This window comes from Astyanax mexicanus, chromosome 20, assembly GCF_023375975.1.
Source record: "Astyanax mexicanus isolate ESR-SI-001 chromosome 20, AstMex3_surface, whole genome shotgun sequence".
NCBI classification, from domain to species: Eukaryota; Metazoa; Chordata; class Actinopteri; order Characiformes; family Acestrorhamphidae; genus Astyanax; species Astyanax mexicanus.
The window spans coordinates 22723936-22975557 of record NC_064427.1 but is presented as its reverse complement, the minus strand read 5'-3'; the positions used below and the strand labels follow the sequence as shown (position 1 = coordinate 22975557).

Below are 251622 nucleotides of genomic sequence, written 5' to 3'. Positions count from 1 at the left end.
TAAGCTAAGCAAGAAAAACTAATTCTAAAAAAAAAAAAACGTTCTTTTAAAGTCAAAAGAACATTGGTTGTTAATCTACACAGATTTCTCTACAAAAAAAATATTTGGGTGAGTAAAGCGCTTCCATTTATTTACAGTAAGCTTAGATTTCCACTAAGGCTGGGTGCAGCAGCAATAGCATTAGCGGTTAACCTACACTGAGCACTACACTGAGAAACCCTGAGTGTGTTTGGGTAAAACGGGTGAGATTAGCTAGCGGACTTCAGCTACAGAAACTGGTCTGTGCTTGCCACTGTGTGTCAATCTGGCAACCTGTGTGAGCTTCGTTTCTGGGTAGGAGTGGATAAGACAGAAACCTCTAACCAGGTATTACTGATTGCTCATTTTAAAACACTTTTTTCATTGCTTCTGCTTTAAATACAACTGCATAAGAGCACTGAGACATTTATACCTCCAGATTGAACCATACAAGCCAGGGTTGTGCCACCTGGGATTCAGGTCCAGCCTTTAAAACCATCCACAACACAGCTACGTCTGGAACTGACTGCCTGCTCCCTGTGGTCCTCCCCCTGTAGCTGAGCAGCCTATGATGACCGAAGTGTCGTACAAAGCTTCAGAAGATGAGGTTTGAGCACACCTGACCGTGGCTGTGCTGCTGAAATGTCAAACCCAGGTTAAATTACCAGCAGCACACCAGCGCTGGACTCACTGAGGGGACACGGCTGAAACAGAACACAGCAGACGTATTATATTAAACACTACACTGCATGTCAGACATGTTGGGGTGATATTTTAAGCCGCTGACGGCCTACGGCAGCGGCAGTCCTCAACCTTTTCCGAGTCGTGACCTCAGGACCACGCGCAGACGTTTCGTAACGTCTACCAGAGGAGAGAGAAAGGGCAGAGTACGGAGAAAATAAACTTAACTCTTTAAACGCCAACACAACTGCAGAACACAGATAATTACAACAGTTATGAACAAACGCCGTCTCTGCTGCTGCTGCTCCATGCTACAAGCTGTTCACACACTGAGTACCACCGTATGTGCAGCGCTCGCTGCTTCCTGCTTCCCGCTTTTGCTCCCCGCTTTTGTAAAAAGCCCTAATAAACCTAATTCATTAACTGATTTGAGCCATAGAAACAGCCTACAGGTGTGAAAACACCCTAAATTTAGTTGAATTTAACAGAATTATTAAGAATTCTGCTGAACTGTTTGTGGACTACAGTTCAGCATTCAACACCATCGTTCCCTCGAGGCTCGACATCAAGCTCCGGGATCTGGGTCTGAACAGCACACTGTGCAGCTGGATCCTGAACTTCCTGTCAGACCGACAGCAGGTGGTGAGGATGGGCAACATCACATCCTCCTCACTGACCCTCAACATCGGAGCGCCCCAGGGCTGTGTGCTCAGCCCGCTCCTGTACTCCCTGTACACCCACGACTGCACAGCCAGACACAGCTCCAATGTCATCATCAAATTTGCTGACGACACAACAATTGTTGGCCTGATCTCAAACAACGACGAATCGGCCTACAGAGAGGAGGTTAACATCCTGGAAAACTGGTGCCAGGAGAATAACCTCTCTCTAAACGTCAGCAAGACCAAGGAGCTGATCGTGGACTTCAGGAAGCAGGAGAAAGCATACTCGTCGATCTCCATCAACGGGACTGCGGTGGAGAGGGTCAGCAGCTTCAAGTTTCTGGGTGTTCACATCAGCGAGGATCTGACATGGACAGAACACACCACACGGGTGGTGAAGAAGGCACAACAACGCCTGTACTTCCTCAGACGGCTGAGGAGGTTTGGTCTGAACCCCAGCATCCTCAGGACTTTCTACACCTGCACTGTGGAAAGCATTCTGACGGGCAGCATCACCACCTGGTATGGGAACTGTACTGCTCTGGAGCGGAAATCCCTGCAGAGGGTTGTGCGCACAGCGCAGTACATCACTGGGGTTGAGCTCCCAAACCTTTTGGATTTATACACCAACCGCTGCCTGAGGAAATCCAAAAAGATCATGAAGGACCCGTTCCATCCAAGCCATTCCCTGTTCTCACAGCTGCCGAGTGGAAGGAGGCTCAGAAGCTTGAAGACCAGAACCAGCCGGTTCCGAGACAGCTTCTTCCCCCAAGCAACCAGGCTGTGGAATAGCCAGTAGAACGGTGTTCTGCCCAACCCACCCCACTGACACCCATACAAACTCTGCACCCTGCACTTTACTTTACACTGCATCTATCAGACTTTTCCATATTATACAGCATTCTGCCCCCTGCACTCCCCACTCAACTCATTCCTTACCTGCACTTACTCATAGCTATACTGTGACATACTGACTACTTCCACACTATCCATATCTACATCTGTGCATATCTGTTCTGTGCAATATTTGTCTATAGTGTAAGTTATCATGTTTATTGTAATTAAGTGTATTGTAAATAGTGTTTATACTGTAAGTTATCTGTATGTCCTATTTTTATATATTTTATATTATTTTATTACTCTCTTGTAAATATTATTCTTTACGCATTGGTGGGAATCTGCACCCAAGTTTTTCACTCACATGTACACCTGTACTCTGTGATGTGACAATAAAAATCTTGAATCTTGAATCTTGAATCTTGAATCTTGAAGTACAGAGTTATACAGGAATTTCAGTGAAGTTTCTCCAGCACTAAGGCTGGAGCAGTATTAGCATTAGCCGCTAACTGCAGTAAGTGTTAGCTCTTTCAGAGTTTAGAGGCAAGTATATCGGACTGTAGCCTGCGCGTTTACCGTGTTATAGCAAGCTATGTGAAACAAAACGCTAGATGGTTTTACTAGGTAATGCTGCTGCACCTAGCCTTAGTGAAAATCTGGAAATCTTAGCTTACTGTAAATAAACAGAAGTGCTTTATTCACCAAGATAAACAGTTTTCAGGAGAGAAATCTGTGTAGATTAACATCTAGCGCATGTTTCACTTTAACGAATTTTCTTAAAGAATTACAGTTTTTTTTACTTAGCTTAGCTTTACATAATTTAGTTAACCCCAACCCCCCAACACCATCACCCAGCTGTTCCTTACTAGTGTCCCTTTAAATGCGTCTTTAATACGGTGTGCCTTATAGTGAGAAAAATACAATTAATTATCTAGTTATCCATGTTATCAGCTTGCTACACTATTAGTATAATCAAGATGTCCGATAGGGCAATTTCACAGCAGCGCTGTGCCACAATATTATGTAGCATAAGAAAAATATAGCTGACTGAAGTAGTCACTAAACTGCTCTGTTATCTTTAGCTAAATTTGTGCACACTGCTGGTCTACAAAACCTCCAAAACTTCCGCCACCGACAAACTCTATACTCGAGAATCTCCTGAGCTCAGACACACTCAAGAGTCACTTTCAAACAAAGTGCCAATCCTCGTGTAGAATATCACAGAATGCAGTGAAATTCATGTCTAGCTTGCAGGTTCTGCAGAGAAAAGCAGGCATAAGCTCATTAGCAGTCCTACGCTCGCATTCTGCTGCAGATATATGACCCTTATTTCACGAGTACCATGTGGCCTTATCAATTATGAGTGAGCTGCTGTATTTAGATGTGCTCTCACTCCAGCCCCGCTCCCCTCTTCCTCTATTAGAATCAGAACCCGAGCAGAGAGAGAGAGAGAGAGAAAAAAAGAGAGAGAGCAAGCAAGAGAAAGTGAGAGAAAAAGAGAGAAACAGGCAGAGAGAGAGAGAGAGAGTGAAAGAGAGTGAAACAGGCAGAGAGACAAACAGGCAGAGAAAGAGAGAGAGAGAGAGAGCGAGAGAGAAAGAGAGAGAAACAGGCAGAGAGAGAGAGAGAGAGTGAAAGAGAGTGAAACAGGCAGAGAAACAGGCAGAGAGAGAGAGAGAGAGAGAGAGAAAAAGAGAGAGAAACAGGCAGAGAGAGAGAGAGAGTGAAAGAGAGTGAAACAGGCAGAGAAAGAGAGAGAGCGAGAGAAACGGGCAGAGAGAGAGAGCGAGAGAAAAAGAGACAGTAAGAGGGAGAGAGAGAGCGAGAGAGAAAGAGAGAGAAACAGGCAGAGAGAGAGAGAGAGAGAGAGAGAAAAAGAGAGAGAGAGCGCGAGAGAAAAAAAAGTGTGGACATTCAAATTCAAATTCAAAGTTGCTTTATTAGCATGACAAATTTTCACATTTGTATTGCCAAAGCTGTGATTAACAAATATATATATATTCCTGACAAAATTTAACATAAGATAACTGTACAGGTAAATTTGAACACAAGTTTAAGTAAACAATTAAATTAATTATTATAAAAAAAAAAAAAAAAAACACATATGATTTATAATAAAGAGTAATAGAGCTTGTAGTTCTGTACAGCAGTGTATCTGTGGTCACTCACTGTCCCTCAGGCTGTGGCAGGCCTGGACGTACTGCGCTGCCAGAGTGCAGCACTCACTGTGTTCCCCCAGCAGGTAGGGGAGTTTTTCTGGATCGGGGATGTTTTTAAATGCAGGTAATTTGTGGGTGAATTTGGTGTAGAATTGGGTTCTAATCTGGGTATATTTGGGACATTCTGTAAGGAAGTGCAGCTCTGTCTCTGGTCTGTTCAGTGGGCAGTGTGGGCACACTCTCTGCTCTTTGGGCAGCCAGGATTTCTTGTGCCTGCCCGTCTCTATGGCCAGGCTGTGGGCACTGAGTCTGTACCTGGTCAGGGTGGACCTCAGTTTGGGGTCAGTCAGGGTGCTCAGGTATTCCGCTGCTCTGTACTGACGCTTTAGGGCCGAATAACACTGTAGTTTACTCTGAGATTTAGTTTGAGTTTCCCAATAGCTGATGTAGTTTTGTTGGAGTTGTTTTGTAATTTGGTTGAATCTGATTGGTGTCTGGTCCTGAGTGTGTGGGGTGTTAGTGTGTGTTAGAGCTGTGTGTGTAAGTGTGTTAATGTGTGTGAGTGTAGAACTGTGCTTCAGGACCAGCTGAGTGAGGGGACTGGTGTCTTTGCTCAACTCTTGGTACTGCAGAGATTTATAATGGTAAGAGTGGGGGTCGCTGTGTTGTAAATGTGTCCAGAATTTGATTGCCCTTTTTTGTATTTTTAAAATCAGTGGAAATTGGCCTAATTCTGCCCTGCATGCATTGTTTGGGGTGTTTCTGTGAACCTTCAGAATAATTTTACAGAATTCTGCATGCAGGGTCTCAATTGGATGTTTGTCCCATTTACTAAATTCTTGGTTTGTAAGAGGACCCCACACTTCACTGCCATAAAGGGCAATAGGTTGAATTACAAACTCAAATATTTTTAACCAAATTCTAATTGGAATTTCTACAGGAATTTGTTGTTTTATGGCGTAGAAAGCTCTGCGTGCTTTTCCTTTCAGTTCATTCACTGCCAATGTAAAGTTTCCAGATGAACTGATTGTAATACCTAAATAATTGTAGTTTTTTGAATATTCAATATTATTTGTACCTAATTTAAATATGTGCTTTTGCCCCTGAGATCTGGATCTTTTTTGAAATATTAAAATATTTGTCTTTTTTAGGTTTACTGCCAGGGCCCAGGTCTGGCAGTACTGCTCCAGCAGGTCCAGGTTCTGCTGTAGACCCTGTTCTGTGGGGGACAGCAGGACCAGGTCGTCTGCGTAGAGCAGGAATTTGATCTCTGAGTCGTGCAGAGTGAGACCCGGGGCTGCAGACTTCTCTAATATTTTTGCCAATTGGTTAATATAAATATTGAATAATGTTGGACTCAAGCAGCAGCCCTGTCTCACTCCGCGCTCCTGAGAGATGGAGTTTGTTTGTTTGCTGCCAATTTTTATTCCGCATCTGTTTCCAGTGTACATTGATTTAATTAGATCATATGTTTTACCCCCTACACCGCTCTCTAGCAGAGTGTATAATAATCCTTGGTGCCAGATTGAATCAAATGCTTTTTTAAAGTCAATAAAACATGCAAAAATTTTGGATTTATTTTGGGTAACATATTTATCAATTAGGGTGTGTAGGGTGTAAATATGATCAGTGGTGCGGAAATTTGGTAAAAATCCAATCTGACTTCTACTCAAGACATTGTGCTCCATAAGGAAGTTTAAAAGTCTAGAATTTAAGATGCTGCACATCAACTTCCCCAGATTACTGTTCACACAGATGCCTCGGTAATTATTGGGGTCGAATTTATCTCCATTTTTAAAGATTGGTGTTATAAGTCCATAGTTCCAGATTTCAGGGAAGTAACCTACACTCAGAACCAGGTTAAATAATTTCACAATTGCCAGCTGTAATTTAGAACTTGAACTTTTTATCATTTCATTTAGTATGCCGTCTGGCCCACTTGCTTTCTTTGGTTTTAGTTTGTTAATCTTTTCTTTAAGTTCCTGCGCAGTAATTGAGAAGTCTAATGGGTTTTGATTGTCTTTAACAGCTAATTCTAATTCTTTAAGCTTTTTGTTTATATTATTTTGCTGTGGATTTGAATTTGTCTCTATTTTTCTGAAAAGTGTCTGGAAGTGGTTCGTCCAAATATCTCCATTTTGTATAGCCAATACTTCACGGTCTCTTTTTTTAAGGTTGTTCCAGTTTTCCCAAAATTGATTGGTTTTGATTGACTCCTCAATTAGTGTCAGTTGTTTGTGAGTGTGCTGGGCTTTTTTGGTTCTGAGTGTACGTTTATACTGTTTTAATGTCTCACAGTAAAGAAGGCGTATGTGGGTGTTTTTTGGGTCACGGTGCTTTTGATTTGATAATTTCCTTAGTTCCTTACGTATGTTTTGGCACTCCTGGTCAAACCAGTTATCTTCTTTTTTAAGCTTAGGTTTTGATGTATTAATAATTTTTAATTTAGCCTTTTCTGATGTGTTTTTGAATATTGTATTTAGATTTTTTACTGCCAGATTGACTCCTTCTTTACTGTGATAATATATGGTATCCAGAAAGGTGTCTAACTGAGTTTGAATTTCTTGGGTGCTGATTGTTTTCTGGAACTCTTCTGTGCTGTTTTGGGCCCATCTGTATGGTCTCCGGATGTTGTACAGCTTGCTGGGCTGAGTGTGTGCTGTGCTGTTAGTCTCTGTCCTTTTAATGAACACAGTAATTTGACTGTGATCAGACAGAGGGGTTAGTGGTTTTACAGTGAATGCACTGAGAGAGAAAGGATCTAAATCTGTGATCATGTAATCTACTGTACTGTTCCCAAGAGGTGAGCAAAATGTGTATCTTCCTAAAGAGTCCCCTCGTGTCCTACCGTTGACAATGTACAGACCCAGGCTTTGACAGAGCTGCAGGAGGTCTCTTCCGTTTCTGTTTACTACGCTGTCATGGCTGTTTCTGGGGAGGTAAAAAGAATTATTGTTAATAAGATATGATAAGTTAGAATGATCTTTTTGTGAGGGTGTGTTTGTAAGTACATAACCACACAATATAAAACTATTAAAACTAATTTTCTAATATTACTGATTTATTGCTTATTATTACAGTCTCCACGCTCTTATTTCCTTTTTATTGTAAATTATCATTAATAATAATTATAATTGTTTTTCCTGTAAATATCTTAATTTCTGTTGTTGTAATTGTATGTGTGTATGTATTTTTTTTATATGGTTTCTGATATATGCTTTGGCAATAGTGTTGCTTGTTACATTCATGCCAATAAAGCACTGTTGAACTGAAAAAACAGAGACAGAGAGCTAGAGAGAGAAAGAGAGAGCGAGAGAGAGACAGAGCGAGAAAAAGAGACAGAGACGGAGAGAGTAAGAGAGAGAGCGAGAGAGAGCGCAAGTTCTGCAGCCAGGAATAGCAGTTGGTTTTAAAAGCCCAGCATTAGCTGCTGAGAGCTTAATTAAATATGAGATTAGGCTGAATATGTTTAAGGGGGGGGGGGAGTAGTCGGGGGGGAAACAGAAGACAGAAAAACAAACGCCTTTGGGCTCCATTCAAAGCAGCAGCCGAGGGATTTGAGTCCTGAAACTGACTTTGGAGAAACGCTCAATCCTCTGGTTTAGAGCTGAGAGGAAGTGGAAGACTGAAGATGCCAAAGTGGAAGACTGAAGACGCTAAACCAGTCGAGTGTGAGACCAGAGACTGGAGGAAAACAACATTCCTATAGACCTAGAGACACACAAACAGTATATACACACATACAGACATACTAGTGCATCTCAAAACATTAGAATGTCACTGAAAAGGTTCTTTTAATACAGTAATTCAGTTCAAATTGTGAAACTCATATTGTATAGATGTTTTAGACACAAAATCATCCAAACCATCACTGATCATCAGTAAATTTTACATTTCATTTGAAAATCAAGGAATCAGAATCTGGAGGAAGAGTGGAGAGAGACACAGTCCAAACTGCTTGAGGTCTAGTGTGAAGTTTCCACCAATCAGTGATGGTTTGGAGAGACATGTCATCTGCTGGTGTTGATCCACTGTGTTTTATCAAGTCTAAAAGTCTAAAGTCAGTGCAGTGTTTTCCCACAAAATCTTACAGCACTTCATGCTTTCCTCTGCCGAGAACAACTTTTATGGAGATGCGGATTTCATTTTCCAGCAGGACTTGGCACACTGCCCACACTGCCAAAAGTAGCACTAATTTTCTGAGACACTAATTTTTAGGTTTTCATTGGCTGTAAGCCATAATCATCAACAACAAAATAAAAAAAAATTCTATAGATATATACATCTATAATTATAGTTTTACATTTCAATGACATAATTTTTTTTCTAGTATATACATATAAGTAGGAGTCAGCAATGCTGCACAGTGGAAAGGTGCACCATCTACTGCTGTTAAGAAAGAGAACATGCTGGCCTTTCTCTAAAATTTCCAGATCATTCCGTCCCCCTTTTTTTTGTGTGCGTCCTAAATATGTACAAAACCATGAACATATAAATGGAGTTAATGGCCAGTTCTCAGCTCCACGCCCGCTCTCATATATCACCTCCCAGCTCACAGAACACACCACACTGTTCTGAACTTTACAGGGAACGGCCAGCCTGGGACAGCCCTGCTATCATGTGCTCGCCCGGGACATAGTGTTTTGTCACAGAATATCATCGAAGAGAGAGTGAGAGTAACAGATAGAGAGAAAGTGTGTGTGTGTGTGTGTGTGTGGCTTTGATCCATGGTTTCAGGATAAGGCAGAGATAGTGAGAGTGAGGGCATGTGTGTGTAGGTGTTTGCGAGTATGTCTAATCTACTCAGCCTGGATTAAAGGGTGAAACTGAGCTCCGTGTGCGTGCGTGTGTGTGTGTGTGTGTGTAAGAGAGATACAGAGAGGGGGATTAGGCTGAGAGCGAGTGGACAGTGGAGGAGTGAAGTGACCTCTGCTCTGCTGTGGTTTGGAGTGTAGACAAATATGAAGTTCAGCCTCCTAACATGACACCTGAAGGTCCTGCTGAAGATCACAGTCTGATTTACCGTATTTCTCACACTATGAGGAGCACTTAAAATCTTTAAATTTCCCACAAAATCATCCGGGCGCCTTCTAATCTGGTGCACCTTATTTATAAATTCTAATAGTCAGGAATTAAGGAGCGGTAAAGCCACTTGGCTGGAGTACAGCGTTATACAGGAGTTTTAGTTTAGTTCTCCAGCAGTATAAGCATTAGCCGCTAACCGCGCTAGCTCTTTTTCCATTCAGAGGTGAGTATTATCGGCCTGTAGCCTACTCCTAACCCCAGATAGCACTGCTGGAGCAGCATTAGCATTACCCCCTAACTGCGCTAAGCGCTAGCTCTTTTGCTGTTCAGAGGTGAGTTATTAGTTATAGGTGGGGCATTACTAGTGATAGGGGGAGTCCTAATGAGTGTGTTGGGTAATTGGCTGTGTAAATTCGGGAGAAAATGAAACACAAAAATGAAAGTCAGTCAATTTGAAAAAAGAATTTCAAGATCTTTGAAAGTATCCTGAAGAACTCATGCTCTTGGGCCAGGAAAGGAAAAGCAGGAGTTGTACATGCCATGTTTATCGGACTTACCAGCCTCAGAAACCACAAGATAACAGCAGCTGAGATAAGATAATCTAAATGCTAAATCACAGATTATTTTGGTTCGTTTAACACTTAAGTCACTACATGATTCATTATGTGTTGCTTCATGGTCTAGATGACTTTACTACTCATTTAAATCATTTTAAAGAAACCCCTCCAGCCTATAAAGAAAAGGGACACTTAGGGGTGGAAATGGATTGGGCCTAAATGTGGGCTAAAACTTGAATGTGCATCACTGCAGTCATGCTCGTGTGGTATCCACATGCCATGACTTCCGTGGCTTCTGCTGTGTGCTCTGCAATGAAACTAGAAAACTCAAACACCAATCAAATGTCTCGTTACTGTGCTTTCTGTCATTAAAATGCTCATCCCAGAGTTACAACCTAATTCAGACACCTTCCTCAAAGCATCGGCATCAGCAAAGTCTTCATCACACCTTTCTTTGTTCTGTTTTCTTTGAAGAAAGAAAGAGATGAGTCTGAAAGATATGCAGAGAGACAGAGAGAGAGACAGAGAGAGAGAGACATTAGGATAAAACAAGAGGGAAAAATAAAGACGTATGAGAAAACGTGACTGTTTGACTGTGTAAGCAGGCTGGACACATTCAGGTCAGCGCTGTGTCTTTATGTTCACACTGGAACCACAGCTGCCTCCCTGCAAACCAAACCAGCATCACAGTTTGTGTCAGAACGACGAGAGGCAGCCACCCCGAATCAGAAGACGCGCCACGTTTGATGGAAAAAGCCCCTGAACGCGGTACAAGACGATGCTGCCTATAAATAAACCCAGTCTGATCTGCAGATCAAAAGAAGATGCTCATCTTGTGCGTCGAGTGTGAGAGAAGAAACAAGCAACAGCAAGAAAACACACACACACGGTCAAAAGTTTTCTAACATTTACAATTTTTTTTTCTTATCTTTTTACTAGTGATACAGGAGCTCGAATCGCGATTCTAACATTGAACGATTCTGAATCGATTATCATTTTCAAAAAATCGATTTTCTTGGGTGAAGCTACTGTCGTGCGGAGCTTTTTTACCTGTTAAAAATCTCTGCAGGACAGTAAGAGCTCAGCGCGACAGTAGGTGAGCACCGGCAGTTAAAAAGCTCAGCGCTACAGAGGGGTGTGCATGCTAAAATCTAGTGTGGTATCTTCTCTGCTTGTTACATAATTATAGTCTATCTAACGCTCTTGACCTTGTGGCTGTGTTACATTGATTAGTGTTTTCCAGTTTTAACAATGTCTTCCTTTTAGAAATGATGCTAGAAATTAGCCATTCATTATTATGGCACTGTCACTATGTTGTAAACAGATTTAATACAGTGAGGAACCTAAGTTTATTGTTTTAAATAAATGTTCTATTTGTTTAAATCGTCCTTTCATCTTTTTATCTTCTCACATAATTCAAACAAAATTTATAGGCCATTTGAATTGAAAAATGGTTCCAGAATCGAAAATCGTTTCGGAATCGAATCGTGACCCCAAAAATCAAAATCCAGACACAGAGATTCGCACCCCTACTTTTTACAGATGTCTAGACACTTTGACAAATCCAGCATGCTTAAATGGTGCAAAGGCATGCAGTAAACGACCTGAAAATTGTAAGAAAAAGATACATTTTAGACAAAAGTCATGGGACAGAAAATAGAATTGTGTGCCATGACTTCTGCCATGTTCCATGGAAGCTAAAGAAAGCTGCACTGATCTGTGGGTTGTGTGAGTGTGGCATTGGGATGTGCCACATTTGCAATAAAAGAGGCAAAATTTCTGACAAAAAAAAAAAACTATTTTATTTATTAATCTCTGATATTGCAATATTATCGAAAACTACAATATTTACTGTATTTACTTTTACAACAGATACTGCATCATAAAGCCACTCAGCCGTAATATTAAAATCTTCTGCCTAATTATGTGTAATATGGAGTGAATTTTGTGCCAAAAGTTTTACGCAAAAAAAAAATCTGCAATCAAAATTGTAAACATTGTTCGAAATTCAGAAAAAAAAAAAAAAAAAAAAAAAGTGTGCTCCGTCTCAGACATGGTTTTAGAGACCAGTCAGTCCAAAATCAGGTGACCAATGGAGATTCAAATTCAAGGGGAACACCTTCTTCTAAGCCCCACCCACTTGTGAAAAGTTTGCCAAAACCCTGTGTGCAAAAAAACTGAAGCAAACGAGAGATTTCATAAAATCTGACAGAAAATCCACAAAAACACAAAAATTAAAGCAAAGCCAGGCAAAATCCAAACTGAAATAATTTTCAAATAACTGCAAAGATTAATAAAGTAATAAAGGTATATTTAAAAATATATATTTGCTATATATATTTTTTCTCTTTTGAATTTCGAACATACACATTTCCCTTTTGATTTTTAAAAATTTTATTGTAGATTTTATTTTTTTGGCACAAAATTCACTCCATAGATTAGGCCCACTCTGTGCTGATATAACAGATTTAAACTTTTGATGAATGACTCCACAAGCCTCTAAAGATGCTCTGTGAAATCTAGTACTAAAACAATAGCAGTAAGCATGTTTAAAGTTCGGCAGGTTATGATTTGGGGTCTGCATGAATCACATCAATGAGCAAAACGCAGTATCATAAAACTCAATACGACAGTGTCTCAACCCTTTTACACCAGCAGTGAATATTAGCCTGAAAACACTGAAGTCGATTAGATACAGAAGCGGAAAGCTGACGATGCGTCTTACATAAATGAGCCGTTAATGACTAAAGTTCCAGATCTGCGTGTAAAGAAAGTTTCAGCGTCGTGTTTTAATCCAGCAGACAGCGAGAGATAACGACAGCGGCCATCATTAATCTTCATTTCTATTTAAATGGGCTCATTAGTACAGCCATTGTGCCTCATTACCATCTCTAGCCTGCCCTTACAATGCTGAGGATCCAACGTACAACACACACACACTCACAGACACACACACACACACACACTTACACCCTTACACACACTTAAGACAGTTAAGCACTGGCTCAGAATCTAATAGAGGATGGTACGAGGTGGCCCAGTTCCCAAACAAACGGAGCGATAGGCTTTATGCTGTGTGATTAACGCGAGGTGCTAATATACAAGATATCCTGAGGGAACACAGACACATTACCTACAGCCAGTTACTAATACAGCTCTCAGGAACTGGAGTGATATACGGCGCTCGATTAGCTGCTTTAAGAGCAGCAGAACACAGTAAAAATGAGGGGCGGATCAGACAGTCCTTAAGGAATGTACTGGGACACAATGGGAGAATCCTAATGTTGGAAAACTAAAATATTTTTCTGAGAATGGGTGGAAAAAAAAAAAGACATTTACAAGAGAAACTTTGTGTGCACTGCTGAGGTAGCTAGCTGTGTGACTATAACAGAACTGATTAAGTAAATTCATGATTAGAATAGCACTGCTGAGGTAAGTCTGTGTTGCTGTATATCAATGCCAACCAACGTAAAAAAGCTTTAGAGTCGAGCACAGTGCTGTAGAGACAGAAACAAGATACAATGTGTGCTGTATCTGAGATGAGCGAGACGTGCTGTATGCTTGCTGTTGCTGTTGCTGTTGCTGTGTGTGTGTGTGTGTGTGTGTGTGTGTGTGTGTGTGTGTGTGTGTGTGTGTGTGTGTGTGTGAGTACACTGACAGTGTTTATCAGGGCAGCGATGACTCCATTCTCACACTGAGAGCGCCCAGGAAGCTCCCACTGAGCCGGGCTGAACTAGAGGAAGTGAGAGGCCCCCTCTGAAAGAGAGAGGGGGAAGTAGAGGGTGAGAGAGAGAGAGAGAGAGAGAGAGAGAGAGAGAGAGATGAGGAAAAAATTAAAATTAAGAGACAAGAAGAAAAAATAAAAGCAATAAAGAAAAACACTAAAAAAAAAAAGAAGCAAGGAACAAAAAGAAAAAATAGAGTCCATGAAAAAAATAGAATCAATGTCAAGGAATGAAAGAAAACAAAAAGTAGCAAGAAAAAATTTACCAATGCAATGCAATGAAATACATAACAGAAATGATAAAGAAAGAAAGAAAGAATGAAAAACAAATTTAAAAAAAAGAAAGAAAAAACATTCGAGACACAGACAACAATCAACATGCCGACCAAGACACATGGTCACCAACCGAGACACCAACAGATCGACAACACCACCAAGACACCGGTGGAGACAGCAACAACACAGAGACACTAGCTGAGACACCAACACTAAGAGACTAGGCAAAACACTGTCCGAGACACCAACACATCGACATCAACACTGAGACACAAGGAAAGACACTGGCGGAGACACCAGCCGAGACACTAGGAAAGACACTGGTGGAGACACCAGCCGGAGACACCGACTGAGACATTGACCAAGACACCAACACATCTACAACACCGTCAAACACCAACCAAGACACCAGCGAGGACACCGGCGGAAACACCGGCTGAGACACCAACAGATTGACAACAGCAGCAGGACACCAGCCGAGACACTAACCAAGAGACCGGCAGAGACACCAACACATCAACAACAACACCGAGACATCAACCAAGATACACTGAAGATACATTGAAGACACCGACTGAGACAAGACACATCAACACTGCCTGAGACAGAAGACAATAACCGTAAGCAGCAGCAGCACTGTGATCTGGCGGCTGTGCTGCTGTCAGACTGAGTGCAGAAACACAGAGAATGAAGATCAGGCAGAGGTAAAACAGAAGCCTGGGCCCGCGGCCGCTGGGGAACGTCTCCGGCCCCTCGGCTCCGTAAACACTTCCACAACACCGCTCTGAGCTCCTTTCATCTCCAGCAGAGAACCTGCCCCTCGCCGAGCGCCGGACCCTCCGCTGCCCCCTCTTTCCTACACAAAGTGGCAGCGAGTGTAAACAGCGCGAGTGTCAGACAAAGCGCCGGCGTGTTTTGACTGCTGGAGAGAAGCTGACACTGTCAATACAGGATATTATACAAAGCTAACGGTGCGTCTGCTGCCCCTGCTGCTGCTGCTGCTTATTCCTATTGTTAGGCGTGTGTGTGTATTTAAATGCAATATATTAAGAGGTAATTCGTTTGTGAGGAAAAGAAGATGAGCTAAACCAGCTGCAGTGCAAACATGGATAGTTCTGGACAGGTTTTAGGACTGGTCTTAAGAACAGAAAAACATCAGTCTAGAATCTAGATTTTTTTTGTACGTATGAACGGTCCAGTCCAGATTAATTCCTACATAGTGATGACTTAATTCAGTTTTTTTTAACATACAGTTGATATGCCTCAATAGATTAAATAAAGTGCTGCCACTATGATGAAGAGATTGCTGGTTTGAATCCTGGTTATGCGGCTTGCCATCAGCTACTGAAAATGGGAGAAAATTTAGGAATAAATCTATAAATAGCAGGTTCAGACTGATATTGATGGTCCATTGACTGTAATGGGGAGCTGGAACACTCTTGGCAAAAGAGCTGAGCGCAACAACCTGAGACTCCACTGAGACCACCTGGGATCTGTGTCAGCAACAGGTATAATCTTATTGCATTTATTAGAAATCTTTTCCAAAAACATGTGGACAAAAACAAGTGGAAGAAGGAGACACTTAGTGCTTAAAGGCACTTCTGTCTGGTCTTGTATTTTGATTGGCTGGGCTAAACGTAGATATCAGTCCAGATTAAATCGCTTTAGCGCAAATTTGAGTGAACTGGTCTAATCTGCTTTGGGCTGAAGAAATAAGTACACACAGCTCTGAAAAAAGAGACTACTTAAAAATGATGAATTTCTGTGATTTTACCAAATTTAAAACATCTGGATTATAATCAAGAAGATGGTAGATGGATGATCACAAGCCATCAAACCAAGCTGAACTCCTTTTTGCACCAGGAGTGAGTAGCATAAAAGTTATCCAAAAGCAGTGTGTAAGACTGGTGGAGGAGAACATGCCAAGATGCATGAAAACTGTGATTAAAAACCAGGGTTATTCCATAAAAAAATGATTTCTAAACTCTTAAAACTTTATAAATATGAACTTGTTTAAGGTCTGAAAGCTCTGCATCTTTGTCATTTTAGCCATTTCCCATTTTCTGCAAATAAATGTTCTAAATGACAGTGATTTTATTTGGAATTTGGGAGAAATGTTGTCTTTAGTTTATAGAATAAAACAACAATGTTCATTATACTCAAACAATAACCTATAAAAAGCAAAATCAGAGAAACTGATCCAGAAACTGAAGTGATCTCTTAAGTTTTTTCAGAGCTGTATATTTACATGCATTTTTTCACGACCTCACAAACTTGTTGGTTCCATGGGTTAGCTCAACTCACAGACTGACAAACAGTCCAGACACCACAGCCCAGCCATCCTCCACCTGCGGTTCACACCAGGCTTGTTTTAGTTCCAGAAAGCAGAAACTCCTGTTTCGTGTCCCCAACAGTGACCTGATGAAGAGTGTAGATTTCCCTCCCCAGCCGGCAGAGAACATGCATTATAAAACAGGTGTTGGATTCCTCCAACAAGCCGGTACCGGTGCTCACCTGCTACTACAGCCATAAAACATGCATCAGTGTAGATACACAGTGTGCGTTACTCCACAGACACGACAGGATTGCACTTCAAAACAAGTGTAAAACACCGGCCTAAAATACACAAATAAATAAAGCAGCCTGCCTCGTTTATCAACTCTAAATCATGCGCTACATGACAAGCCACCCAAACACCAACAGCGGAGGCTTAATGGCCTGGTGTAAATTGTGATGGCTTGTGATGGATGCTGGGTAGTAGCAGACTTTATTATTAGGATTTTATTTTCAGCCCCCCAAAAAAAAAGGCAGGCCTTAAAATACATGGGCGCAAAGAACTGAAGAAAATTTAAGACAATATTTTGAAATTACCTAAAACTCTGCTTTTCTCCTGCCTGAGATTCGGGATGTACCCACTAGGGGTGTCACGATTTTATTATTTTATCGAAATCGATCGTAATTATGTCATGGTCTCGAGCATCGAAGTCAAAAAGTACGCAAATGGTGCAGCACACTGTAGCCGATGCCGCGGACATTGTGACTACTCAAAGAGCAGCCCTTTCTCCAGAGAATGTGGACATTATCTCCTTAAAGAAAAAAAATTGAAAATATAAAAATAACAGTTGTTTTGTCTAGCCTCAAATATGTTAATAGTTTATAAGGGAACATCTTTCTCTCAGATAAAGTTAATAATATATCTTTGTTAAAGAAAAAAACTTGTCATTCTCAGGGGCCGAGTCTTATTTTTCATGTTTAACTGTTATAGTAGGATAGAGTTCAGTTTGTTAAGGCTCTAATTGTTCTACTATTTTGTACATGACTGGTCCTGTATTTTTTTATTATTTATTTTGTTATGTTGCACATTGCTGTTTTAATAGTGCACACTGCTGCTACCAAAAAAAGCCACTAGATGGCATTACATATATCTTAATAAAAATAATTTAAATTTGACCATTAGTGACTAATGTGGTGTATTACAGATCACTTGTATCACTTTGCATCACTTATATCAAACCCACCTTTTGAAATAAGATATTATAAATTTGATGAATTAAACCAATGACTGACCATAGATTAATCTAAAACTGGCATAGGCCTCTCTGCTGTAAAAAAAAAAAAAAAAAAATCCATAATCGAATCAAATCGTGACCCTAAAATCGGATATAAAATTGAATCGAGGATTTAGAGAATCGTGACACCCCTAGAACCCACATTGTATTTTAATTGTAGCCTAAAGCAGATATGTGGTTGGTGTGGGGCAGTGGATAACACCACCGCCTGCCAGTGAGCTACCATGTGTACCACCTGTAGGGCTGAACGATTTTGGAAAATAATCTAATTGCAATTTTTTATCTATAAATTGCTATTGCGATTTAAAATGCGATTTTTTTTTGTCTTCTCAAGTATTTTTCAACAACAGAAGCAATAAATCAATCTGTTTAATAATAAACAATGTCAGATTTATTTAAAGCACAGATAACAATAAAGCAAAAAAATCTATGCTTTTCCTTTTCATCATTTGTTTTTTTATAGAAAAATAAATACATAAATAGCTTTTCCTTTTCACCATTTTTTTTAATTAGGAAAAACAATAGATTGTTAACTTACTTTAACTTACTGCTCTCCAGCTAGTAACATCATGAAAAATTAAAGTGCAAAAAACAAAGAGAATCTGCTTTAACCAACTCGTTATTTTCTGTATTTGAAGATGCAGCACTGGTCGTTGGCATTTTAGCCTTGCAAATACCACACAAGGCTTTGTGGTGTTTTTTTAAATGCTGAAAAAGGTTTGTAGTGTTACCTCGCGTCGTAGCAACAGTAGCAAGGCACGTTTAGCACAGTACCTGACGTTGAGCAGCATCTTCTTTTTTAAAGCCAAAGTAATTCTACACAACTGATGTGTTCCTTCGAGCCTGAAGCCATTGTGCAACAAGGGCGTTTTCACACCTGTAGTTTGTTTCTAATGAGTTTGTTTACTTGGAGCGTTTTCTCGCTCTGTTCGGTCTGGTTTCCCATAGGCATAAATGTAAACGCACCAAAATGCGCATCAATAAACCACGCGAGCAGCCTGTGTCCTCTGATTGGTCAGAGCTGTCTGACACGGGAGTACATTAAATATAAATATACGAAAAAAGTAAATACAGCAAGAAGATTTTGTGTTCCAGCGCAAATATCTGTGCTTTAACACTGAATGCTGAAACACTGCACTTTCAAACACAGTGTTTCTGCGTGCAGCGCAGATTTATACATAATAAACAGAGCAGTGAATGCAGCGCGTGCCTGGACACAGTGTTTGTTCACAGCTGTGGTAATTAGCGTTATCTGGCTAATATATTAGTTTAAACTATGCTTGCTTTATCAGCAGTTTAGCTCAAATAAATGGCTTATATTTAATAGGTGGATCCGATCGAGACCGGATCACGTTCTCACCACAAGCGAACCGCTCCAGAGTTCGTTTGGTACCTAGAGGAGGTGGTCTCGGTCCGGTTCTTTTGATCCGCACCCGAGTGCGATTACTGTTTTTACACCTGCTCAATCGAACCGCACTAAAGTTACAAACGGACCAGAGTTCGTTTTAACTGGACCAAATAGTGCTGGTGTGAAAACGCCCTAAAGTGCGCTGTGTTGACTTCACTTCTCCACCTCCCTGCCTTCTGCTCGGGTATGCTCCGCTCGTCCTCGGCTTGGCTCGCTCCCAAGTCACGTGACCAGTCAAATCGCAGCCAGTGCGGTTAGAGAATCGCGTTTTAAAATATCGCGAGTTTTATTATCGCAAATGCAATTAATCGTTCAGCCCTAACCACCTGGGTTCAATTCCAGGTCTGGGTGACTATGTTATGATACACCAATAAGAGTCCTTAGGCAAGACTCCTAACTAGAGGTGTGCTATATCGTAGCATACACAATAATATTGCCAACATTTTTTTATATGGTGAACGATATTAATTGCTGAAATATTGTGCCATATCACCCACCCCTAATTATCACATCAGGATACTACTTTTTTGTTGCTGTTTTAATCAAAAGAAAAATTCACACTGTTCTCATTTCCCATTATATATCTACTAGACAGATATTATATCTGTCCAGTATCATTTTTTTTTTACTTTAATCCTGAATATATGGAGATATTGGATATGGAGTGTATTATTATTGGTATCATGAAATTTTGGATCATTGACTTCTGTTACAAATCTGACCAAATTCTTGTATGTTTTTTTAATAACTCTGTAAGGAATGTGCTATATCATATGCAATAATAAAATGTAATTTTCATTTTGTTGCAATAGTGTATTCTCAAAATATATATTTTTTTAATTCAGTGTTTTGTTATATCGCCAAGAGTTTAGTTATCGCAAAAATACTATAAAAATATTGTGCTATTACTTTACAACCATATCGCCCACCCCTACTCCCAATACACTACTCTCGAGGACCAAGGAATAATATTGTAAGTCACTTTAAACTTTAAACGTAATGTAAAATGTTATATGTTCTAATTTTTTACAGTTTATTTACATACATCAGCCAATGTATACCTGAGCAACCACCCGAGAACACCATCGCAATTGACTGCAACACAACCTCAGCAGCCTAGCAACATTATGAATTAAATTTAACCCCCTTGGGATTCCTTAGCATCCACACATTAAACCACTTAAAAAAAACAGCAAAAAAGCAGCCTTTTAGCATACCATAACAACCACTTAGGATAACCAAAGTAACCAGTAATTTGGAAACAACAGCAATCATTTAGCATCATCAGAGTAACCGCTAGATGTAAGAAACAAAAATTAGTAATCCAGCTAGTAACCACTGAGCAACACCATCACAATCTCTTAGAAACACCACAGCAACCAATTTGGATACCATAGCAACCACATGGCATTACAAATACATTTAGCAAACCATCTAGTAAGCAACACCATAGCAATCATCTGGGATACCAAAGCAACCCTATAGCAATCACTAAGCAACCAATTAGCAACCTTGGATTCCATAGCAAACATCTAGCAACAACATATCATCTACCAACATTAATCATAGTCATATTAATGACAGGTAATGAGTCGTCACAGCCACACATCAAATTAGATATTAGTCTAAAATGTAAGACAATAATTATAATAATAATAATAATAATAATAATAATATGTGCAACACCTTCTCTGAAAGGCAGTAGTGTAATCTACTGTAACGAAAAAGCTTTTTTTAGGTAAATCATCCCTTAGATCATCCCTTAGATAAAGGAGACAGCTATGCATAAAAAAAAAAAACAAGACTCAAAAGGGGAACCCAGGAACAGGAACTGCTGAGACAGAATAACAACACAGACCAAAATCACATAGAATAATTTACAGTTTCACAGTAATGAAAACAAAATAAAGAAACAGAAGTGAGCCCAACACTACAGAGAAGTGCTCTGATCTTACCACTGAACACCACAGACTGACGTTATACATCTTATCAGTGGAACATTATTAAAAGTAAAAAGGAAATATTAGAGGTCAGAGCATCCACAAACTTCAAACACAATGAGTAAGTGTTGTAACCTTGGTGAAATGTCCCTTTTCTTTAGAAAGGATCAAGGCTTCTCAAAAAAACGTAAGGGTCACTCCAAAAGCTTCAGTTTGCTTATCGTCAGGTATTCAATAGTGAACATCAAGGAGCTTTCGAGGTCATTATCATCTTATTGGCAGAAGCCATCCCTTTTCATCTTTCGTCTTTTAACCAAAGTTTTGAAATCTGCATCCAGGCTTTGCTAAGCAATAATGTCAATACCGCTGGCAGCCAAGCAACAAAGGGCATGATGCATCCACCCCCATGCTTCACAGTTGGCAAGGTGTTATTTATTTATTTAAAAAAAAAAAAAACATACCTTTTATGACTGTAGCCAAAAGGTCTATTATTATCATACAGATATACTTAATCAGTCCACAGTACTACTCAGCCCTTAATTTCTTTTAACATAGCCAGAACAACAGAGGAGCTTTTGCACAAACAGATTGAACTGAACAATCACAGTAAGCATTCATACACATACTTTAATACCTCTTCATAAACTGTCTGTTTTTTCCAGTTGATAGATACGAGCTGTACAGGGCTAGAATAGTAGTGGTAGCTAAGCTAACTAAGCCTCATTATCTGTTGTACGTCAGAAAAGTCTGGCTGCCTTTTTCTATGTACAATTCACTCACCGTAGCACTGCTGAAGCAAATTTAAGACTGGAATAGCACTACTGAAGAAAGTTTTATGTATTCAATCAATTTTGAAAATACATTTAAAGCTATTCAATTTATTTAGTGATAAAAAAGGAGCAAAATGAATGAGAACCTACAAAAAAAACATGTTCGGTAGTAAACACTACCGGACAACGGTTTAATTTAGCTGAATTTCAGTTTCACCACATTTTGGTGCATCTCTAAGTGTGATACAGTATTTTTTCACCATATCGTTCAGTTCTAGTCCAGTGTAATTCAGTGAATTTCCCAGATCTGAAGATCTGAAGCCAATAGAACACTTTTGGGATGCGGCAGAACGCTGTTTTCCTACATATACTCAGTCCATCAGAGCAGCTGTCTGGTTAATATTCAACAGCACTGACTAACCTGCCACTGGAAAAAGAGGGAGAGAGAGAAAGAGGCTGAAGCCACAACAGGACTGTGGACTGGATGCCAGGAGCAGCCTGTAATTTACGGCCTTTCAGACAGCCATCAGCCCGAGGGATCCCACTGCAACATCCAGCAAAGCTCGGCTACCACCAGTGATTTCATCTGTTGCTGTTTCAATACAGCACTGCAGTTCGCCGAATGGGAAAAGCAAGCCATATTTAATCTTCTCCGCGACGGGGTTTTCCAACAGAGACTATTTTGGCAATTTTGCTATTGAGGTTCGTTCTCAAGGGAAAGGAAATATTGCTGGTATCACAGACAGCGCATTTCAGAACGCACAATAAATAAATCGTATATTAACGCGGACATCTGCCACTCAATACAGGTTGCCAGTAAATGCTATTTATTTTTATTGTAACAACAAAACAAAAAGCCCCAGATGAGTCTTTATATGGATTTGATACTTTGATAAAATACATACTTATATTAGGGCTGCACAATATTGGAAAAAGTTTTCAATGCAATTTTTGTATATGTATGTATATGTGTGTGTGTGTGTGTGTGTGTGTGTGTGTGTGTGTGTGTGTGTGTGTGTATATATATTTATTTATATAGGGATATTAAACCATACAGGACCCGTGACAACACCAGAGTCAAAGCTTTAGAGTTAGCTGAGCACTCAAAACCCGAGGAAAACAGCAAAACAACAATAATCTGGGGTTTAAAGCATGACTTCGTCTGTAACTGGAAAAATGTGAGCAAAACTGAGGTGCACAGCTTCTGATATGCTGTCTGCCGCTGTGTTTACAAGCAGGTGTCCAGCCATGTGGATGCCATGCGATTACCTAACGTTTAAGCCCCCTCCCCCTGGCACTTGTAGGATTGATCTTTAGGATGGAACTAGTTTCATGTCCAATGATATTTGCCATGAGTTTAACAACAATGGATTATCCCCAAGCTGGCACCAGAGCTTCTCCTGTTTAAAAAAAACTGAGAAATACAGACATGGGACAGGAACTAGCATTATGTCCCATTACTTTTGCGTATAAGATGTCCTATGAAAGATACAAAATGCTGCACTGACTGCATTGTCGGATCTGTGTGTACAGCATGTTCCTGCACTAAATGGGGATGTAGTGATTTCTGCTAGAGTCACTTGCCTGTTAGCATGGACAATTTCAGCCAGACATCACCGGTCACAATCATTACCGTTAAGTAGTGCTTAGATCGGGCCTAAAAAATCCTGATCTGCCCCATACCTAATTTCAACCTGACATTTTTTTAGTAAGTAGAGCATTAAACTGAGCTTTTTTAAAAAAAAAATTCAGGTTGTTTATATGAGTGAAGTCTGTTCAGAATTATGTTAATCAACATTGCATCACTGAAGAAGCATAGACATATTATTTAAGAAAAATGTTTATTAAGAACAGCCACACACAGCACTACACGTCAAGTGAGAATTAAAGACGTGGAGAAAGTGGAGGAGCTCACGTTTGTGCAGTGCTCACTCTAACATTCTAACTTGTGCAACATTTTATTTAAAACACAGTTTGATTTGTTACTTTTCTATATTGTTATTATCAGGGCCTAGCTTCAGAGGCGTGCAGACTAAAGCACCACCAACTCTGCCCTTTATCAACCAAAGTGCCCTTTTGAAACTTTTATATATATATATATATATATATATATATATATATATATATATATATATATATATATATATATATATATATATATATATATTATTATTAAGATTTTACTGAGGCCGGTTTGAAATGATATTTTGAAAACCTGAGCGATTAAAAACGTGAAAACAGAATGCCCTGAAATCAGCTCGCACACACCCAACCTCTCTCTTCCTCGGTCACGTGACCCCGCACGGTCGCACGCAAGGCACAGAGAGTCTTCAGCACAGCACGCACGGCAACAGATAGGCTTCATCTCCCCCGTATCCCACCAGCCAGGTAACATACACATCAACTAAAATCCTACTGTTTGCCCTCTAAGCCCAATGTGAAATCATTTTGTTGTGCAGTAAAATGTCTCATACAGCACCAAACTACTATGTATTTTATCAGTTGGTGGTGTGACATTTTTCTATTGAAACTCACGTTTAGAGAATGTTACAAATAAAAGTCAAATTTCATTCGACATGTGCGTGTAATTTTTTTATAATGAAGTGCCCTTTTTCCCCCCTGAGAACTTGCCCCCCCAAAATGTCCATGCACGCCACTGCCTAGCTTTATATACAATAAAAATAGCATTAAAAAGCAGAGACCAACCCAACTCGGCCTGAGGAAAGTGGTGAGAAACCTCTGCCCAACCCAGCCAGAGTTTGGGTCTGGTTCGGGCAGAGAATCTAAGCTCTGCGTTTTCCTAGTAGTCAAGTTAAGTAGTTTTTGGTAGATACGGGACTTTACATTTTTTCAGAATTAAAGTGTTTAATCAAGTGTTAAACTCACTCACAAGAAATTACCTCACATTGCATAGCTTATAAGCAGTCCTCTAAGATAACAGTTCACGATTAACTTGCGTACACACCAACCCACATCTGTGTAGTTGTGCCTTTTTTTCCAATTGTGATGTACAATTTCACTAGTGTAAATGCACTACAGTAAATGCGCTCTGTAGCTTTAAGAGATTGAAAGCCTCAGCCACCCACATGAGTAGGAATGAAGCAGAGGAGTGAGCAGCTCCCACTCAGTCCTGAGCAATAAAAAGAAGACCCTCTCTCTCTCTCTCTCTCTCTCTCTCATTCGCTCAGTCTCTCTCCCTCACACGCCCCCCCATGCACACACACCCCCACCCCCACATTCCAAACCTGAAAGCACCTCCAGCAGCCCTCGCCAAGAAACCATCACGGTTCAGTCCGAGGCAAACAGAACATACAGTACAGCTGAACCACAAACAGGTTACTTAGTATTCCCAGAGCTTTATTTCCTACAGCCACAATCAGTGCTGACAGTACGCCTGCAATAGTGCCACATTCTCTACAAACTGGTGTGAACTGACATGATTCAAACGCATCAACCGGCTGCACACGAACACAATGGGATTTATCAACACAATACAGCGTGTGGTGCAACACTTTTAATTCACCAGCAATCGAGTGACTCGAGTGAAACGCGCGGATTCAAAGCAAAGTTTTCAGTCCAGCGGTTTCTCATATAAGCATGAATGCATGCAGTCAACACTTCCGGGCAATTTCATCTGAGCAAAAAAAAAAAAAAAAAGTTCCAGGAGCTTTTAAGTAGGGCTGTACTATACGCATCACGACACAGGGGCTACGATTCAACATATCGCAATATATTGCAATACCATAAGCAACGAGATGTGTTGCAATTGTCTAAAACAAGTTTTTTTAAAGCTTTTCCATCGGCATGGTGCAGGTGTCAAGTTCCTCATCGGTTCTGTGCTTTTCCACCGCAACATCACAGGTTCTCAGCCAGAAAAGTCGGTGCCGTTCTGGTCCCACAATCTTGCTGGTCTGGACCAGCGAACCTGTTACGCGAGTGGCCAAAGGGCGGGGCGTTCAGAAGTCACAAAAAAAAACTCCCCACACCCCCACACTACCCTAACTCTTTCTGATTAGAATAAACTACATGGCACAAGCTTAAAAAACGTAAAACTGAGTTGGAAGTGCTTTTCCAAAATGGAGAGAATGTATTATTACATGAGAAGACAGAGGAGGACAAACATTGATGCCAAATTAGTGATGGTTATGCTCATCAACAGCTATAGTATGTAAAAGGGGTTTGTCATATCATATGCAATAATATCGCCAACATTTTTGAATATTACAAACAATATTATACACTAAAACCCACCCCTAATTATCACATCAGGTTTTTTTTTTTTTTTTTTTGCTGTTTTTAGCAAAAGAAAAAAAAAAAAAACACTTTGTTCTCATTTTCCATGAGAAAGTATCATTCATATATGGCGATATCTGGGGTGCATCATTAGTATCATGATTCTGGGTCATTGACTTCTGCTATAAATCTGATAAAATTCTTGTATTTTTTAATATCTAATTTCTGGGTGTGCCACATCATATCATATGCAATAATAAAATTTAATTTAAATGTCATTTTAGTGCATTCTTAAAATATATATTTTTTTATTTAGTGTTTAGTCATATCAACAAAAGTATCCTTATCGCGAAAAAACTGTGAAATGTCATATTATTTTAGGGCCATAGCTCCCAAAACCTAGTGTGTAAACTTGTACAGTGTTTTAAATCTGTATAATTTACAAAAAAAAAAAATCTAATAAATCTACAAGAATTTTTTTTTTTTTTTTTACCATAATGCAAATTAAAGTTAAGACTGAGCTAATACAGATAGTGACTGATAAACTCATGGGTGCCCCCCAAACTACTCACAACTACAATTCAACCCCCACAACTGGAGTAAACTGTGTTTACTCCAGTAAACACAGTTTATACTTTTAAAGGAAAAAAGTGGAGTGAAGAGTGAAGTTTAAATAGTTTCTTAAAATTAAGGCAACTCTTACCAACTGGCAGTCAAGAGACTTTCCAACTAGAGTATAGGGCCAAAAATTACTTGACATGTGATACAGACAGCATGTTTGTTACATGCAGACCCCCTCTACTGAAGAATGGATAAGGTAACCTGGTTTTAACATGAAGAAAATACATCATGTGCGCTCAGGGCCTCCTTAGTTACACACTGTTCAGCAAAACAGGAAAAAAATACTGATTAAATGGCTGGATACTGCTGCCAGCTACACAGCAGATATAGCATGTTTCTCTCACCTCACTCCAGCCCTGAAGATGCTGCCTTCGCCAAAGGAAGGCCAGTCTGGGGCAGGGAGGGAGTCCCTCACACCGCTGAACCCGCTGACTGCACATGGCCCATTTAAAAGTCTGCCATCTGTCTGGATTAAAATCATGACGGCTCGCAGTCAGAGCCTGGACCGAGAGCCGCGGCAAACGCAGGATAAAAAACCTGCAGCACGTCTGCCAGGAAACGGTCAGGCTGTACTGTATAGTGTATAGCGTATATCACATAGCATATCGCAGCTGCACCACTTTTGGTCCAACCAACTGCGGCAAACAACTGTCCCACTGGACTGGGTGCCCAACAGACACAGAGCCATTCATGAACCGCCACCATTCAGGTCAGAAACACTGAGCGGACCACTGCTCGCTGCTCACTCCCAGAAACGCCACTACATTCCAGGTAAGGCCAAGTGCCCATGTGGAGAAGAGAGCTGGTGCCAAAACGCTTAACAGCTCCAAGAGACTGCAGATCCAAAGTCCCAGCAAACAAGAAGGCTGAGTGTTTATGTAACACGGTCGAGGCCTGGCAGCTCTGTGAAATCACAAAAGCTCTAATGACAGCGCTAGAAAAGCTCACTCTGAACAGGACCAGTCAATTCACTTCTTAAAACACTCTGAGGAAAAGTGTATTCAGCAAAATACAGCAAAAAACTAATATAAATATATGAAACATGATGATTTTTTTTTTCACACAAGCAATTAGTATTAGCAGATTCAATAGACATAAATCAGTTCTGAATAGGGCTGCAACTAATGATTATTTTGGTAGTCGATTAATCTGATGATCATTTTTTCGATTAGTTGATTAGTCAACGATTATTTTTGTCTTTGTCTATAAAAATGATAGAAACAGCTGAACATGAGATGTAAAAGCCACTGAAATGTCTAAAAGTTGTTTAAACATGGAAAGTACTGATTATTTAGTGAGTAAATGTTTAATCTGTTGTGTTTGGGCACATTTGGAAACACAGACTAAGTTGAGTATAAACTGTGTGAGAGCTATTTACCCATCATCCATTGCGCTTCTGTCCCCAGCAACTTTGTGTAATACAGCACTGTTATAAATGAACAATTAATCGACAATGAAAATTGTTGAAATTTCGACAAATTTAAATAATCGACATCGTCGATTATATCCACTGATCGTTGCAGCCCTAGTTCTGAAACCTTTCTTCTGAAGTGAGCTCCAATTACATCTGTCATAAGAGAAAACATTAGCAATTTTAAAAGGACAAATTCTGATCTATTTTAATGCTGAACTACAGGAATAACTGAATGAAACTGCTTGAGTTTAACAACTTTGCATCAATGCTTTAAAAAATGGCTCCATTATGATAAAACATGCTTGGACCCAATGATTGCCATTTGCAAGTTAAAGGTCTAATTTCACCGTTTTCAAAATGTCTCAAATGTTGTGGTTTCTAGTATAAATAAATGCCATGTGAGCTGTTTTTTTTTGTGAAAAAAAGTACTCCAGTGATCCAGTATAACGCTGCTTTAGTCTGGTGGAGGAGTTGGGGGGGTATCACCTCTGATTGGCTAACAGCACTGCAAGGAGGCAGCAAGACGGACAACAGTTGGAAACGTTTCAAAATAAAGACACCTAGTCTTAGATTCTCTGCAAAACACAAAATCCACTGGAGATCCTATGTAAACTTATAAACCTCTGTAAGTCCAGGTCCAGAAAGAAAAAATCCACCCCGAAGTTGGCTGAGCCGCAGCAGAGAGCCAAGGTGGGCGAGGCCATGAATACTAATTTACGGTTTCACGTAGACACAAGTGCTTTTCCTGATTGACTCGTTTTTCAGAATATTTTTGTTTCTTAGCTACTGCAGACAATGGAGTATGGCGTATGAGGAAGAGCTTCATATGCAGCATACATATACAACTCAGAGAGACCTACTGTATTTCACAAAGAACTAGAAATAGTGGATTTTAGCAAAAAGAAACTTTTAAGGTTTAATATGCAGAAGTTATAACTGTTTATAAAAAGTAAAACTACATATTAGCTGGTTCCCCTGGTTTCAGAAGTGATGGGACACAATAACATTTCCCGTCCCATGATGTTTGGCATGTCTTTTTACTGTAAAAGGAAAATCACTGTACACTAGACATGTAATATAACTGAGAACTGAGAATCCTGTTTCTAGATCGACTCAAACACACACAAAATAAACTGTATAACTGATGATCTATCAAGCATTGTGACACTGTTTATTTTACATCACATCACCCATCCCTAATCCCACAATACAAAATGTACTGTATTCGTTTTACACAATACCTGAACAACAGCTCTGATAAATACTAATACAATACCCAGCCCAAACAGACACTCTCCTACACCAAAACCACGGTCTAATTTAAGCAGCAGGAAGTTGAACAGGCTTTTCTTAGAGCACAACAGTAATCCACTTTCTTACAATCGTATAGAAACACTGCTTCACAAGTTTACTCTACAAAATTACATTAACCCACTTCTTCAGCTAAATTTGAGAAAGGGGAATGCCATAAAGTCCTGACCTACTTTACCCATAAACCATGAAAAAATGTCAGTGTGGACAAAGAGAAGTCCAGTTTCTGCGTATTTCACAAACCATTTGACCTCTGTTTCAATTCCACCACCATAATCAACAGTTAGACAGCAGTGGGAAAGTTAACGGCACAAGAAATCACAGTACATATCACAACAACGCTCACAGAGGATACAGATCTTCAATGCATCACTGTTAAATCAAGGGACAGGAACCATGTACCATACTGCTGCTGTTAAAACAGCATGTTGTGTCTTGATGAATGGACCAAATTAAATTGTCCTGCTGAAAAATGAAATCCGCATCTCTATTAATGTTATCAGCAGAGGGAAGCATGAAGTGCTGTAAGATCTCCTGGTAGACACTGACACAGGACTTCAAACACAGTAGACTAACTCCAGCAGGTGTCATAGCTTTCATTTTCCAGCATCCAGCAAGACTTGGAACACTGCCTACACTGCTAAAAGCACCAATTGGTCTTTTATATAATATAAAAATTTTCTCAGACACAATTTTTTGGATTTTATATTGGCTGTAAACCGTAATCATCATTAATAACAGAAATAAACACTTAAAACAGATCACTCTGTCTGTAATACATCTATATGATATATGAGTTTCACATTTTGAACTGAATTATGGAAATAAAGGACCTTTTCTTAATAATATTTAACTGTGAACTGACATATGTATTGATAAATTTTCTATCCCGACATATACTGATTCTAGAATTTTGTCTAACCCTAATTTAACCACATCATAATAAAGGTTTGATTGAGAGTACTAGTTAAGAAAAATCAACAGCACCACCATACTATAAAACTATAAGGCAATATAACTAATATTATACCGCAGTTAGTTCCGACTCTGCAATGTGATTGGCTGAGAGGCTTTCTGTGAGTGACGTCATCAGCCAGTAATGCACTGTAACCGAAGCGCTCCATGTATTATTCCACCACATACAGGTAACCTAGCAACGATGCAGCGCTTACAAGCCAAACAGAGCAGCAATGGAACTATTTTAACTCGCTGAGTTTTTATAACCAAACAGATTATGTTTTCTCCCCCCTCTTTAACACAAAATCTTTTAATAAACAGCAATAATGGAACTGTGGTATAAGCGCAATAATGCACTTGAGGTTTATGCTATAACGTGTAATATTGGCACTGCTGTGCTGTTCTATTCTATACTCGTGTATTCTTGTTTAAATTGCTTACTCTTAAATTACATGTTGTGTATAATTGTTCTTTAATATAAAGTTCAATACAAGTTGTCAAGCTGTCTTCTCTCCCAAAAAAAAAAACACTCTAGATTGAAGATATTCTGATGCAGAGCTCCAACAGCAGCGGTGACCGCTCTCATATTTCCGATGTCGGAAGCGGAGAGCCAGTCGCAGACGGTAATGGCCGCTGACGAGGCCAGAGGTTAAAGCGGCTGTTGAACCGCCGGGCCGGGGCCTGATTGCTCTGATGGAGGCCTTCTTCATGCTTGGCTACATCTGCACTCGGTTATGTCTCAGGGCCTCCATCAGACCGCTGAGTTATGACTCACGCTGATGGCACTCCGGGGATGCGGCGGCTTCTATATCCAGGACCTTATTTTTCCTTATGTCTACCTTCCCCGCTGCCCCTGCGCTCTCAGCCTGCAGTCCACGCGGACCAGCCTCGCAGGAAGGAAAGCTGGAGGAGTGCGGGCAGGCTGGGCCAGTGTCTGGAATTCTTTAATGGGTTAATCAAGGTTCAGCGGGGCCTGGTTGGACGCGTGCCATTTTAAAGAAGAGACGCCCTTGTGCTGGAAACCCAAGCCTGGCTCTCGGATTTAAGCACTCTGTGGAGAACAAAACCGAGCAGGGAAGATTTCCGTATTCTTATGAAGTCAGAACGTCAGTCAGTGTGGTTGGAGGGGAGATATTTAACGATATCCCTGAAGACTCCGTACCACAGGCTTCAAGCTCAGTGCTCCTTTTAATATAAGGCTATAGAGCTCGTAGAGTCCATATATGGAAACTGTGCTACAAAATGCCATGCCTTATATTTCAACAACTAATAATCAGCCATAAGTTGAGAAAAAAAAATAAAATGTTTTTCTTCATCTACAGTGGAATCCATCAAGGGATAGGATCTACATATTAGGCAGCAAGAGAACAGTAAGCTTTTGTTGGTGTGTTAGAACTCTGATGACTAAAATACTGAGTCAGAACATCTAAAAAGCAATGAGCAGGTCCGGTGGAGTGTTCCCATTATGCACTGAACAGTACTTGTGTACCAAAAGTGCTCCAAGAACAGCCAGTCAACCAGCAACAACATCATAGGCACCTAAGGTTTAAATGAACTGATGCTAACATTAGACTTGGTCTCAGATCTGGTTACACAATATATATTTATATGTATTCATATACAGTATATCCTCCAATTTAAACAGCAGCAGTCGATCCCCACCCATTTACACTAAAGTTATTAGGAGTATTTCATGTTTCAGGCTGGAAAAAAAAAATGAGAAAGTAAATATAACTAGAAGATTCTGTGTTCCAGCATGTATACCTGTGCAGTGTGAAATTGGCCAAGCAGAGACTGCGTTTGTTCATAGCAGTATATTATCTGGCTAATTTGTCAGACTGAACTGCACCTTAAGCTTAAACTCAAATAAAAGGAGTATATTTGATAGCTGGGTCGAATCAAGCCTGGATAACATTCTCACCACAAGCAAAAACGCTCCAGAGATTGGTTGGGACCAGACCGACCACCACCTTCTCTAGCTGGTCTCGATTTTGTCGTTTTGATCTGCATCAGATTGCAATTACTGTTTTTACACCTGCTCAATCAAACTGGACTAAGGGTACAACAAACCAGAGTCCGGACCAAATAGTGCTGGTGTGAAAACAGCCTTAGTAAAGAAACAAACGCTAAGATTACGTTAACTTAGCCAACATTACTATCCTAGTCCTGTACAGCTCGCATATTTCAATTGTAAAGTGTATATTTGTAAGAGTGTATAAATGTAAGAGTAAATTGATACCAAGTGGAAAGTGGAAAGTGATGGTAAGCACTTTAATTCAGGTAGAGCATAAAAATGAACTTAAACCTGGTGTTTTTTGGCTCTCTCATTGCATTCACATACACAGCGGCATTTTAATACACTACTCTACTGATGTTTATCTCCTGAAGAGAGGGGGGGATTCTAGATCAAACACTGAGATATACAGTCTAATAAAGTACATTTTAAATAAAGTTAATTAAAGTAAACAAAAAAAAGTCAATAGAAAACAATGACAACACAATGACCCATGCTTAAACGCTAGTGCTTTCATATGTTTACTCCTTATAGAACCTTTTTTTTTTTTTTAATAAATATTTCGTACAGCAAAGAAGACAAAGAACCCCTTTAACAATAATAAGTATTTTTTTTTTTTTGAAAAAGTCTTCTTTTTGCATAGACTGTGGAACTTTTCTTAGGGGCTATACAGAACAACTTCTAAAAGAGCCTCAAAATAATTAAAATGGTTCTTTGCATTGTCCTGGTTCTTTCAGAACCCATAACACCCATAGCACACCTGATTGATCACAGAACACACAGATCAATAAATGTTCACACTGGTTTCGGCTTCAGCCTCCATAAACCGGACATCGAGCTGCTGTCAGGCCTCATAAAAGCACCTAAAAACAGGACATAAAGCAGCCATACTCTGAACAGAGACAGAAATCCATGGTATGTAGACTCTGTAGAACATGTACTTATGGTCGAGACCACTCAAGCTTGGAGAGGAGAGTGCTTTCTGCAGGAGCTCTACACACGAACAGAGTCCGTTGTTTTTATTGGCAGGAGACTCACTAGAGGAGAGCACCAGCGTTCTGCACGAGTTCTGTTAAGAGTTCTGCATAGAGATGAATTCGCTTCTTAAACACTGTAGGCCCACACTTCACAACTATACTCTACTTCCATATCTACATTATATCATTATTAACAGCAGTTTAATTGGCCTTGAAATAGGGCCTTGTGGGACTACACAGTAGAAGAATAATATATATGCTTACCAAACAATTTATTGCAGTTTATACTTTAGAATTAACAACAGTTATCCTTGCAGCTGTATTCATATACAAAGAAAGCTACATATAAAGATACGAAGCAGGCAGATTTTTCCATGCCTTTGCTGCAAATTCTCAAGAACATACGATCTTTAAAACACCAGTACAGACATGGACAATAGAACTAAAAATCCATGTTAAAACTGATTATAGTAGGCCTTTATTTTAACTAAAATGGAAGAAAAACGTTAAAATATCACACATCAATTTTACTACCTGAATAACATTTATGCACATCTATGCCTAATATTTGTCTGAATGAAGACAGACAGCATTAACTTATCATAACATATCATTAAATTTACAGTTATAGTGCAGCTAAAACTCCAGTTAGAGTAGGACCCACGCTGCCAGCTAACTAATTTAAAGTAAATAATTGAATTATTTTTTAGAACCAAAACAACTTCAGTCGATAAACAGAAAAAAAAAAACGTCAAATTTCCATGACTTTTCTAAAACTTTATGGGTGTTTTTTTTTTTTTTTATTTATCCAGGACTGGAAATTGCTATGCTCAAATTCCATGATTTTTCCAGGTTTTTCATGACCGTATGAACCCTGTTAAAGCAGTGTGAACACCTTTCTAAAAAGGTTTGCAGGTTCACAGGAACTGGCACCGGCTCCAGCACCAGTACTTTGTTGGTGGAAAAGTGGTATTTCTGACACAGATTCCAGTCCACAGCTTGCACTCAATCAAAAATCCCCTAAACGCAATCAATCCTGATTCCAGTTCACATCTTACAATTGTGTAAGTTTGTAATTGAGTGAGCCAATGCTATTAGCTGTTGGTTTGACAAAAATACTGTTTGTTAGGAGTATATATAACTGTTTGTTATATTTTAGTCTGAAAACACTGAAAATCAGTGTGAAGAGGGGTGAAAGTATAATTGTACAAATCAACAACTCAACCACCAGTTATTATGCTGCACTCAAGCTTTTTCAGCTTTATCAAAGAAACAATTATCAGAGAAAAGATTTCCACCAAGACACACCAACATGAACACTTGTACTGAATCAGACAGAACTTAAAGTCAAGCGCATTGAAATTGAAATTGAGTTCCAACATTATTTAGGCTAAAAAATAGAAATTAAGTAAAAAAGGGCTCTTGTACTGAAATCTGTTTCAGTCTCTGCAGTTCTGAACCGCCAAAGCTCTAAATGACACTGAACAGCTCTGTTACCTTGTCATCTATAGGCCAGGTTTCAGGATCCCAGTTTGAGGCCAGAGGTGCATCCAGTGAACAGCAGCACAGGTCTTTATCTGCAGGAAGAGAAAAAAAAACAAAAAAACAACAACAAAGTTAACAAGACTCTACTGTATCACATTCCAGCACTCAGCCTGCCCTCGATCAGCTCCGGAGATAAGCCGGATTATTTTACAGCACATCAATCTTAAACTAAACCAGACGCAAAGCAGAGAATCTGCACTATATAATTACTCACACACAGATCTCACACTCCATTACATTAAACACACGCCAATACATTAAACACACTCCACTCACTGTATATTTTAATTCATCTTAAACCGTGCAATTATGTAGTTTTTTGCCCATTTTAAGGACTATATATTAAATCATATCTTAAAGTGTGAATTCAATTAAATGTTCCGCTGATAATTATATTTATTCATTTCCATCATATTATAAGAAAGAAACCTTATACACCAAACGCACCTGTGCTGTTTACAGGGGAGCGATGTGAAGTGAAATCTATCCATCCATCTATCCTACAATATCTATTATCAAATAATTCAAAACCGTATTTTACAGACTAAAAGTTTTTTAAAATACTTTAATTTCCCCCAAAATCAGCAGTGTGCATTAAGGAGCAGTAAAGCCCCACTCTGCTGAAGTACAGAGATATAAGGGTGCGTTTCAGAGAAGTTTCTCCAGCACTAATGCTGGGTGCAGCAGCATTAGCATTAGCTGTTTATCGCAGCACTATCTCTTTCGCCATTTAAAGGTGAGTATAATGGAATGTAGTTAGAACAACAACAATGTATTTGGTGGAATAACCCTGTTTTTTCATCACAGTTTTTATGCATCTTGGCATGTTCTCCTCCACCAGTCTTACATAGTGCTTTTGGATAACTCCTGGTGAAAAAATTCAAGCAGATCAGCTTGGTTTGATGGCTTGTGATCATCCACTTTTAAGTGGTTTTCCTCCTCTATAAACATCCTTTACAACCTGAATACAAAAGATCAGTGACGACACAAAATCCAAGCAATTATCCTTTATATTTACTGAAGCTCACTCCACAAGAGCCAGGAAATACAGCCTAATTTATGAGCCCAGGGTCAGCTCTTATATACACTGTCGGCAGACTTCGGTCAAAGATCCAAAAGAGCCAAAAAAGAGCCAAAAAAAATGACATCAGAGCTTGGCCCGGACCGCCCTGCGTCTCCTGGCCTGGCCCACACACCCCACACACCCCACGCACACACGAGGCCTACGAGCCCAGTGAGCTGCAGGCTTTAAGAAGCAGATCTGGAATGAAGAAGAAGGAAGAAGGAGGAAGTGGAGGAGGGAGTGGGGGCGGGGTGGAGACCCTCAGTACCAAGTTATAAAGCCTTACTGCCATTGGCTTACATCACACACTCGCTTACTTCTGCTCCAATTCCTTCCGGGCCATTTTATCTGCCTCTCATGTGTTAAAGATTTACTGTCTGTGCGCTCACACACTTACTCTCTCACACACACACACACACACTACATTCTGCTCCTCCAGTCTTCTGGGAAGTGAAAATGAGCCAAGTGTAGCCAGCATATCTCTGATCCGCATCTACTGCTGATCTGCTCACGCTATTTTCCGTGATCTGATTTATTAATAGTTTGTCTATTAGGCAGCATCTCACCAACAAACCACAACACACATATACAGCACACACACTGAGCACTTTAACTTTAGTTACTTTTAATTTTAGTAACAGCTAAACACTAAATCAAAACAATCTGAAATCAGAAAATCAACATACCGATTCATCTTAAAACATTTGAATAGCATTGAAAAGTTACTTTATTTCAGTAATTCAGTTCAAAATGTGAACCTGATTATATAGCTGTATTATATAGACACAGAGTGATCTATTTTAAGTGTTTATGTCTTTTATTGTTGATGATTATGGCTTACAGGCAATGAAAACCCAAAAATCAGTGTCTCAGAAAATTAGAATATTATATAAAAGACCAATGGGTACTTTTGGCAGTGTGGGCAGTGTGCCAAGTCCTGCTGGAAAATGAAATCAGCATCTCCATAAAAGTTGTCAGTAGCAGAGGGAAGCATGAAGTGCTGTAATATTTTGCTTGAAAACACTGTACTGACTTTAGACTTAATAATAAAACACAGTGGATCAACACCAGCAGATGACATGTCTCTCCAAACCATCACTGATTATCAGTAAATTTTACATTTCATTTGTAAATCAAGGGAGCAGAGTCTGGAGGAAGAGTGGAGAGACGCAGTTCAAGCTGCTTAAGGTCTAGTGAGGAGTTTCCACCAATCAGTGATGGTTTGTTTGGAGAGACATGTCCCAACATCTGCTGTTGTTGATCCACTGTGTTATATCAAAGTCCAAAGTCAGTGCAGTGTTCTTTATAGAGATGCAGATTTCATTTTCCAGCAGGACTCCAGCAGGACACACTGCCCACACTGCTAAAAGTACCCATTGGTAATATATAATATTCTAGCTCATTAACTTTTTTAACGTATAGTGTTGTTCTTGGTATATTTATTATTATATTATTTATATTATATATTATTTATATTATTTTACACTACTGACAGTAAGAACTGGTAATCTTACTTCAATATATCTTACAGTCATTTGCCCACCATGAGTAATACAGGCAGGGGTAGAGCCTTTCATATTCCCTGTTTGAACTCTTTGGCATGGAGCTGCAGAGCTAAACTGAACTGATGCACTATGAAAGAAAGAGGTTGAGCGTAATTTTCACCCACAAAGCACACTCAATTCTACTGACAACAAATACAGACCAACCAGCATGCAAATCACACCCATCAAGCACAAAAACAGACCAAGCAGACCAAACAGCTTCCAAGTTGCTGGATCGTTCACAGAGAATTGCACAAGCCAGTATGAATAATGTCTGGGATGTAGGGGTGTGCCAATGTACACGATAATATCGCCAACATTTTCGAATATCGTGAATGATATTAAACCCTGAAATATCGTGCACATCACCCACCCCTAATTAACACAATATCATTAATTGTACTGCAGTACTGGACATATGGTGATATATCGAGTGCATTATTAGTATTGTGCAGTAGTGTATTCTTAAAACAATTAATCAGTGCTTTTGTCATATCGCCAAGAGTATCGTTATCGCAAAAACACCATAAAATATCGTGATATTATTTTAGGGCCATATCGCCCACCCCTACTGGGATGTAGCCTACGATTTGCAGGCAGCGGGGAGCAGCAATCAATATGCAGGAGAATCCCGCCAGTCATAGGAGAGGTGGGATGTCTGAGAACAAAGGAATTGTAATAATTTTGATGCACTAAGTGTATACATAGGAAACATAAGTAACCAATGACTTGACCTGTTGCCTGGTACCAAACAAATGACAATTTCTGTCTCTCATATGTCACTCTACAACCCAGCAGGGAATCTCATTTAGAAATATAAATATGGCAGCTGTTTTAAGCACTCTGGCAGGAAGGGAAATGGTGAAATAAAGTGTTTGATGGACAGGAAAAGTTGGTCTGCTTGGTTCTGTAATGATACAGTCTGACTGCTACTAAGCCTGCGAACAAAACCACAACCACAGGCAAAAAGGGTTAAACACATGTCAAAATAAAGATGTGAGATACACTCAAATAACATCTGCAGAAATGAACAGAACACATTTCCAACATGTTGCCTTGTGTCTTGTGTGCCATTTAATCAGGCTGTACCAAGCCCACTGCAGTTCCTGTAGCAGTCTAAATGGATTTTAATATGTTTTAATTAGATTTTTTTTATTATGTATTAAAATAAACTCTGGCCGGCATCCATGCTCCTCGGCACACCACCAAATTACAGCCTACGTGTGAAAAAGCACAGTGTTTTCTGATTATCACACACAGGTCCATTGTACATCAGAAACCACAGAACATTGCGTTCTTGAAAAGAACATGATTATCTCTGGGTTTGTTTTGTCTATTTCTGACATCACACATCACACTAGGGCACAAACAAAAAGCACAAGTAGCAGCAGATTTTAAAAACTGCTATACAAATACTGAGCACCATCCTGAGTGCTTCAATCTAATTATGCCCTAATGGACCTCCAATGTGCTCCATATCTATTATTAAATCATCCTCTCTATAATATTAAAATGTGCAATTTCTTATGCTTAAGTGTGTTTCTAAGGACTGACTATTAGGGCTCGGTACAGACATGATGCTTTAAATTCAAGACAGATACCAAAAGTATATTTTTTCAACATTTTTGGAATCCAACATATGCCAGTTTACAGATTTAGGACTTTAGGGGATTTAGCATGTAACGCTACGTTCACATTACTAAATCTGATTAATTGCTCAATGTGGCTCAGATCTGATTTTTTTCACGACTGTGTGAACGTGCCAAATCCGATTTTTCTTTTTAGATTTGAGTTTCTTGCATATATGGTCTTAAATCAGAAACATATTCAATCCATGAACATGCGACATAAATGTGAACAGTCAAATCAGAATTAATGCCTCTTTTTTATGCTTTTACGCATTAGCATTAGCGCTACGTGCTTCTCTCTCGTACCCACACTGCATCTCTTGGTGCAGCTGTGCAGCTAAAGCTGTAAAAACAGCAAAAGCAAAGCGCCTGACCTTTTTTCACCTCCTCAACCTGAGCATGAACTTCAGACCAGCTGTTTGCTGTTTCTCCACTACAGCAAAAGATGCTCCAAATATGAGCTGCTAACAAACACATCCATTTCCCTTCATAAAACTACGAGTCATCTCTCAAATATGAGCTTTTTTTGTTGGTAAAGACGGCGACGTATCAATGTGAGCATGTGAGGCGTTTCAGGGACAGATTTCACATTACGTTACATTACATGTAAAATCTGTCCCTGAAACACCTCAGATTTGTTCACATTACACACAGATACAGATCACTTACATTTGTGAATGTGAACCGTCAAGATCTGTTATGTAAAACGTAGCCTAAAAGTGGCCCATATGGACTGATGTCTCTGATTCAATATTACAAAACTTATGTTGCAAATGCCAAGTTTTTTCCAATAAATTGGCCAAAAAACTAAAGAAAAAAGGGACATAAATTAAAGAAATGTCCAACTGTCAGTCTGAACTTAATGTCTCATGAGATTCAAGTGAGATCGAAATCAAAACTTGTTTGAACAATTTAAGTAAACCTCATATTTCTTGATAATATATAATTTGGGTTGTTTTTAATTATATAAATTATAGTCCACCAATACAATACAATTTTGATAAGGTCACTCATCCCTTTCACAGACTGGAGCAGTTGCATCAGAATGGATTTGCTTTCGTTTTGTCTCACTGAAGGCAACTGATGATAAGCAGGATTTAAAGAGAGAGAGAAACAGAGAGAGAGAGAGAGTATGAGTGAGAGAGGGAGAGAGAGAAGAGAGAGAGAATGAGTGAGAGAGGGGTAGACAGACAGATGTTCAGCTGTTAAGTGGGTCACACAGCCAGCTGTAGCAGCCGGGGTAAATCTGAAGGCACAGATTTGCTGGATGTGTTCAAATGTCAAATGTTATGCAAAAGGACATAAGGACAGCTCTCAGTACAGACTGACGGACTGCAGCACACAGTAAACAACCAACTGAACAGACCAAAAGTTCACCAACAACAAAACCCAGCATCTCAAAAACTTCTTTAAAATGAGGATTCCAATGCTTGGACCTGGGCTTTTCACATTGTGATGGAAAAAACGTTCAGCCAGTTACCAAAAGCACCTCAAATCAGGACAAATCTCTTCCCGAGCCCAACTTGATGCCTGACCTGAACTCGGGCCAGGTCGAGATTTCCCAACACTTTCTTAGGGCTGGGTCAGGCTCAACAAAATGATCTGTGATGTAGGCGTCTGTTTTTTAATGCTATTTTCATTTTAAAATATAGTAAAGAAACAAATCAAATTGTGTTTTAAAAAAAGTTGCACAAGTTAGAATGCATAGCCCTATTGCTGTTTTTATGTGCGTTTTTAGACGTAGGCTAAATGCTAAATAAATTAAAATGTTTGTTTGTTCAGAATGTGTTTTATATTCTTTAACCTTGTTATTATATTTGAGTAGTTATAATAGAAATAGTAATAATAATAAAAAGTCATTATAATTTTATTATATTATATTGTTGTTGCTCTATTTGGTAGGTTGAATGATTGTGCTGTACATTGCCTTATTCCTGTTTTCCTTTTGTGTTTTTGCACTTAGGCTATAAGCTCAATACAAGAAAAAAAATGTTTAGAAATATTTTACATTCTTAAACCATGTTAAATTATATTAGATAAAAGAAAAGTCATTCAGACATCATTCTTGTAGCCTAATTTACCATGTTTAGAGCTGTGGATCATTATTCGCATTGTTTGAGTTTTAAATCTTTCGGAAAACTAATAGGTCTATGCTTCTTCAATGTTGCAATTAGAGCTGGGCGATTAATCGATTTTAGCGATTAATTCGAATTTACACTTAAGGACAATGTGCTTTTATGAAAATCGTATTTCTCTGAGTTTTAATTTTCACCACCGACGCTCCCCTGAGCTTAGCCCCGCTCCTCTCTCCCGCGAGCAGCCCCGCCCCTCTCTCCCTCCCTCTGTCTGTCCTTAAAAGTTATTTTGAGAAGTGACTGCCTATTTAAAAAAGCAACAGAAGCTGTTCATTTGTTGAAGTTTATTTGTATCATTTTTAACATATTTAGAGTGTTTTTTACTTACCGTATTTTTCGGACTATAAGGCGCACTTAAAAACTTTTAATTTTCACAAAAATTGACAGTGCGTCTTATAATACGGTGCGCCTTTTGTATGGATTTTACTCGTCAGGTTGTAAGGAGCAGTAAACACACACTCCGTGCAGCGTTATAGAGAGTTTCAGTGCTATACAGAGTCCAGAGCCGTGCAGCTCCGAGGCTGAGCAGCAATAGCATTAGCTAGATGCTAACCGCTAAGCTAGCTAGCTTATTCACTGAGATCAGTATTATCTAAATTTTACTCGTCAGGTTGTAAGGAGCAGTAAACACACACTCCGTGCAGCGTTATACAGAGTTTCAGTGCTATACAGAGTCCAGAGCCGTGCAGCTCTGAGGCTGGAGCAGCAAATAGCATTAGCTAGCTTATTCACTGTTCAGAGATCAGTATTATCTAAATTTTACCCGTCAGGTGTAAGGAGCAGTAAACACACACTCCGTGCAGAGCAGCAATAGCATTAGCTAGATGCTAACCGCTTAGCTAGCTAGCTTTTTCACTGTTCAGAGATCAGTATTTTCTAAATTTAGCACTTTTAATACTGCTGGAGCAGTATTATTAGAGTTAGATGCTAATCGCTAAGCGTTCACCGTTCAGAGGTGAGTTATCGGCCTGTAAGTCTGTGCTGCTTTGCCTGGCTAGCATTAGCTAGATGCTAAGCGCTAACTCTCTCAGAGGTGAGTTTTATCAGCCTGTAATCTGCTTGTTTACAGTGTTAAAACAAGCTACGGGGGACGAATCGCTAGCTAATATCTCACTGTCTTACCAGAACACGCAGGATTACTCAGTGTAACGCTGTTGTTTAAGTTTGGGTTAACTTTACTAGTTTAGGTGACTAGCTAGCGTGCTAGCGGATAGCTATGCTAACGCTGGTGCAGCAAGCCTTAGTGGACATCTGGAAATCTAAGCTTACTGTAAATAAACTGAAGCACGTTACTCACCCAAATAAACAGTTTTCAGGAGAGGAATCTGTGTAGATTAATATCCAGCACTCGTTTGACTTTGAAAGAGCTATATTTATATATACTGAGACGCTCCACCGGCAAGCGACCACCCCCGGTGGGGGAAGGGAAACATGGCGCCACCCCTGTTCACTTTGATATAGGCACCCTTTCTAGTGTCACTTAACGCGCCTTATAATGCGATGCGCCCTATGTATGGAAAAATAGCAGAAAATAGGCGTTCTTTGATAGTGCGTCTTATAATACGGTGCGCCTTATAGTCCGAAAAATACGGTACTTTCTTCTCTCGTTAATCCAATGTTAATACTTTACAGCTTCAAAAACATGTATTATGCAAATTGGGAGATGACATCATTAAGCGACTTCTAGCGACTTTTAGGAAATTTTAGTTGGGGGAAAAAAACGATTTAAATCGAAAATCTGTTTTTTTTTTTTTTTTTTTTTTAATCCAAGATTTTTTTTTTTGGGCCATATCGCCCAGCTCTAGTTGCAATGTTTATTATCATACAGACACTCTACTTACTAAAAAATAAAATCGAATTTAAATTAGGCTCTGGTTCACAATAACAGTTTATAGGCCGGGTCGGGCTGGATTTTTTGGGCCCGATCTGAGCTCTAGGTTAAAAAAACATTGCGATTTATTTCTTCTGTAATTACCATGGTTTAATACCTTAGCAAATGCCTTTATAAACAAACAACTAAACACTTTAATAAGCTTGTACATTTATTAGTTGTTGTTGGACCGGGTTTAGCAGGTGCATTACTAAAGCCTTCTTCTGAAAGTCAATAAAACTGCACTGTAATGAAGCCGTTTATCAACATTCCAGAACCCAGAGCGGCTGTCTAACACACCCAGTCCTCGAGTCATTAGCGCAGACACACCTGGACTGCTCAGCTTTTTATCACTGACGAATTTCCAAACACCGACACACCAACAGCAGCAGAAACCAGCGCTGCCAGAACAGAAACAAAAGCTCGTGTTTTGGTTCTCCACCATCTGGTTCAGGCGGACCTGTTTGTTCTGATCTGGTTTGAGGTTACAGAGCAGTCTGTGAATCTTACAGCCCAGTTTACTGAAGCTCTGAAGCTCCGAGCTGAACGCTGACTCAACACGACAAGGAAATACGTCCACAATAAAACTAAAGAATGCTGTCCCACTTATTCAAAACACACCCTTATCTCTTAATGGGGCATATCTGCTGATTGCAACACTCTGGAGATGAGGAAACTGTGTAAATCATAAAAACACTGTCCTGTTGTCCCAGTTCTGATACATGTTGTTTTGATGCTTTATCCAGTACTTAAGACAGTTACCCAGTACGATTTTAGCTGAATAAATTTACATTTGGTAGACTAAAAAGGCATGTGTCTCCTGTTAGTGAAACTGAAATCTAATCACGTGTTGAGACAGAATAAACAAATAGGCTTGTTGCCTGACAATTTTTATTTTGTTATTATTATGTTTATGTTCTGGGAGGAGTTTAGGTTGTTGAATGTGTCTTGGAGAGACAGATGTGTTTAAACTGCTCTGTCTTTTACACGGTCTCAGATAAACACCTGGAGTTGTTTTAAATTTTAAATAGGTCTCGGGTGTTTTCACACTACTTTCGCATTTTATGAGGCTTGGCCTTATCCAGATATAACCACAGATATAATTCAAGATAGATGAAGTGACCAGTTGGAAACATGGTCCCAGACCATCTCCTGAAGTGGTTTGAAGGGGGCGTGTACGTGTCTAGTTGGTTTACTCTGGTCTGAATTAGTAAATGATGCACAAAATCCAACAGTAAACTAGGAAACTATCATATACTCTGGACTTGTGCTTGTTTCTAAGTAAATAAACATGGAACAAAAGCAGTGATCTTTTTTTTAAATAACTGTAGAGCGTATCTGCGTAATATTGCTGGATAAACTGCTAAACAGACGCTAAAACAAAAAACAACGCAAGAGTGACAACTAACCCCAGAGTAACAAAATAACAGGACTAAAAAGTGCAGGTGTGAAAATACCATAAATGGTCAACTTTGTATCGAGTTTAAATATTAATGCATGTCAATAAGTTAGGATATTATTGAAAAGTTACTTTATTTTAGTAATTTAGTTCAGAATGTGAAACTCATATTATATAGATGTATTAAACACAGATCTATTTTAAGCGTTTTTTTTCTTTTATTGTTAATGATAGTGGCTTATAGCCAGTGAAAACCCAGAAATCAGTGTCTCAGAAAATTTGAATATTATAGAAGACCAGTTGGTACTTTTGGCAGTGTGGGCAGTGTGCCAAGTCCTGCTGGAAAATGAAATCCACATCTCCATAAAAGTTGTCAGCAGAGGAAAGATGCATGAAGTGCTGTAAGATTTTCCAGGAAAACACTGCACTGACTTTAGACTGTTGTTGGCATCTATAATGCTCGGTATTGTCTCTCCAGATTAATAATTTTACAGTTAAAAAATTAAAGTAAAATTTTTTTGGAATTAATCTTATTTTTTTTAATGCCAACATAGGTAGATTTTAACACCTGCATTAATGTGTTTTTATTTGTAAGTGAAGTTGATGATGCCATCTAGTTTTAAAATAAGTCTTGTGTGTGTTTACACTTATTTTATTTCATATGTGCTTGGTTTTAACCAGATATCACTTCAACTCTCAAGACGCATGAAAAGAAAAGGTGTAAACAGGGTCTATCAGTGTTTACCCTCACTTTCCACCCAATCCACTCAAGCCAACAGGGCCTAAAACCATTTCTCCACAAGTCATTGTGTTAAAAGGGGCTTAATGTCAGTCTTCTGCTTTTGAAGTGCAGCCCGGAGCGCAGGAGGAACGCTGGGAAAGAGTCCGAGTGTTTAGGAATGACAGCGCGGGCTGCAGAGTGACGGCTCGGAGCTGACGATCAGCAGGAAGAAGAGGATTTTCTTCTGTTTAGGCCGACAGTCCCCAACAGCCATCCAATTTACAGAGAACTGAGGAGGTTAGACCTGTCAGCCGTTTACACTCTTCACGTCTCTGCGACAACGAGGAATAAAAGAACGACTCAAACAGAAAGAGAAAACAACACCACTTCAAAACACGTCCGGTCCAGTTACGGCTGAATATACGCCAGAGGGATAAAAGCATTAGGACACCCGTTTCTTTAGAAATCAAGAGTATTAAAGAATTGATCCTTCTTTTGTTGGAGAAGCAGCTTAGAGAGGACTTTCTACCGGATTCTGTATGAAGCATTACTGTGAGATAGGGCTGGGAGGTTAATTTGATTAATTTTATTACTGTTTGAATGCGATTTTTAAAGTGGGATAATGGAGATTTATGTACATGTACATCTTACACATAGAAGCTGATAGAGCGAGACAGATATAGATAGAGAAAGAGAGAGAGAAAAAGATATATGAAGATAAATGGATATAGATATAGAAAGAGAGAGAGAAATATATAGAGAGAGAAATAGATATAGCGAGAGAAATAGAAAGAGAAAGAGAAAAATAGATATAGAAAGAGAAATAGATATAGATAGTTAGGTAGCTTACAACTAGCTTTAAGCATTAAGTACAGTGTCAATAGACTCATGTACTTTGTGTGTCTATATTTGCACATCTTAGTCAGCAATGTGGGCAACTTAAATTAACTATAAATGCAATCTTTAAAAAAAGAAGGGTTCATTAATATTGGACATATAGTTTATGATGTAGGGCTGGGCAATATATATCCAATATCATCAATATAGATATATTTGAATAATATAACGGCTGCTATGTATCTGAAAGTACATGTTGCAAATACATGGGTAAAACAGTGACAAATACATAGACACGCCATTTAAAACTCCAGCAGCACTGCTGTTTATCATTCACTCATTTTGTACACAGGTGGATGGCACACAACAGAGTCAAATTGTGTTGTAGAAACATCTTAATTTAAGGAGCAGTACGATGGATTTATTTCACCATCTCAAACACCACAATCCAGTACAGTTTAATGAGCCTAAAATATACTTACTTATATACACAGCTAGACATTTATTATTTATTACAGCATATATTATATTTTTAGTGTGATAAATATTAATTTTCTTACTATTTACCACAATAAAAGCCACATAACAGCTATGAATGTCTCACACAGAGAACACAGACTCTCTCAGGGAAAGGGAGATGAATGTGATCACAGAGATATATGACCTCCACACAGTGTTACCATGAAGAGGAGGAGGCAGTTCATCAAGGTCAGGGTCATGGTCATGACTCTGTAAACATGGCAGACTGGAGCTGAATGAAAATGAGATCTAAATGAGGTCAGAGTTCAATACGATGACAGAAAACACTGTACATATTGGGTAAATATTGGGCCCCCAGCTGACCCTGCTAGGCGATGACTTCTTACTCTTAACATATGGGGAAATTACTAAAGCTAACATTAGGCTCATTAAACTGCCTTTAATTGCTGCAAACTAATGCATTGCACAGAAACTGAAAAGATTCACTTTAATTTATGAAAAAAACAAAGATATTCAAAGTAATTTGGGGAAAATTTGTCACTTGTGTCATTCTCTAACTACCTCCAACTATTACTCAATAAGAAATGATGTATGAAGTAATTAATGACCTTGATGTGCTTGTACAAAATAGTGCTGTATTTGCCTTTTTTTCACACTATAAGGAACATAAAAAAAAATATTTTCCCCAAAATCGACAGTGTGCCTTATAATCCGGTGCACCGTGTGTTTAAATCTCTTTCAGTCAGGTATTAAGAAGCAGTAAAGTCACTCTGCTGAAGTACAGGAGTTATAAGAGAGTTTTCAGTGAAGTTTCTCCAGCACTAAGGCTGGGTGCAGAAGGGTTAGCATTAGCATTATCCGCTAACCGCAGTGCTAGCTCTTTCGCCTGTTCAGAGGCGAGTATGCTGGACTTTAGTCTGTGCATTTAGGTGTTAAAAAAAGCTATGTTGGATGAACACGTTAAGTGATAGCATCTTGGCTTATTGGAACACTCAGGGTTCCTCAGTGTAGTGCTGTCGGCCGCATTTACTAGCGCTAAGCGCTGTTAATTGTGATTAGGGTTGTCACGATACCAAAATTTTGACTTCGATACCGATACCAACTGTAGTATCACGATTCTCGATACCAAAACGATACTTGGAAGAAAAAAAAACAATAAAAATATCTGAACATAAAATATTTATTTTTGACTGAACTGGATTGAACACTGAACAATCGGTGCAAACGTTTTTATTCTAAAATGAAACATTTGTACAAAAAACAAGTTTCGTTATTATAACCTTAACTATAACATAATTATCTAAACACTTCCTAAAAACTAAAACCAGAGGTAATGGTAGCCTGACTATGTGAACCTGACGGGCGGGCAGAAGTTAAGTTCTGAATAAGGAAAATAAAGAGACAGAAGAACATTACAATGTTATGTTCATTTTAACACTCACTGCTCCGTTTTATTAATCAACCGTTTACCATTTTTAATAAGCCCATCTTCAGTGTAACGAGCAAGCAGGCTACGTGCCTGACCACAGATTTGCGATGGAAACGCGAAAACGTGAACATCTTGAGTTCATGTTTCACAGCCAATGGGATAATGGAGAAATAGAGAAAACCACGGGTCCAAAACAAAACTCCTGCACACTCCTCTCCATGTTAACGTGATTTACTAGCAGTCGCTAGTAAATCTTAGTAAAGCTACAGACAGAGTGTATCTTGACTAACTCCACTAACCTGTCGACTTCTCAGCTCTTTGTAGAGATCAGGGTGCTTGTCTGCTTAATGAGCGAAATATGATAAATAACACTGTAACATAGAAGCATAGAACTATTATTTAATTAAAATGATTTTTGACACAGTGCTGCAGGTCAAACGCGGAGGCGTTCACGTGCGAGAGAGAGACACAGAGAAAGAGTGAGAGAGTGAGAGAGCGAGAGTGAGAGAGATTTGCGTCTTCTGATGTGAGCTACTCACAGGTAAAGGTTCTCTTTGATCTCCGCGTGCTCATATTCTAGTCCCATACATAATTCTGCAGCTCCCTCAGTGTTTTCTGTCGTATTTTGCGGCTAGCGCGAGCGGTTACAACTAACACCGCGGACCGCGAGGTGCCGCCGCCCTTGTGCCGAATCCGCTACTGAATCCGACTCCCGCTTCGCGGACAGAATCGGCACAACACCCCCCGCTGTACAACTGCGGGAGTGAAAACAGCGCTAATAAAGTAGTTTAGTTTCACTTTCAGTTTTCGTTATTTTATTTAAAAATAAAAATATCAATAAAAAACAGATGCCTACATCTCAGACTATTTTCCCACACTTCACTCCTCGCGCCCGTTTTGTCCACAAGTCGCGGACGAGAGACATCTGTTATTTTAGCCGTCGCCATTCTACACTCGCTGCTGCTCTGCTGGCTTGCGCGTGAATCGATTCATTTGTTCAGAACACTAAGTTTATCTGAATCCTGCCACACCGACTGCTGCGGTGTGAATCAGTTTTCTTATGAACTGAATCAAATCGCACCTACTAATTTGACTCATTTGAAGCTAGTGACTGGGCTATATACAGTATCGAAAGCATCGAACGCTAAAGAACCGAATCGTTTGTGATGACGTAGTATCGAAAAAGAATCGAACCTTCGGTACACCGTGCAACTCTAATTGTGATGTTGAAAATATATATTGGGAAATCTAAGATTACTGTAAATAAACGGAAGTGTTTTTTTCAGACAAATAAACCGTTTTCAGAAGAAAAATATGTGTAGATTAACATACAGCGCTCGTTTTTTTTGTAAGAATCACAACAAAACGATGTACTTTATAGTCCGTAAAATAGAGTATATGCATATAGTTTGCTTGTTATATAAAACATTTACATTTGTTAACTATCACCTCTATTTATGAATGTATTTATTCTTGTCTATTTTCTTGAATGGATTTTGTTCTTGCTTAACTGTTGAGGGCGGAGGGATAATTGATCTTTATTTTATATTTTTCTCTCTTAATTAACGTTGTTAAACAAATACTGTAACAAGTAATTAGTAGACGTATGTAACAACCCTTGATCAAAAAAAATAAAATAAACAAATAAATAAATTCCGAGGTCAATTCAAGTTAAAGCCTTACTAATGCAGCCCTGTTTACACATGACCCAGTTCAGAAACCAGCAAACAAACACACAGAAACGCCCAATTTCACAGTGAATTTCTCATATGATCAGCAGAAGAGAGCAGGAACGTGTTGGATGTAAGGAACTTTGTAGTTGGTGAACATGCAAGAGCATTTAGCAATGAGGTACCATTCTCAGTTTTAATGGAAACATTCCATAGTTCTTAGACAACCACACACATACTCACTCACACACACACACACACACACACACACACACACACACACACACACGCAGGCACGCAGAGCTCTGCTGTAATGAAGCTGGAGAATATTTCCTTACCGGAGGTCTATTGTGGAGCAGAAGCGAGGTTACATGGAAAATGTCATAAATCTCCACGGCACAGTGAGAGAACCGCTCTCACTACAGAGCTTCAGTTTCCATTAGCAGCCAAACTTCTCCAATATCTGATGTGATTAAATCTGTACGATCAATCGTTTAGTGCTGAACATCCAGAGCAGAGCTGATCACCGATAGATCTGTCAGTATTACGGCTTTACACACACACACAATATAAATATAAACCTCTAGACTAGTAGTAATAGTCCTAAATTGTAAGTATGGGTGAATCGGTACAGCTCACAGTTTGATTTGAATTACAGTCAACAATTTGTGATATTTAAGGGATGCAATGAATATTTGGCACTACAAATTCTAGCAACCCAAAACATTTGGCAAAAAAAGTGTTAAGTGAACATACTACCGGGTATTAAGGTGCTTTTTGCAACACTAGTAAGGAACAGGGGTGTTGCCTTTTTTTCCTTCTAATTCAGCAGGTCTCTCATAAAAACGATTTATTTGGGTGAGTTAAGCGCTTCCTTTTATTTACAGCAAGCTTAGATTTTCAGATTTCCACTATGGCTGAGTGCAGCAGCATTAGAATTAGCCATGTAGCGATAAACGTGCAGGCTACAGTCAGGTATACTTGCCTCTGAACGCATAAGAGCTAGTGCTAAGTGCGATTAGAAGCTAATGTTAATGCTGCTCCAGCAGTGCTAGCCAGGATTAGCAGTCTGGGTGCGCTGCGACAAATACAGTAATAAATATAGCCTATTATAATTTAGAGCAAACAATAATTTTTAATAAAAGAAACTGTAACTGCCAACGTTCTACCTGCAAATAAGTAGACTTCAACACTGGCTTTAATGGGCTTCAACAAGCGAGTGAGGTTAATATTGCCTTCCAGTCTTGTGCAATAAATACTACAGCAATATGATCTGACCAGCTCTCAGGATTGGTCTAATTGCTGGTCTGAAAGTTGGCCAATACTGACACATAGCCAGTTGTTCTGTTAATCACTAGTACAAGATGTATGCCACATCATGTGACCCTGATGTAGGTGGATGTTTATTGGTTCAGATTATTTAAAAAAAATGTTAAATATGTAGAATCTCTATACCGACATCCTCTGAGTGAGACCAGCATGTGCAAACAGGTCTACTAAAGTGTTAATTGGGGTGATGGCAACAAATTAGTATAATTATCAATGTCATAATTAAACAGTTTAGTTCACAAATACGTTACATGTGCAGATACTGTAAATCCATTAACACCCTCAAATACCTGCCACAGACAATACCTCCCCACTTCAAACAGAACAAAGAAACACTCGCATATGTTCACACAGTCGCTGACAAAACACACACACACACACACACACACACACACACACACACACACACACACACACACACACACACACACACACACAGACACACACAGACACACACAGACACACACAGACACACACACACACACACACACACAGACACACACAAACACACACACACACACACACACACACACACACACAAACACACACACACACACACACACACACACACAAAAACACACATACTTCGCTGAAAGGTGCTCGGGGAAGGCCAGACGTAAGCCAGACAGAAAAACAGAAAGCGACAGATGAAAGAGTGAAAGACTGAAGGGGAAGATGAAAGTCAGGCCTACATTAGGGAGCTATGAGCTCAACAAGCTGCAGCAGCTCCACTCATATCCTTCAATAAAACTTTCATTTTATCAATAAGAGCATCTCAGGAGCTCTGTCCAAACGCACCCTCGACGACTCCATTCGCTGCCTTAACTTACTACACTCTGTACTGCACACTTGCACCCAGCATCCATAAAAAGCACTATTACTAAGTACAAGTTAAACCAATACGCCAATGCCAATCACCATAAAACTGCCCCAGTTTATTTCTCAGATTATTAATAATTTTTTTTGTATTACATGCTTTCTGCAATTGTTTGACAAATTACACAAATTAGGTATTAATTATGGTTGTGCATTGCAAAGCATATATATATATATATATAAAGACTAACAAATGATACAAACACTAGTGATAACAGATTAACAATCTGGCAACACCTGAGCAACCACCTGGGATGCCAAAGCAACCACCTGGTAACTGCCTAGCAAGCAAGGCACACATCATGGCAATTGCATAAATGAAGGGGAAAAAAACACAGCATGCACCTTTCCACTAGCAATCACCACGCATTTAAATAACAACCAGCTATTAACTATTGACCACTTAGCACTACTATACCAAAACCTGGAATACAATAGCAACCATATAAAAACCAACTAGAACTGACTTTACCAAACCAGGAGAGCCACCTGGGATCATTAATCTGAACAGTGAATTATGTCTGGTTCAAATTCTTACTTTATTTTTTATTTTTTCAGAGGAAAGTTTGGATCTCTCTTTGTCACAGCATAAGAGACACTATACTGTATATACACCCATATTTTAGGTATAAAATATTACATAACTCATGCTATGGATGATATATGAACAATAAATATCCTTGGTGGAAAACTTTAGAATATAGACAAGGAGAAAACTGTATGATTCGGTGCATGTTGGCCAATCTCAAAACGGAACATTATATGACAAAACACAAGGTTTTGACTGCCATGTCTTGCCTTAAATAACTAATGTAATGTACCATTAACTTTAAGAGATTCATTTTAAACCAGAACCTTCAGCCCAGCCACATCACATGACCAGGTTTCCTCTTAAAAAAAAAACAGAAAAAAGACTGTGAAACCTGACACACAGGTGGTAGGCAAATCACAGCCTCTGCAGGAAGGCTTTCAGCCGATGGATGTGATCAGCCAAACTCAACGTTTCAGTATCTGACTTTTTGATGCAACATAAACCAAATGAACAGTTAATACTAAGCAACACGAAGTGAGTAACACAAATATATTTTAGTGAGGCTGTAGAAGTCTTAACTCTTAATGGAATATCTAATTACTTTTGTTAATCAGGTCATCAGCAAGCTGAAGGTAAGCTGAGCAGCTCTCTTTAAGGCCTGCAGAGGAAATGCAGAAGAAACTTAAGATGCAGAAAGGAAGATGGTCCTTCACGTTGGTGTAATCTGCTTTCACGTTAGGCTGCGGTTTTAGACACTGCATGTGTCACTGCGGTAAGGTTGTACACTAGGGGTGGGCGATACGGCCCTTAAATAATATCACAATATTTCATACATATTTTCACGATAACGATATTCTCTGCGATATGACAGAACATTAAGGAGTTATATTTAAATATTTAAATATTTAAAGAAAAAAAATTACATTGTACTATTGCATCTGATATATTATGGCACACCCCTTAACTGAGATTTAAAAAAATGTGTGTTTTTGTCTGTAGCATCAGCTTAAGAACACAGGTTAACACAGGTGTGCACAGGTGTTTTCCAGCGTACAGAGAGGTCCCCAAACTCCCCAAATTTATGAACTGTCGCTTTAAGATTAAGGCTGCATTTATCCTTAATCAGCCTATTCAATTAAGATTTTTTTTGCTCAGCTCAAATTAATAAATGTAAATGGTTTGCATCTGCCTGTAATGTGAACGAATTAGTCTCTGAAACAGAACATGTGCACACATTGATATGCATGGCTGGTACAAGCACATAGTTTCCCCCTGATATCCAGCCTATCAATGTACAACGCAATGAATGTTAAAAAAAAGTGTATCGAAATGTAAAAAAGCACTTCATTTAATGATTAGATTTGTTTAGGGGTGTGACAAGACACTAATATCACGAGACACGATACTGGGTTCACGGGAACAAGACGAGACGAGATTAAAAAAAAAAATTAAAGAAAATGTCAAAAATAAAAAATGGTTTGAAAACTAGAGTTTTTTGACAAAATCATATAACGCAAACTTAACAGACTGGTTTCTCTCACACTGATTCTATAAGAAATAAGAATAAGAATAATAATAAAACTTTTCTAGGTCTTATATAGTGCAAACAATAAGTGCAAACCACAACCAGTCATATTAAGACTATGGTTTGTGTTTTTTTCTCCTACATCTCTTGTAATTTAACTATGCATAACCATAATCAGTCATATTAACACTATGCTTGAAGTGCAAACAGAGACAGAACATTTTTTTAATACAGTACAGAGCTAAGGGATTAGTACAACTGCCTATGAAACAGTCACATGTACGATTTACTACGGCTGGGAATCTTTGGGACAGTAAGAACACTGTCGCGCAGAGGTTTTTATCTGTACCGCGAAGCTCGCCTACTGTTTTTTTTTCCCCGTGAGACGAAACATTGTCACGTTTTAATCTCGCGTGATCTCGTCACACTCCTAGATTTTTTGGAAACCAATATAATACATCAAAAACTAAGCACCCGAACACCGGGTATCAGAATAAAGTGAATATACTTAAATGACACGGATTCTTCCTTGCAATGGCAGAATTTGTACCCGAGATTCATTTAAAACACTGAGAAACAAAAGGTTCTCCACCCTACAGAACCCTCAGTAAAATCCACATGAGCTCTCAGACTTCGGCTGCTGATGCCAATGCATTCAAACTCATAGTGACAGCACCCTAATCTGCTTCACCACTCAGAGCCAGACCTATAACAACAACAACTACTTTACTTGCATAACAATAGGTGCTTATAATAAATCACAAATATACAACAGACTAATGGCAATCTGCCATTCTGCCCATATCGAACTTCTGATTAGTACATTTACAGTACAGCTGTCCACAGCTCTGGTTTTAAATGATGAAGCGTATCGTCTCAGGCAGCTGGAGGCCTGTTTCCAGAACCAGGTCAGTGTGGATCTGAACAGGGAAAAGCACTTCGAAAATTAAAAGCTATAGAGAGTCTGTTCTGGATCATATAGAAGCGCACGCAGCAAAACCTCAGAGTGAGAACTTCATTTGATGATGAAACCAGAGCAGCCTACAGTAAATGAAATGAGATCTGTCACAGTTAGGCTAAAGTATTACACTCATACTACTGTAACAACCGCATTACTGCGTGTGATTGATTGGGCTGAACAAACAGCATGTGATGAGCATGGCTTTCCTTAATCATTAAAACGTTCCCAGTAGCCAATAAATATAAGGGCTGTAGATAATGCATCAATCAGGGCATGCAGAGACGCACGGGGTCTTTTAATATAAATACTTTCACACTCCATGCTTCAATTGCATATTTCTATTTTTCCCCTGTAACCAGTTCAGTTCAGTCTACCATTTGCTAGGTACTGGCCAGTGCATTCTAGGAACATCTCACCAGACCTGCCTGATGTTTTGAAGATGTTCTGACCCAGTCATCTAACAGAGTCATCTAACCACCACAATTAAATCAGATTCTTTTGCTCTGCAATCTTTCCTGCTTCCAAAAACACCAAACTGACTGTTCATTTGCTGCCTAATACCATAAACAGATTCCCCACCTTGACAGGAGTCACTGTAACCAGACAATCAGTGTAATCCACAACACTTCTTAGTGGTCCAAATGTTATTTCTAAGAAGTGGTTTCTACTGTCAAGAGCTTTTAGACAATTAAGTACTTAACAGTAACCATAACACCACAGTGCTATTATACATTTACAAAGCTGTAAGTAGTGATTGATGGTCATGTGTTGACCCGACCTTTTCTAGATGTTTAATCCACTTTAAATAGTATTAAGTAGTAGGGGTGGGCGATATGGCCCTAAAATAATATCACAATATTTCATGGTATTTTCACGATAACGATATTCTTGGCAATATGACAAAACACTTGTTAACAAAAATACACTATATACTGCAAGAAAATAAAAAATATATTTTATTATTACATACAATATAATATTGCACACCCCTAAGTGAGATATTAAAAAATACAAGAATTGTTTCATATTTGTAACAGAAGTCAATGATCTAGAATGTCATGATATGATACTGAACAGATTTAATCTGCATGATATTTTAGGGTATAATATTGTTCACGATATTTAAAAATTTTGACAATATTATCGTGTACGATAGAATATGGCACACCCCTATCAAGTAGCCACAAAATTATTAAATCAGTCAACTCTAATAAAATATAAACAACAACATTACTGTCATATCGCCCAGCCCTAGTTTCCAATACACATTAGTGTAATATAAACAAATCAATCTGGGTGACATAAAAACAGGTACACTTTTTCTAATACAATAATCAAACAAACTATATGGACAAACACATTGGGACACCCGCTCAATCAGTGTTTTATTCTAAAATCAACCCTTTACTGCGCAGAGAAGGATTTCGACTTTTACCTCATCCCCATCTAACCGAAAATGTTTCTCTTAATATTATTATTTATTTTAGTTTTACGCAACTAAAATTTCACAATAGATTAGGTTAGCTGACTGTGTATAATTGTACTATTGTGTGAAACGTAGCTTACTTTGATGTTTAAGCTTTGATGGCTTGTACAAACTATTTATTATATTATGGTTATATTACTTATTCACTTCTACAAAGCATCTAATCCTAAATAAATAAAATTAATAAATAAAACTGACCATACTGTTAGTATAAAGTGATTGAACTTCATTTGTATAAATTAAATTAAATCATGAATCTTTTTGTTTATCTGTAATATTTGGATGAGTATATTGCTGCAGAGGTGTAAAGGAAAGAGAAATAGCTGTGCTGATCAGAGATTTACTTAATGGTGTATGCTGACTTCAGAGCGTGTCTCGAACACACTGCCACACAAGGTTCCTTATCGGTTGAAATTCTTGCAAATGAGAAAGCTGCATTTGAAGACAAGGACTACCAAGGCAGCTGCCTTCAGATTTGACCACAGTTAATATTAAACTTTATTAAAACACTTAGATATAAAGTTGGATATCAACTAAGACTCTCAGCATAGGGACAGAATTGTCAATACACTTAACTTTCAGTACGTTTAGACTGTTTTAAGGTTTTGGACTGTTTCTAATACCATACTGAACCGGTTACACCCTCACAGCCACCTCCTCAGTTTCATTCAGCAAGGTAATCTCAGGCATGTGGCTATTACATCTGGCAGCACAATGCAAATACAAAAACAATGGCCACACAGCACACGGCCCTGCCGCACAATACACGGCACAATGACGTTTTGTTAAATGCCTACAGGCTAACATCCTTATCAGGGACGAGTAAATGGTTTCAGCAGCCAGCTCCATCTGGATATACGCTCCGCAATGCCGGCTATAACAGGATGACGGCCCAATCTCTTTAAGAGATCTCCTCCACCGACAGTGAAAAGCAGAAGTGGACACTGGGAAAATCCATTATGGTAAAGAGTCGGGCTGCAGGTGAGCTGCACAGGCCCACACAAAGGGTCCCGTCCAGGACATGCCACAGAGTTTACATGGCTATAATGTCTTTGGTGGCTCGCAGAGGATGTGGAAAGTAGGGATTAGCTATAGTGAGGATGAGCGTACCAAGTGGCAGTAATCCCTCTGAACCTGCCTTATCCTATTAGCTCAATTCATCACCTGCTGAAACCAAAGCTTTGAGCCAGCAAGTGGTCACACAGGACTGTCCGTTACACCATTACTAACAAGCAGCCATAGCCAATGTAAAGCCTTTACACTGCTGACAGACTCTTTACCTTCCATATACACCTTAGTATTTGATTCTATTTAACTCTATTAGTTGCACACACTAAAAGGTCTAAACAGGGTGCCGTGTCTACTCTGTCTACTCTCCCAAATCGTGTGGATACAGTTTTGTTTCCAGAGTTTAGCTACGCAATCAAAGCTCAAGCTGAGGAGGCTGGGATGCTAATCGTATTATACTGTGCAGAGGAAACCCAAAACCACAGTAAGATGAACAAACATGATCTCTTAATATAGTACAGATGATATACACATATACAGCTCTGGAAAAAAATAAAGAGACAACGTCAGTTTCTGAACCAGTTTATCGGATTTTGCTATTTATAGGTGTATGTTTGAGTAAAATGAACATTGTTGTAAAGAAATGAAAAGAAAACAAGTTAATATCCATAAAGTTTTAAGACTTCAGAAATAATCATCAATTTAGTGAAATAACTCTGGTTTTCATGCTTCTTGGCATGTTCTCCTCCACCAGTCTGACACACTGCTTTTTTTTTGATAACTTTATGCCACTCCTGGTGCAAAAATTCAAGCAGTATATAGTAACAAGTGTTTGCTTGTTATATTATTTGAAAAAAAAAAAAAAAAAAAAAAAAAAAAAACAGAACATATTAAATCCCAACAGAATATGCCTAGATCTATCAAATTCAAAAACAGACAATTATTATATTTGGGAATATCCAAAGATATCTCAATAGTAAACAATAGTTTAAAATTCAGAATCAGACAAAAACATGTGAAACAGAGCAAAGCAGATCAGAATCAAGTAGCAACAAAGCAGCGGTAACACCTACTAGATTTTACCAAACAAAATATTTAAATTGATAAACAGAATCCTGCTGAAACGGAATTCTAAAACGACTGAATACATTACATCAGAACTCACGCAACAGAATTAGAGAACAGAAATTATCACAACAGATCTTTTATCAAACTCATTACAAGAGAAAGCATTCAAATTCTAGCATCCAAAAATACATAAACTGAACTGAACTAAATGCTGAGCGACTGACAGATTAAATTGGTTTAATCTGTCAGGTAATATCCATTCACTTTCAATCAGAAGCCAGGAGCATGCAGCACTGAGCCAGCAAATAACCCACATAATGAGAATACTAACAATAAAACGACTAACAAAAAAATTAGCTTTTTTATATAAATAATGATAGCAATTCATGTGTGTCTACAAAAAAATCTATAACAAATAATGAATCTCTCAAGCCAGAAAAGACATTAACCAAAGAATGTTACATAAATGTTGTTTAAAGGTTGTTTTTCTCAACATGAACAAACGTTTATTCAATGTTTACTGCTATCAGGGCAGATAGCTAGTCGTTAGCAGGGTTAGTTCAGATTCACCTGTTCAGACAGACACAAAGCAAGCACGGTGTCCAGCAGTTTATCACCAGGCTGGGGTTTGTTTACCTGATTATACACTTAATTCAATTCCTTTAATCCTCCCAGCCTACATACAGCTACAGTGTAGTAAACTCTAAAACTCACTCTAAAGCTCACTGGTGTCACTAAACCATTTTAAACTTTGTTTATAACCACCTTCAGACAGTCTTTAACTGTTTTAGTTTCCTTTTTTCCCCTTTTATTGATTTAGTCTTTTTATTCGTCTAAATTTCTGTTTTACCTTTTAGCCTTTTTATTTATTTTTCTTTCACATATTTTATTAATTTCGTCCTTTTATGAATTATGTTTTCCTTGTTGTCCTTTACATTTGTATTTATTTTATTATTATTTCTTTTTTATGTATATATTTTATTATTCCTTTATTCTGAATATATATATTTTTATTTCTTCTAAATAAAAATCTTATAATGTTTGTTTGCTTGTTTTTCTAATGCTTTTACTACATAATTTATTTTGTTTTATGTTAATTTTATTATTTTACCTCACGAGGTAAAATACTTGCTTTTAATTTTAATTTAAACTTTTATTTTCAGTCCTTTTTAAGTTATTGGGGATTCATTAAAAATGAGGGTTACCCTCAATGTTTTTTGTTTTGTTCAAATTACCAAGTGAAAATAAAGGTTGATTGATGTACAGTTATGTTAGCTAAATAACTGCTTTTGTTTCTAGTGAATTTAGTTACTTAGGCATTAATAAGTCCATTAAAACAAAATCATTTTTTTCCTATCTTCTAAAGCAGAACCTTAATTTTATTTCTTGGAAGTGAATTCTCCAGTCCACCTTAAATACTGCAGCGGTTGCGGTGTGGAGCCGGAGCACGCAGCCAAGCGCTCTGACTGAAACCGCTGCAGTTTTTAAGGTGGACCGGCGAATTCGACTTCAACTTCAAGCTCGTCGCGATTTGGGCTGGCAGGCTAACAAACAAGGAAGCAGCCGCCAGCAGCTGAAGGACGAAGTGAAACAGACAGTAAAAACATGTCGAGTTCTTACCTTATTTATCCAGCAGCTCTCCGTAATCCTCCGGGTTCGTTTAATTAGAAGAAAAGCGAATACTTTAAATCCACATGAGCTGTTCACACAAAGGCATCGCGCGGTTCACACGGGCTGGCTGTTAAGGAGGGTTAGCTAGCTAGCTAACTAGCAGGCATGCTAAGCTAACTAGCGTTAGCCTGCTTAACGCTATACACTCTGTGTTAGTCAATCAGGAACAGAGCACCACCTCTCTAAAGTTCACCGCTCAAGTTTTCCTCCCAAACTCGAGCACAAACACAAAACACAGCCCCCAGACCACCTTAATCTCCCCGGTCAGAGTGTTCTCAGATCCGCAGAACTCCAGCAGAGCTCGCTCAGAGCGCGGAGCTCCAGAAAACGGGCTGAAACCGCGTCCACACAGCGCACAGCAGCACAACAACCGGAGCCATGTACCAGAGGAGAAGCGAGAGAAAAATACTCCACAGCGGTTTATATAGAGATCACAGCGCGCCGCACCCACACACACAGCCGGCTAACTCTCCTCACAACCTCCCACTGCTTCCCTCTGAAGAGCGTGGGACATAAACACGGGTCCAGCGGTGAAGCAGAAGTGGCTGCACACCCTGAAGAAGCGGCGGGTGGACGCGGACACGGGGAGCTCAGAGCGAGGACTCAGTGTAAAGTGATGCAGCGCAGAGAGGGAGAGAGAGGGGCTGAAAACAGGCAGCAGCGGCGGCGCTGAGCGGGGAAACTGTGAGATGCAGCGCCATCTGCTGGCCGCTGCCTAAACCTAACCACAACCCACCAAAAGCGGTGGAGAAACAGAAATGAGCTCGTGACGTCGTTCCGTGGTCGAACTCAATTATGCCCATATAAGGAGCTCCGGCTGTAAACAGGTTTTCTCTAAGGCCAAAAAATCAAGTCTCCTCCTGGATTTAAGTAAGTAAATGATGTGGGGTTGATGCTGCAGTTGGTCTGCAGGTCTAGGTTCAGCAACAGTATGTGCATAAAGAATAAAGTCAACTGACTACCTGAATATACTGAATATAGACCAGGTTATTCCAACAACAGATTTTCTTCCCGAATTGTGAAAGAGTTCAGGGTTCAGGAAGCATGAGATCATCATTTTCACACATGGATTATTCACCACAGAGTCCACATCTTAACCTCATTGAGAATCTTTGGGATGTGCTGGAGAAGAAGATGCTTTGTGCAGAGGTCAGACTCTACCATCATTAATGCTGCTGCAAGATCTTGGTAAAAAATTAATGCAACACTGGATTGATATAAATGCAGAAGCTTATTGAATCAATGCCGCAATCAAAGCTAAAAGCGATACAACGAAATATCAGAGTGTTTTGGTGTTTTGTGTTTTTTTGGTGGTGATTTTTGGGTCAGGCAGTGTAAATAAATGTATGTTTTTTTTTGAATGGCACTGCTGATCTGTGGGAAGTTTTCTAACTTTTAGAAAATTTGGCATTGCTTGTTGCAAACTAAGTTTTTCACCCAGTTTAACATTACATCACAAAACTTATTTTATATACAATACAAATTAATTTTACTTGATTTTCTATTTTTTTCGTGTAAATTATATATTATAAAATTGAAAACTTAATAATTTTTTTCCTGAAATTCAGACCCTGCAGGTCCATTCTTTATCAAATACTAATTTGTGTATACTGCTGTATTTGGTTAATTTTATTTCCTTGAATTCTTATTTCACACAGAGTCATTAACACAGTATTAGTAGAAAACAGTAAAATGCACAGTAACATAACCTTCTTTTCTCCTTCTCTGGAGCAGTATCTGGATATAGTGAAAGGAGTGCAGATTTAAAATCTATAGTGATTTTAGTGTTAGGTCTCCCTCTAGTGATCGAAATAAACACGACTATCACTGTTTTCTGCTTGTGAGCCTTCATAAGCCTCCACCGATCCTTTAAACAGCGATTCTGAGCTACAGCTAAATACATGAGTATTAATATAATCTAAATAATAATCAACACCTGAGAAGCAGTTTTTCTCTATAGCTTTTTTCTCTATAGTTTTTACGCACGGCGCGCGTTTTTACGCACGGAATGCGCATTTACGCACGGCGCGCGTTTTTACGCACCGAATGCGCTTTTACGCACGGCGCGCGTTTTTACGCATGGAATGCGCTTCTCCGCACCATGCCTGATTTTAAGTCTGGTGATAAATGCTTTGTAAATCTGTAACGTGTAAATGCATAGATATACGCATTGATATACAGCTCTGGTAAAAAAAAAAAAAAGAAAACACATAAAAGTGACGGGTTTTTACCAAATTGAAAATCTCTGGAATATAATCAAGAGGAAGATGGATGATCACAAGCCATCAAACCAAACTGAACTGCTTAAATTTTTTAACTAGAAGTGACAGTGTGTAAGACTGGTGGAGGAGAACATGCCAAGATGCATGAAAACTGTGATGAAAAACCAGGGCTATTCCACCATATATTGATTTCTGAACTCTTAAAACTTTATGAATATTAACTTGTTTTCTTTGCATTATTTAAGGTCTGAAAGCTCTGCATCTTTTTTTTTTAGTTCAGCCATTTCTCGTTTTCTGTAAATAAATGCTCTAAAATGACGATATTTTTATTTGGAATTTAGTATTTTTTTGTATTTTTAAAAAATAAAACAATGTTAGTTGTACAAAATTAGAGAAACTGAAGTGCTCTCTTAAGGTTTTTTTCAGAGCTGTGTACTCCCCCGCAACAATCAACACTCCTGAAACTCTGCTCTTTTGATCCGGACCGTGCTTCATGCCCTCTTTCACACCTGCTAGTTTGGTTTGGACCCAGAATTGAGGAGTCTGAAAGTCCGGACAAGGCATGTGTGTTTTACAGTTTTTTATAGAAAATCTAGCCGTGCTTTTACAGGGGAAAGATTACAGAAACAGAGGGGGGTGGAAACGTTAGAAAGGATGGAGAGAAGGAGAGTAGAAACTGCCTCGGGGTTTCTCGGTTTAACCAGCTGTAGCGTCCCTTAGTCTGGCTGTTTAACTTTCTCAGCCTTTTAATATTCCTTAATATATTTATGTTCCTATTTGAGTAAACTAGACAAGATTGAACATTTTTTAAAGAAAAGCTGCAGCAGTGTAGAAGTGAGTGTGGGTCATACCTTCTCATCATTGTTAGTTTTTAATGTGGGTAATGGCTCCTCTCGTTACTTCATTTGGAAGAGGATCTCTGCTGTTTGAAAGCAGATGATTGGTCGCCACCAGGCGGCCACCATAGACTATTAAACTTTAAATTGTGGAGTTGGCATCTTGCTACACAAAATATTAACATACTAACCCGTTTTTATAAGAACAGTAAAAGATGAAGCATTGAGCATTTTTTATTTTATTTAATTTTTATTCATTTATTTTTTTCAATAGATTAACTCAAAAGAACAAAAAAGGACACTTGGAGATGCCCAAAGGGACACTTGGAGATGCCCAAAGGGACACTTGGAGATGCCCAAAAAAACTCTTGGAGATGCTCAAAAGGACACTTGGAGATGCCCAAAGGGACACTTGTAGAGGCCAAAAAAAAGACAATGGAGATGCCCAAAAGGACACTTGGAGATACCAAAAAAGACAATGGAGATGCCCAAAAGGACACTTGCAGATGCCCAAAGTGACACTTAGATATGCCCAAACTGACTCTTGGAGATGCCCAAATTGAACACTTGGAGATGCCCAAAAGGACACTTGGAGATGCCCAAACTGACTCTTGGAGATGCCCAAAAGGACACTTGGAGATGCCCAAAAGGACACTTGGAGATGCTCAAAAGGACACTTGGAGTTGTCCAAAGTGACACTTGGAGATGCCCTAAGTGACACTTGGAGATGCCCAAAAGGACACTTGGAGATGCCTAAAAGGACACTTGGAGATGCCCTAAGTGACACTTGGAGATGCCCAAAGTGACACTTGGAGATGCCCAAAAGGACACTTGGAGATGCCCAAAGTGACACTTGGAGATGCCCAAAGTGACACTTGGAGATGTCCAAAGTGACAATGGATATGCCCTAAGTGACACTTGGAGATGTCCAAAACGACACTTGGAGATGCCCAAAGTGACACTTGGAGATGCCCAAAGTGACACTTGGAGATGCCCAAAGTGACACTTGGAGATTCCCAAAAAGACACTTGGAGATGCCCAAAGTGACACTTGGAGATGCCCAAAAGGACACTTGGAGATGCCCAAAAGGACACTTGGAGATGTCCAAAGTGACACTTGGAGATGCCAAAAAGGACACCTGGAGATGCTCAAAAGGTCACTTTGAAATGCCCAATGTCCTTTTTGGAGACGCCCAAAAGGACACTTGGAGATGCCCAAAGTAACACTTGGAGATGCCCAAAGTGACACTTGGAGATGCCCAAAGTGACACTTGGAGATGCCCAAAAGGACACTTGGAGATGCCCAAAGGGATACTTGGAGATGCCCAAATTGAACACTTGGAGATGCCCAAAAGGACACTTGCAGATGCCAAAAAAAGACAATGGAGATGCCCAAAAGGACACTTGGAGATGCCAAAGTGACACTTGGAGATGCCCAAAAGGACACTTGGAGATGCCCAAAAGGACACTTGCAGATGCCCAAAATGACACTTGGAGATGCCCAAAAGGACACTTGCAGATGCCCAAAATGACACTTGGAGATGCCCAAGGTGACACTTGGAGATGCCCAAAGTGACACTTGGAGATGCCCAAAAGGACACTTGGAGATGCCCAAAGTGACACTTGGAGATGCCCAAAAGGACACTTGGAGATGCCCAAAAAGACAATGGAGATGCCCAAAGTGACACTTGGAGATGTCCAAAGTGACACTTGGAGATGCCCAAAGTGACACTTGGAGATGTCCAAAGTGACACTTGGAGATGTCCAAAGTGACACTTGGAAATGCGCAAAAGGACACTTGGAGATCCCAAAAAGACAATGGAGATGCCCAAAGTGACACTTGGAGATGCCCAAAAGGACACTTGGAGATGCCCAAAAGGACACTTGGAGATGCCCAAAGTGACACTTGGAGATGCCCAAAAAGACAATGGAGATGCCCAAAAGGACCCTTGGAGATGCCCAAAGTGACACTTGGAGATGTCCAAAGTGACACTTGGAGATGCCAAAAAGGACACTTGGAGATGCTCAAAAGGACACTTGGAAATGCCCAACATCCTTTTGGAGATGCCCAAAATAAACACTTGGAGATGGCCAAAAGGACACTTGGAGATGCCCAAAATAAACACTTGGAGATGGCCAAAAGGACACTTGGAGATGCCCAAATTGAACACTTAGAAATGCCCAAAAGGACACTTGGAGATACCCAAAGGGACACTTAGAGATGCCCAAAAAGACAATGGAGATGCCCAAATTGACATCCTTTTAGAGATGCCCAAATGGACACTTCGAGATGCCCAAAAGGTCACTTGGAGATGCCCAAAATAAACACTTGGAGATGTCCGAAAAGACATTTAGAGATCCACAGACACTTGGAGATCCTCAAGTTACATGATCAAGTAATTTATTAATGATACAAAAGATTATTTGAACACAAATTGAACAATCTCTACAGATGTTTAATATACAAACTCTCTGAAGTTGTAAGAACAACAAATTCTGCAGTCTCTAAAACATATAAATATGCGTACATATAAATAACAGATTGTGGTACATTTAGAAAGATGAAAAAACAGCTATTTTCCCATTAATACTGTAATGAGCAGTTAATTCAACAGTTCCGTCCGTTTTGGATCTGGGCCAGTCCTTTACATTGGAAGAAAGCATCCTGACACGGCTCTCGACCCAAAAACACTCTCAGCATCTCCATCCCGTCCACTGAGCCTCCAGCCTCCAGAATCACTCTCCTGTACTCTTTCCCCACCTGCACACATTCAAAAACAACTCTTATACACCATCATACAGCGTTATTAACGGTATTACCTCTGTGACAATCAGAACAAAAATCATGTTACTGGGCACAACCTAATGGGGCATTAAATGTGATGAGATTCACTCATCTTATCTTTTCTCCAGATATTAGTATGTTATTTCTTCACTTTATAATTTTAGTGACTGTAATTATAGCTTAAAAAAAATAATAATTTAAAAAATGTACCAGTTACAATTCAGTCTTCAAATTGCAAAAAATGTGAATCAACCATTTCATAAGAAATATTATGTATATTTAAATATAATATAATAAATAACATTTTATTTATTTTTAATTTTCTTTACTTAGGAAGAATTAAGAACAGATATCTGTTTCTACTCAAATTTTAGTAACAAACATTGTTTTAATTCACTGGCTTAATCAGTTTTAGTTCGTATTTAATTTACATTATTTTACATTACATTACATTCAATAGCATTAAGCTGATGTTTTTACTCAAAGCAACGTACAAAAAATTATTCACATTAGCAATAGAGGACTTGCCCTGAACTTCTGACAGGTCCTAAAGGAGGGAAATAGTGGAATAGAGGAGGAAAAGAGGAGGGGGGGCAGGAAATGAGCTTAAAGGTTTATATGGTATGTTATGTTGGTAACATTCAGTTAATAAATATTCCATGTTAACTGCATTAGGAGCACTAGAGGAAGACCTTTGGGTTCATGATTCCCTCCTTTTTGAAGCGGCTGAAGAAAATGTCCATAGAGTAGACTTCACTCCACAGGTAGCTGTAGTACTGTCCATCATATCCCCCGGCCAGATGACTGAAACTCGCCGTCATGTTCGTCCCTGAAAAAAAAGGGAAAACACAGCTGAGTCACTCATAAAAAACAACACTGCTCTATAATAAGGGGTAAGAAAATATCCATATATATATATATATATATATATATATATATATATATATATATATATATATATATATATATATATATACAGCATATGGTATCTACACTAATAATTCTATCTCAGTGGCTATGTTCACATTACAAGCCACTTTGCACAAATCCAAATTTTTTGCTCAGATCGGATTTGGCTACCTTGCCGGTTCACATTCACAAATGTAAGTGATCTGTATCTGTGTGTAATGTGAACGAATCTGTCCCTGAAACGCCTCACATGCTCACATTGATTAGTGTATAAACGTTGGCTTCTTCACAAACAACAACAAAAAAAACTCGTATTAGAGAGACGAGAGACTTGTAGTTTTATAAAGGGAAATGGATGTGTTTGTTAGCAGCTCATATGTGGAGCATCTTTTGCTGGAGTGGAGAAACAGCAAACAGCTGGTCTGAAGTTCATGCTCAGGTTGAGGAGGTGTAAAAATGCCAGGTGGTTTGCTTTTGCTGTTTTTATCAGCTATAGCTGCACAACTGCACCAAGAGATGCAGTGTGGGTACGAGAGAGAAGCATGTAGCGCTAATGCTAATGTGTAAAGGCAAAAAAAAAAAAAAAAAACAGTAAATTTTGATTTGACTGTTTACATTCATGTCGCATGAAGATGGATTTGATACAGGGGTTGGACAATGAAACTGAAACACCTGTCATTTTAGTGTGGGAAGTTTCATGGCTAAATTGGAGCAGCCTGGTGGCCAATCTTCATTAATTGCACATTGCACTAGTAAGAGCAGAGTGTGAAGATTCAATTAGCATGGTAAGAGCACAGTTCTGCTCCAAATATTGTAATGCACACAACATGATGGGTGATATACCAGAGTTCAAAAGAGGACAAACTGTTGGTGCATGTCATGCTGGTGCATCTGTGACCAAGACAGCGAGTCTTTGTGATGTATCAAGAGCCACGGTATCCAGGGTAATGTCAGCATACCACCAAGAAGGACCAACCACATCCAACAGGATTAACTGTGGACGATGTAAGAGGAAGCTGTCTGAAAGGGATGTTCGGGTGCTAACCCGGATTGTCTTCAAAAAACATAAAACCACGGCTGCCCAAATCACGGCAGAATTCAATGTGCACCTCAACTCTGCTGTTTCCACCAGAACTGTCTGTCACCACAATAAATTATTGTGGTCTAAAACCAGGTGTTTCAGTTTCATTGTCCAACACCTGTATGTATACAATTTAGGATCACATAAAAAGTGATTTAAATCTGATTTGAAAAAATTTGATTTGGCACGTTCACACAGCCATGAAAAAAATCAGATTAGAGTCACTTCAGCCATATAATGTGAACATAGCTACTATAGCCTCTATAAGTGTACTACCTGCTGTGGCTGGAATGCCCAAGATTTCCTTGCAGTGTTTGGCGAACTCAGCTGCAGTGTCTGCAGAGGCCTTAGTGTGGAGCACTTGATCCACTTTACCCAGAACGATCTGCCTGAGGTTCATCAGACCTGCAACAACACACACAGCATCAGGGGATTGAGCTTCCCTGATCAACAGTTCAGTCAGGTTAATGTGGTTAATGCAGACCAGTGTTGGCCACTCTGGAGGTGATGAGTTTATTCAGCAGGTCGTCGGGGATGGGGCTGCCGTCCTTGTAGTGTTGGGACATCCTCCTCAGCGGCTCTTTCTCCCACACCCAGTTCTCCAGCATCTGAGACGGCACCTCCACGAAATCCGTCTCCACCAGCGTGCCGCTGAACTCTGCGTAGCGAGTCTGGGTGGATGTATTAAATACAGTTGCAGGAAAAAGTATGTGAACCCTTTGGGATTACTTGGAATTCTGCATGAATTGGTCATTAAATGTGTTCTGATCTTCATCTAAGTCACAGCAATAGACAAACAGTCTGCTTGAACTTATACCACACAAAAAATATATGTTTGCATGGTTTTACTGAACACAACATGTTAACATTCACAGTGCAGGGTGGAAAAAGTATGTGAAACCCTAGGCTAATGACTTGTCTAAGAGCTAATTGGAGCCAGAACGTGATGAGATTGGATGTGTTGGTTAAAGCTATAAAAAACACACACCAGTTTGAGTTTGCTGTCCTTAAGAAGCATTGCTTGATGTGAATCATGCCTGCTGGCTTGATGTGAAGACCTACGTTCAAGAATTGTTAACTGAAAGGGTTACAAAAATATCTTTTTAAAAGCCTTGATGTTCATGTGTCCACGGTAAGACAGATGGTCTACAAATGGAGAAAGTTCATCACTGTTGCTTCTCTCCCTAGGCGTTGTCGCCCTGTAAAGATGACTGCAAGAGCACAGTGCAGAATGATCAATGAGGTGAGGAAGAATCCTAGAGTGTCAGCTTAAGACTTACAGAAAGAATTTCTGGCACATGCTAACATTTTAGTTGGCAAATCTACAATAAGGAAAGGACTAAGGAGTTTAGTGAAGAGTAACGGTCCAGAATTCCTCCTGACTGTTGTACAGGTCTGATCTGCAGCTACAGGAAACGTTTGATTGAGGTTTTTGCTGCCAAAGGAGGAACAACCAGCTATTAAATCCAAAGGTTTGCATACTTTTTTCCACCCTGCACTGTGAATGTAAACATGTTGTGATCAATAAAACAATGCAAACATATAATTTTTGTGTGGTATTGGTTTAAGCCATAGACTGTGTATAGCTGGACAAAGCATCGTCATTCAAAAGTGAAGCCACCACAGGTCGGGCGCCCCCTGCTGTTCGGCTGCAGAAAGCTGTGTAACTCCACCCATCCCCATAGGTTTCAATGGCAAAACAGACAACTTTCAATCACGTTTTTTTCTAATATACTGTAATTCTTCCTCCATTATTTAAATGCAACAGCTAGTGTAACCTCTGCTTATATTGTAATTTTTTTATATCCCCACAGAAATCATTTTTTTAAACGTTATTCAGCTCTATTCAAAAAGGTGTGGTTATTGTAAAAGGGCTGGTTATGGACGGGACCAATAACAGACCGTCAGCTCCGCTCCGCCCCGCTCTGCAGTCTGTGACCGCGAGGCAGCCCTCAGGGGCGGGTTTATTAAAATGAGTAGGCTGCTATCCACAGTCTTTCTCCCTCCTCTGGTCTCTACTGCGCAGACTCGGGTTTCGGGATCGGCAACATGGCGGAAGATTTTGGCTTCATTTTCATTGAATGAATGGGAACGGCGACAAGGCATCCATCTTTTTTTACAGTCTCTGGTTTAAGCAGAGTGTGTTTGTCTATTGTTGTGACGTAGATGTAGATCAGAACACATTTAATGACCAATTTATGCAGAAATACTTTTTCTTGCAACTGTATGTATGTAAAATATAAAAAATAAAACTATCAACTACAAAATAATTTGTAATAATATTAATACATTAAAAAAGAGCCAATAATACAAACTATACAATCTTAAAATGAATGAATGAATGAATTTCAACTCATATAGCGCCTTTCTAGAAACCCAAGGACGCTTTACAATTAACACGTTTTACACACAAGCACATAAATAATAAAACTAGGCTATAATAAATGCACTCAGCTAAGATGCATCCATTAACCAAAAACTGTTGGCACCAAGCCTAAAGCACAGCATGGACTAGATGACTAGCCCGCCAGCTTGCAAATTATACTAAAAGAACGCACCTTGGAGCACAGCTCATGCATAACGTGGCCGAACTCATGGAAGAAGGTCTCCACTTCATGGTGCTGGAGTAGAGAGGGCCAGTTACGTGTCGGTTTGGTGAAGTTGGCCACCATGGCCGCCACTGGGATCCTACGTGTCCCATCAGGCCCGAGACAGCCTGGCTGGAGTCCGAAGCATGCAGCATGGCCATATTTCCCCTCCCTGAGGAATAAAAAGAAGAACGAGAGTAAATCTACTGTAGTTACCATGTTTTTTGGACTATAAAGTGCACCGGATTATAAGGCGCATTTTGTGACACTAGTAAGGAACAGGGGTGTTGCCATGTTTGCTATGTTTTCCTTCTAATTCAGCAGGTCTCGCTGCTAAGTGGCAAGATTTGTAAAGCTAAGCTAAGTAAACAAAACTGTTACTTATTCTTTAAAAAAAGCATTTTCTTTTAAAGTCAAACGAGTGCTGGGTGTTAATCTATCTCTCTATGTTAATCTATTTCTCTCCTGAAAACTGTTTATTTGGGTGAGGAAAGCGCTTCCGTTCATTTACAGTAGCCTTAGATTTCCTTGCAGATTTCCACTAAGTCTGGGTGCAGCAGCATAAGCATTAATATTAGCATTAGCTAGTGCTAGCCACAGGTTAGCTGCTAATGCTGCCTGACAGTGCTACACTGAGGAACCCTGAGTGTTCCGGTAAGCCAGGGCGATATTAGCTTATTAGCTAGCGTAGGCTACAGTCCGATATACTCACCTCTGAACAGCGAAAGAGCTAGCGCTTAGCTCGGTTAGCGGCTAATGCTAATGATGATCCAGTCTCGAGTCTCAGTGCTGGAGAACTAAACTTTATTGCTCCTTAATACCTGACTATTAGCATTCGTACACAAACGATTTTTGGTAAAATTAAAGGATTTTAAGTGCGGCTTATAGTGCAAAAAATACGGTACATTCTTTAGCAATGAAATAGTTGCAAAAATCATTAGCGTCCCACACATTTTTAATGAGGGATTGGTCTAACAATGCATCTGTGTTTTTAAGGCAAGCTCATTGGTCGTCTCCTCCAAGCAAAAAGGAGGGATAGAGTAATGTTCTAATGCATATAATGACAAGAACTAGTCAACTAGGTAAAGGTAAAGAAAAAAAAATACTTAAGAAATGAAGGTCAGTCAATCCGAAACATTTCAAGAACTCTGAAATGGGCAAAAATTCTATGATAAAACTGGCTCTCATCAGGACCTCCCCATGAAAAAGAAAGAGCAAGTTTACTACATGATTCCCTTTGTGTTCCTTAACTGTCTACATGACTTCAGTATTCATTAAAAAAATGAATGGGAAGATGTGTCCAAACTTTTATCAGACTACTCTACACACCAATTTCCACACATAAATTAGCACACCTGGGATGTAAGTCCAGATAAAACTGTCCGATTTCCTCCCCGGTTGTGGAGTCGTGGACGGTGTAGAGCTTCACGCTCTCGTGCCACACATGTGGATTCTGGACCTGCTTGAACCTGAGCCCCAGCAGGTCCTGGTAGATTCCCAGCAGGCCCTGCGTCACCACCTCCAGAGGGAAGTACTCCAGCAGCTTGTCCTTATTCACCGAGAACTTCACCTGCTCCACCTGGTTCATGAAATACGGCAAATCCCACGCGTTCAGCTGACCATCGAACTCCAGCCCTCGCCTGTGACACTCTGCCTGTTTGAGTGACAGCAGGTACTGCCTCTCCTTCACGCCCACCGGCTTCAGCTTCTCAAGGAGCTCATCTGCCAGATAGAGAGAGAGAGAGAGATACAGGTGCATCTTCAAAAATTAGAATATCATTGAAGAGTTACTTTCCTTCAGTAATTCAGATCAAAATGTAAAAAACTCATCAACAGCTCTGGAAAATAATAAGAGAGCACTTCAGTTTCTGAATCAGTTTCTCTGATTTTGCTATTCATAGGTATATGTTTGAGTAAAATAGACATTGTTCTTTTATTCTATAAACTACTAGTGACATTTCTCCCAAACTCCAAATAAAAATATTGTCATTTAGTGCATTTATTTACAGAAACTGAGAAACAGCTGAAATAACAAAAAAAAAAAAATAAGATGCAGAACTTTCAGACCTTAAAATATGCAAAGAAAACAAGTTCATATTCATAAAGTTTTAAGAGTTCAGAAATCAATATTAGGTGGACAAACCCTATTTTTTTAACACAGTTTCATGCATCTTGGCATGTTGTCCTCCACCAGTCTTACACACTGCTTTTTGATAACTTTATGCCTGCACTCCTGGTGCAAATATTCAAGCAGTTTAGCTTGGTTTGATGGTTTGTGATCATCCATCTTCCTCTTGATTATATTCCAGAGGTTTTCAATTTGGTAAAATCAAAGAAACTTATCATTTTTAAGTCTCTTTTTGTTTTTATTTCCAGAGCTTACAGCCAAAGAAAACACAAAAATCTCAGAAAACTTGAATATGATATCAGACCAATTGGTACTTTTGGCAGTGTGGGCAGTGTCCTGCTGGAAATTGAAATCCACATCTCCATAAAAATTTTAGATTTTGCAGAAAACCTTACACTGACTTTGGACGAACATCAGCAGATGTCATGTTGGATGTTGGATGATCATCAGAACCTCACCTCATCCTCAAATCATCCATCCCAAAAGTATTAGACGGACAATTATTTTAGAAAACACATTTCCGCCGCTCCACAGATCAATACTGGGGGGATCTATATCCCTCGCTAGCCCATACATGGCATTAGGCATGGTGCCAATAGGTTCATTAGGTTTATCATAATGCTCATGAGAGTCCTCTATTATTGGCATTCTTCTCTACACCGGCTATACAAGCTGTTTGTGCACATTTGCACATCTCTGTCAGCAATGGGTGCAACATAAAGTAACATAAAGGAATATTGTGTTGGTTATGATAGATATACGGTTCACATTACCAAGGAAACAAGCCACATTCTTGGTGTTCTTGGCCATGTTCATCTCCAGCACGTAGTTAGCATGGTTGGTGAAACCAAGAAGTATAGCCACCTTCGCCCGCAGCTCAATCAGCTGTTCAAGTATTTCCGTGTTCACCTACAAACCAAACAAAAAGACATGTTTTTGTTGCGTTTGTTATACCAAAGTAATGATCGTGACCGGCGGCTTCTGGCTAGAGTTGCCTGTGCAATATTCACATTCAATGCAAGAGCATTGAAAAGTCATGGGACAAAAGAGTAGATCCTGTGTGATGACCTGTTGCATGTCAGGGTATAATCTAGGACTTTATCAAAGACGCAGCATGTATGTCATAACTGAAGTGTAGCCACTATTTACTACTATTCTTAGCAGTTTGATGAAGACAAGGTAAAAAACCCAGGACTAGTTTGTAAAAGTAGGCATTTGCCAACAATGCAACATTTCTGACAGTTTTTGCAGTTCGGATAAAGACCCTCACTGCTTGGACTACTAATTAGACACTTGTGATGATCAAACATTGAGCTAATGTCACAGACATTAAGACCATAAAACAATTAAAGCCAACAATTGATTTAATTTTCATATGCACCCGAAACAATCTGCACCACACACCTCTTTACACCTGCTGTGAAAAGCCTTCTCCATCTTTCTTCTGGTGTCTGGAACATGACATCTCTTCATCAGAGGGAAATAGTGAGGGTAAGCCAGGCTAACCTTGTAGCACCCATCCTCTGTCTTCTCCAGACCGTTCATATAGCTCTCCGCAAGACCACCTTCACGGCATAACAGGAAAAAAGACATAAGAATTTTTACCAGCGTGTTTATATTTATATATTATATATTTATTGAAATAACTATATACACATATATATGACTTGTTTACCCAACTCCTCTGGAGAGAAGATCAGAACAGTATTCTCTTCATTAATGTTTTGATTAAAATCAATGGAAAGTTCACTTATTTGCTTAGAGAGATTTTTGATCTCCTGCAAGATGAGAAAAAAAAAGTAAAACAACAAATGCATGAAATAAACAACCATAAACAAAAATCTATATGTTTGCATGTATTAAAGTTTGTTATACACCATTAACATTTTGAATATACACCATGTCTAAATGTTTGTGGACGCCCTTTCTAATGCTGCATTCAGCTGATATATTTTATGGATTATATATTCTAAGGAGCACCGGATTATAAAGCGCACTATTAATAAACATCGATTTTCTGGTCTATTTTCATACATAAAGTGCACTAGATTATAAGGTGCATTATGCGACACTAGTAAGGTACAGGGGTGTCGCCATGTTTTTTCTTCTTCTTCCTAAATCAGCAGGTCTCGCCAGAACTAAGATAAGTAAACAAAACTGTAATTCTTAAAAAAAAATAATAATAAATTCAAGTCAAACAAGCGCTGGTTGTTAATCTGCACAGATTTCTCTCCTGAAAACTGTTTATTTGGATGAGTAAAGATCTAAGATTTCCAGATTTCCACTAAGGCTGGGTGCAGCAGCTTTAGCGTTAGCCATGGTTAGCGCTTGTAAATGCCTCCTGACAGCGGTACACTGAGGAACCCTGATTGTTCTGGTAAGATGATATTAGCTATCGGTTTGTCCCATGTAGTTTGTATTAACACAGTAAACATGCAGGCTACAGTTTGATATACTCACCTTTGAACGGTGAAAGGGCTAACTCTTAGCGCTTAGGTTAGTGGCTAATGCTAATTCTGCTCCAGCAGTGCTAGTCGGGGTTTGCAACAGGCTACATGCTGATAATACTCACCTCTGAACGGCGAAAGAGATAGCACTTAGCACCTTATAGTGCGAAAAATATTTTATGTTGCACCCATTGCTAACACAGCTTGACATGCCTTGTCAAAAGAATAGGACACGCCTACCACCATTAAGCTGTGAAGCCTGGCCAAACTGATGCTCATGACATGGAAGAAAGAGAGAATGAGAGTGTCCCAGTACTTTTGTCCATCTATAGAGTGTATTAAAAGGTGCAAGGGGGGGTTGAATGCATTCAGCGACAAGAATATTAGTGAGGACAGGATGTTGGATGATCACCACCTGCTCCACCTCATCGTCAACTCCAAAACTCATCCCAAAAATACCACACAACAGATCCACTGCTCCACAGCTCAATGCTGGGGTTCAGATATGTCTCTCTAGCCCGCACTTGGCATTAGACACGGTGCCAACAGGATCATGTTTATCTTCGTCCTTATGTATTGGCAGTACTTCTCTACAGGGACTGTTTTAGCAATTGGTGCAACTTAAATGACAGGGGTTGGACAATGAAACTGAAACACCTGTCACTTTAGTGAGGGTGGTTTCATGGCTAAACTGGAGCAGCCTGGTGGCCAATCTATACTTTGCACATTGTAGCAGTAAGAGCAGAGTGTAAAGGTTCAATTAGCAGGGTAAGAGCACAGTTTTGCTCATTATGGGTGATATACCAGAGTTCAAAAGAGGACAAATTGTTGGTGCACGTCTTGCTGGCGTATCTGTGGCCAAGACAGCAAGTCTTTGTGATGTATCATGAGCCACGGTATCCAGGGTAATGTCAGCATACCACCAAGAAGGACCAACCACATCCAACAGGATTAACTGTGGATGCTGTAAGAGGAAGCTGTCTGAAAGGGATGTTCGGGTGTTAACCAGGATTGTTCCAAAAAACATAAAACCACGGCTGCTCAATTCACGGCAGAATTCAATGTGCACCTCAACTCCTGTTTCCACCAGAACTGTCCGTCGCCACAATAAATTATTGTGCTCTAAAACCAGGTGTTTCAGTTTCATTGTCCAACAATGTACAATGTACATTAGAAAAGGTGTCAATGAACCTACTGGACATATGCAGTACCAGTCAAAAGTTTGGACAAACCTTAAATTCAGTGTTTTTTCATTATTTTAAAATGTTATGCATTGTTGATTAAAACTAAAGTCATCCAAATGAGCAGAATCCCAGATTTTGTTTTATATTTTAGATTGTTTCACAGCTTTGCAAATCTTAGTATTTTCTCACCTGGAATTCAGGCTTTCAGTTAACAGCTGTGCTGAACTCGTAAAGAGTTAATTACTTGAATTTCTTGTCTCTTAGTAATGTGTTTGAGAGCATCAGTTGTGAAGTTGCGAAGAGGTAGAGTTGGTGTACAGTGAATAGCTCTATTAGAGTAATATTCTAATCCAAATTATGGCAAAAACTTCTTAACTAAGTAAAGAAAAAATACTTTAAGACAAGGTCAGTCAATCCAGCAAAAATCCAGAACTTTAAAGGAACTTCAAGTGCAGTTAAAAAGATCGTCTTAAATGTTCAGATAAAACTGGCCAGTGAAGGAAAGGAAGATCAGAGTTTCCTCTGTTGTACAGGATTAGTTTAATCAGAGTTACCAGCCTCAGAAACCACAAGTTACCAACCACCTCAATGCTTTAAAGATTATTTTGGTTTGTTTAACACTTTTAAGATACTTTTAATGTGTTCCTTCATAGCCTGGATGAATTAATTATTTGTTTTAATGTAGAAAAAAAATAAAATTGAAAAATTGATTGAGAAGTTGTGTCCAAACCTTTGAGTGATACTGTATGCTTTTAAAAATGTGTAGTATCTATTTAATGCCATCTCAAATCACAGAACAGGCAGTTAAAATTCAGTCAAATTTCACGTTTTTGTTTCAATTTTGCAATTAGATGGTTTGAGCTCTGTGGTTGTTAGATTCTGCTGTAGTGCAGAAAGATGCAACCCACTGCAACTAAATGTAACCCACTGCAAAAGTGTAAATTCATTTAGTGTTCATCTACAGCAAGAAACGGATCTATTTTACTATTATATACTCACTTCTTGTACTTGTGCAGACAGGTGCAGCCCATTCCGTCTCCCGAGTTTGATCCATCTCTCCATTAATCTTTTAGACTCTGGAGATAAACTGTTGGGTTGTCTTTCCTATAAATAAAGGAAATAAATACACACACAGACTGTTTTAGTCATTATATTAACTCTTCATACAAACTGCTGTGCTATCACTGTACACCCTGCCCTCCTCAGAGAATAGAGCTGAGCTTTTGTCAGGAAGCCAACCATGCTCCTCTCGCTGGAGTTACTGAGGTCAGATATTTCTCTGAGAGTGGAAACATTTCCAGCCCTTACAAACCCCAGTGACATTTGTTGGGCTGTTCATGAGAACTCAATTAAAAGGGCAGTAAATACCCAGGAGAGAGAATGCGATCTCATATCAAAGCACAGGGAAGCAGAGGGCATCTCATAACATAAACCACACACACACACAAAACGCTTCTGTTCTTATAGCAGCAGAGCTAACAGAGCATGAGACACACAGTATGTGTGTTTAGCTGTAGCTCTGCCAAGGTTATAGAGAGCTGTTAGATTTTATGCGTTATAAAACAGCAACAAACTATAAACTGCCTAAATACACCAATGCATGAAATGTACAGAAAGAAGTGAGAGAAGAAGAAAGAGTTGTTGGAATTAAATATAACTTTATATGTGCAAATATAATAATTATGTGTATGTAAGTGAAAACAATAGAAGAGTGAAAGGATAACGTATTTTTCACACTATAATGCGCACTTAAAATCCTTTAATTTAGAAAAAAAACTGACAGTATGCATTATGTATGAATTTTACCAGTCAGGTATTAAGCAGCAGTAAAGCCACTCTACTGAAGTGCAGCATTATACAGGAGTTTCAGTTTATTCCTCCAGCACTGAGGCTAAAGAAGTATTAGCATTAGCAGCTAACCATGCTAAATGCTAGCTCTTTCATCGTTCAGAGGTGAGTATCATCGTTCTGTAGTCTGCGCGTTTACCGTGTTAAAACAAGCTACGTGGGACGAACCGCTAGCTAATATCGCCCTGGCTTACCGGAAAACAGGTTTCCTCAGTGGCTAGCGCTAGTGGTTAGCTGCTAATGCTAATGCTGCTGCACACAGCCTTAAGAGGAAATCTGGAAATCTAAGCGTACTGTAAATAAATGAAAGTGCTTTACTCACCCAAATAAACCGTTTTCAGAAAAGAAACACAGTGCATGTTTGACCTTAAAATATATATTTTTAAAGAATTACAGTTTTGTTTACCTAAAGCTCCACTAGGTAGGATTGAGATTTTGTGCTCGTGGGCTCCCCCTACAGTTGTAGAGTGTAATAAATGTATCAGTCGGCTTAGTTTTACTGGCTTTCACAGACATATTCGGTCTCTTTCCAGGTTCTGTCAGAGTGTTTGTATGTTAGTTTGTAAAGAATGAACCAGTAGTCCTTGTAGAACTGTTAGAACTAAAGGTCTGAAAGCAGGTTGCAGTTCTCGCGAGCGTTGGTCGCGGCCGCCTCAGAAAACTTACAGAGTCTGGTTTGAGCTCAGAGAAGCTCCGGCACAGACACAAGAGCACCGCTATTCCTCCTATTACACCTCAATGCAGCGCTGCAGTGAGTTTCAAGCTGTAATTTTACTTCTTTAAAAATATAAAAAAATCAAGGAAATCCTACCTAGTGCTGCTTTAACTAAGCTAAGCTTTTGCTGGGTGGCGAGACCTGCTGAATTAGAAGAAAAACATGGCGACACCTTTGTTCCTTACTAGTGTCACATAATGCACCTTATAATCCGGTGCACCTTATAGTGCGAAAAAAACGGTATGTTTATTGGGGAAAACAATACAATGTGAACTGAAATGACACTATAGTACCCTGTTGGGCATCCGAAATAAATCTTTAGATCCTGAACAGTAGTAGGCTGCAGAAGCTGGCATCCCAGGTGGTCCAATAAATGCTTGGTTATCTATCTAAATACCATGCTTATCTGCTTTCCTATTGAATGTTTAAAAACTCTCATAAGGGCTGTATGGAACATAACAGATCTTTATACTGCATGTTAAACTCTCTGGATTCACCTGAAGGTTTATGATGAACCTCTGGAACACATCTGCCCTCATGCTCATCCCCATGTTGAACCCAAGTGAACCCCAGAGACACAGTTGGATTGTTCATAACAAGGTAATTAAAAGGGCAGTAAATTCCCTGGAGACTCACTTCAGCGTGTCTGCTCTTACCTGCAGGGCTACAAGCCTCTGGAACACGTCTGCTCTCATGCTCATCTCCACATCAAACTCCGACAGGCGCTTGTCAGCCTCAGTGCTTGCAGATCGCACCTCTTTGCACGGGGACACGTACTGCGGGAAGTCCAGCACATGGCGGGAAGCTGCAGACGCATCACTGAAGAAGGTTAGAACTATAATATACTACAATTCCACCATAATATAAATACTAAATAATAAATAATATAAATAGCACACTGTTGGGAGCTTCTAGCCTGGACACAAGATGAGATACGGTTGGATATAGGGGTTTAGAGGTATAGAGATTTCCCAACAGATGTTGCAGCTGGGCCTGTAGATCCTGCTCGGCAATCTCGTAGGTTGCTGAAGCTGGGATTCAATCTGCTGTTATAAATGCCTTGATTGGTTTACATTACATTATATTATAATTCGCGGACGCTTTTGTCCGAAGCGACTTGCAAATATTGATGTACATTTTTGAGATTAGAAGTAGTTAGTTTGTTAGAGGTGTTAGGAGAGTAGGTGCTCTTTGAAGAGCTCTGTCTTTAGGAGTTTCTTAAAGATAGCGAAAAATGCCCCTGCTCTGGTAGTAGAAGGGTAGAAGGTAGTCTGTTCCACCATTAGGGAACTATGTTTATCAGTATGGAGAAATATACTGTATTTTACGCACTATAAGGTGCACCATTTTCCACACTAGTAAGGAACAGGGGTGTCGCCATGTTTCACTTCTAATGGGCAAGCTGAACTGTAACTAATTCTTAAAAAAAAAAAAATCTTTTTAAAGTCAGACGAGCGCTGGATGTTAATCTACACAGATTTCACTCCTAAAAAAACTCTTTTTGGGTGAGTAAAGAACTTAAGTTCATTAATGGATAATTGGCAGCTAACGGCTAGCGCTAGCTATGGCTAATGGCTAATGCCGCTCGTCAGCGCTACACTGAGGAACCCTGATTGTCCTGGTAAGCCATGTATTTTAAGAACAGTTCTGTTTACACTAGTTAAAAGTAAAAATCCAACTGCCTGGACAGCTCTGCTGCGACTCAGCCAACAAAACCCCGGGGTGGATTTTTACTTTCTGGACCTTGAGTACCCACCTCAGTGTAAAGAACTAGGTTTACATAGGATCTCGGGTGGATTTGGCCAGGGCTCTATCAGCTAGCGATTTGTGCGACACAGTTTGTTTTTAACATGTTAAACACGCCGACTACAGTCTGATGTACTCACCTCTGAACGGTTAAAGAGCCAGCGCTGCGCTTATACTGCTCCAGCCTTGGTGCTGGAGAAACTTCAATGAAGCTCTTTTGTCTTTAATAACACTGTACTTCAGCAGAGTGGCTTTACTGCTGCTTACAACCTTACTGGTAGAATTTATACATAAAGTGCACCGGATTATATGGCGCATTGTCAATTTTGGGGGAAATTAAATTATTTTAGATAGATAGATACTTTATTGATCCCAGAGGGGAAATTTTGGAATAATTTCTTCTTAACCTTTTTGAGAGGTTTAGAATTTTACACACCTGGATTAGCTGAAGCAGCTCCAGCTCCCCAGATACCTATCTGGGACATTTGAAGGTCCATCAAGGGCCACCATCAGTCTTTCAAACTGACCTCAACATGCACTATGTAGGGTCAGCTTGTGACCAGGCTAAATTTGGCCTCTTCCATTAGGAGAGCCCAAATTTAAGTGTGCCTTATAGCGCGAAAGATATTTGTATATTGTATACTGTACAGCTCGACCAAATAGTGATTTTAATCTGTATCGACTCACCAGCGTAATCCAGTTTAGCATCTGCCAGGATTTGCAGAGTGTTGTCAGCACACACTTTACCAATCTCCACCGAACCAACCGAGTCGTAGGCTTGCTTTATCCGCTGGATCAGCCTCTCCGTCCTGTGTTTGATCTGCTCTGGGCTCAGATCCCATCTCAGATCGTTCCTGTTGTCAGCAGAGTTTGAACAGTTCCTGGATGAAACTTCCAATTCGTTCAGAAGGGTCATCCTGACTCTGGAGCTGCAGCGGAAAACTCTTTGGAGGAGGAGAAAAGAAATAGGAACAAGTGCAAGTAATGATAAAATGTCCTGCTTATTATATTAATGCCATAAAAAAAATCACAGACATCTGAGTATCTAATTTTAACAATCCAGGTCCACCTTGACCCTGAGTCTGTCTGGACTTATTCAACCCAATTACACTCAAACTGATTTCAACTCCACTGAGCGCAGCCCCCTAAACAGCCCTGGCTCTAAGTAGACCTGAAGCAAACCTGCCGAATCCAGCCGTGAGACGACAGAAGAGACGTCTTCAGATATTTTTAACCCTTAGACAAACAGATTGTAAACTCCTGAGGGCAGAAAGCCGAGCTCCTCGCAGCTGCACACGTACGAAGCCTGCTCACCTTCTCCTTTACCCTGAAAGCATGGCGAGGGGAACCTGATCCCTCCTTCCGAAACCTACAACGACCCACACATGGCTGTTAGATTATCGAGAGTTCATTTCAGAGGGCTGAGTTCGGCTTTGTATTCACAGCTTCCGATCCGTCTGGCCTCTCATTCACAGCTTCTGATTCACACCAGACACCAGAGCTGACCTGAGGGCATGCCCATAAAATGCCAATCACTCTTAAAGGTGCCAAAGAAGGCATTTATTGAGTGCTTTAAGTTGTTCTCTGGTGTATAAATAAATAAATAAGCAAGTCTGTGACTTTAGAGGCAGGGCTGAGCAATACTTCATCTTATTTTTTTATCATATAATAATGGATAAATTGCATTAGTAGCAGCAGATTCTTAAACATCATTTAAATACAGGAATTATTTTTATTCAACATGTGCTGCGCTTTATACAATTAAACTTAACTAAATATCCTCTCTGTAAAAAAAAGAGCAGCGTGTGAATACAGCATGATCAGTGTGAATTTTAGACATTGATGAAATATACAACAATATACTCACACCATATATTGTAATAACAAATTTATCGCAATACAAAGAATTAGTGTCTTATTGTCCAGGTCAGTGCAGTGTTCTATAGGAAGCTAAAACAAAAGATCTCTGGTGTTTTTTCATTTTAGCAAAACTTACAAAAAAAAAAATTCAAGGTCTATTTTGACAAATGTATATATGTGAGGGGGGAGCTTGGATAATTCTGAGATGGGTAGGTGTATGTTTAAAACAGTTCCGTTTACACTAGTTAAAAGTAAAAATCCCATTTTTACTTTCTGCGATTTTTACTTTCTGGACCTGGACTACCCACCTCTGAATATGTAACTATAGGTTTACATAGGATCTCCGGTGGATTTTGAGTTTCACAGAGACTCTAAGACTAGGTCAGTGGCTGAACTGCACTTAGCAGGGCATTACACATTACATGTTGTAAAGTAACATATGGCATTGTAAAGACTGTTATTAGTGTAAAAAATGTCTTTATTTTAAAAACGTTTTTAACTGTTGTCCAGAGGTGATATGTTTGCATGTATGAATATTCATGAGCAAGAGCTAAAATCCTATTATTTCACTCCGCCCACTCCTCCACTGGAGTAAAGCAGCATTATACTCGATCACTAGAGCACTTTTTTTCATTCATAAAAAACACATGGCATTCATTCATACTAGAGACCACAACTAGAAATTTAAAATGAATGAAAAACGATGGAATGAGACCTTCAAGCTTATTTATTACACTATTACATATTTTGAGTTTATTAAAAATATACAAAATGCAGTTTCAGATACTTTTGTCAGCTTTTGAGCTTCATACATTGTATCTCTTCTGGTGGATGTGCAGTATGTAACGTTAGTGATCAGGTACAGGTAAAGTGGGATGAGTTAGTGCTCAGGTTTAGAGAGCTGTGTTGAAGAACAGGCCAGACAATCAGCTAAAGCAGGAAATCTCTGACCAGGCTTTAAGTCTTTACTGCAGAACATCTAAAGGAGAAGCTGGAAGTGAGTTTAAGTGAGTTAAGACTGCAGTTCTGTTCTGTATCTACACTGTAATATTATTTTACCTGCTGTAACACACCTGGCTCAGCTCCAGCAGCACTTTATCACTGATCTGCTGCACTACTGATCACTAATCTGAGGTTCTTGAACGCAGCACGCTTTAGCTCTACCTGCTAACCAGCTAATGACCCAGAATTAGGAGCTGAAACCCAGGAGTAACAGCGGTAAACAGCGATCTGTAAACTGCAGCGGGTTAAACCAAACAAACCGCTGATCTGAGGAGACCCAGTACACACCCAGACTTTACTGTACCTGCAGAAACCGGCTCGAACCACAACCATGCTGAGGGAATACATTGCACGCGCGAGTGAATCGAGTTAATCTAAACCGATTCTTTTCAATGAATCAGCCTTACCCAATGAATCCAAGTAAAAACTCAAATAGTGATATTTCACTATTATAAAATATTATAAGAACTTAAATTCTCTCAATAATCGAGGTATGTTTGTGCAGTTACAGAGACACGGTTATTTGTGTAATTATATGTTTATGTATTTATTTTTAATTTTTTAATTTTGTATTTTATTTCTGCAGCTCCACACACTTTTATTCTGTAATGGCACTCTTATTCTAATAGATTTTGTTAATGTTCTTTCTTGTAAATATATTGTTTTAATCATGTTTAAATCTTGTTTTATTTTTATTTTATTATTTATTACATATTTTTTATTTGCTGTGGATGTGAGGTGTTTCAGGAACAGATTCGTTCACATGAACACACAGATACAGCTCACTTACATTTGTGAATGTGAACCGTCGAGGTGGCCAAATCTGATCTGAGCAAAAAATCAGATTTGAACAATGTGGCTTGTAATGTGAACTTAGTTATAGTCACTCAGATCTGATTTGAAAAAATCGGATTTGGCACGTTGACACAGCCTTGAAAAAATCAGATCTGAACCACTTTGAGAAAAAAATAAGATTTGAGTTTCTTCAGCCTGTTAATGTGAACCTAGCCAAAATGAGTGACTTAGATCTGATTATAAAAAGTTGGATTTGGCACCTTCACACAGTCATGAAAAAATCATATCTAAAACACATTGAGCAAAACATCAGTTTTGAGTCACTTCAGCCTGGTAATGTGAACATAGCCAAAGTCACTCAAATCTGATTTGAAAAAAATCTGATCTGAGCCACACTGAGAAAAAAATCAGATTTAAGTCACTTCAGCCTGGAATGTGAACATACCCAAAATGAGTCACTCAGATCTGATTTGAAAAAAAAAAAATCGGATTTGGCAGGTTAACACAACCATGAACAATCAGATCTGAGTCACACTGACCAAAAAATCGGATTTGAGTCACACTGACCAAATAATCGGATTTGAGTCACTTACGCCTGGTAACTGGTTAATGTGAATGCAGCCATTGTTACCCTTTAAAGGCGCAGATTCTCTAAACCGAAACCTTCAATGGGAATCAAAAGAACAAGTCAATGTATCAGCGATTCAGTGAATCGGTGAATCGACTCGGAGGCTGTAAACAGAATCAGTTTGGACTCGTCTCGCTGCGGCGCATGCGCAGTGTGGAGGTTGTCTCTGGCTCGGGCTGTTGTGACGCTGTGCTGGGTCTCGCGCTGCTGGTGATTTGTGCAGGTAGGAGGGCGGGTATAGCCCCCCATCAACACAGCTACGCTATAATACCGCTTACTGCCGGGGACCCCAGCATAATCACCCGGGGGGGGGGGGATGTTTACTGCTGGGGGGTCGCCTTTAGCAGCGGAAGCGTGTGTTTGCATTATAATCTGGATGTGCTGTGTGTGTGTTTGAGTGCGTGTGTGTGTTTTCATATGAATCAGAAATGCACTAACCTGTCCATAAACATCATGTTATTATCAGTGTGCAGTGCAGTGTTTATTATGGGCTGGATGTGCAGTGGCATGGAGCACTGGACAAAACCCCCCAATACCCTGTTTTACAGTAATACATCACATCACATAACTGCATCATATGTGTGTTATGCTTTAGTTGTCATCCAGGGGATGTAATAGAAACACAGTATAATGTGATTTATGATGGTGGTGTCATATCATTAATAATAATATATTCAAGTCTATGTATTGCTCTGTCATTGCTCTGGTTTGGACACAATACGCCTCTGATTCATTTAGCTGTTATGTAATTAAAAGCTGCTTGCTGCATAATGCATTGAGATGCAGAGAGTTGTGTAGAATGTGCACGTATGCATTCGTATGCATGCATGTGAGCTAGAGTAACTGTATACCCAGAGGCCTATTTCAAAACTTTGGGATAACTATAGCATGCCTGTACAGCATGCTTATATGGACCCCAAGTCTGGGACATAAATAAGGCCACGGAGAACCAGACAAGACAGGCAGGCGAGCAGCAGGGGTCACCGGGCAGTGCTGGGAATAGTTCTGGGGTAACAGGATAATTTCATGGCAGAGTAATCTGGGTAATTTATGTTCAGAGTGAGCTGACATTCATCACACCCTAATCAGTAATTTGACAAACTCTCCCCAGGTGGTTCATTTATGCTGGATTGTAGTTGTTAAGTTGGTATGAGACAGGACAAAATTAAAGGGCCTGCATTGTGAAAAAAGTTGTCCCCTCGCTAGGCCTGTCACAATAATTGCAATATCGATTTATCGCACAATACATGAACATGACCTCAATAATGTTTGATAATGGTGATATCGTCTATTGTGTCTATTGTGTCTATTGTGTTTATTTGTATGGTTCTTCACATATATAACAGTGAACAGCATTTTAGCCAGTCATGCTTCAATAACTGTGACTCCATACACACAGTGTGGACTAAAGTAGGTTAAGAAATAACAAATATATAATTCTCAAACTAATTCTACTAAATGATTATTTCAAATTTTGTTGTCTTTAAAAAGTTTATAATTGATGTTTTATGCTATTCTCTTATCATTATGTCGGTGGCATTTAATAGTCTTAAAATTACCAAAATATTGTGTATTGCAATAATTTCCTGGACAATATACACAAAAAAAATCTTAGCGTGACAGACCAGTGTTTTGTGGTGTCTCAAGGATCGACTTACGTGAATAAAAGTACGATTAAGACCTTACTGGACAGAAAGGGTGTTTTTACACCTGAAAGTTTGGACCCTAGTTCACACCAAGATTTGGGTGTTTGTTACACTGTGTATAATTGGTCCGGTTAGTTTCATTTGGATATAAATACATCATGTTGTCATCAGCTATGTGGGCGAAGTCTCTTTATACTTTATATTAATTGGTTTGTAATTTTTTAAAAATTATGAGTTCAGTGAGTTGCTTTTCCAGGTGTTCCAGGTGTTCCAGGTGTGTGTGTGTATTTCATCAATTTAACTGGTGTGTAGGCCTATTTGTCATCTGGTATGTTAAAAGACTGCCTAACCTTCCTATAATTGGTCCAAAAGCCATCTAGAACATTGATTTCACAATGCAAATGAACCAAACCATGGTTCAGTAGATCTGGACCGAGACCACCTCCTATGGTCAGACCCAAACTGTGGTTCTTTGGTGTGGTTTTGGACTGTGGTTCTTGACCCCTTTCAGAAAGGGAGGAGAATGCATTGTCCCTTAATGCCCAAATCTCTGCTTTTTGCCAGTCAAGGGGATTGAACCTGACCCCTTTAGAAAGGGAGGAGAATGCACTGTTCCCTTACTTCCTCTATTTCCATTTCCTGCCAATCTAGGGGATTGATCCAGCTCCCCTGAGAAAAGGAGGAGAAAGTGCTCTGTGCAGATTAACAATATTGCCCTAAAATTTACAACTGGCTTACAACTGTTCAGCAGTATGATCATCATTAACAAAAGCCCTACTTGGACTACTTTTGGTCATGGTAAAAAAAAAAAGTATTAGTTTTAGGAACAAAAGCCCCTCTAATGTTATAGCAGTGGTGACTCAGTGGTTAGAACACAGTGCTACTGATGACAGGGTTGTGGTTTTAATACCCAGGCCCAGCAAGCTTCCACTGTTGGGCCACTGAGCAAGGCCCTTATCCCACACTGCTCCCCGGCTGCCCACAGCTCCGGGCACGCGTGCTCACAGTATGTGCAGTATTGCACTATGTGTGTGTTTGTGCGTGTTTACTGCATGGATGGTTAAAGATGTGTTCTAGCACAAGTATAATGAACACTGCAGGATATGGGCCCTTTAATGGAAGCTTTTTAATGAAGATTGAGCTTCAGTAAAGTGTTGTTTCATCTAAAAACCCTTTTACTTTCAGTTCTTCACAGATAAAATGGCAGTGGAAAAGCGACTGGCGTATTCCATAGTGCAGTTCCTCAGAGACCAGACACACTGCGGCTCACTCAATTCAGATGAACAGGAAAGCCTCGAAGGTAGGCCGGACTCATGTTTTAAACATCGCAAGTCAAAAGAATAGCGGCCACTGCTGATACTAAAGAGTATTTTGGATTTTGTGACCTTGAATGTGAACACTGGATGTGAACAGGAACTGTGAGCCCCATATTTATTATGTTTGTAAGAGTAAGATCACTGATCTAACACCATTACGTCTCTAAGTTAAGTTAAGCTAAACTAAGGAAACAAAAAAAACATTTTATTTCATTTACATTTTAAGTCAAGCGAGTGCTGGATGTTAATTTACACAGAATTTATCCTAAAAACTGTTTATTTGGGCGAGTAAAGCGCTTTAGTTTATTAACAGTAAGCTCAGATTTCCAGATTTCCACTAAGGCTAGGTGCAGCAGCATTAGCATTGGTGGCTAACAGTAAATGCCGCCCTACAGCGCTACACTGAAGAGCCCTGAGTGTTCCGGTAAGCCAAGGCAATATTAGCTAGCAGTTTAAAACCCAAGAATTTAGAAAGACACACTTACTGCTGAGATTAACAGTTTTAAACAATTTAACTAGTACCTAAAACTGCTGTTCAGGCCTGTGTGTCCAGAAGATGATCTTAAGAATGTATGTTGTTTTTCTGTAATAGTTGCAATACAGTGTCTGGAGACCACCTTTAAGATCAGCTCGAGTGACTGTCACCTTGCAGCTCCACAGCCCCTCAGAGAGATCTTCCTGAACTCCCTCCTCAAGGTGAACAACACTTTACTAGTGCATTAAAAAAATAGAATATCATTGAAAAATTACTTTATTTCAGTAATTCAGTTGAAAATGTTAAACTCATATATTATATAGATGTGTTACACACAGAGTGATCTATTTTAAGCATTTATTTATTTTATTGTTGATGATTTTATGGCTTACAGCCAATAAAAACCCAAAAATCAGTGTCTCAGAAAATTTGAATATTATATAAGATCAATTAGTACTTTTGGCAGTGTGGGCAGTGTGCCAAGTCCTGCTGGAAAATGAAATCCACATTTTCAGGGAAGCATGAAGTGCTGTAAGATTTTGTGAAAAAAACACTGCACTGACTTTAAACTTGATAATAAAACACAGTGGATCAACACCAGCAGATGACATGTCTCTCTAAACAAATCATCTCTGATCATCAGTAAATTTTACATTTCATTTGTAAATCAAGGGAGCAGAGTCTGGAGGAAGAGTGGAGAGACACACAGTCCAAACTGCTTGAGGTTTAGTGTGAAGTTTCAGTGATCAGTGATGGTTTGTTTGGAGTGACATGTCATCTGCTGGTGTTGATCCACTGTGTTTTATCTAGTCTAAAAGTCTAAAGTCAGTGCAGTGTTTTCCCGGAAAATCTTACAGCACTTCATGCTTCCCTCTGCCGACAACTTTTATAGAGATGCGGATTTCATTTTTCAGCAGGACTCCCAAAAACTGCCAAAAGTACCAATTGGTCTTATATAATATTCAAATTTTCTGAGACACTGATATTTGGGTTTTCATTGGCTGTAAACCATAATCATAGACAATAAAATAAATACATGCTTAAAATAGATCACTCTGTGTTTAATACATGTATATAATATATGAGTTTCACATTTTGAGCTGAATTATTGAAATAAAACAACTTTTGAACGATATTCTGTTTTTTTGAGATGCACTAGTACCTTTACATCTCTACATCTCTACACTCATATCCACTTAGTGTCCAGTTAGTTGGAAACACTTACCTTGTATCTTCACTTTGCTGGTGGGCAGTTAGACACTGCAGCTGGTCTGTTGATGCACAGATTGTGTTGGACATCCTCTAGTCCTTGAGCCACATCAGTGGAGCCACTCTCCACAGCACCATTACCATACCACTGTCTCCACTGTGCAGAGAGAGGCCCAGGTAGCACCCAAATAATATCTACAGTCTACAGCACTCAGGCCAGACACTGACCAGGAATGAATGTGGTGAGGGGGGCTGATTATTTGTGCAACAGCAGGTGGGCTACAGTGTGTAATTGTACACCTCAACAGTGGGGCTGTAAGGCAGGTGGAGCTCATACAGTGGTCAGATAATGGAAGCAGAAGTGAGTATATATCCTGCACTGATATGGAAATTATGACCCATAAAATCATTATTAATATCAAGACATGCTTCTGGTAAAAACTCATGGATTTTTAAATATTGGGATTAGTGCTGGGCGGTATGAGCAAAAATGTGTATCATGGTATTTTTAAAGATTCTGACGTTTTTTTACAGTATTTTTAATTTTTAATTTTTTTTTGCATTACTAGGTTTTAATATAGGTTTGTGACTTACCCCACTGTACTAATAGAAGTACATATAATATAAAACATTAAGGCTTTAAACAGCTGAAGAATGCAAACAATAGACTTTAAAAAAGAAACTAGAGAAACTAAATAATTAAAATAGTTACATAAACAATATAAATTGTCCTAAAATACTCAATGTTTCAGTATTTAAACAGATATTTCTCAAAAGCTCTATTGCACAAGTAAGACACAAGTTTAAAATCAATTTACTGTATGTTGTTCTTGAAGCCATTAGAGGCATTACAGTATTAAAATCAACCACAATTCCCTTCTTTCTCCAGTTAAAAAATAAATTATTTTAATAAGGGCTATAGTTACTGCTCTTGAAGCTTTTTTCACCTTGTATCCAGAGTTTTAGGGAGTTTTATCTCTTGTGCTGAATAAATGATTTTGTACCCAGGACCGATTCTGGGCTCATCTGGGGAACGAGAAGAACTTTTGGACGAGAAGAGCTGTGGAATAATCGCGAAATTCGCTTTGTCTCTTTCTAAGTGAATAATTGCTGTTTGCTGTTGTTTTTACTTAGATAAAAACACTCATACAGTAAGGAACAGCAGCAGGAGCTCCTCAGATAAAAGTGCTGTTTTCATTCCTCTCCAGGCAGAACAGAGTGTTTGACTCCACAGAGTTGAGCTACTGACACTCCAGTCTATTAGCTTGCTAATAGCTGAGTTGTATCTGCTTTTTTGGCGGTGCTGTTCTACATGGGGTATACCGATTAATATTTAATTTGCCCTCCGCTATAATGAATAATACTGCCCAGCTCTATATTACAATATATCTTTCACAGAAACAAATCAATTGTAATATTATCAATATTGTGCAGCTCTGATCATAACTGTCAGCCCCACTTTTCTACTTTTCTATATTGTTTTATACATATTCTAATGTTCTTTTCTGAATCTGAACCTACAGAATGATATTGTTGCATCACAAGAGACGTCTCCCTCCCCAGAGGACATCGAGAGAGCTGAGCAGCTGAAGAATGAAGGTGAGTGAAGCTCAGTTTATTTCTAATTTATTTATAATATAAGAACTATGAGTTTATAATGTACTGTTTGTATTGAGATGGCTTTGTAACGTGGAAACGTATATCATAAGGCTAACATAGAGTAAAAGTCAAAAGTTTGGACACACCTTTTCTTATTCAGTGTGTATTCTTTCATTTTATACTTTTTTTACATTACAAATTTAATATCGAAGACTATATTAAAGCTAAACAGGAACCCATGCGGAATAGTTTTCTCAGCGTCTTGAAGGAAGGAGTTTCTGGAGGTGCTGAACAATAGTTGCTGTTTTTCGTTCATGCTCTGAAGCTCCAGCTCATCCCAATTAAATCACCTCAAATCATGTGATTCCATATGTGTCCCTTAATAGTTTTCATATCTTTAATATTAATCTACAATATAAAAAAATACATTTAATAAAGAAATAAAGAAAAACATGGAACGAGAAGGTGTGTCCACACTTTTGACTGGTACTGTATGCCTTGTACTTCATAAATAAAAGCAGGAAAATGAGATACAAGGTAAATGTTTCTATCATACAGAGAGTTATGAGAGTTACGCTGCAGTGATAAACGTTTTATTGATCGTCAGGCAACAACCACATGAAGGAGGAGAATTATAGCTGCGCTGTGGAGTGTTACACAAAAGCCATCCATCTGGACCAAAGAAACGCTGTGTACTACTGCAACAGGTGAGAGAAACTACACCAAAAAACACACAGAGATACTGAGCATTAGATACTGATCTAACCTAACCTAATCCAGTTCACCTCTTACAGCTGACTGAGGCTGTGTTCACACTACCAGACTGGAGCCACTCAAATCTGAATTGTTTGCCTTAATGTGACTCAGAACTGATTTATCCAGCTCAGCGTAGACAATTTATCCAATCAGATTTTAGGCTGCTTTCACACCTACCATGTTTAATCTGGATCTTTACACTTTTTAGTCCAAATCAAAATAGCAGATGTGAAACAGGGGGGTCATGATGCTAATTGCTTTATTACACCCTGTCAACAGTCTGTTTTCACGCCTCATATGGGAAGATTGAACGTTCTAACAATGTTAAATGTAAAATTTTGATAATGTTCTACTAAGCAAAAATTGTAATCTGGGGAGATTGAACGTATTAACAATGTTAAATGTAACATTTAGAAAATGTTCTGCTAATCAAAAATTGTAATCTGAAAAGATTAAAACAATGTTAAATTTAACATTTTGGAAATGTTTTACTAAACAAAAATTTTAATCTTGGAAGATTGAACATTATAACAATGTTAAAAAAAAAAAATTACTAACCAAAAATTGTAATCTAGGAAGATTGACCATTTTAACAATGTTAAATGTAACATTTAGAAAATGTTTTACCAATCAAAAATTGTAATCTGGGAAAATTAAACGTTCTAACAGTGTTAAATGTAACTTTTAAAATAATGTTCTACTAACCAAAAATTTTAATGTAGAAAGATTGAACGTTATAACAATGTTAAACAATGTTAAATATATAAAAAAATGTTTTACTAACCATAAATTGTAATCTAGGAAGATTGACCATTTTAACAATGTTAAACAATGTTAAATGTAACATTTAGAAAATGTTCTACTAACCAAAAATTGTAATATGAGAAGATTGAACGTATTAACAATGTTAAATTTAACATTTAGAAAATGTTCTGCTAACCAAAAATTTTGAGCTGGGAGGATTGAATGTTCTAGCAATGTTAAATGTAACATTTGGTAAATGTTCTACTAACCAAAAATTGTTATATGAAGATTGAATGTTCTAACAATGTTAAATGTAACATTTAGAAAATGTTCCACTAACCAAAAATTTGAATCTGGGGAGATTAATATGGAGTCAAAAAAGGGTCATAAAGATTTTGAGTTTGTAAAACAGAAGTCACAAATGTACTGAAACTTGTAACTGCGTTTAAACAACTGCATGCACGAAAATCCAAATCCACAAATGAACTGGAATGTGCAAACTTGAAACAGAAAATAATATTAATAATAATTCAAATGTACAAATGTGAAAAAAATATTTTAATTATATATAAATATATATTTTTTAATTTGTAAATCCAATCTCTTGAATGTGTGAATCAGTACTGCTCAAATGGCTTAAGCTGGGTCAGACCAAAAATCACATGGAATTTGTGAGGTTGTAAATGTGACAGTGGGTGTTTTTCACTGTGGAGCTAAAAATCCTCTCATTCATCTTCTCTGCTGCGTGTGCGAAGCTCTAGCTGCAGTTGCGTATGGAACGCCAAAAGGCCCAAAAAAACGCCTGGACGCCTTTTATAGAAAAGAACGGCGTAAAATACGCCGTTCTGTGTGGGTTTTACGCCGTAATATACGCGTATGATTTCAAGACGCCGTAATATACGCCGTATGATTTCACGACGCCGTTAAAAACGCCGCTAAAAGCACAGAAGACGCCGTTTCCCACGGTGTTTTTCGACCCTTTTGGCGCGCCGTACAGAGCGCCGTCTCAGCGCAATAAGACGGCATACAAAGCGGCGTTTTAGTGTCTCTCTTGACACCGTAAAAAGCGGCGTAAAAAGCGGCGTTTAATAATAAGATAATGAGCTCCACCTTCCAGTTTTGAAAGCCAATACATTTAAACTCTGTTCAGCCAATGCTCTTACAGAGAGACTCAGTCTAAAGCAATTCACTGCAGATCCGAGCTCCTGAACCAGAGCTCTTCAGTTTTTAAATACAAATTTACAATATACCTTCTTCAGACATTCACGCTGGTGCTCATGCCTTTTATTAGTCTAATATTTATGCTGTTCAATGTATTTTAAATAAAATTAATAGTAGTAGGGACGCCCCTTGTGCATGAATTTTATTAATTAATAGTGTGTTTCTTTTTAGGCTACGTTTGGTAAATGATAGCGAATAGGGTCATTTTGCTATATTTCAAGAGTTTCTTGGTTTATTGGTTTATTAGTTTATTATTGGCCAGGTACTGTATCAGTATTTATATTATTTGAAGGATCTAAATAACAGGAGTGTTAGTAATCATAAAATGTAAGGAAACGTAAATGTTTATAAGATATACAGTGATAAACTAAAAAAAAAAAAAAAACACCCCGACAGCTGAATATTCAAGGAACGGACACGGAGGTGGTGGTAGAGAGAAGGATGGCGACTAAATTTATACTCCACGAAGAACACTCTTGATCCCTGGATAACTCAACTTACCAATCATTCAATCAATAAACCTTTTTTTACTCTCGGGAATACATCATTTCCAGTGTAGACACACCCAGTACTCCGAGCTGCAGAGACCCACCCATTGTTCTGATTGGTTAAACAAACCCCGTAATCTGATTGGTCCGGATAAAGCTTTCCTATTGGTCCATCAATCAGGCGTCAAAACAGGGTCAAAATTCGCAACTGCAGCTAGAGCTTCGCACACGCAGCAGAGAAGATGAATGAGAGGATTTTTAGCTCCACAGTGAAAAACACCCACTGTCACATTTACAACCTCACAAATTCCATGTGATTTTTGGTCTGACCCAGCTTAAGCCATTTGAGCAGTACTGATTCACACATTCAAGAGATTGGATTTACAAATTAAAAAATATATATTTATATATAATTAAAATATTTTTTTCACATTCGTACATTTGAATTATTATTAATATTATTTTCTGTTTCAAGTTTGCACATTCCAGTTCATTTGTGGATTTGGATTTTCGTGCATGCAGTTGTTTAAACGCAGTTACAAGTTTCAGTACATTTGTGACTTCTGTTTTACAAACTCAAAATCTTTATGACCCTTTTTTGACTCCATAGATTAAACGTTCTAACAATGTTAAATTTAACATTGAGAAAATGTTCTACCAAAAAAAAAAATTGTGAACTGGGAAAAAATAAAATGTAATGTATGCTTAGTTTTTGTCCAGATCATCACTTACAGCCAGAATCTGAGTTAAAAGTGAAAGTAAAAATGTCAGGGCTAGAAAAAGGTTTATCTGACGTTTCATTATTTGATGTTTATTAATATTTTTTGTTTTTTAATCGTAGAGCTGCTGCACACAGTAAACTGGGGAATTATACAGAAGCTACTGGAGACTGTGAGCGGGCGATAGCTATTGATCCGACGTACAGCAAGGCCTACGGGAGAATGGGGTGAGCAGCTGTAATTATATTAATATAGATTTATTATACAGTTAAAGAGTACAGTGAGTAGAATATAGAACAGTAGAATAATAATGTGATTTATTTAATAAGGCCTGAACTGTATCAAATAAAGAATTTTATAGTAACTGTTGGGTTTTTGGTATTCAGTCTGGCACTGACGTCCATGAGCAAGTATCCAGAGGCCATCTCCTACTTTAAGAAGGCTCTGGTATTAGATCCTGAAAACGACACCTACAAATCCAACCTGAAGGTGGCTGAACAGAAGAAGAAAGAGGCGTCGAGTCCTGTGAGTAGATCAGATTCGAGTCCTGTGAGTAGATCAGATTTGAGTCCTGTGAGTAGATCAGATTCGAGTCCTGTGAGTAGATCAGATTCGAGTCCTGTGAGTAGATCAGATTTGAGTCCTGTGAGTAGATCAGATTTGAGTCCTGTGAGTAGATCAGATTCGAGTCCTGTGAGTAGATCAGATTCGAGTCCTGTGAGTAGATCAGATTTGAGTCCTGTGAGTAGATCAGATTTGAGTCCTGTGAGTAGATCAGATTTGAGTCCTGTGAGTAGATCAGATTCGAGTCCTGTGAGTAGATCAGATTCGAGTCCTGTGAGTAGATCAGATTTGAGTCCTGTGAGTAGATCAGATTTGAGTCCTGTGAGTAGATCAGATTCGAGTCCTGTGAGTAGATCAGATTCGAGTCCTGTGAGTAGATCAGATTTGAGTCCTGTGAGTAGATCAGATTCGAGTCCTGTGAGTAGATCAGATTCGAGTCCTGTGAGTAGATCAGATTTGAGTCCTGTGAGTAGATCAGATTCGAGTCCTGTGAGTAGATCAGATTCGAGTCCTGTGAGTAGATCAGACTTTTCAAGGGGACGTCTATGAAAAATATTTCACATTTCTACTCAGTGATAAAACTCTTGCATCCGAACTGCAATTGAAAAAACAGGAGGACCAGTGAGTTTTTTTAGGTTTTCTCGGTCACATGACATCGCATTCAGTAGCTCCTGCATTTCCACTCGCTGTTGTGTTTACGTGGATCTCCATGGAAACGCACGCCTAAAGTGGAGAATTTTATTAAACGCAAGGAGACGAAACTCAGAAATGTGGATCCAGACGGGACTAAAATTACCCGTTCAGCGAAAAACAGTAGATAATTCAGCCTGCAATTTTCTCAGAGAAAGTCTGAGAAAAACACATATGTGGTTGTTTTGGACTTAAATAAAATCACAGATGACCCCCTATAAAAGAGAAAATTACCCCACGACCCCCTGAGAAACTAAACCTGTCCGGATAGAGCATTATTGTGATTAATCTCAAGATTTTGGATGCAAGAGAACTACCTGAAGGTACGGTGTATAAACAGTGTTTTAATAAACTACCTGTGTCCTTTCAAAGGTTTTAGTGCTTAGTTTTTAAATATCAAGTTTGTTAATGGTGTAAAAATAGCATTTTTTTGCATGGGCAGTGCTATGCCCCTATCAATAGCATTGGTAAACTGTTTCTTAATGCGGGGGGTGAACAGAGGTGGATATTCCACAAAAGTTTGTATTCATTTTCATGTTTCACTACAACTCAAGTTGATTCCACACTGGATTTCTCCTGAAAAGGTAAAAACCTGTTGAGGTTCATAGTTTTTGTTGTTTGTAATTGTGTTCACAGACGGCTGCAGGATTGGGTTTTGACATGGCGAGTCTCATCAACAATCCAGCCTTCATTAGCATGGTAAGAACTGTTGGCTGCTTGCAGCTCTGGAAAAGTATAATAAGAGACCACTTAAAAATGATGAATTTCTTTGATTTGACCAAATTTAAAACCTCTGGAAGATGGATGATTGCAAACCATCAAACCAAGCTCAACTGCTTGAATTTTTGCACCAGAAGTGGCATAAAGTTATCCAAAAGCAGTGTGTAAGACTGGTGGAGGAGAACATGCCAAGATGCATGAAAACTGTAATTAAAAACAAGGGTTATTCCACCAAATATTGATTTCGGAACTCTTAAAACTTTATGAACATGAACTTGTTTTCTTTACATTGAAATGTTGTCCGTAGTTTATAGAATAAAACAACAATGTTTATTTTACTCAAACATATGCCTATAAATAGCAAAATCATAGAAACTGATTCAGAAACTGAAGTGGTCTTTAAATATTTTCCAGCGCTGTATTTTTTTTGCACAAATCTTAACCCTAACCTCAGACAGACCTCAGGACAGAAAGGTTGGCCCTGCTGGAGTTCAGTAATGAGGAGCACGTACTCTGTCTGTGAAAGGTCAGCTCTGGAACGCTCGGTGTGGTTGGAGAAAGTAACAGCTGCTGTAGGTCTGAATAAACAGCATTGTTACATCATACGCACAGAACTGTGTTATGTAACACAAAGGCTGTGTCCAGTTGTGCCCAGACTACTGACACAGTGATCTATAGGCTGATTGTACCCGGCTGAATGCTGGGACTCTTACAGCTGGACTCTTAACTAGTTCAAGCTAAAAACACATTATAACCACACACTTACCACTCAGGATACAGTGAGATTATACAGGGGTTGGACAATCAAACTGAAACACCTGTCATTCATGGCTAAATTGGAGCAGCCTGGTGGCCAATCTTCATTAATTGTACATTGCAACAGTAAGAGCAGAGTGGGAAGGTTCAATTAGCAGGGTAAGAGCACAGTTCTGCTCCAAATATTGCAATGCACACTACATTGTAATATTTTACATCTTTTTGAACATACCAGAGTTCAAAAGAGGACAAATTGTTGGTGCACGTCTTGCTGGCGCATCTGTGACCAAGACAGCAAGTCTTTGTGATGTATCAAGAGCCACGGTATCCAGGGTAATGTAAGCATACCACCAAGAAGAACCAACCACATCCAACAGGATTAACTGTGGATGCTGTAAGAGGAAGCTGTCTGAAAGGGATGTTCGGGTGTTAACCCGGATTGTATCCAAAAAACATAAAACCACGGCTGCCCAAATCACGGCAGAATTCAATGTGCTTCTCAACTCTCCTGTTTCCACCAGAACTGTCCGTCACCACAATAAATTATTGTGGTCTAAAACCAGGTGTTTCAGTTTCATTGTCCAACCCCTGTATCTACAGTATAGTCTGTGATGGGCGAGATATGCCATATCTTGCATGATAAAATAGTTGTAATGTTTTTTAATTAAAAAAGTAAAAAGTAAAAAAAAAATCATATTATGATCATATTGGTGGTATTCTGTCTTGAAAGAATTCTATTTTGTATTGTTTTGTGTCAAGGTTATATTTTGTATTATCATGTTTGCAGTTTAAACGCATGCACTAAATATTCCTTTTTTCATAATATTATTATTTTTTGTTACATTATCAGTAAGTTACAGTTGTTTACAAGCTAGACAAAACAGATACAGAATTTCTTTAGTTTCTGTGAAAATATTATAAATAACATTTATTTGCTGCAATAGTATATTCTTAAAATGAACTAAATATTTTTAAGTGTTTCTTAACTACAATTATTGGGAAAATACCCAGAAACATTGTGATATTAATTTAGGGCCATATCGCCCTCCCCGCTCTGTGGATTTACCTCAGATTTGGACTATGCAATGTATGTGTCTGAGAGCATCAGTCATAAAGTTGTGAAGAGGTAGAGTTGGTATACAGTGAATAGCTCTATTTGAATACATTTCTAATTCTAATATATATATATATATATATATATATATATATATATATATATATATATATATATATATATATATATATATATACAGTTGTGGTCAAAAGTTTACATACACTTGTAAAAAAACATAATGTTATGGCTGTCTTGAGTTTTCAATAAGTTCTACAACTCTTATTTTTCTGTGATAGAGTGATCGGAACACATACATGTTTGTCACAAAAAACAGTCATAAAATTTGGTTCTTTCATAAATTTATTATGGGTCTGCTGAAAATGTCACCAAATCTGCTGGGTCAAAAATATACATACAGCAACATTAGTATTTGGTTACATGTCCCTTGGCCATTTTCACGGCAACTAGGCGCTTTTGGTAGCCATCCACAAGCTCCTGGCAAGCTTCAGGTCGAATGTTTGACCACTCTTCTTGACAGAATTGGTGCAGTTCAGCTAAATGTGATGGTTTTCTTGCATGAACCCGTTTCTTTAGCACTGTCCACATGTTCTCAATGGGGTTTAAGTCAGGACTTTGGGAAGGCCATTCTAAAACCTTAATTCTAGCCTGGTTTAGCCATTCCTTTACCACTTTTGATGTGTGTTTTGGGTCATTGTCTTGTTGGAACACCCAACTGCGCCCAAGACCCAACCTTCGGGCTGATGGTTTTAAGTTTTCCTGCAGAATTTGGAGGTAATCCTCCTTCTTCATTATCCCATTTACTTTCTGCAAAGAACCAGTTCCACTGGCAGCAAAACATCCCCAGAGCATAATACTACCACCACCATGCTTGACAGTAGGCATGGTGTTCCTGGGATTAAAGGCCTCACCTTTTCTCCTCCAAACATATTGCTGGGTGTTGTGGCCAAACAGCTCAATTTTTGTTTCGTCTGACCAGAGAACTTTCCTCCAGAAGGTTTTATCTTTGTCCATGTGATCAGCAGCAAACTTCAGCCGAGTCTTAAGGTGCCTTTTCTGGAGCAAGGGCTTCTTTCTTGCACGGCAGCCTCTCAGTCCATGGCGATGTGAAACACGCTTGACTGTGGAGACTGACACCTGTGTTCCATCAGCTTCCAAATCCTTGTAGACCTGCTTCTTGGTGATTCTTGGTTGACTCTTGACCATCCTGACCAATCTCCTCTCGGCAGCATGTGATAGCTTGCGTTTTCTTCCTGATCGTGGCAGTGACACAACTGTTCCATGCACTTTATACTTGCGTATAATTGTCTGCACAGTTGCTCTTGGGACCTGTAGCTGCTTTGAAATGGCTCCAAGTGACTTCCCTGACTTGTTCAAGTCAATAATTCGCTTTTTCAGATCCACACTGAGTTCCTTTGACTTTCCCATTGTAGCTTTTGTAGCTGAGTCTAATCACTGGGTCAAATGAGCCCTATTTAAATGGGCTCATGAGAAGTCAACAGCTGTAGTCAATCAGAATCACTTACAAGAAGTGAAGAGGCCATGACATGAAGCTAATTTGATTGACACAACTCGCTACATCACCAAAATTGACAAATTTTGTTGCTGTATGTATATTTTTGACCCAGCAGATTTGGTGACATTTTCAGCAGACCCATAATAAATTTATGAAAGAACCAAATTTTATGACTGTTTTTTGTGACAAACATGTATGTGTTCCGATCACTCTATCACAGAAAAATAAGAGTTGTAGAACTTATTGAAAACTCAAGACAGCCATAACATTATGTTTTTTTACAAGTGTATGTAAACTTTTGACCACAACTGTATATATATATATATATATATATATATATTTTTTTTTTTAGAAATGAAGGTCAGTCAATCCGAAAAATTTCAATAATTTTGGAAGTATTCTCAAGTGCAGTCACTGCAAAGACCATCCGAAACATTATAATGATGAAACTGGCACTCATCAGGAATGCCCTAGGAAAGGAAGTCCAATAGTTTTCTCTGTTGTACAGGATAAGTTCATCAGAGTTACCAGCCTCAAAAACCGCAAGTCAACAGCTCCCCAGATAAGAGCACCTAAAATAGTATTTTAGTTTGTTTAACACTTTTAAGTTACTACATGATTCCTTGTGTTTCTTCATAATCTGGATTACTTCACTATTTATTTACTATAGAGGAAAAAAAGAAAGAAATTAAATAAGTTGGTTCGTCCAAACTTTGACTGGTACTGTATAAATGTAGGTACGAGCATTGAAAAAGCAGTTTTTAACATCTAACACTGATGCATGTTGTCTGTGTGTCTAAATATCACAATAAATATTGTGTCTTAAATATTGTAATGTAATATTTTGTATCATATTGTCCACCCTTACCTTAAATGCTGCTTCTTTCTCCACAGGCTGCCAGTGTCATGCAAAACCAGCAGGTGCAGCAGCTGTAAGTACACCATACTCATGTTTTCAGTTTTTTTAAGTTTATAAAACCACAGATTTAATCTATTTTTTTATTATTAATATAGCATACTGATTATGGCAGACCCACACTAAAGTTCCATAAGAGCAACAAAACTTAAATTTTTAATAAAAAAATTATGGAATACAACTTTATTGTAATGGATTTAAATTGAAGCAATTGAAGCAATGTGATTAGTGTAGTATAGATTTTCAGCTTTAATTCAATAGACTTAGATTAGAAATAGTGCATTAATCATTTATTGTTACCTTAAAGAGATAATTGGACAATTGGCAATTTATTGCTCTCAACATGAGGTTTGAATGAGACTTAGGGGTGGGCGATATGGCTCTAAAATAATATCACAATATTTCAGGGTATTTTTGCGATACTGACATACTTGGCGATATAGGAAAACTAAAATAATTCATTCATTTCAGGAATATAGTATAAGAGTATAACAGAATAATCATAATGTGGCAAAATAAAAAATATAGCATACAATAATATAATGCAGTAAATAATATTGCAGAATATTTAGTGCATGCATATAAACTGCAAACTAAAATAATTATACAATAAATAAACCTAAAGCTTGACAGTAAATAATAGACTACTTTTAAGACAGAACAGCCCTATTATCACGATATGGATTTTTAATATCATGATATTTCTGTGTCACGATATATTGTATGGGATATAATTTTGCCCACCCCTAATGGGACTCAAGCTTTGTTGAGACATTCTTGGGGCAAAAGTGTTGAGACACCTGCTCATTGATTGGTTCTTCTTAAATCATAGGTATTAATGAGAGTTTTTGTTTTGTTAACCCCACTTTTGTTGGAGTAACTGTCTCTCTACTGTCCACTTTTGAGCATTGCTGTGAGGATCTGACTGCATTAGTAAGCTCAGGATGTTGGATGATGGACAGATGGCTTTCTGCCGCCTGGGATTTCTGGTGATGAATTAGTATTTAGTAGCTGTTCATGGGAACTGATTGAACTTGATATCAATATGTCGACACTAAATCATCCCGCTCGGCTTCCAGCGCTCAGATGCCTCAGCGTCTGATTACTGGCAGTTATAAATGTAAAACAACCTGGGAATTCTGCAATGTGTTTTCCTCCTGTCATGCTCTCTGTGCAGAATGTCTGGAATGATGTCAAACGCGGTCGGAGGGCCAGCAGCCGGGGTTGGAGGCATGTCGGACATCTCCAGCCTCATTGAAGCGTAAGTATCTACATCTACACGGCTGTACTTCAACATTCAAAACACTATACTAGTGCATCTCAGAAAATTATAATTCAGTTCAAAATGTGGAACTCATTATATAGATGTATTACACACAAAGTGATCTATTTTAAGCTTTTATTCATTTTATTGTTGATTATTATGGCTTACAGCCAATGAAAACTCAAAAATCTGTATCTTAGAAAATTAGAACATTAATTTTATGACCAATTGGTACTTTTGGCAGTGTGGGCAGTGTACCAAGTCCTGCTGGAAAATGAAAACTGCATCTCCATAAAAGTTGTCAGCAGAGGGAAGCATGAAGTGCTGTAAGATTTTCTGGGAAAACAAAACTGCACGGACTTTAGACTTGATAATAAAACAGTGAATTAACAGCAGCAGATGACATGTCTCTCCAAACCATCACTGATCATCAGTAAATTTTATATTTTATTTAGAAATCAAGAAACAATCAAGAGCAGTTTCCATAATCAGTGATGGTTTGGAGAGACATGTCATCTGCTGTTGTTGATCCACTGTGTTTTATTATCAAGTCTAAAGTCAGTGCAGTTTTGTTTTCCCAGAACATCTTACAGCACTTCATGCGTCCCTCTGCTGCCAACTTTTATGGAGATGTGGATTTCATTTTCCAGCAGGACTTGGCACACTGCCCACACTGCCCAAAGTACTAATTGGTTTTATATAATATTCTAATTTTCTGAGACACTGATTTTTGGGTTTTCATTGGCTGTAAGGGCTTTTAAAGGCTTAAAATAGATCACTCTGTGTTTAATACATCTGTATAATATATTTCACATTTTGAATTGAATTACTAAAAGTAAAATAACTTTTAATCATATTCTATTTTTTTTAGAGAGGCACTAGTATATGATATTTATACCAGTGTAATCTATTGTGATTATAACAGTATAATGCAGTGTTTCCTGAACCCAGTCATGCTCTTCTGCACTTCTTATTGTTATATTTGCTCTCGTTTTTGTTTTCTACTCCTCCTTCTCTCTGGATCAGAGGTCAGCAGTTCGCCCAGCAGATCCAGCAGCAGAACCCAGAGCTGATCGAGCAGCTGAGGAACCACATCCGGAGCCGCTCCTTCAGTGGCAGTGCTGAGGAGCATTCCTGATCATTGCACAGGTTCGCTACAATAGCGTATTGCTATCCTCGCAACAGCATAACACAGAGATCTTAAAAAAAAGGATAGTGACACACTGATTGGTTTATTTCAAACACACCCATGATTAATAAGAGATAAGAGAATTAGTACATGCCTTTTTCGAGTTTTGAGCAGCACAAGGCATACTTTTCTTGTCGTTATGATATCAAAAGGTACACTGACATGCCCATCAAAAATTGAGCTGCTTGATTAGGCGTACCGGATTATAAGGCGCATTTTAAGCGACACTAGTAAGGAACAAGGGTGTTGCCATGTTTACCTTCTAATTCAGAAGGCCTAGTCGCTGCGGAAACCTATGTAAACAAAGCTGTTATACTGTTAAAAATAACATTTTCATTTAAAGTCAAATGAGCACTGGATGTTAATCTACACAGATTTCTCTCCTGAAAACTGTTTATTTGGGTTAGTAAAGTGCTTCTGTAAAGACTTTTACACGGTTAGCAGCAGTGCAAGTCATGGTTAGCAGCACTTAGCGCTAGTAAATGCCCCTGATAGTGCTACACTGCGGAACCCTGAGTGTTCCGGTAAGCTAGGGCTAAATTAGCTGGCAGTCCAATATACTCACTTCTGAATGCGAAATAGCTATTGCTGCAGTTAGCGGCTAATGCTAATACTGCTCCAGCCTTAGTGCTGGAGAATCTTCACTAAAACGCCTTTATAACGCTGCACTTCATAAGAGAGGCTTTACTGCTGCTTAATACCTCCTAAGACTGGTAGAATTCAAAGCTCAACCGGATTATAAGGTAGTGCAGATTTATTCTTTTAATAAAGAGTAATTGGTGTAAAAAATTAAGGGATAAATTTGATTTTTTGCTGCACTATTGCTGTAATGTTTAGAGCTGTTTTGATGCCCTGTTCATTCATTTTTGTCTGTATTCCCCCTGCAGGACCGCGTGAGGGGAAAAACCGAGATGAGACGAGAGGAGGAGGAGGTGAAGAAGGAGAAGGGAAGTCGTGAATGCAATCTCTACACCCATTCTTTCAAATCTGAGCACTGGCAGAGCTGGAGTGAGGAGAGGGAAAATGGGGCCAAGGCACTTTACAGGGACTGGGCTTCCGTCCGGGAGGGAGGCAGAGGAAACAAGTCTACAGCTCCTTTCACACAAAACCACTTCCCCACCCCACCCCCCCAACACCGCACTGCTGTTCACAGCGTTCTGATGGAATTGGGTGGAATATTATAGCAGATGTTCAGATCATGTAAAAGGCCTGTATCATCAAAAGCAAATATTTTACATACATGTTTCAAAACATGCTTTTCACTTTGTAGTCCAATCAGAGTAGTATGTTCATGAGTTTGTGATGTCACAGCCATGAACATTAACATATTACCACCCACCATTCATCCTGCAGCAGTGTAGTCAACCACTGGCTCCCCCAACAGTTGGGAAGTGGGATCTGTGGAAAATTTGCGCTTTGAGCCACCGTTAGAGAACATGCTTTACACATGCATGTTTGGACAAGCTGAGAGATGCAGAGACATTGAAAATTGATACAGAGATACAGAGGCATCACTGAATGTACAATAAGCATGTGGACTGAGCCAACAGAGTAATATTGCAGCTGTTCCAGTAATAAAAAGTGACAATACAATACTTAAAGGCCAGTGGAGCCTTATTTTTTTATTGTTATAATAAGATACAAATAGTCTACATATTGCTTCTTTAAAGTGATGCTGATTGTTGTTTCTGTATCTGCTACCCCAGGTACACTGAAGTAGGGCAGACAAAATAATGTTTTTTTTTTTTTTGTGTATCAGTGCCATAAAACAATTTATGATTTAAACATGCATTTTATTTTTTTATTATTTTTTTCAGATTTAAGAAATTGATTGAACATGTTTTATTATTATTATTATTATTTTTTTTTTTTTATTATTTTTCCCTTGTCCTGATCAATATCACCCTTTGGATTGATGAGGGGAGAGAGTGCTGCATTTGTTGACAAGCTGAGCCTCTAAAGTCTACTTATTACAGTCAGTTGAGCATTTTATTTTAAATATGCTACGTAATGTTACAGCAATTTTTAAAGCACAATTTCTGTTTAATTTTATTTAATATATTGGAAACTTTAAACCGTGTAAAACCCATAAGAAGTCTTATTAGTGTAAAATCCTGTAACATTAATCTACCGCCTCAGTCCACAGGCTTCTCTCACAACAGCTTCCACTTCTGTATCTCTCAGCTTCTCAACACAGGCAGGCTTACTGATGGGTGTGCAGAGTGTGATCTGTATTTACAGCAGTGGAGTAAAAGTGCATTACACTTCTCAACTGTAGGGGGAGCCAAGGAGATCACATGCTGCAGCTTATGATTATTTAAAGTAGAATTCTGATGTAAAATTGACTTTTGGTGTAGTAAAACATGATAAACCTTTGTTGAATAGCACACCTTTGCTTTCCTACAGCTTATATGGGGCATATTTTGCTTCTGCAGATAAATCGATTTTTACACTGTTATTCAGGCTCAAAGTAGCTCCACACCTCATTGGTAGAGCCCGGACATTTAAAACGAGGTATAAAATTGCACAAGAAAATTATTAAAAAACACTATTTACAACTTGTAAATAACACGGGTGCCACCATCTTTTAGCTTTACCTTAAGATGGCGGAACTTGGAGATTAGATTACGGTACAGGATGTAAACAGTGTTTTTTTATAAGCTTCTTGTGCACTTTTAAAGTTATTAATGCCTCATTTTAAATGACAGAGCTTTCCAGATTCTATCAATGAGGAGTGGAGCTACTTTAAGCCTGGATAACGGTGTAAAAAGTGATTTATCTGCAGGGGAAAATTATGCTCCATATCATTCTTTCTAAAGCATGTTTGGACAAACTGTAAACAAAAAAATACTGGATCTCAGAAAGCTGTTGGAGAGTGGAGGTGGGCTAGTTAACAAAGATTAATAGTCTTTATTATGTTTTACTACACAAAAATGTAATTTCATACTGGAGTTCTCCTTTAAATGTGTCATAATCTTTGTGTACATGCCATATTTTGTGTTACATTCTGCAAATTGTAAATAAAAAAAATATCCTACGTTAAATACAGGCCCTTTAAAGCACCTTTAAATCCTCTATAAACCTGTGGGAGGTGGAGTAGTGTGAAAGGTTCTCCTAAAGCGCGAGAGTTTGTAGCTTTGTGGTGTGCAGGGAGAGATAAACCATCCTTTAATTACCGTAACCGTACTCAGAGAGAACCACCATCCAACACGGCAGACTGCTGATCTTTCGTGCTTCTCTATATTTGTGTGCGTAGGTTTATGTGCCAGTCCTCTGCTCTTTTCACGACGACGCCTGGCAGCGACACATCAGGGTCGAGAGCGTTTCCATTCCATTTTAACAAGCGATTTATGATTGATTTTGTGCCTATCGATTCTTTATCTTTGGCTCATGGTCTTAGTCCTTGATATACGAGGAATTTTAACATATTAAGTGATGGGTTTTACTGCACTTTTTGTTCATTTTAGGAACAGTCGAAACATTTTGTGAATGATTTAAGAGAAATCTGTTCATATATATATAAATATATAAAAATGTGACTTTAGCTTCACAGGAATTCCACCAACTCTTTATTCGTTTATTTTACAATAAGGGAACAAATGATGTCGCAGGAGTGAGCATTAGTGTCTCAGCCTAATTTATTTTGCATGCTCCATGATCTGACATTTGTAGTCAGATGTGTAATTTAAGCTTAAGAGAATCTGCGTGTAAACACTACGCTCTTTAATGTTTGTCTGAAAATAAAAGAAGAACAATAAAAAAACAAAACAGGTCAATAAATGTGTCTTGAAATCGCTTATGACTGATAATGCTTGACCAGAAATGCATTATTGCAGAACATAAAACAGAATCCTTCCTTTTTTTTAGTATTTACAGTTTTACAGTTAGCAGATACAGAACTGTGTGCATTATGTGGTTTTATTTTTACTTACAGAAGTTAGCTCTTTTATTCACACTTAAAACCAAGATAAGGGCTTTTAAAATAACATTCTAAAACATGATCGCTTCATAATGTAAATGTAAAAAGTGGTAAGACGGAGCACAGAGGTTGGTCCTTTGAGATGTAATAGCATATATAATAGCGCAGTAAAGTGCAGGAGGCGGAGCTTCAGCTTTCTGGGCTCAGGTAAGGGCACACCACACACACCTGGGCGATGTCATCATACTCGTACGTTCTTTTTAGGAAGGTATCGGTGAGCCTCAGGCCGGATATGCTCTGAAATTATAAAAAAATATTTCGAGTTCAGAACAAAGCACGGGTATATAGACATAATGCAAGTGCATCTCAAAAAATTTGAATATCATTGAAAAGTTACATTATTTCAGTAATTCAGTTCAAAATGTGAAACTCCTATATTATATAGACGTATTAAACACAAAGTGATCTATTTTAGTGACCGAGTTTATTTCTTTTATTGTTGATGATTATTGCTTACAGCCAATGAAAACTCAAAAAATTAATTATTATGGAAGGCCAATTGGTACTTTTGGCAGTGTGCAAAGTCCTGCTGAAAATTAAAATCTGCATCTCCATAAAAGTTGTCAGCAGAGGGAAGTACGAAGTGCTGTAAGATTTTCTGGGAAAACACTACACTGACTTTATTATTTTCACTTGAAAACATTATGGGTGACCCTTCTTTACAATGTTACTGAGCATTTACAGCATCAAAGGGATTGAAAACATTTAATAAGAAATTAGAAATAATAAGGAATAAAATAGTAAAAAGAATTACTCATTTTAAATCAACATTTGATATATATATATATATATATATATATATATATATATATATATATATATATATATATATATTATAAAATGAATAATAATGAGCAAAGAACATAAACATAAGAATAATAAAATAATAATACATAAATACAATGAATAACATTAACATTTTAAATAAGAAAAAGATAAACTAATTAAAAAAATAATAATTTAAAACGATCACAGGCTTTCTGGTGGTGACCAACAGTGGATCAACACCAGCAGATGACATGACTCTCCAAATCATCACTGATTATCAGTAAATTTTACATTTCATTTGTAAATCAAGGGAGCAGAGTCTGGAGGAAGAGTGAAGAGACACACAGTCCAAACTGCTTGAGGTCTAGTGTGAAGTTTCCACCAATCAGTGATGGTTTGGAGAGACATGTCATCTGCTGGTGTTGATCCACTGTGTTTTATTATCAAGTCTAAAGTCAGTGCAGTGTTTTTCCACAAAATAAGAAATAAACACTTAAAATATATCACTCTTTTTGTAATATATCTATATAATATATGAGTTTCACATTTTGAACTGATTGACTGAAAATAAGTATATTTTATGCTAAACACACGCCAACATCAGCAAAATAAAACCATCAGTATGGCTGATGTGGTTAAGGTTGTTACCTGCAGGCCCTGGACAGAGGACAGGAGTTTAAGGGGGATGGAGAGCGAGGCACTGGGGCACAGTTTGCCCAGCTGTCTGCCAGACACCCCACACCAGTGCACTGACCGGGTATTGCACATCTCCAGCAGCAAGTCCATGGTTCTCTCACTGAGAAACACATGAACACACCGTGAATCTACTCAAGAGAAAACCAACGTGTACGATCCATCGATGGTAAATTAAACAGTCATACCTGCAATTAGTGATTTTACAGGTGATGTCAAAAGGTTCTTCGAGGTTGACTGTGTCTGGAATGTACTCCAGCGAGAGCCGCACGTCCCCGTAACCAGGAGCCTGAAGGATTGGAATAAAGAGAAACAGCCGCAGGAGTAAACCAGCACACCAGTATGTTTTATATATAAATGTAAAAGTACAGGGGTTGGACAATGAAACTGAAACACCTGGTTTTAGACCACAATAATTTATTGTGGTGACGGACAGTTCTGGTGGAAACAGGAGAGTTGAGGTGCACATTGAATTCTGCAGTGATTTTATGATTTTTGGATACAATCCGGGTAAGCACCTGAACATCCCTTTCAGACAGCTTTCTCTTGCGTCCACAGTTAATCCAGTTGGATGTGGTTGGTCCTTCTTGGTGGTACGCTGACATTTCCCTGGATACCGTGGCTCTTGATGCATCACAAAGACTTGCTGTCAAGTCTTTTGTCCTCTTTTGACTCTGGTATTTCACCCATAATGTTGTGTGCATTGCAATATTTGAGCAAAACTGTGCTCTTACCCTGCTAATTGAACCTTCACAATCTGCTCTTACTGGTGCAATGTGTAACTAATGAAGATTGGCCACCAGGCTGCTCCAATTTAGCCATGAAACCTCACACACTAAAATGACAGGTGTTTCAGTTTCATTGTCCAACCCCTGTATGTTTTCCTATAAGATGTACCATACAGTACCATTCTCTGCAGCTGGCTCGTCTGTAGACGTCCTCTCTCCCCGAGGTTGGTTTTCCAAACAATGTCCAGTTTGCCTATTACAGTCACGCCTTTAATCACCCCAGCCTTCTCAGCAAACTCCGGCTTAGGCTTCAGGCAGTACAGGTACTGCCGTGTGTCCATCGGCTGTAGATACGACATCTTCCCGAAGGTAGATTCACTGCAATTAGTGAAAATAAGGTATTAAAGAGTCAAATTAATCCTTTTAGTGTATTAAACCAAGCACGTCAGTCGACCTGTTATTACTTAATTTAAGGAAAGTGCAACCCTGAGAACCATTCTCCACAATTTAGCTAGGGTTAGCTAAACTGAGACTTCGCCTCTGCAGCATTGCCGACTAGCATCACAGCACAGCGTGCTCGGAGGAAAGCGCAGTGACTCGGTTCTGATACATCAGCTCACAGACAAACGCTGTGTGCTGATCGACATCACCCTTTGGAGTGATGAGGGGAAAGAGCACCATCTACCCACCCAGAGAGAGCAAGGCCTTTTAGGGCTCTGGCAGCTGATGGCAAGCTGCATGACCAGGATTCAAGCCAGCAAGGATTCAAACCAGCGATCTCCTAATCATAATGGCAGAGCTTAGATTGCTGGACCACTCGGCCCCCATAAACAGTGCCAGTGCCCTCAGGATTCTACCAATGAAGTGTGTAGCTATTTTGAGCTTGATGATGGTGTAAAAATTGGATATCTTTGTATTGGCAGTGATATGCCCCTATAACTAGCATTTTAAGCCTGTTGGAAGCATTGGCTTAAAATTATGTATTTGGGAATGCTGGGGGTGAATGGATGTTTTGCTACAACCCAAGTCTCAAATACTGTGTGGTCCAGGACTAGGCTAAATCCCTGTCTGGGAAACTGTTCTTTATAGGATTTTCATTATTCAGATAAGACACGCAATCAGACCAGCCTTTACCTCTCCTTTCCCGAAGTCACAGTGTTGAGTTCAGAGACGTTGTACATCATGGAAGGTTCCAGAGACACTTTCTCCATGAACATTGGAGACGTGGTGATGTTCTGAATCTGCGCCTCCAGGAAAACCTCATCTGTCTGCAGGAGGTAAAACTCATCTTAGCTGGTCTGGACAGTTGTGCAACACAGAGATATTAATCATAACTGCTTCATTTGGCCTCCCGCAGATTTTGAACGTCAGGCAGATTCATCGTTGAGGTTTGGGGCACCATGTTCTGGTGGGTTATGTAAAAAATCCAGTGTGAAATTAAAGCCTCACAGAGAAAGACGGGTATCGCTTTCTATGAAAGCCAAAACCAGTCCAGCCTCTACACAGCATCCCTGTGATGCTGGAGGCCCAAATGTGCATTAAAGAAAATGCAATAAAGTCTTTCCTTTGAATTTTCAGACATCAAAATCAAGTTTCAGGCCACAATAAAGCAGCTGAAGCCCTGTTAATGTCAGAGAGATGGATTAGTATGAACTGCACTGGACAGGCATTACCAGCTGAGGTTAGTTCATGCCTGCAGTTTGTAAAAGTCTGTAGAAGAGCTGAGAATAAAAATCAGACCTTTGAGAGAAGTGTTATTATTCCAGCATAAAAGCACAATTTCAGGCCAAGCACAATCAACCAGTGAAAAGGAAAGAAAATCAATGTACTTTATTAAAAAAATCTTTAAAGATTCAAATCCTATACATCCTGCACAAATTACTATTAAATTATCAATTCTGTTTATTCTGCTTTTTCTCTATATTCTTGTATATTCGGAGTTAAAAATGTTAAAAGGGAAACAAAGTCATTCAATGTGTTTTGATGTGAAACAGCTTTACAGAGGTTCTGATTTCTTTACAGTGGTACTGATGAAACAGCATCAGCTGCAAAGTCCTGTAACACAATTCTACACTGCCTTGTAAAAGGATTTACACTCCGCATGATGATGCTGCCACCACCATGCTTCACAGAGGGTTAAGTACAGCCTCAGATAACAATCTGAATTTCATTACAGTTTCGTTCTGACACAGCATAGGGGGTTGAGTACTAATGCAAACAGCATTTTATTCACAAAAAATAATAATATTTCAAGAATACACTACTGTAACAAAATAAAACATTTTGATATGATATATGACACAAACCCTAACTGAAATATTAAAAAATACAAGAATTTTATCAGATTTGAAACAGAAGTCAATGATCCAGAATGTCATGATACTAATATTGCACTCCATATATCGCCATATATCCAGGATTAAAGTAAAATTAATGAGACTGGACAGATATAATCTGTCTCTAGTAGCTACATAATGGGAAATAGAACAGTATGAATTTTTGGATAAAAACAGCAAAAAAGAAATACCCTGATGTGATAATTAGAGGTGGGGGATATAGCACAATATTTCAGGGTATGATATTGCTCAAAATATTCAATATATACACGATATGGCACACCCCTGCTCTACATTTAAAATATAAATGAAAGTTAGATTGTTAAAACCTGTATGAATTTTCAATTTTGATTAGTGCTGAATCTCTAAATCCCTATATTTTAGGGCCCAAACTTTAAAACTATCAAAAATACTATCAGGCATCTGAGAGCAAACTCCTTCAAAATTTTACTCTTTTTATTTTATTTTATTATTTTTTTTTTACATAAAGAATGCATTGGTTTCACATCAATCCACAATGAATGATCCATCTGCATATGAACAATTTTCTTATATGCAAATATTATGTTCCTAGAAAGCATAAATATCATTCTATGAAATAACAACAAGCTCCTTTTGACTGATCTACACTCATCTATAATGCAATAAATAAATATCTACTGTTGATTAAGTATGAGGACATTTTGAGGACATTCACCCAATTAACCAACATTAAGCATTCTGCATTGCTGCACTGATTTGATGGTAAACCCACTGTTGTTGATTAATGAGCACACCCAGTTTACAGAAGTCAGGTTTAGCCCTTTACCCAGTCCAGCTGATTTAGTTCTATAGCCACACGACTGCATTTATAAAGATCAGACAGCGAGAGAGCAGAAGCACAGAGAGATGAAAAAAAGAGAAAACAACAAAAAACTTCTCAAGAAACTGTCCAAACTGTGCAATACGTCTAATTTGTCTTTCAGTTCACGTTCCGGACATTTCTTGAGGATTTCTGTTGTTTTCCCTTTGCATGTTTTATTGGCTCCACAGAGGGGAAAAAAGGAAATTAATTAGGCTGCAAAAAATGATAACTTGGCAATGAGAAAGGAAAGCAATTACCACAGAACTGAGGTCACTCTAATGGAGAAAATAAAACACAAAAATTAGGAATGTGAGGGTTACATGCTTAAGAAAATGCAAATGTCAAAATGTGTCCTTCAAGCATGATAACTGATAAATATACCGTTAAAATAAAAACAAAAACTGCTAACAATGCTATGATAGTACAACCCCAAATCAAAAAAGTTATACACTGTATAAACTCCAAGATATTTCATGTTTTGTCTGCAAAACCTATTTTTTTTTTTTTCATTTTATTTCTCATTTTATTTCCTTTTCTCCATTGGCTCAGCCAACAAAACCCCGGAATAGATTTTTACTTTTTACTGGACCTGGACTACTCACCTCTATGTAAGTTACTAGGTTTACATAGGATCTCCGGTGGATTTGGCGTTTTACAGAGACTTTAAGACTGGTTCAGTTGCTGAACTGTAGCAGGGCATTACACATGTTGTAAAGTAACATATGACATTGCAGAGACTATTATTTGTGTAAACAAAAAATTCTTTATTTTAAAACGTTTCTAATGGTTCTCCGCCTTGCTGGTGTTGCAGTGCTGTTAGCCAATCAGAGGCGATATGTTTGCATGTATGAATATTCATGAGCAACTGACCTATCGTTTCTCCCCGCCAACTCCTCCACAGGACTTAAGCAACATTATACCGGATCACCAGAGCATTTTTTTTCACATAATCCAGCTCACGTTATTCTTTTAATATCATTTATTAAAATGTTTAAATGACTAAAAAAATATTTTAGCAGACAAAACATCAAATATCTTGGGTCCATACTGTCTGCATTCGAATATAAATCAACGTAAATGTGAATAATTGCATTTTCCAAACTGTAACAACTTTTTTTCTGAGTTGAAGTTGTAGTAATGAAACAAAACCACCAACCATTACAAAGCAAAATATAATGCAAGAATAAATAAAATTACTAAAATGAAATTCTACAAGCACAGCTGTTCTACAGATACATTTATGGACTGTAACTGGAGCATAAATGTAGGTTTAATGGGGTGTCAACAGAACAGAAAATGAAATACATGTGCACAGGAGCAGAAGTGATACTAAAAGCATTTAGAATTGACAATTTTTTGCATGGATACTTACGAGATACAATAACTAGATACTTGATAAAGACTTAAGACATAAACCCAATCTTACCTCAGCATTGTAGAATTTGGTCTTCACATCCAGAGGCTTCAAAACCTGGTTTAAAATAGAATTCAGACTAAACGATGAGCTGATCTCTGATTCATGCTCCTTTGAATCCATATAAAAGTCACACTGTTGCTTATTCTTAAAACAAATACAACAATTTGTATACAGTTTATTTAAAAGCTTGTGTTACTGCAGCCCTGAACAGTGTGTGTGATCTGATCCAGCGGTCTTTCCTTGGTTTTGTAAAGCAGTCAGAGGATTTGTGTAAAATGTGAAGCACTGGTGTTAATTACGTCCAGCTCAGACATCACCCTGCGACATTGTTTAAGAGAGAGCTACGGGCCTCTGAGCTATTGTCTGTAGTTTATAGAATAAAACAACAATGTTCTATTCTATAAACTACAGACAATATTTCTCCCAAATTCCAAATAAAAACATTGTCATTTAGAGCATTTATTTGCAGAAAATGAGAAACGGCTAAAATAACAAAAAAGACGCAAAAAGCTTTCAGACCTCAGATAATGCAAAGAAAACACATTCATATTCATAAAGTTTTAAGAGTTCAGAAATCAATATTTGGTGGATAACCCTGTTTTTTTAATCACAGTATTCATCCATCTTGGCATGTTCTCCTCCACCAGTCTTACACACTGCTTTTGGATAACTTCATGCCTTTACTCCTAGTGCAAAAATTCAAGCAGTTCAGCTTGGTTTGATGGCTTATGATCATCCATCTTCCTCTTAATTATATTCCAGAGCTGTACAGGCCACTGTATTATTGTCGCTTTACTAAAACAATCCCAAAATTGACTTTTTGTGTAAGTCATCTCCTCATGATGCTGCGCGGCCACCTGTGGTAAAATCTCCTACACCCTCAGCTGATCAGATCTGGATTTAATTCTACCCATTTAGGATAATTAACTATGTAGTAAATAGTGTGACTTAAGCTCATTTATTATACCCAAGTCAAAATAAAATGAAACTTAGGCTATTTTAATATCTTTCTATGACTTGGCTCCCTCAATGAACTGATCTCGTCCCCAATCAGTAAGTGATGAGATTTTTCTGTAATATAAAGTTTACTTCTTATTAATAAAGGCTAAAGGCTATAAATAATGCATAGTGGTCTAGTCTTTTTATTGAGTTTTGCATTTTTTAGTCTGCATTTTAGTCAGGAAAAATGGCTAAATAAAGCTAGCTGTAAATTCTCTACAATTTGTGGCTGTTAAAATGTTCAAATGTTAACTGTTCTTAGTCTTTTCTATCAATATTTTCTACATTATAAAAAAGCAAATCTTTTAGGAAGGTGTTATTTTACTTCATATTTCTCTCATAAATACACAAGAAAGTTGAATAGAAAAAAACAATGCACATACCTGAAATTTGAAAAACTTCCTAAAGTACAGTTTGTCCCCAGACTGTGTGGTGTAGCTGACTGCACAAACCAGACTGCAAAAAAAAACATTATTAGAGCATCTGTTTCTGTTTGGAGAGGAGCACATTATCTTTAATTTTTCTTAAATTTTATATTTTTTGAGATTTTTCCAATTTTCCCCCCAAATTAGCTAGGCTGATTGTCCCACCCAATCACTGGTGAAGCCTAGTACATGCCTCCTCTGACATATGTGAAGTCAGACTCCTCTTTTCCAACTGCTGCTGACGTTTCAGAAAAACACAGAGTTACTGTGTTTTTCTCCGAGCCCTGTGATGCTACTTGGCAGTTTGAAAAAAGAGGCGGAGTCTGACTTCACATGTATCTTTTTTTGAGCTAGCTACTACTTGAGATATGACTTAGAGATCGAATTGAACTGAAAAACTAAATGAACATTTATCCTTTTTTCCTAACCTGAAAAAGCCTTAACAGTAGAAATAAACCTAAATAGTTTATGTCTGTATCGGAGGAGGCATGTGCTAGTCTTCACTCTCCTGGTGTTGGGGCATCACTAGGGATAGATAGAGTACTAATGAGTGGGTTGGGTAATTGGCCTTGTAAATTGGGGAGAAAATGGGATAAAAATGAGAAAATCTTAGAATTTAAGCTGGGCAGAGAACAGTTTTGGTCAATCAACAATAGACCACTGAAGTCGTGCGTCATTCTGTAGTCCTCATGTGGCCTCCGTGTCTAAGCGTTTTTCCCTATGAGAAAAATGAATGGGATTTTCAAAAACCCGCCTCTATTACATTATGTGGTAAATAAATCTGTTCAGAACCCTGTATGTTTTATTCTGTGTACATTTCACTCCTGAACATCACTGGATCCTCTGAATTTCGAGATTGTTTAAGAGTCGCAATGAGAAAAATGCTAACTTTAAGCTAATGCTACAGCGGAGTGAACTGACCTCCCAGCCTAGCTGCAGAGATCAGCAGGGGACTCTTTTCGGCGCAACACCGGCGAAAACTCCGGCCGTAAGTTAGGAGCATATTACACACAGCTGATCCAACTAATGAACTAACTGCCCGTACTGAGGAGAGCTGAGAGTGTCACAGCATAAAATCACTAAAACAGGTCAGTGGTACTGCAGAACCAGCTGTTTCATCTGTGAAGAAACATAATAATCCAAAACGTGATCTGACCGGAGTTCGCTGTTGTTGTGCAGAATCCAGTCCGGGGTCATATTCAGCCGAGGTGCTGTGACGTCAGTTAAGCATTAGCTTAAAGTTATCATTTTTCTAATTACTACCCTTAAACGATCTCGAAATTCAGAGGATCCAGTGATACTTAGAAGGTAAATGTAAACAGAATAAAACGTACAGGGTTCTGAACATATTTATTTACCACAGAATGTGACAGAGGCAAGTTTTTGAAAAGCCCATTCAAATTCCCTATTTGCTTGAACCGCTTAGACCCAGAACCCCAAATATGGGCATAAACAACATGGCGCCGACTACAAAATGACGAAAAGACTTCAGTGGTCTATAGCTGAAAGTTTTGCAGGGTTTTAATGGTTAATTAAACACAGCAGGTGCTGTAGAGCACGGGTTCTAAAACTGTGGTTGGAACAGCGTCTGGTATTCCTGATAGGTTTATTACTTAGGGATTTAAAGTATTACTTACAAATGTTGTTACTATTTATTACAGTGTTACAACTCGTCTTACATGTGTGTTCCGATCTCCTTGACTTCGTGATGAATTACATCATCGATGCAGCACTCGGGTTTGAGCTCTGAGACGGCCGAGTTGGACGCAGACAGGTTTAACCTCTGAGAGCTGGTCTGCAGGTCGGCCTGCCCACAGAAAAGCCCAGTTAGTCATTTGATTTGCATCACAATACAGAAAATTACAATGAAATATACTGCCATACTGTAAGTAAGACACTATGCTGCCATTGGTAGAATAAAACTTTAGAGAAAAACTGACACAGTATAAAACCACACTGAGTACAAGAAAAGTTTATCCAATCAGAACAGTGTGATCTATCAACAGAGTAGAACACTATTGCTATCTAGTGGGCGGGGCTTAAAAACAATACTAAACAGCCCACTGTCTGCACCAATCTTTACATGTAAACTAATCATTTAAAATCAACAGTGTGTTTAAAAAATAGATATAGATACTTTGGTATATAAATATTTGCACCCCTACCTATCAATTTAAAAAACTGACTGGAAGAAAATTCTCCCACTCCTCCATGCAGCATTCTTTCAGGCTGTGTGATGTTTAAGGAGTTTCCGATAAGCAAATCACAGCCAAACCAACACAGCCTTTAATTTTCTATTTCTTTTTTTAAACTAGTACTTTGTGATAGGACTTCACGATCAAATTGAACTGAATATATAAAATTTAACATTTCCTAACCTGAAAAAACCCTTAACAGAAGAAATAAACCTAAACAATTGATGTGTGCAAGAATATCAATTAAAGGTTCTAAATATTGATTTTGATTAAATTTTAATGAATTTCCCAGCCCAATTTTAACCGATTCCTTGTTTTATTCTATGCAGTGTCTTGGGTCATTGTCATGTGGCATGATCCAGCTCTATTTCCGCTTCACTTCACACACCTTTCAGTGCCTATTTGATAGCCTTTATATACAGGCATATCGCAATCAATACTGCGGTATCCACGGCTTTACCTTTACTAGAATGTCTTTGACCACTTGGTTGCTGTCATTGTGCACGCTGATGTAACTGGAGAAGGTCTCGCCAAGGAAAATATTTCTGTGCAGAAAGAGAGAGAGTGCACACACTGGATTATTAGGTCACTTTGAGCAGCTGAAATAGACGCTGCAGGCAAGAGCAGCTTCGGAATACGAGGACAGACTGAAAGGGGTTAGACGTAGATACAGAGGAAGTCTGGGCTAGACTAAAACACAGAGCGAGAGGATTTCACAGCAAACTCTCCACAGATCTGACCCAAAACTAAAGCTTTAAATGACACTCAGGATGAATCACCCCATCAATACTGGTCTATTAAAAGAGGCTGCAACTTCTCTCATGATCTAAGGGTTTTAATAGAAAATTATTAGAGTATATTATGATGGACTGTGTAAAATAAGATGTATACACCATCCCACATCCCGCATGTACTGCAAAACTACTATAATCATTACAATTATTATTATTGACTGTAAATGGCTTCATCTTGTTGTGTTATTGAGGAGTGGAGAATCTGTCTCATAAAATCAGAAATTAGTCTCTAAGGTAAACTAACATCAATAATTTACTTTCTTAGAGAAATGTAGAGTTAGTGTGCTCTCATTCCATGAACTAAATAATAAATATGGCATTAATTATTTTCAATGTAACAATTTGAACAATGTAATGCTACAATTTGAATATAAGATTCTAAAATATAATATTATATTGGTTAAATCTACTTAATTCAACCAAGGCTATGATGTTATGTTGACACTAGCTAGACATTTAATGCGTTTTGTGCAAATACAAATGATAATATTGTAATGCACAAAAAAGGTTTGTAAACACATTTCATGTAACAATGTGTCCTGCAAATCATCAGGACATGTGTTTCTTTTTATTCATAATAATTATTGCGGCGAGGGATTGTGTACACCATTTGGACAAAATATTGGGAAACCTGCTCACTCACGGTAAATCAGGAGATTTATTAAGAAGGTTCATCTGTTTTTGTCCCTATAAGCCATTGAGGATTTTCTAGAGTTTTAAGCATTTTTGTGAGAATAAAATGCCTGCTGTATTAGAAGGAAAACATGGTGACACTCCTGTTCCTTACTAGTGTTGCATAATGTGCCCCTTATAATCCGGTCCACCTTAGGTATGAAAATAGACCAGAAAACAGACGTTTATTGATAGTGCACCTTATAGTCCGGGGGCCTTATAGTGCGAAAAATACGGTAATCAAAATTATAGACAGAAAAAATAAACATTTTAGTGTTCAAATGTTCAAATTTAAAAAGAAGTTGTACATTTCACTTTTGAGCAATAAACCAATCATCTTCACTTTAATATAATGTCTAAAACAATAAACGGTAAAACCTTTTACCCAAAATTCTGTGGTAGTGTCAGCATCTCCCCGAGCATCAAAGTCTCCGCCCCTTTAATAGTAGATGGATCTTCCCTCATGAGTCGACTGAACAGATCACCTGAAGACAAATGGAGGTTAAGTTAAATATGATCTGGAGTCACAGCAATACACTCACAACAGAGTCCAAATCTTTATCTGATTTATGATTCAGAACTGTGACCTAAGAAGGCCAGAACCTGAGCCTGATTTATAGCAGTGGAAAAGATACAGCTCTTACATTCAGAGAATTTCATGTCTGATCAGCGGCCAACCCTGCGGAGCTGTGCCCAGCGAGTGGCAGGCTGACATAGTTAAACTGTATAGTATGGCAGAGTCATCTGATACCAAGTCAAAGGCAAGGCCTGGACAAATTACGACTTTTACAGGTTACAGTATACGTTTAGCAGAAGTCTGCAATGACTAAATTAAAGAAAACAGGAGAAGGCAGAGAATGAGACAAGGCTGGCATCTACACCACTCCATTCACTTTATCTTTCTGCTCTCAGGTTCTCCTCATTCATCTTGATTAATAGTGGAATATGCTCCACTCTCATTTTGCCCCCTCATATAAATATAGGGCCTACGAAGAAGTGTCGTGATGACATATGGCTCTGGAGCGGTGCCGTTAATGGCTGAATATTGTGTTTCGGAGGTGCTGGACTGTGGCAAGAGGGAAAACAAACATTATAAATTCTTGTTGGGTCTGCAGGTTATATTCTGGGCTACAGTCATGCCACAGATTTCATTCCAATTTCGCTAACAGGCAATAAAAGTAGTTAAGAGTGGGTGTCAAATATAAAAAGATAAATATGTCAGACCTCCTAACTGTTATGAAATCACTTAATGAAATCTTAATTTGTGGAGATAGTGGCTCCTTCTGCTTGTCTTCATTGTCTTCATTATTTTGTTTCATTAATAATATTAATCTCACCTGAGTGTATATTATATATATTATATTACACAATATTGACCTGCTTTTGTTGGAGTAATTGTCTCTACTGTTAAGGGAAGGCCAGAATTGCTCCACAGCTTAATGCTAGGTGCCAATAAGATCATTTTTATCTGCTTCAGAGAGTCCTATTCTATTGGTAATCCTTCACAACACAGACTAGACAAGCTGTGTTTGTGCATTTGCACATTTGTGTCACTAATGGGTGCAACTTTATTAATTTATTAATTAATTCAAGGGTTAGCTAATCTGCCTCAGTTGTGCCTATATTAGCATTAAAGTCCCTGGCTCTTTAATGCAAGGGATTTTAAGAGAACACTTTAATTCTAATGGAAAAGTGTGAGGACAATAAAATAGTTTAAATGAACCAAACAATAGAGTTATTGTTGTTTCTTTTGTTTACCTGGAAGGTCTCTGTCTTCACACGTCACAGGCATATTAGTGAACAGTGTCGGTTTTGTCAGTCGCATCACTAGTAAAAAGAAAAATGCACATATTAATAGTAATAATGAGCACCTATGTACTGATGTTGACTTTGTAAGGTATATTCATATAGGAGCACTGTAGCTCTATTATAACAGACTGTAGTAAATATGTTTCTCTGCATACTTTAATTACTATCCTTCTTTTACCCTGTACTGTCAGGACCCCACACTGCAGTTACACTGATATATGGTGGTGATACAAATGGATCAGACACAGCAGCAGTGCTGCTGTAGTTTGTAAACTACAATATGTGGGCAGTGTCCTCTAAGAACTGACAAAGGACTAGAAGATAATCAACAGAGCTTCTGTCTCTGACTTAACTTTATCTACAAGGTGGAGAATCTTGACACTGTAGGAGTGTCTAATACAATGGAGGACAGTGAGTGTTCAAAACACTGTGTTTAAAAACTCCAGTGTTTGATCCACTCATACATCAGCCCTATACGAGCTGTTCTGTGGTGGTCCTGTGGGTTCCTTACTAGTAAACAACAGGGTGAACGAATGGAGGTGAACAAAGTGGACCGATTTGGCCAGTAGAGCTGATACAATGGACAGAACGTGTAAACATATGGGTTTAATGTAATGGCCATTTACAGTACATATTTGTATTAATTGTTTTAAGTAAATATAAGTAAAAATGATAAGTAAAATTAAAACATAAATAAAAACAGGTCATTTGCTTCTTAAAGTGCCTAAATGAAACTATTCTCAATGAAAAGCACATTTAAAAGTATCGATATACAACACATCCCTCTTAAAAAGCTTTTCTCTATTGTTTCCTTAAAAACACAGTAAACGCCACCTTATTCAGACTTTAATACTCATGAATATGCTTCATATTATTGTACTATACAGTATTACTATACAGTATCTACAGTTGTGTTTAAAAACTTCCCTGCTGACATCACAATTAGGCGTTAGCTTCTTGTACAAATTCTCCAATCCACCTTAAATAGTCCAGAGGTTACACACTGGTGCATGCAAGACCCTGCTCTGACCCGAATACAAATACTGCAGATTTAAGGTGGACCGGGCAGTTAGAAAACCAGGCCGGACTCTCAGCGCTTTCCACACTAAAGCTGTGGTTCTGAGCAGACCGGTGCTGCGAATTTTAAAGCAGCAGCTGGAGATGAGCCTTAAGATGCAGTCGGTGAGATAATGGAGCAGACAGAGAGCGGAATCTGTACCTTTTAGAGCCAAAAGATGCTCCTGTTTTGCCTGATTCACATCCATTTTGTTTGATAGTAAACCGGACTGACGTTTCCCCTGCATCAGCTGACGACGGAGCGCAGATAGGGACAAAACGCGTTTTACATTAAAGCAGCACAGGATGTTTTTATCTAGCGATAATTTCAGAAAGACATTGCTACAATTTCTTATGTAATATCATATTTGAGTAGTATTGTAAAGTGTATACCGTGGAGAAAATTGTGGTCTTTAACTTTAGAATATTTACTTTCCAAAAACGTGAGAGAAATTGAACTGAAATTAATACATAAAAATACCCCCCTGAATCTTTGATATTGAAAGTTTGATATTGAAATTAACATGCTCTTTTTTGTAAGAGGGCTTCGTTTTGGCAATGTATATACAGCAGAAAGTTTTGTTCTGAACTATTACAAATTCTGAGGATTTTTATTTTCTTTTACTTGTATTTACCTCTGAGAAATCCATTAGTGATAAGTTTTTTTATGATCAAACATTATTCCTTGTTTTTTAAGTTTGGTGAGTATATAAATATATTACTAAACATGGGGACTAAACCCCTTAACATTTGTTGATCTTTGTTGCCTCTGGACATACATTTTACATATGCTTATGTTAAAAGTTTGTATTGACATAATGAAGAGAAACATGCAAAATAATGTCTATAAAATATATATTATCTAAAAAAATATATCGAAAAAAGTTAAAGAATATATAAAAGAGACGACCTATTTACAAATGTGCACATATCACTATTAGACAAATAGAAATAATGTATCATAATACCACGAGAATACTAAATAAACGTGCATATATTTGTCATAAGGTCACCCAAAACAATGTGAAACACTGGTGAAGAGCATGACAAGACACATGAAAGCCATAATTAATAATTCGTGTTATTCCACCAAATATTGATTTCTGAACTCTTCTTGAGTTGAAACATCAGTATTGTTGTTTCTAAATAAATATGAACTTGTTCTATTTCTGAAACACTGCATCCTTTTCATTACGTTTATCTTTATTTTATTTTGACTTTCATTTTCTGCAAATAAATGCTCTTAATAACCATATTTTTATTTGGAATTTGGGAGAAACGTTGTCGGCAGTTTATAGATTAAAACAACAATTCATTCATTTTACTCAATATATACCTATAAATAGTAAAATCAGAAAAGTGACCAGTCCCAGCATCCTAGCTTCACATATGTTCCATGAAAGAGCATTAACTTATATAAATTGTTTTTTTTTTTAAACAAAACACTATTAATAGTGCATATACTGTGTATAAATCATCAGAATTACAAAAAAGTGTAATTTTTAAGCCGCAGCTACAATAAAACCTATGGAAACAGCTGAAACCTTACTGTGGATTCGTCCATTGCTTAAATAGGGGTTTAAACGCCGGCTGTAGCACCGGTTTTATAGACAATTTCAAACCTTACAACATTGTTTGCGCAATTATTTTACCATGTAAAATATTAATATACTATTTAACACGTTGTAAGCATATTTTATTGAGTTTATTGTTTCTGCTGTTATTTGCTCGTCCTCTGACTCGACCACCCCGGTTTTGTCATGGATGGTCGCGTCCGAGGATGGCCGCCGCTGTAAATAAGCAAGGAGCCGCAGCACCGATGGAGCCTTGTGTCCGGCACGTAAGGGCCACAACAGGCAATACGGTGAAGGTACAGAAGTTTATGTTAGATTTAAACTAAAGTGCAGTGATTTAGGGAGAGTGTTTTTGTGTATTTTTGTATTTTTTTTGTTTCTGCATTCGTGGTTGCAAAAAAATGGATAATTCAGGGCCAGAAAACCATAATCCACCCCAGGATTTTGCTCCAACTGTATGGGCTACTCTTCTGAACGCGGCTGCAGCAGTGCCAACGAGGCGGTTGGATTGAAATCCTGGCCTGGATTTTTGCTAACAAGTGGAATGGATTCCCCAATGTCTAGCAGATACCTAGATTAGCTAAGCTAAACCCAGTAAAATATCACAACACTACGTTTTATCCCCTGAAATTCTGTGAAACAGTGCAATATATAGCTGCACAAATGTAATTTACGCGTAATTAACAGGGTACAGTCTCTGAAAAATTGGTAGTTATTGCAAAATGCCAGCTAATATCAAGCTAGCTAGCTTTCTGAGCTAACACTACCTATCTGTGTAGGTTAACTAGAAGCCGCAAACAAACAATTGGTGCCCTCAAAAAGGATGTTAATTAGTTAACTAGGTTAGCTTGTTAAAATGTGTTCCAGCATAAATAATAATATGTGGTAATATTTCGGTGCTATTCATTTTTACATGACCTTTTATATAATGACTTGGGTATAATGACTTATCTATTGTTTTTTACAGCAACTATGTGTCCTAAAACGATTTAAATAGAGTATATTGAAAAATAATATTAAGTACCACTTAAAATTATAAATTTAATTTTACCTAATTGAAAACCTCTGGAATATAATAAAGAGGAAGATGTATGATCACAAGCCATCAAACCAAGCTAAACTGCTTGACTTTTTGCACCAGTAGTGGCAAAAAGTTATCCAAAAGCAGTGTGTAAGACTGGTGGAGGAGAACATGCCAAGATGCATGAAAACTGTGATTAAACCATGGTTATTCCACCAAATATTGATTTTTGAACTTTTAAACTTGATGAATATGAACTCGTTTTCTTTGCATTCTTTGAGGTTCTCATTTTCTGCCAATAAATGCTCTAAATGACAATATTTTATTTGGAAGAATTTGGGAGAAATGTTGTCCATAATTTATAGAATAAACAACAATGTTCATTTCACTTAACATATACCCATAAACAGCAAAAACAAAGAAACTGATTTAGAAACTGAAGTGGTCTCTTTTTTTTCCAGAGCTGTAGTTGGTTATTTAGGTAAACAGTATGTAAAGTGGTATCAAACTCTTCTTTTAACCTCTTCTGAGGGAAGGGGTGAAATTTATTTAAATTTAAATTTGTGGTGAAATGACTAGAAAAGGTGACATTATGTAAAAATAATAATAATAACTTAAAGCCTAAGAACAAGATCATAATAATCATTTTCACTTCAGCTATTAATGGCTGTGTGTGTTATCCCATGAAAACATATAGTAAAATATGTACATAAATGTAGTTTGACTTGTGAATACTTGCTGCTCCTCAGGTTTTGGAGTGTGGAGTCTGTGAAGACGTATTTTCACTGCAAGGAGACAAGGTGCCTCGGCTACTGCTGTGCGGTCACACTGTTTGCCATGACTGCCTGACCCGCCTGCCTCTCCATGGCAGGGCTGTGCGGTGTCCATTTGACAGGCAGGCCACTGAGCTGGGTGAGTTTAAACTGCTGTTATGCATTTTTAGATATGATTTGCTTTGTTTGACCGTTGGTAGCATTGACTGATTGATTTCAGACTGATATCAGCATTTAATGCAGGATAAAATATTAATAGAGTGGTTGATTATCATTGCCAATGTTTAGATGCTCATTAAGTTAACCATTTCAGGTAAAATTGGTTAATTTTAAAGCTTAGTAGGATAACTATACTAGGGCAATAAGATAAATAGTATTTTTAATGCAAAACAAAACCTGTTTCCTTTTTTTCGCGTTCAGGGGACTCGGGTGTCTGGGGCCTGAAGAAGAACTTTGCACTGCTAGAACTTCTTGAACGGCTTCAGAACGGTGCCTCAAACCAGTCAGGGATGTCGGAGGACGCACTGCGAGAGATGGGAGAGGTTGGGATCATATGTTTCTATACATATACATATAGTTCATTTTAAAAAATGTAGTTAAATTTAATTTAAAAGTTACTTCATTTCAGTAATTCAGTTCAAAATGTGAAACTCAAATACATAACTAAATTATATAGAAGTTTTACACACAAACTGATCTATTTTAAGTGTTTCTTTATTTTATTGTTGATGATTATGGTTTACAGCCAATGAAAACCCAAAAATCAGTGTCTTAGTATGTTTACATTAACATACTTCCATCTTGTTGCCCTGCAGTGCATCATACGCTGTGATGAGGACGAAAGCCACACTGCCTCAATGTACTGCACGGTGTGCGCCACCCATTTATGCGCCGAGTGCTCCCAGCTCACACACTCCACCCGCACACTGGCCAAGCACCGCCGCGTTCCTCTGGCAGATAAGCCTCACGAGAAGACCCTGTGCCCTCAGCACCAGGTGCACGCCATCGAGTTTGTCTGCTTGGAGGACGGCTGCCAGCCAGGCCCGCTTATGTGCTGCGTCTGCAAGGAGTATGGCAAGCATCAAGGACATAAGGTACTGAGGCCAGTATGATAATTGCACAGTTTGCCCTTGAAACTCTGGCAGATGTCTGTGATGAACAGCCTGTGAGAAATTTACACCGATCAGCCGTAACAGGGAAGGTAAAGGGAATAACGCTGTTGATCTGGTTCCAGTGGCAGCGGTCAAGTGGTGGGATCTACAAATTAGTAAGCGAGTGTCAGGAACAGTCAGTTCCTGATGTTGATGTTTTGGAAACCAGGATAGTAATCTTAGCCAATATGAGCAGAACCATTTTAGTTCCAAAAGAGCTCCAAAGACGTATAACTGCTGAACTTGAGATGTTTTTAAAAATGTATTAGTTTAATATAATAATAATATACATAATAATAATTAAACCAATAATAATAATATATATGGTAATAATAATAATTATTATTATTACTATGCTATAGGTTTCTTTAAACAGTTTCAGGCCTACTATTTTTCATTTTATCAAAAAATAATCTAAATATTGACTAATTTGGATGTTTAAAGTGAAAATACGCTATAAACTAAAATACGCTATAAGAGCTAATGGTAAACATTAATACGTGCATCTGGATTATATTTTACTAATTATTTTACAAATCGCAGCCCAAGATCAAACCAAACTGAACTGCTTGAATTTTTGCACCAGAAGTGGCATAAAGTTATCTAAAAGCAGTGTGTAAGACTGGTGGAAGAAAACATGCCAAGATGCATTGAAACTGTGATTAAAAACCAGGGTTATTCCACCAAATATTGATTTCTAAACTCTTAAAACTTTATAATTATGAACTTGTTTCCTTTGCATTATTTGGGGTCTGAAAGCTCTGCATCTTTTTTTGTTATTTCAGCCATTTCTTATTTAAATGCTCTAAATCAGTTTTCTAAGTAAATGCTTTAAATGACAATATTTTTTATAAATTAGGAGAAATGTTGTCTGTAATTTATAGAATAAAAAACAATGTTAATTTTACTGAAACATAAATCTATAAATAGCAAAGAAACAGATTCAGAAACTAAAGTGGTCCCTAAATGTTTTCCAAAGCTGTATTTAATCATAAATGAATAAAAATATTTATTGCTATTACTATGGTGCAGATTTCTTTTCTTTCTAACAGTTTCAGGCCTACCATTTTTCTTTTTATTTTTAAAAATGACCTAAATATTGACTAATTTAAATGTTTAATCTGAACAATCATTTAAACTATAAGAGCTTATGTTAAACATAAATATGTGTGCCTGGATTAATATTTTACTTATTATTTTACAAATTGCAGCCCAAGATTATATGACCATAATTAAACAAGGCTGTAATTTTGGTTGTTCATCATCTGCAGTGTCTCTTTTAATGATTTAAAAATTCTCAAAAATGCTGATTTTAGCATAAATATGTGTGTGCTGCCATGATATGACATAGGTCTAATTAAATTAGCCAACATTGCAGGTCATTTAACTTATACGCTCATTTGCTGATTTTTAAATGCTCAAAAATATGTTCCTGTAACTGTGCCGACTTTCTTAATGAGGAGATTTGAGAATTGCTGTTGTGATTGCTATATAATCTGTGTAGGGAAAAACCATGAATGAATAGAGAAATCGTCTGACTGTATGGACTGTACAGTACAGCCCTACTAATAATACATTTTTGAATGATGTCTTTTTGTAAACAGCACGCAGTTCTGGAGGCAGAGGCGAACCAGATCCGTGCCTCCATTTTGGACATGGCTCACTGTATCCGTACCTTCACTGAGGAAGTATCTGAATACTCCAGGAAGCTCGTGGGCATCGTGCAGCAGATTGAAGGCGGTGAACAGATTGTGGAAGATGGTGTAGGCATGGCCCACACAGAACATGTGAGTACAGATTCTGAGCTACAGTGCTGTGAGTATGACTTATTAATACACACTACAGAGAAATCTCTTATTAGGTATTTTCTGATTATTATTCTATTATTATTTTTCCCCTATTTTCTTCCCAATTTATATGGCCAATTACCTAACCCACTCATTGGGACACCCCCTATCACTAGTGATGCCCCAACACCAGGAGGGAGAAGTCTAGCACATGCCTCCTGCGACACATTTGAAGACTTTGTTTCTTTTCCAACTGCTGCTGATGCAGCAATACTGAGTAGCATCACAGCGCGCTCAGCGGAAGTTTAGCAACTTGGTTCCGATATATCAGCTCACAGACGCCCTGTGCTGATCCACATCACCCTAGAAGTTATGAGGGGAAAGAGCGCCATCTACCCACCCAGAAACAAGCAAGGCCAATTGTGCTCTCTCAGGGTTCTGGAAATCAATATTTGGTGGAATAACCCTGGTTTTTAATCACAGTTGTTATGCATCTTGGCATGTTCTCCTCCACCAGTCTTACACACTGCTTCTGATGCAAAAATTCAAGCAGTTCAGTTTGGTTTGATGGCTTGTGATCATCCATCTTCCTCTTGATTAAATTCCAGAGGTTTTCAATTTGGTAAAATCAAAGAAACTCATCATTTTAAGAGGTCTCTTATTTTTGTCCATAGCTGTATGTTGATGCTTAAATATAAAACAAATAGAAAGGGATAAGATCTAGACTTGAACCACACAACATTTTACATGAGGATTTTCCATGTTTGGGAAACTTCACATGCTTCATAAAAAAATAAAATTTTAGTTGTTTTTCTGTGGCTTCAGTGCAGCCAGTTGTAAAAAAGTCCATGTTTCTTTCCAGGTGCCGGGCACTGCAGAGAATGCTCGATCGTGTGTGCGGGCGTATTTCGCCGACCTGCACGAGACGCTGTGCCGTCAGGAGGAGATGGCGCTCAGCGTGGTAGATGCTCATGTGAGGGAGAGGCTGATCTGGCTTCGGCAGCAGCAGGAGGACATGACTATCCTGCTGTCTCAGGTGTCCACGGCCTGCCTGCACTGTGAAAAGACTCTGCAGCAGGTACTGTTTAAAGAACATACACACTATCATCTTCTGTCCTGAAGATGCTTAATTTAATATCATTCTTGAGGAGCGGATAAGTGGATGATGTGTGTCACATGACAAAGATACTGTAACTCACATTTGTTAAGCACTGTTATTGAAGCTGGTAAGTTGCAGTGCTTTTGGGAAATGTACTGACTGTAGAGTATGTAAAGGAAGGGTTGTGGGTGGTGGTGCAGTAGATTTTGTGGGTGATAACTCGGTTGTTCTTGAAACAGGATGACTGCAGGGTTGTCTTGGCAAAGCAGGAGATAAACAGGCTGCTGGAGACTCTGCAGAAGCAGCAGCAGCAGTTCACAGAGATGGCTGACCATGTTCAGTTGGATGCAGGCATCCCAGTCACATTCACAAAGGTAAATACTGATCCCCACCTGCTTCCATCACAGTTCTTCACAGCATGGATCTGCCATTCCATTTCACATAAAATATAACCTAGAAGAGCAGATATACTAAGATATCACTGTTTCCCTTACAGGGATTGAACCTAGACTAAACCCAAATCCGGTCAGGGTTAGTTTCAGTATATATATATATATATATATATATATATATATATATATATAATTTTTTATTGAGGGAGTGAGAAATAAGATATATATAATAAGAAAATATAGTGTTTCCCCCTTTTTCTTTTTCTTCCCTTCCCCCTTTTCCTTTCTTCCTTCTCCTTACTTTCCCTTCCCCTCCTCCACATCCTGATCCCTTATTCTACCTTCCTTTCTTTCTCATCCCCCCGTTTTATCCATTTGATTAGAATGTATCCCTTGTGAAAATGTTGTATGCTTAAATATAATAATAGTGTACTCGAACTATTTGCAGAATAATTAAATTATGCTTTTTCTCCTTATGCTTGCTTTTTTATTTATTATTATAAAACCTACTTAATCAGTATTTTAGTATACTTTAAAAAAAATACTTTATTTGGCTATGCTAATTTTGTACTAGTGATGTACTTAGGAAAAATATATAGGTAGTAATATTTTATATAACTAAGTTTTAAAACAAAAAAACTACACTTAAACTATTTTTAAAAACATTTAAGTTTAGTTTTAGTGTGTCAGTAAAAAAAAAATATATATACTTAAACTATTAAATAGTGGCGAAAATAACATATAACTATATACTGTATTCTCAGTGTACATTTATTGCAAATTTGTATCATATTAATTACAAACAAGTAGTAATCTAGTACAAACTAGTGGTTCCAATATAACATAACTCAAGTACAGACTTATGTCAGCATAATTTAAGTATTTTAATTAAATTGAGTTGAAATGTGTTTCAGGACAACCGTGTGCACATTGGCCCCAAGATGGAGATCCGGGTAGTGACACTGGGTTTGGATGGCGCTGGAAAAACAACCATTCTTTTCAAATTGAAACAGGATGAGTTCATGCAGCCCATACCAACTATAGGTAACTCCACTCAGAGACATGCTGAGATATTACCATCATCTGATTTACTGATGTGTTTCAGTCACCAACTGTCTACCAACTATTTCTTTTTTTAGGTTTTAATGTAGAAACTGTTGAGTACAAAAATCTGAAATTCACCATCTGGGATGTGGGTGGAAAGCATAAACTCCGACCCCTGTGGAAGCACTATTATCTGAACACACAAGGTACGTAATCTGCTGCTCGATCCAACAAACAACCTCAGACGATGACTTGTCTTTAGGAAAACACAGTTCTGGATTTGTAGCTTATATTGTCCTCTTTGCTCATTTTAATCGTACATCTTCACTCTTTCTCCTCTGCTCTGCAGCCGTGGTGTTTGTGATCGACAGCTGCCACAGGGACAGGCTGATGGAGGCCCACAGTGAGCTGGCCAAGCTCCTGACTGAGAAAGAGCTGAGAGACGCTCTTCTGCTTATCTTTGCCAACAAACAGGTATACCACAGCCCATCATATTAAAGGAGATCTTTAGTGTAAAATGGACTTTTGCTGTAGTAAAACATGAGAAAAAGTACTTTTTTTTCATGAATAGCACATCTCCGTTCTCTCACAGTGTTCCGAGATCCAGAAATTTTAACAATTTGTCCAAACACCCTTCAGACTGGTTGATATGGGGCATAATTTCCCCCGATAAATTGCTTTTTCCACTGTTATCCAGCTCAAAGTAGCTCCACACCTCCTTACTAGAATCCGGAGAGCCCTGACATTTAAAACAAGGCATTAATAACTTAAAAAGTGCACAATAAGCTTATTAAAAACCACTGTTTACATCCTATAACTATATATATATATACCCTATATCTTCAGCTCTGTGCGCCGCCATTACTGTACTGATAATGACATGCGGAGGAGGCAGACTATGCGGAATCAATGGTTATATATGTTTGTCATTATTAGTACATAGATGGCGGCGCACAGAGCTTGATAAAGTGTCTGAATTCAGTGATTAGGATGTGTATCCCAATACTTTTGTCCGTATAGCCTATGATTTTAATAATGTATTAACATCAGTATATTATCGTTATGATGTTACGTCATGTTTTCCCTTTTGCAGGATGTTCCCGGGGCTGTCTCGGTGGAGGAGATGACGGAGCTGCTGAGCCTACACAAGCTCTGCTGTGGCCGGAGCTGGCACATTCAGGGCTGTGATGCACGGAGTGGCATGGGCCTCCACGAGGGCCTGGACTGGCTCTCACGCCAGCTGGTGGCTGCTGGGGTCCTGGATGTGGCCTGATGGGAGTGCTTGAGTGCTTCCTCTCATTAAAGCTGAAAGGGATAGTGTGACTAACTTACAGCAGCATGGCTAGCACTGAATGAAAGCTAGAGTTTAGCAGTTAGCATGCATGACCTCAACTTATCGGGAGAACACCCATTCAAGCTATCTGTATTACTAGCAGTGCAATTGCATTCGGGGGTAAACTATACCTTTAAAGTTAAAGGAGAACTCCGGTGTAAAATAGACTTCGGGTGTATTAACACGTAATAAAATACGAAGTACTTACCTTTGTTAAATAGCCCACCTCCGCTGTCCTGCAGCTTTCTGAGATCCAGTATTTTGGGCACTTTGCCCAAACAAGCTTTTAGAATGGATGATTTGGGACATATTTTGCCCCTGCAGATAAACCGCTTTTTCCACCGTTATCCAGGCTCAAAGTAGCTCCACACTTCATTGGTAGAATCTGGAGCCCTGACATTTAAAACAATGAATTTAGAACTTTACAAACTGCACAAGAAGCTTATTAAAAAACAATGTTTAAAGTAGGTAAATCTCTGGGCACCGCCATCTTAAATTTAAGTCACCATAAATCAACCAAACGAATAGGAAGGTTAGTTGAGCAAATTGCAAAATTAATTCCTTGGAAATATATGAATTCCAGCTGTTGCAAAAAATATATGGTTACTGTTGATATTAGAATGCAAAAACCAACAACAAATTAGATAAACATTGTTCAAAAAGTTTTACTATTCGTGCTCGGCGGTTCCCTTACTGTGACTTTAATTTAAGATGGCGGCACCCAGAGATTTACCTACTCTATGGGTTGTAAACAGTGGCTTTTAATAATCTTCTTGTTCAGTTTTAAAATAGTTCTAAAAAGTTCTAAATACCTTGTTTTGAATGTCAGGGCTCTCCAGATACTACCAATAAAGTGTGGAGCTACTTTGAGCCTGACTAACAGTGTAAAAAGAGATTTATCTGCAGAACCAAAATATGCCCCATCTCACTCATACTCTAAAAGCCTGTTTGGGCAAAATAAACAAAATACTGGATCTCAGAAAGCTGTGGGAGAGCGGAGTTGGGCCATTCAACCAAGGTAAGAATTTTTATCACGTTTTAATACACCCAATTTCCATTTCACATCGGTATTCTCCTTTAATGTAATGTTCCCAACCTAACCAATATGGTCTCATGCTGACTAGCCTTTCATTTATTGTTAGCTGTGTTAGTTTTGCCAAACTATCCCTTAAATAAACTCACTTAAAAGAGGGGTTCCGGGACCCCCCCTCTACTCACCTCTCTTACTCACTCACCCTACAACTCCTCATAATAATCTTCCATCATTCTGCTCGTCATTAGTCTTGACGCTTAGTGCTCTTGTGGCTTGGTGTGTTTATAACTGGAGCTGGTTTTATGAATTGCTTTAAGCTAATGAACAAAACAGTTGAACGTTAAACTAACCATAGACCATTTTGTTTGGTCCACAACGATTTTTACATTAGTTTAGAAAGACCATGCTCTTCTTGCAAATTTGAGAGTGTATATATATATGCTGAGGAATAAATATGCAGAGCCTTTTCATAGGAAGCAACACGAATATTGAACAAAACCACCAACAAGTAATCGAAGGAGCCTAATAGCATCCGTTAAAACCTGGCCAAACATGACAGACAGTAATTTAAGCTAACAAGTATTTTAACAAATCAACACTAAAAATAAATATATACAAATAAAACAGACAGAACAAAAGTGATCACAACGATCAGCCATAATGTTAGCGACACCTCTTTGTTCCAACACTTATTGTCCACTCATCGTATCAGCTGTATTTAGTTCATCCTGTTTTATAATGTTCAGTTCCTCACAGTAGAACCCCATATTTTTTTTATTATTTGAGTGGTGGAATTTTCTCATTCTCTGCACTGAGCAGTGACAATAGCATACTGGTGGTTTGTGTGGATCAGACAGTGCAGCAGTGCTGCTGGAGGTTTTAAACACCACAGTGTCACTGCTGGACTGAGAATCATCAGTGGTGAATCCACCAGCCAGAGAAATATCCAGTCAACACAGTCCTGAAATAAGAACTATTAGAATAATTAGTGTGTAAAAACTCCAGCAGCACGGCTGCAGTGTCTGATCCACTTATACATACTGGACAGTGGTGGTCAGTCCACCAGCCAGCAATATCCAGTCAAGAGTCATAAAAGAAGAACGAGAAGTGTTTAATAGAGTGGAGGACAGTGAGTGAACCGTGTTTAAAAACTCCAGCAGCACTTCTGCACTGTCTGATTCACTAAAGCCCTATTCGGACGGGATAAGTTTCTCAGGTAGATATCTGTGAAGAATATTTCACACTTTTACTCATTGATAAAACTCCTGCATCTAAACTGCAATTGAAAAAACAGGAGGACCAGTGAGTTTTTTAAATGCTTTCTCAGTCACATTGCATCACATTCAGTAGCTCCTCCATTTTTTTTTTTTACTCACTGTTGTGTTTACATGGATCTCCAGTGGAAATGTGCACCCATAGTGTAATTAGGGTGCATGGCAGTAGAAAAATAGCTATTTTATTAAACTCAGAGATGTCAGTCATGGGACTAAAATTACAAGAGGACCACGAAGTTCAGAAAAAAACAGTAGATAATTCAGCCTGTAATTTTCTCAGAGGACACCTGAGAAAAACACATACATGGTTGTTCCGGACAGGAATAAAAATCACGGAGGACCCCCCAAAAAATTACCCCATGATCCAGATGGGAAACTAATCCCATCTGGATAGGGATTAATACATACTGCACAAACTCAATCCAGATGGGATTAGTTTGGCATGGTTGTGAGATAATTTTCTCATCCGGAATTTTCCCATCTGGAACGACCATGTGTGTTTTTCTCAGACGTCCTCTGAGAAAATTACAGGCTGAATTATCTACGTTTTTTCTCTGAACTCTGTGGTCCTCGGGTAATTTTACTCCAGTGATCCACACCTGTATCCTCACGTTTAATAAAATAGCTATTTGTCCACTGCCACGCACCATAATTACACTTTAGGTGCGCGTTTCCACAGAGATCCACGTAAAAAAACACAACAGCAAGTGAAAATGGAGGAGCTACTGAACGCGATGCAATGTGACTGAGAAAGCCTTTAAAAAAACTCATTGGTCCTCCTGTTTTTTCAATTGCAGTCAGGAGTTTTATCACTGAGTAGAAGTGCGAAATATTTTCACAGATGTCCCCCTGAGAAACTAATGCCGTCTGGATAGGGCTTAACAGTGTCACTGCAGTGCTGAGAATGAGAATAGCCCACCAGCTAAATATTAATATATGTGCTCTATGGTGGTTTTCTCTCCTGTGGAGTCCTGAGCATTGAAAAAACAGGGTGAAAGAAGGATCAAATATACAGTGAAACAGATACAAAACCAGTCTTTAATTAGTGGAAAAAGAATAATAAATAAGTGTAACAATGAGGTAGTGTTAATATAGTGGCAGTTCTCTATTTAAGAAATGTGAAGTGCCTCTACCGGAGGAACAGGTATATCACCAGTAGTCGGAAGTGGTGACCACTATGTGAGTGAGTGGCCAGCATTAATGTAATGGCCTCTTAATTCTGTAACTATATATCGAACTGTTTCTTTTTGTTTGTTCTTTTTATATGATATTTGAATTTTGTTTGGAGAAAAAAAAAGTGTGATTTATTTATTGCAGTTTGTGGTCTTAAAACTGGTGCATTGGTGCAAGTGTGAATTCACCAGGTACAGAATTAAGTGGAGATGTTTGTTACATGAAAGCGTTGTTACTGGTTATTTCTATTTTAAAGAGCTGTAAATGTATTATTTAGGTGTTTTTAGCTTGGGGCCATGCTGGGGAAACCTGTACGTACCATGCCTTTCATTAACCTTCCCTGATGTGCAGCTGGATAAAGAAGCTTTTAGTTTGTAGAGTTCACCTGTTGTCCAGTGAAGCCACATCCCACATTCATCTTTTTTTTCTCTATACCTGACCTGAGAACAGCTGTCTGTCCTTTAAATTAAAGCTATCTTAATATTCCTGAGCCTAAAAATATGTTACATTTTCCATTGCTACATGCACAGCTGTGACAGTACTAAAGCAGCCTCCCTCAAAGCCCTCATTCTTTCTAAACTCGCTGTTTGACGAACCATCCTTTGGTTGGAACCGTATTTTTCTCATTGCTATGTAATGTTTTACTGGCTGTATTATAGGTTTAAAGAGCATGTGTGGTAAAGTCTTTCCCCTCATTCTTCAAAGAGGAACCATCGTTTGTGACAGATTTCCTTCTAGAGTTTGAAACCTCATCAACAAGCACAGTGCACACTTACACATCTGTTTGTTGTGAATTTGACTGGCTTTTTTTGTACAAAAAAAAAAATCATAATTGTAATGCTATTAAAAAATAAAGCTAATAAAAAAACACCCCTGTCACAATTCTGATAAATACAACTTCAGTTGGAAAAAAAAAACGTCTTTATTGTACAAAATGATGACAGGACAGTCTGTACAGTCGTAAAATCTACTTGATTGTGATATTGATGATGCTCACATCTTCATACGGCTTGTCGGTCTTGGGGTTGACCTTGACGTTGGAGATTCTCTGGACCACCTCCATTCCTTTGGTAGTTCTTCCAAATACTGTGTGCTTGTTGTCCAACCATGGCTGTTAGAAAGATTAAGACAGATTAAGAGAAAATTACCAAGAAAAGAGAATCTGAAAACACTAAACAAACAGTACATTCAAGTTACATTCTTCTGTAAAAAAAAAAAAAAAAAAAGTTTAGATTTAAAGGTTGTTTTACTCCAGAAAAATGTCTCAGGATTGGCCAAGTTTCGTTTTCTGCATATGCTGTTGTTACAATAGTTAATTTATTTTTTTTATTATTGGAGTATAGTGCTTAGAGCAGCATTTCAAGAAGATGTGAGAAGAAGATTATAACATCGCTTCCATAATCTGCATTACTTGTAAAGTGGGCTTTTATATATATATATATATATATATATATATATATATATATATATATATATATATATATATATATATATATATATATATATATATATATACATACATACAGGTGCTGGTCAACGAATTAGAATAATTTGAAATAGTGCAATCATGAAATTCTTTGAATGCATTTTTTGTGCAGAAAGCAAATCAGGTGTTCACCGCACCTGTCCTACTCGTTAGACCAGGGGTCACCAACATGGTGCCCGCGGGCACCAGGTAGCCCGCAAGGACCTTATGAGTAGCCCGCAGGCCTGGTCTAAAAATAGCATTTTTGTTGCTATTCTTTTTTTTTTTAAATCACAGTTGCATTGATGTAATTTTAGATTATATTACATTAATATTAGCTTAGAGATAGCCTATAGTTTATATATTATTATACAATATAATGTAATATAATATGTAATATTATATTAAAATATAATATAAAATGTAAACACTTGCAGAGATTTATAATAATAGTGTTGCCTATTGATATCTGTGTCTTCACATAGATGAATGTCATTAATTATTAATAATAACATATAATTAAAGGTAAATTGAGAAAATTTGTAATTTCACGAGTGTGTATCAAACTGGTAGCCCTTCGCATTAATTGGTACCCAAGAAGTAGCTCTCAGGTTCAAAAAGGTTGGTGACCCCTGCGTTAGACTAATCACAGAACTCGTTACCTGGAAAAAAATTTGCTCAGCTGAGCTTTCCAAAAGGCCCATTTAGCCCATTCAACTGTGACACTGTTGTTTTATTGAATTAGAATAATGGAGAAACCGTTTCATTGAATTAGAATAATTTTTATTATAATTACAATCATCACTTTCTCAGTATTTTGTGGCTGCTCCCTTGGCTTGTATGACTGCCTGAAGTCTCCGCGGCATCGATTTGACCAGCTTGTCGCAAGTTTCCGCACTCACAGCTTCCCAGGCAGTGGCGATGTTCTGCTTCAGTTGGTCCAGCGTAGTAGGCTTTCTGTCGCGAATTTTCTGCTTGACGATGGCCCAAAGGTTTTCAATGACATTGAGGTCAGGCGAGTTGGCCGGCCATGCCAAAACTTCAAGCTGTTTTTTAGTGAACCAATCTTTGGTCGACTTTGCCGCATGAGCCGGTGCAAGATCCTGTTGAAATATGAAGTCTTCTTCCCGAACTGTTCCTCAACAGTCGGAATCAGGAACGTTTCCAGAACATCTTGATATACGGCAGCATTGACAGTCTTCTTGAGGAAGCAAAGTTTCCCTACACCTCGAGCCGACATGCATCCCCAGACCATAACGCTCTGGGGAAACTTGACGGATCTTTTCACGCACTCATGGTTGTAGGTTTCGCCACCACGACGCCAGACACGAGGACCTTGGTCACCGAAGGAGATGCAGAAGCGTGATTCGTCACTGAAGACCATTTTCTGCCAGTCTTCAGCAGTCCACTCGCCGTGTTCTTTGGCCCACTTCAGCCGTTTCTCCATTTGTTTCTTGTTCAGCATCGGTTTTACTGCTGGAACGCGAGATTTGAAGCCGAGTTCGCGCAGACGACGGTAAGTGGTTGATCTGGAGACGTCAGCGCCGGTCTGCTTGTTCCACAAGTCGGTGAGCTCGGAAGTGGACTTGAACCGGTTGCAGACTGCGATCTTTCTCAGCTGCTTGTTGTCGCGAGCAGAAGTTTTTCGGACGCCGGAACAGTTGGTGCGCTTGCTGCAGTTTTTCTTGAGAGCTTTGCAGACGGAAGACTGGCTGATGCCGAGCTGCTCAGCAATTTTAGTTTGGGTCAAGCCTTGTTGGCGAAGGGCTTGAATTTGAGCCACTATTCCGGTTGAGAGGTCGCGCTGCTTACCCATGATTGATTTTACAACTTAGAAATTCTACTCAACCCTGACTTTATACTGCACAGTGAACACTCTTCACAGAAAACAAAAATTCGAGCATTTATTCTAATTCAATGAAACGGTTTCTCCATTATTCTAATTCAATAAAACAACAGTGTCACAGTTAAATGGCCTAAATGGGCCTTTTGGAAAGCTCAGCTGAGCAAATTTTTTTCCAGGTAACGAGTTCTGTGATTAGTCTAACGAGTAGGACAGGTGCGGTGAACACCTGATTTGCTTTCTGCACAAAAAATGCATTCAAAGAATTTCATGATAGCACTATTTCAAATTATTCTAATTCGTTGACCAGCACCTGTATATGTATATGTATATATATATATATATATATATATATGTATATATATATACGTATATATACATATATATATATATACGTATATATATATATATATATATATATATATATATATATATATACGTATATATATATATGTATATATATATATACGTATATATATATGTATATGTATGTATATGTATGTATATGTATGTATATGTATGTATATGTATGTATATGTATATATGTATATATGTATATATATATGTATGTATATATGTGTATATATGTATGTATATATGTGTATATATGTGTATATATGTGTATATATGTATATGTATATATGTATATATGTATATATATATATGTATATATATATATGTATATATATATATATATATGTATATATATATATGTATATATATATATATATATGTATATATATATATGTATATATATGTATATATATATATGTATATATATATATATATGTATATATACGTATATATATATATATATATATATACGTATATATATATATATATATATATATATATATATATATATATATATACATATATATATATATACATATATATATATATACATATATATATATACATATATATATGTATATATGTATATGTATATACACACTGCTCAAAAAAATAAAGGGAACACTCAAATAACACATCCTAGATCTGAATGAATGAAATATTCTCATTGAATACTTTGTTCTGTACAAAGTTGAATGTGCTGACAACAAAATCACACAAAAATCATCAATGGAAATCAAATTTATTAACCAATGGAGGCCTGGATTTGGAGCCACACACAAAATTAAAGTGAAAAAACACACTACAGGCTGATCCAACTTTAATGTAATGTCCTTAAAACAAGTCAAAATGAGGCTAGGTATTGTGTGTGGCCTACACGTGCCTGTATGACCTCCCTACAACGCCTGGGCATGCTCCTGATGAGGTGGCGCATGGTCTCCTGAGGGATCTCCTCCCAGACCTGGACTAAAGCATCCGCCAACTCCTGGACAGTCTGTGGTGCAACGTGACGTTGGTGGATGGAGCGAGACATGATGTCCCAGATGTGCTCAATCGGATTCAGGTCTGGGGAACGGGCGGGCCAGTCCATAGCTTCAATGCCTTCATCTTGCAGGAACTACTGACACACTCCAGCCACATGAGGTCTAGCGTTGTCCTGCATTAGGAGGAACCCAGGGCCAACCCGGTCATGCTGAAGGATGTTGCAGGCAGCAGACCGCTCTCCACGGCGTCTCCAGACTCTGTCACGTCTGTCATGTGCTCAGTGTGAACCTGCTTTCATCTGTGAAGAGCACAAGGCGCCAGTGGCGAATTTGCCAATCCTGGTGTTCTCTGGCAAATGCCAAGCGTCCTGTACGGTGTTGGGCTGTGAGCACAACCCCCATCTGTGGACGTCGGGCCCTCGTACCATCCTCATGGAGTCGGTTTCTAACCATTTGTGCAGACACATGCATATTTGTGGCCTGCTGGAGGTCATTTTGCAGGGCTCTGGCAGTGCTCCTCCTGTTCCTTCTTGCACAAAGGCGGAGGTAGCGGTCCTGCTGCTGGGTTGTTGCCCTCCTACGGCCTCCTCCACGTCTCCTGGTGTACTGGCCTGTCCCCTGGTAGCGCCTCCAGCCTCTGGACACTACGCTGACAGACACAGCAAACCTTCTTGCCACAGCTCGCATTGATGTGCCATCCTGGATGAGCTGCACTACCTGAGCCACTTGTGTGAGTTGTAGAGTCCGTCTCATGCTACCACGAGTGTGAAAGCACCACCAACATTCAAAACTGACCAAAACATCAGCCAGACAGCATAGGTTCTGAGAAGTGGTCTGTGGTCCCCACCTGCAGAACCACTCCTTTATTGAGTGTGTCTTGCTAATTGCCAATAATTTCCACCTGTTGTCTATTCCATTTGCACAACAGCAGGTGAAATTGATTGTCAATCAGTGTTGCTTCCTAAGTGGACAGTTTAATTTCACAGAAGTTTGATTTACTTGGAGTTATATTGTGTTATTTGAGTGTTCCCTTTATTTTTTTGAGCAGTGTATATATATATATATATATATATATATATATATATATATATATATATATATATATATATATATATATATATATATATATATATATACACACACATACATACACACATCAGGGATTAATCTCCCATATTCATATATTCATATTTATATTCATAACTCCCCTTACTAACAATTTCTTAGACAATATAATGTCAAATAATGAAAGCCTAATTCTACAATGCATATTGAACATTAGTTCCTCATGAGTTATCTCAGGAATTTTTACACTAGTTAGTTTTTCTGAAAAGCTGTTTGACATTTTACAGAAGTTAATTAAAGATTTAAAGTCTTACAGTGGGGACCACAGTGACGAAGAACTGTGATCCGTTGGTTCCTGCGCCAGCATTGGCCATGCTGAGAGTGTACGGCCTGTCGTGCCTCAGAGTAGCGTGAAACTCATCCTCAAACTCTCCTCCCCAGATACTCTCTCCTCCCATGCCTGTTCCTGTGGGGTCTCCTGTCTGGATCATGAAACCCTGTTCAGACAAACAGATCAGAACATTAGGATCACACATCCCTCTGAACATTTCAACCTGATTAAAGCCAAATTCTATTATTATTACTGCATTTTTCACACTATAAGGCGCACTTATGTATATTGTATGTATATTTTCTGGCCTATTTTCATACACATGGCATAATGGGCGCATTTAGGAAAAAAATAAGGATTTTAAGTGAGCCTCACAGTGCGTAAAAAGGTTCCTATGGGATAAGCAAGATTACAACGGATGTTGAATTTTACAATATTAAGAATAAACAAACAAACAAAAAAAAAACATATGAAACAAACAATTTAACTTAAATTAAGAACTAAACAATGGTAAAAGAAAAGCTGCTGGAAAACGAACTGGTGCTGCAAACCCCTGCAGTGCCCCTGTATACCTTGATAACTCGATGGAATACGTGTCCGTTGTAGTAACCATTCCGGCTGTGGACACAGAAGTTTTCCACCGTTTTTGGGCACCTGAGAATTAAACCATTAAATGATTAATAATGACTGCAGCGTATTCTGCTTAACTAACAGCTTAAAGTAAAAAAAAGAAAAAGAATAATAGCTTAAATGCATATAAATACATACTCCACAGGAAACAGTTTAATGTGGACGTCTCCCATAGTGGTGTGGATGATGGCACTGTCCGAGACCCTCTTTGGCCCTTCTGCCTGAGTGGCAGCCATAACCTCCTCTTTAGACGGCTTTTCGTTGAAGACATCTCGGTCAGATTCAGCACTCTTGGTGTCCTCTGGTTCTCTTTTTGTAAACTGTTGGGAGTGTAGAATTAAAAAAAGGAAAGAATAAGAGCATGGTTTGGGATTATTGGAGCTGGGAAACTATAGCAATATTATTACTATAGCATTTATAAGGCTGCACGGGGGCTTAGTGGTTAGCACGTTCACCTCCCAGCACTGGGGTCTTAGGCTCGAGTCCCTATCTGGGTGGAGTGTCTTATGTTTACCTTTGTCTACGTAGGTTTTCTCTTCTCCTCCCACAGTCCAAAAACATGGAGATCAGGTAAATTAGATACTCTGAACATAGTACCCAGAATTCTCTAAACTGATCCGGTGTGTGTGTTTAAGTGTGTGTTATTTATGTAAGTTTGTGTGTGTGTAAATGTATGTATAAGTGTGTGCCCAGATATGGGTTGACACGCTGTCCTGGAAAAAATGCTGAAGTGCCCGATGCAATCCTACAGGTGGACGGTTGTTTCCAGTTGAGAGTATGCTGTGCACTATTGGCTGCCGCTTCTCACCAGTATGTGGATGAGAGCTGAGTATAAATGGTTGTGTTTATATATATATATATATATATATATATATATATATATATATATATATATATATATATATATATATGTATAAATAAATGTTTCAATATACCATATTTTTCAAACTAATAAGGTGCACTTAAAATCCTTTAATTTTCCGAAAAAGTGTAAGTGCGGCTTATGATCCGGTGCGCTTTATGTATAAATTCTACCAGTCAGGTATTAAGCAGAGTAAAGTCACTCCGCTGAAGTGCAGTGTTATAAGGCAGAGTTTTCAGTGAAGTTTCTCCAGTACTAAGGCTGGGTGCAGCAGCACTAGCATTAGCTAATATTACATTAAGCATTTATATTCCACTTAGACAAAATATTGGTAATCTAAGATTACTGTAAATAAACAGAAGCACTTTATTCATCCAAATTAAGAGTTTTCAGGAGAGAAATCTGTGTAGATTAACATCCAGCACTCGTTTGACTTTGAAAAATAATGTTTTTTTTTGGTTTTTTTTTTTTTTACAGATTTGCATACTTTTTTCCAGCTTCCCTATTAGAAGGGAAACATGGCAAAACCCTTGCTTACTTTGACGTAGGCTTCCTTACTAGTGTTGTTTATTGCGCCTTTAATTAAAAAAATACAGTAAGTGTAACTTTATTCGTATTACTGGTATAATAGGAAGACTGAGTGGTTTTGTATGTTCTACTCCTATACTCAGACTTTTCTTTGTCAGTCTCTCTAAATGAACAGAGGAATTCTTACCATGTAGAAGCGGTTCTTCTTGAAGGCTGTGCAGAAGATGGTGGGGTCAGCACTGGTACTCTGTAAAGCTGGGTTATCAGAGGCTTTCATCTCTATGGTGGGAGCTGCCTTCAGGGATTTTGCCACCCCCTGAAACAGACTCAACTGCACCACACGTATGTTCTCCTGCTTCCCGAAGATGCGAACGCACCTGAGCACAAACACAGAAAGTGATTAAATTGTTTTTCTTATTTATTTCTAACTTTTTATCAAAATGTCTCACCAATTTACAAGGCCAATTACCCAACCCACTCATTAGGACTCTTTCTATCAGTAGTGATGCCCCAACACATGGGTGAAGGGATGAAGACTAGCACATATTTTTTAAAGAATGTTCCTTTGATTGAAACCACTGGACCAATTCCTCATTTCAAGCCCTGAGCTCCAGCTGAAAACACACTCCTGTACACAAACACGAGCTCAGATCATCATATACTGTACCTGTTTGTCTCCACATTGATGACCTTGATGCCCAACATGGTTCCATAGAGCACAAAGTGGCCCGTCTCATCAAAGATGATGTTGGTCAGGCGGATCCCGTCCACCTTCTCCAGCTCTCTCTCCACAGCCATCCTGCGGCCAAACTCCATATCTGGCAGCTGCTGCCTCATCTGCTGCAGCTCTGTGAACATCTGTACATTTTCAAGACATAGTTAATTAATAGTTAAGGAAACTGTCTATTTAAAGCCAGGACTTGTCACTTATTTTTTGTCTAAATAATTAAATTTAAAAGTTACAATATGTCTTTAAGCAATGCCATAGAAATCATTTTTGGTCCCATGAAGAACTGAGCCCAAGTTTCCCAAAAGCTGCTTAGCATTAAGAACAACTTAACATGGAGTAAGAGACTGCTCAGTGACATGCTCACTCCACCATTGCAGAAACATCTAGAGCCCTATATGGACAGGATTTGTTTCTCAGGAGGACGTCTGTGAAAAATACTTCACACTTCTACTCAGTGCTACAACTTTTGCATCCGGACTGCAATTAAAAAACACAGAAGCAGTGAGTTTTTTTTGGCTTTCTTAGTCACGTGACATCACGTTCAGTAGCTCCTCCATTTCCACTCGTTGTTGTGTTTATGTGGAATTATGCGGAAACGTGCACCCAAAATGTAATTATGGTGGGTAGCAGTGGACAAATAACTAATTTATAAAACACGAGCCGATGAAACTCAAAAGATATGGATCCAGACGGCACTAAAATTACCGGAGTTGAGTGAAAAACAGTAGATAATTCAGCCTGTAATTTTCTCAGAGGACGACTGAGCAACACACATACATGGTTGTAAAAGAGAAAATTACCCCTAAACTAATCCTGTCTGCATAGGCTTAGGAAGCTTTTGCAAAACACACCTCAGTTTTTTTTTTTGTTTTTTTTTTTTTAAGATTTTAAAAAGATTTTTTTAAAGATTTTCCAATAAAAATGGTTCCTTATGTAACCAAAAATGATTATTAATGATTCTATGGCATCACTCAGACAACACATTACAGCAGTTTTACTTTTTAAAGTTAGAAGTTGTCATAAAACAAAGCTGAGTCACTTTAAACAGGTCACGTTGTATTGTATCTTTCCTTTAATCAGGATTGGCTTCCTTTCCTTTAATCCTATGCATTGTCATTGACTTTACTTCCCCTCTGGGATTAATAAAGTAACTCTGATCTATGTAAAAAAGGCAGAAAATTACTTACCGTTAGAGACTCATCGAACACTCTCATCAGCTTCCCCGTCACGAAGCGGAAGATTCTCACTTTGCGGTCAGTGGCGATAGTGGCCATCTTTTTACCATCTTGAGAAAACGCCAGGCTGGTGGGATAGGTTTTACATTTCGCAAATTCATACAAGTCTGTGTCAGTCTTATACTCCCAGTCCACCTGTCTGGGGAATTTAAATTCACTGGGGAGACCCGTCCAGTACTCCAGCATGCCGGCTCTGTCCGCCGAGACGATCACTCGATATCTGGGGTTGAGGCGAATCTGAGAGAGTGGAGAGGTGTGCATCTTCTCAAACTTGTGCAGCGGATCATTGCTTCCACGACCGTCGTAGATGAAGATCTTTCCAGTGGACTTCTCAGAACAGGCAACGGTCGAGATCGCATCTCCTGGATTATAGATCCATTCACACTGACCAGGGTGGAACCTAACGGACAAAAAATAAATAAATCAAGAGTGCTGATCATCGTGGATGTACTGGTGTTGAAATGCATTTGATTCAGTATCTTTGGTTGCTGCTCTGAAGCTGCTTAACTGATGCTATGGTGTCCCAGATGGGTGTTATGCTCTTCCACATTGTTTTGCGTTGCTATGCGGTTTCTAAGTAGCTGCTATTGTGTCTTCAGGATGTTTGATGGCTTTTAGGGGGCTGCCAGCCAGTTGCTATAGATGATGGATGATTGCTGACAGGGTGTTTTTATGTATTCCCTCTGTAAAAAGGATGGTCTCTAAGTATTGCCTAGATGTTTGCTTTGATCTCTTACATAATACATGTTGGTAGTGTTCTGTATTTTTTGCACTATAAAGCGCACTATCAATGAGCGTCTATTTTCTGGTAGGCGCGCTGGATTATAAGGTGCGTTAAAGCAACACTAGTAAGAAACAGGGGGGGGTGTCGCAAGGGTTCCCTTCTTTTGATAGTGCTTAGCGCTAGTAAATGCTGCCTGACAGCACTACACTAAGGAACCCTGAGTGTTCCGGTAAGCCAGGGCGATATTAGCTATCGGTTCAGTCCGATATACTTACCTCTGAGTGGCAAAAAATAAGCAGAGAAAGAGCTAGCGCTAAGCGAGATTAGCGGCTAATGCTAAAACTGCTCCAGCCTCCTTGCTGGAGAAACTTTACAGAAAATCCTGTATAACGCTGTACTTCAGCAGAGTGTCTTTACTGCTCCTTAATACCTGACTGGTAGAATTCATATAAAAGGTGCACTGGATTATAAGACACACTGACGATTTTAGTGAAAATGAAAGGATTTTGAGTGGGTCTCATAGTGCGAAAAATACAGTACTAGTATTATGAAAACAATGACATTTCTGCTTCTACATAAAGCGTTGGCAGCAAAATGCAGCAACCCCCTACTCATCCTTCTTTACAAAAGTAAAGAGCAACATCTTACCCAAGTTTGAGCATGTTGATCATGTCAAAGTTCACAACGTCAAAAACCTTCATAGCCTGATCATCACCAACAGTGCAGAGCAGAGCCCCCTCAGCACTGACCGAAATACACTCGATCACACCTGGAGACAAGCACATTAACAAGGTCAAAAACTATAGAACAGTTACATCATCATACAATAACTCAGAGCAATACTGAAGTATTGTTAAAACATCTAAATATATAGTGAATTTGATTTAGCAATATTCACAAAAATTCAATAAACATTAACTGAAAGCCAAAGCAACACACTCAGGTGGCTCCGGAAATGCTTGACAAACTCAATTCCCTCATCCTCCTTCTTCTTCCAGAACTTGACATGGCCATCTTGACTTGCTGTAATAATAAAGTCTGTTCTGTGGGCATAAAGAATAAAAGACATTAGTACGTGTGAATACTGTACTCTCAAAGGGAACAGCAGTGCATATTGCATGACAGCTGCTAGCAGTGTGTAAGCAAAATTGTAAAAGTTATGACGGTGACAGTGTTTCTCATCTGGGGTCCTGCAGTACTACCTAGTTCTTAAAAACATGTGGGCTGGAAGCAAGCTTTAAAATCACTGACTTACAACAAACTCAGAACAGTCAGCTTCATACATTTCTGAGTAAAATTTGTTAAAGACTAAACAATACAAAACAAATTACAAAACTAAAAACTTACAGAAATCTATTTGAGGTAAACCTGTTGAAAACAACTTACTTGGAGCAGGCAATATGGGAGATTATGTCTCTGTGCATGTAGCTGCGTTCATACATGGCTGCGGAAGGCAAGTTGTCCAGATACACTCTTTCATATTCGAGAACTGCAGATAAGGAAAAAAAGGATGATTATGCAGCAAGTTAGATTTTGGGTGATTATGTAAGTTTATATATATTTTTTTTAAAGGAATACAATCTGTGTTTCCTAACAAGTTCAATATTACATGCTGAATGACATTTAATTAGGTTTAAGATTAGCATTTTAAATGTTGGAGTAGAGGTGGGCGATATGGCCCTAAAATAATATCACAATATTTCATGATATTTTCACAATAACAGTACTCTTGGCGTAATGACAAAACACTGAATTACAAAAATATTTCAAGAATACACTTTTGCAACAAAATTTAATTTTAATTTTATTGTTGCATACAATACAGCACACCTCTAACTGAGATATTAAACAATAAAAGAACTTTATCAGATTTGTAACAGAAGTCAATTATCCAGAATGTCATGATACTAATATTGCACTCTATATATCTCCATACATCCAGGATTAAAGTAGAATAAATGATACGGTCAGAAATCTATCTCTAGTAGAAATATAATGGGAAATGAGAACAGTGTGATTTTTTCTTTTGATGAAAACAGCAAAAAGGTAGTACCCTGACGTGATAATTAGGGGTGGGTTTTATGGTACAAAATGTCTGGATATAATATCGATCACAATATTAAATAATGTTGGCGATATTATTGCGTCCGATACGATATGGCTGAGACTAGTTGGGGACCCCTGATCTAAAGTATAAAACATATTCTGGTCTGTTTAACACTTTCTGTTTACAGACTAATTCTGCAAGTGTAACAATAATAAAATTTACTACGTCAAAAATCATAAAAAGAAAAAAAAACACAATGAATGAGAAGACGTGTGTCCAAACTTTTGACTGGTACTACTGTAAGTTAGTGGTTACATAATTTTGTGTGTCAAAATCACATAAAAGCATAGACTTAATTGTTATAAATGTAAATAACAATAACAGAAAAACACAAAAATACAAAGTAAGTCTTATGGTTAGCGTCTTATTGAATCTATCGATTCCACCTTAAAAGCTGCAGCTGGTCCAGCCCCGGTCTATACAGCGCCGCACTGAAACTACAGCATTATTTAAGGTGGAACGGAAACTACAGCTGGATCACTCTAACCGAATCGTCTTTATTTTATAAAAGCAGTTCAGGTAAATAAGCTCACCTTTTCTTTTCTTGGTCTGAACAGCCTCAGTGGGCAGGGGGCCGACCCAGCCTTCATCTCCGTCCTCCTCCTCCTCTAGTTTTCGCTTGTTTTCTGAGCTCTCCCGCTCCGCGTCCGCAGCCATGTTTCAAACACAGCGTTCCTCGGCGGCGTGTTCCCGGACTGAGGTCAGTCAGCTCAGCCGCCGCTGCAGCGCCTCCTCTCGGTACGGAGCTGTAAAACCCCCTGTTGATCAGACCACACAGCCTACAGCATGATTCACCAATTCTAAAGATCTTTGCATTCTGTAATTCCATTAAAAAGGTAAAATCTGGCCTCACTTGATTTAAACAGTCATCACTGGTTATTTACACCTGAACTTCCCCCTGAATAAACATTTGGTAAAGACGCTCTGTCTCTTTATATCTCTCAGTTTGTATATAAAAAAACTCTCTTAAATTTACATGTATATGTATGTTAAATGGGTTTTTGAAGGGTATTTAAAAAATTGTTTGGTTTGTATTCTATAAAAGTGGGTCACTACTTAAGTGACTGTTTCTATTTATCTATCTACACACACATTTGCTGCTTTTCCAGACAGATTTTTGCTCATCAGCTATGTTTATGACTTCTAGCTCAAAGATAATTATTTTGTACAAAAATCTTCTTTAATAAACACACTGCATAAATAATATACTGGTTAAAAGTAAATAGTATTAATATGATCAAATATGCCCGCTAGGTGCATTATAACTAGAGTACCACTAGATGTCGCTGCAAAACTAGTTAATGCCCCTCAGGGAGGTATATGCGTTTTTTTTTTAGCCTGTTGGGATTTCAGTGAGACTCAAGAAGAATGAGCAAAACAGAGTGTGTTTTGTTTATTTACAGACGGGTTTATTAAAAATAGATAATAAATAGACATATTTGTTCGTTGTTTGTAAGTTGATTAAATAAATCATATAAAACTCACATACATATTAACTGTACATTAGTTCATATTCCTCAGATTAAAGGAGCAAACAAACACAAATGAATAACAAATACAAATACATATTAACAAAGAAACAAACATTTCCAAACAAACAAATAAATTAGGAATACCAACCTACTGTTTTATATGCTGCAAAAAGTACAGAATTACCCAATCAAAACACTTAAAAAAAAAATATATATATATATATATATAGTATCAGTAGCACTGCTGTGAATATTTGATTGGTTCAGCTCAAATAGTGCAGTAGCCAGTAGCCATGTTGGGTGCATCTGCTCCAGAGATTCCTATTCTTTTGGCAAAACCCACAGGGACTAGAACAGAAGATAATTATTTACATACTTGTATGTATTATATTTTACACACACACACACACACACACACACACACACACATATATATATATATATATATATATATATATATATATATATATATATATATATATGGGGTCTTGGGTACCTTCCTAAATCACATAAAAAATGCTCTAGTGCAGCCATGCTCTAATGTCTGAGTTGCTGTTGTTTCTGAAGCAGTAGGAGGAGCCTAAGCAACTGCAATATTTTAATAGTCTTTTTATATGTTCAATTCTGGTTGACAATAGGCTTTAATTGGCGTTATTTGCAACAAAACATAAAAAAGAAAACCCATTCTATCCATGGATGCAGGGTCTAAAAGCGTTAGGTTATATTAATATGACATAGCCAAAAGAAAAAAATAAATTAAAGTTTTTGATAATAATGACTCCTCCACTCTTTTATAGCAGAGCGCCCCCACGCGCCACACCGCGCCACTGCAGGGGGACATGCGCGCTCCACAGCTGCACTGACGTCACGCAAAACCTCCCGGCGCTGCGCAGCTCGTGCTTTAAAGCGGCGGGGAGAGACCGGTGGGCAGCTGCACCGGCCTGCCTGCCTTCAGCTCTCCTGTAGCTTCTTCTTTATCTCCGTATCTGCTGTATTTTACCACGATCCTGCAGCAGCACGAGCCTGCAGCAGCACGAGCACACACACTAAACAAGCAGACACACAGCAAACAACCTGGAAAACATCAACACAACTACAACAACAACAACAGCAAAGTGAACTACACAGCTGCACACGTGCTAATGAAGCATATGCAACCTGTTCCACAGTCTGGAGTCTTCATGGATCATTAATGGAGCTTGATTTTTTGGGGGGGCATGTCCGTGCACCCCTTGCATTCCCGTGCACGCGCGATCTCCAGTTCTTCCTGCACCGGGACGACTAGTTTCATTCTCATCATCCAGTCGGCATGAAGAGTCACAGAAGAGAGGACTGCAGAAGAAGATTGCACTGGGCTGAAACCCACTGTCTGCATCCTCTACAGTCAATGTAGATGAAGACGGTAAAACTACTACTAATGTTTTGTTGCTCTCTGGTATAGCAAAGCAAATTCATTGCATTGCAATGCATTCACACAGCAAACTAACTAAACTAACATAAATGGCATGCATGAACGGACACTCATTTTTAGGAATGCATTTATGCTATTGATGCTATAGCTTAACGAAGTATGCACAGCAATGCTTAGAACGTAAAAATGAACCTAAATGACAAGATAGTTTTAATAATTTTTGAAAAATTTTCGTGCTTTTCAATTTAGTAATTATTCTGTAGTTTGCTAGAAGTTGATGTACAGATGTGTTATCTAGGTTAATGCAGGAGCTTCAATAACTACTATAAATGATCACACCTAATGAAATATGCACAAGCAAATCACTTCATTTTTTACCACAACAATATAACTTAGCATCAATACAAGTTTTTTTTTTAATCTATACACTTTATTTGGCAGTGGTGTATATATATATATATATATATATATATATATATATATATATATATATATAGTGTTATCTGCACAGCAAAAGTAATAATTTGCACAATTACAGAAAATTCCATCAATTTCACAGTTAAGATTACCAGCTATAAGTTATTAAAAATGTATTTCACTTTTAGTTACATTACTTTTTTTGTAAAATCACAGGATACATTTTAATAAACACTTTGTTATTGCTATTTTAATCAGTTTTGTCGATTATATTGACTAATCGTTGCAGCCCGTGGCGTAGTTCAATACTGTAGGTTAAGTTTACTGGTAAAATATTTTTTTTATACCCTAGTGTAAAAGCTAGGCATGTAACGTTATTTAACTTATCTTAGTGTATGATATGAAAAGTTATCAAGGCTTGTTATGTAGTTATCTAGTACATTCACTAACTATTAGTAATAATAATTGCTTAGCTAGCCAATGAAAGCAATTCGAGCAAGTGGCTCGAGCGACGGGAATTTAAATTTTGTCGGTTGGGATTTAAATTTTAACGGTACATTTAATTAGTTAGCTAGCTTAACTAGCTGCCTAGGGTTAACAAAATTTGTCATTTTTAACGTTTTTGCTTAATTATGTCAAGTTTAAGATGGTAAATAAGTTGTTTTCTGTGATTTAAAAGCTTTTTAACCATCTGTTTTTGTAGCTTAAGCAGATTTTTGCTGAGGTAACTTTCACTCAAAAGTGACGGCTAGAGCGTCGTCGTTGCTCTTGCGGTAACGTTACGCTAGTTTAGAGAGTTTTCTTCGTATTTAAGGGGCCAGTGTAATGTACTTGGGCCGGTTGCCAGCTGTCTGGGTCAGACACGTTTCAGACACCCAGCCAGACTCAACTACTCCACTCTGCCGTCTGGGGTTTTTGGTTCATTTCTTTCAGAGGCAGTGAAATGTGGAGCCGGTGCTTTTCTAGCGCTGCTGCCTTCGCGTTAACGCAGGCTGCTTCTAACAGAGTAGTTTGGGTTAATTTCCTAACTTCTCGCAGAGATTTGGCATTTTTCTCCTTCTGGTTGACACTTCGAATGATCATCATTGCTGCTCTAAGGGTGAGTTAGCAGCTTTTTGTCGTTTGGACTAGTTATTAGTTGTTAGGTTAAATGGTTAAGTTAGTTAACTTAAATGCCTTGACTTTAGCTGATATTGCTGAAAATACATATAGCTCTGGAAAAAATAAGAGACCACTTAAAAATAACCTCCGGAATATAGTCAAGAGGAAGATGGATGATCACAAGCCATTAAACCAAGGTGAACTGCTTGAATTTTTGCACCAGGAGTAAAGTCATAAAGTTATCTAAAAGCAGTGTGTAAGACTGGTGGAGGAGAACATGCCAAGATGCATGAAAACTGTGATTAAAAACCAGGACTATTCCACCAAATATTGATTTCTGAACTTTTATGAATATGAACTTGTTTTCTCTGCACTACATGAGGTCTGAAAGCTCGCCATTTTTCATTTTCTGCAAATAAATGCTTTAAATGACAATATTTTTATTTGGAATTTGGGAAAAATGTTATATAAATAAATAAATAAATAAATAAATAAATAAAACAATGTTCAATTTACTCAAACATATACCTCTAAAGAGCAAAATCAGATAAACTGATTTAGAAAATGAAGTGTTCACTTACATTTTTTCCAAAGCTGTATCTAGCTAGCACAGCTTGCTTTTAACCCTTTCAGACCTTGCATTTATTACAATAGACATAATTTATTTTCTTTATTTTTAAATGTTTTGTTGCACATAACACTATTTAAAAAACGCTGTTGTCCACCAGAATAGACCATGAACCATTAATTGGCCAATCACCAAGTTTATAAACCAATGAAACAGTAACCTGGCTCCGCCCACTGGAAAAACAGTAGAACTAGAACCATTGAGGCAAGGTAGCAAGTTCATTTTTTAATAATTTAAAACAGCATTCTTACATTTTTTTTACATTACAGAGATAAATAGGTCTCAAATGGTTAAACTAGTTAATTGGTATCATTGCTTGCACTGCTTTCTAAGTATAAACACTAACTTTGGCTATCAGAGTGTGAATGTGGTTGAATCTGTTTCGTGTAGGAAGTCAAATGAGAGCAAATGCCAAAAGTTCCTCACATGCACTGGGGTTTTTGGCCATGCGGTTTGAACTTGTTGTATCGCAGGTGTGGAGATGATCACCTGAAGCCACATCTGACATCCCACTCATCACATATGAGCTCATGGTGAGCTCCTGTGCGAACATCATGAAGTGAAGTGGTAGCACATCTTCACTCCAGGTGTTGCTGTTAACTAGATGTGCTGGAGGCAACCCTAATCTAGTCTAGTTTGAAATTTGAGTGGTTGTGGGAGGTTTGCCAGTAATTCTATTTAATCCTATATCTTCTGATCTATTTCCAGGCAGCCAAATGGATAATTCAAGACAACCTCCAAATATAGATCTGCTGCTTTGGAATTACTTGAAGTAATTTGCTTGCACCACTCATGGCTGACCCAAGTTCAGAGGCAGATGCAAGTCAAGTCTGGAGGCTCAGACTTACCAAAGACTTTTGAACCCTGGATCACTCACAGACTTAAAGGTGAAGTTCAAGAATATCAAGGATGCTCATCCTCATGGGCGTGTTATGGTGCAAGGCTGGATTGACTGAAGTGTTTTAATTCTCGTGTAGCTCCCCCACCCCCCTCCCCCACCCCATGTCAGATCTTCTCTAAATTATGGAAATTTTTTGGAAGACGCTGACTTGGATATTGAGCCTGCTCTTGGCCGCTGCTGATCCTCAGAGCCTTTCGTACACTTCTCAAGGTAAGAACTATGCTTGTAGTTTAAGGGGTATAAAAAAGATCCAGGGGATTATATACAGCATAGAATCAACTTGATATGCAGACATGTATGACTCAAAAACACCAGAGATCAACATAATGACTTAATGATTACAGCAGTGAAACCTTTGCTTATTTTTTCCATCCAGCTGAAGTTTGTATCACTAACATTTGTCTTTTCCACTTTTAACTGAAAAGAGGAGTTCCTGTCCCACCTGGAGGACTACCAGCTCACGGTGCCTGTTCGTCTTAACGAGAAGGGCGAGTTCATGAGTTACACTGTGAAACAGCACCGGCCTGGCCGACGGAGACGGGGTCTGGACCAACCTGGACCAGATCACGCTGAGACCAGGCTCTTTTACAGACTCTCAGCTTATGGCAAGCACTTTCACCTGAACCTGACTCTCAACCCCAACCTGGTTTCTAAACATTTCACTGTAGAGTACTGGGGTAAGGATGGGCAGGAGTGGCGGCACTCCACAGTGGATGATTGCCATTATGTTGGATACCTACTGGATCACTACAGCACTACAGGAGTGGCACTAAGTAACTGCAAAGGCTTGGTGAGTAGACAATAACATTCCGTAAATCAATAGCACTTTCTACATGTGACACCCCATGTAGTTAATACATTCAGCTACCGGTACTTTTAAGCTGCACCCACTGCTGACACAAATGTGCAAATGTGCCAGTAGTCAGTAGACAATGTGGAGAAGTGTAGAAAAGGACTCTCTGGAGCAGATATACGTGAACCTATTGGCACCATGCCTAATACCAGGTGTGGAATAAAGGGTATAAAGCCTTGGCCGCTGCTGATCCTCAGAGCCTTTCGTACACTTCTCAAGGTAAGAACATTTCAGAAAAGTCGGCATCAAATGCTAAGCTGTATGTGGGTCCATGCTCCAATAATGATTTATTTAGAATACTTAATGAATATTTTAAATGTAATAACTAAATAATATGCTTGTAGTTTAAGGGGTATAAAAGAGATCCAGGGGATTATATACAGCATAGACGATGAGCTGTAGAGCATTGGAACTGTGTTCTTTGGAGTGATGGTGCTTCATCCAGTTTTAGGTGGGATTAGGTGGGATCGTGATCATCTGATCCTGTCCTCATTAACACTTAACAGGTGAAGTTTCAGTGGATAAAATAAAAAAAATATATGGTATATGTATGGTAATGGACCCTTAAACTGGTTTTATTTAGTAATGCTCTGGTTTTCATCTATCACTCTAGTTTGTTTAGAAGTTTGACTTAGAACCCAAAGTCAGACTAGATCTGGATTAATGATAAAAATGCTTATAAGTGCTGGACAAGTTACAAATGAGATGCTTAAGGATAGTACAACAGAGAAAGGCCTAAAGGCACCTCATTTGTGTCCCTCCCAGATGTCTCATCTGAGCTCCAGCCAATGCGAACACCAGTGCTTCTGCTTTGTGTTAAAATGATTGGTGAGTGACAGCAAAATATTAGCTTAGCTGCATGTCTCTGCATCAGGCTTGGATCCGTTCTGCACCTGCAGGTCCATTCACAGCTGCCAGCTGATTTCTATCTCCCACTGTGTTTCATCACGAGAAGACTCTGTCGTGAGATTGCCCGGGCCCCTATGGCACTATTAGGGCAGTCTAAGCTTTCCAGGCTGTGATGTGAGGGTGTGAGGTTATTAAGGACAGTGTTTGCTCACTGATGGCTGATTAAAACAGTTTGTACTGTAATAACATTTTATTTTTTGATAAGTAAAAATAACCATGAGTTTGGAAATAATTGTGATGGTTAATATTCTTCCTCACTTTAACCTGTTGTTGTGGGTCGTTAGTTAGGATTGGAGGTGAAACCTTTATAAAGGCACAGTACTTTGCAAAAGGATTAGACGCATGTGAAAAGTTGAATATGAAAGCTTATAAAACAAACCAAAAGTAGTGGTTTTCATCACTGTGTTTAAAAAGAAATCTTCAAATCCTGTTTCATGAGTCTAGTACAATTTATTAGCATCCAACACCTGGTTGGGTAAATCGGTGTTTGGCATGGAGAGTGTGGCAGCTTAAGAACTCACCTTGCAGTCAACACAGTTCAAATTCCCTCTCATTAAAAAGATTTTTAGGTTTATTTGATTTTGAGGTCAGGGGGAATCAGTACCACAGAAAGATAAATATGAAATGAACAATAAATGGACACAAAACAGAGCACAAGTGTATGGGCCCGGTGCTAACTTCCATTTTCATCTACAGTACCAGAAAGTATGAAAGACATACTCTGAGTGGCAGTCATGCAAGATGTAAAATCTGGTGCACTTAAGATTTGAACACATCCATGCGTTGAGAGGGGGTGTCTTAATACTTTTGCTGTATTTGCATTTACCTGCAGCTGTTCTAATGTAATTTGTAGTTTTTTCCCAAAGTTACTGTTATTAGCCAGCTTTACAATCACATTCTGCAGGATGTAAGTATGTGTTCATATGCAATAATGTTCTACAACAAAATCAGGCTCTATATTAATGTGTATACGAATGCTGTGCAATCTGAATCAAATTAATATCAAGAATGATTAGATGTCTTACCCCGATAACCCTCAAATCATGTTTATTCAAGTTGCTCAGTAAGTTAATTTTAATGAACTTTTTATTAATTGCCTGTAATTGTCTGTAAGTCCAATATCAGACTGATAATGATAATTTTGGTTTTCATTGTGGGCGGAAAGTTCCCAAAGGAGCTGCTCCTACCCACTTACCTCTCTGACAGTGCGGACACGTGGGAGGACAGGACTCCATATTGGATTCCTCCCTGGTATCAGAGGCACATTCTCATAAATCTGTGGGAATTTAGAGAGGCCGCACTGGCCTGAAGGGATTTCCTGCAGCCACTGTGTCTGTGCTCATAGAAGAGCACTGAGGAACCTGTAGTTTTAGGAGTGCTCTGTGACGGCAGATACTCTACACACTACGCAATCAAATAAACTCTGCCTTTAACCTTCACTTTTCGCTTAACGACAGTATGGCCTTGATTGGTGATTTTGAACTAGATTTTCTCTTGTTTCATGTTCAGTTAATCTAATTACGCAAACAGTGGCTGGCACTGGAGCCTATATAGTTTGTCTCCATCCACTTTTAGCTTTAGAACAGAACGCATGGGATGGATAACAAAGGTTTACAGTTTAACTTACATTTCATGCATCTAAACCTCAAAGCACATAACAAGGTCAGCATGGTCTGATGGGCACTCTGAACTTTAGTAAATAAAATGATGGTTCCAAACTGTTAATCATTTACAGCATGTTGCTTATGGATGCATGAGAGTTGTATAGATTTTATAGGGAAGGTAATGCAGCCATAGTATCCATGTTTTCTACAGTCAAGTACTTGCTTTACTCCGAGGACTATTACCTTTCTATGAATCTCCATCATTTAAATTCCGGATTGCTTAAGCTGCAGAAATGATAAAAATGTATATAATTATTAATGTCGCAACCAAAAGCACTGGCTCAGCACACTGTACATAGTAAATTGATATTGCACAGGTCTTCCCTGTTTCCGTCATTTAATAAGAACCAAAAATGTACCCTGAATGTCTCAGCACATTTCTTGCGGTGCACTGTGCACCAGAAGACTTGCATTGAGGGCACTTTGTTTTGCATGTGCACCAGTTTATTATTTCTTTGCAAAGGAGTTTAATTGGTTTCATTGTGGCTTTTACAGACTTGGGGAACGTGCCAGAGTTTTTTTATAAACACTTCTCTGGAGTACTTGTACAATTTATGTTGCGGTGAGGCTTTTCAAGGGCACAGGATTGTGTACTTTGGTTTGCGTCCCGGTAATTATGGTGTTGTTCTTTTTGTAATTGGTGGTTTTAGTGTGATCTATCTCATTGATATGGATTGAGTGGTGTTTTTTTGTGTTTGAGTGCAACGCAGGGAGAATTACATATGCCTCTACCTGAGTCACAGGGTGTACAGTTGTTATTTGTGTGTAACATGTATTTAAATCACGTACAGTCTAGACCAAGGACAGTCAAGTCCTTCAACTCCAGACCTGAACAATTGCAGTAATGCATAGTTTAGCGTTTTGCCTGCTTCAGTGTATCTGATTTAGCTTGTGAGTTAATCATCAAGTTGGTGTGCAAAAAGAGCAGTAATACTAAGCTTTGCAACACTCCAGGATTTGAGTTTGTAATTCTGGTCTAGACCTTGGTTATTGATGATGTTAAATTAATAAGAATGTTTTGTTTCGTCAGTCTGCTATCCTGTATATTTTCAGCATTTCCAGCTTGTTAAATTAACCTTTAATATTCATATTGTTTTTTTTGTTCCTTTCTCCTCAAGCATGGTGTCATCTCCACTGAAGAAGAGCAGTATTTAATAGAGCCATTAAAAGACATAACCTCCAAAAACTCCAGTGATTTCCGGCTCACAGGAGAGGGGCAGCCACATGTTATTTATAAAAAGTCCTCCATCCCTTCACCACAGCAGCCCAGCGAGGAGTTCAGTTGTGGTGTCTCAGGTTGGTGAGCCTTCTCCATCTGGCCGCTGTGTGGCTGACGTAAAGGAACAGCTATAGATAGCAGCAGAGGAAGCGGTGGCATGTGGCTCAGGTTGGACTGGATGTTGCCAGCAGAGCAGCGCAAGCACCTCCAGACCTGTCATAAGCAGGCAAGCTAGCGGTTAGCTCTGCTAAACCTGAACCACTCTCACAGCGCTCCCTCTCTCTCTCCCTCTTGCTCTCTTCTCTTCTTCTGCTTCACTGTAGAAAAATAATATATTCTAGAAAGTGAGTAGTTGGTTCAGATGAAAAAAAACTATCATTTTTTTCTTTGTCGTACTCCATCTCACAGAGGTTGAGGTATTTAGGCTTCAGTGCTGTAGGTCACTGTGTAGGCTGTCATCATGAGGAAGCCAGCAAGCCCGAACAGGCATTATCTAATGGCTTTTCCTCCAGCATCTGGGCCATAAATGCTCATGTTGCAGCAGTAAGGTTCAAAGGCTGTTAGTGTATGCCAGCAGACATGAAAGCCAATGTGATATTTATCTAACAAATGCTATTCACAGTTAACACAAGTTAATTCTGTGTAACATTTTAAACTTTTAATGTATGTATATTAGTACTTCAGTAAGATTATAGTTTCATAGTAAAAAAGATGTGTATAGTAGTAACTGAATAATACATTGTAAAATTAATAAGTAAGTTAGGGATTATTACGTAATTAGTTTGCAAATCTATATATTATAAATGTTATTTCTTATACAGCTTTGGAAAAAATTAAGAGACCACTTCAGTTTCTGAGTCATTTTTTCTGATTTTGCCATTAATAGTTTTTGTTTTGAGTAAAATGAACATTATTATTTTATTCTATAAACTACAGACAACATTTCCCCCAAATTTCAAACAAAAATATTGTAATTTAGAGCATTTATTTGCAGATAATAAGAAATGGCTGAAATAACAAATAAGATGCAGAGCTTTTAGACCTCAAATAATGCAAAGCAAATAAATTAATATTTATCAAGTTTTAAGAGTTCAGAAATCAGTATTTGGTGGAAGAACCCTGGTTTTTAATCACAGTTTTCATACCTCATGCATGTTCTCCTTCACCAGTCTTACACACTGCTTTTGGATAACTTTATGCCTTTACTCCTGGTGCAAAATTCAAGCAGTTCAGCTTGGTTTGCTGTCTTGTGATCATTCTCTTGATTATATTACAAAGCTTTTTAATTTTGGAAAATCAAAGAAACTCTTAATTTGTAAGTGGTCTCTTATTTTTTTCCAAAAGTGTACATATATAGTGTCTTGTAGAACCCAAGGACACTTTACAGTCAACTCTCAACTCTTACACTCAGCGCTTAACCAAAACACGTAACCATAACAGCGTACCCTCAACTGAAAACAACCACACTGTGGCAGTCCATACCTGGGCATGCAGGGATACACACACTTGCGCACACACACACACACACCAGGGCAGTTTTTAGAATTATCAGTTTCAGGGCAACCAATTAACCAAATCTCATAAATGTGATTTTTCCTGTATAGTCAATGTATAATTTCTCTTTTTTTGAGTATGTAAAATATGTAACTTGAAAATGAATGGTCCACACTTGCTCATTTTCCATCCACAGACCTCACATTAAGCCAGACACCATGTTTGGGAACCAGTCCTGCCCCATTGTCCCCGTCTCCAGTACAAAATAATGGCAGCTCCAGCAACGCACACCGGCAGCGGCGCTCTGTCAGCACTGAGCGTTTCGTAGAAACTCTGGTGGTGGCTGACAAAATGATGGTGGGCTACCATGGCCGCAAGGACATTGAGCACTACATCCTGTCTGTCATGAATATTGTAAGTTTGATCCTGCTTTTCTTTTGCACGCATGATTTTTGCATTAGAGACACATAATCTGATAATGATGTAAACCGCTGACATGTTGACATAATTTGTCTGACTTTGTGTCTTTTCTTCTTTTCTGGAGGTCAGGTTGCCAAACTTTACCGTGATGCCAGTCTAGGAAACGTTGTGAACATTATTGTAACCAGACTGATTGTTTTAACTGAAGACCAGGTAAGTTAACAGTATCTGCAATCATGTAGTAATGCTGATTCTGGTTGACCAGCCTGAAAACACCTTATATAAGTCATTACACTAAATATAAATTATGATTTAAAAGTGGAAAAACTTGAGTTAATCGAGTTTTCTATTTTCTATTGTAAATATTTTACTAATGGAGTGGTATGCAACAGTTTGGGCATCGATAATCAGGTTGAACAATGCACAGCTAATCTAATGTCTGCTAAATCTCCCTGAATGTTTTTAATTTGTTTATATTTTTATGGTAATCTTGCAAGCAGATCTCTCAGAATTTACTGATTTCCACTTTAAAATTGACGTTCACTATTCCTAATAACTGCCATTGCTTAATACCTTAACTGTTTTGCGTTTTTTTTAAAGCTTTCCCTGCTTTTCCTTGCTCTCTGGATGTGCTGATTGTTTGAGATTTGAGAAATCCAAAGGGTTTATAAAACATTTTCATAAAAAAAAAAAATAGATTTTTAGATTTTTTTAGATTTAGACTTTAAGAAGTTATTTGGGAGACATTCAAGATCTCAAATCTTTTGGAGTTTCCAACATTTTGCATGAGGCTCCTTTCATATTTTTACTCTAAAATGATACAAAACAAAAATAATACACGACTCTTGCTTAAATGGTGTTTGTATTTGTATTTCACGCTGTACTTAACTTAATTTACAAAATAACTTAATTTGTGTCCACAATTTTGCATGCCACTGTAACGGTGTTTGTTCTGATGTTTTTATTTAACCTCAAGAGTGCATCCACATATTAGAACACTGTGTCTTATTATCTCTGTAACATGACTTGTGTATATGATTTTACAGATATAGTAGCGTAGTTTCATGGGCCTTTTAACTCTAATTACAAAGTTGACATGGTCATTTTCAGGGACCTTTAAATCTCTTTTCATGCCCTATACATATGAGCATGTTCCGCTCAATGATCCTGTCTGCGTTGGTTGTAGCATCATGAAAAAGCAGGCAGACCAGAGCCTATTTTAGGAAAGACTACTGTGTTTTATATGATGGGTTTGGATGAGACAGACAGAAGCATCCTACCATATGGTTACTGCCACTAAAGATGAAAGTGATTCAAATAGATAGGCCTGGAGTTTTTCCCAAGGGCAACTTTCTAAAGTTTTTTTTTAATCCTATATATGTATGTGCATGTTTATGACTTACATGTTTATAATGAGAGTACCAGCATTTTCATCTAGGGACTAAACATTTCTACACAAAGCAGAAGCCAGACAGAAGATATCAGACTGGCTCTAAAAGGATGTCACAGCAGCCAATGTCCTTACTTTTTTATTCATCACTATCAGTCATACATATCACAAACTCTTATTTTATCAGAGTGTTTTATTTTTCACAAATAATATTTATATGTTCCACAACCTACTGTAGTTTTATGTTTTTTTTTAAGAATTGTCAGATTCATATGTCATTTTCTTAATGTGGAATATATTGGTGTGTAACTAGGCAGGATAAAAAACATTCTATGTTACAGCCCAACTTGGAGATTAACCACCATGCAGACAAGTCTCTGGATAGTTTCTGCAAGTGGCAGAAATCCCTCCTCTCTCATCAGGGAGATGGAAACAGCATCCCAGAGAATGGCATAGCTCACCACGACAACGCTGTTCTCATCACAAGGTCAGTAGTCTTTATAGCAGACACCTTAAGTTGTGCCAGAATGTCTGGTGGTGACAGCAGATCTTAACTGTGGATCGAGTGGAGTGATATGGATTGGGTGTGATGGTTCTCATTGCTTGTCTGTCTACTATACACTGCATTCACACTGACCCTGCATTCACACTGGAAAGTGACATCGTGTCAGGTGACCATTCATTTTCTTTGGCAGAGTCAAATTTTATACAAAGGAATTATGAGTCGGTGAAGCGACATTCTAACCTGATTGGCTTCTAGCAGTTTATTGGACCTATCACATACAAGAAGATCCTCAAGCTTCTGCTCTCTAAACTTTTGGGTCCTTTTGCATTTTGTTTCTACCACAAAGAAATGGCCAGGTGTCTAAGAAGCTTGAGAGTTATAGCTGCCAAGCGATTCCTCATTTATACCATATTTTCTCTCCAAAATGTGTATTTTTCTAACCAGGAATAAAAATGACTGGATAGTGAATGTTATTTGCTTTGACACGAGCACAAGCAACAAACATGGGGCGACATGAGTGTCTCGTCACGTTCCAGTGTGAACGCAGAGTTAAAATAGAACTGCTTCAAACTTGTGTTTTAATAAAGAACCATGTTTGTAATAGAGTCTGTGTAATGTGTGTGTGTTAGGTAAAGGCTCTGTAGAACCAAATATTGACCTTTGTGTAATAAAGGATTTCTTTACTGGCATCGCTTGAAGAACTATTTAGTATAAATTAGAACAGAAGTAACAGAATTAAAAGCATATAGATTTAGAAAATGTCTACTGCTGATGTTTTCTGCTGTGTTTTTGTTCCAAAAAGACATGTGCACAGCTTCAGTCATTAAAACTATTTGGCTAGACTAAAGCAATGCTGATGCATTGTGATTTTCCATGTAATCTCAGATCCTCCTTAAGCCAAACTGGAGTGAGTTATTCCCCTCGATTACTGAGAGTAGAAGCCGAACAGGATGCTATTTGGAAGCTAGCAGTTCAGCTGTCCAGAATGATACATCGTGTCTTCCACTGAACACTCAAGCAATCTTTTAACATTGTCATTACTTCATCAAGCTGATAATATCAGATAATTACACCGCATGCACAGTTGACCTGCATGACGTTAGTCACTTATCCAATAGTATCTGATCACGAGACAGGTGCTTATAGGCTTTAAAAGTGCTGAGGATGCGTAAAATGATCGGCTTCAGGCGGACCAGTCATTCTGCAATTTATGGGTGGTAACCGTGTTGTTGCAAAACACTGTCATCACCTGGAATTGGCTTGATCATTGCTGTTAGCTGTTTTGGCCACATAACCCTAGCAACTGAGGTATAAACTTCGAGCTTGGTTCACTTATAGATTGTCATTTTTTTGACTGACACAACGTAAAACTCTTTTACTGACTTACTTTACAGACTTTTTCCCCTCAGGTTTACTTTTCTTTGTGAACCTGAAACCTAGATGTGTTTTTGGCTTATGCAGGTTTCTGTATATTTCACTGTCCTTCTCAATAAACACAAACACACACACACACACACACACACACACACACACACACACACACACACGTAGAATAGTACACATTCAGAAATTACCTTTGGTTTCACCCCAGTGTTTTAAGTCTTGGTTATTTGGTTCCTTGTGACTCATAGAATCATTGGTTGGCCTAAAGTATTTGCCTAGAAGGCGTCCAGTGATAGTTTAGACTCTTTTGCTTGTGGACATTTCTGTTTATGGTTCCACAGTTTATTTCAGGCCAATTTTTTTTAGCAGGTAGTTTTGGCTTTTTGTGCGTTTCCTTAAAATAATCATAAGCCTCAACAACCTCTGCAGACCAAGAGCGAGAGACAAACTCTATTTCTAATGCCAGTCTACTGAAGACAAAAAAAAAAAACTATTCATAAGCTGTAAACATCTGGCTGTTGTGCTCATAATTTTTGGCAGAGCATTTTCTAATCTGGCAAACAAACACTGCTCTTTGTCTGCAAATAGCATATTAGTATTAGAGGGAATTCACAGCATCAGTCTGAATATTCTCAAATTTAAAAAAATGTTGTAGATATCCTGTCTTATTCATCGCTTCGTAAAATTCCAGAAGTATTGTTCTCCAGCTTCCAGTTATGGAGTGCTGTGAATACTAAACACACTTTTTTCTGTTATCGACTTTTACAGCCCCACAGACATGTATTCTTTGGATTAGCAGCTATTGCTTCGGATGAAATATGTTCCGCTTACTTGAGGCTGCACTCAAACAAACGAGCTAAGGTTCACATAAGATAGTGGTGAAGCTTAGGCCAAGAATAATCTCATGAATTAGAGGAAAGTTCAGTCTGGAGATGCTATATGAGTTTTTTTGTGGAGTGCTGACGCAGGGCCCAGGAAGCACTGATTAACCATCGCGTCTGGAAAGACCATTGTGAAATCCTTCAGGAGAAAGAAAGCTTGATGCATCTCTGATTTTTAACAAATGTTTGTTTTAGCAACACTTAGCTTAAAGACGTTTATATGTGGAGACTTGTTTTATGACCAGTGAAACATTTGTAAGAAAACTGGTTCAGTCAGAAAGGTGTTTTATGTTGAGGCTTTGTTGAGTGAATTCTCTGGCATACCATTTATTGTCTCTAATAAATAGCTGCCATAATAATCTTGATTATTTGTACATATCCAAACATTTTTCATGAATTTTGTTTACATACTGTTGGGTGAGGTGCCTAATTATATTAGTATTTTCACACTGCCTTTGGTTTAAACCTACTGTGGCAAACAATATAGAAGCAAATGGACACAGACTGGCAGTAAGTCCTAATAGTATGGATTCATTTTATAAGAGGTTCACATGAGCAATAGATGAGCTTCTGTCTATGATTTCACAAGTACAAGGTAAAGCAACAAAGGTGGACTGTCTAATCAAGTGGACAGTGAGTTTACACAGTGTTTAAAACTACAACAGCACAACACATCGCCTAACTTTTCAACCACCCAATTAGTAGCTTCTCTTCGGTGGTTCTGTGGGGTGATGCCCATTGAAGAACAGGGTAATAAAAATGCACGATATTTGTAATACTGTGGCTGATCAGTATATATAATGAATCAAATGCAGTTGTTTTAAGGCAGTTTTATTTTTTTACTGTTTAATCTTCATTCTGGCATGTATTGTCATATATGTTTGTGCTTGTTTGGGTATCTTGGCAGCTTGCAGTGGAATAGGTTGTACGAGGCAGTGTGTTCTGTCACAGTGTCCTGAGTCACGCTCTGACCCCTCTGATCATGGTGAGATTTATAACTCTTATGGCTGTAGAATGGCAGGAGGGATGCACTGCCTATGTTTGGAACTTGAACCACAGAAAGAGCAGAGGGTAACTGAAGGAAGTGAATAAAAATAAATATATGTCCAAATGAGGGAGATTACTCTGCAGCCGTCCCTGAGACTGTACCTCAGGCTTTTGGATGCATTCCATGAAGAGGAGAGAGAGCAATGGATAGGAATATATATAGAGAGAGAGCCTCCAATTCAATTTTCAATGTCCTTGGTTTTTTTAAAACATTAAAAGCTCTGATATGATTGGATCACCCATTGCCATTAAAAATAAATGTATGTTGCTTTTCATTTTTTACTGTCTGTTCATGCTGATTCTTTTTTATCGGATTATCAGAACAGTATATACATTATTTAGACAGCTTGGCAGGAAGTTAGACCACATATGTGAGGTTTGAGTATTGGGCTTTGCATTCTTGGCTATGTTGTGTCTGGTTGAAGCTACAGAGCAACAGCACAGGCCAATCATTTCATGCATATTTAGCACTAGTTACATTGTTTTGACAGTCACCCTAAATGCACTGCTTAAAAAAGTGCCTAGTCTAAGAGTGAATGTATTGATTTAGCCACCAAATTTTGTAAATTTGGACCACCAACCATACAGCTATACTCTCCTATATCTCCTAGTGATTGATGCCATTGCTCCTAGAGATTGTGTTGGATTATGATTTTACTGATTCTGCTATTTGTGGTCCTCGAGTGTCTCCACCGCTTCTTTGTGAAAAACAGAACATTGTGCCTGGATTCTGATCTTCAGATTAGACCTGACACCGCCAAGGACAGTGCAGTTGTCTGATTGAATATGTCCATAACACCTACAGCATGCTCCTGACTCCCCAATATCAAACACAGAGCGTCTTGGATTCTTTAATACATTCCAGATCAGTCCCTGTGTCTTAACTCCGCACTGCAGACAATGTCAAACAAAGCCTGGCTGTCTGCCTTTGGCTGGTCTCAGCAACTGCAACAGACCGAGCCGCTTCTTAGGAGGTGTTAAATGCCCCGTTTGGGGAATGAAAAAATATTTGGCATACTTCTGTACGGCCCTACCGCCTGCCAAAACGATGACAGGTCCATCTGAAAAAAGCAAAATGGTTTGTATAACAAAATAAAAAGTGGCCCCAAGCATGAAGTCCAAAGAGGCGGTAAGATATATTGGATGCTGATGAATGCTGATGAAATCAGAGGAATAATGTTTGAATGCGTTGCATAGGCTTTTTGTGCAGTCTATCAACTGGATGATAAGGATTGGATAGTTTATTGCTACTCTACAGTGTTTATGGCCAAGCAAATGCTGTTTATTCACTCTTATTTTGAATGCAGTAGTACTTTATTAACAGAAAAGGCTGCTTATCTGGGCAGTTACTGTTTAATGAATCAGAAAAGTATAAATAACATACATAAAATTGGGGTTTTACATCACTGGGTTTTACATCACATCATCATTCAAAACCTGGTTTGGTAATTCAGGACTTGACCACAGCCACAAACTGTCCTGTCCAGGAGAAGCCTGGTACCAACGAGCTTTGTCAAGCTAAGATAAATGCTTTTTAAGTAGGTGCCAAAAACAGAACAGTACTCAGTGTTGTATGAACTATATGATGCTTGAATACAATGGATGTAGTGTATAGCAATCAACATGTGAATTTACCTAAATAATTGTATTTTGTGGTCACATTTGTCCGCATTTGTCTTTTCTACAGGTTCGACATCTGCACCTACAAAAATAAGCCATGTGGTACACTCGGTAAGTCTGTTTAACCATTTTTTTAAACTTAAAATGTAAAATGACCTAAAATTTATTTTCCGTTCATATGTATAAAATTCCAAATTTATCTCTAGTTTTAGTGTTGCTTTATTACACTTACAACACACTTTAAAAATTAAACACTCTTGTGAAGACATTAGGAAAGGCCATGCTGAATCTCCACCATGAAGCAGCTTGCTGGCTTGACCAAGATTTGGCCCAAACAAGACACTCAGCCTTCCTCTTTCTACACACACTTCTGTCTCCTGTTTCACCTCGAAATATTCCCCCTTCTGTCTGCTTCAAGCTGGAGGTGTTTACCCCTCCCGTGGGTTTGCCGAAAGACAAAAAGGGGAGCGCAAAAAAGTAAAAGAGAAATCTAGGAGGAGCTAGAATTTAAAAGAGAAAGCATGAGGTATAGAAATAGAATGAGTAAGTGAGGAAGTTGCATCAAGATGGAAGGAAAGAGAGGGGAAGAGAGAGTGAGCCATCTAGAAGGATTTTTTCCTTTTTTTCCCCTTTTTTACGTAAATGAACCGCAGGGGAGTGTCAGAGCCTCATCTTATCTTTGCTCGGCCCCTCCAGGCACAACAGTATATCTTAGGAGTAATATGGTGACTCCAGGGCGCTTTGACAGATTGACCGCATTCGTCACATTCCCCCAGTGTCTTTAATTGCCCTGGCATCTGCTTGGCTTCCTCACTGCACCCTCCCTCTCCCACAGCTCTTCCCCTTTCTCCTCCTGCACTTCTGCCCCCTCTCCACCACCCCTCCCACGGGGACTTGAGAGATCAGCGTCCTGGGTCAGCCTGTTGGCCTCTGGGGGTCACTGGGTGATGGCAGAGGAGAGATAATATTTCTACAGCCCTCCACTCAGAAAAAAAATAGCTTCATCAACAGTTCATGTAAAATAAGTATATGCTCATTATATAGATATGTTTATATATTGTAAATATGACTTGAAAGCATGTTTTCAAAGATGCATGAGAATGAAGACTTGAATGAGGAAAATAATACCTTACAGAATGTGGACAAGCTACTGACAGAAAGCAAGGCTCAACGGGAAAATCTTTATACTCTGCATGCAGATGAACAACTGAGAGGGACTAAGACTCAAAAGCATGAGGACACACTACTGACAGAAATGAAGACTCTTCAAGAGCATATGGGACAAAATACTGTTGTGAATGGGCCAAGAGCCTATTAATGACCTAAAAAATGAAAAAAGGGAAAAGTCTCAAAAGCATGAAGACAGACAGGAATCAGGACTCAAAGAAAATAATTCCTTGCAGCATGAGGACATGAAGACTAATGGGAATGAAGACTCATGAAAAGATTTTCTTAAAGCATGAAGGCAAACTACTGATAGTTATCAAAACTTAAGGGGGGAGACTATCTTACAGCAGGTTACTGGCAAAAGTCAAGATTTAAGAGGAAAAGCTGTCTAAGAAAAGGGAGACATAAAAAACTCTTAAGAGCATGAGGACCCATGGCTGAGTTAAGAATTCACAAAGGAAAATACCTCTACAAGCATAAGCACAATCTATGTACATTAAAATCAAAGGAAATACTTCCTTACAGATTTAGGAAGAAACACTGAGAGGAACCAAGGACTCACATAGGAAACATATCTTTCCCTTGCCCAGTGGTTAATGTTAGAGGTCTAACTAGAGATAGAATTCCTAATTTGTTAGCATGTTCCTTTAGGTTTAATTAACTCACTGCTCAACATGCCTGTATTCCCTCCATCTCCAGTTTTTTCTCATGCCTCTATCTAGGCTAGGGTCTCAGTGCCATTTGATTTGTGAGTCTGCTATTGTCTGGCTCAGTATAATAAAAGGAGAATGAGTTATGGATGGGAGATGAACACACCCCTCTCTCTGCACCGTACTCCCATGCCCAATATCTCTGGTGGCTTTTTCAGTACTGAGCTGGTCAGTCTTTGACCTTTTCAGGTCAGGGTGTTGAGTTGGCTGTGCTAAATTAAAGCGACTCACACAGACGGGATAAAAGAGTGGGATTAAGGGGCCTCTAGTTTGCAAAATAAACCAGCAAGCATATATTTGATCTGGGTTCCAGCCTTCAAGCCCAATTGTGCAGAGCCCTAGCCTAGGAGCTTGCTTTTCCTCTCCCTGTCACACACACACACATACACACACCTGTAGATGTAATCTGGAGTGTAATGCTGTCCACTCTGAAGTAGTTTAGGGGAGGAGAGCCAGAAACACCTGGATTTTGAAAAAGCCCCCCTACTCCCTTCGCTGCTGCTGCACTGAACTAATCATAGCCCTATCTTTCTTACACAGTCTTACACCCAGACACACACTCTCTCTCTTTGTCGCACAACCCCCTCACACTCTCACACTCACTGTCGCTCTCTCCTTTCAGTCATGCACCTATACACCCTTTCTCTTTCTTGGTCACACCTAGTTTTCTCATTTTCTCTCCCACTTATCTCACACATATTATGTCACACATTAATTCTTCGCTCAGAAAAGTGTATCATGTTATTGCAACCAGTCGTGAGATTAGTGGTTATTGTTCCCTTAATTCCTCTTATAGCAAAGAATATGAAACAACACAAGTTTCAGTAAAGCAAGGCCTCTCAGCACATCAGTTCATTTGTAATCTGTGCAGATGAACATACGGTCAGCTGTAGATTTTCACTTGCCCATTACTTCTTTTCTCCTGGACTGGTCACATAAATGATTCACATTAAGTCCGCTTACAAAAAAACAGAAGTAAAGTTAAAAAAGTTTCTTGGCAGTTTTGCAATGGTGAAAACATCTATATATTTGGGGGGCAAAAGGGGGAATGTTTTCTTAAATTTCCAACTCTGGCTTGCATTGCTAGGTGGTCCCTTGTTACCAGAAGTAGAATGTATAAATCTAACCCCTTGTCTAGACATTTTCCAGCTCCGACTTCAGTTAGAAAAAAAAGGAAAGCAAAGTGAATGTCGAGTCGACAATGCTGATCTCCCTCTGGTGGCTCCAGAAATGGGTTTCTGAGTAAAAACTTTCGCCAGCTCTTTCCTCCACACTGAAGAGGTCAATGTGAAAAATCTCACTTTTATGATTCTGGAGTTCTACACCTTGACCTGACCCCACGCGTGTTTGTCTGTGTGTGTGTGTGTGTGTGTGTGGCCAGGCCTGGCGTCTGTAGCTGGAATGTGTGAACCAGAGAGGAGCTGCAGCATTAACGAAGACATAGGACTGGGTTCTGCTTTCACCATCGCACATGAGATCGGACACAAGTGAGTGAGTCTGACGACTCCTTCAGACACAGGCATATAGTGCCCCATCACAGTATATAGAGAGAGCTCTGGAATCACCTCTCTGAATCAGTTTCTCTGATTTATAGGTATATGTTTGAGTAAAATGAACATTGTTGTTTTATTCTATAAACTAAGAACAACATTTCTCCCAAATTCCGAATAAAATGAGAAATGGCTGAAATGACAAAAAAAGATGCAGAGCTTTCAGACCTCAAATAATGCAAAGAAAACATGTTTATATTCATAACAGTCAGAAATCAATATTTTGTGGAATAAGCCTGTTTTTTAATCACAATTTTCATGCATCTTGGCATGTTCTCCTCCACCAGTCTTACACACTGCTTTTGAATAACTTCTGGTTCCAAAAAAACAAGTAGTTCAGCTTGAGGTTTGAGAAACTCATCATTTTAAAGTGGTCTCTTATTTTTTTTTCCAGAGCACAAGAACACGTAGACTTATTTAGTAAACAGAAAGATTCTTTTAGTAGGCACATTTATCTTTGATGGCAGATCTGCAGTTTCTGAAGGTGCTGCACAATAGTTGACTGAATTTACTATACAACAATACTTAACTGCTTTTATATCAGCTACACTTAATGTGAAAGGGGATCACACTATTGCTTTACGCACTTTAATCACTATAAACTGACATGTGGAATATTCAACAATCGACCCCTCAAGTGAGCCACATTCCTAGCATTCTACTTTTTAACAAAGTGCTCTAAATCTCATTGTTTTGATCAACAACACAGCCAGAGTATATATTCTAGTCTCCCCCTCTATATTTGACATTCTATATTGCACTTTTTAATACAGACCCTCCTGCCGAGCATTTTAAATAGGGCTCAGCAGTCTTAGGATTCTTTACAGCCGTTTGTCTTAGTGGTGAATGTTGTTTTTAATGATTTGGTCAAGGTTGTATTAGAGCCCCTGGGGCTCACAAACTCCTCATTAGTCTACTCAGGCTGCTTTCACCACTCGTGGGGTCTTTTTTTAATATGTTTTCATGGTGGTCACTAAATTCTCTAAATTGTGCCTTCTCTTGAGAGCTTACTGATTCTAAAGATACCGTAATTTGTTGCAGAGGGACTAGTTTAAGCTCTGTTAGCACGAGTGCGTATTAAGCTGTATGCAAATGTCATTCTGCAAAAACGTGCCCCCTTCATTGGTCCCCTGCCGAATGCTTGGAAAAATAACAGTGATCTATCGGTCTACGTAGGGGCTCGGCAGAGTTCACTGAGATGGCAATTTCCTCTATTATGTTTCGTGTCTGCTTCTGTTGTGGGGGCAGTTGTAAAAATACTCCCAGCTTTTTCAAGGGACAAAAAAAACACCGTACCAAGGCTTCTCCTGTGCTGATTTAAATCCAGAGTAGAGTAAAATGTCATAAACGTGAGCCTTAGAAAAACACAGAGGAATTGTGTGATGTGGTCAGGTTTGTTATATGCATTAGAACTGATTTGTGCTTCTGGACAGATCCTGGTAAAAAAGGAGAAAAAAGAGAAAAAGTAAAACGTTCCTGGTGTAAGGTGATCTTATTTTTTATACAATATCCAGACAGATATGTAAAAGAAAGAAAGAAAGTATCACTAAAATGATGTATTTGCGGAGTTGCCGACTTGGAATGTTGCTGAATGCTTCAGCAGCCTGGAGTACAGCTGAGCGGTGAACGGTGAGCAGGTAGAGGGGGTTTGAGCAGCAGGCCCCAGCAGGCCGAGCTACAGCCATTATGGTTCTGGTCACCTTTCCCCTCTTGTCTGTGACTCCCGGATTGAGCTCTGTCCAAACTTGTAATTATTGATTGACAGGCAGGCATCAGGGTAGTGATTAGAACTTTCTCGTTCCTTCAGAGCTCCAGACAGATCCTGGCCTTTGACCCGACTGGCCTACACATACAGCTGTTTCTCAGTCAGAAAAAGCTCTTTCTTTACAACTTAGCCAAAGGAGACGTTGTCTGTTGCCGCTGAAACATTTCACGGCCGTCCAGAGCTGCCCAAGCTTGTTGTCACTTTAAGGTTGAAGGGGGAGGGGAGATTTGATTGGCATGAATGGGCCAGGCTTATGACCCTGCCCCCTTGTGTGTTCCTTTTCTCACAGCTTCGGAATGAATCACGATGGAATAGGGAACACCTGTGGGACCAAAGGCCACGAAACGGCCAAACTGATGGCGGCGCACATCACGGCCAATACCAACCCATTTTCCTGGTCCACCTGCAGCAAAGACTACATCACCAGCTTCCTAGAGTAAGTTCAATTACCTCCTCCCTTGCTCTTTGTTGGGAACTAATAAAATGTGGTATTTGAGTGTTGTTGGGACACCCAAAGAGCAGGAGGTGATGTTTAATGATAAGAGTGTGTGCAGTGATATATGCTGCTTTTTTAAAAGTTTGTGAAGTCTGTTTTAATATGAATAAATATTAATATTGCTAAATATATGCATATAAACATTAGGCAATAAACATCTTAATAACTTAATAATAACTTTATTACTTAATAACTTAGTAACCCTTTACTTAAATGGTCCATTTGATTGCCTTATTGATGCTCAGCTGACATTCAACTAACCTACAACTGAGTGTCTATTAAATGCAATTGAACTGAAAGGTGAAAGTAAATGAGTCTCTATTAAATTCTATTAAATTCCAACCCAAATTCTAATCTTAACACTTTAGGATTGGGTTTATGGTTAGATTTAAAGTTTAGGTTAAGGTGAAAGTTAGGTTCTATTTTGAATAATTTACATTTAACATAGAGTTAAGTTGTATTTAATAGACAATTAGGTGATCTCTCAAAAAGTGAAACCAGGTCTAGCTCCACTTTAGGTCTGGCTGGTTGCAGGATTAAATGGATAAAATCTTTAGCATTAAATGACAAAACAGACCATTTTTAATCTTTTTTAGAGTCTTATCTCCTCTAAACTCTTTTTCTTTCCTTCTCTTTGTCTAATCATACTATTTGTTACTGTGTCCACAGCTATCTATATATTGGGTGTTTTGAAGTGACTGTCTGCTAAACTGAATCCACTGCTCTTGTTTTTTCTTGATAATCTAAGGTTTTTTTCTCATACCTCCACTGTCCTACTCCAGGGAGACCGACTCAGCCAACAGGCCTCAGTCAGACATCTAGAGCAGCACTAACTTGATTAAGTGTTTGGTTTGCACAGGGGGCATTCACCTCCTTGTGTACTAAGTTTACTGGAATATACATTTTTTAAAAAGCCTCACCATATACACATCAGTATCGCCTGACTCTTTGTCCTGTGTGCAGATGAAAAAGTTTTTTTCCCCAAAAAAGTTTTTTATAGTGGGCTTTGGAAGTGCTATCCGACATTTTAAGCCATCCACTGTGCATGATGCAAGGGTGTAGACAGGAAAAAAATGTGGTTGTTATGGTTGTCAGACAGGGTTTCCTGGTGAATGACCTCATGGAAGAGGGTTAGCTACCCTGCCATCGAAGGCATAAAAAACCAAAGCTCCGTGTGTCAGCTTCCCACATAAACACAAAAGGCTAGCTTTTCCGTTGGTTTTGGGATCTGTTTGTTGTTGTATATTCAAACACAGTATTATCTGTGACTGTCTTAGACCAGGGCTATAGATTTTTTTTTTTGGTGAACTTGCTGAACCGAGCTGAAAAGAGCTGCTAATGAATTTCCACCGATAATCTTGCAAAAGATCAGCTCTCTGGCAGTACATTTGCAGTTGTATAATCTTAATTTACAGCTCTTACATTGTTAAGATAACACTCATCCATAATCTGAACATCTCTCCCTACTCTCTCTCTCTTTCTCTCGGTCCGTCTATCAGATTTGGGATGTGTTGCTGTTACTCCCTGCCAAGTAAACAGATTTGCTTGTGGAGCTGGCCTAAATTCAGTGGATTTGCTTGAGCAGTGTGTGCTGCTTGCTTAAGAGAGAGTAGCTTTTGAGAAATAAATTGTTAACGCAGATAGAAATCAGCTGTTCAGTATATGGACAAAAGTATTGGGACACCGTCTCATTCATTATTTCCTCTAGAATCAAGGGTATTAAAAAGGTATTATCCTGCTTCTGTTGGAGTAATTACTTCTACTGTTCAGGGAATTGTTTCTACTAGATTTTGGAGCATTGCTGTGATTTGATTGAAGCGTTAGTGAGGATTGAGTGTTGGATGATCACCACACCACCTCATTCCTAACTTCCCAACTCTGGATGGAGATCTGTCATTCACAAGAACACAGCTAGGTAGTTCCACCTCTCCACAGCTCAATGCATGGAGACTTTATACCCCTCTAGCCCACCTAGGGCTGAACGATTAATTGCATTTGCGATAATCTCACGATATTTTAAAACGCGATTCTCTAACCGCACTGGCTGCGATTTGACTGGTCACGTGACTTGGGAGCGAGCCAAGCCGAGGACGAGCGGAGCATACCCGAGCAGAAGGCAGGGAGGTGGAGAAGTGAAGTCAACACAGCGCACTTTAGGGCGTTTTCACACCAGCACTGTTTGGTCCGGTTAAAACGAACTCTGGTCCGTTTGTAACTTTAGTGCGGTTCGATTGAGCAGGTGTAAAAACAGTAATCGCACTGGGGTGCGGATCAAAAGAACCGGACCGAGACCAGCTAGAGGAGGTGGTCTCGGTCCAGTACCAAACGAACTCTGGAGCGGTTCGCTTGTGGTGAGAACGTGATCCGGTCTCGATCGGATCCAGCTATTAAATATAAGCCATTTATTTGAGCTAAACTGCTAAAAAAGCAAGCATAGTTTAAACTAATATATTAGCTAGATAACGCTAATTACCACAGCTGTGAACAAACACTGTGTCCAGGCACGCGCTGCATTCACTGCTCTGTTTATTATGTATAAATCTGCGCTGCATTCACTGCTCACAGCCGCGTAACTCTGTTTATTATGTATAAATCTGCGCTGCGCGCAGAAACACTGTGTTTGAAAGTGCAGTGTTTCAGCATTCAGTGTTAAAGCACAGATATTTGCGCTGGAACACAAAATCTTCTTGCTGTATTTACTTTTTTCGTATATTTATATTTAATGTACTCCCGTGTCAGACAGCTCTGACCAATCAGAGGACACAGGCTGCTCGCGTGGTTTATTGATGCGCATTTTGGTGCGTTTACATTTATGCCTATGGGAAACCAGACCGAACAGAGCGAGAAAACGCTCCAAGTAAACGAACTCATTAGAAACGAACTACAGGTGTGAAAACGCCCTTGTTGCACAATGGCTTCAGGCTCGACAGAACACATCAGTTGTGTAGAATTACTTTGGCTTTAAAAAAGAAGATGCTGCTCAACGTCAGGTACTCTGCTAAACGTGCCTTGCTACTGTTGCTACGACGCGAGGTAACACTACAAACCTTTTTCATCATTTAAAAAAACACCACAAAGCCTTGTGTGGTATTTGCAAGGCTAAAATGCCAACGACCAGTGCTGCATCTTCAAATACAGAAAATAACGAGTTGGTTAAAGCAGATTCTCTTTATGTTTTTTGCACTTTAATTTTTCATGATGTTACTAGCTGGAGAGCAGTAAGTTAAAGTAAGTTAACAATCTATTGTTTTTCCTAATTAAAAAAAAATGGTGAAAAGGAAAAGCTATTTATCTATTTATTTTTCTATAAAAAAAACAAATGATGAAAAGGAAAAGCATAGATTTTTTTGCTTTATTGTTATCTGTGCTTTAAATAAATCTGACATTGTTTATTATTAAACAGATTGATTTATTGCTTCTGTTGTTGAAAAATACTTGAGAAGACAAAAAAAAATCGCATTTTAAATCGCAATCGCAATTTATAGATAAAAAATTGCAATTAGATTATTTTCCAAAATCGTTCAGCCCTAAGCCCACCTGTGGCATTAGGCATGGTGCCAATAGGTTTAGCTTATCTACTCCAGAGAGTCCATTCCTATTTGCAATCTTCTCGACAGGGACTACACAAGCTGAGTGTGTGCGTTTGCACATGAACAAGTATCCACAAGTACTTGGACATACAGCTATGGAAAAAAATAAGAGACCACTTAATAATGATACGTTTCTTTGATTTTTATCAAATTGAAAACCTCTGGAATACAATTAAGAGGAAGATGGATGAAAATCCATCAAACCAAGCTGTACTGCTTGAATTTGTGCACCTGGAGTGTTATAAAGCTATCCAAAAGCAGTGTGTAAGATTGGTGGAGGAGACCATGCCAAGATGCATGAAAACTGTGGTTAAAAATTAGGGTTATTCCACCAATCAGTTCTCATTTTTTGCAAATAAATGCTCTAAATGACAATATTCTTACTTCTCAATAACATTTACCTATAAATAGCAAAATCAGAGAAAACTGATTCAGAAACTGAAGTGGTCTTTTCTTCCAGAGCTGTGTAGTGTAATTTACAGGACAATGTTTAAAAAAATGCAGACAGATATTCATGTTGGAATGACCACTGCTGAAGGTCTTCCTACAGAGAGCATAATCACATCTTTTCTGTCTGGACATTGATATCGTTTACTTTCCTATAAAAACAGTAGACACTTATGGTTCAAGTCTCTTCGCATTACCCTAGATAGCCACTGGCTGTAATGAATTTGGCCATGTCTCACTTGGAGGAAGTTTTGTTGACATGTCAAATAATTGTTTCTATTTATAAAACAACTATTTTGTCTTTCTCTAAAGCAATAAACAGAGAGGTCTGTGTTGGTACATTAAGACTCCAAGGGGACCGAGCCAGGTTTGTCTTTCTCCCAGCAGAGGGGATCTTGTGGAAGCCAAAGAAAAGGATTATTCCACCAAACAACAAAGAAAAAAAGAGAAAATTGAGGGGATGTAACTGAATACGGCATCGGTCGTACTCCCCCCGGGGCAAAAACTTGTGTGTTTCTTTCCTTTCTGATGTATTTGGTTTAGTTTTCAATTAGATTAGACTTCCAATATTCTGGTGGGATGCTAGAGATCCCTGTTTCAGCTAATGCTTCCTCTAGAACGCTGAACAGAAACCAGATCCCTGGGGTTGTGTTGTTGTTTCTTGCTGTCATATTTGGCTTCTTGGATTTCCATGCTTTAGTCACCCATGGGATTTTTCTCACAGTGTCAATGTGTGCATTACTGCAGGGGTAAGATCTGTTCATAGATGAGCAGAGAAAAAGGATCATGGTGACCAGATCTTTGGCCCTTTTGGGTCTGCTGTGAAATGTTAGTAGTGTCAGTATTGTTAGAAAGCCCATTGTTGATTCAGTATAGAATGTTTTTGGGCCTAATTTTATCAAATATCTTTGAAAGAAATGCAGAATAGAACTGTGGACTGAGAAGACTGATAGACTAAGGCCCAATCCCATTTCACTTCTTGGCCCCTACCCTTTCTTTGCAAATGTAACCCTTCCCCTTTGAACAGAGTTACAAGGCAAAGGTGTAAAATCCTCCCCTAAGAATTGGGACAACCCTTTAAGCACCCGATACGTCATCAGGAGTGCTGAAGTTCAGCCTTTAAGGTGAAACGGGAAAGTTAGCTAGCTAGCTGCTGAGACAAACTACTAGCAATCTTTTTTATGCTTGTTTTGAGGAAATCGGGCATAAAACATTAAAACTACACATTAATCTATGGTAATATAGTGCTAATCATCACTTTTAACAAGAAAAATACTTAATTATATATTTATATTGGTGTTTATGATCACTTGCTGTTTTTCAGCTATAGATGGATGGTCCATATGCAAGATGTAGGCATCTCTCAGACACAAACCAGACAGGGGAATGATGGGAAAAACAGACTTAGCTTGAGATCTGAAACCAGAATAAATAGAGCCCGGCAAAACATGCCCTGTCTGCCTTCTGGCCTTCTCATCCACAAAGCTTTATTTTTGTGCTGTGTCTCTGTATCTCAGCAGCAGACACAGCAGTGCCCCCACCCTTGTTCAGAGCATTTCTCGAGAGTGTCCATATTTCTATCTGCCTAAAACAGACTAAACACGGATTTCACTCTGTCCACATGACCCCTGGTCTTTCTTAGAATTTTTTCTCTTTCTTTTTACCTCCTCTCTTTCACTCCCTTTTTCTCACTTTACTGGTGCTTCAAAGGATTCCATAGGAGGCCTAGAGCACCATATATGTCCAAATCTCTGTGTTTTAGGAGACCGTCTGTCATTCTTCTTCCTGTTCTCTCGCTTGCTCCCTCTCTGTGCTTGCTGTACTGTGGTTTTATGTGTCTAATGTTTGCTAATATTTCATATTGGGTTCACTTCTTGCGTATTAGTTTCATGCTTACTACATCATTCATAGTAGTCATTTATTAATTAGGCCATAATAGATAAAATTACACTTAGGGTTCAGTGGGTTCACTGAATGCAGCACTGTAGGGAAAACTCAAATAATTTAAAGCTTAAGACAGTTAAAACTAGCTGCACTGTATAGCCAGTCCTATAGTAGGTTTGCTTTTTTTTTTGACAGCTCAGGTCGGGGAACGTGTCTGGACAATGAGCCTCTGAAACGAGACTTCCTGTACCCCACAGTGGCTCCGGGGCAGGTGTACGATGCGGACGAGCAGTGTCGTTTCCAGTACGGCGCCTCCTCCAGACAGTGCAAATATGGGGTAAGAAGGACACAATGCACACTCACTCATGCTCTGGGAATGTGGTCCTTGTATGGAGTGAATGTCTTCCTCAAATGCGGACGGCATGCACTTAGTTAAAGCTTTGACTGTGTTAGCTGTGCATAAGATGTTTGTTGTCATTTGTGTGATACTTCTTCTGGGATATTTCTGAGCAGTGTAATTTCATTATCGTATTTAATAAGACATCTATGATATGATATATATCACGATACAGGGGTTACGATTCAATATATTGTGTTATATTGCAATACTGTGTAAAAAAAAATAAATTCTGAAGCGGTTCACTTATGGTGAGAACCTGATCTGGTTTTGATCCGACCCGCATATCAAATATACTTCTCCTATTTGAGGTAAACTGCTGATAAGGCGCAGTTTAAGTGGATATATTAGCCAGATAATGCTAATTACCACAGCTATGGACAAACTCTGTATCTGCTGCTCCATGCTGTTTACACGTGCAGTATGTGCAGAGCTCATTGTTTACAGCCGACCTTGCAATCTTATCAGAATGCAGTTTAGATAATAATCTCATGAAGTGACCAGGTGTAAATGAGATTTTAGAGTAGTGCACTGTGGCAGCCTTCCAGCCTTATATTCTGATTAATGTATTACTAAACCCAGTACCAGTCCTGCACAGAAACAATAGTCAGCACTAGCATATGTAGCCAAAAAACACATGACTTCTGGTCGTCTGATCAAACCTAAATCAGAATCTCACTATAGGGTTTCAACACAATGCCCCTTTTATTATCACACATGAGGAAACCATACAGGAGTTCCACAAGGACGAAATCATCTCAGACCTCACATATTAAATTTTCTCTTTTCGAGCTACCTACAGCATTAGAGGAACAGTATATAAATATATATTATTTGAATAAGGGTTTTTATAACAATGGCTGATTCAGAGCGTGGTTTTTACTCTGGAGAACCAGAAGGATGGTTAAAGAGCTCAGAGGAGACGCAAAGCTGGAGGTCAAGCTATTATTTTTACCACTGACCCAAAAGAGACCGGCCAAAATAGCGTGATCTGTTCTGCAGGAGGGTCTGCAGCGAAAAAAACTCAGATTTGATGCTCTCCTCCTGAGCAATGAGTGAAAAACCTGTTTGGGAGTTTAGCAACTCTGTGTTTGATTCATAACAAACAAAATAAGCTTGTCAAATGAAAGAGATGGGGAACTTATTAAAGTTCATCATGTTCATTAAGAAATATCGGTACAGGTCGAAGTGATCTAGTTTTCTCCAGGCCAGATGTTGCACAGACAAATCTTGGAATAGTTTAGATCCTGGACATCTGGATCTGTCATAATTTTACCATCAGCAAAATAGAGTCTATCTAAGAACTGGGGGTTGTCCTAAATGCTAAAAAACACATGTTTTATTGATTAAAAATAATGAACGGGTGTTTAAAGTGGGCATGTTTAAAATTATTTTAAAGTGTGAGGTGTTTGCAGATCGCTGGTGTGGCTCATTTATTCATATAAAAAACTGAAACAATTAAACTGTTCAATGTGACCTAAAATGCATATATAATGTCTGTTCTGTGCTGACACTGACACTAATGCCTGATGTTTGTAACATACATATGTCAATGCTGATATATATGAAACTGGTAATAAAAAAAGGTATGTTAATTAATATAATACAGATATTTAAAGCCAGATTAAATATATATCTAAAATTCTGTGCAGATATTGATATGATTCTCATATTATTCTCTACAGCATTATTAAAGACGGCATTATACTCCAAACAAAGATGTGTTTGGACAAACTACCTATTAATATCCATGCTATTAGAAGAACTCATGGATAATCATGTGTTTTTGGACACCTGGTGTATTTTGCAGATATTACGCAGGTGTAATAACCTGGCGTTTCATCACAGCATATTATACAATTTTCATTGTTAAGAATAAAACTGTCTACATTTGGGAACAAGTAGTAAGTAAAAAACACTTTTAATAAATATGTACAAAAGTAAAAATATGCTTTTCTTTATCATATTCGCACATTTTTTGCAACCCTCTTATCAGTGTCCTTTCCATCTGAAAGCTTGTTCTGTGATGCTGACGTCTCTATGCTTCTACTGAAACGAGCCCTGTGTGTGAGAACAGGGAGTGGTGGTCTCATATTCAGTGACTCAGATTATTTTCTCTTCCCTCTGGGATTAGAGCAGAGATTGCCATGTTGACATTCCCCCAAGGGAGATCAAACGACAGTATGGACTTTGTCATAATAAAGGATAATTGCTTTATTAGCACCTGGGACAGGCTTAGCCGAGAGCCGTTTGATGTTCTGTGCACACATCTTCTCATGTCTTTCAGAGAGCGCCAAATTGGGGTTTCAGACTTTGCCAACTTAATCCTCATCTTTCTTGAAATGATAATGATTTTCTCCGAAGAATCACGAACCTGAGCAAATAAACTGACATGGGAGAAGAAACAAACCCACACAAATGGGAGAGGCTGAATGAAGCCAAGAGAATTAATGAATAAGAAGAGAGAGTGCAAGGCCTGTGTATGGCTATGTGACTATCCATTCTACAACAGAAAAAGAATTAAATTACAAGAGATTACCGTTTCATTGAGAGAAATATCTGACAGCGGATGCACGTACGCCAAAAAGAGAACCCTGTAATTTTTCTCTTAAGCTCATAACTGTGGTATAGAATCAGAATGAAAGACAGTCATGCGAAAAAAAGGAGCAGCATTCCCCTGGCTCAGCTTTATTACAGCATGTAGTGTTAGTGGATTCTGACAATCTCATCTTTTTGAGCCAGCCATCTGTTTAACACAAGCCTTCAGTGAATTGTGACCACAGCGATGAACCAGAATTTGGTTTGGAAATGCTATTATGGAGAGAGTAATGCACATATCTTTGTAAAAAAATGAAGTTAATTGACCTTTGGAAGACCATTCTAACTGCAGAGATACTTACCAGTCCTCATACTGGTGTACACTAATGACCAGCAGTGTGTGCAGTTAGGACGGATGCTGCGGTTTTGCTGTAGCAAGAGACGCCTGGCTTAGTGGGAGCACAGCAATGAGCAGTGACAGCTTGCAAGAGAGTTATGGTGAGTGCAGTCACACGCCTTAGTTATTTCGATTTGGCCAGGGTGGGACCGGTTCAATCTATCTATTTCCCAGACCTGAAAAAGAACAGAACCTCACCTCTGTCTTGGATCTGCACACACTTCTGCACTAAGTGGAAAAGACAGCAGCTTTGCATCCATTGACATAATAAGCTGACTTAGAAAAACAGACTAATGATGCAGTGGACATTGAGAACTTTACTGTTAGGTCCAGCCATTGAGGTCTTTGGACAGACTGTAAAATGTGGGCAGAAAGCAGACATCATGTTTTTGTACTGTTCCTTTAATAAGAAGGCTTAATTAAAGGGTAACATAATCTGGCATAGATTTGTTTAGCTTGTGAGCTGCAGTTTTTATTGAAAAACCTTTACCGACACAACTGACAACTGGTCATTTTTGAAGTGGAGAAAAGTTGTGTTGCTATTTTAAAAGATGTTCTTGAACAGATGGAGTCAGTGTTAATTGCATGCCTTGTCCAATAAACATTTAAATGGAAGAAAGGACATGGAGGACCTACGCAAGCTAATTTACTATGGAAACTACAGGTTCATTAAATGGTTAAATCCAATAGCCATTATTAAAGGCTCTATGTTGACTACAGGTGATCAAGAAAAGTAGAACATTAGTAAACCAACAATGCTTTTTCCACACAGTACATTGCACAGGTGGTATGGTTTATGATAATTTATGTAAAGCAGTATTGGAGTAAAGTACCAGTAGAGTGACTTTTTGTCTATAGACTTTTTGAAGTATTGTTAACCTGGCTGTTACCTGGAATTCATGTTCCCATATATAAAAGGAATCATCAGTAGCAGTGGAATCCAGCACAGTTTGGTGATTTCCCTGTTTTGATACACCTGATTTTCCTCATCTCAGTAGTTTTGAATGGAGAAACCAACCTTTTCCAAAGAACACAGTTAATCTCCACAGCTCAATACTGCAGCGCTTTATGTACCTCTAGCTCATGGCTAGAGAGAAGACAAGCTGTGTGTGCATTTATTTATCCTTGTTTGTATAGAGAGTTCCCTAACTTTCAATGATGTGTACAAATATTAGCAGATAATTATTTGCTAAAAGCTAAAAGTTAGTGAATGAGTTTGTGTGTTAGAAATCAGTTTAATGAGGAGTCAGCTCTGCTAACTTTAGCCACATATAGCACACAGTAGAGGCAGCCTTGCTACAACACAGCCCTACTCTACTTGCTCTTAAATCTATCAGTGACCTGGCCATGACTGTCCTGCCCAGGTCCTTGACCTTCTCCTCCAGGGGTGCAGCATAGGCCAGCAGGAAGCCTTATTGAAAGCAGACGCAGAGATTCAGAGGCCATAACTAGAGAGAGGCAGTTTGCTGCTTTGCTTCATCTGGATGGTCTGCGCGGTTTGTGCCGCTGACTCACATTTACTGAGTAGAGGTCAGAGCTTGTGCTCCATCCCGTAAGTCTTTTTCATGAGGGCCGCTCCTCTTTCATACACAGTTGTCCTGTAAAACCTTTGAAGTCTGGGCTTTAAAAAGGGCCAAGCGCTTGTTTTAAGAAGTTGTGCAGAGCTGGCCTTGTAACGAATATCCACATTTAAACTCTTTATTCCTTCATAAAGCATTGCTAGATCTGAGCTTCTTCCCTCAGTCCATGGCATACGGCTCTGTGGTAGATTCTAAGTCTTACAAAACAAGGCTGAAAGTGAGGTGACTTGTTTATAAAATGCTAAGAAGATAAAGAGTTTTTGTTATGTCTAGCCCCCTTCAGTGTGGCTAGCGGTTCCTCAGTGTTTTCATTTGTGGAGGAGATATCGTCTTGTTATTTGTGGTCCGAATGCTGGAATTTAGTCTGCAGTTGCAGTGTTTAGACCACAGACCATGTATTTTTGAAAAAGTACAGATGCTAGAAATGAAATTATGCTGGAAGTACATTTTGGCATGATTTCTAACATTTTTTTCTTCTCTGGCATGAGTTGACATATTCTGACCAACTTGCTTTTGCCTTCTTTCCTAGGAAGTGTGTAGAGAGCTCTGGTGCCTTAGCAAAAGTAACCGCTGTGTCACCAACAGTATCCCAGCCGCAGAGGGAACACTCTGCCAGACTGGCAGCATTGAGAAAGGGGTAAGTCATCTCTTATAACACCACAGATAAATCACCAGTATATAAATCACTTAACTCAAGGTGAACTCAAATGTTGGAGTATTAAAATCTGGCTTGTACTATACTGGAGTGGGATTCCTAAAAGGCTCTTAGCACTAAGAGGATTCTTAGGGCGTTTTCACACCAGCACTATTTGCTTCAGTTAAACCTTGCGGTTTGATTAAGCAGGTGTGAAAAGAGTAATTGCATTCGGATGTGGATCAAAAGAACCTGACCGAGGCCACCTTCTCTAGCAAGTCTCAATCCGGTTCTTTTGATCCACACCCAAATGCATTTACTCTTTTCTCGAACTAAATCTGTGATGAGAACATGATCCGGTCTTCTGACCCGGCTATCAAATATACTCATTTTATTTGAGCTAAACTGCTGATAATGTGCTGATTAATCTAATAAATTAGCCAGATAGTGCTATTTTTCACAGCTATGAACAAACACTGTCTCTGCTCTATGCTGTTTACCAGTAACTTAATGTTATAATATGAATTTATATAATGATTATAAAATAATATGATTTTTAGACACATTCCAGTATTTCAGTCACTGACAAATATTATTTTAGGGCACACTACATGAATCCAAAAAATAATGTATCAACCAAAAATAAGAAGTATATAATATATATATATATATAAATGTTTTAAATTTTAAGCCATAACTTGTTATTATATCCCTTATCTCAACAGACTATATGTCTAAATGTTTGTGGACACCTCTTCTAACTGCATGTTGCTACTTTTGCTTTTTTATTGCTTTATGTTAATGTTTTATTATTTTTCAACAAATGGTTTGTTTAATTATTTCCAATTCTTGCGACCTGCCCATACATCCACACTCTAAGTTGGTCTAGTGGGAATGTTTTGAAATGCCAGGTAGGCATCCCGGGCAGTGGGAAAGAGCCCCCTGCCAGATTAGAGGAGAGAAAGGCGTGGGGTGTGGCGCTCGGGGCCAGCTGTGATTATTCAGCCCCCTTGCTCATTGTACCAGATCCGGGAATAAGAAGAGCCATTCCCCGTACTCACTCATGCACGCAGTGCTTGGGTCACCAGTTCACGCTGCTGCCGGGCCAGGTTAGAGAGACAGTTTTAACAAAGATTACGGCCGCCATTGTTGCCGCTCGTACGATGGCTAAAGGGGAAGAATGAGATAGGACTACAGACTGTCGTCCTTCGTTAACGTTAGCTCACTGGAGCCATTCACTGCCAAGCCCGTGTGCGTCGTCCTGGACAACCAGCGGGCCCCAGGTTGAGCCGCTGTTTTTTTTCAGCGAGTGGCATACTTATGTGTGCCCCTGGCCAGCCTGGCATCAAAGGAATATCAATGTCAGCCATTTCTCATCCAGAGAGTAACGTAGCTGGAGCTTGGAACAGCGTGGATTATGGCAGGGGAGGTGGGAGACAGTATGCACATGTACATGGGCTTTCTGAGAGCTGAGTGAGAGTTTACTACACTGAAGTCGCATTCATTTCAACACCAGTTAAAAATGTAAAATAGCAGATTCATTGTGTTTTTTGTATGTTCACACTGCAACACAGATAACACACTGTGTCCCATATTATAAAAAGTTCGGATTTGGTCTTTATCACTTATACATGCTTATAGATACTGCATGAACTTGGAAAAAAAATGCTCAAAATTCCTCTGAACTAGGGCTGGGTTTCAAAATTCAAATGTTTTGGTACTACAGAGTACCGAAAAGTAAAAAAAAATTGGTGCCTGTTTTTGATACTTTAAATGAAATGCGCATAAACGCGTCAAATGTGGAGATACACACAGCGAGGTCCACACACCGCCGCTGTGCTGAAATCTCTTAGGCACTCGCACTGTTTCTCTTTCTCTCTCTGTCTCTCTCTCTCTCTCTCTACTGTCTCTCTCTCTCTGTCTACTTTGAGATATTATAATACAGTAAAAAATTATCTAGTCAGCCAGATCTAAAACACACTATACTATTTGCTAGTATTTCCCAATTCCTTAAACTGGAATGAAAGGGGTGGCGAAAAAAATCCTTTTTGTAATTTTTGGTTGCAATATTTAAAAAGGTATCGAAAAAAGTATAGTTTCGATATCTGTATCGAATTTAAAAATATAAAAACGATACCCAGCCCTACACTGGACGTCCGAGCACATCCTTGATTTCTCAGAACTGCAAATCCCTGGCCTAATCCGTCCATGATGAAAGACTGTACTAAATTCCTGTGTACATGTTTTGTCTAAAGAGATCAGTTCTGTGTAAAGACAGTAAGCAAAAGAGAAAGATGCCATGTGGTCTTGTGAGAAAGACTGATAGGGGCTGCTGGAGCAATATCAGACCTTTCAGATAAGACATTGTTAAACAGGTTATTTCTGGCTTAATTGGTAGAATATCTGTTCTGATGTATTATTTCTTTATCTGTCTATCTATCTATCTATCTGTCCATCTCACTTTCTCTCTCTCTCACATCTCTTACCCTCTCTTTAATGTCTTCCAGCTCTCTCTTCACGTTGGTAATCTTGTTTATGTTGTGTCTTAGCACATTACCCTCGTTTTAGGTGGTTGCAACTGAGGACACAGCTCTGCTCCTGGCCAAGTACTTTCCTGTCGGCAGAGCGAGAGAGAGAGAGAGAGAGAGAGAGAGAGAGACGGAGAACCAGGGAGAGAGAGAGATAGATAGATAGATAAAGAGAGAACTTAACCTACTGACACAGTTGTGCAGCGAGGACAGACCGTCTCCACTGTCTCCGTTTGCCGGCCTAATGGTTCTGCAGACAAAGGCTGGATTATGGAGGCTTGTTTGGAGAAAGAAGATTCCATTCAGTCTAGAACTTTTACAGAGACCAGGTTTTGAGTGCCAAGAAGCCATATACCTTTTAACAATGTGGGTTTGGATTAGGGACACTTGGTGGATGCGTTGTGGCTACGCAGACAAAACACAGCTCCACAGATTTAGCACAAATGTGGTGTTTTAATTTGTTTCAAAGATACCATGCTCTCTGGTGGCATCCTGTTTTTATTCTGTGGAAATAAATAAATATAATGAAATAAAGTAATAGTTAAAGTTAATAAAGTAATGACAGACAGGTCATATTTGACTGCAATGATGTAATTTTATTAATGTCTCAGTTTTGTATTTTAAACTGATTAATTAATTGTTTCTCTCATGTGTATTTGTGTGATAGTGGTGCTACCAGGGCGAGTGTGTGACTTTTGGGACGTGGCCGCAGAGCGTGGATGGTGGCTGGGGACCTTGGTCCATGTGGGGCGAGTGCAGCAGGACTTGTGGTGGTGGAGTATCCTCATCCATGCGCCACTGTGACAGCCCAGCGTAAGTAGGCAAAGTAAGCCTGACGAGGCCCCCTTCCTATAGCTCAGCTTACACAAAAAGTCACAACAAGACTTTTAAAACAATGTGTAGTAATGAAAACTTACAACAGCATTATGTGAGAATTGGATATTTCGGTATCACTTTAAAATAAGAGTACCTTTATAAAGGGTTTATAATTGGTTTACAATTAGTTTATTAATGGTTACTAATTAGGTTGTAAATGCCTTAAAAATAATTATTAATTCTTAATAATCAGTTATAACACACGTAGAAAGGGCAACAATATAGATGGCTGTGGGTTCACTATTTGGCAACCAACAGGTCATTGTTGCCCTTTTAATGTATGTGTTATAACCGATTATTAATAGTTTAAGGCATAATAAGGCATTTACAACCCAATTAGTAACCATTAATAAACGATTTGTAAACCATTTATAAACCCTTTTTAAAGTTAGTCTTATTTTAAAGTGGTACCGATATTTCCTATAGAATTCTCTGCCATAAATACCTATACATACGCATCTAGGAATATAATGTACTGGTTCATAAGTTATTTCTTAGTGCTTCACATTGCTTTATTGCTATACACAGTGATAGACTGCCTACACCAAACACTTCCATAAGTGTTTCACAATTGCCCTTAACTCAATTCCCCCACAAGACAATACTGAAGCTGTTATTTAAGGTACAACTAATATATAATTGTTGTTTTATTGTTGCATTTTTAGCATTTTCATTTTGGTTGTTAACAATGCAAATTTACATAATGGCATTGTTATTTCATGAATTCTTCTCATATTTGTTCAGTCTGTATTCACAAGTTTAAGCATTTCTATATTTTTTATTTTTACATTAAATGGCAAACATTTAGTACCAAATTTTTTACACTTTAAGAAGCACCAGATTATAAGACTCTTTTTAAGAGACACTATAAGGAACTTCTAATTTAGCAGGTCTCGCCAATGGGTGGTAGTTTGGAGGGGGGGGTTCCCAGTAAGCTTAGATTCCCAAATTTCTCCAGCACTAAGGCTGGAGCATTGGCATTAGCGGCTAATTGCTAGCAGTTAGCGACTAATTCCGCCCGACAGCGCTACACTGAGGAACCCTGAGTGCTCCGGTAAGCCAGGGCACTGTCAGCTGATATGTTCCCCTCTGAACGATGAAAGACCTAGCGTGGTTAGCTGGTAATGCTAATTCTGCTCCAGCAGTGCTAGCCAGGGTCAGCAGGGGAAATAGCGATTAGCGGCTAATGCTACTCTAGCCCCGGTGCTAAAGAATAGGGGTGGGAATCGATTACTATCTCACGATTCGATTCGATTCCGATTTTGGGGGCCACGATTCGATTCAAAATCGATTTTTGATTCAAAACGATTTGAATTATAAAAATTTCTGCTTCTGGCTTATGAATCTTATTGAAAAAAAAAGCCTCCATTATATACACTGGTCCTGGAGCAGGTAATGTGTTACAAAAACAATAAAATGTGCAGGAATGTGGGTCTTCAGTGACAGAGGAATCACTGGGATATCACAATGACGTTAATGAACAATAAATAAATAATAAATAACACTGCTTTATTACCAGGCTACTAGCGGTGGTGTGTAGGTGACGCTGCTGGGCTGATGTGATGATAGCAGTGGAGCGCTAAAGTTCAGGAGCAGCTGCTGATTAACTAGTTAATTTAAGGTCGTTGTATTTCTTCAGAAAGGGAGCAGGAGGTGGAGAAATTAATTCATATGGTCCATTCCTTAATTCCTCTGTGATGAGGAGCTGAAATTAGCTCTGATTAGCTTATTGTATTTTTCCGTTCCGCCTTAAATGCTGCAGCCCGCAGCCACCTGTAGCGTTATTTAAGGTGGAACTGGAAAGTTAGCTAGTTAGCTAGCTAACAGTTACTGAAACTAACTACTAGCGATCTTTTTTATGCTTGTTATGAAGCATTCTGCCATAAAACATTAAAACTACACGTTAATCTAAGGTAATATAGTGCTTGTTCTGCCATCTTACCGGTGATTCTCAAACACCTACGCTCTGTGTGTGTCTGGAAGATCTCGGTTTGAAGGGACAAGCGGGTTGCCAGGTCCAACAAAAATACCCAGCCCAAAATCAGTCCAAAACCCGCCCCTCAGAATCGATTTTGGGACATTTTAAATCGATTCTGAATCGTAGTAAATGAGAATCAAGATTCTTATGTGAATCGATTTTTTGGCACACCTCTACTAAAGAACTAAACTGAAACATCTGTACAACTCTGTACTTCAGTGGAGTGGCTTTACTACTCCTTAATAATTGACTGGTAAAATTCATACATAGGGTGCACTGACGATTTTTGTGAAAATTAAAGGATTTTAGGTGCACTTTTTAGTGCAAAAAACACCTCCATTGCTACTTATGAACAAAAAGAGCAAAGTACTTATATTGATTTTAATCAGAAAGGTAAAATTCTAGATTAAGTTCTCATCATCTGCTTGGAGTATGTAAGGTCTTGTGAAGCATGTGACTAATTTTCAAATACACTTACAAAAATGTTTTCATGCTCTGGGAGAGGATTGCAGCCAGTCTTCTATTGTTCTGTCTCACAGTTTGATTTGTCCTTCTGAACAAAAATGATTATATTGCTGTTCCTGTTGTGTTGAATGTTTCTTGGTCTTGAAACAAGGCTTTTCCGGATTTTTTTTCCTTTCCCTCTCCAGCCTTTTCAGTTGTGGCCGCAGGAGCTCAGAACTGGGCCGGCTGCAGACAGAGTTTTGGGTTTCGTTCCACGTGCTTGCGGAAATGTCTGTCCTCACACTGTCCCGACAGCCTGTGGTGGGGAGTGTGGCCTGCATAATCTGTAACACCTGTGTAAGGTGATCAGGCCGGGTACCTGAAAGGCGTGGGGAGAGGAAACCCGAGACTTAGAGCAGAACTGGCCTGGAAAGCATTCATTAAGAAGTGGGCCTTTAGAAAGAGCACAGCCAGGCTTCTGTCCAAAAGAGAGAGAGAAAGTGAGAGAAAAAGAGAGAGAGAGAGAGAGAGAGAGAGAGAACAGGAAAAAGGAAGGAGGGGGAGAAAATAGATGGAGAAGAAAGAGGAAAATAGAGAGAACACCTGAAATCAGTCCAGTCAGTGTTGGCTTGTGGGTTAGTCCAGAGTTTTTCTGCTATGCCGGCAATATATGGAAGCGCACAGCAGTTCACGCTGCCCTGCTGGTCAAGGCAACCTGAACACACACTGAACCGTTCGGAGTTCCCTGTCAAACAACAGTAACTGGAAACTTGCTTGTGGAGGTGAGGACTTCTCCGAATGCTCATTTATGGTACTGAAGCAACGTCTCATACCGGTGAGAAGATGTGAGCATTCACATTTAGCACCTCCAGTTTTTATGGCACCAATGTAATCTTGAATTCAGACACTTCTTCACCATCAACATGCACCAGCACTGGAAACAGCAACAAACAATTATTGGCTAGACCATGTATAAATATACACACACATTCAAAATATATTCAGAACTAACAATATTAAAGCATTGTGCTATTTATTGAATATTTTAACTTTGTTATGTTTCTGAACAACTTGGTCCTACTGTTATAGGGCTTGTAACTAACTTATATAATTTCTCTCATTGTGAGAAAATGTGTGAAAATGATGATGAATCCTGTCATCTTGGAATATGGCTGTGCCATCAGGGAAGAAAAAATCCATTAACAGAATAACCTGGTCTATATTCAGTATATTCAGGGAGTCAGCTGACCTCATTCTTTCAGCACATACTGTTGCTGAACCTAGACCTGACCAACTGCTGCATCAACCCCACATCATTTACTTACTTAAATCCAGGTGGCGACTTTTTTCACAACACTACTGTCTAGTTTTAACACAAAATTAAATGAACCACTTTCTGCCACCAATCTTTCACATGATAAATATTAATTACCTATTGATACTGTATTTTTGAAAGCCAATGCATTATTGCAAGACACATTGCAAGAGTACTTTGAGGGAGATTGTAATGTCTTTAGAAATGTTTTCCCTGCTTCATGCACCTAAATTTCCTCAGGAAGGGCATATGAGTTTACTTATTATTTGAATCAGGGGTGTTGGTAGAACGGGAAAGCAATAATATGTGCTGGGAAGGGTCCTTCCAGGACCAGGATTGAGAAATACTGATGTAAATAGAGATCCATTTCAGTCACAGCTGTGAATATTGAAGAGTTAATGAGTGAATCATTCTGAAAACATAAGCAAGTCTGTTTGAGGTTACTTAGCAACTTGACACAGTTTGAGTTTAGGTCTTGGCATGCAGTTTACACAGTGCTAATTGAGTAAGTATAAGGTTAGCCATTACTTGCTAGCTCATTAGTTCATAGGTTCAGTGTGTAACTAAAGAAACAAATGTTGGAGACTGTCCTGACTGGTTGATTATATTTTTGGGATAATGAGAAAATAAAATTTGTTTTGACAGATCCAGTTCTACATTAACCACAACAACTGGACAGTGTGTTGGGTACCCAGTGCTCCTCCACTCTAATTTGACATTACATAATGAATGGTTGGCCTTTACTTTGTGAGTAAAATCATTAGGTGTGCTGCTGTGGGGGGAACTCTTAAGCTGCCGTGGGCTGCAGTAACCCACAGCATGGGGGTTAAGGAGCCCTGGGTTAAGGTCAGAGGTTGGGGAGGTGTTTGTTGATGCTAAGGTGGTGTGAAAGGGCAACTTAACCCCACAGATAACAGATGGCTGGATCTGTGTGATCTGATAACCTGCTTTTTGGCAGTAATAAAGTCTCTAGCTCCCAGGCCTGACCCTGCTCCATCCCCCAGGAGGGAAGTCTGCGGAAGGCTTTCATTTGTGCCACCTTCCCCTCCCTGGAGGAGCATCCCCGCACTCATCCATCTCCACTCTGATGTTATCTCAACCCAGCTGGTGGGGACTGAGTTGAATGAATACGAACCCCCTCTCATGTTGTCCAGTGCATTGTGGGTGCTTCCTGGGGGTGTGTGAGTGAGTTTGTGTGTGTGCCATGTTGATACTGAAGTGACTAGTGTGTTTGGCCCAAATGCATTGCAGATGGTCACCAGTGTTGACTGGAAGCTGTGTGTGTTGGTATTGTTCTTTTTATAAAAAAAAAAGAAAAAGAAAAAACTCCATGGCCTTCAGCTGGCTGAGGGGTGCTGACAAAGTCAAGAGATTTCCTGATGAGTCTGTTTCATTCTGATTTGTTCCAGGCCGTCTGGTGGAGGAAAGTACTGTCTTGGGGAGAGAAAGCGCTACAGGTCATGCAACACTGATGTGAGTTCCCTCTCTCTACACAGCAAAATCCACAGTGTTAAAATCACAGCGTAAACATGTTTTAACTCTCTGGGAGTTCTTCGAACAACCCTCAGTGATAAACAATCCACAGAGTTGGTGGATAGTTTGTGTCTAACAAGCTTCACCTCATGATTCTGCTTCACTCTCAGCGTGATTTACAGTCACCATTGACCTTTCTTTGGGATTAATCGTATATTAGTATATATAATGTTATTAATAATATAATGCTATTAATAATATTAGAGTTATGGGAGAATGCCTATTTTTTTGGCAGTTTTGGATGGTATCTCTTGTTCTAAATAAAGCGTATATAGTATTAAAAACGTAATTTATTCTATGGTATAGCTCACATTTTATAATGTATTATAGATACTCTGGTATATAGTTTCAGGTGAAGTTCAGAAAATATACAAAAATCAATTCTAATAAATAAAAAATATTTATTATTTAATATTAGAATTATGAATTAACAATTTTGAGAGTTGTTTTACCCTGTGGGGTAAAGTGTGTTAACACTGATGAGAGTTAATATATGGTACATAGAGTTAATATATGACTCCATAGAGTATGAAATTAACTCTAACTTTAGAGTTAAAATTTAGCTCTGTCTCACCATTCTGCTTCACTCTCAGCATGCTCTGCAGTCACCATTAACCTTTCTTTGGGATTATTGTGTGTTTGTTTGTCTTATATGTGTCTAATATATGTTTGTAAGTAAAAGAGATTTAGTTGTGATGGTTTCCCTGATGGAATGTTATTCACCCTCTTGGTGTTGGGTTGAGTGGTGGATAAGGGTCTCCATAGAAGCGTTATTGTATTATGGGAGAACCTCCGCTTTCTTGACAGTTTTTGATTATCTCTCTTGTTCTACATAAAACTTAGATAGGATAAAAAAGTCATTTATTCTGTGGTATAGCTCACATTTGTAGATACTCTGGTATATATAGTTCAGAAAGTTCAGAAAATATACAAAAAAAAAATTGAATTAACAATTCTGTGAGTTGTTTTACCCTGTGGGTAAACATACGACTCCATACATTGTTACAAAGTTATTTTAACACTATAGTAAATGCGACCATATGCTATCTAGGACAGTGTTGAAATTCAACCCTTAAAGAGTTAAATTAACACTGTAAACTTTGCTGTGTACTCATTTTTTTTCTGCTGCTTCATATAATGGCAGAAGTTTAACTGGGCCAGTACATGTGCTTTATGCAAATACAAAAGTTTACCATAGCAGAATTTCCTAAATCCCTCCTAAATCTACTAAATCTCCTGAAGACTCCATCATTTACACGTAGTTTTGCTTTTCCTCATTTAGCACCTGATTCTAATTAACAAGCTCATCGTGTGCTAGGTCAGGTGACTTAGTGTAGTAAAAAGACAATAAAATGTTTAAGGGTGGGCTCCCCAGAGTGACTCTAGGAACCACTGTGCTGTGGCGTGCCCGAGCAGGATTTAGCATGTTGAGACTTGACTGCCATACTGCAACACAACAGGTCCATGTCATATCTTCTTTAAACTAGGCCAAATATTATACATGGCCTCATTTGTTTAGTCTTTGTAGAAAAATACTGCCAACAGAACACAACATTTCTGACCAGGAACACATGAACATGTTGACACCATGCCTAATGCCAGGCATAGGCTAAAGCAGGACTGCTCATACTTTTCTGTTCTGAGATCTACTATTCCAGTGGACAGGCCATCATAATATGCCAGGCCTTCATGTTGATATAATCATCAATACAGGGCAACACACACCAAAACAATCACACCAACCATATTCTGACGATATACACTAAATGGTATCAGCCAAATTTGCATAGTCTGGACAGTAGCTGCTGATTCCATTTCTCAAGCCACTTTTGCTTTTGAGCTGGACATCGTGACTATAGACTGCTGAGCACTTAGCTGCAATTTCAGTTTGTAAACTTTTCTCCTCCTAAGCTTGCTTGTGGATGGAAATTTGTTGTTGTACTTTGAGTTCAAACTTACCCTTCTGGGGAAGTGCGATGGCTACTTGTCAAATAAAGCAGATGTGTTTGGAATTTGACATTGTACAAAAATAGTCCTTTTCCCACTTCACATGGAAGTGGTAGAGGAAATATAGCAGTATATATTCTGAGCAGAGATCAGTTTATCTGCAAAGAATATTTAAAATTTGTATGAAAAGGGTAAGATTGATCCAGAGCAGAAATACTACAACCAGTACTGCAGCTGTTGTTTTAGTGCAGGCTTGCTTATAGCATTGTGCTGTCTGTATAAGGAGTTTTGTTTTCCATGCACACATCATTGCCCCATCTATCTGTGGCCTAATTCTACCCCACTTATTAAAGTTATCCATTGCCAGGTGTGCTTTTCTGCATCACTCATATTGAAGCTGTCAGGCTTGCAGTGTTTAGTCACAGATGAATAAGAAGGCTATGATTCCCTTTTGAATTTATGAAAGGAGAAGCTCTAAAGCCTCAGGGCTCTTAATCAACTAAAGTGTGCATTGTCTTGGTTTTTGAAATGTACATTGGTTGATTGTGTTACAGTCTGAAGTCTAAAGCATAAAGCATAGACCTTGCTTCAAACTGACCTTATGTGTTACCTTTAGCTTTATAACTGTATGATACACACAGACTCAAGACTAAAGTATTTTTTCCACTGATAAAATTTTTTTATAAAAGTCAAACAATATTTTTGTAAGGCTGGAAATATGTATTTCCTCTCCCCATCTATTTGATACATACATTTAACCTTAAGGTCAAAATTGAGGCAATTAGAGCAGCTTGAGGCTATTCTACTATAAATCTTAGAAATAACAGCTCAGGACAAGCAGTCAGTGTTTAATCTGTAAAACAAACACCATGCCCCAAATCACAGTTTCATCCCTCTGAAAGTCCTGTGTATAAAACAAACGGATCATGCATGGCCTGGGTTTTGCCTGTGACACTATTTCAGACTCAGCACAGCCCTAGACTGCAGACAGCAGGCCCAGGCGTTGAGTGTTGAGTGGTGTAGTTAAAAAACAATGTTAGCAACACGAGGCCTTGACATGATTAGCCCCATGACCCTCTGGAATCCAAATGAAGATCTCTAAGGAAATAGCACTAGGACAAAGGCCACTCCTCCTCAGTCTGGACTCCGGGCTGTTTTTGGGGTGTTTCTGTCCAGTGCTTGAATTTATTATGACTTAAGTCATGGAGGATGTGGCCCCCCGTGGCTATTGTTCAGCCCCGAGCAAAAGTCAGCTTGTTCTGCTTCTCACAACAATGAGCTAATCTCTCTTACCCCCTCCTCCCGGCTCTCGCGCTCTCGTCCCTCTCTCACTGCTGAGTACATTTGATTCCTGTGATTTGACCACTGACATCATGACCATGGGGTGATAGTAGAGGAAGTACGGAAGGAAAAAGGTGTAAAGATGATTGTCAGCAAATCGGGGCTAGAGTATCTGGGGCTACATCATATAAGGGTATTGATGTCCATTGTCCATTACAGGCCATAATTTTGGAGTCCACAACTTTAAAATTAAGCGGACTGGTTATTAATTAATGAATATCAGTGGGGATTAGTTGAACCAGACGATAAGAGAGAGACTAGATTCCACATTTCCTTGTCATAAAAATGGCTACCATGGCTTAGGCTAAACTGTATCTCTTTGGTGCCATCTATTGTTACTGTATATTTAGCCTCATCAACCTTTATCAGCCCACGGGAATCTTACCCTCACCTACATAAGCACAGGTTGTAGTGAACTGTGATTAATGGTTTTTGTAAATGGGGCAAATATTTCAGATATCAAAATAAAATGTTCTTGGCATTGTGCTGCTCCAGAGAGTGCTATTGTATATGCACATTTGTGACAGCAAATTTAAAGGACCCTATTTTATGCAGATTATAAGCCGCATTAAGCGACACTAGTAAGACGCAAGGGTGTCTTCTAATTTAGCAGGTTTCTCCACTGGGTGGCTAGACCTGTACAACTAACCTTAGTTATGTAAACAAAACTGTAATTCTTAAAACAAAAACATTTTCTTTTAAAGTAAAAACGAGTGCTGGATGTTAATGTAAACAGAGTTATCTCCTGAAAATGGTTTCTTTACGTGAGTAAAGCACTTCTGTTTACTTAAAGTAAGCTTAGATTTCTAGATTTCCACTAAGGCTGGGTACAGCAGCATGTAGCTTGTTTTAACACAGTACTGCTCCATACAACCTGACTATTAGAATTCATACGTAAGGTGCACTGATGATTTTTGGGAAAATAAAAGGATTTTACGTGCGAATAGTGTGAAAAATACAGTAACTGAATTAATTTATTAGTATGGGTGTTCACAAACATTTTGACATAAAGTGTGATCAACAGGCCACCTTAATTTCAGCTGTATATACTTTTTGTCAGTTAAAAAAATATGATGTTTTGAAGAAACCACACAGCACTGACTGAAATATCACTTGTGTCTGCCTGCAGGCCTGTCCAACAGGGTCACGAGACTTCAGAGAAAAGCAGTGTGCCGACTTTGACAGCATGCCTTTCCGTGGGAAGTACTACAACTGGAAACCTTACACTGGAGGTACGTTCCAAGCATGAGAACAACAGGCAAAGTAAGCAGGACGGTGCTCTGGGTTGTGGCCGTGGATGATACGGCTGGGAAACTCTTCAAATCTTCTGCCATAGCATCGGTAGGGCTTAGGGCGTGCGGACACTGGCACACACACACACATATTCACACACAGCAGATGTGCAGTGTGGTGGTCACTAACGGACCACATTCTCCCATGAAGCCTTCCCAGAGTCAGCGCTCCAGTGACAGTATACATATCAGCCTGCTTTGTGTACCCAGCTAACACCAACAATGTGGAAGTCTCTTTGATGGTCTGAAAATTCCTGAGATTCCGGGGCAGCGTGTCTTTGAAGGTTCTCTGAATGTGTGTGTGTCCCTGGTTGCCTTCAGCACTCAGAGTTCAGTGTGGTGGAAGCATATTGGAAGCATATTGTCATAATGGTCATAAAAAATATTACTTAACCAGTTTTGAGTTTGGGCCAAACAAATCTACATTTATTATGATCATATTTCAACATTATTTGAAAGCAATTACATAATTAATTGCATAGTGTGTAATAGTGTGTGTATATTTAATTTGCATTCTGTACCAACTGGTTCAGGTCTGGACCTCCAAGTACTTTTCGTTTTATTCCTGTCTAAAAAAACATGCCAAAAGCATGTCAAACATATAAATGCTGTGTTTTGTATCTGCACAACAATTCCAGCAAAGTCTAACTGCAAAACAGTGGTGTTTTATTACATGGAGGATATCTCATCCTCTGCTTACAATTGAATCCAATATATTTAATATTGCTAATCATGGTTTTGTTAGCAATAACTTTTTAAGTTTTTAAAGGTCAAACTTCTCAGAAGAAAGAAATTATTTTATTTACAGCAAAATGGCATGAAGCCAGTTAACAGAGAAAAACTCAATGATTTAAAACTGAGTCAGACTGGTTATGAAGGGAAGTTCAAAGCCTCAATCATCTCCTTATCGTCTTGCCCTGTAATAAACGTAGCAATTACCAATTGTTTGGCTCTGAGTAACCATTTGGATCTCAAATGTCCTCGTAAAGAGGTGAGCGAGAGATAACCTCCATCTGTTTATTGGCAGCTTTGTTAATCTCTCCTCGTGTCAGCGCAATTATGATGTCAGGCTGAATGTTGAGTTCTTGCTATGAGTAATGTCTCTCTTGCGGTGTGCGGTGTTCTGACCCGACTTGACCAAGGCAAAGAGGGACGATCTCGGCCTCTAGAATATCGAAACTGTAACGATCGCAAAGGAAAACAATTTTTTTAAGTTTATGCATCACTGACAAATTAAAAAATAAAATTAAAACGTTAATGACCAGTTTTTAATGAGCTCTTCCCACACAGAATGAAGTTAAGTGCAGTGGGTCATAGATACACTATGGCATTAGCATGTGCAATGGGACCTATGCTTGAGCTGATAAAAAATAAATAGTCTTTTAAGCAGGGTGACATCAGAGGCTTCACAGCACACTCGGCTTGTTTTGCAGGTGGCGTGAAGCCCTGTGCTCTGAACTGCCTGGCCGAGGGCTACAACTTCTACACGGAGCGCGCCCCTGCTGTCATCGACGGCACACGCTGCCAGGCCGACTCTCTAGATATCTGCATCAACGGAGAGTGTAAGGTGAGAAGCTTTTTGCCTGTACACAACTTCAATCAGATTAAAAGAATGGGTTGCCAAAAAATCATATACACAGTTTTCTCCTTGACGCAAATGCAAAAGAGAAACCAAAATAAGCCTGGTCCAAAGTTTGCTTCTATAGTTATGCACTGGAGCTACAAGGCATATATAATATAGCAAATAATAGAAGCTGTTGTTCAACAATATGTTCAACATCGTCACACTTAAAAATGCTTAAAGAAGCAACTTTACAGGAGCTTAAAATGCGCCTTATAATCCAGTGCGCCTTATACTCTGTAAAATACAGATGTAAATTGATCATTTGTTACCTCAGGGGACGGCTTGGAAACACACAGATGCATGGTAAATGTAAGAAATTGTGCAGGTGTTTAAAATTCCTTGATCCACGTTGTCATGTGTGAACTGTGAATACATCATAGAAGGTTAATATTACCACCCACAGTGGACAGAGCAGTGGGGGATAATTATTGTTACTGGTGGCTTCTGGCTTGAATTGTCCATGCAAACAGGCAAAAAAACTCACTATATCCACATTCAATGCAGAAGGTGTTCTATAAGGTTTCATGGGCCATAATAATATTAGCCTCATTTGACAGTGTACGGTTTCTGACACTTCATGACATGCTGTCATTAAAAATGGTATAAATTAATAAACTATTATTTTAAGACACTGAACGCAGTGTTCCCAGAGTGCAGAACTGGCAACCTCATTATTATTATTAGAAACTTTAAACTCAGTCAGTCATAACACATTATGCACTGTGTGGTCAATAGACAACCAATACCAGAGAACACTATTAATCAATCATTCAATCAGTAACACAGACATTTCAGTTTATTAAAGTCAGAGTTGCTGATTTACAGTATTTTGCTGGATCGGTCGGCCTGCCAGCTGCTTGTAGTGGTAGTAACAAAAGCTTGGAGCCACACCAGCAGCCCTTTATGGAATTGGGAACCACTAGTTGAACTACAGCATGGCAGTCACCCAGTCTTCACCTCATGTGCTCTGTAAGCCTCTGACGCTGATTCTTTTATTTGAGGGCACAGCACTGGTATATTATCTCTGTTTACCAGATACCCACATTCTCTGACTGACTGCAGGCTGCAGAACTACAGAACAATGAAACCTTAAAATAATAGAGTTGAATTTTGTGGAACAAAAGGCTGTGAGGTTCTTATCAGAGCAACACACTTCTGGATCTAATTGTATTTTTGGACGTTTTGTTAACCAGACATGCCAAATTTAATAGGATACACAATTCAGTTACAATATTATTTGTTTAATAAATGTTTTGGCCGTGGTGTGGAGCTTTGTGCACATTAGGAAAACATTAAGAATGAGTCCATAGGAAGAATAGAGTGCAGTGCCGAAGCCTGTTTGTGGTGACTTCACATGCACGTTTGGAAGAGACACACACAAACTGTTGTTTTTTATGGGGGATGGAGGCGTGCTGCATTGCATGTAAAAGTGTGTAGATCCTTAATGAGCCTCGCAAAGCCAGCATAGAAAAAAAAGAAAAGGGGGGAAAGCCAGAGTTAGTCTGAGTTACAGTAGGAGGATTTTAAAAGAGCAAGGGATTCGACTCAGACAAAAAGGAGACACATGTTACTACTCACACTGGAGCTTCCCATTGTCACGTTATGATCATAAGTTATTGTCCATACAAACTGAATAAATCTCAGGAAAACCGTCTCTACAGTCATATTAAAGGCCTTACATAGGGTCTTTTTCTTTTGTTCTACAGTCTGTGTGAGTTTTTATGATTTTATGGTGTTTGGTTTTGTCCTTATAAACAAAAACATCTATAAATAAAAAATCTAAAAACATATATAAAGTCATAATTATAGGATTTTGGCAGCATAAAACTAGCAAGAAAGTTAAGCTAAAGCTTAAAGTATCACTGCAGATTAATTGGCATCTCACCCAGCATGCAATTGCCCTGAGAGCTCTTTTACCATGTGTATTCCTATTTGTCTAGCATTAAAACCACTCCTATGGTATGTGTGTGTGTGTGTGTGTGTGTGTGTGTGTGTGTGTGTGTGTGTGTGTGTGTGTGTGTGTGTGTGTATATCATTCCAGCATGTGGGCTGCGACAACATCCTTGGATCGGATGCTAAAGAGGACAGATGTCGTGTTTGTGGAGGAGATGGCAGCACATGTGAAGCTACTGAAGGCCTGTTCAATGACTCCCTGCCCAGAGGAGGTCAGTGCTCACCAACCCTCACTTCATAATCTGCAAGATGTGGGAGTAAAACATATCTAAAAATGTTTCATTTGATTACAAAATTATCTAATTAAAGTGAATTTTGTACGTTATGTAGCTTTTTTGTCTTAAAATAAAACTTAAAAAATATTGTAATAGTCCACTAATTGTAATAGGGGAGAATTGCATCTTTATCATTGTCACTCTGTGCTCAGTTTGTTACTAACTGCACCACGTACCTTTGGTGAAGCTAACACTCATAAGAACTGCGTAATGCTGTGTCATATTAAAATTGATGGTATCACTCGCCTCAGTCCTCAGGCTTCTCTCAAAGATAATGCTTCTGGATCTCTCAGATTGTCCAGAAATGTATGTGTAAAACCTGTTTCTTAGTGGTATCTTGAAGTGAAAATAAAACTTTCTGACTTTAGGGGGAGCCCAGGAGCAGAAATACTAGTTTTCTGGAGTGAAATTGTCTTTTGGTGTAGTAAAACATGATAAAGTGTATTTACCTTTGTCGAATAGCCCACATCCGCTCTCCTGCAGCTTTCCGAGATCCAGCAATTTTATTCCATTTGTCCAAACACTATTTTTAGACTGGGTGATATTCTGAGTGATATTCTTTAGCTTTGACATTTAAAACGAGGTATTAAGAACTTCAAAAGTGCACAACAAGCTTATTAAGGAACACTGTTTACAACCCGTTGCATTAGCTACATCTCCGGGCACCGCCATCTTACTTTACTTTAATGAAAAGTTAAGATGAAATCTAATATTTCAATATGATACAATTAATAATTTCCTTAATAATCATATTCAAAATGAATTGTGAGGTCAGAGATTTACACCTATAACAGGGACTCATCCCATCGTAAGAGCAAAAGAACCGGCTCCCTAGCCAAACGACGCTGATAAGCCAAGACTAACTCTTCTCCTGAAGCACACATGCTGTGATGTCATAACCATTTCCAAGTGGTGAGTTATAACAGTGTGGTGCTTTGGCCCGTGCGTCTACAGCCCGGGCCCGTGGCTGCGGCGGCCCGTTTGAGGCGGCTTCTATAAGGCCGTTAAGTGCGTAAAATACAGCGTGCAGAAACCGGCCATGCGTGAAAGCCTCTGCTGAGCATGGATGAGGAATGAAGCAGTAAGCAGAACCAGAAAGAGAAAGAGAGAAAAGAGAGAGCTCCCCAGAACCCCATCAGACCCGGCCTTCCACACGCCTGCCAAACGCGACAAGTTTTTAATCGCTTTCCGAAGAGACGTCCCTGCTGAAGCGAGTGCTGCACGAGTGAGCAGGGTACGGACTGTTTTTTGGCACGGAGTTGCTGTCACAGCTCCAGAGAGCATCGCTGCCAAACACTACATTTTTTCATGAAAATGCTGCAGGTTTTTTTTTTTTTTTGCGCTGTCATCCAATGATAAAGCGTATGTTTTTGGGTCAAGAAACAAGTTGTCAAAATAGAAGTAGTAACACAATATATGAGTGTTAATTGCATCATCTACTGAGGGAATGAATAAAACTTCTAATATCGCATGCGTGTTGTGGGTTGGAGTCCAAGAACTGTCTCTATAGAGCGAGAGACCATTTTCTCCTTTTAAGGTATAGCTAGTAAATCTTCTGAAATCTGTGAGAGGGGAAAGAGGGGTTCTCTGTGCGTAGATACTTCTCTTGTTATGGATTTGCTGTTTTTTTAGTTATTGCAGGATTTCAGTGAGCATGCTGTAAATGACTAATTTCATTCCTATCTATGTGTCATCCCTCAGTCGAGTGTGAATAAACAGAATGAACTGAACGTCACTGGACGTCTTATTGTTGAATTCATAACCTTTGCTTGCACTTGGAAAAAGGAAAAACCCAGTGTGGTGTCTAAAATATCCTGAAATAAAATCTTATATTCTAGGACTGATGTTGTCTAAAAGTTCCAGGTTTCAGGCCACAGAGCTTTTTGTAAATATTCACAATTTTAATTTTATTTTCTATAGGTTACATGGAGGTGGTCCAGATCCCCAGGGGTTCAGTTCACATTGAGATCAAAGAGGTGGCCATGTCAAAGAACTATATCGGTGAGTGTCACACTTTTCACATTTAGCTTCTAAACAATGGCTGTTTCTCAATCCGTGTTCTTGTCTGTACTTGTATGGTTCTTGTGGACTTGGGAAACGTCATCAGCTGCAGCCCAAGTCCTGTTCTATTTAAAAGTTTGAAGTAAGCCAAGTTCATCACAAATACCCGGATGAGTTCTTGCTCCTCCCACATTATTGAGGATGCATGGAAGGTGACTTCTTCTGGACTTCTTACAGTCTGATATTCCATAATGCACCTTGCAGCAGTATCGGCAGAGGAGAAAGTACAACATAAAATCATTAGGTTGTGCTTTTAAATGTTTTTTTTGTAACTTGAACATGTATAACTGCAAACTTAAGTAGATTCAAGTATGTGTTTAATAAACATGATTTTAATACACTTAAGTACACACTAAGTACATTGTAAATGTACTACTTTACGTATTGATGCACATATTGTGTATACCTTAATGCTACTGGAAAAAAATACACTGAAATGCACTTTAAGCAGTATTTAATGGCAAGACATATATTTTCTATCAAACACAATGCTTAATTTAACATTGCTTAAAAGTACATTCATGGAAATACAGAAAAAGTATGTTAAATTGAAAATGTACTTTTAGTATTATTTACCTAATTTGAACATATTTTGATGCTTTTGAGTATACTTCCTTTTCACAAGGGTGGCTTCTACAGCAGGATAAAAATCCACAATGGAGTATGACAAAAGGTGCAAGCTGAAGGTTTTGTCCTAGCCCTAAACATCAACCTAAACATCAACAGTAATCTGTGGATAGACCTCAAAAAGAGCAGTGCAGCAAATGGTGGCGTATGAATTACACAGAACTATAAGATTCTTTAATAAAGAATGGGCAAATATTACCCAAACAAGAATTCAAAGACTGCAAAATACGTTTACAAGCTTGCTTCAGGCCTTATTTATTAGCTGCTTTTGGTCTACAGTATCTTGGATTATTTAAGCAACTTAATGTAGACCTCTATATCATAAAACTATTGTAATTAAAATGGAGCAATAGGCACGGTACCAAAGGTAGTCTTACTTTATCCGCGAAGGTGCAGGCGCACCGCACAGAGAAATACGTCTGGATCAGTCGTCCGCAATTTGGCTCCGTCTCAATCAGGAGAAAAGTGAATATTTGGAGATGTGTGTTGTTCCTGGAGACGAGACCTTTGCTTTGACGACTGTGCTGGAACGGTATTCATGGGGTTTGTTCCAGACTTTTACCTGAACGTGTTTTTTCCTCTCTTCCTCATCATGCTTTCTATCTCGTTCTTGCTTTTGAGTTTGGTAGTTTATAGGGCCGAGCAGCGTGGGGCGGGCAGGCAAGTGAAAGCTGCTCAGGACGGCGTGAAGCCCGTTGGCAGGGTAGCGAGCATCATGGTGATGAATGATGCCAATGACATCACACCACAACACTCGCGCCGTGGTAGCTGTTGCCAAGCAGCAACCTGCTCTTGTCAGACTGTTAACCTATAATCATTCTTGCTTTCTCTCTATTTCTCTTGTTAAGTGCAGATTGCCAGCTTTTACACTTCAAGAACCGTATTTATTAATATTTAGCCTTTCTGCCGTGACAGTTCACATAAGTGACCAGATACAGTGAATCTGTATCAGGAACAACTGAGTCAAGACTAAGTGATGACCACAGAGATATACAGCTTTGGAAAAAAAACACGTAAAAATGATGAGTTTCTTTGATTTTACCAAATTGAAAACCTCTGGAATATAATAAAGAGGAAGATGGACGATCACAAGCCATCAAACCAAGCTGAACTGCTTGCATTTTTGCACCAGGAGTGGCGTAAAGTTATCCAAAAGCAGTGTGTAAGACTGGTGGAGGAGAAAATGCCAAGATGCCGGACAGCTGTGATTAAAAACCAGGGTTATCCCACCAAATATTGATTACTGAACTCCTAAATTTTTTTTAAATATAAACTTGTTTGAAGTTCTGAAATCTCAGCATCTTTTTTGTTATTTCTGCCATTTCTCATTTTCTGCAAATAAATGCTCTAAATGGCAAAAATGTTTTATTCAGAATGGGGAGAAATGTTTATAGAATAAAACAACAATGTTCATTTTACTCAAACATATACCTATAAATAGCAAAATCATAGAAACTGATTCAGAAACTGATGTGGTCTTTCCAGACCTGTATTTGAGTGATGTTGACACACATTCAGATTAATGTGTGTATTTTGGAACTGCTCAGACTAAATAGAACATCTTTTATCTTTTCACAGCTTTAAAATCCGAGGGAGATGATTATTACATCAACGGTGCATGGACCATCGACTGGCCTCGTAAGTTCGACATTGCAGGAACAGCGTTTCACTACAAGAGATCTGCAGATGAGCCTGAGTCTCTGGAAGCACTTGGAGCAACTTCTGAAAACCTGGTTGTCATGGTATGTAGATGGTAGAACAGTAATTATATCTGCTAACTATTGAATAGAACCATAAAAAAACTTTAAAAGCTGTTGGAAAACCTGCTATACAGTGTTCAGTTTGATGCTGCTGGGCTTTATACTCCTCTAATGCCCACACCTAACATGAGGCATAGTGCCAATAGGTTTATATAAGGTATCTGTTTCAGAAAGTCCTCTTCTTTTGGCATTACTTCTTGTCCACAGGAATCAGACAAGCTGTGAGTGTGTTTGCATCTGCACATCAGTGTCAGCAATGGTCATAACTTTAAAGTAACTGTATGCATTCATTAAAATGGCTGTCCCCAAGTATTTGGACAGGTAGGGCCCTAGTTTACACCCTGTGCAAATTTTTTGGCCTATCGCTATCTTGGTAGCAGAAAACACAGACTGATTTGAACCCTGACATTAGTCAACAGTCAAAGGTTCATTGCTATTTTGGCAACACAGGTGTGCCATACATGCTCAGCACTTGTACACTCACACGCAGGACAAGCAGCAGTACACAAATCCAAATTTTACATTGACAATAAACAGAATACAAAATAAAATAACATCGCAACATGAGCTGGGACAGTTTCACTGCACCATTAAAATAAGAATCCGCCAAAGTCGGATAGAGAATGGAAAGTGACCCACTTGTTCGAGCTGTGCAAGGTGTACTTTTCCCCTCGTTATGATAGTAAAGACACAATCAGGCTGATCAAGCTGCCTGTAGATTGCTTAATTTAGGCCTGTAGTGTATAGTGTACTGTACTTCACAGGAGAAGAATAAAACCTTTTTGAATTCAGTGTCAGGCAGTGTAAAAATACATTATTTCAAGTAATTTTGTTTATTTCTCATCAAATTTCAGCACATTGAAATCATCAACTGCAAGGTTTCTATTATGTCAAAAAATGTAAAAATGCAGACGTAAAGATGCATTGAACAAGCTGTAAGTTAAAGCTGTACTATAAGTAGGTCAGAGTATTTAGTCACAATTTAGGCCCCAAGATGATGATAGAGGAGTTTGAAAACTGCACAAACAGGGTGTATTGAATTCAGTCAGTTTGAAATCGTCTGGCTCTCTCTAAATAAAATCCACATCTGTGCACAAACCTCACTTGAACTCTGACTGGTGGTTTTAAGTTAACAGCTATATATGTGTGCACTGAAAACCTCTGTCTAGCCAAGTGTGTGCATGATTCAAAGTAAGTGTGTGTGTGTGTGTGTACATCCTTTTCATGCTGAGAAATCCTACTCCTTGAGATTTTGCTTGAATGAATGTGGTGGAAATAGCAGCAAAACTACAAAACATACAAGTGGTCAGTGCACCACAAGCCTTTACCCTATGGTTTACATTCATTTTCATGATTTTTCTCTTAATAAGTAACACATACACAAAACATATCATCTGGTTTGGCTACTATTTATACTACATGCTGTTGTGAGCAATGCTTGTTTGTACTCTGAGTGTCTGTTCTTTCTGTCTCCAGGTACTACTACAAGAGCAAAACCAGGGCATTCGTTACAAGTTCAATGTGCCTATACAGCGCACTGGCAGCGGGGATAATGAGGTGGGCTTCTCCTGGCATCATCTGCCGTGGTCCGAATGCTCCTCCACCTGTGCAGGAGGTAAGCCATTCATAAGTGTTTGTACTGAAGAACACCCTCACCTGTACACATGCAGGTCAGAAACTGAAGCGCTGTCAGAAAGAGACTGTGCTGTTTTAGTAAGATTTCTGTCATTTTTAATTGTTTTAAATATGTATGGGATAGACAGTCTGTGCAAAATCTGTAAATGATCAAGGATAGCCCAGATTAAGAGGTTCTGGCTAATGATGCACAGTGATTAGGGCTGATGGCGAGCTGCATGACTGGGATTCAAACCAGTCATAATGGTCCCGATCATAGTGGCAGCGCTTTAGACTGCTGGACCACTAAGAGCCCCTGAACATTTTTCACATTTTTTGGAGTAACTGTTTTTATTGTTAAGGAAAGGTTGTTGAATGATCACCACCCCACCTCACTCCACACACCCCTCAGACCTCATTCCCAACTCATCCCAAAGGTAGAGATGGTGGGGGGCTTTATTTCCTTCTAGCCAACACCTGGCATTGGAGTGGCATCTTAGGGCTCCAGCAGCTGATAGTATGATAGTAAGCTACATGAACAGGATTCGCAATTTCCTGATCATAGTGGCAGCGCTTTGCCCACTAAACTACTCGGAGCCCCCAAATACTTGGATTTTTAGCAGTTGTTTTTTCTGTAATTAAATATCAGGTAGTCTTAAGTCTTCACACATTGCATACATGTTTTTATATCAGTATTGTAATTGGCACGGGCAGACATTTAAATAAAAATACTGGATATTTCTTGGATATTTTTCAGCCGGTAATGCAAAGTCATTCACTCTGCAGTTGTTACTGTCAGACTGTAAAATCGACACACACCGCAGATTTGTACTGGTTTAAAATCACAAATCTTGTCAGTAATCACTTAAATCAAATGTGTTGCCAGATTAAACTAGTCCAGCTCCAGGCCTTGAGACCTGTTCAACAATGCAAGAAATCTGATCTGATAACAAAAGAGCCTCCTATTCCTCATCTCACATCTCACACTGACACCTAAGATACAGCTTTCTGTTTATGCTGTTGGACACACAATGATACGGTGGATGATTTTCTTTTGTGGTGCTTCGCTAGTGCTGCTATTGTACAAATTGTGTCGCGAGCAAAGGCCTTCCTCCGATTTCCAGATTTGAATGCCAGAACCACACATTAATGTGAGCCCTCACCTCAAATATGACCAGACTGCTTCGCCTGGCCAAAATCAAATGGCTTTCTTACAACAACAAATAGTTTTCCTCCTGACTTTTTTCTTAAGCTGTGGCCACTGAAAACATTTGCAATTCTTGCGATATTCAGGCAAAAATGCAAACATCGCAGAATGGTCTGCAGCCGGGGGGTGGTTGGCCACCATGGGCTGCGAGAAGAATACCATAAACCCGACCTCATTTGCCGCCCAGCTCATGTGCACACATTTCAGCTAATATGAAAATACCCCAGAGCAACACTTATGTCATTTACAAAATGTTTTGTTGTTAATGTTCCTTATTGGCGGTGTTGAACTTCTTCTCCTGGCAGAATTCAGAGTAAGGATTTAAGTCCTGCTGACTTTCTTGACGTTGAAAGCCATAAAGTTCTGCAATATTCTTTTTAGGAATTACATTGGATTTTCACTGCTCCAGATGCTTGGCTTTCTTTTGCCTCTTTTCACACCACCATCGGATTTCACTGGTGCAGGTCTGACAAAGGGTTTATTTAAAGGCTTATTTAGTATAATATTTATAATAGTTCTTAACCACAAATTGATGTCAGAAAGAATCTTTTTATTGCATTATGGCTTGGGGTCTGTGGTACGCGGTGGGCAATTTCAAACTATCAAGACTTCTCCTTTGAGGCCTGGATTCAGTACAGTTTCACTTTGTGACTGGCTGCACTCACCACACACAAAGGAAGAAGGCAGTCAAACTCTAATTTACTTGGATTATAGACTTGTAGTATAACTGTCAATCAAATTTTGTAGAAGAACATTTTGCAGAAGAAAAAAAATAGCATATTTCTGTCTGAAGAGGCCACACAAAGCTCTCACATTGTTTTTAAGCAGCATGGTGAATGCTGGTTTTATTTTTATTAACCTTTTTCAGAAAGAAATATTACAAATAAAATAGATTTTCACAGTTAATTCAGTTAATTTGAATTACAGTTTTAATGTGATTTTCTGAATGGAGTAATCATGATTTTACATACAGACATTTTATTTTTTTATCTAAAATATCCCAAAACACTACGTGTGCATATTTTCTGAACGTTTCGGTGAGGACTAAGCTCATACCGAAAAAGTTCCAGCACTTAAAACTGCAGCGTCATCGCTCTCCAGTGAGGATCTGTGATTAGTGGAAAACTATAATATTTCAAAAGTTTCTTCTGTGACTCATTTAGTGTGTTATTTCTAGATTTTCAGTCACAAACCCCCGTTCTGAATTATAATCCAGTGTTCACCATTGTGTGAGTTTACACAAGGTCAGTGCATGATATGAACAAATGGGCTTGTAAACAATGTTTTGAATCATCGATTCACTCGGTAAGTTGATTCAACCCAAACAAAGAGTCAAACATTAAAAAACTATTTAATTTTTTTTTTTTTTTTTTACAGGTAAACCTAGTGTTGAACCAGATTTTTAATAGGGGGGAACAAAACTATGAAAATCTAAATTTGGATTTTTTTTTTTTTTTCGTGAAAAAATCGAAGATTATTTTTTTAGGCCATAATCGTCCAGCGCTAACTGGTGGAGGTACAGATCAGCCTCACAAGGTGGCCTCACCAGCTGGCCAGGCTTGGCATGAGGCTGGGTTAACTCTAGTCTTCTAGTTCCTCCTGAGGCCCTGTGTGGCCGCAGCTCTGACGGCTTCTGGTGCTGAGTACACACACTGCGGCGCTGGCTCCTACCCGCTCTGTTCTAGCTCCCACTTTTCGCAATCAAGAGCCAAAGAAAAGAAGGGCTTCTCTGTAAAAGTCATTCACCAAGACACTCACTTAAAACCGAGGCATTTACACACCTAGAAATACCTCTGAGGGGAACATTATCCAGCACCCATCCTTCCCCCGGCACAGAGCGCTCTGTCAGCGAGTGGCCCTCTGGAGGAGCTTGATAGAGCTTGTTTTACCGTACGCACCCCCACGCTGACCACACGCCGTTTTACACGCCAGCTGCTGAAGTGTCAGAAACGGGCCGCCAAGGGCAGGACACGGAGGCAGAGAAATGAAGTGATGTTTCACTGTCTGTTTGCAGGTTCTCAGAAACAGGAGGTGGTTTGCAAGAGGCTGGACGACAACTCGGTGGTCCAGAACAGCTACTGCGACCTTGATATCAAACCGCCCGAGAATCAAAGACCCTGCAACACAGAACCTTGCCCACCTGAGTAAGTAGAATATATAATTAAGTCTGATTAGGACAGATTCTGAAGTTTTTGAAGCATTTTTTGCACCATTCAGTCCAAAGCTGCTCTTCTTTTTCAACAAAACAAACATAATATGCATTTCCTAAACCTCTTAGTAGCTCATGTCCTCAGCATTGAGCAATTTTACCCAGTTAAAGGCTTCATTCACCTGCTTAAACATATCTGCCTGTCTGTTTATATTAATCCTTTTAAAAAAATAGATATTTATTTAAATATTAACATCTGTGATATCTGATTTATCTTCGTGGCAGACGTTAAAACCATTCACACTTCACCTGCTTTGCAAAATAGGTTTAAATATATAGCATTTAAATAATAGCAGCATGATTTATTTCTTCATGTGTGAACTATTTTCAAAGTATATTCAGGCCAAAACCCCCGGTGTCGGAAAGGGAGGGGGGGAAGTGACCACCTGCGTTTTATTGTATTGGCTAGTCAAGTTTATGAACCCTCGAGGGACAATATCCATATATGCGTGGAAAATGCATGTGTGGCAGAGGCCAAAAACATTTAGCCTCTCGTTTTCAATGGGGCGAGTAGTCAAACAGAGTTCAGTCAGGTGTGTGAAGTTTAAACCGGATAAAAAAGCCTGGATGAAGTGTTTTTGGCACCCTAGCTCTAGCATACTGCCAGTGGAAGTATAAGTCAACCTGAACTAGCAGATGGGCATCACTAAAAACACCATCTAACGCCCATTTCCAGCTTTACTTGATGATAAAGTAATAAACTCCACAAAGGATTATTTGAGTCTTTGGGAATTTTTTAGTGGTATGTTTTTTTCTAATATCCTAAAAGCTAACGAGATGGTCCTCAGAAAATTATTAACAAATAGTTTCATTTTGTTGCTGTTAAAGTCCATCATAAGTGTATTTTTGTTTTTTCCAGATGGTTTATCGGAGACTGGTTGGACTGTAGTAAAACGTGTGATGGAGGGATGCGTACGCGCACTGTTCTCTGTATTCGCAAAACTGGACCAGCAGAGGAGGAGAACCTCGAAGACAGTCACTGCCTGACCCATCGACCCATTGAACGCGAATCCTGCAACAATCAGTCCTGTCCTCCTCAGTGGGTAACTCTGGATTGGTCAGAGGTGAGAAGAAAAAATATCTTATATATATATATATAAATATATATATATATATATATATATATATATATATATATATATATATATATATATATATATATATATATACTCATATATTATATAGATGTATTGCACAGAGTGATCTATTTTAGGCATTTATTTCTTTTGTTGTTCATGATCATGGTTTATAGCCAATGAAAGTCAATATATCAGAAAATTAGAATATTATATAAGACCAATTGGTACTTTTGGCAGTGTGCCAAATCCTGATGGAAAATGAAATCCGCATCTCCATAAAAGTTGTCAGCAGAGGGTAGCAAACTTAATTAAAATATTATATTACTGAAATAAAGTAACTTTTCAATGATATTCTAAAGTTTTGAGATGCACTAGTGTATATATATATATATATATTACTTTGAGCAGTGAAATACGATCATTAGACAATAGAGGTAATGATCAGAGTCATGGGATGACTAACACTTGGACTTTTTTTTTTTTTTGCAATCCTATGAAGAATTATAAAATTGATTATTAGTAAAGAATTAGTAAAATATGCATTTCTTCTTGTTATGTGTCTGCAGTGTACCCCAAAGTGTGGCCCAGGCTTCAAACACCGCAACGTTTTGTGCAAGAGTAGTGACCTGACCAAAACCTTCCCACCAGCTCTATGTTCAGACCATAACAAACCCCCAGTCCGAATCCGCTGCAGTCTGGGCCGCTGTCCTCCACCACGCTGGATCCCTGGAGAGTGGGGACAGGTTGGTGCACCTTTCTGCTTAATAACAGCATGTACTTTGTTTCCTTTATAACCATCTGTGTTGTATAAAGAGGAAATAAACAGTGTAATTCTGTTGTGTGTAGTGTTCAAAATTAGGTGGGATTTCAAGAGTCACAGAGCAAAAATAATCCAAGTCAGATCTGATCTATTAGTGTTACTTTCCATTAGTCCAAGAACAAGAACATTATTTCCATTCCAGCCCACACCTGGCATTAGGCATGGTGCTAATAGGTTCATGTTTATCATCTCCTCCTATTGAGTTGGCAATACTTTGCTACAGGGATGAGACAAGCAGTGTATGTCCTTTTGCACATCTTTGTCAACAATAGGTACAACATAAAGTAGCTGAATATAATTATTAAAAGGGTTTTCTACAAACATTTAAAACATAGAGTGAACAGATGCACAGATATATAAACCTCATTTGGTAGTACTGTCTTAAGAGGTAGAAAAACGTTCAAAATGATATTATAGAAACATTCACAAAAAGTCAAATAACAATAAGCACAAATGTAGAGATATGCTGTCTGATTATTATGATTTTATTGTTACAGTCATGAAGTATCAGGGTAGAACACACACATAATGTTATAAAAGAACAGTTCAGCGTATCTAGACGAGGCATCGGTGTCAGTGCATCATTCCAGAGGAGAGGACACAGACAGAGTATGGGCTGTTTCCACATGGTGTGTAAAAGAGCATGTGTTTTAGTCAACAGTCAGAAGAATTTACACTCAGATGATAAACTGGGGACTCTAGGGAGCCAGTGACGCGCGTGTCTGTGAGTGAGAGAGAGCCAAACAGGCCGAAAGTGTGGAAGTGGTAAAAATATCGTCCACGTTGTTTGAAGTTTATCTCCACTGTAGACAAGGCATCTCTGTCAATGCCAAGAACATGTTTTGAAAAGGAGACAAAAGATAATGCGCTTAGATTAGCCCTGTGACTGCTTCCCTGTGCAGCTTAGGACACGTTCCAAAACTGTGCAGTCAGCAAAGCAGCTATGGGTTTTTTTAGTGAGGAGAATTTCAGTACTGCAAACCAAAAACTGCAGACCTCATTTTTATAAACTGAAATATAAAACTTTTATTTGAGATTGGGAGAGAGAGAAATAAAAACAGTATAAAAAATATTATTTATTTATTTTTTACTCAAAGATAATGATTCTAGCAAATGTCTAAATCTAGGTCTGCTGGATTTGACCAGATTTACAATAACAACTACAACTATTGTTTTTACTTGTTTTTATATAATGATTGTTTGACAGTAATAGGAATACAAGTTATTCTGTTTCTGTATGCAGTGTAGTTGTTGTAGACAATTACTAGAAGAGTGCAGTAAAGCACCTAATGAATTACCGTATTTTTCACACTATAAGGCGCACCATATTATAAGGCGCACTATCAATGAACATCTATTTTCTGGTCTATTTTCATACACAAAGTGCACCGGATTATAAGGCACATTATGTGACACTAGTAAGGAACAGGAGTGTAGCTGTGTTTTTCTTTTAATTTAGCAGGGGGGTGGTGGGTAATCTACACAGATTTCTCTCCTAAAAATAGTTTATTCATTTATTTTTTTAAAGTAAGCTTAGATTTCCAGATTTCTACTAAGGGTGGGTGCAGCAGCATTAGTGGCTAAACGCTAGCACTAGTTGTAGTGCTAGTAAATGCCACCGACAGCGCTTCACTGAGGAACTCTGAGTGTTGAGTCAGCCAGGGTAATATTAACTAGTGAGTCTACATTTGTCCTACGTAGATTGTTTTAACATGGTAAACACACAGACTAAAGTCCTATAATACTCACCTCTGAACGGTGAAAGAGGTAGCGCTTATCGCGGTTAGCAGCTAATGCTAATACTGCTTTATTCTCTGTGCTGAAGAACTAAACTGAAACTCATGTATAACAATGTACTTCAGCAGAATGGCTTTACTGCTCCTTAATACCTGACTGGTAGAATTCACACATAGGGCGCACCGTATTGTAAGCAGCACTTTTGATTTTTGGGAGAATTAAAGCCTTACAGTGCAAAAAATAGAGAATCTGGTAAATTACCTAATGAATTATTAAACACGTTGTACATTTCTTGTGATCACATTGTGATGTCTAAACGTCACTTTTGTAATAAACCAACATTAGGAAATAGGTGAGCCCCTCTCTGCCTGTAACAACTGCCAACAGCTAGGACTTTCAGAACAGGAAGATTGTTGTGTGTTGTGGAGACCTGTGGGCCGAAAGGTCACACGCTCAAATCCCACTTAAGACAGCCACTGACGTATGCCATCTGTCAGGAGCCACAGCTCTAATAAAGTCCCGTTAATTTGGAAGGGATGAAATGTGTGAGGCTCAAGCTGCTGGAAAGTCCTGCAGAGAGAGTCCTTCAGTACAGACAGCTGAACTCCCATCATGCCTTGCTCTCTCACACACACACACTTATACACGCACCTCTCCAAGCCAATCGCTGAGTGTCAGCATTTCTAAAGTGCACGTATTACCTTACCGACCGAATGAGTGAGTAATGAGGTAAATTGTGTATTGTATTGGGTAGCTAAGCAACAGCTCGTTTTTCCATTGGATCACAGTGCGAGGAGTCTCGTGGAAAACCCAAAGTCTTTAACTTCAGACAGTCTCCCCCCAACATCGAGTCTCTAATACACAACAGCTGACAGTAATCCAAGATCCAATTAAACTATTACAATGACATTCCACCAGTAGCTGAGGCTAGTAGTGGCCGTTAGTTTCAAGACTGTGGTTCTCTAGGGCCCGGCCTAGGGCACAAGACCCGATTATAGGGCCAGTGATGAGCCTGCATATCACAATTAGGTACTCAAACTTCTGCCTGGACAGTTTGTCAAGCTTTTGACAACACAGTGACTTTGCCAGATTAGCACAGGGTAAATAATGAGATAACTTTGTAACAGGATAACTTAAGGCTGACTTAGGGTTAACCAGTTTAAAGAGTGGGGGTGGCAGTCTTTACTCACCTTTAATTGGCTCAGCTTTTCAGCGTGACAGAACAGAAATGGAAAATGCAGACTCACACTAACCCCGGCACACATTCAGGGCACGCTATTAACCTGTAGTGCACAAATACAGAAATTTAAAATGAAGCTTAATCATACCAGAATACAGATGACTGTTAAATAAAAGAGAGGGTTATATGCTGGGGCCTAAGTTGACTAGAGTCGTTATAAACTAACATAGTCTTTGTACAATGTGTATGGAAATTACAGCATTTTACAGACTATAAGGTGCACCAGATTTTGAGGTGCACTATCAATAACCGTCTGTTTTCTGGTCTATTTTCATACAGAAGGTGCACCGGTATATAAAGTGCTTTATGCAACACCAGTGAGGAATACGGGTTTCACTATGTTTCCCTTCTAATTCATCAGGTCTCGCCCCTGGGTGTTGGTTCTGGTAACCCTGGTTCTGGTATATGTATTTTTGCAGATCTTTAAAACAAATGACAAACTGAACAATTCTCTTGAAACACAGGCTAACTGCTTTTTTCTTAAAATAGCTTAATGTCTGTTGGGGTTAAATATCTACCAGCTTTTTTTAATCCTGATTTTTCCCCCTGGTTGTTTTGCACAAGTTTTAGTTTTTAGCAGAAGTGGGTTGTCTTGCATTACCTCCCTGTATTTTGCTAAATCTACCCATCTTTATCCACTAAGGAAACATATCCCCACAACAAGATGCTGCCAACATGTTTCACTTTTTTGACATGGTGTTCATTGAGGTGTGTGCATCATCATGTAGTGTATTCAGTTTTGCTCATGACATTTTATTTTTGTCTCATGTGACCTACAAGTTGTTCATGGATACACTTCCTGCTTCCAACAAATCAACCTCAAGAACTCACTGTTCACTTGCTGGCTAATATTTAGACCCCATCTTTTAATAGATGCCATTGTAAACAGATAATCAGTGTTACAGAATTCACCTTCTATTAGCTTAAATGTTTTTGCTGATCCATGCATGCATTGCTCAGTGTAGCTTATTAAAACCCTTTGTATTTGTGTCTCCAGTGTTCAGCACAGTGTGGGCTGGGACAGCAGATGCGGACAGTGCAGTGTCTCTCATACACAGGGCAGCTCTCCAACGAGTGTCCCGAGTCGCTGCGACTCAGCACTATGCAGCAGTGTGAGAGCAAGTGTGATGCTACCCCCATCTCCAACGGTGACGGTGAGTGATCTCTGTCAGTCACTTCATCAGAGATACAGAGAAAGACCTGATGAAGCTTTTACTATTTCCGTAATTTACTCTTAATTGACTGAATCCTTGCTTGTTAAAAAACATACCTTGACAACAGCTTCAGGTTTATGTTCTGTTTATGATCTGCAAATCACTGCTAGAATACCTTTCCCAATACTTAGTTATATTTCTAAAACATATTCACATTGAGCCCTGTTGAGAAAGCTGACTGTGAAACCCTATACTCTCCGTTAAGGCCATTCTGGAGACTCTGACCACAGCTATACTTCCCATGATTGATTGGTATTAAGATTTCCTGTATTGGGGAAACAACATTACACAAGCTGTCCAAATGATCCCTAATGGGATTATCTTGCACTTAATTGTGCCTTAACGGACAACAGTGACGGAATGTCTGCTTTTCCTCTGCTCTCCCCGAGCTATTTAAGGAGCCTAATAAGGGAAGACACTCTCATCGTGATAAGGCAGTTAGGGCCCTTGGTGCTTGGCTGCACAGATGGCAGCGTGCCTGGGCTGCGAATCAGGCTGGGGTCCCTCTCTCCCTTCCCCTCTCTCTCTCTCTCTCTTTCCCCTTTGCTCACTCTCTCTCACTCTCCCACTCTCTCTCCTGTATCTCTCCCACTGTCTCTCTGTTTGAGTCTGCATTAAGGGAGGATTCAGAACACTGTGCTTTGAGTAATGATTGTTTATTGTTGCCTACAACTTTACTTTTATGCTTTCTATCCAATTTTCCATTTTATTAAAGTGAAAATAAGAATATCACAGAAAACAATGTAGATTCCTTTGTTTACTGCATGTAATAGCAGAAGAAATTATCCATACCTGAATATTGAATTAATTTACTGATTTGTACTTAACATTCACACATAAACATGCATACAACACGCAGACAAAAATATCTAGTTCTACAGACTATATATCAAGATTGCTTGCTTTAAAATGTAAAATTCCTGTTTATCCTTCTAATATGATCTTTGGTTATAATCTCTTACTGCTAAAAGAACAGCTTTAAATAATGCGTTTAAACACCTAGAACCAGACCAGACATGGACACAGTTTTTAAAAAGCAATTGTTTTTTCTTCCCAGCATTTAACACCTGTGCTCTGTTATACAAAATCGCCTAGATTGAACTTTTGTTCAAAGTAATACTTTCTCTAATGTACAAAGATCATATCAGCCCTGTGAGAGACAGACGAAAGAAAGTTGGCACGAGTCAAACGGTAAAACAAACTCTATAACATCAGGAGGGGACAGGCAGGTAAAATTTATCGGAGGCAGTAATTACTGTCTGAGCTGTAGGATAGCATTTGAAATGAAGAGGATTCAGAGTCTTGGTGGAGCATTCCTCAGTGCCTGTGAATGAAAAATGCCCATGCAGTGATTACTGTCTGGATTCCAACACACCTAAAATATAAGGCATAAAGCAATCTTCAGACTGGCAACATTAATCTACTATAGACAGCCTGTGCTGTAGGCAGCTTTAGTTTAGCCTGATCGACTTGCTGTGTCTGCAGTATATTTGAGTGCTTAACAATTATAAGTAGTTGTACAGCATGTGATGATTTAAGAATGAAGTTGGAGTGAATTTTGTCGCTCCAGTGACCCAGAAATGTCTTGACATACATATATATATATCTTTTTACACAAATTAATAACGTTACCAAGGTTGGCCAAAACGTCTTCCCATAATTTACAGATTGTCAACAATTAGCATTTTAAAGGTATTTTATTTATTGATATAAATAGTGATGCTACTGTTGGGTTCAGAATTTAAGTTTATTGATGCTTAAAAATGGATAAAATCAATATCACTACTCCTTCCTCCTCTTGTCTCTATTACTTTCATTTCCTACTTTCACTTATATTGTCATCGGCTACGTCTCCTCTATAATCTGGGCTTCTGCAATAATTGTCATCTTGGAATAACCAAAAATCCATTGATGGAATAACCTGGTCTATATTCAGTATATTCAGGTAGTCAGCTGACCTCATTCTTCCAGCACATACTGTTACTTAACCCAGACCTGCAGACCAACTGCAGCATCAACCCCACATCATTTTTTGGCCTGGCAGTGTATTAGTAAATGCCAGTGTTACTCTCCCATACAGACACTTACCATTATTACCCACAGAGGCTCTTCTCTCCACACAGGGGGAGAAAGATCCCAGTTGCATTCTAGTTTTGATCAATTTATCCAGCCTTTTACTCATAATTCCTCCTCTTTCTCTTTTTTTCTCCCCCTAGAGTGCAAAGATGTAAACAAGGTGGCATATTGCCCACTGGTGCTGAAGTTCAAGTTCTGCAGCCGTGCCTACTTCAGACAGATGTGCTGCAAGACTTGCCAAGGACACTGATCCTACAGAGAGAGAGAGCAAGAGAGAAAAAGAGAGAGAGAGAGGAAGAGAAGAGGGGAGAGAAAAAAAAGACGCAGAGGAAAGGATAGAGGATACAGAAGAACAGAAAAGCAGTCGTGGGCTGGAAGAGCAGCACAAGGCAAAGAAACTGCTGTCTCCTCTTCTCTCTCACTCTCTCCCTTTCTCTCTCTCTGTCTCTCTCACTCTCTCTCTCTTTATTACACACACATACACACACAACACTCCTGCTTTCTTACACCTGTGGAACCCATACCACTGGTCAGCAACATGCTGACACATTTTGTTTTATTTTCACTTCTGTGAAGTTGGAACTTGATCATTATTGTTATTTTATTATAATAATAATAATTGTTATTATTGTAATTATTGTTATTATTATTGTTGTTATTGTTATTGATGTCTATCTGTTTTGTAATCCAAAGTGCTGGACACATCCTTTGCAGAAGTGGCACAGCTGAGAACCTTTTTTCCAAAAAGGAAACAAAACAAAACTGGGAACACAAACACACACTCATACACAGAGACTTTCATACACAGATGCAGCTGGGCTTTACTGCTATAGTGTGTACATACAGCTCTGTAAAAAAATAAGAGACCACTTAAAAATTATGAGCTTCTTTGATTTTACTAAATTGAAAACCTCTGGAATATAATCAAGAGGAAGATGGATGATCACAAGCCATCAAACCAAACAACTGCTTGAATTGATGCACCAGGAGTGGCATAAGGTTATCCAAAAGCAGTGTGTAAGACTGGTGGGGGAGAACATGCCAAGATGCATGAAAACTGTAATTAAAAACCAGGGTTATTCCACCAAATATTGATTTCTAAACTCTTAAAACGTTATGAATATGAACTTGTTTTCTTTGCATTATTTGAGGTCTGAAAGCTCTGCATCTTTTAGTTTTTTTAGCATTTCTCATTTTCTGCAAATAAATGCTCTAAATGGCAATATTTTTATTTGGAATTTGAAAGAAATGTTATCTGTAGTTTATAGAATAAAACTATAAAGTTTATTTTATTCAAACATATATCTATAAATAGCAAAATCAGAGAAACTGATTCAGAAACTGAAGTGGTCTCTTATTTTTTTCCAATATATATATATATATATATATATATATATATATATATATATATATATATATATATATATATATATATATATAATGTCATATAAAATTCCATTAAACCCAAATTAAATGTGGGCATTAAAGTAAATTAATAATCTGTGTGCATTATAGGTTTCAACATCTTCCAATACACAGAGAGTGGACAAAATAACAGAAACACCAAACAATGAGGACATCAAAAGAAATAGGCATTTGTTTCAGAAAAGTGTTGGGATAAAGAACTCGGCTCATGGTGTGCACAAACCTTCCACCTTGAACTTGTTTAGTACTGTGTTTGGGGGCACCATAAGGTGCACCTGGGCCTGTAAAACAACCTCATTCTTTTTTCCTTTATACAGCTATGCAGAGCAATCAGCAGACCTAATGACTCCTACAAGGCTTCCCGTAGCATTACAAATCCTCCATCATCTTTAATAGTTAGACAGACATTGTGGTTTGCAGGCATCCTTTGGCATTCTCCAAACATAAACACGACCAGATGTAGACGAAAGAGTGAAAGATGACACTTGAGACTTTAGAGGGTAGTTCTCAAGATTTGTGTGGGGCTGCAAGTTTTGTTCTCCACGCACCAATTTATGCATCAGTGTGCATTGGCATTTTTGAAACTACGTTCACACAGCAGAAAAGGTTGCCTTAAAGTGATTTACTCACCAAATATAATGATGTCCCTCAAGCTGTTAACATTCTGACCAGGACTGCGGCAGGTGTGAAAGCTATCCGCTTCCAGTGCTGCGTGTGGTGTCGTGTGATTGATTCATACGTTTCAGAAACTGTTAAGTTTGAAGCAAAACATCATCCAAAATATTTATCTTTTGAGGCCTTTTATCTAATTATTCTCATGCAACTAAAAACACCTCACTCACTACTGTCCTCCATTTTTCCTTCTCCTTAACATAAAAGTCAGTTACAGTCTGAGCTGGCTATTTAAACCTGCTCGCATTTCTGCATATCGGATTTCAGCTTCACCCATAAAAGGGAAATCGACGTGCTTTTTTCTGTTCACACTGCCCCACAAATTTCACATCTGTCTCAGTTTTTCCTTCTGTGTGAACATAGCATTAGTTCCTTTATGTAACTTTGAAAATTGATGCACATTAGTATCAGTGTACTGGCTTTTGGTCGATTAACCAAATACACAGTTTGCACGTGCCTTCACAATTGATTCAACTGATTTAATTACTTCCAAATCTAACTTTTCTTATGTGGTGTTTTTTTTTGTTATTTTGTCCACCTCCTACGTGTACAAGTACAGCTCAGCATTCATTGATCAGTGATCAGTAAAAGGGAGCCCCCAGCAAAACTATGACTCTATGATTTCCAAATTATTAACTCTACATTGTATTAACTCTCCAATTTAATACTTTTTAGTAGAATTTTTCATCAGCTTGATGAATTTAATAATTAAATTATAAACATCAACAAAAACAAACCAAAACCTAAAACAACCACATAACTCAACATAAGGCAACATATGGCAGTAGTAGTAGTAGTTGTAGTAAAACTACTAAGAGGCAAAGACTCCTCTGAGAGGCTTTAGGTGCTCTTGGTGCTCATTTGAGTGTTGTTGTGTCTCGTGCAGAGGAAATCAGTGTGAGCTGAAGATTCCAGATGTTCCAGTAGTGCAAGCCACCTGTTTTGCTAAGCCGAGTCACATGACCGTGGGCCCAAAGGATTCCACCATTGTTTGTGACACATGAACAAGGCCTGAAAATCACATTAGAACAGCAAAGCAATGGAAGGCCTGCAAGGCCAGCCCGCCGCTTCAAAACTGACTTTAAATTTTTGTGGTTTATTAGAGCTAAACTTTTTATTTGAATGTTAAAACAATATTCACTGTTGTACTGTTATCCCATCGTACTGTGCATCATACTTCTCTGTTTAAATACTCTGGGTCTGATCTGGGTCAGACATTTCTGTTTTGTTCTATGTTAAGACAAGAGGTTACACAGCAGTGCTGACCCCTACACCCTACAGGATTGTGTTCAGGAGTCGAGGAACTGCCAAGGAAATGCTCCATGCTACAGTTAAGCGAAGGGCCAGCAGCATCTGGACGAGACACTAGAGCACACCGCACACATCCCGTCTGCCACTGACTGACTACCTCCAGAGTCGTCCCCCCTCCACTCCTCCACTTTCTCAGACCTCTCTGTAAACACACTCCACACAGCCCTCAAAGCTCAATGGTGCTTTTCTTCCTCCAGTGGAGGACTGTTGGACTGATCCACTGCCCTCCTTCTGCTCACCTTCTGGCTGGAGTGGTAGGTCTGTTTCACTGCTCTGGTGGGCTGTCTGTATTTTCTTTTTTGTTTTTTGTTTTTTTGGTTTTTCAGTGAATGTGGTTGGGTGATTTGGTGATTCATTGGTTTACCTCACACACTCTACGTCGAGCTGATAATGCAGCTTCCATATCAGCATTCAGCCAATTGTCTGTATTCAGCAACCTTCCGTCAACCCATCAAACCGTCAAACCGCACCCAAGCCTAAGCAAAGGGAACGTCACACCTGGAAGGTTTCAGCTGCCCGAACTCGAGACCTCATTCAGTTTCATCCGAGACGCAGACTGAGGACGCATTGTGAAGAAGCTCACAAAGGAGTGTCGGGATTAATCGTTCCAGATCACAGCTGTCTCGAATCATTTCTGATCAAACGTGCTACTTTTTGCTGCTGCTACTCTGTTGTAGCCACCTATACAATGTTAATCAGTTATGTTTGTCTGTTTTTATTTCATTTTTTGTTGTTATAAACTCTTTGAACTTTCTTTGGGACTTAAAACGGCAGTGAACTCTACATATAAAAACAGCCGAACTGAAAAAGGCCCCCAAAAAAAGAGAAAAGAAACGAAAAGAAACGTGCCGGGCATCAAAATCCTGAGGCTTGAAGTACAAGTTTACAGGCTTTGGGACACTATGGAGGCTATGGAAGATTCTGACGATTCTCAAACACATAAAAACGGGACAAAACGGGACAAAAAGTGGTACTCATCGCTGTGAACTTGTCTTTGAATGTCACATTGCTTAACCTGTACCTATAGAAGTGAGCTTTTTTTTTTTGGCGATTAGTTGCATATATTTTATATTCAGTATTAATGTTGGTACACTGTTACTAATTTTTTTTTCAATTGTAAATTATATGCTAATTTATTTCTATGTGTCACTTGTCATATGTACAGTATGTTTCAAAGGCATGCAAAACAGAAATGTAGCCTAGTAGAAAGGATTTAAGGAAAAACAAGCAAGCAGTGAATTTATCATCATCATCAGCAGCAGCAGTAAGTCTTCACTGGGTCTTAATGTAAAACCAGAGCAACCCTTACTTTTAAAGTTAATGTCCAAATGATTTGTGCCCTCAAGATGAATGTGTGAATGTGTGTATGTACGCATATGCTGGTATGCTAACCTATTTTTATAATTATGATTATGTATTGTCCAAAAAAATAAGGGCCAAAGAGTGAAGAAAGTGAAAATTGGTCAATAGTTTCAAATGGTAAGAAGAAGAAAAAACGAGAGATAACCTTAACAGTCTCAGTCCGTTGGCTTGTACACTATTATTGGTGAATCCTACAGTATGTAATGGATCCTGAATAAAGAAAATTTAAAGGGTCAGTGTTACTGAGGATGTTCTTTCCTTGAAAGCTTTGGCTGCAGTTTCGCTCAAATGGCTTACTTGGCCCGGAGACCGTGGCACCTAATGGCGATACCTGAACACTTTTTACTGCTGAGAAAGAGACAAAGGCCCTTTCAGTCTTAATTCTTCAGTGTTTCAGCCTCAAAGTCCAGCCTCAAAAACAGCTTTGAACCTCTGAACGCTGTTACAGAACTGTACATAAATGTACATGAACGGCATAAACGGTAAACAGGGGGATGTTTCCTCGTAAAGTCAACTTAAACATTTGTTCTTGACGTCAGGCAGAAGCGAATAATGTTTACGTGAGCGAGAGCACGATTAGGAGGCCTCTCAAAGGCTGAACGCTCTCCAGCCTCCAAGCTTTTGTTCCAACTCCAGGGTAATTTATTCAAAATAAACACAATCTACCCCACTTGGCTCAGGTTAGCAAAAATTCTGATGAGGGGCTCTGGGTTACAGCCCTGCTGCTCGAGACCTGTTTCGTCTAAAGACACCAGTTTACAATATCTGAGTGTCTGTCTGGCCTAGCTTCTGTCCTGCTCACAAGTGGGAAAGAAAAAGAAGAAAATTAGAAAAAAGACTGAGAGGAGAGAAATAGAGAAAGACAGGAGAAAGAAAAGCAAAATAAGTACTATACAGAGGGGGTTTTGGTTTTTGTTTGAGATCGTTTTTTTTTTTTTTTTTTGATCTACAACTATAACCTGACCAAGATAGATCAAACTGGTCAACCAACGTGACCAAGATATTCAACTAGCATTAACAGGCTTTGTCAGCAGTGCTGAAACAACATATCACATCATGACATCCAAATACTGACCTTTTTACGAAAACATAAGCCCTATCTGGACGTGATTAGTTTCTAAAAAATATTTCACACTTTTACTTCTACTGATAAAACTTTTGCAAAACTCTTTAGGGCCAGTGAATTATTAGGCTTTCTCTGTCACAAGACATCATGTTCAGTAGCTTCTTCATTTCCACTCACTGTTTCACATCAATCTCCACGGAAATGTGCACCCAAAGTGTAATTACGGTGCGCGGCAGTGGACAAATAGCTATTTTATTAAACAGAGGTGACAAAACTCAGAGATGTGGATCTGGACATGACTAAAATTACCGGAGGACCACGGAGTTCAGCGAAAAACAGTAGATACTTCAGCCTGTAATTTTCTTAGAGGACGTCTGAAAACAAGCCCCCATTAAAGAGAAAATTACCCCAGGACCTCCTGAGAAACGAATCCCGTCTGGATAGGGCTATAGTCGCTCTAAACTTAAACTTAAAACTGAGCCCCCAATCTGACTTAAAGTTACTGCTTCATTTCTACACATAGTGGCACTATAATAAAATTAATAGGGTTAACCTGCGCTGAAAAAAATTTACAGAGAATATTGCAGAATCACATTATCGCGATTTCATCTTGGTTATGTTTATAGATCAGGTTGGCTGTCAACACCTAAATCGTTCACAAGCCCTAACAACTCAGTTACCTAGGACTAATATAAAAACTGGATAACTGATAGACTAGAATAATGTTAGTTGACCAGCATGACCAGGGTTGGTCATTATGAGCAGTATGATCAAGATGTCAACCAGCTTGGTGGTGATGGTCATAGCATTGGATGACCAATGTGACCAGTATGACCAAACTGGTTGAACAGCATCAGCAACTTGGTAAACCAGAATTACCAGCATTACCAAACTGATTTTAGTTAACCAGTTTGGTCATGCTGGCCAAATTGGTCAACCAATAGTATGACCATCACCACCAGGCTGGCTGAAAGGATGACTGTGCTGGAGAGCCAGCATGACCAGGATCACCAAGATTGTCAATTAGAATGACCACACTGGACAGCCAACACAGCCAGCATCACGTCTCAACTAGCATAGCCAGCAATACCAAGCTGGTCAACCTGCATCACCAAATACAGCATACATATACTATGCAGGTCAAGAGCTGGTGTCCTAGATTGCTCGCCAGAATAATGGATGGTCAGATTTTCCGCCACCCTAATCATCAAAGACCATCTTAGACCATCCCAAACCAGTTACTAGTAGAAGCTGGTCCTGAGCTAGATTTCCTTCAGCATTTGTTGGGGGAGATTAAAACATAGAGTAATACAGAAAGAAGAAGGTGAGAGGGTTCACAATGCCTCAGCAGCTGGGCTCCAACTGTCAGCTACAATTCCTGTGTTTACATGTCAGCTTCGAGCACAGCCACAATAAAGACAAAGCGAGATAGCCGAGGCACTCGGCTCGAACCAACTCCGCGCTTTATCTCTCTGTAAACTACAGCCATCCACTCTGATGTGAGAGGAAATAATGAGGCGATGTAACGCGTACAGTGTGCCGGGGTAATCCGTCCTCTGTTTTGTGAAGTCATGCTAAAGCTATTCATGCTATGCTTGTGTAAACAGATGTCGGCAGATTTGCTGTCCTCAGCTTACTTCTGTAAACTGCCTTCAGCTCCTTCAACATGCACACTTGCACAGTGCTGGTATGATGGTGTCTCCACCAACATCAGAAGCATGTCCGTAGTGGCGAGGTTTGGGGGCTGTGTGCTGGTACACGGATGGTATCTCGTGGGGCAGTAGTCAGTGATCAAAGGCTCGCCTCTGGCAAGATTAAGCTTGTTTTTTGTGCTCAAAACAATGTTTATCTCAAAAGTTGACGACAATGAACAAAGAGTGCTTTTACTGAAAACTGTGGGTGAGCAACAACCTGCAAACACTGAAGGGAAGAAGGGATGCACATGGTCAGCATCAGTTCTTGAAACAGCTGTGGTGACTAAGCATTTATTGAAAAATTATTATTGAACCCAAAGTGTGCCAAGAAAGCAATCCCCCACACCATTACAACACCAGCATCACCAGCATGGACAGGTTAGGTCCATGGATTTATGCTGGTAAGCCAAACTCTGACCCTACCATCTATAACCAGGCTGCGTTTGTTTCAACAGTTTGCGTTGTCTCTTCATTTCATACAGTTTTGGCAAGCCCATTCCCTCTGCAGCTTCATCTTTCTGTTCTTGGCTGGTAGAATTGGAGACCAGAGCATCTTCAAAATATCAGGCTGGTCTTGAGTGGCATTTCTGGTATCCAGTGGTCAGCACCTACCAAAATTGCTGGCATTTTTACTTGAAAGTAAGGCTGTGATGGAAGGAACTATTAGTAAGTTCACACTCAACAATGGCGTGGACTACAAGTCTTCATCTTTTACTAAGATTTTTACAATTTTTACCAAAATGGGCTGAAGAGGCATGTCGATTACCAAGAGCAGTTTAATTAAAATAATACACTAAAAACTGAATAGAATAATATATTTCTAATATTGATGGTAAGTTAAAGTTTTAGCCACCATTAGCTAACCTAGCTAATGCTAGCTAGCTAGCATTTTTAAACATTAAAATACTATTAGCAGCATGAAGGGCTTATAAGCATTACGTTTGTGGTAAAATGTTATATACCCTTAATGGTAGGATAATGTAGCCACAAGCTCTATGTAATGGTAATTGCTTTTAGTGTAAATTAACTTTAGCTGTTAGGTGTAGCATTGACAATAACAGTGGGTCATTTTAGCTAGTGGTAAAAGCTAGTGCGTTGCTAATGCCACTAGCCTGACTCTCCAAGCCCGGTCAACAGCGCTGCTAATGCCGCTAGCCCAACTCTCCAAGCCCAGTCAACACCGCTGCCAATGCTGCTAACCCGAGGCTAGCTAACATGTTGCTAATGCTGCTAGCCCGACTCTTCAAGCCCGGTCAACACCACCAGCTTACTCGCTCCTGCAGCTCCGCACAACACTTTCACAATGGTGAAAGAACTGAAATAAGCTAATGGGTGCTAAAGACTTATTGATACAATCGATGGACTCACAACTTTCAACTTTAGGGCACCTTCAAAGTCTTGTGGAGACTATATGACTCAAATGTTCTCAAATAAAGTGGCTGCACAGGGGGGGTCCTACTCAATATTTGGAAGGGGATGTTCCAAATCCAAACCAAAAGGGTTGTTGCATATCCATATCACTGAGGTCAGAGCACAGGCTTAACCTTGGCACACTTTGGGCAAAAAAAGTTAAGGGCTTTGCCAAAGGGCATAACCGTGATAGCTCAGTTAATTTGGGTATTGGGTAACCCATGTGAGCTACCCCTACATCCATACTCCATACTCTATTCACCTGATTAGAAGGTCATCAAGCTAGAACCAGCAGACAGAACCAGAATGTACACCTGTAGCTTAAAGGGCTAAAACGCTGCCGTCACAACACACCGTACAGCAAAGCCCAAACCACACACCCTTCAAAACGTGTAGTGAGTGTCCCAATTGGAACCGGCACAAAAATCTAAATGATGAACACAAGGCTGCAAAGCTCCTAGGGCTGCTGCCTGGTCTGTTCTCCGCTGTGACATTTCGACATCTGTTTCATACTGAGTATAACAAAGAACAATGCTTTAAAGACCACACTTGTTAAGGCCAGCAGCAGCATTACCAGCTGTCAGACAATAGCAGAATCTTCTTCTGTTTTTTCATGGCTGTGTGAAAGTGCCAAATCAGTTTTTTCTTTTTTCAAATCAGATTTGAGTCATTTTATATTTGATCCTAAATCAGATACATATCTGATCCATGGACATGCGACATGACTATGAATGGTCAAATCGGAATTCCTGCGTCTCACGTGGGGCAGCTGTGCAGCTACAGCTGCAAAAACAGCAAAAGCAAACCGCCTGGCCTTTTTTCTCCTCCTCGACCTGAGCATGAACTTCAGACCAGCTGTTTACTGTTTCTCCACTCCAGCAAAAGATGCTCCACATATGAGCTGCTAACAAACTCAAATATGAGGTTATTTGTTGTTGGGAAGAAGGCGATGTTTATACACATATCAATGTGCGCATGTGAGAAGTTTTAGGGACAGATTTGTTCATATTACACACAGATACAGATCACTGTTACATTTGTGAATGTGAACCGTCAGGATAGCCAAATCTGCAATCGAACTCAATGTTGAACTTAAATAAACTTCAATAAAGGTGACCACTTTTAGTTATCAGTTTTGCTAACCCATAATAACTAAACCAATCAAAACTGCTGTGGTCTCTCGTAATATTTTTATGAGAGCATTCCTCCAACAAGATGAACAATATTTTAACATCCTGTCTGTTCAGCACTGTCTACATTGCAGTGATGTCCTGTGTGCTTGGAGAACAGTGATAGTGAGCTTTCCAGGCACAGAAAAGCTTCACTAGCCAACACCACTTACACATATCAGGCATGGTTTTGATAAGTGGGGGATGGGAGCCACAGCTGCGCCTCAGCCAACCGAGTTTTCCAGTTTAAATCAAACCATTACAGAGAGTGAGAACAACTTTCCTTAATGAGTTCTACCAAAACTAAGCCGAAGCTGGACGTTATTCTAACCTTATGTTGGTCCCGAGGCCAGACATCAATCAATGGAGGGACTGGAGGAGAACTTCTCATCAAAGACTTTGGTTAGCTTCTCGAATCCAGACTTGCACATGCAGGCAGAAGAGAACACACACAGTGTGCTTCAGAGAATCCTGGCTGGAGACATGCCACTGTTCTCCAGATAAGATGCAGGAGCCTGGTTTTGATCTCTGGCACTGAAAGTCCAGGACTGTCGTGGCCTGCTCCTCTGAGATGATACAGGGTCAGATAGCTGAGCTGGTAAAGAACGCCATCTGCAACGTCTGCAGGAATGCAAGCCCCTGCCCCGCGCTCTCTGTGGGTCCCCGGGTGCTAATGAAACACAAAGAGGGGTCTGCTTAACACTCTGGGCAGCTGTAGATTGAGATATCTAGAGGTGTGAGGATTAACTGTAATGACAACCATCTCTTCACCAGAAGACCAGAGAGCCACCCGAGTATTTTAATCACAGCTCCCAGCGATATTCCCAGCCGCTGTCGCTGAGTGCTTTTCAAGTGTTTCGGCAGGGCCTGGTTCTAACAAAGGCAAGCTCAGCAAGCTCGGGTTGAGCCAGCAATTCAGATGGTGTTGCTGGAGACAGGACACCCACACAGAAGGCATGACAGGGAGGAATGTTGGCCCCTAGGTCAGGGGGTTAGGCCACCAGCACCTATCTGCTCAACTTGCTCTCTGTAGGCTCTTTTAGATCCGACTCTCAGGCATCTTCTCACAACCAAGTGCCACAGTGGAGAAATCCTAAGACAACGTCTTCTTAAAGGCATTCACCCATGTCGGACCTATTTTAATTTTTATGTAATTAAATTAACTTCATTCTAATCTATAGTTTTGCGAATTCTGTTTTCAGCTTCTCCCCTTTTACTCAACCCATTCTTTAGGACTTTCCCTATCACTAGTGATGCCCCAACACCAGGAGGATGAAGACTAGCACGTGCCTCCTCTGACACATGTGAAGTCAGACTCCGCCTCTTTTTGAACTGCTGATGATGCAGCATTACCAAGTAGCATCACAGCACACTCAGAGGAAAGCGCAGCAATTCGGTTCTGATACATTAGCTCACAGATGCCTCATGCTGATCTACATCACCCTAGGAGTGATGAGGGAAGAGAGCGCCATCTGCCCACGTAAAGTTGCAGACATGGTGTACATATGCATAGTATAGCATAATCCAAATCAAATCAAAATAATTTGTATAGCGCTTTCTACAAATGATGATATCACAAAGCAGTTTTACAGAAATGTGATCAAAGGACAAAGAATCAGGCAAAACATAAAATATGCAGAATACAAAAACCCCCAGTGAGCAAGGAAAAACTCCCTCAGAACTGAAGGAGCCGGAGAGTGGGTTGTTTGGATGTTAGCATAGCTAGTTAGCTAACTCTCCTGCTGGCCTTCTTTCTCAGCCCTCCACCGGCTCTTGGAGTTGGGTGGTCCGTCACAAACCCTGGAGATATCAGCCAATAGCATTCGCTGAGGGAGCCTGACCCCGCCCCAAACTGTCAAAACTACCCCTTTCAAACCTCGAGCACAAACTGCAGCCTAGATGGGAAAAAAAACCCCGAGAGGAGAAATATGAAGCTCGAGCGCGATATTCTGTTCAGCGTGAACACAATTCCCTTTTTTTTTGCTCGTGAGTTTCACATTTGTGCTTACGAGAGGTTATTTTACACACGCAAAATTTTAAAACACGCTTTTTTTTTTACCTGTTATTTTTGCTCCCAACTTTTGACATTGACGCCATAGATATCATTAAAGTGCCTGTACAGGTATCCCCATACTTCTGTCTATACAGTGTATTCACAGTGTATACAGCTGCCTAGAACTTTCTCAAATGTCTGGCTCATCACAGCCTGCATGGTAGTCTTCTCAGCTAGTAAACTGATGCAGATGGTTTTTGAATCTGCCACACCACTGACTGTCAGCACAGGAACCCACTGTTCCTCTAGTCTAATCCCCAACACCTGCCAAGTGATGCAGTGCCAACAACACAGTCTTCACCAGCAGGAAAGAGAGAACATGCGCTATCTACTTTCAAAGAAGATGAGAAAGAGGAGTGTTATCTTAGGTTTGAGGTTCCACTGTGTTCATCCCATGTTCTCTCAACACCACGCCCTGGTGAAGAAGACACAACAGAGCAACTCGACTGCATGACGACACTGAAATCAGCCTCTGCTGGACTTTAAACAAATGTATGATCACACACTGTAAAAATGAAAGGACACCTGATGCACTTTTGGGTCTGAACCCTTTAAAAATGATCCAGAAATCCCTATAAAAAGAGCAGTTCTCTAAAGAAGCCATCCTTATCTGTTTTTTTTTAATTATTATTTAAGATGTTATTAAGTACAACAAATTGCAATTTAAATAGTTTATATCATTATACATATACAGCTCTGGAAAAAAAACAAGAGAACACTTGTTCCTTAAAAAGGATGAGTTTCTTTGATTTCAAGAGGAAGATGAATAATCACAAGCCATCAAATTAAACTGAACTGCTTGAATCTTTGCACCAGGAGTAAAGGTATCTAAAAGCAGGGTGTAAGACTGGTGGAGGAGAGCATGCCAAGATGCATGAAAACTGTGGTTATAAACCAGGGTTATTTCATCAAATATTGATATGAACTTGTTTTCTTTGCATTATTTGAGCTCTGAAAGTACTACATATATTTTGTTATTTCAGCTTTTTCTCATATTTTGTAAATAAATGCTCTAAATGACAATATTTTTATTTGGAATTTAGGAGAAATGTTGTCTGTAGTTTATAGAATAAAACAACAATGTTCATTTTACTCAAACATAAACCTATAATTATCAAAACCAGAGCAACGGAGTCAGAAACTGAAGTGTTCTTTTAATTTTTTTCAGAGCTGTCTCAATACCTATACCAAAATCAAACTTTTGTGTTTGATCTGGACCAAAATAGTAGACGTGTAAAGTGCTGTAAATCATGGTCTTTCTTTCTGATTCAAACAAAAGCGTGGTCCATTTCATCTACACTGTGAAAACACTTTTTTGGATGGTTTGGATTTTTGTAGTAGAGGCAGGATATAGATATTACTGCTATGTGACCCAGTCATTCCCGTCGTTCTGAGCACTAGACATCAGCAGAAGCTTAATAAAACACTACAGCTAATTTTAGTATGAACTGCTAAATATGCAGACTGTCTACAGTAACAGTATGTCACTCTGAGGATTTGCCATTTCCATCAAATCCTCTTCTGCCATTTAGATGACCTAGAGATAAATTAATTAAGCACCCAGTAAATCAATAGTCAATCACTTACAGAGCAATCCTTCAGAGCTGAGTTCTTTTGTAGGCTCGCCAAACTGGCACAGCAGGCAAGGTCAGAGCTGGGGGGGGGGAGGAATCTCGGCCAGTAAGTCTCTAATCTCCATCAAGAATGAATCATAATAATCTACATTATCTTTAGCATGCAAGACCTGCACTCGAAACCTTAGCATAAAAAAGCAACACATGCTAATAATGCCAGGCTGCATTATGATAAAAGCTCAGAGGTTCAATATGTATCTAAATCAGGAGCACTAGTAAATCACTGGCAACCCATAACGCTGATTGCCTCATACAGCGACTAAATGTCATCTGTTGCCCAGACATATCTTCTTTTTGGGCTGGGAAAATGTGTCAGACTGGGATTTAAAACATATTTGTGTAAAAATGTCAGAATTTCACATTCGTTTTATGTCTGTAATTTGTTTATACAGTCTTTTAAACAGGTCATTCAACACTCTGGGGTCCAGAAATGCGTCAGCATGTCAAATCTACGTTTTTTAACAATTAATCACCACAATAGAACACAAAGTCAGTAAAACTTCAGGGGTATCAGTCTGTTCAGTTCTGTCCCAAGGTCACCAACTTTGGTACAAATAAAAGTCCCAACAGACATCAGAGCACCAGAGAGGCAACAGATACAAGACACCCCCAAAAAGGGAAAGGGTTTGAAGGTGGTGGCCACAAACCAAAACTCTATTCTTATTTTTTTCTGACTGGTTCTTCTCTAGTTTTGTTTCAGCAGTGTTTTACTAAAGTCCTTGTCATCCCCAGTGAAAAAAAGTAGATTAAAGTGTACTAAGCATTATTATGCTATAGTGCACTAAAGTGTTATTGTACTTATTATACTTTAATTGTATAAAAATAGTACAAAAAGTAACCTAACTGTACTGAAATGGAATTATTTTAAACACTTAAGTAACATTTAAACAAACTGCTTCATGTATGTTACCTCATATGTTAATTATGCTTACAGTAAAATGATAATATATTTAATTAATATTACCACTGTATCACTTTTATACACTGGGTATATTAGAAATGTACTAAGAATTGAAGCTTCTGAAGGGCAGGTTTTAGACTGACTTTGGGCTGGATATTTTTGTTGGACCTGGCAACCCTGGCTGTTGGGTACCAAGATGAAATCCTCAAAGTCATTTTTAGACCTTATGTCAGTGCAGTGGGCTCTGGGGTCTTCCGGCTAAAAGGAAGATGCTTGCTCTCATGTAGACAGAGTATGTAGGCAGTTCTTGGATGATGAAGGCATTGATGCTACTGACTGAAACAACGATGAATCAACATTTAATTAACATTTAATTAAATGGTTGTGCTAAGGTTGAAATGTTAATGTTAAATCAACATAACGTCCTCAACCTTTTGCCTTTTGAATCAGCATTTTACATTTCATCACCATATAATTCCTAAAATGGTTGGATGGAGAGATTAAAAAGTGTTTTATTTCTATTTGCAGTAATTGCTTTTTAATTTAACACCAATTTTTCACCATACCTGGGAAATTTTCATGTTCTGTTTGTTTCTATTTGTTTATCATGTTGGCAGTGGTGGGTAACTTTCTTTATACTCTGTAGTTATAGTAAAGTGATGTAAGTTTGTTGTTAACACTCTTAGGGTGCTTTTACACCTAAAAAAGTCCGGACCGTGATCCGAAACAAGGTTCATGTGTTTGCTACATTGTATATATTTGGTCCGCTTATTTTTGTTTTCACACTGCAGTTTAGGGAGCGCACCAAATACCTTTGTGTGATACTCCTACATCCTTTCATCATCATTTCTGGAAGCGCTGGACGTCCAACTCCGCCTTCCCGCAGGCTGCAGTCAGTAGTACTGCTGCCGTTGTTGAGGAACGCCTGCTCAGCTTCCTGTAATTGGTCCGAAAGTTCAAACCATCCAGAAAAGCGCTTTCACACTTCAGGCGAACCGGATCATGGTTCAGAAGATCCGGACCGAGACTTCTTGGTCGGCCCCTTTCACACCTGCTACTTTGGACCAAACTGAAAAGTCCGAAAGTCCGGACCAAACGAGGCAGGTGTGAAAGCACCCTTAACCAAAGGATTTTCTTATTTTAGTGAGCTATGGTTTATTAAAGGTTGAACGTATGACGTTGAAACAGTGTTGTTATATTAACGTTGATTCACTTTTCAAAAACATGATTCAACGTTTATTCAACGTTGAAACGCCAGCTAGGAATGTCACCAAGTTGTGCCACAGACTGGAGCTCAATCCAGGAGCTCAATGATGCCCTGATCCAGACCTGGGAGGACATCCCAAAGGACACCATCTGAAACGACCAATGGCAAATGGCCCAAATCCAACATAAGTGTCCAACACAAGTTTGGTGAATAGACTTGTCTTGGTAACACTTTATTTTAAGGAACACAAATTAGGCGCTTATTAATGTCTTATTATTGCTTGATAAAGCCTTAATTACACATTTGTAAATGATTTATTCATTACTTATTATGCTTTATTCTGTCTAAGTGTTATTGGTGCTTAATTAGGGGTTTGTGATTGATTAAATATTTATTCAGTTCTTTTTAGTGTAATCACTAATTAGTGATGAACAGAAGCTCACTTTAGAATATGGTACTTCTTGGTCTATTAGTGATTTATTAACCCTTTATTAACTTAATAAACTCCAGCACAGCCATAACCTTACCAACCTCACATAAATAAACTCAAACTGCTGCCAATTATAATATCACTAATAACATGTAGAATTAGCTAATAGTTAATGCTTATTAATCGCACCTGCTTAACAGGGTGCTAAAATAACTGTTTATTATGCACTATAAGAACTAATACAGCCGTTATTCATCATTTCCACATAACAGACCCCTAATTAAGCACTAATAACACTTACACAATATACAGCCAAATAAGTAGTGCATAAATCATTTACAAATGTCTAATTAAGGCTTTATTAAGCAAATAATAAGACATTAATAAGCGCCTAATTTGTGTTCCTTAAAATAAAGTGTTACCCTTGTCTTTGCCTAATTATGACGGATGCTTGTGAATTCTATGTGTCTTCTTTTATAAAAAACAACATATAGCCACTCTAATTGAGAACCTTTCCTATTTTGTGGATATAAGAAGATGGATTTATTGATTTAATGCCATATTATTTTCAGCAGAGTGAAGTCTTAAGTTTCTCCCTTAGATTGGAAAACATCTGAGCTGAACTATTCCAGGGGTGGAGGTTGGAATGGCTGGACTGTGATGTGGGTGTAAAATTGACAGGAAATAAAGCACGCTGGCAGGTACAGATCCTGGCAAACTCATCACTGATTGACATTGTCTGTTCTTCCTTTATCTCTGGTGCTCCCCGCACGGCCCCCCGGGTGCGTAATAAAAGAGAAAAGAACAGGATGTTTCACGGAAGCCTGAAATAAGATCAGTTTTTCAGATCAATATAATCATCCCAGGATCTCAGAGACGCTTAGCTCTTAGCCTTTCCAGCAAAGACCTGCTTATGCTATACTAATAATCTGTTCACAAAACAGAGGCTTAACCTCTTACACTCCTGTATAAACCTCACCCTCTGGTATGACTCAGTGACAACTTATTATTGAATAGAAATTCCCAAGCTATGAACCAATAAAAAAGAAAGGTGTTTAAACGTTATAATAATGCACTATTTTTATTACTGCACTATTTAGTGAAATTTATGTTTACTTTACTGACAGAGAACAAACCTTTCCAAAAAACATGGGATTACCACACAAAGCAGTTTCTTTCCTAATCTACGTTCTTTAATTCTTCAATTCAAGGCCCAAAATACACTGCATAAAACTGTGGAAAAAAATAAGAGACCAGTTAAAAATGATGAGTTTCTTTGATTTTACCAAAGAGGAAGATGGATGATCACAAGCCATCAATTCAAGTTGAACTGCTTAAATTCTTGCACCAGGAGAGTGTAGCATAAAGTTATCCAAAAGCAGTGTGCAAGACTGGTGTAGGAGAACATGCCAAGATGCATGAAAACTGTGAATAAAAATCAGGGTTATTCCACCAAATATTAATTTCTGAACTCTTAAAACTTTATGAATATGAACTTGTTTTCTTTGCATCATATTTGATGGCTCACCGCTTCATATATTGTTTGTTATTTCAGTCATGTCTCATTTTCTGCAAATAAATACAAAATATTTGTGTGGAATTTGGGAGAAATGTTGTTCATAGTTTATAGTTTATAATTGACTATACAACCCAGACAAGTATCATAAGAAGTCGTCACGGAGACCCACCGCGAGTCCCAAGCAGCATTAAAACGACAAGCAGTAGAAAGATGAACCCAAAACAGCTGATTAATTCTCTTTGGCCAGGTCTTTGGTCAGAGAGATAGGTCCAGTAGATTCTCAGGTGATTAACACACTGGGCTTTAGACTCTCTCAACGTCGTCCGCCTCAGGTTTTTTTGTAAACACATATATCAGAAAATGCTCTGATTCCGGAACATCTGAGGAAAAAACAAACCGTCTGCTCATGTAGCGATTCATCACTCAGCCGAGCGCTTTATTTGCCACGAAAGCACAAAAATCCTGTCACCACCTCTCAACTATCGCCATGATAAAATACTATATTAGCTGATTTAAGGCTCCCTGTCTCTGCGGCTTCCTGAGCTCCTTCAACAGCAGACATCCACTCAGGAACGTCTCTGTCTGCCTGTCCACACACCAAAACCCATCATCCAGTAGCCTACAAATCAGCTGCAGCTTTCTGGTTGACCGTCCAGACCTGCTGGCCCCCCCGAAAACACTCAGCCGTCCACTCAACACCCTCCATCTGCTCGACAAGAGCCTGGATGAAAACGTCAGGAAACAAAATGCTAATTAATTTGAATCTTCTTCAAACATTTCCTCTGAGACAGAGAAGAGACGTGTATTTCTCCAGAGAGAGAGAGAGAGAGGATGAAAATCAGAAGCAGACGTGGAGATGTCCCTCCAGCTGTCTTCACGCAGAATCAGTTAAGACACTGAGTGAGACACTCTTACAAATCAGAGCCATTGACCACAGCTCACCATCAGCTCACCATTCCAAAAAAAAAAAAAAAAAAAAAACTGGTCTGGCACGGTCACACAAGTTTATTGGGAGATTCTTCATTGATCTTAGGTGACGCTGCTGGAGAGAGGGAAACTACTAAATTATATATCGCTTTTTCAAAGTCAAAATGAAAAGCATTCTAGTTTCTACAGCTTGTTTTAGATAGTAAAAACTGGGGAAACCCAGTATACAACCTGTATAAAAAACATTTTGTTCATCATTGACAGTCTTTTTTCACATTTTCTACAACAACTTTTTTTCCAAAACTTGTTTCCAAAGCTTTTTTAATGTATTGTTGGATTTGTTTTCTCTACACATTCTCCAGCACAGTCCAACAAGCTTTCAGTGCTGTTCAAATCTAGAGAAATCTGGTGTTGTCCATGACATCATCTGATGTCAACTTTTGTAACATCTCACTTTTCCACCCCGTCCATCACTCGACGAGCTGAGGGGCATCTTGCGTCGGTTTGTTGGCAGATCAATCCACTGTTTTACGTTCCAAAAAACAAGAGACAGACCCCACCAGACACATCCTAACCAGTTGCAGAACATCAGCGTGGAAAACCAACATTACATACATCTGAGCAGCCCCTTTTTTCCACTGCCAGCGTTAACAGCCCTCACATTGTAAGTGAATGTATCAGCCCAGGAAAATATTTTGATGGTCAAGAGGTCAAACCGGAGTCTGAGGTCTGCTGGTAATGTGGATGATTAATTATTGACAGAGCGCTCAGATGGTTTATTTGAGTGTTATTATGACTGTGAGTCAGTGGTGAGTAGTATCTTAAGAGAATCTGACACATACACATTCAGCAGAGCTCATGATTAATTAAGCACTCGTTCGGAGTGACACGCAGGCCGGCGCTGTACTTACACACGTACATATTTTCTCTGACAGCACTCTTCCTGATGTGTCTCCCATAGTATGGAATACATTCAGGCATTCGGCCTTAAATGGAAATATTATTACAGTCTCCAACTGCAAGGTTAGATAACAACCATCCAGAGTGTAATTTAATGCTAAAAGTTCGCCCGGTCCGAGGTAAAATATTTCTGAGGTTTCTTTTTTAGAGTTTAACCTTGGTCTTGGTTGTAGACTTGGGCTTAATTTATTGTTTTGACTGGTTCCTTTCAATGCTTTAAAATTTCGGGGAAATGCTATTCATTCCACATCAGTCTCGTCCAATTCCTCTGGTACCAAGGTTTTCATGAGCAGTCTAGCGTGAATCCAAAACTCAAAACTCTGGCCCAGGAAAGAGCAGCGAGTGTGTTTTCGTTAATGGTCCAGTACCCCCTTCGAACCGGTATTTTGTGCGGTATCATATTCCCTCTCTTCCCTTCTTGCTCCTTGTGTTGGCAGCTCTCTGGCTCCTGACAGCTTCCCCTCCAGCAGCACATCCCTAATGAGGTGCCAACAGGATGCTGCCATCTTTGGCCACTTTTCCACTGCAGGGCCAAATGGTTACTGAAGCCGCGCTGTACCGTTTCTTGCTAATGCAGACCTGTTAGCCCGGTTAGGGTTTCTTTACATTTCCCATTTATTTCCAATTGTGTCTTCGGTAACACTTTACTTGGATGGTTGGATTTCCGTTTCAGAAACATTTTTTAAATACAGCTTAGAGAGTTCAATAATACACAAAACTGCCATTTTTTTTAACCTTGTTCTGGCTACTGCACCTGCGCACATCTCCACAGCACTGTAAGTTAGAAAAGAGGCCATTGATTCGGACAACTGGCATGGGCTCTCAAGGCTTTGCTCTCGAAAATGCAAAAAAGACCAACATCTGTACCCATAAAAACATGTACATGATCAATTATATCTGTAAAAGGCTAACTGAGTTTCCTTCTAGATGTTTACCTCTACATCTTATTATGTTACGGGCCTTTTGTGTTTAGACTTGGCACCAGAAGAAATTATGTTTTTATATTTTTAACATTAAGAGACACCAACTTTTGTATATTTTCATTTTTATACTGTTGTAAATAACGGAAAACACAATAAAAATATGATTTAAAAAACACCAAACCTTCTGCAGTTGACAATTTTTATCAGGAACGTTTTGTTCTGAAGATCTGAACACAGAAACCTGCAGGGCTAATAGAGGAGAAATGTCTTCGGAGCAGAGCTAAATCATTCAGAATCGTGACTGTGCACGTCGCATCAACTCTGAGATCACTGGGTTTTGCTGCCAAAGCTTGCAGATAATTCAATTCCGTCCTGATGCAGAGTGCAGAACCAGCGCACAAAGTGGATTTGCCAAGGTCAAGCTGCTGAACAACAGAGTAACAATCTGTAGTCTGCTGCAATTACAGACCCTCACATAAAGCACCTTATAAACTGGGGTTAGACTACGCAACTTTAGCCTGATTCTCAGTCTGGCTGGGTCTGTGCTAGTTGGCTTTAGTCTGTAGATTTTTGTTCAGGTGGAGTGAAAGAGAAGTTCAGACCAGTAAGACCTTATCAAACGTTAGATTATATCATCCCGACTCATAATTAAGCATAATCTGGTACTTTACACTGGTCTGAATGGGTCCCCTCTAGTCAATTTTTCTTCATTTACTTGTCGTGTTTACTCTTTAAGGGTTGGACAAAACAAGGATATCACAGTACATCGTATCGTTGTCGTTTGTGCTACATTACTGTCGTCAAATATTAATATATTTATTAAAAGAATTTTCTTAAGACTCGCCGCATTAGACTAATTAGACTTACTGAAGTTGCTGCTTCATTACTTACAAGTGCACTATCAATAAACATCTATTTTCTGGTCTATTTTTATACATAAGGAACGCCAGATTATAAGGTACATTTTATACGACTCTAAAAAAGGAACAGCAGTGTCGCAATGTTTTCCTTCAACTTCAGCTAATAAAGCTAGTAAACAAAACTGTAATTCTTAAAAAAAAAATAATCAGACGATGATTCAGTCATAGAAGTTAAACGAGCACTGAATATCTACACAGATTTCTCTCCTAAAAATGTTTATTTGGGTGAGTTAAGCGCTTCTGTTTATTTACAGTAAGCTTAGATTTCCAGATTTCCACTAAAGCTGAAACATTAGCATTAATTAGCGGTAATGCAAATGCTGCTCCTCCAGCAGTGTTAGCCGGGGTTAGCAGCAGGCTACAGGCCGGTAATACTCACCTCTGAACAGCCAAAAGAGCTAGTGCTTAGCGCGGTTAGCGGCTAATGCTAATACTGCTGGAGAACTAAACTGAAACTTCTGTTGAACGCTACACTTCAGCAGACATAAGGCTCACCGGATTATGAAGCACACTGATGATTTTTGGGAAAATGAAAGGGTTTTAAGTGTGCCTTATAGTGCGAAAAATACACACGTTGGACATGCGTTGGACGAAGGCTTGTCGGTCTCCTCAGAGTTCGTCTCACATTTGCTTGTGTTTGTATCGTGCGGAAGAATGAATGTTTTCTGTGTAGAAATAAGGGTTAATCTACAGTTACAGTAGATACAGGATTCATCAGCATAATTTGTAACTCAAACAGCTGTGTGTACATGAAGAAGAAAAAAACACATGCTAAAAGTCATGAATTGTACCCATGGATTTATGAGTGAGATGAATTCATCCAGCAGACACAGAACCGCCCCGGCTCTATCATGCAGCACATGATTAAGAGAGCCCACAACTTGATTGTTATTAGACTCCCTGCTGGAATTCTGACGCGAGGCTGGAGAACGTGAGCTGCTCTGTGAAATAATTACTGTCAGCAGAAGTTGATTGACTGCGTTTGTTCATCTCGCTCTTCGACTCTGCACAAGTGGATCTTTCAAACCTCACCACAGAGCAATGAGAAGGACGGCTGTGTGTGTGTGTGTGTTTGCTTTGCTACCATTGTGAGGACCAGATGTTTTCACAAGCAGCTATATGCCAATCTGTTTTTTGGGGACATTTTGGTGGTTCTCACAACTTTACTTTTGGTCACTAGTTAGAGTTAGGGTTAGGATTAGGTGTAGTGCAAATTAGCAATAGCTATTGTGTGAATTAGATCTTGTATACTCTGCCCGAACCAGACCTGAACTCGGGCCGGGTCGGGCCAAGATTTTCCACCCCTTTTTTTTCTGGTCAGGTTGTAGGTGTCAGTTTTTAATGCTTTTTTTTTTACTTTGTCTAAAGCTATGGTGTAATGATCACAATATAGCAAATTAATAAATCAAACTGTTTAAAAAAAAAGTTGCACAAGTGTTCAGTGCACACTCCATTTGTCCGTATTACACACTTAACTTGCAGCGCAGTGCATTGCAGAGCATAGCCTTATCACTGTTTTTGAGGTTTTTGCACATAGACTCTAAGCGCAATATAAAAAAAAGTTTTTTTTTTATATTTTCTATTCTTAAACTTTTTCTTAAATGTTAAATTATATTAGATAAGAGGAAAGTCATTAAGACTTTATTCTTGTAGCCTGATTTACTGATCATTGTTCGCACTGTTCACATTTTAATCTTTGGGAATCTGTTCTTAATAAATATTTTTTCTTAAATAAAGAGTCTATGCTTTTTTAGTGTTGCAATGTTTGGTCAGGGTTTGGGCAAACATGCACAGACTAGGCCTGGGTCGGGCTGGATATTTTGGGTTTGAGTGTAGGAGTAATATAAGTTAGCTACAGTTTCAATGTGAATGGATGGTCCTCACAAGTATAGCAAAATCAACGTGTGTGTGTGTGTGTGTGCATACTCTTTGCATTCTCTTTTTCTCTCTCTCTTAATTCTTTTTTCATATCAGCAGGCTCGGACGGAGGGAGCAGCCATGGCAACCCGTCTTTGTTGAGCATCACACGTGTGGGGAGCTGTCTGATGAGTGAGCGTTTTCATGGTGCGAGGTTGGAGGTCAGCCACGTGCCTCACTCAACATGTCCTCCAACAGCTACCTCTTCTTCTGAGCACACACACACACACACTCCAGCTTCCAGTTGCTGCAGAACCTGGAGAGCTGCTGCTGAGTTGAGGCTCTCATTAGGGGTGGAACAATATAGCTCAGCATCAGAATATCACAGTAAAGAAGACGTACTCAGAGCAGACTCAGAGTAGACAGGGCTGCCAGAGGGGGTATCCAGTGTCTAATGAAGGTGCTCTATGGATCGAGGTTACACCAGTATAAGAATGACTTTATTTCCATGGCAGTCTTCTGGAATTAAGGAGCTTTTATGGGATCATAATTACGGACAGAAGGTTAAGAAGCTCATGCAATTTATTTTGGTGAAGTCTACCAAAAAGGGAATGCACATAAGGGCCATTCCACCGAATAGGGAAATTACATGTACAAAATAACTTTAAAATACATTTTACTATTAAGTATAATGTCTTGTACACTGACCTAATCGCAAAAGTAAAAAATGTAATTAAAGACATTAATAAAAACTACTCAGAACATGGAAAAAGAACATTTGTTACCTGTCCCCACTTTCTTACTATAAACTTTACCATGAAATATAATTCTTAAAATCTTTCAGAGCTGTAAAGCATGTCTTGCATTATTGTGGGACTCTGAATCACATCTATGCTTTAAAAATATTTTATAATAAATCTATAATATTTAAGTTAAAATACAAATTTTATATATGTCCCTGTTTTTTTTACTCAGTCCTGTTACTGTAAACATATTACCCCATCTGAAACATCTGGAACATTCTACAACAAGTTACATCTACAACAGGAAGTGACATCGGCTGTTTTTTCTGAAGACCATTGGATGACCAAAATTAAGTTCCTCATTTGTTTTTCTGTGTATTTTATCTTTTTGTAACGATGACTGAGGAGCTCAATCTCAACACTCAGTCCTGTTACCTAAATTAATTCTCAGATCTTATTGGTTTATTTTTTAAAATACAATTTTGGGAAAATCACTAGAATGTGCTCAGTGTCCTCATGATATTAGCATAGCCGCAATTCTATGCTAAAAACTCATTCCTGTTACTTTTATTCCTGTTACTCAAAACATAGAAAGTATCAGGAATGAGTGTCAGTAACAGGAGTGAGTTTCAGTAACAGGAATGAGTTTCAGTAACAGGAATGAGTTTCAGTAACAGGAGTTTTTTTGCCATAAATATCAATTATTTGAACATGCAGTCAACCATTTCTTTAAAATTTAAAGAAGACTTTCTTGAGAGAAAACCAAATGAATTAGGGAATTTTTTGCTTTTAAACATGCTTTTAAACTTCACGTGAGTTTTGTAACCATCTTCAGTTTAGAAACCTTGCAAACAATTAAGTAAATCTGCCTGAGTTTAACCAGTACCTGTTTTGAATAGTAAAATAAATGTTATTAGATTCAGAGTTGAAAAAAAGTTTAATTTGGAAGAATTTAAAAACTGTAAATCAGCATCTTGTGGAAGATGAAGGCTACCATAGTAAAGTTAAGCACTGAGTTCAAGACTACCATAATAATACAGGATGTACACACTGATACACATGTTGGATTTTTCTTAAAATGCAAAAAAATAGCAAGCGAATAGGTGCCAGAGTTGTTTTCCTGATTGATACCATAAAAGAATGATAATTGAAATAGAGATTTAAGAGCGTGAAGAACATAAAGTACCAAGGCCAATTACAGGACGTCTTACTAAAACAGTCGTTTCCAAAACAGACTTCTGGGATTCTTCTAGACTGTCCGAGGCTCCCTGAGGAGAAGCAGCTCTTAAGGATGTTGAGAAAAAGTTTTCCACATAAAAGTAGTTCTCTAAACCAGTGGAACATAAAGCATCAATATGGAAATAATGCAAAAATATTAAGGATTAAAATGTATAGGTTCTCATAACTTTTTTTAATTTGTTTGTTCTTAGTGTTTAACCTCATAGACCTTGTATGTAGGACCACACTTTAGGGCTCTTTAGGGCGTTTTCATACCTGTAGTTGTTTTTTTATGGTCCGGATCAGTTGATGAGTTTGTTTACTTGGAGTGTTTCTCCCTCTGTTTGGTTTGGTTTCACACAGGCATAAACCTAAACACACTAAACACCTAAACCTAAACACAAAATGCACACCAATAAACCACACAAGCACATCGTTTCCTCTGATTGGAGGAGAACATGCCAGGATGCATGAAAACTGTGATTAAAACCAGGATTATTGCACCAAATATTAATTTCTAAACTCTTTAAGACTTTATAAGTATGAACTTGTTTCTCATTTTCTGCAAATAAATGCTCTAAATGACAATATTTTTATTTGTAATTTGGGGGAAATGTATGTAGTTTATAGAATAAAACAACAATGTTCATTTTATTGAAACTTATAACCTAAATAGCAGCATCAGAGGAACTGTTTCAGAAACTGAGATGGTCTCTTAATTTTTTTTTCACAGCTATAAACATAATATAAGATGTATTTTATAAATTAGGAGTTTTTTTTTATTTATTGGCTGAGCAGCAAAAACCCTTTTTCCCCTTTTTCAACAGATTTTCATTTTGGTTGCCAAATATTTGGTGCATTTCTAATAAATATACTACTGTGCACCTGCTTACTGTTCAAGAGACGGATTCATTCATTCCCATTACAGATAGATACAGGTCACTAGTATTTAATAATGTGAATCATTTTAAAAGATGAAAAAAAAAAATATATATATATATATATATATATATATATATATATATATATATATATATATATATATATATATATATATATATATATATATATATATATATATATATATATATATATATATATATATATAACTGATTAACAGGGCTTGTAATATGAATGAAGCTTAAATAAGCTCTTCTGCCTGCACTAGAGAGCCAACAATGTGGCATTTAATTGCGAGATAAAAATACTAGCTGGTGTGACTTTAAATGGAACACTGCTGAGTTACACTTGTGACGTGGCCAGGATTTCAATGAGCTGCGGCTTTAGCAGTTAAGCTCCACTTAAGCAGAACTGCGTGGGAAAATTTAGTCCTGGATAAGCCACACGAAAGGGAGGACCCGAAACACTGGGTGTAAACTAAGTGACTAAAGGTGACTAAACACTGTAAAAAAAGAGGGAGTGAAACACTGCCTGAAAACACATATTGGATTTTATTTTTGGACAGTGGCACACTTTAATCATTGATGATTAGTATTTTGGGATGTTTTAGCTTGTTCTCTCGGTCACAGCTATACTAAGGCCTGTCACTATAACTGTTATCCACTTACTGTACAATATATAGACATGATTTTTTGTTGGACAATCATTTTTGCTGACCCCATTATTGTCCACAATGTTTTCCCTAGCAAGTCCATCAACGTGAATGAGTCTGTGTTAAAACAATCATTTTATTTTACTTGTGAATTAAAAAATATACAGCTCTGGAAAAAATAGTTTCTTTATTTTTACTAAATTGAAAATCAAGAGGAAGATTCATGATCACAAGCCATAAAACCAAACTGAACTGCTTGAATTTTTGCACCAGAAGTGGCATAAATTTATCCAAAAGCAGTGTGTAAGACTGATGGAGGAGAACATGCCAAGATGCATGAAAACTGTGATTCAAAACCAGGGTTATTCCACCAAATATTGATTTCTAAGCTCTTAAAATATGAACTTGTTTCCTTTGCATTATTTGAGGTCTGAAAGCTCTGCATCTTTTTTTTTGTTATTTCAGCCATTTCTTATTTTCTGCAAATAAAATCTCTAAATGACAATATTTTAATTTGAAATTTGGAAAAAAATGTTGTCTGTAGTTTATAGAATAAAACAGCAATATTTGATGGAAGAACCCTGGTTTTTCATGCATCTGGCATGTTCTCCTCCACCAGTCTTGTACACTGCTTTTGGATAACTTTATGCCTTTACTCCTGGTGCAAAAATTCAAGCAGTTCAGCTTGGTTTGATGGCTTGTGATGATCCATCTTCCTCTTGATTATATTCTAGAGGTTTTCAATTTGGTAAAATCAAAGAAACTCATAATTTTTTTTCCAGAGCTGTATATTGTGACAGGACTAGCTATACTGTAACATTCCACTTGTATGTACTTGTATGCTCTTTCCACGATGCAACAAACAAGTCAAACAAGCCAAAGAAAAAACACAGAAGCCAGATCTGTACCCTCTGGACTCTGTAGGAGGATTAAGCCCGTTATTTTTAGTCCTTATTCACGAGGACAGGAGAAGATAGTGGTCAGAGAGCGAGATAATGCCATTACTGGTCCATTTCATCTCCTGCGGTCACGTGACCAGCAGTCACAGTGGGTATTTCCTGCCTTGGCTGGACAGTGAGAATGTTAAGTGTTAGCAGGGTGTTGCTGAACAGCAGTGACATTGTCTTGTCTGCTCCCACCTCAAACCTCGCCGCGATCCGAGCAGCGCGATTCCAGTTTCTCGCCAGAGCAATGTCAAAAAGTCAAAAAAGCGCGTGTGGTCCGTCTGCTGCACTTTTAAAATCTAATTTGGGCCTTTTCAGTCCCAAAGCTATTAAAGCAAAAATTCACACAAACCATTGGAGCGGCTCAGCGTTGTGCCAAAGTGCCCCACTGGCTTTCTTTCATTGATTATCGTCCAGAATGGAGGAACGGTGGACTGCAGGAGATCTGTTGCCTTCAACAGTCCTTTCTGGTACTTAGCAAACTGCAAACCAGTGTTTAAAACGAATATAAAAGAGGCAGCCAGCTGCACCAATTCTGCGTACAAAGCTGGATACTGGAGCTCCGAGCTCCTCGGCGCAGTCCTCAAGGACTTCCAATCAGTTTCGTACGCGTTCTGCTCCAGTTTCACGTAAACCCAAGCCAGGTCCTGCAGCCCCTGATTACCTGGCTCAAGTGTGCTGTAGCAAACGACTATTATACAGTCTGCTGGCATGCTGCACGTTCACTTTGCATCATTACCGTTATATGGAGCTCACTCTATTCTGCTATACAATACGCCAAAGGTAATTTGTGGAAAACAACACAACGACTAACTTTGATTTGTACGTCACTGTAATATATTTAATCAAGATATGTAGTACATTGATATTGCAGGGGACAACAGTACATTTACCAATCATAAAGTGTTACCTCAGAGGCCAGGGACTTGGGAACTTCAACACCTGTATCAAGTTGTTAGGTACTATCTGGTGAATGAGGCTGAACACAGGCCAGCTTGAATTACTGGGGTTAGAGTGAGGCCTGATGTGTCAATGTGTCAAGTCATGTGTGTACCGTGAATGTGTACAATAAAGAAGGTACTACAATCACAGTGAGTGGCGTTGATAGTGACCGAAGGCATCTGGCTAGAATGGTCCATGCAAAAAAGCTAAAGCCTTTTATTTTTAGACATTGGGACACTACAGACGGTAGGATTCTACGGCTTTGTTTAAAATCTGAATTTTATGTTATTTATTCATTATATTGACCTTTTTTTATTTTACAAATACTAAATCATACTGATGGCATATAAGTAATAATAACTCTTAAGTAATAAAATATTTTCAAAATGGTCATTATCGTTTATTACAAGTTGGAGCAAGTTGGAGCAAGAGCAAAAGCAAGTCACGATTGTGAAGACTGAAATAATACTAATGATAGTGACCAGCATCATCTGGCTAAAATTGCCTGTGCACAGTTGCTTGAAAAAAAGGCAATTCTCTGCCAGAGATCCCCTGCGTAATATATATATGCATATATATTATGCATATATATGCAGCTACCATGGGACACAATACAAGTTCTCGTCTCATGACCTTTGGGCATGTCGGTGTATCAACACAGCCAGTATGAGAAACGACCTATCAGAGAATCCTGCCAGAACAAACAGCAACTCCTTCTGAAATGGCCTGTGAAATAAAGCTCAGAAAGAGGTGGCAACGGTGGAACGAGCTAACGGGAACATTAGAAGCTCATTATGTCATCATCCAGGACATCTCCCTTAAGGTGAGCAGGCCAGGAGTCATGTAGAACGATTCAGAACAAGTCAGAGCGATCCCATCTGTAACTCCTACGCCATTCATCACGGCCACAGTCAGTCAGTCAATGTACACACATTCCGCTTAAGTAACTACCCCAGATACGTAAACGCAGTTATAACATGTTGAAAGCCGAAGAACCCCCATGGTGCGCAAATGGCCCCCCTGTGACTTGGTTGGAATGGGCCGAGCAGAGGACGCCAGTAGCCGAACTGGCTTTCGGAGCATCTCACCTGGTTTGAATTTGCAGCAGTTCTGGCTGTGCGGCTCTCATAGTGTAACATTAACTCTCCTTCCTGTTCCATATGAAAATTTAAGCGCGATCCCGGGGGAGCAGTAAAAGGCTGCGTGCTGGCCAAGCTGTGCTCCTGGTCACACATACTCGTGGTAGATCATTTAGTCTCACCGTTGGGAGGCTCGCTAGGCTCTCTAGGCTTTGCCCCCTTGAACAAAGTCCGAGGTTGATTAAAAACGATGGGGATGGGGCGCCGAGTGGTCCAGCGGTCTAAAGCGCTGCCACTATGAGCAGGAGGTCGCAGGTTCGAACCCCAGCTCATGCAGCTTTGCCATCAAGCTGCTGGCGTCAGAGGGAGCAAAATTGGCCCTGCTCCCTCTGGGTGGGTAGATGGCGCTCTCTCCCCACATCACTCCTAAGGTAATGTCTGCAGCACAGGGCGTCTGTGAGCTGATGTACCGGAGCTGAGCCGCTGTGCTTTCCTCCAAGCGCGCTGGCTGCTCGGTAATGCTGCATCAGCAGCAGCTCGAAAAGAAGCGGTGGCTGGCTTCACATGTATCGGAGGAAGCATGTGTTAGTTTTCACCCTCCTGGTGTGTTGTGGCATTACTAGTGATAGGGGGAGTCCTAATGAGTGGGTTGGGTAATTGGCCGTGTAAATTGGGGAGAAAAATGGGAAAAATTAGAAATAAAATTATAAAAAAAAAAAACGATGGGGATGTTTTATAATCTTGCCACTGTTTGGGCCCAATGGAAAGCTTTCTTTTCCTTTTCTTCCCACAAAAGAAAGCAGCACATGGTCAGTTAAACTGCACCCAATCCAGACAGCACAAAGCCCACGGGTGTACGGTTGCAGGACGGAGCGCAGCGAACCCCGTATCTGTCCGATTTCACCACAAACGTGTGTCTTACATCATTTTGGCCGCTCGACGCCAGTCAACTTGAACTTTGAGACTCGTACTGTTTCATTTTCCAGGTTCCAGGCAGATGGCGAGCGAGCGGATCCAGCTTTAATACCCGACGCTTTCGCAGTTTCTGCAGAGGAGATCTCTGTAAACCAGAGGGCTGTTTTTTATGATGGCAGTCGTGCACCGAGCGATGGGGAGCAGATACGCAGCACTGCTGGCTGTTTTATCGAGCTGTGTGTGAAACTCTACAGCAGCACCAGCCTCCCCCTCTTCCTCAAACCCTCACCATGGCTCAAAGAATTCATGGGCTCAGACAGTCAGTGATCCTCAGATGGGCCTCATCATCCAGGCATAATGCACTCTCCTAGTGCAGGACTGAAGCCTTTTTAGAAGAAATTCTACAGTCAGACAGTTTGTTGAACAGTCTTGATATGAGTTCATGCATTTGGATTTTTTCCTCATATTTTATCATTTGCATTCCTTTTTAAGGCTTAAACTTTAAAATCAATTTAATCATCAAGTATTTTAAAGTGTTTTACACTTGAACCATTTCAGTGTCTGACTCAAAATCAAAGTTTCTTTTGTGTATGTGAACACAGCAAACAAACTCAGACCTCTCTATATAAACCAAGGCCACCTTTTGAGGAAGTTTGAACTTTTTGTTTGTTTGTGGTTTGTTTTGTAGTTCTATATAAGCTGCGCAAGCAAAAATGCTGAGAGATCACATCTGGGCTTAAGAGAACCAGAAAAAAAGCGTTATATTTAAAATTCACTTAC

General features: G+C 38.9%; 7 protein-coding genes across 12 annotated transcripts in view; 3 read left to right on the top strand and 4 right to left on the bottom strand.

Annotated features, from left to right (window-relative positions):
- The window catches only part of erbin (erbb2 interacting protein), a 142160-nt gene extending 81599 nt beyond the window's left edge, over positions 1-60561 (bottom strand). Inside the window, exons 1-2 of one of the 2 annotated variants that reach the window (XM_049468353.1) lie at positions 59880-60561; positions 34651-34730 (exon numbers count right to left, since the gene is read on the bottom strand). The gene's annotated coding sequence lies outside the window, so the exon portion shown is untranslated. The remainder of the gene's footprint in view (positions 1-34650; positions 34731-59879) is intronic. The other variant, XM_049468354.1, reaches the window with a different exon arrangement.
- A 4810-nt stretch (positions 60562-65371) lies between these two features.
- nln (neurolysin (metallopeptidase M3 family)) lies at positions 65372-83678 on the bottom strand. Its single transcript, XM_022681199.2, has 13 exons — positions 83585-83678; positions 81106-81362; positions 79329-79477; positions 77109-77213; positions 74154-74256; positions 73883-74043; positions 73252-73387; positions 71706-72072; positions 70321-70522; positions 68247-68433; positions 68039-68167; positions 66465-66601; positions 65372-65748 (listed from the first exon to the last, which is right to left on the bottom strand). The coding sequence occupies exons 1-13, from the start codon at positions 83626-83628 to the stop codon at positions 65596-65598; spliced, it is 2130 nt and encodes a 709-aa protein (XP_022536920.2). The 5' UTR covers positions 83629-83678; the 3' UTR covers positions 65372-65595.
- On the top strand, positions 79423-107372 carry sgtb (small glutamine rich tetratricopeptide repeat co-chaperone beta). 2 transcript variants are annotated; one of them, XM_022681203.2, is made up of 12 exons: positions 79423-79500; positions 87535-87649; positions 88258-88361; positions 90873-90948; positions 91556-91655; positions 94999-95103; positions 95263-95401; positions 96767-96829; positions 101089-101126; positions 102288-102371; positions 103401-103523; positions 104451-107372. In XM_022681203.2, exons 2-11 carry the CDS (start codon positions 87550-87552, stop codon positions 103510-103512), a joined length of 921 nt encoding a protein of 306 aa, XP_022536924.1. In that variant the 5' UTR covers positions 79423-79500; positions 87535-87549; the 3' UTR covers positions 103513-103523; positions 104451-107372. The 2 variants fall into 2 exon arrangements, with proteins under 2 accessions (XP_022536924.1, XP_022536923.1); XM_022681202.2 differs by lacking the exon at positions 79423-79500 and adding an exon at positions 84830-84926.
- Positions 107373-107463: 91 nt separating this feature from the next.
- On the bottom strand, positions 107464-122536 carry trappc13 (trafficking protein particle complex subunit 13). Of its 2 annotated transcripts, XM_007255012.4 has the most exons (13): positions 122442-122536; positions 121172-121240; positions 119799-119898; positions 118408-118492; positions 117432-117559; positions 115711-115783; positions 114338-114382; positions 113169-113186; positions 110866-110999; positions 109911-110109; positions 109192-109292; positions 108959-109106; positions 107464-107779 (listed from the first exon to the last, which is right to left on the bottom strand). In XM_007255012.4, exons 1-13 carry the CDS (start codon positions 122524-122526, stop codon positions 107672-107674), a joined length of 1293 nt encoding a protein of 430 aa, XP_007255074.3. In that variant the 5' UTR covers positions 122527-122536; the 3' UTR covers positions 107464-107671. The 2 variants fall into 2 exon arrangements, with proteins under 2 accessions (XP_007255074.3, XP_007255075.3); XM_007255013.4 differs by lacking the exon at positions 113169-113186.
- Positions 122537-124033: 1497 nt separating this feature from the next.
- Positions 124034-136802, top strand: trim23 (tripartite motif containing 23). 2 transcript variants are annotated; one of them, XM_007255010.4, is made up of 11 exons: positions 124034-124148; positions 125623-125785; positions 126067-126188; positions 126462-126740; positions 128402-128584; positions 129447-129662; positions 129923-130057; positions 130990-131119; positions 131215-131325; positions 131469-131593; positions 132213-136802. In XM_007255010.4, the coding sequence occupies exons 1-11, from the start codon at positions 124059-124061 to the stop codon at positions 132390-132392; spliced, it is 1734 nt and encodes a 577-aa protein (XP_007255072.2). In that variant the 5' UTR covers positions 124034-124058; the 3' UTR covers positions 132393-136802. The 2 variants fall into 2 exon arrangements, with proteins under 2 accessions (XP_007255072.2, XP_015462773.2); XM_015607287.3 differs by lacking the exons at positions 124034-124148; positions 125623-125785; positions 126067-126188 and having other exon boundaries at positions 126478-126585; positions 126657-126740.
- A 39-nt stretch (positions 136803-136841) lies between these two features.
- ppwd1 (peptidylprolyl isomerase domain and WD repeat containing 1) lies at positions 136842-149495 on the bottom strand. The gene is made up of 11 exons (XM_022681198.2): positions 149323-149495; positions 148069-148171; positions 147622-147725; positions 147331-147451; positions 145911-146358; positions 144661-144851; positions 144181-144370; positions 142742-142923; positions 142546-142627; positions 141957-142139; positions 136842-137043 (listed from the first exon to the last, which is right to left on the bottom strand). Exons 1-11 carry the CDS (start codon positions 149444-149446, stop codon positions 136900-136902), a joined length of 1872 nt encoding a protein of 623 aa, XP_022536919.2. The 5' UTR covers positions 149447-149495; the 3' UTR covers positions 136842-136899.
- A 1679-nt stretch (positions 149496-151174) lies between these two features.
- adamts6 (ADAM metallopeptidase with thrombospondin type 1 motif, 6) lies at positions 151175-220784 on the top strand. 2 transcript variants are annotated; one of them, XM_022681196.2, is made up of 26 exons: positions 151175-151663; positions 154527-154705; positions 154796-154929; positions 155145-155509; positions 159264-159441; positions 161055-161272; positions 161408-161491; positions 163010-163155; positions 168172-168215; positions 171363-171468; positions 173586-173732; positions 179909-180050; positions 185155-185262; positions 188455-188600; positions 193810-193873; positions 198351-198453; positions 199947-200080; positions 202179-202302; positions 204286-204366; positions 206632-206795; positions 208290-208428; positions 211649-211778; positions 212703-212907; positions 213489-213665; positions 217717-217873; positions 220150-220784. In XM_022681196.2, the coding sequence occupies exons 3-26, from the start codon at positions 154842-154844 to the stop codon at positions 220257-220259; spliced, it is 3360 nt and encodes a 1119-aa protein (XP_022536917.1). In that variant the 5' UTR covers positions 151175-151663; positions 154527-154705; positions 154796-154841; the 3' UTR covers positions 220260-220784. The 2 variants fall into 2 exon arrangements, with proteins under 2 accessions (XP_022536917.1, XP_022536918.1); XM_022681197.2 differs by lacking the exon at positions 151175-151663 and adding an exon at positions 152646-153188 and having other exon boundaries at positions 154527-154929.
- Positions 220785-251622: the final 30838 nt, after the last annotated feature.

Excerpts from the sequence above, each read along its gene's own strand:
- adamts6 (XM_022681196.2), top strand. The coding sequence starts at position 154,842 with ATGGAAATTTTTTGGAAGACGCTGACTTGGATATTGAGCCTGCTCTTG. Across the intron at positions 163,156-168,171 it reads AACGCTGTTCTCATCACAAG|GTTCGACATCTGCACCTACA; the intron begins GTCAGTAGTCTT and ends TCTTTTCTACAG. Across the intron at positions 208,429-211,648 it reads CTCCTCCACCTGTGCAGGAG|GTTCTCAGAAACAGGAGGTG; the intron begins GTAAGCCATTCA and ends GTCTGTTTGCAG.
- ppwd1 (XM_022681198.2), bottom strand. The coding sequence starts at position 149,446 with ATGGCTGCGGACGCGGAGCGGGAGAGCTCAGAAAACAAGCGAAAACTA. Across the intron at positions 146,359-147,330 it reads ATCAACATGCTCAAACTTGG|GTTCCACCCTGGTCAGTGTG; the intron begins GTAAGATGTTGC and ends TTTGTCCGTTAG. Across the intron at positions 144,852-145,910 it reads TGTTCGATGAGTCTCTAACG|ATGTTCACAGAGCTGCAGCA; the intron begins GTAAGTAATTTT and ends GAAAATGTACAG.
- trim23 (XM_007255010.4), top strand. The coding sequence starts at position 124,059 with ATGGCCGCCGCTGTAAATAAGCAAGGAGCCGCAGCACCGATGGAGCCT. Across the intron at positions 124,149-125,622 it reads CAACAGGCAATACGGTGAAG|GTTTTGGAGTGTGGAGTCTG; the intron begins GTACAGAAGTTT and ends GCTGCTCCTCAG. Across the intron at positions 129,663-129,922 it reads GTGAAAAGACTCTGCAGCAG|GATGACTGCAGGGTTGTCTT; the intron begins GTACTGTTTAAA and ends TTCTTGAAACAG.
- sgtb (XM_022681203.2), top strand. The coding sequence starts at position 87,550 with ATGGCAGTGGAAAAGCGACTGGCGTATTCCATAGTGCAGTTCCTCAGA. Across the intron at positions 95,104-95,262 it reads AAGGCCTACGGGAGAATGGG|TCTGGCACTGACGTCCATGA; the intron begins GTGAGCAGCTGT and ends TTTGGTATTCAG. Across the intron at positions 101,127-102,287 it reads AACCAGCAGGTGCAGCAGCT|AATGTCTGGAATGATGTCAA; the intron begins GTAAGTACACCA and ends CTCTCTGTGCAG.
- trappc13 (XM_007255012.4), bottom strand. The coding sequence starts at position 122,526 with ATGCAGGGGAAACGTCAGTCCGGTTTACTATCAAACAAAATGGATGTG. Across the intron at positions 121,241-122,441 it reads GCATCTTTTGGCTCTAAAAG|TGATGCGACTGACAAAACCG; the intron begins GTACAGATTCCG and ends TCTTTTTACTAG. Across the intron at positions 110,110-110,865 it reads GTGACTTCGGGAAAGGAGAG|TGAATCTACCTTCGGGAAGA; the intron begins GTAAAGGCTGGT and ends CACTAATTGCAG.
- nln (XM_022681199.2), bottom strand. The coding sequence starts at position 83,628 with ATGTATTCCCTCAGCATGGTTGTGGTTCGAGCCGGTTTCTGCAG. Across the intron at positions 81,363-83,584 it reads GTTCGAGCCGGTTTCTGCAG|AGTTTTCCGCTGCAGCTCCA; the intron begins GTACAGTAAAGT and ends CCTCCTCCAAAG. Across the intron at positions 74,257-77,108 it reads TGTCTGCACAAGTACAAGAA|GAGATCAAAAATCTCTCTAA; the intron begins GTGAGTATATAA and ends CTCATCTTGCAG.